We start from the raw sequence: 288358 nt of genomic DNA, 5'->3' as shown, positions 1-288358 counted from the left end.
CTGCCAGGGTGTGGAAAGCCACCCTCCCTCCTCTCTCTTGCCTTCCACCTGCCCCCTTGGCTTTCCCTGAGAGCTGGCCTGACACCTGTTTCAGAGTCAAGAGCTTTTAAAGGGTTCTGGTCCAGGACAGGAGTTCCGGAATGGAATCTTTCCACTTTCTGTTAACTAAAATACTATTTTCCATCTGTATCCTAATTTCTCCCCATGGGCTTTGAATAAACCCTCAACATTCCAACCCATATCAAGCTTTCTCCTCTCTTCCCTGTCCCATAACCTCTGGTTGGGTTCATGTACTGTTTCTTTGTGGCATGAACAGTGTTTCCAATTAGAATCTGCCTGAAAGGAGGTCACATTTGCCCACTGAGCATCCTGTGTTCTTATGTTGGCTCTAACTCCAGAAGATTTTAACACGGTCTCATCAAACACTGCTTTCAGGAAGGAATTTACACTGAGGTTAAAAGGACTGTTGAGGAATAATGCTAACAGAAGCTAACATTTATTGAGGAGGACAATACACTAAACACTTCACATGTATTATCCCATTTAATCCTCACAGCAACTGCTATCCCCATTTTACAGGTGAGAGAGTGGAGAGCTCAGTAACTTGCTCCAGGTCTCACAGTGGATCTTTCCAAAGCTGAAGCCTATGCTTGTTTTCAACAGCAATGGTTTCAAACAAGAGTATTTACATTTGTGTGTGTGTGCGTGGTAAGATATACAAAAAATTTGCCATTGTAACTATTTTGAAGTGTACAATTCAGTGACATTAAGTACATTCACAATACAGTGTAACCACTACTATCTAGTTCCAGAACTTTTTCATTTTCCCCAGAGGAAATCCTGTACCCATTAAGGAGTCACTCTTCATTCCCCTTCCTTCCAGCCTCTGGCAACCACTAATCTGTCTTCTGTTTCTATGGACTTGCCTGCGCTGGATATTTTATGTAAATAGAATCATACAATATGTGGCCTTTCGCACAATACGGCTGGCTTCTTTCACTTAGCATAATGTTTTCAAGTGTCAGCCTAGCGTATTATGTAATAGTACCTTATTTCTCTTTATGGCTGAATAGTATTCTGTTGTATGGATACTATACTTTTTGTTTATCCATTCATCAGTTGATAGACAGGTGTGTGTATGTTAAGAAAGAGCTAGCCTTTATCTTCAAGGACTGAATCTCTAAGGTAGGATTTCAGGCCTAATGTCAAGCTGGGAGAAAAGAGAGTTGGAAGCAGGGGCTCCTTCTCAGAACTTCCAGGTAACAGCTTGGAAATTACTTACTCCTGGGCTCGCTCTGTGGGCATGGCAAGGCAGGAGGTATAGTGGCACCTGTTCCCCATGGATGTAAATGGCTTCCAAACTACTTCTGCATAGTAGAGAGGTTGGTAGAGGAGGGCCTTTGATAGGATCCTGGAATGTAAGCTCACACTTTCCATCTTACCCTCTTCTCCTGGCATTTCACAGGGTAGGGGGTAAGAAGAGGCACGGGGCAAACACTGGGGGCCTTGAGAAAGTATTTGGGCTCCCTGACACAGGATGTTGGTATAAACATGATGGAGGAGAGGAATAGAGGTGGCCCTCTGGATAATTTAATCCCCAACTCAGCCCAGCCCCTTTCTGAAGTGATTGTCCTGGATTCTCCATAACATGCATACACACACACACACACACACATACACACACACACACACAGAATTAATTATGCAACTTATTTGGCTTGCCCAAGCTTTTTTTGTAAGTTCTGTAATGGTTCAGAAGGAAGACTTTAAAAGCAGCAAGACCTGTATTCAAACAATGCCTCTACTGCCTACGAGTTCTATGAATGTAGGTAAGTTACACAACTTCGGTTTTTTTATCTGTAAGATGAGAAGAGTTGCAATAGTATCAAACTGGAATGGAGTTTGATACATAGTACGGCACCTAGGAGAAGAAATCTCTCATGTTATTATTAAAGATTGAAGTTATTACCAAAGATTTGCATTGTCAGCATGAACTGAGATTTTATGGAAGAGTGGGCTAAGAACCAAGACTGCGAATTCTAGGTTAAAAAAAATTTAAACCGTGTACTCAAATGGTTCAAATTTATCCCATCATCTTGTGTTCCTATAGACCCTGCCTGGTTGCTGAATCTTTTGAATTGGGGTTGAGGAAGGGGAAGCAACCACACAACATTTTCTCATTTGAAAAATTTTTATTTTGGCACCCACTTGAGTACCTGGCAGGGTGGGGCTGTCCTCTATGGGGGCAATGGAGTATTAGTGAGGGGATTATGGCCCTGGCCTGGGGGATGAGAACAAAGGGGTATGTGACAGCAACAGGTCACAAAGGGAAGCAGAAGATAAATATGGCTGCACAGGGGGTTTAGGCAGAGAGGGTGGTCACTTCCTGTCACTAGGACTACAGTTTGTAGTCACTCTCAGGGAGAGAGACTACAAACTGTAGTTAAAAAAATCAGAGGTGGAGGTCAGGGGGTTAGACCCAGAAGAAAACCTCTCTGGAGCCCACCCTGCATCTCTACGTCTTGGAAGAGTCTGGAGTCCAGGCACCTTACAGCACCTCCCACAGCAATCTTCAGTGCTCCCACCCCCACCCCGGCCTCTGAGAGGCTCTGAGGCAACAGCGGGGGCCTGTGGGGTGGGGTGGAATTGAGAGACCAGCTGCAGAGACATCTTTGTGACCCAGGAGCATCACTGGTCCCTCATCTGCCACCGAGGCCAAGGAAGACCCAGAGACCTGCCTCACCAGTGCTGCCGTTGTGCTGAAACACAACCATGAATGGTGATTCTCTGCTGCCGTATTATACGGCCCAGAGTGGCTCCAGCATGAGCATGTTCAACACCACCATGGGGAAACTGCAGCGACAACTGTACAAGGGGGAGTATGATATATTCAAGTATGCACCGATATTTGAGAGCGACTTTATCCAGATCACCAAAAGGGGAGAAGTGATTGATGTGCACAACCGTGTCCGTATGGTGACCATGGGCATTGCACGCACCAGCCCCATCCTCCCACTCCCAGATGTCATGCTACTGGCGCGACCGGCCACCGGCTGTGAAGAGTATGCTGGACATGGCCAGGCCACCAAGAGAAAAAAACGCAAGGCAGCAAAGAACTTAGAGCTCACCAGGCTTCTCCCCCTGAAGTTTGTACGGATCTCTGTTCAAGACCATGAGAAACAACAGCTGCGCCTGAAGTTTGCCACTGGCAGATCTTGCTATCTGCAATTGTGTCCCGCTCTCGACACACGGGACGACCTCTTTGCCTATTGGGAAAAACTAATTTACCTCTTGCAGCCACCCATGGAGAGTAACAGCAGTACCTGTGGCATTCCAGCTGAAGACATGATGTGGATGCCTGTGTTTCGGGAAGACAGGAGGAGCCTGGGAGCCGTGAATCTTCAAGGAAAGGGGGATCAGGACCAGGTCAGCATCCGGAGCCTCCACATGGTCTCTGAGGTGTGTGGGGCCACCTCTGCTGCTTATGCTGGAGGGGAGGGACTCCAACATGACTTTCACAAACCCACTAACATGCTCAATGTATCCATCCCCAAAACATCTACAGAGCTTGCTGAGGAGCCAGCAACAGGGGCAATTAAAGAGGCAGCAGCAGCAGGGGCAGCAGCAGGGGCAGCTGCAGGGGCAGCAACAGGCACCGTAGCAGGTGTCTTGAGTGTGGCAGCAGCCAATTCCGCCCCTAGACAGGTGAGCGCAGCCATAGCTGGGGTGGCCACCATCGGTGCAGGAGGAAACAAAAGCAACATGGCCCTTGCAGGCACTGCCAGCATGGCTCCAAACAGCACGAAGGTGGCTGTGGCAGGGGCTGCAGGCAAGCCCTCAGAGCATGTTTCCAGCGCATCCATGAGCTTTCCCCGAGAGGGCAGCATGAGCCTGGCCATTGCAGGAGTAGAACTGACCAGCAGGACAGCTGCAGAAACAGACATGGACGCAGCAGCGGGACCTCCCGTCTCCACCCGGCAGAGCAAGAGCAGCCTGAGTGGACAGCGTGGAAGGGAGCGAACCCAGGCCAGCGCTGAAGGCTGCAAGGAGGGGAGGGAAAGAAGGGAAAAGTACAGGGCTCTCGGAAGGAGTTCCCATCGCCTCAGGACAGGTGAAAGCCGCCACAAAACAAGGGGGGACAAGATCGCCCGAAAGTCCTCCAGCAGGTCCTCATTCAGCCACAGAGCCAGTAGAGATGACAAAAAGGAGAAAGGCTGTGGCAGCCCGGGGAGCAGCAGGCACGGGGACTCGCATAAAGGTGTCAGCCACACGCCCATCTCAAAGGAGTCCAGGACCTCTCACAAATCTGGGAGGAGCTTATCGACCACCAGTTCCGGTTCCAGCAAGGGACTTGGCAGGATCAGCTCTTTCCTGAGGAACGTCAGAGCCAACCTTACTACAAAAGCAGTGGGCACACCACATGGCAGAGATGTGGACATCATGGCTAAGATGGCGGAGAGGAGCACCAACGTGGCCATCACCGAGACAGCAGAGGGTGGCCAGGGGCTGGAGATGGTTGGTTCAAAGTGACCTTTGAAGCCCATTAAATAAGACCCAGAGCTGGAAGCTGCAAAGGAGCCCAGAGCTCATGGGAGTGTCCCTGGAGAGCCTATTCCAGTGTTCTTTACTGCCGTTTAAATAAAGAAACATACATCTGAGAGTGGCTTGCTGGCTGAATTTTTGTGTCCCACAGCCCAGCAGTGACCTCACAGTGGATTCTGTGATGTCAAGTGTGCTGCAGCCTGAGACCCCAGGATCCAGTCAAGGGGAGCCCCACCTCACACCCATGCTCAGCAGAGCCCAGATGAGTGCTCCAGCTTTCCTCAACCCCTTTCTGGCTTTGGCTCGCCAGGACTATGGCTGAAAGTCAGGCTGGGAGCTTGGAAGCTCTACCTCCACCATCTCCCCATCCTTTTTATAAACTTGCCCCCTCCCAACCCTAGAAAATCCAAAGACAAAGCAAGAACAGAACTCTTACCCCCTTGCACTATTCATAGGAGGGAGTAAGGGAGCAGCAGCATGTGTTGGCAACCAGAGCAGGGAGGAGCATTGTCTAGACTTAGCAATTCCACTCCTAAGTATACTCCCAAGAAACACACATGTTGCAGGAGACAGCCATGAGAAAGTTTATAGTAAAATAATACCGGAAACTGCCTAAATTTCTATCAACAGAATTGAGAGGAGTATATGCAGTGACAAATAAATGGCAGCTACACATATTAGCGTATTAGCACAGATAAGTTTTGCTCTTTCAAAAACTTTAGAAAGCAAATTGCAGAATAAGATATAATTCTACCTACAGGACAATTCAAAAACAAGATCAAATACAAATAATATGGTACATATTGGATACATGTTTGGTAAAACGAAACCTAGGGAGTGGGGAAAAATTCAGGACAGTGGTTTTCTCTGGGGTGGAAAGGCAAGAGATTGGATCAAGGAGGTGAACACAGTCTTTCAGTGGTGTTGGGAATTGTTTTAGATCTTAAGCAAGGAGATAGGTACAAGGCTGTTTATTATTTTGTTGGGTTTTGCATTTCAATATTGTGTTTTGCATTTTAATACCTCTGGAATCAGAATGGTCCTACAATCACCGTGGCAGTTCTGATGAAGTTATTGCTCCAGACATATATTCACCAATTCCTTCTCCTTAATGCTTTCATTTTTATCTATGCACAAAAGTGATCTAAGTCTGAAAGGCCCATTTTGTTAAGAATCAGATGAGGCTCCCTCTCCCTCTCCCTCTCCCCTTTCTTCGGTCTCCCTCTCCTTCTTTTTTCGGTCTCCCTCTGTTGCCGAAGCTGGACTGTGCTGCCGTGATCTCGGCTCCCTGCAACCTCCCTGCCTCGGGCTCCTGTGACTCTCCTGCCTTGGCCTGCAGGGTGCCTGGGATTGCAGGCGCGCGCCGCCACGCCTGAATGGTTTTTGTGTTTTTGGTGGAGACAGGGTTTCGCCGTGTTGACCGGGCTGGTCTCCAGCTCCTGGCCTCGAGTGATCTGCCTGCCTCGGCCTCCCGAGGTGCTGGGATTGCAGACGGAGTCTCGCTCACTCAATGCTCAATGGTGCTCAGGCTGGAGGGCAGTGGCGTGATCTCGGCTCGCTACAATCTCCACCTACCAGCCTCCTGCCTTGGCCTCTTAAACTGCTAAGATTACAGCCTCTGCCCCGCCACCACCCCGTTTAGGAAGTGAGGAGCGTCTCTGCCTGGCCGCCCATCGTCTGGGATATGAGGAGCCCCTCTGCCCAGCCGCCCCATCTGGGAAGTGAGGAACGTCTCTGCCCGGCTGCCCATCGTCTGGGATGTGAGGAGCGCCTCTGCCCGGCCACCCCGTCTGGGAGGTGAGGAGCGCCTCTGCCCGGCCGCCACCCCGTCTGGGAGGTGAGGAGCGCCTCTGCCCGGCCACCCCGTCTGGGAGGTGAGGAGTGCCTCTGCCCGGCCGCCACCCCGTCTGGGAGGAAGTGAGGAGCGCCTCTGCCCGGCTGCCCCGTCTGGGAGATGAGGAGCACCTCTGCCCGGCCGCCCCGTCTGGGAAGTGAGGAGCGCCTCTGCCCGGCCGCCCCGTCTGGGAGGTGAGGAGTGCCTCTGTCTGGCTGCCACCCCGTCTGGGAGGAAGTGAGGAGCGCCTCTGCCCGGCTGCCCATCGTCTGGGATGTGAGGAGCGCCTCTGCCCGGCTGCCCCGTCTGGGAAGGGAGGAGCGCCTCTGCCTGGCCACCCTGTCTGGGAGGTGAGGAGCGCCTCTGCCCAGCCGCCCCGTCTGGGAGGTGAGGAGTGCCTCTGCCCGGCCGCCACCTCGTCTGGGAGGAAGTGAGGAGCGCCTCTGCCCGGCCGCCCCGTCTGGGAAGTGAGGAGCGCCTCTGCCCGGCCACCCCGTCTGGGAGGTGAGGAGTGCCTCTGCCCGGCTGCCACCCCGTCTGGGAGGAAGTGAGGAGCACCTCTGCCCAGCTGCACCGTCTGGGAGATGAGGAGCACCTCTGCCTGGCCGCCCCGTCTGGGAGGTGAGGAGTGCCTCTGCCTGGCCGCCACCCCATCTGGGAGGAAGTGAGGAGCGCCTCTGCCCGGCCGCCCCATCTGGGAAGTGAGGAGCTCCTCTGCCCGGCTGCCCCGTCTGGGAGGAAGTGAGGAGCGTCTCTGCCCGGCCGCCCCGTCTGGGAAGTGAGGAGCGCCTCTGCCCGGCGACCCCGTCTGGGAAGTGAGGAGCGCCTCTGCCCGGCCGCCCTGTCTGGGAGGTGTACCCAACAGCGACCATCGGGACAGCGACCATCGGGAGTGGGCCATGAGGACGATGGCGGTTTTGTTGAAAAGAAGAGGAGGAAGTGTGGGGAAAGGAAGGAGAGATCAGATTGTTGCTGTGTCTGTGTAGAAAGAGGAAGCTAATCATAAAGAAATTATTTAATATGCATTGAGGCTGGGCACTGTGGCTCATGCCTGTAATCTCAGCACACTGGAAGGGTGAGGAGGGAGGATTGCCTGAGCCCAGGAGTTCAAGACCAGCCTGAGCAACATGTTGATTGAATCTACAAATGTGGAACCCACAGATATGGAGAGCCAACTGCACTTTCAACCAGTACACTATACAGACTTCTGAAATATTGATTATATATACACAAATACATAAAAAGACATTGGAAAGTAAAGCAAGTAGATGTAAATGGCAGCTATCTCTAAGTAGTGAAATGACAGGTGTCTTATATTACTGTTGTGCAGTTTCCAGATTTCCTGTAGTATGCAAAAATTAATTTTATATTCATAAATATATATGTATAATATACTTTATATTTATAAATATATATGTATAATATACTTTATATTTATAAATATATATTTATATTTAAGAAGGAAATTCAGAGGAATCTTCTATAGAACAAAGAGATTTCCATCTTTACATGAAGCCACACTATCAATTCAATAAAGTACAGACTCACCAAAACCACAAAAAAAAAAAAAAAAAAAAAAAAAAGAATCAGATGAGAACGACATTATTACCAAAAGCCTTGGGAAAGAAAGAATGATATCCTTATTTTACAGAAGAGGACACTGAGGCTCAAGAGGGTAACTTGCTCCAGTCACACAGAGGGACCTTTGCAGATCTACCAGCCACTTCTTTATGCAAAGACCTGTCTGAGCCATGGGAAGGAGGCAAACCCAGCAAATCCAAAGAGAATCGGGCAACGCAAGAACCTGAGACTTACCAGGTTCCTACCACCATGGTGTGAACTTTATAGAGACGAGCACCAAAATTCCCGGATTGAGAGGAGGGAATGTGGGGGCAGGGGAGATGTCTGGTGGTGAGCTGCTGTGAGTTGGCTTTGGAACTTCAATGAGATCATAGCCCTTAGTTGGCCTTATCTCAAGAGTGTCCAGACCACCCTTAAGCCATGTCTGGCTCCCAGGCTTTGCTCCCCAGCCTCTGCCTCAGCTATAAACAGACCTCCCTCCTGGAATTCCAGGCCTTGCTCCCCACCAGGGATCGCTTCTGACGGGGGCTGCATCTCTTTGCAGCCCAGTCCTCGCCCAGCTGCTAATAAAACATTTAAAAGCCAGGCCCAGAATGGTTTCTCCTTACCAGATCTTCAGGAAATTTTTTCTGCTGGGATTCCAAAAGCAATTAAACCACACGTGAGGGGGTTACGAGTTAGGTCACAGCATCCTTGCTACTTGGACCTCCACAGTTAATTCCTAAAGGTACTTTTGAGAAAAGTCACACACTTCATTATGCAGGTAAGGAGAGGTCTCTTCTGTCCATAGAGGGAATCGTAGGCATGAATCCATGAAAGAAAGGGAGTTGAGAAAGAAAGAAGGCTCAAGACATACACACAGCCACCATTTCCTACTGCAAAACAAGGCTCCTGACCCCAGGATGAGGAATTAATGGAGTGAGTCAAGTTATTCTTAATAAAGGGGGGAACATGCCAAAGATTAGACATGAACTGGCTCTGTGAGGAAAACAACTTCAGAATCATTAACCCAGAATTCTAGAGAAGATTGGGGGGCCTGCAGGGAGATGAATTAAAGGTTTACTCTTGACCAGTTTTTCCCTTGACCCAAGTGGGGAAATTACAAAAAGATCACATAGCATTCCTTTAATCTTCTGATTTCCACACAGGCAAGTGTAGGTAAACACTAGTCTGGAAGACAAAAATGCAATACAAACATTTGTACAGGCCTTAGCAGTTTATAACACCCTTTCATTATGTGTTCTCTTCTGATTCTCACATCTCTCCATTTTGCAGATCAACAAACTGGAGTTCAGGTCATCTAAAGGACTTGCTCAAAGTGGGAGGTGATGGGGCAGAAGGAACAACTCCAGTGCAACAGCTTTCAGGCACCACCGATGTGTGCTGGCCATGGGTCCCACATGGAGGTACAGAGCCAGTGGAGGACATAGGACAGGTGTGTGTGTAATTATTGCAACTCTTGAGTGACAGATACAATGAGAGATGCATGTTTAGGGAACAGGATTTGTTCAGAGGAGGGATTCTGGGCCATGGGTCAGGAAAGGCTTCGCAGAGGAAGTGGCAGTTTTGAAGGATAAGTAGGGCTGTGCCCGGTGAAGAAAGAATGGGGAGAAAGGGTAAAGGTGGAGGAGGTGCGGAGTGAGGGGTGGAGAGAGGGAATTAGGCCATGGAGAAGAATGTGTGCAAAGTACAAAGGCTTGAAACATCACAGTGTATTGGGGCGATTGCTGGGTAGAGGGCCAGGGAGAGGAGGGACACAGGGCAGGAAAATCAAGCAGCCAGATCTTGGGGCTGTGGGGTGCTGTGTGGATGCCTGGCCTTTCGGAGCCACTGGAGGCTGATGTCTGATGGGAGTGAGGGCTGTCTGGCTCCAGGGTAGAGACTTGATGGGCAAGGGGCTCCCTGGAGCCTGGGACCCTTCAGAAAGCCATTGCACTAATCCTGGCCAGAGAGTGGAGGCCCTGAACCTAGCTGGCTGTTAGGAAACCAGGGGGAGAGAGTCAAGAGGTGTTGAAAAGACGAAACAGGACAATTGTCTTTTCCATGCCCTGAAAGACAGGGCACACGTGGGTTAGGCCTGACACTCCCCTAAAGAAGGCAGAACTGACAAAAGTGGAGACATCTTCCCTCTATCATGACTGTTGTTCTGTAAAGGGGGCGGCAAGCAGAGGGGCTCATGGCAAGCAAGGAGGAAGATGTTAAGGTGTAACACAACAGCTTCTAGACCCATGAGGGGCAAAACACAAGGATAAGGCAGCCAAGTGGGGCTGCGGGGCTTCAGCGCTGGAGACCTCTGAGAGTAGAGGCCTCCTGAACTCTTCCTTTCTCATCTGATGGGAACTGGGTCAGATGCTCTCCCACTGGGCCTTTCTCCGCGGGGTACGAGTCGCCCAATAGAGCCTCTGGTGGCCATGTGCTGTTACTGCAGGTCAGGGCTGGAAGGAGGGAAGCCAGGATTGAGGCTAAGACACAGTCACCCTTCCCCTTTTTCACACCACAATCAGCCTGGTGCTGATTCACCTGTAATCAGCTCAATCCCTCAGCTGGCGGCTACCCCTGAGCAGGCAGCCGGCAGAGCTGCGAGCTGGTAAAGATGAGTGTCATCCAGGCAGTGTGGCTCTAGTCTCCTGGCAGTGGGGTGACAGAGCATGGAATGGCTGCAAGACAGGTCCCCTGAGAGGCTGGGATCCCGACTCAAGGGGACAGTGAGTGACTGCCAAGAGTCGGGGTGGGGTGGAGTTCATGTCAGGGTCCCTCTGCAGGCTGGTGGTCATTTGAGAAACGATTGTTGAGCACCTACGATGGGCCAAGATGGGAAATCAGGCACTGTGAAGATGCTGCCATACACAGCAGTAACACAAACCCAAGTGGGGGATGGCTCTCGGGCAGCACGCAGAAGGAGGCTTTGCAGAAGAGGGGAGGTCTGAGCGGAAACAGCAGGCTGAGCGCTCCTACAAGAGGCTATGGCATGACAGGGAAAGAGAAGGGCTTGGGCGACATGGGCCTGTTCATAGATGGCAGACAAGCTCAGCGTGCCCAGGCGCAATGTGTGATGTGCTGGAGGAGAGTAGGGGGTGGGGAGCGAGCAGTGGGAAGGAGCATGAGAGTGTGAGGAAAATTAGGCTGGAAGGAGGATGAGATCTGGAAGGGAGGTGGAACTGACTAAAGCAGAGTGTCTTCCCCCTGCAGGGACTGTTGGTTGTAAAGGGGACAGCAAGAAGAGAGGCTCACGGGAAAGCAAGGAGGAGTGTGTGGCTTTCTAGGTCTCCATTCCCGAATGCTGCATAACTCCCTTGAGTCCTGTGATTTTTCACTACCCAAATGAGAGCTATAGTGCAGGGGTGAGGAGTGTGCACAGCTGGGCTCTTTGAGAACAAAAGGGCAAAGGAAGCCCAGACTCTTCCCCTTTGCCAGTTTAGAGAACCTGAAATGTGTTGTGGAGGCCCATGTCTTACCCACACTCTCTAATGGGAGCTTTCCCACAGATGTGCCAAGGTATTGATCTCTCTCTTCCTGGGGGCGGCTGAAGAATGAGTCCAGTCAGCACTGACTGCAAGGAGCCCCAACTGGTATGTCAGTTTGCCATTCCAATGTTGTCATTTTCTGCATATGCCATGGTCTGCAAAAGGTTGGGAAGCATCTTCCTAGACATGCACACAACACAGTGAGTGTGAACTATGAGTGCAGAAGCCAGGAGCAGCTGAGAGGCACCTTCCTTAAAGAGCTGGCCTGTTCCTCACAGCATCAGTTGATGCCAATCTTGTCACCCCTGTTTTCTTTTCCCACTGACATTGGTATAGCCCCAGAACCCTGTCTTAAAGCAATTTACACTGGTTCAAGGAGAGATGAAGAAAATGTGGACAAATATAGTACATTTTTTGTAAAACTTTTCATAGAGTTAAATTTAGTTTTTAAAGACTTGTTCTGGCTGGGCATGGTGGCTCACATCTGTAATCCCAGCACTTTGGGAGGCTGAGGCAGGCAGATCACCTGAGGTCAGGAGTTCAAGACCAGCCTGGCCAACATGGTAAAACCCTGTCTCTACTGAAAATACAAAAATTAGCCGGTCTGGTGGTGCACGCCTGTAATCCCAGCTACTCGGGAGGCTGAGGCAGGAGAATTGCTTGAATTTGGGAGGCAGAGGTTGCAGTGAGCCGAGATCCTGCCACTGCACTCCAGCCTGGGCAACAGAGCAAGACTCTGTCTCAAAACAAAATAAAACAAACAAACAAACAACAACAACAAAAAACCTGTCCTTTGCTTTGAGACAATGTCCTTCCTCCTGTATCTTAATGTTTTATTTTGAAGTATATCACACATGCAGAGCAGTGCACAGGTCAAAAGCATACCACTCAATGGTATTTCATAAAGTGAGCAACCCCATGTAACTAGCACCCAGATGAAGAACCAAAACATCATGGAACCCCCAATACCCCTCTCATGTTCTCTTTCAGTCACTACCCCAAGGGTAACCACTATCCTAACTTTTAACACCATAAATTAATGTTGCTTCCTTTTCCCACTATATATAAATGGAATCACATAATAATGTACTTTTTTGACTGTGGTTTCTTTCAGCATCATGTTTATGAGATTTGTCCATGTCTTTTCTGGTAATAGTTCATTCATTCTCTTTGCTATACAACATTCCATGGTGTGAATATAGTACAATTTCATTCTGCTGTTGATGGGCATTTGGGTTATTTCCACTTTCTGGATACTAAAACATCACTGCTTCTCCCTTGACTGGAGCAAAAAAAAAAAAGAAAAGAAAAGATTACTGCTATGGACATTTGTACACAGATCTTTTGGTTAAAATGGTCATACATTTTGTAGGGTATATACTTAAGAATAGAATTGAATATATGCATATTTTCAACTTTAGTGGATACTACCAAGCTATTTCCTAAAGTGGCTATGCCATTTTACACTGCCACCAGGCATATATGAGAGTTCTGGTTGTTTCATATCTTTGTCAAAATTTGATAGTGTTTATCTCTTTCATTTTAGCCATTCTGGTTGGATGTAGTACCTTTTCTCCCTTTTTCATGATAAAATGTACTTTAAAAAATACAACATGACTGGGCACAGTGGCTCATGCCTGTAATCCTAGCACTTTGGGAGGCTAAGGTGGGAGGATCACTTGAGCCCAGGAATTTGAGACCAGCCTGGGCAATATAGTAATGATACAGGAGTTAAGAAGAAATTACTTAGGCAGATAGTGAGGGTCTGGGAGTCCTTGGTAAGGTTTTTCTTTTCATGAAAAGCAGTCCCAAAATAGTTGTTTTTTTTTTTTTCTACAAAGAGCAGCCTGTAAAATCAAGCTGCAGACATAGGTAAGCAAGCTGGAAGCTTGTACATGTGAATGCCAGCAGTTGTGCCAATAGGAAAAAGCTACCTGGGACTAGGCATGTTCAAAATGGCAGCTCCATCTTCCCTTCCCTTTGTCAAACCACATGTACAGTAAGGAGAAGACAATATGGTGCCAGCCAGGCAAAGACCCCATTTACATAATAAGATTAGGGTGGGGTGTGCAGCCTTCCATGAATACTATGTAAACATCATACTGGTCAAACAAATCTGTGAACCCTACATAAATCAGACACTGCCTTCTCAAGCTTGCCTATAAAATCGGGTGTAGTCCACCGCAGGCTGGGTTTTCGCCTTTGGGAGCCCCTCTCTTTTGCAAGGGAGAAAGCTGTTCTCCTATCTCTTTCTTTTGCCCATTAAACCTCTGCTCCTAAACTTACTCTTCGTGTGTATTCATGTCCTTAATCTTCTTGGCTCGAGATGATGAACCTGGGTATTTACCCCAGACAACAACACTACTTCATTGAGACCTCATCTCTACTAAAAAAATATTAAAAATTAGTTGGGCATGGTAGTGCATACCTGTATTCCTGGCTACTTGGGAGGCTGAGGTGGGAGGATGGTTTGAGCCTGGGACGGGGAGGGTGCAGTGAACCAAGACTGCGCCACTGCACTGCAATCTGTGTGGCAGAGTGAGACTCTGTCTCAAACAAAAACAAAAACAATATGATGACCTATAGAAGATGGTACTTTTGTACTAAAGTCCTTAATGGGCAAATTGAAAGTTGGCTTCCAGATTTCTTTTTTTTTTTTTTTTTGAGACGGAGTCTTACTCTGTCACCAAGGCTGGAGTGCAGTGGCACGATCTTGGCTCACTGCAAGCTCCACCTCCCAGGTTCATGCTATTCTCCTGCCTCAGCCTCCTGAGTACCTGGGACTATAGGCACCTGCCACCACACCCAGTTAATTTTTGTATTTTTAGTAGAGACGGGGTTTCACTGTGTTAGCCAGGATGGTCTCGATCTCCTGACCTCGTGATCTGCCCGCCTCAGCCTCCCAAAGTGCTGGGATTACAGGCGTAAGCCACCGCACCCAGCCTCCAGATTTCTTTTGAAATTTCACACCTCTAAAATCTTGAAGTCTTATTTATACATTTTTAAGGATTTTTCATTGCTGTTTGAAACAAGCGTTTAAAAACAAAAAAAAAATCTCCTACCATCCTGTTCCAGTGTGTTTTGTTTTATAAAAAAAGTCTCGGCACAAACACAGCAGGAATTTGGGTAGGGCTCAGCTAGGTGATTCTTCTGCTCCCTGTGGTATAAAGTGAAATTGATCAGTAATACTTAGCTGCAGCATGGGCTGGTCTGGAGAGTCCAAGATAGCTTCATTCACTTATTTGATAAGCCTTGAGGGAAATGATTAGAAGGCAGGGTTCAGCTAGGATTGTCAACAGGAATGCCAATGTGTGGCTTCTCCAGCACAACGACCTCAGGTAGTCAGAATGGCTTCCCTCAGAACAAATGTCTCAAAGTAACTAAGGGAAAGCTGCTTCTGACCAAGCCTCAGAAGTCACTTGGAATAACTTCCACCACATTTTATTGTTCATGCAAGTCTTAAGGCCAGCTCAGATTTAAAGGGAGAGAAACTAGACTGCATTTATCTTGGTAGAGAAATGGCAAGATCACATTGTATAAGAGCATGTGAGATGGCAATACTATTGTGACTCTCTTTGAAAAAATATCATTTTCCACACCCTCACAATCTACCCTGCCCCTAAGAAAGTAAACCTGGCCAGGATGTATCTGAAGAGTACTGAGAAATTGCAGCAGACATCTCTGTCTTTTGTACTTTCCTTATCTCCCTCTTTGACACTCTGCCTTCTTCCACCTTTTCACTTTATTTTCTTACTTCCCTTTCTTTCCCCCAGTCTTTTAGTTAACTAAACTCACAAGGACATATCTTAGTCCGTTCCTCCCCATCTCTCCTACACATCTGTAAATCTTTGATCCCTGGGTGACAGAGAGATTACTGGGACACTTAGACCATAGCATGTCAGGCTTGGAAGGGTCTTGACTAATCCCAGATGCACTTTTACGTATGAGGAAGTTGAGGCCTAGAGAAGGGACTTTCCCAAGGTCCTACTTCAAGTAAGTAGTAGAGTTCTGGCTAGCACAGCATAAATCATAGCCTAGAGTGGGTCTCAAAGAATGTCAACAGCTTCCTTTCAGTTTCAAATGCCTGGAACTAAAGCCACTTGTTTCCGTTTCGCATTAATTGCCTCATCATTCCAATGTCTTTAGGCTTCTTGGTGAAGGAATGAAACCAATGCTAACAGGCCCCTGTGCCCAGAAAGGCCTGCCCCAGCCCTGGCTTTGGTCCCAGTCTTCAGAGATGGATGAGGGGCTTGTGAATGGAGCAAGCTGGGATCAGTGCAACAGCCCCTGCATCCAGCCCCTGACACCCCCGACCTAGCAGCTGCTCCTTTCTAATGCTGAAGTCCAGGGAGTCTCTGAACTCTAACACCAACTGGCAGCCTACAGTCCACTTTTGAAATCCTCTGGGCATCTAGAGATGGTGAATTTAGCTGATAATGACTGCAGTCAGGCTGAGGATAAATCTGAGGTGATATAGGCCAAGAAAACACAACTCTCTGGTCAGGCCCAAGAGACAGCAACTCCGTCATGTTCAAGTCTGTTTCCTCTGATAACAGCTCCAAACAGGCGGAAGCTAGGGCTCGAGGTGGGGGTTGGGGGTGGGGGTTGGGGGAGCCCAAGTGGGGCCACCAGCCATCCCATAGCATTAGCGGCTGGATCTTGAGAGGAAGAGCAAGGCTGCAGTAAATGGAGGGGCTTGGCACCGTGCTCCGGAATCTGAATAGTTAGTGATGTGGAGAATGACCTTCTAAGAAGCCTCTCAGAACTTTTTTAAAAAAATCCACCAGCACATTGCTTTTAGCTGCAAGACAGCAGCTCTGCAAATCAGTGATAAGCTGAGAGTGCCACCTGGGTGTGCTGTCACCGTGGGGCCACAATGAGAGCCTCAAGGCTTCTGTGTGCCTGGGGCAGGGGGAGAAATAGTCTCCATGGACAACTCTGTTGATAAGAAGGGACTGAAATAATTATTTTAATTGGTATAGCCTGCAACCTCCTTTAGGGGAGTGGCCGTGTTTCTGGGTATCCAGGTCTACCACAGTTTGGCACATATTAGGAGCTCCACAAATATTTGTTATAAAGACCTTCTGGTCCTCCATCCAGGCATGATGGCATCCGTACATCCCTTCCTCCCGGCCTCCTTCCAGCAGATCTCCGCTAGCTCTGACAGGAGGCCTAGGACAGGGAGAAACCCCACTAAGGATTTTTGGTTTCTCCTGGTCACAGATTCAAGACTAACCAACCTTCCCCAGGGGCCCTCGAAGGGGAGTGGTAGAAACAAGTTATGAAGGGACCTGTGCCTTTCTTTGTGCCAGGGTCCCTCCTTCCAGCTCATGGATTCCTTCTCTCCAAAGAAAGGAAGGGACAATTTCTTTCCCTTATACTCCCCTAAAAAAGGAAAGGAAAACTTAAAACAGGAAGAAACATCATTAAACCAGGCGATACATCGTCAGCTAACAGTGTCATTTCCCAACCTGTGGTTGGCCAGAGCCTGAACCTGGCCCTCATCCACACAGCGTGCTGCCGTGGCTGCAGTAACTGAAGTTGAAATTGTAAGAGCAGCTGCCACATCGGGCATGGAGCCAAGCAACTGGGGGCCCATCTGGTGTTTCTCTCCAAGCTCTGCAGTCTTTCTATTGCATCTTATCAGGGCTGCCGTGTGTCATCATAGCCTCTACTGAGTGCTTCCTCTCTGCCAGCCACTCTTCTAAGAACTCTACAGGGATTATCGTGCTTAGTTCTTTCCCCACAACTCTATGAAGTAGGCATTATTGTTCCCATTTTACAGATGAGAAAACTGAGGCATAGAGGAGTTACAAGAACTTACCCAAGGCCCCCCAGAGGTGGAGCCAGGATTAAATCCCAAGGGGGTGACACTGGAGCCCACACTCCTGGCCCCACCATGGGCTGACTCTGCAAAACACACAGCCTTAGAAGGCTTCCAACCTACACTGTGGTGAGTGGCTGGTCTACAGTCAGCAGTCAATAAGCTCCATGCCTTAGAGCATTGGGTACCATGCTAGGTGCCACTCTCTCCCCTGGCTGGGGGACCGCTCCGTTTCTGCCGCAGGCATTGCCTTTCCCTCAGGCACAGGAGTGTCTTGGCCACAGGGAGAATGAGCTACATGTGTGGGTAGTGGAGCAGCTTGTAATTTCTAGAAAAAGAACTTGGAGTCCCATCTTGCTGTCATCTGCTGCGCCTGGAGTCACTTTCAAATTTGTCATCTGTACCTGTGGGCTCTTTGTGACACCTCAGACAGTCCCAGGGCAGACCCCAGCAAGAAACCCCAGTCTAACATAACCTGCCTGGCAAAAGAAAACAGAAACAGGCCAGGCGCAGTGGCTCATGCCTGGAATCCCAGCACTTTGGGAGGCTGAGTTGGGCAGATCCTCTGAGGTCAGGAGTTCGAGACCAGCCTGACCAACATGGAGAAACCCCATCTCTACTAAAAATACAAAATTAGCCGGGAGTAGTGGCGTATGCTTGTAATCCCAGCTACCCAAGAGAATGAGGCAGGAGAATTGCTTGAACCCAGGAGGCAGAGGTTGCGGTGAGTGGAGATTGCACCGTTGCAAAACTCTGTCTCAAAAACAAACAAACAAACAAACAAAGAACAAACAAACAAGAAAATAGATACAGCCCCTGGGGAAACTGCCTGACCATACACTCTCTGCCTTTAAACAGAAACTTCCTAGATCACCACATCCCCTTTCCATTCTCAACTAGCCATGCAGTGCTTGCCTGCCGGCTTGCCTCTACTTACCCCTGACTCTTGCCCCGTCTTACCTCTCCTCCCTGGTTCTCTCCTGTTCCTACGCTAGGGATCCACTTCCCACGGGCTGTCTCAATCCTGAGTCAGATTCTCTGTCCTCCTCCTTCTACATCTGCTCCCACCCCGTACCCAGCTCACTCTCTTTCTCCCACACTCTGTCTTTATTCCAATTCCTTGCTTTTTCCTGGCTTCCTTGCCTTTTTTGCCTTTACCCAAAACTGAGGATCCCTCCTCACCCAACTCCTAGCCCATCAAACACAACTCCCACACCTACCGCATAACTCTAATCCTCTCTCCTAGGCTCCAACATATTGAGGATGAAGCCTCAGGGTCCAGACAACAGAGGACTCCCTGGCAGGCTTCTCAGTGGGCTCAGGGTGAAAATCTGCTGGCCAGGGGGATGAGACCTGTTTCTTACAACTCAGCGCTGTGCGCTCTGAGGCTGAAGCTGTCTTCCTCTGCCATTTCCCAGGGGCACAGAAGCTTGAGCCTTTTTGCATTAATTCCCTGGCTTGCTTTGACTCAGAGTCCAGGACTTGGTAGCATGCTAATTTATGCAAACCAAATGCAAATGAATATAGAAAATTATGTGACCCTGGATTTACTGGAAATCAGAGGCTCCCCTTACGGGAAGACTTAGGGAAATTTTGGAATCTACTTCCCAAGAGAAATATTAAAATAGAATGGCTTTCAGTTTGGGGTCAGGGAGGGATGTGGCTGGAAGTCATTCAGAGGAAAGAGCGCGGTCTGGGTTCCGTGTGCATCCTCTAAGGCACCCAACAGAAGGCAGAGGAAGAAAAAGCATCTGGCTGCCAAGCCTGTGCCTCCTTTCTCCTGTCTTGACTCTGAGCTCTGGTTTAGCTCCACGGCCTGTCAAAACCACCCAACAATGTGCACGCCCGAGAACAGAGCCTCTGGGCTGTACTGCCTCTTTGGAAACAGGGTCATTTTATTTATATCTTACTTCCCATGACAGCACTTCACTATTCTCCTCTCCCCTTACATCTCCCTACACTGACCCTCTTGAACTTGGCTCTCATTGGGTATGCCAGTCAAGTGCACAGAATGTTCTGGGACATTGTTCTGGAAGCCGATCAGGGGTTAGGCATTCTGGAGGTTCCTATAAAGCAGCCCTCAGAGGATTGCTAAGGGGCAGGTCAACTCAGCCACAAAGGCTTAGGTGCCTCATTTCTTGAAGAAGGGAGAAAAGGACCACTCCGAGAAAGGACAGGAGGGATGAAGGTGGCTCCTGAAGCCTCAGCCCGTTCTTCTGATCCTAAACAGAAATGTGTTGAACAACCCCAAAATATAGAAACTGACCTCTTCTGGCCAGGAGCAGTGGCTCATGCCTGTAATCCTAGCACTTGGCAGATCACTTGAGCACAGGAGTTTGAGACCAGCCGGGGTAACATGGCAAAACCCAGTCTGTACAAAAACACAACCAAATTAGCTGGGCATGGTGGCACCTGTAGTCCCAGCTACTCAGGAGGCTAAGGCAAGAGGATCACTTCAGCCTGGGAGGCAGAGGTTGCAGTGAGCTGAGATTACACCACTGTACTCCAGCCCGGGCAACAGAGCCAAACCCTGTCAAAAAAGAGAAAGAGAGAAGAAAGAAAAGGAAGAAAGAAAGAAAGAGAAAGAAAGAAAGGAAGAAAGAAAGAAAGGAAAAGAAGGAAGGAAGGAAAGAAAGAAAGGAAAGAAAGAAAGAGAGAGAGAGAAAGAAGAAAGAAAGAAAGAGAAAAGAAGGAAGGAAGGAAGGGAGGGAGGGAGGGAAGGAGGGAGGGAGGGAGGAAAGAAAAGAAAAGAAGAAAAAAGAAACTGACCTTTTCTTAAAGATCTCAAGAGAAGGAAAGATTCTTCTTTCCAAAGTCTTTGTAATAGTCCAGTAGTTTCATCAGATTTTTTTCCTTCTATTAACATAAATGCTTGGTGCTGCCATGGAAGTCATTTTGTTCTGGTACTTTCCTCAAGGTAACTAAAGAACCACTGTTCCTGGTTATTCAGATAATGGCTCAGCAAAACCTCCACATATGTTGTGAAAAGACCTTAAGAAAAACTCCCTCAAGCTTCAGGGACCACCTTGCTGCCTCCCTGAAAGATCACTCAAACTCAACCCTCTACTCCCGGGGCATAGGAGCTGTGTGTGCTGATCCATATTCCCCTAATGAGATAAAAGTTTGCTGAAGGCCAGCTTTCAACTAGCCAGTATTTGGGATTGCCCAGAGGAAGGAAAAAGTGCTCATCTGTATATTTAAAATGGGAAGGGTGCAGTGGGTACCAAGCACGTCATGTATACTATTTCCTCTAAGTCTCACAACGGTCCCACGAGATCTGTATTACTCCCATTATACAGATGAGGGAACTAAGGCTAAGAAAGTTGAAGTCATTTGCTCAAGGTCACAAAGCTGATGAATAGCTGTGGCAGAACCTTTTAATGCTCATTAGTATCCACTGTCTTCATTTTTAGACACATGCTCAACTACATTTCCTAGCTCTCTTGCAGTTAGGCAGGCCACATGACTGAGTTCTGGCCACTGAAATGGGGACAGAAGTGATTTTTTTCCACTTTCAGGCCTGGCCCATAAAGACTTTGCAGATGAACCTCCACTTCCCTTTTTCACATCACTATCTGGATGACCCAGGGTGCCATGGAGCCATGTGATGAAGATGGGAGGCACTTGGATCCCTGAATGACTACATGGAGCAGAGCATCCTTCATCCTGCCCTCTGCCCACTGCACTAGACTATGACTTAGATGAGACAAAGTTTCGCTGTGTTATGCCACTGAGAGTTTATCCTCAATAACAGCGTGTTGGGGGCAAGATCTGAAACCAAGCGTGTCAAACTACAAAGACCATCTTTTCTCATTAAGCCGTATGGCCAAACAATATAGCAGAAATGCAAAAGTTAAACTGCAAAATGTTATCTAATCTCACACTTCATCTCTCCCCCTCTATGTGTCTCCCATAACCAAGAACTAGATTCCTAGAACCAAGAACTTTAGATTCCTAAAGATTTTAGAGAAATTGCCTATACAAAAACATAAAATCAAGCAAGTAGCTGATAAATATTTGTTGACTGCATACAACAACATGGGAGACAAAATTGCTTTTGTTGTTATTGGAGAGCTGGAGAAACCCTTTCAGCATTCATGCCAAAAATAGTCCTCTCCACCACCTTCGTCCAAGAACCACGTCCACCTGTGGCTTCATCCCATGTATGTGGAGCTATGAATTTAGAGGACATGGAACATGGTTGTTGCCATCATGAAAGCCTACCAAAGCCATTATCAGTGATTGATAGCTCACCATTGCATCCTGTCATCCCTGCCCCAAGCCAATGAGAGCTGAGTAAATACCATACAAGGACTACACTATGATCATAACAAAAGAAACAGACTTAATCAGCCTTTCCCCCACAGGCTGTCATTCTACAAAATATAAGCTAAGATTAACCAGTAGTTTTGGCATGATAGAATCAGACCAATCTGATTTTGAAATGAGGGGCAGGAAAAGCATTATTGGCAAGAATGGAAAAATAAAGGGTAAAGGTTTTAAAATTTTTCCATTAAGATAGGAAATTGGCCGGGCGAGGTGGCTCACGCCTGTAATCCCAGCACTTTGGGAGGCTGAGGCAGGCAGATCACCTGAGGTCAGGAGTCAGAGACCAGCCTGGCCAACATGGTGAAACCCCGTTTCTACTAAAAATACCAAAAAATTAGCTGGGCGTGGTGGCAGGCGCCTGTAATCCCAGCTACTTGGGAGGCTGAGGCAGGAGAATTGCTTGAATCTGGGAGGTGGAGGTTGTAGTGAGCCGAGGTTGTGCCATTGCACTCTAGCCTGGGCAACAAGAGCAAAACCCTGTCTCAAAAACAAAAACAAAAAAAGATAAGAAATCCTTTAGGTATAATTTATAGGGGCTAGGAAGATCTCTCCTGTTCCCCTCAAACATTTCCACCAAGGTCTAGAGAATAATTGATTGTTTTTATTTCTTTTTTTTTTTTTTTGAGACAGCCTGTTGCCCAGGCTGGAGTGCAGTGGTGTAAACACAGCTCACTGCAGCCCCACATGCTTGGATTATGGGTGTTGAGCCACTGTACCCAGTGAGAGAATTGATTCTTGGTCTTAACACTTTGTCCCTCCCCCTTTAAATGCTGGGCTGGTCTCTCTGGAAGAGTAACCCACAACTGTCTTATTAATCAATTATGCTTTATTGTGATTCAGGACTTGGGGGGAATTAATATTTATTGAGTCCTTATAATCTGCCAATTATGGTTTCAGGATCTTTAAATACATTGTTTTGGCTGAGTGTCGTGCCTCAGACCTGTAATCCCATCACTTTGGGAGGCTGAGGCGGGAGGACTGCTTGAGGCCAGAAGTTTGAGACTAGCCTTGGCAACATAGTGAGAATCTCTCTCTACAAAAATTTTAAAAATTATCTAGGCATGGCGGCAGGTACCTGTAATCCTAGCTACTCACAGGAGGCTGAAGCGGGAAGATCACTTGAGCCCAGGAGTTTAAGGTTGCAGTGAGCTGATCACACCATTGCACTCCAGCCCAGGCAACAGAGCAAAATGCTACCCTTCAAAACAACAACAACAACAACTATATATATATATATATATATTTAACTCAATTTTCACCTTTTACAGATGGGCAAACTGAGACTCAGAGAAATTTGTAATGGCCCATGACCACAGTGGCAGAAGCTGGATTTGAACTCAGCTTTGTCTGATTACAAAGCCCTTGCTCATTGCACTACGCCAGTGTTTCTTTTTTTTTTTTTTTTTTTTTGAGATGGAGTTTCGTTCTGTCAACCAGGCTGGAGTGCAGTGATGTGGTCTTGGCTCACTGCAACCTGCACCTCCCAGGCTCAAGTGATTCTCGTGCCTCAGCCTCCCAAGCAGCTGGGACTACAGGTGCCCGCCACCACGGCTGGCTAATTTTTGTATTTTTAGTAGAGATGGGGTTTCACCATGTTGGCCAGACTGTTTTCGAACTGCTGACCTCAAGTGATCCTCCCACTTCGGCCTCCCAAAGTGCTGGGATGACAGGCATGAGCCGCTGTGCCCGGCCCAGTGTTTCTTGATTTAGGGGGCTCTTCAGAATCACCAAGAGGACAGTTAAAAATTCAGATTCCTGGCCTTGGCCCCAGCCTCCTCAATCACTCTCCTAGGGGCAGGGCTCAGCAATCTGTGTTTTCAAACACCCCCAGATGCAAGTGAAGATGAGCCAAGTTTGGGAAATATCACACTGTGCTTTGCCGTGGGAAACTGGAAGAGGGTAAGTTGAGCGGGGATGGTGAGGGAATGCAGGGAGGAGGGAAAAGAAAGGGACCTTCTACAGTGCTGCTCAGGGCTGGCCCTGCTTAGACAGACACCGGTGCCTGTCCTGGGAGTTGAGCTCCTGACTGTGGAGCCTGGAGGAAGAACTTCAAATCAAGAAACAGACTTCCCAGCCAGATGTTCCCCACATCTCTACTGTGGAAAGGGAGTATCATGAATGTAGAATTCAGCTGCAAAAAGTCATCTCCAGGCCTATTTTTAAATTCACCATAAATAAAGAAAGAAAAGCCTGTCAACATTCAAAATGCGCTAGTCCTTTTCCTGCTTCAATAAAACAGCCTTGATTTAGTGCTCACTCCTTCCAAGCCTGTGACCACTAAGAGGCAGCTGGGATGAAGCTGGCTGCCACGCAGTCTTGGAAGCCAATTCATAAAGAATGGAGCCAAAATGGGGGTGAGGGTACTGTTTAGGTGTGAGGAACTGAACGGCTACCTTAAAAAATTTTAGTATATGCTTGTATATACATAGGCGCTATAAGAGCTTGACTTGGGAATGGTAATAACTGCTGCCGTTTATTGAGAGCTTAACTTTGTACAGATTCACAATCCCTTATCCACAGATTGACCATATAATTTATCATTGCAAACCAGGCAATTTTGAAAGTGAAAAGGAGGGGTGGGGGAGCTATCAATAATTTCATCAGGACTACAGTTGTAAAACTGGGATGTATGATCACCTGATTTATCCAAAACCCTGCAAACGTGCTTCAAGTTCAGACTTTTTTTAGATTTTATAAAGGTAATACTGTGTACATGCATATGTGTGTATGTGTATATATACTGTATGTATGCAGAGGGATCCAGGGCAGTACCTCATAATCAAACACATTATATTTCTGCAGCAAATAATATGAATATTCACACCAAATGGAATAGACACATCAGGTATGATTCTGCCGACTAATGATTTATGAAAATACTTTTTCATACAAGTTTTCAGAGAAACTTGGAAAATTCTTTTTAAAATTGTGGAAAGGGCTTATGGACCTGTACCAAGAGCTCTGCTAAGTGTCTTTTTTTTTTTTTTTTTTTTTTTTTGAGACGGCGTCTTGCTCTGTCACCCAGGCTGGAGTGCAGAGGTGTGATCTCAGCTCACTGCAGGCTCCGCCCCCCGGGTTCATGCCATTCTCCTGCCTCAGCCCCCCAAGTAGCTGGGACTACAGGCACCTACCACCACGTCCGGCTAATTTTTGTATTTTTAGTAGAGAGGGGGTCTCACCATGTTAGCCAGGATGGTCTTGATCTCCTGACCTCGTGATCCACCCACCTCAGCCTCCCAAAGTGCTGGGATTACAGGCATGAGCCACTGTGCCCGGCCGCTAAGTGTCTTTAATTGCGTAGCAGAGACACTAGCTGTCCCACTGTAAATACCTTCTCCTTCTCCCTCAATACTAGAACCTCCAACTTGTGTCTGGATCCAAGGCTGTCTGGAGTAAAGACTATGCTTCCCAGCCTTCCTTGCAGCTAGGTGTGGTCATGTGACTAAGATCTGCCAATGAGATCAGTAAATGGAAAGATGTGATCAGGGCTGATAGTTACCCCACATGCCCAGGTAGAGATGTACCTGTTGTTTATAGCTGGCATTCGTTCTGATTAACTGAAACCCATGCCTTACTGGTCGTTAAATATTTTCAAAATTACTCCTGGTGTAAAACTTTCAGGAAGTCTCCTTAAAGGGACAGGCATGTCCTTCTGCCATCCTTCAGTCTTCCTTCCTGCTGGCTAGAATGTGGACCCTGATCACTCACTCCACTTTGGATCATGAAGATGAGGGCCACAACCTGAAGAGGGTGAAACTGAAAGCTGGAAGGGTCCTGGGTCTCGGTGACTCCTTGGATGGCCTACCTTTGGACTTTTACGTGAGAGAAGAAAATCTTTTTGTGTTAAGTCACTGGTCATTTGTGTTTTCAGTCTTTCTCAAAATAACTGTATTCTAGGGTTTGCTCTGACCATGCTGCTTAACAAACAACCCTGAAATCTCAGATGGCAATTGTATTTATTTCTCATTCACTAGCCTGCACATCGGATGTTGTGGCTGTGCTTCAGGCTGTGGGTCTTTGTCCTGGGACTAGCAGACACTCAGGACAAGCTCTAGCAGACACTCAGGACAAGCTCTCCTCATGACCAGTAAAGCTCAGGAGACGAAGCCAAAACACACAAACCCATTTAAAGCTCCTGCTAGTGTTGCTCTCATATTCCATTGGCCAAAACAAGTCACAGGACAGCCTGACATCAAGGGGAGAGAAAATAGGGGAAGAAAGGATAAACACCTGCTGTTGATACACAGAATTGATACATGTGCAACCCAGGCCGACAGCTGCACAGGCACCAGGGTCTTCTGAGCATTCTGGGCTCCTTCCAGCCCTCCCAGCATCACTGAGGCGGGGTGGGGGAACCACTGCTCCCTCCCTGATCATGGCCTGAAATTCCAAGTGTTTGCCCCCCACCCCAACCCCGAGGACACTACCAAGTAGGTGGCAACAGGAAAGTCTCTCTTCCTTTTACTGCCCCTCTCTACAGTCACCCCAGACCACACACCAGGCTGTACAGGTGTCTCTGGCAGTCTTTCCCAAAGGGGTGAGGGGAAATGTTAAAGCTGGGAGCTCTGCTGCCTTACATTTGTGTGTCTCCCAAGGTTCCCCTTCTTCCAAACTTCCTTTGAGAATTTCAACCCACTGGCTGTGTGCAGGTCCTTCCCACACATCCAGGAGCACCTGGCACTTCTGGAAGTTTGCTCAGAAGAGGAAGGAAGTGCATTTCCTACAGTTCCCCAATAAACCTCTCCCAGGGCCTCATCGTCCAACTGCCAGGACCCACCCTCAATTCATTAACCATAAGGTTTAGGGAGGGGATTTGGCAAATCAGCCTCAGCCATATCCAAATGCCTGAAAGAAAGCACCAAGAGAAGTTGGGGGGCAGGGTGAACGTTGGGGATATTGCCAGTAGGTAATGGGTCTGGGGGAAGAACAGACCTGGAAGATTTTACCACTGACTATGTGACCTCTGGCAAACCAATCTCTTTTCTGGGCCTTTATTTGTTTTAGTGTTGTTTTATTTCTTGAAAGAAGGGGATTGCCCTTGATGGCATTTAAGGTTTCTTCTAGTTCTAACAGCCTGTGATCTAAGGAGCAAGGGGTGAGAAGGAAAAGACCAGCATGTGGGTGCCCAGAGGGACACAGCACGGTGGGGGCCCAGTCATCTGGGGATAGCATTAGGCTAAAGTTCAAGTTCTTCAGCCCTTATCAGATTGTAGTCCTTATCACCAAGCTTAGCTTTACCTCTCAGCCACATTCAGGGCCGTGGACTAAGGCCACGAAAATTGTGCACAACAGGGGCTACCTATCATGACGACTGCAGTATGTATGGCATCCCCCGGAGTTACAGCAGTTCTGTCCTCATCGGTCACCACTCTCTGCCTCAAACCTCAGTTCCAGCAACTCCAAACTACCTTCAGTTCTCAGCACACGTCATGGTGCCTTCCACAGTTCCCTCTCCCTGCTACACCACTATCCCTTGGTCTCCCTTCCCCTGCCCCCACCTTCCTCTGACTATTGCCTACTCACCCTTCAACATTCAGCTGAGTCTCCTCCCCACCCAGGTTCGGAGCCCCTCTGCGTCACTCCCATAATGCCTTATTACTGCTCTCACTACACTGTATTGTACCTATCTGCTGTGAACCTCAAACTACTGTCTTACTAGACTCCAAGCTTCCTTGGGGGCTGAGGGGAGAAATTGTATCTTATCTATCTTATTTTATGCCCAATGTCTTTCACAATACCAGACAAACGATAAACGGGCAATTTTTGATGCATGAACAAAGAAACAAACGAACTGGGAAGGAAAACTAAAAGGAATGTCACATGTAGATGGTATAGGCCACCTTTGTTTCTCCCCCACACCCCAGCTGCCACACATACTACATCTATAATTCAGTGAAATCATGTCAATAAACACCAAGGGTGAACGGTAACCTTTGAGCTAGGGAAAATAAATTGCCCGGGGAAGAAGCCTGTTGTCTGGTGGGCGAGAAAAGCCTTCCTTAGTGATGGTGGAGAAGAGAGTAAGGTTGGGGTGTAAGGTCGACTGGGGGCAGGATAGTCAGGAACGAGGTCTCGAGGAGAGCAGGACTTGAGGGGCCAGTGGGGAAGAGGCTGGGTTTGGTGGGCAGATGGACACCAAGCTGTCACACACCTGTGGCTCCACCAAGACAAGAAAGAGCCTGTGGCCTGACCAGAGAGGGGGAAGAGGATTTGAGTTGGAAATCTGAGTATGAGGTGTATGAGAGCAGTGAGAGAGCTCCAGCTGATGGGGACTGAGACACAGAGGGACCCAGAGGGCAGAAGGAAGTGGTGTCCCTCCGCCCCCTTCTCCCACTCCCTCGGACTGTGCCCAAGGTGTCCAGAGCTGCCTCAAGCCGGGTGGTCTAAGCAGGAGACTTGGTGACGCTCCTTCAGGGACTGGCTTCAGGAAGTTAAGTGGGCCTGATAATCTGGCGGAAATTTCTGTTTGTTTAGAGAAGATGATTAAAATTGCCTAGTCGCTGGATTTGAATACTCAAGAATGAGTTTAACTGAGAAGAGAATGTTTTTTTTTAGATGAGGCAATAACCCACCATTGCTGGGTTTGTTTGCACCAAGAGGAAGAACTTAAATATCTGAAACGTAACATGTCCTAAGATGATGGCCGGGGTGGGAGCCAGGGCTGTCATGAAGTGTAAGGATTGAACCTTACTCTGAAACCTCCATCAAAGAGGTCTTTTAGCACGGATTAAAATCCAGGCATTCACCTCAACATACCCTATGAATCTGCCCTCTCTGGAGCCAGGAGCAGCCAGTTCAGGACTTTCACTGGCCTGGCACCCGGCCCCGGTCTCACTTCACTTCCCACCGCAGTCTGTCGGCCGAGAGGCAGCACCGTGCGCTTGCAAGTGTTTGGGCTGTGTGCGCATGTGCAGTTGCGGGTGTGCGCATGCACATCGCTGGCTGTGCGCGGTCTTGCAGCGTGCTTAGGCAAACCTCACCCCCACCTGGGTCCGGGGCCTCAGGCCTGGTGAAACTGATGCTGTGCGAACACGTGTTTGATTCAGTTTAAATGGAGGTGGTGCGGACGAATCAAAGTTTTGCATCAATACGGTAGAACTTGCATAATCCAAGACCACCTGTTTCTTCTCTCTGCCTTCCCCATCCAAATCATCCCCAAATCATCCCTGAGAAGCCTCTGCTCCCATCAGTGTCATCCCTGCGGGCCCCCATCAGAGAAGTGTGTGGGAGAAGCAGGTGCAGGTCACAGTCCTCCCTAGTCCGTCTGCCTCAGAAACTATTCCTGGAGTCGGTGGCGTGAAGGACCCACCACCACGTGTCGTGGGCATTTGCCCCAGCACAGAGTTCACACCCCGTCCCCCAGTGGACCCCCTTGTGCGGGGGTCTGGGCAATGCGTGGACTGGCCACAGCCCGTGCCCCAAGCGAGTGGACTGCATTCTGAGGCACCTGCTCTATTTCTGCCCAGGCCAGGTGCTGTGGATCCAAGCACTGGGCATGGCCACAGCGAACTTTCCTGAACAAGTAGTACTCTTCCAGCTGATGAGTGCACTGGCATTTATTATGGTTGGGCCAGTGCTGGAAGTGGAGATGTCTATAAGATGATCATGAGGATAGGATGGAACCCATACTCTAAGAAAACAAAGAAGTCCATGGAAACGCATATCATGGGTATCTTCAAAGAGGACTTGCGTGGCGAGATCTTCAATGTGGCCATCCTTGGCTACCTCAGACCTGAAAGAACTTTGCTTCTTTAGAGTCACTTATTTCGGCAATTCAAGGTGGTATTGAGGAAGCTAAGAAACGCCTACATTTACCAGAACATTTGAAACTTAAAGAAGACCATTTCTTCCAGGTTCCTAAAAGCAAAATAATGAATGGCCACTGATAAAAAAAAAAAAAAAATCTTATTTATTCATTCACTGTATTCTAGTATTTCACTGCTTACAACTGTCCAGTCTCACCTTGGTTATAGTTTTAAAATCAAACATTTTCCCACAGCTGTGAACTAGTTTAAACAAAACAACGTAGTTACTATATTGTGCTTCAATCGTTAAATTATTAATAGGTTTTATTTATTTAAATACATAAGACGCTTTATTTAAAAATAAAGATTTTCAAAATATGTTGATTAGAATGTACCACTAGAAGGGTATTAAGTGTCTTATAATGGAAATGAAATGTTTATAAGTATGGGTTAAAAGGCAAGCCACTAATTTGAGATGAGAATTATAGTTCTCATGGCAAAAACCTTCATGTATGTACTTGTATAGCATATAGTCCTAAACAGAGAAGGCTTATAAAAGTAAATACATTAAATAGGAGTTGTATAGTTTATTATAAACCTAAGGGGAAAACTCCAGACTTTGTATTTGTGATATATGATGCATTAATATATTATTATAAGCATGAAGACATTTGTGAAACTTTGTTTTTTGTCATTTTCTTTTCTTTCTTTCATTTATTTATATTTTTATTTATTTATTTATTTATTTTGAGACAGGGTCTTGCCCTGTCACCCAGGTTGGAATACAATGGTGATCAAGGTTTATTGCAGCCTTGACCTCCCGGGCTCTAGCAATTCTCTCACCTCAGCCTCCTGAGTAGTTGGGACTACAGGGTGAGCCACCGTGCTCAGCTAAATTGTAACATTTTTTTGTAGAGACAAGGTCTCCCTACGTTGCCCAGGCTGGTCTCAAACTCTTGGCTCAAGCAATCCTCCTGCCTCAGCCTCTTAAAATGCTGGGATTACAGGCCTGAGCGACTGCACCTGGCCTTTACTCATTATCTGGGCGGTCACATCATTGCACCATTTTCATTTTTGTATAGAGCTGCTTCGGTTCTAAGTGGTCTAGACTCCCTCTGCATATCTTTATTGTTGTTAAGACAGTAAGGTAGATGTTTTTTGAATCTATAGGTCTCCTTTTTGTTGGATAACACTTCTTTATTCTTCAGAGTAGATATTCTTGTAGATATCTATAAGACTTTAACGTTTTTCTTGACTTTGATTTTTTTCCTTTTTTAGGAAAAACAAAGACACAACAGACTTCATCTTTAGGTTTCCTCAAGATTTAAGTGAACACATAGCCATTCGTTTATATGTACCAGTTTCTTAAAAAAACATAAATAAAATGATTGTTTTCCCTCTAGCCTAACTATTTAAAGACAATTAAACTATAAAATACTGAGAAAATTATCTATTCTTAATGTAACTATATGTTCCAGGACAAATCTAAACTGGCGTACTTGTATACACACAATGTAATTTAATGCTAGTCTAAGAATGCTTGTAGCTTGAGAGAAAGGCATAGAGTTTGTTAAACAATCTTCATACTGTAGATTTTTTCCTCCTGCTGACTGTGATTTTTGGCCACTTGAGTCTTTTTGTTGATATTGGCAGAAAGTTGAAATCTTTGGATATTTAGGAAATTAAGATTACAGATTGCGTTGGGCCCCTTCAAACAGTATATTGCATTATTGTTCACTTTAGCAATAGATTTGGTGGTTGGTTTGGTGGAGGGATAGAAGTATATAGAAGGTAATTTTAAAAATAATTCACTATGGATCATTTTTTCCTAATCTGCATAAATGAATTTGAACTGACTTTAATAAAAATATTTTGAAAGTACATAGAAAAACATCTGAAGCAGTTGTTGGAGAAGAGGAAAACATGTATAAATTTAGTTGGATTGTGTTTTACTTTTTGGTGTATGAATTTATGGCAAACAATGCAGCTTGTGGCTTTTCATTTCTTTATAGAGCTATGTAGAAAATACTATTTTTCATATTAGAAATCCTATACTTGAAAGAAGCCTCAATTATAAGTGGCTTCATGAAGCAAAGTTAAAAACAAACATGGAAAATGTGAAAATATTTGTGTTTGTTTTGTCTGACTAGCTTGCTGTTAATTATGTTCTCTTTAAGTGTGTGAATGTTCTTTTATACTTTATAGCCACCTTACATTTTGTTAAATAGCCATTGCTTTTAAGATGGATGGTATGGTGCACAGAGGTTAGTTAACTGTATCTACATTTTTCAAGGTTTTATATTAATTACCTACTATAAGAAGTTACAAGGCTGGGCCCATGCCTGTAATCCCAGTACTTTGGGAGGCTGACGCAGGTGGATCACAAGGTCAGGACATCGAGACCATCCTGGCTAACACAGTGAAACCCCGTCTCTACTAACAATACAAAAAATTAGCCAGGCATGGTGGCGCACGCCTATAATCCCAGCTACTCGGGAGGCTGAGGCAGGAGAATCACTTGAACCCAGGAGGCAGAGGTTGCAGTGAGCCGAGATCAAGCCACTGTACTCCAGCCTGGGCAACAGAGCGAGACTCTGTCTCAAAAAAAAAAAAAAAAGAAAAGAAAAAAAAAAGAAGTTACAGTAGTGCCATTTTGATTAGTCTGAATGTTTTCAGGCCTTGAAATAAATTTTGACTAAGTAATTTTTTTTCCAGAGCAGGAGTGGAAGTTTCCTTTAAAAGCTTTAGGCCAGTAAGGAAAAAAAGGAAAGGAAAGAAGGAAAATGCAACTTGGAAGAGGGCCAAGCAGGTGACTCGAGAAACCAAGTGCACAGCTTGACATCTTGACGTGGGGGTTTTATTTGTTGGCATACTTCCAGGATCTTATTGTGAAGCTGCTGATCAGTTTCAGGTGTTTTCTATCTATTAGGAGCCTACCTTTCCCTGGCACCAGCTGTGACTAATTATTACTTTAAACAAACTGTTAACAACCGCCTGGCCATCACCTGATGGTTGCCCAACACTTCTGGTGTGTGTGTGGTGGGGAGCCCTCTCCTGCCCTGCTCATACCTGACTAGCTACCTACTGTAACATTTACCCCCACCTTAAGAGTCCAAGACCCCAAATCTTTGGTGGAAAGTGGATGAAGGTCAGTCTTCTGTAACTGTTTCCTGCTGACAGAGGGGCGGTGGTGGTTCTGTGAGTCTTAGCCTCTCACTGTCTAAGCTGGTTTGGCTCCATGAGTTGCTGAAAGTGGTATCGAACCAGGTCCAAAGAAGACAGAAGCAGGATTTCGCCTCGGTCATATCCCACAATGGGCAGTCTAGAGGCCCCTGTAGAAGGTGATCCTTGAATATTGAGAGGATGGTGTCCCTTACTGAGGATCATCTGGAACTTAATGGCCTTACTTTGAGGTGAAAAGGCATTACTTATCTTTCTGCTTATAAAGGAACCTCAGATCTTCCAGGGACTTGCAAGCATGTTCGGGAGCTGAGGGCGTTGTTCCCAGCTCTGGTGTCTCGGAGCCTTTCCATGGCTTCACTCAGATGTGATGTATCCAGCTGGCAATCTCTGAGACTAAGTAATTTTTTTAAATGTTCCTTTTAAGTCTTTTTTTTTCTTTAACAACTCTATTCTTATAATTTCTTAAAATCGTGAACAACTAACCACACTACAAAGCTGGTGGACGTAGATATTCATGTTATAATCAAAGTAAACTTACCCAGCTGTTAATAAAACTTGTAAAATCATATGAAGCATATAGTCATGACTTACTTCCTGGTAATTAATCATGGTGGCCATAAGTAAGTCCAGCCATTGCCTTCCCATTTCCCAGGCTACAGGCTCAATAAGGGCTTTTCAAATTCCTGGATATTAGCTGGGCCATCTGGCTTTGTTTTGGCCAAGTAGCATCCAACTCCTCTTTCCTATTGGAGGGAAATCTCCTATTATATAGTCTTGGTGGGTGGCCACTTTGGAGACTAAAAAGGCCAAGTCTTCCTTCTCTCTGCACTCAGCTATCCAGGTCATAGGCCTGAACCCCAGCCTGAGCCAATACTATATTGCTGCCAAGACTTCAATCTTTTTTTTTCTTTCTTTCTTTATTATTATTATTATTATTATTATACTTTAAGTTTTAGGGTACATGTGCACAAAGTGCAGGTTAGTTACATATGTATACATGTGCCATGCTGGTGTGCTGCACCCATTAACTCGTCATTTAGCATTAGGTATATCTCCTAATGCTATCCCTCCCCCTTCCCCCCACCCCACAACAGTCCCCAGAGTGTGATGTTCCCCTTCCTGTGTCCATGTGTTCTCATTGTTCAATTCCCATCTATGAGTGAGAACATGCGGTGTTTGGTTTTTTGTCCTTGCGATAGTTTACTGAGAATGATGATTTCCAGTTTCATCCATGTCCCTACAAAGGACATGAACTCATCATTTTTTATGGCTGCATAGTATTCCATGGTGTATATATGCCACATTTTCTTAATCCAGTCTATCATTGTTGGACATTTGGGTTGGTTCCAAGTCTTTGCTATTGTGAATAGTGCCACAATAAACATACGTGTGCATGTGTCTTTATAGCAGCATGATTTATAGTCCTTTGGGTATATACCCAGTAATGGGATGGCTGGGTCAAATGGTATTTCTAGTTCTAGATCCCTCAGGAATCGCCACACTGACTTCCACAATGGTTGAACTAGTTTACAGTCCCACCAACAGTGTAAAAGTGTTCCTATTTCTCCACATCCTCTCCAGCACCTGTTGTTTCCTGACTTTTTAATGATTGCCATTCTAACTGGTGTGAGATGGTATCTCACTGTGGTTTTGATTTGCATTTCTCTGATGGCCAGTGATGATGAGCATTTTTTCATGTGTCTTTTGGCTGCATAAATGTCTTCTTTTGAGAAGTGTCTGTTCATATCCTTCACCCACTTTTTGATGGGGTTGTTTGTTTTTTTCTTGCAAATTTGTTGGAGTTCATTGTAGATTCTGGTTATTAGCCCTTTGTCAGATGAGTAGGTTGTGAAAATTTTCTCCCATTTTGTAGGTTGCCTGTTCACTCTGATGGTAGTTTCTTTTGCTGTGCAGAAGCTCTTTAGTTTAATTAGATCCCATTTGTCAATTTTGCCTTTTGTTGCTATTGCTTTTGGTGTTTTAGACATGAAGTCCTTGCCCATGCCTATGTCCTGAATGGTAATGCCTAGGTTTTCTTCTAGGGTTTTTATGGTTTTAGGTCTAACATTTAAGTCTTTAATCCATCTTGAATTAATTTTTGTATAAGGTGTCAGGAAGGGATCCAGTTTCAGCTTTCTACATATGGCTAGCCAGTTTTCCCAGCACCATTTATTAAATAGGGAATCCTTTCCCCATTGCTTGTTTTTCTCAGGTTTGTCAAAGATCAGATCGTTGTAGATATGCGGTGTTATTTCTGAGGGCTCTGTTCTGTTCCATTGATCTGTATCTCTGTTTTGGTACCAGTACCATGCTGTTTTGGTTACTATAGCCTTGTAGTATAGTTTGAAGTCAGGTAGCGTGATGCCTCCAACTTTGTTCTTTTGGCTTAGGATTGACTTGGTGATGCGGGCTCTTTTTTGGTTCCATATGAACTTTAAAGTAGTTTTTTCCAATTCTGTGAAGAAAGTCATTAGTAGCTTGATGGGGATGGCATTGAATCTATAAATTACCTTGGGCAGTATGGCCATTTTCACAGTATTGATTCTTCCTACTGATGAGCATGGAATGTTCTTCCATTTCTTTGTATCCTCTTTTATTTCATTGAGGAGTGGTTTGTAGTTCTCCTTGAAGAGGTCCTTCACGTCCCTTGTAAGTTGGATTCCTAAGTATTTTATTCTCTTTGAAGCAATTGTGAATGGGAGTTCACTCATGATTTGGTTCTCTGTTTGTCTGTTATTGGTGTATAAGAATGCTTGTGATTTTTGTACATTGATTTTGTATCGTGAGACTTCACCGAAGTTGCTTATCAGCTTAAGGAGATTTTGGGCTGAGATGATGGGGTTTTCTAGATATACAATCATGTCATCTGCAAACAGGGACAATTTGACTTCCTCTTTTCCTAACTGAATACCCTTTATTTCCTTCTCCTGCCTAATTGCCCTGGCCAGAACTTCCAACCTATGTTGAATAGGAGTGGTGAGAGAGGGCATCCCTGTCTTGTGCCGGTTTTCAAAGGGAGTGCTACCAGTTTTTGCCCATTCAGTATGATATTGGCTGTGGGTTTGTCATAGATAGCTCTTATTATTTTGAGATACGTCCCATCAATACCTAATTTATTGAGAGTTTTTAGCATGAAGCGTTGTTGAATTTTGTCAAAGGCCTTTTCTGCATCTATTGAGATAATCATGTGGTTTTTGTCTTTGGTTCTGTTTATATGCTGGATTACATTTATTGATTTGTGTATATTGAACCAGCCTTGCATCCCAGGGATGAAGCCCACTTGATCATGGTGGATAAGCTTTTTGATGTGCTGCTGGATTCGGTTTGCCAGTATTTTATTGAGGATTTTTGCATCAATGTTCATCAAGGATATTGACCTAAAATTCTCTTTTTTGGTTGTGTCTCTGCCAGACTTTGGTATCAGGATGATGCTGGCCTCATAAAATGAGTTAGGGAGGATTCCTTCTTTTTCTATTGATTGGAATAGTTTCAGAAGGAATGGTACCAGTTCCTCCCTGTACCTCTGGTAGAATTTGGCTGTGAATCCATCTGGTCCTGGACTCTTTTTGGTTGGTAAGCTATTGATTATTGCCACAATTTCAGAGTCTGTTATTGGTCTATTCAGAGATTCAACTTCTTCTTGGTTTAGTCTTGGGACAGTGTATTGAGGAATTTATCCATTTCTTCTAGATTTTCTAGTTTACTTGCGTAGAGGTGTTTGTAGTATTCTCTGATGGTAGTTTTTATTTCTGTGGGATCGGTGGTGATATCCCCTTTATCATTTTTTATTGCGTCTATTTGATTCTTCTCTCTTTTTTTCTTTATTAGTCTTGCTAGCAGTCTATCAATTTTGTTGATCCTTTCAAAAAGGATCTTGAATGAGTGACACATAGCCCAGAAGCAGTAGAATTCTTCTGCTGTGATGAGGAATCCACACCAGGCCACTCCGGCTAAAAGGCATTTATTGTGCTTCCTGGTTTTTTTCCGGGCTGTTTCCTCCAGACTCACACCACATATTTCTTCCAATAAATGTCCTTCCTGGTTACAACCACCAGATAGTCTTGGTTTCTTGCTCCTGAACGTGTTCCCCCTGATTGTGGCAGGCACTGTTGGTCACCCAGTGGCTGTTCCCCTTCCCTTTCTTGCTAATAGAACCCCAAGTTTTTATTTCTTCATATCTCTACCTGGTCCAGGTATAGGACCATGACTGGTCAGTCCTATCCCCTTGTCCAGCGACAGGTCTAAGGTTAGGCCTGTGACCCAGCTCTAGCCAAAGAGACCTGAGGGGAAACACTGGAAGCTTCTGGGAAAGGCTTTCCTCACTGATTGTGTCCCTGGCCCCTTTCTTCCTGCTTGAGAAGCCACCACATGAGAAGAAAAGCTTGGAGCCACTGCAGCCATCTTGCCACCATGAGGGAAGGCAGCAGCAGCCCTAAAGAAGGCAGAGGGAGCCTGGGTCCTTAATCTCTCGGAGCCACCACAATGACCCTGGAATCACCTCCCTCTGAACTGCGGGTTTTCTGTGATTAATCAGTCCTTGTCATTTTGTTCTCTTATACTAAGTGTTTTGTTATTTGCAGCCAAAACATTCTGATAAACTGATTCTCTGAATTTCACTACTTTCCAAAATAATCATCTGTTGTTGGAGCTGGAAGAGATCTGGGAGATCTTTGAGTATCTTTGTAATAGAAGAATCTGAGTTGGATATGGAGGCAGAAGCAGAGGGAGAACCCAGGCCTCCTGAGTCTTATCCTGTGATGAGCCTTTTCCTATGGTGGTCTCCCCAGCACCCTGAGGAGGTGCCCAGGACATTCCACAGGGAGCCATGCGGATAGAGCCTGGATTCTGGCATCTGAGAATCATGGGCAAAGGGGCAAATAAGAAGGGGCAGAGTGAGCCTCTGCTGGGCTTGGGCAAGGCTGTGGGCTGAGACACCTAAGATGCCAGAGCTGTGTTCCCAGCTCTTTCTGTCGGATTTCCTGTTGTATCCATGAGTGTGTGCGTGTGTGTGTGTGCACATGGGCGCACACAAACCTTTGCCCTGGGTTCCACTTTTCAGCCTCCCTGAGTCTCTAGGATCTCCTGCTTCCCCACCGGCGTGGCAGCAAGGTCCTCTTCTTCTCATGGATGAGTACTTTTTGCGGTTTCTGGTTGGTTTCATGCCCTTTACTTTTTTCTTTTTTCTCTTTTTTTCCACCTTTTAGGGCTTTATTTAGAAAGTGTATATGTAAGGATGTAAAGCTGTTTCCATTTACTGTTTACAAACTAGAACCAGCTTGCCTTGGAAGCCCAGTCTGGGTAACCAGCCATGTCCAGGCTGGCACAGAGGAAATCAGCACTCTTCCTGTACACCTGTAGTCAGCAGGTGAGATGAACAGGGCTGAAACAGCTCTTCAGTGTCAATTTTCATCACTGTGAAATCACCACTGTATAAATTTCACCACTGTATAAATCTACATTTATAGAGGGTGAAATGGGAACTGCTTTGAAAACAGTAATTGTGAGTATATTCAAAACCAACCATAATGGAAAAAAATACAAGTGCATCAAATAAAGCCACAGTATTGTTTCTGAATACCATTTGGATAGAATGCATAAGAATGTATTACCACACACATACACACACGTGTGTGCGCACACGCAAAAACTGAAAACCATGTTGCCTAGCCCAGAGTATTTGCACTTTATATGCAGGTATATAAAAAATATATTGGGCACCTACCAGATGCTCACATCCTATAGATTAGCAGTTGTTCCCCCAAATCCAGTGTAATTCAAGAATTCTCATTTTCAGGAGAAACATTAATTTGGGTAAACCAAGGATTTTTATGGTAAAGATATATAACGACTTTCAACTGAATTATCCCTTAAGTATATTTGTGTATATGTGTATGTAGAAATACATTTACCTTACAATAGGACACAGTATTTTTATTTTTTAAAATGCAGGGTTTTTTTAAAGAAAAATTGCAGAATTTACTACACTAAACCCTTCACTTTTTTCATGCCACTTCACAATTTTTCCTACAGCTGTGCCTGGACCAAAGAGAGCTCAGAGAAAGCTAGGAATTCACTTCTGGGCCTTGCAAAGCTTCAAAAGAGTGAACCAGAACTAGGGGGAACACTGATCCTGGATGCAGCTGGCTGGCAGAGATGCTGGTGTGCTGTTTCTTCAGAGGTTTCAGGAAGGCCCCCCCCATCCCAAAATCACCCTTCCTTCACCTAGGAAGTCAATGCCTGAGACTCCACCATTAGAGATACAATGCAAAGCTTCCTGGGAGACAAAACTCCTCATATACACCTTAAAGTGAGTTTGTATGATCTTTTCAAGAGGGTCAATGTTGAGAAGAATCCGAGTGGAGAAAGGATGAAGTTGGTTGAGGGTAGCACCAAAAGATTCTCTTTTTCACTCAGAATAGGTGCTGCAAGTCTGTCCTGCTGGTGATGCACATACTGGAGAACAAGAGGGTGGTGGAGACAATTATGTAAACTTCCAGGGAGAAAATCTGGGCAAGGGGAAGGGCATGGAGGTGGGAGGTCAGGTGTATCGGGGCATATTGTGGAGAGAAGTGTAAGAAGTATGTGGTTACTTTGGTAGTAGACACTAGAGAGACATTGAAGGTTCTTGAGGAGGAGAGTGACATAATCCAAAAGTCAAATGTGATGGCTACGTGGAGACGATTGAATAGAGAGACTGGCATCAGGGACTCCAGGGAAGACATAATGAAGGGCTGAACATGGCCATAAAGGAAGGGTAGAAAGGTCACAAGAAAGGCACAAAGTAGAATCCAGGTGACCTTGTCCCCAAAGACTTGTAGGAAGAATGCTGATTTCTTTAAAGGGAACTAGAAAGGGAGGCCAGAAAGCTGGTTTATAGTGAAGAAATACCGAGTTTAAGGTACTTGTAGGTCATCCAAGTGGAGATATTATTATTGTCATTAGTATCGGCTGACAAGCATTAAGAGATTACTCTCTACCAGGCACCATGCTAAGCCCTTCACATGCATTATCTCATTTAATTCTCATAACATCCCAAAGGGTAGATATTGTTATCCCCATCTTACAGATGAGGACACTACAGCTCCAAGAGGTTAACTACTTGCCCAAGTTCCCACAGCTAGTAAGAACCCAGACCCCTGGCTCCAAAGCTCCTAACCACCATGAGGCTCTGGTGCTTGGGGAAGAGGTCAGAAGCTGGTCTGTGGTCACAGAGATGACAAGGGAAATCTTAAGAATGGCTGGGACCTCCCTAAAGAAATTCAAAAAGGAAGAGGAGAGAACAAATCTTGATGGCGTATCATTAGACAAGTCGCTGAACTGTCACCATCTGTCAGCTAACCTTGAATGAGACCTCTAAGAGCAATTTCCCTATTCCCCAGGATTTAAATGGGGTTTGGAGTTGGCATTGACAACCCACTAACAACAGCTCACAAGCTCACTAGCAGAGTAACCCGTAACTCAGCGTGAAGGAGGCTATTTGCTCCTTCCACCCTCTAATCAAGACAACTTGCTTTTCTAAGTAGGACTTCTTTTCTGGTTGTAAGTCTTGGGACAGAACTTCGAAGCAAAATCTGGATGCAGAGGTGGAGTGGGATGGGAGGGAGCAGGTTTAGGGGTCACTGCACTTTTCAGCTATTCCTTGGGAGCTTCAGACATAGTCTGGAGGGTAGGGGAGACATTGACGAGACGAGAGAGTAGAGGATGGCCTGCAGAGGGAGGGAGGTGGAGGAGACAGAGGGACAGGGCATGAAGGCTCAAGGGAGCAGGGCCTTGGAAGCATTCACCCTCTCTCTGTGCTCACTTTCATCCACCAATTCCCCACTCTGTGCCTCTTCACTGTTTTTTCATCTTCTAAAAGAAAAGAAGTTCAAGGGAACACTTACACTGAAGCCAAATTGGTTTCCTTCCCCTTCAAGCCAGGTGTCAGTGGTACCCGCCCTCTTGGTCCCCCAGCACGATGGCTCCTCCTTCCTCATCCCGTATCCCTTCAGGAGCCACATCCAGCCCAATTAACTTCAGAAACTTCTCCTTCATCAGGCTTCGCTGGACCCCATGAGGTGAGCCTTGAGAACTAGGAGAAAATCTCTTACTCCCCTACCCCCAACCCCTCTTATGGCCTGGTGAGGAGAGGTGGGATGGGTAGGGTATAATCCCCTCTCAGCCTCCCCGTCAAGTCTGTCTTCCACACTGCAGGCCCCAGGGTCCAGCACACTTTGGGTTCCTGACACATGTTTGTAGAATGAATGAATGAATGAATGGGTGAATGAGTGAATGAATGGGAGAATGGACATGTAACAAAGATGCCAGAGCAGAGGCTGCTGAATGGAGGAGGCTTCGGTGAGTCACAGGGCTCTCCATGCCTCCAAGGCAAAGCTGTGAAAACCATTAGCTGCAATTCAAGCCCAGCAGGCACAGAGCAAGCTTCAGTCGCCCTGGCTGCAGAATTCACACCCTGAGCACCCATCCCCAGACCAGCAGCCTTGCCTCCTACACCCAACTACCCCAGTGAGATCTGGTCTCAGGCCTGTCCACACAGGCCAAGGGTATGGGGTGGAAGCTCCCAGCAGGCAAGGGCTTTGGCTTACTCACCTGTGTACCCCCATGGACAGGCTCACAGAAGATGCTTAGTAAATACCAAATGAAGGAAAATAGAGTTATTTGGTGTTTGTTCTGGTCTGAATGTTTGTGCCCCCCACCCCCCAAAAAAACTCAGATGTTGAGATCCTAACCCCAACATGATGGTATTAGGAGATGGGGCTTTATCGAGGTGATTACCTCCCAATCATAGGCCATTGGGAGGTGATTATGGTGGAGCACTCTTGAATGGAATTAGTGCCCTTATAAAAGAGGCCCAAGAGGGACCTCTCACCCTTTCTACCACGTGAAGACACAGGCAGAAGGCAGGCCTCACCCAACACTGAATCTGTCAGCACCTTGACTGTGGGCTTCCCAGCCTCTAGAATAGTGAGGAATAAATTTTGGTTGTGTGTAAGCCACCCACTCTATGGTACTTCGTTACAGCAGCCTGCATGGACTAAGACACTGCTCGTTAGGTGCCAGCAACTTTAACACGCAGATGTCACTGAAACCAAACAGTAGTTTTGAAAGGCGAGTCCTCCTATGCCTATTTTTGCTGATGAGGAAACCAACACAAAGAAGTTAAGAGACTTCCTAATGACCACAAAGTATTTTGGTAGCAGAGACCTGGCATTGGTTCAAATCAGGTCATTTTGCTCTTAAGGCCATGTTTGTTCCACCAAACATAAAAACCCAAACCATCTGGGTTCTGGAGGAGGAAACTGGAAGAGAAAATCCTGGCATCCCAGAGCTCACCTAGGTTTAGTGCACTTCCCTTCCTTCACCCCACTTAGGAGAGGCAAAGGAGGCACTGAGCAGGGAAGGATGGCAGCTCCTCCCATGTCTCCAGGTGTCTTGCTACTGAGGCCTCTCAGATGTCCAAGATGAGAGAGAAGGGGACTATTCCTGAGACCTAGAGGGCCTGGATAAGGACTATTCCTGAAAATTGGAGGGCCTGGATAAGGACTGATAAGACCTAGAGGGCCTGGATAAGGTGAGCCTCTAGTCTACCCCAGGCCCTGATGGCCTCATCCTTCTGCTGGGAGCCATGTTCTGAAAGTACAGTGGATGAGAAGAGAGAGCGAGTGAGCCTGGCAAGGATAAACCAGTCCACACTTGACCCCGAAGCAGTGTGAGCTGGTTAAGAGAGTGAGCTTGGCCAGGAAAGTCAGTCAAGACGGAAGCCCTTAGAAGACAGCGCCTGAGACAGATTGACATCAGCCCAGCCGGCCTCCACGAGCATGCTGAGGTGTCTGAGACGCACTCCAAAGGGCGCAGCCGGGTCAGCAGATTCCAACTGAGGTTGTGCTCTGCCTTCCAGAGCTTTGTGCCTGTGAGCAAGTCACTCACCTCTTAATGGAGATCATGATATACTTCACAAGATTGTTATGAGCATCGAAAGAGATGGGGCATTTGAGTGAATCCCTACCCAACAAAATATATGGAAGAAATAGAAAAAGGCATTCAACTAACATTTGTTAAATTGAACTGTTCTTATGTCTAGCTAGATGTGGGTTTCATAGTTTTACTTGACTGGATTTGGGTTGTATTTCCCCGTATGTCCTCATTTTCCCTTTTGATCTGTAAGTGGATGGGTGGGGAATGACAATAAAAATTCATTGCGGATGGAGCCAAGATGGCCGAATAGGAACAGCTCCAGTCTACAGCTCCTAGCGTGAGTGACGCAGAAGACGGGTGATTTCTGCATTTCCAACTGAGGTACTGGGTTCATCTCACTGGGGAGTGTTGGAAAGTGGGTGCAGGACAGTGGGTGCAGCACACTGAGTGTGAGTCGAAGCAGGGCAAGGCATTGCCTCACCCAGGAAGCGCAAGGGGTCAGGGAATTCCCTTTCCTAGTCAAAAAAAGGGGTGACAGACGGCACCTGGAAAATCGGGTCACTCCCACCCTAATACTGCGCTTTTCCAACAGTCTTAGCAAACGGCACACCGGGAGATTATATCCCACGCCTGGCTTGGAGGGTCCCACGCCCACGGAGCCTCACTCATTGCTAGCACAGCAGTCTGAGATCAAACTGCAAGGCGGCGAGCCTGGGGGAGGGGCTCCCGCCATTATTGAGGCTTGAGTAGGTAAACAAAGCAGCTGGGAAGCTCGAACTGGGTGGAGCCCACTGCAGCTCAAGGAGGCCTGCCTGCCTCTGTAGACTCCACCTCTGGGGGCAGGGAATACCCAAACAAAAGGCAGCAGAATCCTTTGCAGACTTAAATATCCCTGTCTGACAGCTTTGAAGAGAGTAGTGGTTCTCCCAGCACGCAGCTGGAGGTCTGAGAACGGACAGACTGCCTCCTCAAGTGGGTCCCTGACCCCCGAGTAGCCTAACTGGGAGGCACCCCCCAGTAGGGGTAGACTGACACCTCACACGGCTGGGTACTCCTCTGAGACAAAACTTCCACAGGAACGATCAGGCAGCAACATTTGCTGTTCACCAATATCCGCTGTTCTGCAGCCTCCGCTGCTGATACCCAGGCAAACAGGGTCTGGAGTGGACCTCCAGCAAACTCCAACAGACCTGAAGCTGAGGGTCTTGACTGTTAGAAGGCAAACTAACAAACAGAAAGGACATCCACACCAAAACCCCATCTGTATGTCACCATCATCAAAGACCAAAGGTAGATAAAACCACAAAGATGGGGAAAAAGCAGTGCAGAAAAACTGGAAACTAAAAATCAGAGTGCCTCTCCTCCTCCAAAGGAATGCAGCTGCTCACCAGCAATGGAACAAAGCTGGACAGAGAATGACTTTGACGAGTTGAGAGAAGAAGGCTTCAGATGATCAGACTACTCCGAGCTAAAGGAGGAAGTTCAAACCCATGGCAAAGTTAAAAACCTTGAAAAAAAATTAGACGAATGGCTAACTAGAATAACCAATGCAGAGAAGTCCTTAAAGGACCTGAGGGAGCGGAAAACCATGGCATGAGAACTACATGATGAATGCACAAGCCTCAGTAGCCAATTTGATCAACTGGAAGAAAGCGTATCAGTGATGGAAGATCAAATGAATGAAGTGAAGTGAGAAGAGAAGTTTAGAGAAAAAAGAATAAAAAGAAATGAACAAAGCCTCCAAGAAATATGGGACTATGTGAAAAGACCAAATGTACGTCTGATTGGCGTACCTGAAAGTGACGGGGAGAATGGAAACAAGTTGGAAAACATTCTGCAGGATATTATACAGGAGAACTTCCCCAATCTAGAAAGGCAGGCCAACATTCAAATTCAGGAAATACAGAGAACACCACAAAGATACTCCTCGAGAAGAGCAACTCCAAGACACGTAATTGTCAGATTCACCAAAGTTGAAATGAAGGAAAAAATGTTAAGGGCAGCCAGAGAGAAAGGTCAGGTTACCCACAAAGGGAAGCCCATCAGACTAACAGCTGATCTCTCGGCAGAAACTCTACAAGCCAGAAGAGAGTGGGGGCCAATATTCAACATTCTTAAAGAAAAGAATTTTCAACCCAGAATTTCATATCCAGCCAAACTAAGCTTCATAAGTGAAGGAGAAATAAAACACTTTACAGACAAGCAAATGCTGAGAGATTTTGTCACCACCAGGCCTGCCCTAAAAGAGCTCCTGAAGGAAGCACTAAACATGGAAAGTAACAACCAGTACCAGCCACTGCAAAAACATGCCAAATTGTAAAGACCATCAAGGCTAGGAAGAAACTGCATCAACTAACGAGCAAAATAACCAGCTAACATCATAATGACAGGATCAAATTCACACATAACAATATTAACTTTAAATGTAAATGGGCTAAATGCTCCAATTAAAAGACACAGACTGGCAAATTGGATAAAGAGTCAAGACCCATCAGTGTGCTGTATTCAGGAAACCCATCTCGCGTGCAGAGACACATATAGGCTCAAAATAAGGGGATGGAGGAAGATCTACCAAGAAAATAGAAAACAAAAAAAGGCAGGTGTTGCAATCCTAGTATCTGATAAAACAGACTTTAAACCAACAAAGATCAAAAGAGACAAAGAAAGGCATTACATAATGGTAAAGGGATCAACTCAACAAGAAGAGCTAACTATCCTAAATATATATGCACCCAATACAGGAGCACCCAGATTCATAAAGCAAGTCCTTAGAGACCTACAAAGAGACTTAGACTCCCACACAATAATAATGGGAGACTTTAACACCCCACTGTCAACATTAGACAGATCAACGAGACAGAAAGTTAACAAGGATATCCAGGAATTGAACTCAGCTCTGCACCAAGCAGACCTAATAGACATCTACAGAACTCTGCACCCCAAATCAACAGATTATACATTCTTCTCAGCACCACACTGCACTTATTCCAAAATTGACCACATAGTTGGAAGTAAAGCTCTCCTCAGCAAATGTAAAAGAACAGAAATTATAACAAACTGTCTCTCAGACCACAGTGCAATCAAACTAGAACTCAGGATTAAGAAACTTACTCAAAACCGCTCAACTACATGGAAACTGAACAACCTGCTCCTGAATGACTACTGGGTACATAATGAAATGAAGGCGGAAATAAAGATGTTCTTTGAAACCAATGAGAACAAAGACACAAAATACCAGAATCTCTGGGACACATTCAAAGCAGTGTATAGAGGGAAATTTATAGCACTAAATGCCCACAAGAGAAAGCAGGAAAGATCTAAAATTGACACCCTAACATCACAATTAAAAGAACTAGAGAAGCAAGAGCAAACACATTCAAAAGCTAGCAGAAGGCAAGAAATAACTAAGATCAGAGCAGAACTGAAGGAAACAGAGACACAAAAAAACCCTTCAAAAAATCAATGAATCCAGGAGCTGGTTTTTGAAAAGATCAACAAAATTGATAGACCGCTAGCAAGACTAATGAAGAAGAAAAGAGAGAAGAATCAAATAGACTCAATAAAAAATGATAAAGGGGATATCACCACCGATCCCACAGAAATACAAACTACCATCAGAGAATACTATAAACACGTCTACGCAAATAACCTAGAAAATCTAGAAGAAATGGATAAATTCCTCAACACATACACCCTCCCAAGACTAAACCAGGAAGAAGTTGAATCTCTGAATAGACCAATAACAGACTCTGAAATTGAGGCAATAATTAATAGCTTACCAACCAAAAACAGTCCAGGACCAGATGGATTCACAGCCGAATTCTACCAGAGGTACAAGGAGGAACTGGTACCATTCCTTCTGAAACTATTCCAATCAATAGAAAAAGAGGGAATCCTCCCTAGCTCATTTTATGAGGCCAGCATCATCCTGATACCAAAGTCTGGCAGAGACACAACAAAAAAAGAGAATTTTAGACCAATATGCCTGATGAACATCGATGCAAAAATCCTCGATAAAACACTGGCAAACTGAATCCAGCAGCACATCAAAAAGCTTATCCACCATGATCAAGTGGGCTTCATCCCTGGGATGCAAGGCTGGTTCAACATATGAAAATCAATAAACATAATCCAGCATATAAACAGAACCAAAGACAAAAACCATATGATTATCTCAATAGATGCAGAAAAGGCCTTTGACAAAATTCAACAACCCTTCATGCTAAAAACTCTCAATAAATTAGGTACTGATGGGACGTATCTCAAAATAATAAGAGCTATCTATGACAAACCCGCAGCCAATATCATACTGAATGGGCAAAAACTGGAAGCATTCCCTTTGAAAACTGGCACAAGACAGGGATGCCCTCTCTCACCACTCCTATTCAACATAGTGTTGGCAGTTCTGGCCAGGGCAATCAGGCAGGAGAAGGAAATAAAGGGTATGCAATGAGGAAAAGAGGAAGTCAAATTGTCCGTTTGCAGATGACATGATTGTATATCTAGAAAACCCCATCGTCTCAGCCCAAAATCTCCTTAAGCTGATAGGCAACTTCAGCAAAGTCTCAGGATACAAATCAATGTACAAAAATCACAAGCATTCTTATACACCAATAACAGACAAACAGAGAACCAAATCATGAGTGAATTCCCATTCACAACTGCTTCAAAGAGAATAAAATACCTAGGAATCCAACTTATAAGGGATGTGAAGGACCTCTTCAAGGAGAACTACAAACCACTCCTCAATGAAATAAAAGAAGATACAAACAAATGGAAGAACATTCCGTGCTCATCGGTAGGAAGAATCAATATCGTGAAAATGGCCATACTGCCCAAGGTAATTTATAGATTCAATGCCATCCCCATCAAGCTACCAATGACTTTCTTCACAGAATTGGAAAAAACTACTTTAAAGTTCATATGGAACCAAAAAAGAGCCCACATCGCCAAGTCAATCCTAAGCCAAAAGAACAAAGCTGGAGGCATCACGCTACCTGACTTCAAACTATACTACAAGGCTATAGTAACCAAAACAGCATGGTACTGGTACCAAAACAGAGATATAGACCAATGGAACAGAACAGAGCCCTCAGAATTAATGCTGCGTATCTACAACCAGCTGATCTTTGACAAACCTGACAAAAACAAGAAACAGGGAAACGATTCCCTATTTAACAAATGATGCTGGGAAAACTGGCTAGCCATATGTAGAAAGCTGAAACTGGATCCCTTCCTGACACCTTATACAAAAATTAATTCAAGATGGATTAAAGACTTAAATGTTAGACCTAAAACCGTAAAAACCCTAGAAGAAAACCTAGGCATTACCATTCAGGACATAGGCATGGGCAAAGACTTCATGTCTAAAACACCAAAGCAATAGCAACAAAAGCCAAAATTGACAAATGGGATCTAATTAAACTAAAGAGCTTCTGCACAGCAAAAGAAACTACCATCAGAGTGAACAAGCAACCTACAAAATGGGAGAAAATTTTCGCAACCTACTCATCTGACAAAGGGCTAATAACCAGAATCTACAATGAACTCCAACAAATTTGCAAGAAAAAAACAAACAACCCCATCAAAAAGTGGGTGAAGGATATGAACAGACACTTCTCAAAAGAAGACATTTATGCAGCCAAAAGACACATGAAAAAATGCTCATCATCACTGGCCATCAGAGAAATGCAAATCAAAACCACAGTGAGATACCATCTCACACCAGTTAGAATGGCGATCATTAAAAAGTCAGGAAACAACAGGTGCTGGAGAGGATGTGGAGAAATAGGAACACTTTTACACTGTTGGTGGGACTGTAAACTAGTTCAACCATTGTGGAAGTCAGTGTGGCGATTCCTGAGGGATCTAGAACTAGAAATACCATTTGACCCAGCCATCCCATTACTGGGTATACACCCAAAGGATTATAAATCATGCTGCTATAAAGACACATGCACACGTATGTTTATTGCGGCACTATTCACAATAGCAAAGGCTTGGAACCAACCCGAATGTCCAACAATGACAGACTGGATTAAGAAAATGTGGCATATATACACCATGGAATACTATGCGGCCATAAAAAATGATGAGTTCATGTCCTTTGTAGGGACATGGATTAAGCTGGAAATCATCATTCTCAGCAAACTATCGCAAGGACAAAAAACCAAACACCGCATGTTCTCACTCATAGGTGGGAATTGAACAAAGAGAACACGTGGACACAGGAAGGGGAACATCACACACTGGGGCCTATTGTGGGGTGGGGGGAGGGGGGAGGGATAGCATTTGGAGATATACCTAATGTTAAATGATGAGTTACTGGGTGCAGCACATCAACATGGCACATGTATACATATGTAACTAACCTGCACGTTGTGCACATGTACCCTAAAACTTAAAGTATAATAAAAAAAATTCATTGCAGGTCTAGTATGTGCTAGATTAGTCCTTCTCAAAGTCTGGTTCCTGGACAGATTGCACCAACATCCCCTGAGATGCAAATTAGAAGTGCAAATAAATTATTGAGCCACACCACGGTCCTACTGCTTCAGAAACTTGAGGTGGGGCCCAGCAACTCATATTTTAATAAATCCTCAGGTGATGCTGATGCACACTAAAACCACTGTGCTAAGTGTTTTACATGAATAATCTCATTCAATTCCATACAAGCCTAAAGAGGTGGGAAGTATACTAATATCCCTGATTTACAGATGACAAACATGGGGTTTGGAGAGGTTAGCGGCCTGCCCCAGGTCCTCACCTGGTAAGGGGGCCCCAGGTCTGCGTGACCCACACCACTGCCATCTCCCCTCACCACCTCAATGCCTCCCTGAAGTGAGACGCTTTTGTTCCAAGAGGGCTTCCTGCAGGCAGATGCGGGAGCAGGAGTCACTGGTGACACTGGAACATTCTCCTGGGCTGAGGGGTAGAATAGACAGCTATTTTTACTAGGTTTGCAAGACCAGCTGGACTGTTATCATCTATGAAACTAGGCAAACATCTAGCACTAGGACTGTCCCATTCTTGGGCAGGAGCTAAGTAGACATCGCTACTAGTCTGCAATATTCCCAGAGCACCTACCATCTGCTAAGCATGAGCTTCCGCAACATTGAGACCTGTTGTAACCACTGACAATGATGTCGCCTTCAAGGATGGATTAAGTTCCTACTACTTGGAGGCACTGTGCTAGAGGCTTCACAATATATTCTCCTCCTGGTGTTATTATGCCCTTTAACAGATAAGACCGTTGAGGCTCAGAGAGACGCGGGACAACAGCTCATAGGCAATGGGGCAGGGTTCTGGCTTGCATACTCTAAGGATGATTTCTTCCACTATGCTATACTTTGAGAAGACAGGAGGGAGCAGGGGAGAACGGTGGGGGCTCCCAGCAAAAGGACAAGGCCCTCAGGGCCTGAGGTAGAACTGGAGGCCCACTCTTGACAATCAGTCCTTACCCAGGAGCACAGAGCCAGGCAAATCTGGTCCCAGCACCCATGCCCCCTTCCCCTCCTGGCTCCCCGACGCAGGAGAAAGCACCCTGGGACTCACTGCGGGCCGGCGGGCACCTGCCACTGATGGGAAGAGCTCCTGTTTCCTATGTGCGCCAAGAGGGCCCAAGGCAGACCTGCCAGCAGCCACGAGATGGCGCTGCGATCCAGGCGACTCCGGGCCCTGCAGCCACCCTCCCCGAGGCTGCCCCGCGGGAGACCCAAGCGGTCGCGGGGGACGCTCTCCTACTCCCCAACTTCCCTCTTCGTTCCCTCCTCCTTCCTCGCCCCCTGGCCCTGCGAGGAGTGGAGGCCGCATCAGGGAGCCCTAGGCCCAAGGGCAGACTAGGACTCCCCACCGACTCCCAGGCAGCCCGGGGACAGCTGCTTCTCCCCTCCCCTGCCCTCCGTTCGTCTTTCCCTGGGCTCCTCCCCAGCCCGGCCAGCCAGTCCTGGGCCACTGCGCTCCCACAGCACAACTGAAGCAGGATCGCAACTCGCAGACTTAACGACTGCACAACTAAACATCAAAATTGAACTCTTCGTTAGAAGACATCCCTCTGCTTGAAAACGTAGCCATCGAAGTTCCCTCTATGTGTCAAAAATAAGTTATGCGCAGGAGCCAGAGTCCCGTGCCTGGTGTCACCTCTCTTTCCCAAAGTCCTCTCCCATCCAGAAAACCATGCATGTGCGTGGGTCCCTGCGCGCGCACTTGGAGAGGTAGAATTTTGAGTTGAAAATCTGAATCTACCATGAAAAATTGTGTGACACCAAGCAAGTTCTTTAAGACTCTTTGGGCCTCAATTTTCTCATCCATAAAGTGGAAATAATACTAGTAATCACTTCATGGGCTGTTGGAAAAATTAAATACATCTAAACCATTTACAGGTGCTTTAACACATAGTAAGTACTCAGTAAATATTATTTCTTTTCCTCTGACACTTACAGTGTGTGTCCATCATTTGGCATTCAATGCAGGCAGCCTTGTGTTTTTGGCTAATTTCTCCTATAGGACATCCCACCCCCAAGGGCCGTGTCTTGCATATCTGTATGTTCAGGAGCACCCAGCACAGGCTCTTGCCTGGTACATAGTAATTAGAGTGGGCCATAGTGACCACCACAAACCACAGCCTCTGGCTTCAGTTCTGCCTCCCTCCTGTCTTCTCTCAGGTGCCGGCTTCATGCGCAGCCCTGCTAGCGCAGCTACCTAGTGTCCTCTCCTCCACTTCTCTGCTTTGGAGCGGGTGGTGCCCAGCTTTGAGTGGTGAGAGCTGTAGCCTTTTGCTCTCTGCTAGGCCAGGAAGCCCCTTCTGAGAGGGTGAGGGGGGCCAGGATGGAGGGGGCATGGTTCTTGTTTTGTGTCCTGGAGAGAGTATGCTCCACATAAAGCCTGCTTGAGCAGAGGAGAAGAACCCAGCCCCGGCACCTTAGCCTTGACCCAGGTTCGTATGGTGTGGAGCCCTTGCTTCTGCTGTGATCGGGCCCAAAAGGTTAACAAATCAGTTTGTAGAGGTCTGTGTCTGGGAGTTCTTTGGGGTTTTTATTTGTGTCTTTCCTGACTTTTCTATCTCTAAGAGTCAGGTCTTTCCTCCACATCTGTGTCTTGCACTGCAGTTCCCCAGTGCGCAATCATTCCATGTGTGTTGATGGACTGCAGGACACATTGGCTCTGAAGGCTTTACCAAGCTGGCTCTCAGTCATATATATATTTTTTTAATTTTTGAGACAGGATCTCACTCTGTTGCCCAGGCTGGAGTGCAGTGGCACAATCATGGCTCACTGCAGCCTCGAACTCTGGGGTTCAAGCGATCCTCCCACCTCAGTCTTCTCAGTAGTTGGGACTACAGGTGCCTGCCACCACACGTGGCTAATTTTTATTTTATATTTTAGAGATGGGGATCTCATCATGTTGCCTGGAGCTGATCTCAAACTCCTGTGCTCAATCAATCCTCCCTCCTAGGCCTCCCAAAGCACTGGGATTGCAGGAGTGAACCAACAAACCTGGCCTCAATCGGATCTTTAATCATCCAATTTATTCAATTCTGCCAGAGGGCCCCCTGCTGAAGCTGTTCACAGATTGCTCTGATATCATTAAAAAGCTGACCACATATGCAAATAAAGCGTTGGAGGTGTGAGGGTGGCTTGGGGTAGAAAGTGCTTCTGGTTCATCCAGGAAGGCTTCCTGGTGGGGGAAGGGGAGGGGCTGAAGTTGTCATTGAAAAGGATGGAGTTTGATACAATGAGGGGGGTGGTGTGGTTTTAGGCCATAACCCTCCCTTTCCTGGGGCAGGTCCTCACATGAGTCATTCCAGAGTTCCCTTGCTGGTCAGTGGGAACATTCTAGTGTGTGACATCTCCCTGGCAACAAGCTGAGTTCCTGGAAAACAACAATCACAGGGAGATAGTCCACCACCTCTACCCTCTTAACTCTTCCTTAGAAATCCTACTGTCTGCAGCTGGAAATGAATGGAATGAAGGTCAAGGATAAAGTAATAACCAAATATTGGGTTTTGGGTGCCCTGGTAACTGTCCGGTTTCCAGTTAGGGTTCCTGGGTGACATCTTCTTTCTGGGGGAAGACAGAGTCAAATGAGAAACGTGAGTTGAGCCTAGGGGAAAGGGGATCATCCGGGAGATGCCTGAGGGGCTCCAGGGCATCGTAATCTCTTGCTCAGCTGGCAGAGTGGGGCTGACACGGCCAGCTGCTCTCTGGAGTCCTTGGCCTTCCTGTTTCCCCCTGAGGACTTTGAGTGGGGAATCTAAACCATATGTCTCTGATTCATTTACTGTGAACTCATCAAGTTGCTGTTTGGCAAGAGTCCTTGGATGTCTCGGAAGAGCTTTCGGTTTGGTTTCATTTGTTCTTTCTAGTGCTTTTCCTTTGAAATAGGAAGTTTATGTTTGCCAAAAATAAGTTGAAAAGCTAGATTTGATATTGGATCAGAGCACAAAAAGAAATCAAGAAGATATTATCCTTTGTGTTTCCCTATTTTTAACTTTGCAATGCAGGCAAGCCATAGCTGACATTTAATTCTGTGAATTGGGTGCTATCGTTATCCCCATTTTACAAATGAGAAAACTAAAGCCCAGAGTGGTTGAGTAAATTGCCCAAGTCCACATAGCTAGTAAAGTGGCAGCTTTATATACGTGCACACTAGCATCGCCAAGGGCCTATCATGCTTTTAGGGGCCTATGTAAATATTTTAATTTATTTTAAAATCAGAAAAAAATGAACTTGATGTTGAAAGAGAATGTAATGTATTTGTCTTTCTACCAATACAGTCATATAAAGTTTAACTCTTTCAGAAGCAGCACCGTCTTGAGTACCAGGGAGAAAGAGAGAGAATGGAAGGAGCAGTGGTTGGGTGTCCACTGTGCTCGGCGGGGCTGACCACTGTGTGAAAGTGGCCCAGATGCCACGTCAGCCCCCTCACTGAGGGGACTAAGCCCACACCCTAAGATAAAGAAGACTGTATTTAATAAAGTGCCACTGGGCTTGGACTAGGTAGATCACACGAGGCTTCACGAAGGAGCTGGGATTTGAGGAGAGGGTTAAACGTGAAAGGATGGGAAAGTAGAGACAATTTGAGGAATGGAGAATTCCTTGTATTGGGGGAGACTGGGGGTAGCTGATGTAGAGGTTGTGTTAATTATTAGTTAAAACTCGGTTTCTAAACTACTTTTGAATTGTATTTTGTTTGTATTTCACATTGAAGATCTGCATCTAGCTGTTACTTGTTTTCATTCTGTCAGTGATAATTAAAGCTCAATTGTTACTTAAACTCACAAATGATTATCTTCTGTAATAGAAAGGCAAACAGGACTTTTGTTTTTGTTCATTTTGTTATTTCCTGTTAGAGGTTAACTAATATTCATTCTTTAGCAGTTAATGTCTATATAGCAGACATAGATATAGCAGGTATAGATATTGCTGTTTAGCAGCAATAATTAGGAAATTGTCCAAAAGGTCATAGGAAACCATCTCACTTCCTTATTTTTGCACCAAAATGACATACCAAACATTGCAGTGTGATTTCCATGGAAGGGACTCATGGTTTACAAACGGTGCCCTCAGAGACAGGACTTGGTAAAGACACCTTGGGGCACAAGGGGTAGGAAAGGCGCCGGCAGGGAGTGGCCGGGGGGTGAGCGGCAGGTGGGTGCTGAGGTCCTTTTCCCCGCTTTAACCTGATCAGGCTGTTTACATATGTTAGGGTTTCTAGAAAAGATTTCATTTTTTAAAAGGGGGATCCTCTGAAAAAAATGAATTTGAAAACCACTGCTATAAAAACTTTAAGAAAGTTAAATAAAAACTCTAGGAACTAGGTGGTTTATTTCTTTATTCTCTGCCTATTCCAGGAATAACCTAAGATGGCTTATCGAATATTAATACATATCATTCAGCAAGTTTTTTTAAGCAAAGCAGAAATGGAAAGAAGGAAAAATAATGATAGAGACGTCAGACATCCCCAGGGCAAGGTTCATGTACCAATGTACCCGAGGAGGAGCAGGCCAGCGGGGCTGGGCGGCACAGGCTGCAGCTGGCAGGCCTGGTTCACAGAAGGGTCACGCAGACGCAAGCCATCCTCCCTCTGCAGGATGAGGCAATGGTGGCCTGGGCAGAGCCCTGAGATCCTGTGGAAGCTCCTAGGATATTAGTGAGAGTCCTTGGGAGGTTTGTTTGACTTTGCACAAGTGCGTCGTTCTCCATCCCAGCCACCATCTTTGTCCTTTTCTTCCCTAAAGACACATAAACCATGGCAAGTGGAGGTCTCTGCCTGCCCACCCAGCTGTCCTCAGTCCTCTGGCCACACACCCTTCACACCCTAGTCACCCCCCCAATCAAAAATTATCAAAAGCCAAATTTGATCATTTGTCTTGGGTTTACTCTGGGCCAGGTACAGTTCCAAGTACTTCATACATTCAGCCCTCCATGTCTGTGGGTTCAACCAACTGTGGATAGAAAATATTTTTAAAAAACCAAACATCTGTACTGCATATCTACATTTTTTTCTTGTCATTATTCCCTAAACAATAAAGTATAACTATTTACATAGCATTTACATTGTATTAGGAATTATAAGTAATCTGGAGTTGATTTAAAGTATACAGGAGGATGTGCATAAGTTAATGTAAATACTAAGCCATTTTATGTCAGGGACTTGAGCATCTTTGGATTTTAATGTCCCTGAAGACTGCTAGGTAAATTACTGTGTGGTTTCTCCCTGAGTCATCAGGGCAGGGATGAGGTTGGAGGAGCGAGGTTTTCCTGCCAGTATTTGGGTTCTCTTTACCCAAAGAAACCAATCCCCCGAAGATACTGAGAGACAACAGTATGTGTTAACACTTTTGATTCACACAACATCCCTATGAGGTGGGTACTATTATCATCCCCATTTAACAGATCAAGAAACCGAGGCACGAAGAGGTTAAACAACTTGCTCAAAGTCATACACCTGGTGACAGAGCCGAGATTTGAAAGCAGTTTGGTTCTGCGCTCTTTCTACTCTACCGTGGAGCCCCAATTTCCCAACTCATTACAACCTGCTGGTTGCAGAGTGGGAAGTTATGCTGTCCCTGAGGCTGAAGTCCCAGGTTTTACCCTCAAGTGAGCTACTCAGTCACACCTTGGCCTGTCCTGTTTGGGAGCCACAGATGGCACCTTGCAGTCTGTCCAGCCATTTGTTAATATTGCAGATCCCAAAGAGAACCCAACGTTGGAAGGAGTAAGGGAGCTCAAGGCAGGCTTTTCTCACAAAGGAAAAGGCAGCAAAGAAGTAGGATATGCAAGACAGGATCTTGGTTGCTCCCTGGTTTCATCTTATTAATAATAATTAATATTATGACAGATACCACTTAGAGCCAGACACTGTTCTAGGTATTTTACATTCATGATCTTATTTAATCCTCAAAGCCACTGAGCAAGGTAGGTATTATTAGTCTCACTGTACCAGGAGGAAATTGAGACCTAGAGGCCACAGTGAATTCATCTCTGCTTTTCCCCAGGCCATAGCACCCAAGTTTTCTACATGGTCACCACCCTTGTGCCCTCTACACCTATTTGCACAGAAGCTCCTTCACGGGGTTCTCAGGATCTGTATTTGCTTCTGCTCTTGCCTGTCAGTTCCTCAAAAGCCAAGGCTGTGCTCACTAGTTCTCTTCACATCCTTCCTCTCTAACTCCAAGAGCCCCACATAAAGCTCTTCGTAAGGTAGGCTCTGGTTCGATGCTGCAACTTCACAGCTAGGATGACATCAGCAGCTGGCACCGCTGGTGGAAATGCAGAAATGGGGAAACAGCCAAAAACAGAGTTCCCTGATCCTTCTTCACCCCCAACAACTCCTTACTTGCATATATATGCATAAAGGATGAATCTGCCTAAACACCTTAGAAAAATGCCTACCCTTGAGCGTCCAAGCCTCAGCCCTGTAAATCATCATGCAAATGAGGCAGCAGCTGTGGGCCTGGTTGCCAGAGCCATTTGTGTCCTCTCACACATAAAACACAAATACTGGTAGGAAAACCCCACTCCTCCATCCTCATCCCTGCCCTGATGACTCAGGGAGAAACCACACAGTAATTTACCTAGCAGACTCCAGAAGCAGCCTCTTCACTTCCCTGCCAACCCTCCTCACCCACCCGCACCCCCGCACAGGCAGGGGGAGGTGATAATAAGCAGGCTCTTACCAGCTGTCTTTGCAGGGGCAGCGAAAATGATTGCTCAGCCTTGTTCAGGAGAACACACTCCTCCAGCCCTGGCTAATTCTTGGACACGTGGGGCATGGGAAGGAAACTGATGCCAGGCTGGCTCGGGTCTTAGAAAAGTGTCATTCCTCTGGACAGTGCACAGACTTTGTAACAACTTAGTGATGGAACCAAAGCTTACTTTTGTGCCATTTATGAGGGAACTAATTTATAAGCAAAGGAACTCAACTATTTGCTCATTTATTCAATGTATACATGACAACACAATAAAGGAGAGCTTTTTAAAAAAAACCCTAAAAATGGCTTTTATTAGCATGAAAAATCAGCTGTAGCACTTTAGCCTATGGGAGAGAATTAGGCATTTTCAAGTTGTTTCAAGGGTCTTGAGTTTAGTAGAAAAACAGACCTAGAAATTTCAAATAATGCTTTTCTCTTTATTGAGGTAGATTCACAGAACCCCCTTCTTGTCAACCTCTCTCACTCCATGCAATGAAAATACATAGCCTTCAAAAAAAAAAAAGGCATTTGTGTTTTACAATTTTTAAATAATTTACTTCTTCAAATTTTCAGAATATCTTCCCTACATCAATTATTGTGAATGAATGAGATAACTCAAAAGAATGCTTTTATAAAGTGACTTTGGCTTTGGGATGCATTATTTGGGATGCATTTGTAAGTCTTCTACATTTTGGTCTGCAGACCAGCAGGATTGGCATCAACTGGAAGCTTGATTGAAATGCAGAATCTTCAGTTCCTGATTCTCCTGGTCCAGGAGCTGCAATTTAGCAAGATCTCCAGGTGCTTTCAATGCACATTGAAGTCCAAAAAACACCTGTTGGATATTGTCCTCATGGGCAATGACCTTTCAGAGTTTTTGCTTTGCTCCCAATGATGCTAGAAGGGCTGGTTCTCTCTGAGCAAGTGGCAGTGTTCTGAGGACAGCTGGTACTAGACCTTGTTGGGGTTTGGCCTCAAAAACAGATCAAGTGGGTGGGTTCACACACCATGACCTTGGCAGCTGGCCTCCAGATCAGGAGGAGCAACAAGGACATTTCTTGAGCTACCTGTTGGATTCCCCTTTCTTGACTTCAAGGAAAGGAGGAAGCCCTCACAAATCCTTTTGCAATCTTCTCTGTCTCCACTCTTTTAGATCTTCAGTGTAACTGAGAGGTTTCACCGGTCAGGTAACCGGTCTTAAATTTCTTTTGTAGTAAATTTTGTATACAGCCTAGCACTTCCTTTAGAAAGTAGCATCTATTATAACTTGGTAGCTGATTCAAAACTTCAACATTACATCTTGTGGCATATAATAGAAAAAGAACTGGGAAAGCCCTAAGTGTTTACCAATTATTGGTTCAATAAATTATAGAACATCCATGCCATAGAGTATTAGGCAGTAGTTAAAAAGAATAGGGCCTGTCTCAGTGTGTGAACATGAGATAGAGTCCAGGATGTATTACATGAGAAAGCAAATACTGTCGTCCCTCCTTATCCACACGAGATTAGTTCAGGAACAATGCAAGAATACCAAAATCTGAGAGTGCTCAAGTCCCTTATATAAAATGGTATATACTATTTGTATATAACCTATGCACATCCTTCATATACTTTAAATCATCTCTAGATTACTTATAATACCCATTACAATGTAAATGCTATGTAGGGGTTGTTATACTATGTTGTTTTTTATTTGTATTATTTATTATTATATTGGGTTTTTAAAATATTATCAATTCACAGTTGGTTGAATCCACAGATGTGGAATTCTCAGATACAGAGGGCCAACTGTATCTAGTATTACCTCATTTGTGCCTGAAAGAAGAGGAAACGATCTTCACGTATGGTCTTTATGTGCACAGACTATTGCTGGTTGTATATCTTAGAACCTGGAATAGCCACTGCTTCTAAGCAAAGGGTCTTTTCTTTTTGAGACAGGATCTCACTCTGTTACCCAGGGTGGAGTGCAGGGGCATGAACACAGATCACTGCAGCTTCGACTTCCTGGCTCAAGCAATCCTTCCACTTCAGCCTCCTAGGTACTGGGACTACAGGTACACGCCACCATGCCCAGCTAGTGTTTGTATTTTTTTGTAGAGAAGAGGTTTCACCATGTTGGCCAGGCTGGTCTTGAACTCCCAGGCTCAAGCGATCCACCCACCTCAGCCTCCCAAAGTTCTGGGATTACAGGCGTGAGTCACCAAGCAAAGGGTCTTAAAGGCCGGAGCTGGGAGAAGAATTACTTTCACTGTGTACTATTTGGTACTTTTGACTTTTTTTTAACTGTCTGTATATATTACATTTTAAATTCCCAAAGGATTATATAGTCATTTAAAAATTATGGTTATGAAGATTAATATAGCAGCATGAAAAATTTTTATGATGTAAAGTGAGAAAAGCGAACATCCGTAGTCAGTACGTGCATTCCAATGTCATCTATGTAAAAATGAGCAAATAAAAAAAAGACTCAAAGAAAAATGAACAAAATTTAAGAGTAGTTATGTTACAGCATTGGGATTTTCCATGGTTATAAAAATCAACTTTATTGATGTATAGTTTATATGCAAAAATGCATCTATTTTAAGTATACATTTGAAGGAATTTTGACAAATTTATATGCTCATATAACCATCACCACAATCAAAACACAGAACATTTCCATTATCCCAGAAAGTTTCCTTGTACTTTGTCTCATTCCATCCTGGTGTGCAATCAATGATGAGTTTTCTGTCACTATAAGTTAGATCTTGTTTTCTGTCTCTATGAATTAGAATCATATACTATGTACTCTTTTTGTGTCCTGGCTCCTTTTGCTCAGCATAATACCACATCCATCCTCTCCTTCTTCCTTAGTAACTGCATCCTGGGCAATATCCCCAGCTGAAAGATTGCACTTCCCAGCCTTCCTTGCAGCTAGACGTAGCCATATGACAAAATGACGCCCAATGAAGCATACATAGAAAAGTCATGTGAGACTTCTGGAAAAACTTCTGTAAAAGTGAGGAGCAGACACCCTTTTCTTTTTCTTCTCTTTTCTCTTGCTGTTGGCCTGGAATGTGGACCTGATGGATGGAGCTCTGGCATTCATCTTGGAGTATGAAGTGACCTTAAGGATGAACAGAAAAGAAAATGAGCCTGGGCCTTTAATGACACAGTGGAGCTGCTCCCAGCTTGGCTACCTTCCTCTTAGTCTGCTTTTATACGAAAATATATATATATCTTGTTTAAGCACAAATATTTTGGGTTCTTCTGTTGTTTGTTGCTAAAAGTAATTCTAACTGTTCCATAAGCCTTCTAGCACTATTGCATTTTTAAATTATGCATTTTTTGATCAAAAATTAAATTGCAATGTTAAAAAATAAAACTTTATACTAAGATCTGACAAAAACAGTCTAAGAAAAACATTACAGGCTGGGTGCAGTGACTCATACCTGTAATCCCAGCGCTTTGGGAGGCCGAGGTGGGTGGATCACCTGAGGTCAGGAGTTCGAGACCAGCCTGGCCAACATGGTGAAACCCCGTCTCTACTAAAAATACAAAAATTAGCCAGGCATGGTGGCATGCACCTGTAATCCCAGCTACCCAGGAGGCTGAAGCAGGAGAATTGCTGGAACCCAGGAGGCAGAGGCTGCCACGAGCCAAGATCGCACCACTGCACTCCAGCCTGGGCGTCAGAGCAAGACTCTGTCGAAAGAAGGAAGGGAAGGGAAGGGGAGCAGAGGGGAGGGGAGGGGAATACAGTCCAATATCCCTCATGAACATAGACGCAAAAATTCTCAGCAGAATATTGGCAAATTGAATCCTCATATAAAAAATGAATATGCATGACCAAATGAAAGGTTGACTCAACATTAAAAAATCAATGTCTGTAGTCCCAGCTACTTGAAAGGCTGAGGCAGGAGGATCACTTGAGCCCAGGAGTGTGAGGCTGTAGTGCACTATGATCACACCTGTGAACTGCCACTGTCTTCCAGCCCAGGCAACATAGCGAGACTCCATCTCAAAAAAAAAAAAAAAAAATCAATCAAGTATTAATAATTCTCCACAGAATAAAAGAGAAAATCAAATAACCATCTCAATTGATGCAGAAGAAGCATTTGACAAAACTAATATTCCTTTATGATAAAAATTCTCAGCAAACTAAGCATAGACAGGAACTTCTTCAACTTGACAAAGGGCGAATCTGAAAAAAACTACGGCTAACAACATAATTGTGAAAGACTGAATGATTTCCCCTAAGATACAGAACAATGAAAGGATAACTGCTCTGAACATATCTATGAAATATTGTGCTGGAGCCCCTAGCAATGTCTAAGGCAAGAAAAAGAAATAAAAGGTATAAAAGGTTGGAAAGAAAAAGTAAAACTTTCTCTAATTACAGGTAACATGATTGTCTATGTGGACAATCCTATGGAATCTAACAAAAAAAAAAAAAAACCCCAATCCTTCTAGAATTAATAAGTGAATTGAGCAAGGTTAAAGAATACCAGGGTGATATACAAAAATGAATATACTAGCAACAAACAACTGAAAAATTAAAATTTTATAAATCCCATTTACATAGCCTTGGAAAGCATGAAATATTTAGGCACACGTTTAATGAGTGATTTGTAAGACTTCTACACTGAAGATTATACAACATAACTGAGGCTGGGCATGGTGGCTCATGTCTGTAATCACAGCACTTTGGGAGGCCAAGGTGGGCGGATGGCTTGAGCCCAGAAGTTCGAGACCAGCCTGGGTCTTGAACAAGGTGAAACCCCATCTCTATAAAAAATACAAAAATTAGCCGGGCATGGTGGTGCACGCCTGAAGTCCTAGCTACTCAGGTGGCTGAGGCAACAGAATTGCTTAAGCCTAAGAGATCATGCCACTGCACTCCATCCAGCCTGGGTGGTGGAGCAAGACCTTGTCTCAAAAAAAAAAAAAAAAAAAAAAAAAAATCAATGAGAAAAATTAAAGAATATTTAAATACATGAATAGATGTATTACCATCTACGAATAGTGAAGACTCACTATTAGCAGGATGTCAGTTTCCTCCACATTGACCTATAGATTCAGTACAACCCTATGTGAAAACAGCTGGAGTTTTTAGACATTGACGAGGTGATTCTGACATATAAATTTACACAGAATTTTAAAAATCATACAATGAATCTAAAATAGAAAAAAATAAGACCAAGATTGTGACAGAGACACACATGAGGTTCTGCAATGGCACAGAGGAAGAAAGAATAGCTCTGATTAGGTGACTCGAGGGAGGCTCCTCAAAGGAGATGACTGAACAGCGAGCGCCAGCATCTGGGTGCTCAGGTAAGCATCTGACTTTTGAAAAAAAACTCCCTGCTTGATCCTGGTTGAGAACTATGGGTTCAAACAAGGTGGTGCCTGTAGGGACAGAGAAGGGAGAACAGATGGAAGACAGGATGGATATGAACACCAACTGGACTTGGTGGAAGAAAAAAATCCAATTAACTCTGGTTTCCAGCTTGGGAAGCTGGGTGGATAATGATTTCATATTCCAGGATTTGGGAAATGGAAAGCAAATTAGTTTTATACATGGCAGTGGGGATGAGAGAGAGGTTGAGAGAAAAATGATCTCTATATGCCCTCCAGAGAGCTCAGAAACTCAGTCCTCCCAAGTGGGTCCAGCAGGGCAGAGAGCTGGAGACAGGCTGACCCCAGCTGCCCTTTAGGTTTTGCCTCCATGGAGCAGACCCTGCTGCTGAGGAAGTTGTGCTCTGAGCATTAGTTGGACAGCTTAGGGCTCTGAGCTACTATAAAGCAATTTTCTCCATGGTTTTGTTGTTTAGCATGGACTTTGTTAGCCTCTAGACAATTGTCCCTTGGTTTAGAATGCCAGAACAAATTTGACCAGTGGAGTCCAGTTCCAGGATTCTACTCACATTGTTCCACTGAAGAGATTTTAATAAAGGGATATTTCCAGGGATGAGAGCCAAGTTAGGGAGCCGACCAGGGATGTGGAGGCACACAGGAGCTCTCCATAGTGGAAGCTATTACCACATGGAGGCTGGAAGGGGCAGAGGGAGAGGATGGTATTACTGAGGCCCAGTGGAGATTAGAGTCATGGAGGAGCTGGGCCTCTGGAAGAATGCAGCCACTGCCAGGCCAAGCCTCTGAATCAAGAGGGTGCAGACAAAAAATACCCTCCATCACCACTCTCCTTACCCCTCAGTCTCCAACTGGTGCCTCCCACTGGCTAATGCCGATTGGAAGCCAGCAATCAGGTGAGCATGAGCAAAGAAGGGTAGGGAATGGACCAGGTGTGTGGGGTCAAGGGCAAGCAAGATACCAACACAGCCACACTGGAACACGGCCTGTGTAAAAGCAGGGGCATGGGTAACTCGGAGGAATGACAGAAAAACCATAGCACAGAAGTCAGGACTCTTGGATCCCTGCCCCAATGCACACTGAGCGTCCTGGGAGGCATGCTGCTGGCATCTTAGGCCTCTTCTGCTTTGGCTGCAAAATGAGTAGGCTGGACCATTCAGTTGCGTGAACTTTGTGGCCTTCCACAGAGAGTCCTCTGACCCTGCTGTAAGTCAGCTGGCCCTCCCACCAAGCACAGACTGTGGCTCGACCCCAGGCAGAGAGGAGTAGTGCTGAGCGAGGCGAGTGCCGGGGAGGCCTGGGACTGGCCAGCATCTGGGACTAGAGCTGATGCTCCTCTTTTCCAGCAAACCCATGGGACATGCAGAGTCAACAAGGGACTTTTCTTAAACGTACTTTTCACGTTGGTGAGATATATTCAAAAAGAAAGAAGAGTATTCATCTCCAGAGAGCAGCAGTTTCACAGACCCATGTTGCTGTAGCTCCAAGTCCTGGTGCCCCCTGCTCAGTTCCTGATAACTGAAGATGAAACTTGAACAGCAAAAGGGAAGTTCTCCTGTCTCCTACAGGGTATCAAATCCTGTTTCTAGATGGTTTCAGTTCTTAAAGACACAGGATTCCATATTTTCTCACCCAATAAGCTGGAGGCAAAGAAGCTTCAGTGACCACCAACCACATTTGCACAGCCCTGGGGTAAAATGCGGCTGCACCGCAGAGCCTTTCTGGAATCCGGGTTTGAAAGGGGGTCCCGATATTTCTAACATGTGTCATCTTTCTCCTTATTAATGTAGAGAATTGGTCCAGGTAAGTGCACAGATTTGCTCAGTCAGCTCTGGGTCCCAGAGGGCCTCTTAGTTTTCTACAATTTTCTCCCTTCCTAGTTTCTACAGGGTCAGATGCCTCATAGGAGCACATGCTACTGTTTTCTTTTGGAGGTGGGAAGGGCCTATTCACACTGGCTTCAAAGTCACTCACAGGTCGAGGTCAGGGAGTTGCTCGTTCCCTTACTGTGCCCATGAAGTGTCCCTGGCCTCTGGGAGGACAAACAGAGACTGGAATCTTGCTGCCTTCAAAGTGTTTGGTCACAAATACATGTTCAAATATGTGTTCTGCAGTTTATTTAAGGAGGATAAAGCAGGGAAACAAGAAAGACAAAGAGAAAAATAAGAAAATGAAAAGGTGGAACAGGTGGTTAGCAAGGGTTCCCAAGCATGTGGAAATACATAATAAAGAAAGAAGGTGATGCGTCCACTGAGGAAGAGGAAAGGGAAACGCTACCACAAAGATTTCACTGAGGCCCAAGGCGTTTTTCTCCTTGAAGTCAGACACCAGACACTGGAAGAGGTGGATACAAGATGCTGTGGCATCTTTCACATCAGGACACAGTCATTTGTTTACTCATTTACTTAAATAAACAACAACAATATGGCTGGGTGCGGTGGCTCATGCCTGTAATCCCAGCACTTTGGGAGGCTGAGGCAAGTGGATCACCTGAGGTCAGAAGTTCAAGACCAGCCTGACCAACATAGTGAAATCCCATCTCTACTAAAAATACAAAAATTAGCTGGGCATGGTGGCACGCACCTGTAACGGGAGGCTGAGGCAGGAGAATCACTTGAACCCAGGAGGCGGAGGTTGCAGTGAGCCAAGATCACGCCACAGCACTCCAGCCTGGTGACAGAGCAAGACTGTCTCAAAACAAACCCCCCAAAAAAACAAAACAAAAACAAAACAAACAAACAAAAAAACCCAACCAATATAATGGGATGCATGCTGTGATTCAGAGTCAAGGGAAGCAAATGGGAAAAGCCTCTCATCAAATTTGTCAGAGATCACAGAAGTCTTCTGAGGAAGCGGTGTCTAGCTTGTGCCCTAAAGGTGCTTAGGAGTTGGAGAGAAATGACGGGGAGGAATAGCAGCTATGAGGGCCTAATTCAGGACAAGGCAGCCCAGGACAGCAGAACAAGTGAGGTGGCTCGGGGACTCTCTGCTCCTTGGAAATTACACAGTCAATACATCATGCCGTGACTTTCTCAGTGTCTGTATGCACTTGGGGGTAAATAAACATCTTCCAAAAACACGAGCTTCATTTGACACTGTTTAAATATATTTTTTTAAAAAGGCAAAATCATGTTCTTATTTATACAGGAAATATACAAGTGTTAAGACTTATTTACTGGAAATCACTAATCAATGAGGGAGCCAAGCGATTGTAACCAGTTCAAAAGATAATCTGAAAAACAGGCATGTTTCCAGATTTGGAATATCAATATGAATGTGCAAATGGAGGCAAACTGGTCTTTCCAAGGGAGAGGGAGGAGGAAAATCAATTGATCATCTATGGGCAGGACATAATTTGCATGTCTACAGATAATGACTTTGCATAGTTATGAATCAGCTACAATTGACAGAGTTGTCAAAGCTCAAAGACACTGCAAGACTCTTATCAGATAACCTGAGGGGTGTCCCCTAGACAATGCATAGTTTCCTCTTGCATATTTTCCCTACGTGGCCAGCCTGTCAAACTCTCTTGCTTTTTGTCTCTTCTGGCCAGGACCGTGGGTGATTTGTGTACCCAACTCCTCTGTGCACACATGATAAATGAAGTAATCCTAAGCAAATATTAAGGTCTTACGCGGTAATGATGTTGAACAGATAGAAATGTGATAACTATATTTACAGCATTTAAATGAAATTAAAGTTAACAACTGAAGAGATTTGTGTCCTGTGTCTATTTCTGTCTCACATCTCCATCATCATCATCAACCTATTGTCACTTTCATCACTGTTATTACAAGGCCTTTCTTAAGCAGCGTCTTTGCTGATTTATGGGAACTCCACATTTACAACAGGCAAACTGACCTAGATGATGAATTATAAGAGCAAAGAAAGTAGGTTATGTCCATGCTCTTAAATGGGGAAACAACAATGAGAAATTCATATCACAAATATGAAAGTGATTTTGTAGGGGTTGGAGTAGGGGTGAAGGCTTAACTGGGATGAAGACAACTAGGGAGGGAGTACCCATTCAGTCAGTCAGTCACACAGATTTTTTTTTTTTTTTTTTAGTGCTTACCATGTGCTAGGCATGGTGCTAAGCAACCAGGCATATAGGAATGAATAAAACACTCTCTGACCTGTTGCTTACAATCTTAGTAGGTATGTTCCCTGTTCAGACCAGATGGGGGAAAGCATTAGATTTCCTCTGATCAAAATGAGACAGGTCTGGAGGTGAGATTTCGGAAGTTGTATGATAAGGGGGCCCTTTAAGGTGTATGTGGGTGAGGGATGTGTCTTTCCCTTGTGTGTCTTGTTTCACCACGATGTACACAATGGGGACTTAAACTTTTATTGTTTGAACAATAATTTGTAAATTAATAACTAATCATTATTTTAATCATTTTTACATTATTAGCATTTATTTTTATAAAAATTATTAGTTTATTGAAAGTAATATTTATAATTTGCATAAATGATTAATAATATTTAAATATTTATAATTAATATGATTTATGATTAGCATAAATAATTTATTACTAATAAAGATTCCATATTCCAAACGGTCACAGCTAATTTGCAAATTAGCTGTGACAATTAAAGAACTTCTGAGAGGTACTTTCATTTATTCTTTCAACTCTCAGCCTCAGGTTGCTGTCCGCCACTGGTGTTTCTCAAACTTTCTTGTTTTCTCAATTTCAGAAAGTACTGCCTGGTGAATTGAGCCTTCTCTGGGTTTGTGACATTCTGGAAGGTACTTTTTGGTCATGCCATTAGCCTGAAGGAAAGCCTAAGGAAGCTCTGTGAAAGCTGAGGATGCTTGGAAAATGGTCCTTCCTCTCAGGCTTCTGGAAAACAGTAACGATTACACATTGTCCAAGAACCTGCCACCCCCAAGTTCAGACAACCCAGGGGCCAATTCAGAGCACAGCAGAAGCTTATATCCTACACAAGGCAACTGAAAACTTAACCCAGTTCCAGATAAGTCTTGACTAAGAAATGAATAGATAAGTAGCAGGTTATTAAGGGAAATCAGGGAAGTTCCAGAGCCCATCTCTGGCCTTTCAGGATGGTGTGGTAGAATGCCAACAATGGACTCTCCCTTGCACTTTCCCTCAGGGCTGTGGTTAGAATTCTGTGCTAGTAGCCTTCGTTCTGATCTGTGATGATATTTCTGGTCTTCTCAAGAATATCATACCAGAAAAAGATGATGCTAGAACAGCCAAGAGAACAGGTGAGCTGTTTCAAGGGGCAGTTTGTCTTGAACACAGCCTTGGAGTTAGGGTTCAAGCCCTTCAAGCGTACCACGCCAAGAGCACTACCACTGTTAAATACAAACTTTTGGTGTGGGTCACGCTAATGGTGATGATGTCCATGGTGGTGGTGTTGACCACACCTATCTCCTTTGTCTCACATAGATAGGGTGGGACACTTTCATCAAGGTGGTCCATTTCCAAATGGGCACTCCAGAAAAGTTCCCTTGACTCCAAGCATACAACAGTTTCCAGATTCGGGCCTTGGTTGGCCACACTCTCAAACCTCAAATTATGCAGCATTATGGGGGTGTGAGGGAACTTCCCCCAGCACACCCTCCTGTGGATTCAGCAAAACCTTCCCAGGAGAAGGGATGATTTAGATTCAGAGAACAAGGATCCCCATTCCCTCCTTCCCTTTTCCATCCCTCTTTCCTTCCCTTCCTCCTCTCCATTCTTGCTTCTTTCTTTTTGCTCCCTGGCTCTCTTCTACAAGCCTCCTTCATGCAGCACGGATGACCCTGCCAGTACTTCCTGGACCTCAAGGGAGGGAAGGTGTGTCACTGAGAGCTGGGGCCTCCCTTTTTTTTTTTTTTTTTTTTTCTAGTACTTGCTGGGGCAAAGCCCACAGCCCTGTGTCAGTAAATACCCCCTGGGTGGCGGAGACCCCAGCATTGGTGGGAAAGAAGAGAGGGGCTTTTGGGACCTCACTTTCCTGTCTGTTAGAGTCATCATTCTTTACCAAGATTTGGGGTCAAAATTGGGTCCTGATTACTGAATGGAAACCCCAAGGTTCAAGGCTGACTGGTGCAATACAGGGCGAGATTGCGGACAGGAAGTGGTGTGGCTGTGTGGGTGTGAAGGAAGGACTTCCTCCCTCTCTGACACTTTCTATGCCGAGAGGGCCTTTCTCAGGCTGCCTTCCTTCCTTCAACCCAGCAGGCAGCCGCTCTGAGACTTGAGATGCAGATGCCCAGCACAAGGCCTGCTGCCCAGCGGCAGTACGAATAGAACCATGCAAATCCAGCCCTCAGCACCTTGTGTACTCCCCTAGTCCCTCCTGGAAGAATACAGCATCTTCTCAGGCTTATACTCTGCAGAATTTTTACTTTTTCAGGTAGGAGTAGCCCAGGGGACATTTGTTTTTCAGGACTCTGGTCCCATCTCTAGTTATCTCGGAGGGGACATGACCCTCAGCACCATGGGCTGCCTTAATTTTGGTTCCCTGCTTCCAAATATATTGCTTTCACATTGAAAGTGGAGGCAGTCTTGATCCTCCCAAAATTCAAGCTCAATCTCAAGCTCAACACAGCAGCTAGGGAGGAGGAAGCCTGATTCAGTGGCTAATTTGAATGAAGTTCTCGATCACAGATAAAGCAATTGACATATTGCAGCAAAGTAGCTGGATCTGGGAGATATTTAGGAGACACAATGGACAGGACTGGGTAGATTAGCTTGGGAACACAGAGAAATCAATAGGTTTCTAGCCAGGTGGGTGATGGACACTTGATTAAATAGGTAAAAACAGATGAGAAGCATGTTTGAGGGGAAGATGATGAGATCATGAGTGTATCTTGCGCCACGTTGAGTTGTTGAGTGGGATGTGCTGTGAAACATCCTCTGAGAGACACCTAACAGGCAGCTGGTTGGATCCACAGGGCTGCCCCCTGGAGAGAGAACTGGGCTCTGGGTACAGATGGGAAAGTTACCAGCATAGAGATAGATGGTGGCTGAGAACAAGCAGGTAGAACAAAGAACAAAGGTAAAAGCCATTTTCGTAGGCTGTTGGGAAGTAAATGAAAATAAGACTTGAGGTGTGACCATTAGATTTAGTGACCAGAGCTTACTGTAAACTCCAAGGAGTCAGTTTCAGTGAGGGGGTGGGAGAAAAGGCTGGATCTTATGGTAGAGCCTGACAGATATTCACCAAACCCAATTCTTCCTCACACTGAGCCCTTGGCTAAATTTCATTTCCTGACCTCCCTTGTAGCTGGATGGGGCCAGGTGACCGAGTTCTGGCCATTGAACTGTGGGGAAGTGATACACCGTCACCTCCAGGACATAGTCCTTTGCCTCATCCCCCATGGACCCTCTCCTCCCCAGCCTCCCGGCCAGAGTAGAGGGGCTGGGGGATGGCAAGGCCTTGAGGGTGCACAGCAAATGGAAGCTAGGGGACTAACGAGGATTATGATGTGGAGCCAGGGGATTACACCTGAGATCAGGCTGGATAGGGCTTAAGGATAAGCAGGCCAACGGGGCCAGCAGGCCTGGACACCCTGGAGTTAGCAGTGGAGTAGGGGAGCAGGCAGTAGAACAGCAACGACCACAAGGGTCGGAGCAGGTCAGCGGACAGTCAGGACAGCTGGATTTTGGAAGTCAGGTCAGCCAGAGTCCAGGTCCACAAGCCTAGAGAACTTGGAAGTTCTGCAGGATCAGGCTGAGACTCCTTCAGGGCCACAAATTCCTGGAGTTGAAAGTCAGCAGCAGTAAAACTCCTGCATGTGCCAGGCACACACTTTGTATGTTCCTCCTCACCACTGCAGAGACCCCTGGGACCCTGGCTCTAAGTCAACCATTACAGACAGGGTGCTCATCTGAACCGTGCAGATGGAAGGACAGGCCACATTTAGACACTAGCTGAGCCACACCCAGAGTACCTCGTTGTTACATCAGCCTGACTCAATTCATAGAGGATCAGGTGGAAGACCACCTGAAGTCTTAGCCTGGTTCTGCTGCTCACCCACAGGGGACCTTGAGCAAGTCCCTCCCCCTCGCTGCAGCTGAGCCCCTTCTCTGCAAAGTGGAGGGGTCAGAATGGATGATTTTAATGTCTCTTGTTCTAAAACCTTGTATCATGCTTTCTACCCCTGAACTCCTAGCAGGTATGAGTCCTGTTCTCTAACAGCAGCCTTCCAACACGCCTGACAAGGGCAAGTTTGCAGCCTTCAGCCTGTGAGTGTTAGAGACCAGGCAGGCCTCCAGTAGGAAGGGGAACTCTCCCTAGGAAAGGGGGGGTTGAGAGGAGTAGCCGAGAGTCAGCAAGTCCTTCACCCCTGGGAGGGGCTGCCTTCTATTTCTTTCTTGTTTCTTTACTTCTTTAACCATCTACATTTACAGCCAAGCACTTTCCTTTCTGTTCCCATTTCTTGTTCCCTTTATGATGGAATGGCTCCACCCTCCAGAACCACCTCTTCCAGGGAAAAAGAGAATTGGAGGATGAGGAGTGTCTTCCCAATTGGTTTCAACTTCATCCTGACTTGGTTCTGTTTTTCCCAAAAGATGAGAATCAGGCAGACAGGGCTTTTTGAAAAGAAATTGCTCCTCTTCTCATCTATCCAAATATTTGTTTAAATAAGGAGACAAATGTCCCCACTCAATTGTGACTCAGACTAATACAAAGTTTCTCCCCTATCCTACACCTACTTATAGAACAAGAAGGTGGCCTTGGAGTGGACGGTGCAGTTGAGAAAACCAACCTGGAATAGAAAATCTCCCACGCCAGTCCAGCATGGGTGTGAGAGGTGGTGCAGAGCATGACAAATACCGGGTCACACCCAGCATGGACCTTTGTGACCCAGCTGGGTCAAAGACTTCTGAAGGCCTAGAAGTGGCAAGAAAGTCCCATTGGCTTATGCTCCACCATAGCCCCCTAAAGCCACCTCCCCTGTCTGCCATGGATGTGGCTGTGGGAGAGTAGCCAGGCAGGGAGGCAAGACCCATGAGCAATAGAACACCCGGAGAAGACAGAAGACGACCTCTCCAGGAAAAGGAAGTGTATTGTGCCTCTAAATTCCAAGAACTGGAGAAGGGAGAGACAATAAGCATCTTTATTATCCAAATTCTAGAGGAAATGGCTCTGCGTAACAGCAGAACCTACTAGCTGCCAGGGTGGATGAAAAGTCACTCCTGAGGGTATCTCCATGCTGGATCTGCACAAGGGCTCTGTGAGTCTGGCGCCTATTGGATGTCGGGCTGAGCCCAGTCTGCAGGGAACACAGCTGGCTGGTCCTGGAGCTCCCAGGAGGAGGCCTGGCCACAGGTGCCCCCTGTATACAATTGTGAAGGGAAAGCCTTCCTCCCAGGTGTGAAAATGACCAAGGCTCCTTGTTGGGCAGAGGAGTATCCCCAGCTTCATCGGGGCAAGCAGCCGGCGACAGGGTCTGGCCGGGGAGGCACTGGCACAAAGTTCATGGGGCAGAGCAGCAGCGGGCACATCTTCTCATGCTCCTTCAGTGCCTCTGTCAGGTGCTTCAGCTCCTCCGTCAACTTCCCGATCTCCCTCCGCAGCCTGCTATTTTCTTGCTCCAGGCACTCATATTCCTGGGGGAGACAGAATGGGAAAAATCATTTCTGATGCGGTGTTCCCTTCCTCCGTCCTCCGGTGCCGCACTGCTTGTCTCTTGCCCATGAAAGCTGTCTCATTACGCATGTCCCCTCCACTGCTCAGATACACAGATATTTGTCTATTTGATGAGTGTCTCTCCCCTCCCACTGGGAGAAACAATTTATTGAGTGAGGTATAACTTACATAAAATAAAATGTATCTATTTTAAGTATGATCCAGTGAGTTTTGACAAATGTATACACCTGTGTTGATCAATACACGGAACATTTCCATCACTCCAAAAAGTTCCCCATGCCCCTGTGCAGTTAGTCCCCCCAAATGCTGATGTGCTTTCCGAAGATCTCTGTTGGGTTCACAGCTATACCCCCAGCACCTAGAACAGTACCTGGAACATAACAAATGTTTGTTGATTGCACTAACAAATGAATGAAAACATCCCTTGCCTTGGCTCTGCTCCAGCACTCACCTGTTCAGTTTCCTCTCCATCAGGGTTTACAGAGGCGCAGAACTGCAGGGTATCAGAGAGGTCCCTTAGCCCAATCCATACAATGTAGAAACCATCCATATCCAACTTGTTCTGGGCACTCCTGCCCTCAGTGGACAGACTCTGTCATTTCTGGGCTGCTGTACTAGACAAATCCTCTTTGCTGGGCATGGTGACTCAAGCCTGTAATCTCAGCACTTTGGGATGTCAAGGTGGGAGGATCACTTAAGGCCAGGAGTTTGAGACCAGCCTGGGCAACACAGTGGGACCCCATCTCTAAAAAAATTTTTTTTAAATTAGCCAGGCATGGTGATGCACACCTATAGTCCCAGGTACTTGAGAGGCTCTGCTAGGAGGATTGCTTGAGCCCAGGATTTCGAGGCTGCAATAAGCCATGATTACAGCACTGCACTCCAGCCTGGGTAACAGAGAAAGATCCCAACTCAAAAAAACAAAAAAACAAAAAAAAAAAAGAAAGAGAGAGAAAGAGAAAGAGAGAAAAGAAAAAAGAAAAGAAAAAGCTCTTCTTTGTACTGATCCAAATGCTCTCACTTTCAAATGTACCTATTGGGTTTGGTTCCATTTAATAGAACCACATCTAGTAGATCCAATGCTTTTTTCAATATCGCAGTTCTTGAAATGTTAGGATACAGCATCGCAGGTCCTCTGAGTTCCTTGCATCAGGCTCTTCTTTGCCGTTCTGGGGACCCTCACCAACACACACTCCAATTTACCAGAATATCTCAGAAAATGTTGCTCCCAGGATGCAATGCATGGTTCTGGAGACCATGCCAAGGGCAAATGTGTGGCAGTGACCTCTCCTGTGCTGGGCCCAAGCCGCTGAGGATTCTCCCTGAGCCTGCAGAGAAATGCAAGCTTTATCTGCATGTGCTGCTTCTCTGTCTGTCCTTGGATGATGATGGATGCTACGGGGCTTAAGGGTAGGATTTTACATCCATCTCCACTGAATTTCATTCCTTATTTGGACATCTTCCAGACCAGCAAAATTGCAAAATCTTTTGGAATCTCAATTGCATCGTCTCATGAATGGTGACAGCACACAGCTTTAAGCCATCCACTAACTTAACACGCAGGTCTTCCTTTTCTTCATCCAAGTCATTAATAAGTTCTACAATAAATAGCCAATGGCAGAGCTCTACGGCATGCCAATAGAGATCCTCTCTAGGCTGGCAATCTCATTTAAATCTTGCTGAAATGTTTTTGTTCATTTCTAGTTTATAGTAAGTCTTTGTTGTACCATGCACACCATGCATTTCCCAAGCTCAGGGCCCAATTGTGTTATGCATCACACTTTCTCTCTGACTAGTAATTTTAAGGGAGTATCACTAAAGAAATGTGATCTTATAGCCCCCAAAGACACATGCAAATTCTCAGCCCTGCCCCTTTGCTCATGCAGTTATCCTCAACTGGACAGCCTTCCTCCTTTTATGCATGAGTCCAGCTCAAGCCCACCACCTCCAGGAAGGCTTCCCTGACCACAGCACCTATAGGAACCACATCTTTTATTATGCGTTCTATTCTATTTTGTATCACATCCAATTTCACTCATATTAAGTAATGTTTCTCCCCAAAGATCAGAAATGTAAAGGACCCAGGAACTTCTGCTACTCCTCTCCTCTACCCCCACCTGATGCGCCACAGCACCAGCATCTACATGCTCAGTGATTCCTCAGCCCTTATTCTCTGTTTCTTCTTTAACCCCATCCTTTCCTTTCAGAAGGGACTCTCAGCATCCTCCTCCCTTTAAGAACCAAGGGGTCTGGTGGGGCTGCCTGTAGGGTCTATCTGAGCCATTCCCCAGGCAGGCTCCCAGGGTGGTCTGGAGCACTCTCCAGGGCAGCAAGCTGTTCTGGGGCCATGTGGCTTCACCAGTACACCGGCCCCATTCTGCCTCCATCCTCCTCCCTGCCTCCCACTCCCAAGCCCTCATGCCCTCCTTTGACCTCTGACAAGCTCTAGTTCTGGAGTCAGAATTCTGTCTACAAACCCAGCCACAAGCCCTCCGTGGGCAAGAGGAGAGTCTGGATGAGAGGATGGGATGGAAGCCGAGGCGTCAAGGGAATCTTGCAGGCAACAGAGGGATGAGAAAAGCTGCAGCACGCACACACGTCTGCAAACACACACCTACACACTCTCATACACACTCACACTCTTACACACATACACATATACACACATACGTCTGCAAACACACTCACACACTCTCATACAGACTCACACACTCTTACACACATACACTTATACACACACTCACACACACATCCGCAAACACACTCACACACTCTCATACACAGCCCAACACACACTCTCACACACATACACACTCTCACACACACACTCATATACAACCACAGACACACACACAGATACACACACAGTCACACACACGTCTGCAAACACACAGTCTCATACACAGCCACAGACAGACACTCTCACACACATACACACTCAACACACAGTCACACATACACTGTCACAGTCAGACACATACAGTCATACACACATACACACACCTCACACAGTCACACACACTCACAAAAACTCAGACTCACATGCACACTCCCCACATTCACTTTCACATACACACTCACACACACACGCACACTCCACCCTGCAGCTGGAAATGCCCTTCACTTTCAAGTAAAATGGAGAGTACGTTTGAATAGTTCCAACGTGCTAACATTGTAAGTAGATTCCAAAGGACAAGAAGCCCTCTTCCTTTGGTAGAATATTCCAAGCTGCCTTTCTACATATACTGAATTCCGCAGCAAGACGCTCTGAGCTTCCCAGTTTTGTCTCTGGAAGCCGTGTGCAGCCCTGTGGCCTGAGGTTTCCCTGAGGTCCACTGCCCTCCCCCAACCCATGCTCAGAGTCTTCAGAGCCGCCCGTCACAGGTACCCCACAGGCCCCTCATCTGCCTTCTCCATAGGGACTTTCTCTTCTAGGATTTAAGCATTACTCATAAACCCGCTGAGGGACTTTTATTGAGCTGAGGGAATAACAAGAAGAGAAGAAGTCAAAATCTTTAGGTGAGACGAGCCCTATGAAAATAAAAAGAGGAGCTGGGAGGGAAGAAAGAAGAGGCCAGAGAACACCGAATAGCAGCAAAGGGGGAAGAAATGAAACCACCTCACACCCAGAAGAAATTCCTGGAGCAAACGCAAACAAAAAGCAAGCAAAGAACATTAAACCCTTCATTATTTCCAAAAATATGACCCCTCTAGCTCGAATTCTGCCAAGTTCCAAATCCTTTGCTATGGGAGGGTTTGAGGTTGCTGTGCTCCCTCTCTGGGTATTTGCCGGGACAGTTTCAAAGCAGACACCTAAAAATTAGAGGTGGTGAAATCACTGTAGATCCCAGCTCTGCCTCAGAAATTAAGCTGCCTAAGGCAGTGGATCTCAAGTAGGGCAATTGTGGCAGTCTGCAGGGGACACTGGCAGTGTATGGAGACAGTTTGGGTTATCGCAGCTGGTCAGGGGTGCTACTACATCACGTGGCTAGAGGCCAGGGATGCTGCTCAACGTCCAGCAGCACACAAGACAGGCCCCCAACAACAAGGAATTATGCTGCCTCATGCATAAACAGTGTTGAGGCTGAGAAACCCTGTTCTGGGCATCTAGGAGCAGGTGACTGGGATCAACGGGCTGCCTAGGGATACGCAGGGTCCAGGGTGCCTCTGAGGCTGAAGACAGGATCAAGGACTGGTAAAGAAGTGGGTACCAGGGACCAGATATGACAACTAAGGTGAGAAAGAAAGCAGTAGGAACAGGCCAACAGGAGGCCATAGCCACACACAGACCCCATTTCACAAGTTAGAAAACTGAAGCTCTGAGAGGTACAGTGACTTTTCCAAGGTCACATAGACTTGGGATCTGACTCCTAACTTCAAGGTCAACTGCAAATCTCTTGTAGCATCAACAATTCTGCTTTTGGTTGGCAGTGCCTGGGTCCAGATTTCCCCATGATGGTTACCAGAAGTAAGAGGCCCTAAGTTCTCAGGACTTTAGAATAAGTCCACTGCCAAGCCTTCACTGATGCACTTCCCAGCAGAAAAACTGTGTTACCAGGAAGGGCTGTACAAATGAGTGCCATAATCAGTTTCTAAGCCATGTGGGTGCTGGCATGAAGCTCTCTCTTAGAACATGCAATATCTGAAAAAACCATGGCAACACACACCACAATCACATTGCCCAAGTCATTTGTCAGTTTGTGACATTTGGGGCTCCTGAGGATGGCACTGCTGCTTTCCTTTTGTGACTCAAAATTCTTTCTCAGTCTTACACCTTTGGGGTGCCTGGTCGAACCAGTCTGACCCACTTCTGAGCCACCTTTCAACCTGGGTGAGATGAGACCCTGACTGTTCACTTTGGTTCTCATTTGTCAGTGTGGACTTTGGCATGCGCCTAGTGTTCAGAGATGAATGCAGGTCGAAATCCCCACGGGAGGTGTAAGCAGGTTGAAGGGATGATTTCAAAGCCCACAGTGAACTCTGAGGTCTACAGACACATGTTAAGAACTGCTTCTCATCACCGTAGTCCAACTGCCAGCAACCACTGCCCAGAAAACTCTACGTGAAGGGGAACCCCAGCCCCTGCCTCTCTGGCTTGACAGAGCCTCTTCCCCATTCTCCCCTCCAAAGAGGTCTCGCCTTGACGGACACTCCTAGGACTTTGGAGATGGAGAACAAGGAGGGGAGGGAGGTGGCCGAAAAACTCCTAAGAGCTGCAACTGGGGCAAGTTTCTCAGGGTGTTGAAGGCAACAGAGGTTCAAGTACTCGCTTCAGCAGCACATATACTAAAATTGGAATGATACAGGGATTAACATGGCCCCTGAGCAAGGATAATATGCCAATTCATAAAGTGTTCCATATTTTTTTAAAAACCCAGGAAGATGAAAGAGCAAAAAAAAACCCCAAAAAACCAGAGGCTCAAGTACAGGTGGAGTATGTGAGTGAGGTGAGGAGAGAAAAGTGGAAACTCTTGTTGCCCAGGCTGGAGTACAGTGGCGTGATCTCGGCTCACTGCAACCTCCGCCTCCCAGGTTCAAGCGATTCTCCTGCCTCAGCCTCCCGAGTAGTTGGAACTACAGGCGCACGCCACCACACCTGGCTAATTTTTCTATTTTTAGTGGAGATGGGGTTTCGCCATGTTGGCCAGGCTGGTCTTGAACTCCTGGCCTCAAGTGATGCACCCGCCTCAGCCTCCCAAAGTGCTGGGATTACAGGCACGAGCCACTGTGCCTGACCAAAAAGTGGAAACTTTAAACAAGTTTGCTCCAAATATCCCCCCTCAGGATATGCAAGAAATGCAAGTAAAGAGCTTGAGTTACTTTGAGATATTCAGGAATGCAATCCCTGCAGTGTGGGATAGAGGAACACATGAAGAAAGCCCTTTTGATGTGCTACAGTCTCCAGGGAGCAGCAGGCAGTGGCTGTCAGTGGCTGTTTTCTGGGCCCCTGGTGTCTCCCAATGAGCTGGCCTCACTCCAGATTTGAGGAGGAGGTTCCTATGCATGGTGTCCCCATCCTAGATTGGCCTGGGAGGTCCAGGGGTCCCAAGAGGCTTTCTGTCACGGCCCGCAGTAGTGTGCAAGGCGCTCTGTGCTCAACTCACTGGAGCTTGACAAAAGGCTTCTTTACACCATTTTTAAACCAGATACCTTGCCTCCAATAGTAGATTTGGTCATCCAATGACCCCTACAGCTACAATGCCCTCCTGGAAGGAACAGGGAAGGGATTACTCACGTGGTGAGTAATGATTTGGTTCAGAGATGACGTTCCTTTGGTTCTGCAGAAGGTTTGGGATATATTTCCATTCTCCTAAGCCAGTCATCTGCTTCCTCACCCACTTGTGACCAGCGACACTCGTGTGGAGCTAGTGAGGCTAAGGTGAGGGCTACAGCTCTGGGGTCTGTATACAAGTGGAGCCGCTGTCCTGGCCTCTTTGACCCTGTGATTCTCAATAAAGCTGGTCTTGCTGAGGTGATCTGCCAGTGGTGAGTAATCCTGACCCATTCCTTCAGCCCCACAGATAGAGAGGAGAAGGGGGTGCTCTTCTATGGAGTGTCTGGGCTTCAGATCAACCCACCCCATTTCTGAAAAGGGCAGCTGGCATGACTGTCATGCAACACAGTCTCTGGGTTGGAGAGCAGGCCAGGGACCCTACAGAAGAGGTCTCCACCCCACAGTTCCAAGAGAGGTCAGATAGTGGTAAACGTGGCACCACTCTGAAGTTCCCAAGCACCTGGTTCACTCGGTTATCAAATGCAGCAGTGACAGAAAGCGCGAGAGAGCCAACACTTCATATGGGTACTTTTTTGATATTGTAGTAAAATTCCGTGAGTATTTACATTACCTTCTGTGGTAGGCAGCATAATCGATTCGCCCCTCACAGAAGTTTACATTCTAATCTCTTGAACCTGTGACTATGTCACCTTACATAGCAAAAGGGACTATGCGGATGTGATTAAGAAGCATGAGATGGGGAGACTATCCTGGATTATCCAGGCAGACCCAATGTAATCATAAGGGTCCTTGTAAGTGAAAGAGGGTGTCAGGGAGTCAGAGAAGATGTGACAATGGAAACAGCACCAGAGTAACGCAGCCTGAGAAAAATGCAACCGGCCATTGCTGGCTTTGAAGATGGAAGGAGACTACAAGCCCAGGAACACTGAGGCCTCTGGAAGCTGGAAAAAGCAAGAAAACGAATCTTCTCCAGAACCTCCAGAAGGAAGGCAGCCCTGCTGCCATCTTCATTTTGACCCAATATGACCCACTTCTGATGTGTGACTGCCAAAGCTGTAAGACAGTAAATTTGTGTTGTTTTAAGCCACCAAATGTGTGAGAGTTTGTTTCAGCAGCAGTAGGAAATTAACATCCTTTCCTTGGGAAATTCTAGGCTTCCCACCGACAGGCAAGGCATGAGATCTTCCTCCTCTCTTTGTGACCCAATGGCAATGCCTTCGTATTTGGGAAATGGATCTACTTAACTGCTCCATGAAAGATCTGGTCCAAGATATTGTCTTCCGGATACATATTCAGTCCAGATTTACAACTGATGTTTTTAAAACTAGTTTTTAAAAGTATTAATGCACCTGGCTGGGACTAGGAGCTTCTTCAGGAGTAACGCCTTGGCCATCCAGCAGCACATGTGGTCTGAATACAGGGCCATGCACTAACTGGGAGCCACAGGTCCCCTCTGGGGGCTATTTTGGTAACATGACGCTAGAACCACAATTGCTTCAGGAGCAAGGGGGAAGAAAGAAAGGAGGCAAAGGGCATTGCCATTCTTCTGTGGAAATTCTTCAGAACAAAGGCTGGGAGGGACCTTCTGTGACACTAGTCTAGAGACCCCAGTCTCTTTCTAGGGCCCAGCCTTCTGACTTCTAGGAAAGAATCTGACATTTATGATTTATGCCACACTGTGAATTTATATCGGAAGGTCACCACTCTGTGGAGCATGTGTGTTCTAAATTTGTTCTCTGTTCATTGTTAGATATTTAAGATTGCCGTTTTCCTCTCCTCTCCCCAACACACCTCAGAGTTTTCACGTTGCCAATGCCCCAGAATGGCCTTGCTGAGAAAAGCATGGCAGGAGACCTGGCACAATGCCTCATGCCTGTAATTCCAACACTTTGGGGGGCCAAGGCAGGTGGATCGCTTGAATCCAGGAGATTGAAACTACCCTGAGCAATGTGGCAAAACCCCATTTCTACAAAACTACAAAAATGGCCAGGTGCAGTGGCTCACACCTGTAATCCCAACACTTGAGAGGCCGAGGCGGGTGAATCACAAGGTCAGGAGTTCAAGACCAGCCTGGCCAACATGGTGAAACCCCATCTCTACTAAAAATACAAAAAATTAGCTGGGTGTAGTGGCGGGCGCCTGTAGTCCCAGCTACTTGGGAGGCTAAGGCAGGAGAATCGCTAGAACCCAGGAGGCGGAGGTTGCAGTGAGCTGAGATCATGCCACTGCACTCCAGCCTGGGCAAACAGAGACTCCGTCTCAAAAAAAAAAAAAAAACAAAAAGCCTACAAAAATAAGGGCTGAGGGGCTGAGGTGGGAAGATTGCTTGAGCCTGGGAGGTGGAGGCTGCAGTGAGCCATGATCATGCCATCACACTCCAGCCTGGGCAACAGAGCAAGATCCCATCTCAAAAAGACAAGAAAGTATGGCAGGAGAGAGCTAAACTAAAATCTTTAATTACACACACCAACCCCGACAAAGACAAGAACATGGAATGGTGGCCCATTCCTCAGATAGATCCTTGGATGCTTTTGAGGCCAGTTCCTGGTATGGAGCAGCTCCATGTCCCAACTGCAGGATTATGCAGGTGTATGCATGAGGGCAGAGGGAAAAGGAATGGCTTAGGATAAATCCTAGGCTTCTGATTTGAGTGATGAGAAAGATGGTTCGCTCCATTAACTACAGTTTGAAGACAATGAGAAGAGAAAGTCTCAGGGTAAATGGACAATAACACTCTTTTATGGATGTGGTACATCACAGGAGCCTGCAGTGGACCCATGGGGAAACAGCTCAGCAGACTGAAGTTATGGGGTCTAGGGTCCAGGACAGAGGGCCTGCCTGGAGTAATCAATGTTGGGAGCTGATGCTGGGAGAACAGATTAATAGATTAAGTCTTCCAGGGTGAGAAAAAAAAAAAGGGCAGAGTTTGAAACACTGGTCACCACCAACATTTAAGGAAATAGAGGGTAGAAGGCTAACAAAGAAATGGAGAAAAAATTGGTGAAGAGGGTCAGGAAAACTAGGAAATGTGGTCTTTTAGAAGCAAAAGAGGGGAAAGCTTTAAGAAGAGATGGGTCCAAAGTGTCGAATGTTCTAACAAGGTAAAGGATGATGAGACCAGAAAGAAAGTCCTGGATAGGGCAGTGCCAGGGCACTGGTGGCTGCAATGGGAGCAGTTTCTGTAGGGTATGTGTGTGTGTGTGTGTGTGTGTACACACACACATTGGGTACATGTGTGGATGTGTGTGTTTGTGTGTACATATATGTGTGTTGAGTTGAAAGGGGGTAGCAGAAATTAAATCACAGAGGATTGGGGAATAACCAGGAACCAGGGACACAGAGACAACAGGTGTAACTACTCTTTTTTAAGAAGCAAGGATGTTAGCGGATTACTTTGGAGGGAAACAAAACAAAACAAGAAGCAAGGACGTGAGGGAAGAAAAGAAATGGAGCAAGAACTTGAAAGGGAATCAGGGTCCAGAAGAGGCTTTGTTTTGTTTTATAATGAAAGAAACTTGAGCATGAGAAGCACTCAGTGGATGAGGGAGAAATGAACATGTCCGTGAGCAAACAGTGAGAACAGTGGGCTGGAAGGACCTGGCAGAAATTAGATATGAGTGTTGCTGAAATCGTGATAAAGAGAACAGTGATGCCATCACCCCCACTCCCGTGCAAGGGCAGAGGCTGTGTGGCTCTAAGCTGGCTTGCCCCCACCACGGTCTCACCTCATGGAGCTTGTCAGCCTTCTGGGTCTGCTTCTTCCGACTTCTCTGAGCAGCAACTCGGTTTTTTTCTCTCCTTCGGACCTTCCTGTCATCATCCTCAGGGCTCTGGGGAAAAACATTGGGTGGGTGTGATGTCGTGGCCCCTTGCCTTACCCTTTTCTGCCCTGTCTCATCACTCAGCGTTGTTCACTGAGCTTCATCATTTGCTTTGCAGTAGACAGCAGCACTAGTTGCTACACCAATGGGCTCACAACAGCCCCTTGCCCAGGAGCACTCACCATGTGAGTGTGTAAAGTGTGTGGTGTGACTGCCGTTTAAAAGATGAGGAATAAGAAACTCAGAGAGGTTAAGGACCTTGCTCCAGGTATTACAGCCACTAAGTGGGTGAGTGGGAAGTGGAACTCAGGTCTGTTGGTCTCCAAATCAACGTTCATAAACCTCTAGCCCACAGGGCGTGTGCCTGGAAGAGCTGTGGTGTCAATGTCGTCCATCTGAGACTGGAAAGCTGGGTGGGGGCGGGGGGCGGTGGAGAGATCTGCTATCTGGAACTTGCTGTTTGTCAGTCCTTACACTACTACGCATGAAAGGTACTTTTGATACTGCATGCAAATCATGATTACACTTACAACTAATTGCAGCCACATAACTCTACCAACACACCAAATGACCTTAAACCCCACTGACAGTGTACTCATTTGAACAATGCTTGGCTGACATTTTGTTTCAGAAGTCAGAGTGAATCAGAAAGCAAATTTTTGATGTGTCTTGAAAGCTGTTAGCTATATGTAAGATTTAACCAAATTCAGTCAAATCCCTCAAGAGTGATCATGAAACAGGCAGGCGGAAAAATGCACCAACCATGGTAAAAACACTTCAATCAGCTATAGAAAACATGAAAAAGGAGAGCACTATTTGCTTTCTAGAACCCCATGAGAAGACACCACCAAGCGGGAAAAATACCACACTTACAGAGTTTAAGAGCCAAGAGGTACAAACACAGGAAAACTACTCGGTTATTAATATTCACGGAACGCAAATATTAATAACACAAAAAAGGATATTTTCAGTTATCATTTGATCTCATCTTGTATTCCACATAAGACACACATCTTCCCAAGCTATTGCAGGTAAGAAGTTTCAGATATGCAAGAATATAAAGGCATAAAAAGGAGAGGAATAAATAACAGACATAGCAAATAGAAGCTTAAGGGAACAAAGTATGATAATACAGTCTTCTAGAGAGGCAAAGAAGTCTTGATAAACAAAACCAGAACATTACAGGGGAACATGTGGTTAGAAGACAGCTCTTAAGCTTTAGAATCACACAGATCCTAGTTTTGTCTCTTAGTGTCAACATGGCCTTGTGTAAATGGTTTAAATTCTCTAAATTTTCAGTTTTCTCATTTATTGTAAGCATAATTCATTCATTCTTTCAGTATGTATTAACTGAGCACCTACCACGTGCCAGACACTGTCCTAGACACTGGGGATACAAGCCCTAAACAAAGGGTCAGTGAACTCTGCAGACTTGGTGCTAACAGCCTAATGCTTAGGATTGGGATGCGATGAAATGAGATTTTGTCCTAAAGCTCCCAGCACACAGTATGCCCTCAAGAAGTTATCTGCCTTTGTTGAAGTTGCTACTTTAAAAAAAAAAAAAAATGTATTCTGTATAGTGCTTTTCATGCCTCTTTGCTCTCTGTAATCAAAAAGTCACTAGCACAAGAAAGCAGCCTGCATGCTGCCCTCGGGGAGCTGACTCTAAACTGGACTCATCACCATGATCACACCTGCCAACCCAGCAGAAACATTTAATCAAGACAGAAAAAGGTGAGCAAAAGTTAGAGATAGTATTACGTTATTAACCATATCTGATTCAGTCTCAAAAATCCTGAGAGGTTGATGTTACTATATTCATTTTACAGATGGGGAAACGCAGGGTCCGAGAGGTTAAACAAATTGCTCAAGGCTGCTCAGCTTGTGTGGGGCAAAGCCCAGGCCCAAACTCAGATCTCTGTGACACTCCAGCGACACCTGATGACATGTGCCGGGCGCTGAATTGGGAAGGTGGGGAGTAAGGATGAAAAGACCCAGTCTTCGTCGTAAGGCAGGTGGCCAAGACCCAGGCAAAGTTTCCAGACGGCCGTCCCTGTGGCCAACCTGGTCTCTTTCCTGACTGCGCCGCTGTAAACGTTGCTAGGGGACAGAGAACTGGGAAGGGGCCAAGAGTTTCCACCAGCTGGGGGCGGAGTCGGCCCTTTGTGGGTCTCCCCCTCCCAGGCTGACTAGTCCCGCGTTCTCCATTCCCGCGGCAGCACCCCCCCCCCCACACAGGGGAATCCTGGAGGGGCTACATGCGCGGGCGGTGGGGTGGCAGTCGCTGGCTGCGCCAGGATGGGGCGGCCCCCAGGGCAGTGCGGAGCCCACGTGCCGGGGAGCACCGGCCATGCCCTGCCCAGCCAGGCGTCGGCGCCCTCGGGCTTCTTCCCCCAGAGGGCGCAGGAGCTGGCTCAGGAGCCATTCCAGGCGCCGCGGACACTGTGCGCACGCCAGGGTCCCTGAATCGCCCCCACCCCCCCACACACCCCTACGCCCCTACCTCTGCTTGTCTCTGGCCGCACCCGCCACCTCTGCACCTCCGCGGTCACCACCACGGAACTCCGGCACCCACCTCCTCGCCCCCCGCGGCGCGCCGGTCCCCGCACTCCACGGCCCTCCCTGAGCCTCTCGCCCTCTACCTGCGGCTGCGGCTGCGGCTGCGGCTGGTTCCCGGGCGCCGCGACGCTCCTCTGCAGGACGCTGCCGGCGGCCGGGAGCCCTTGCGACATGCCGGGCGCTCCTCCGGCCCGGCCCGCCCCGCCCCGCCCGCGCGCCCTGCCCGTGGGGCTGCCTACGGGCGCTGTCCCGCCGCCGGCATCCTCGTGCCGCACCCACGGCCTCGCGCCGGCCCCGCCCCCTCAGGCTTCCCGCTCTCCGCGCTCCTCCACGCGTCGGCCCGGTGTCCCCGCGCGCCAGTCCCGGCAGCCGTCCTTCCCGTCCCACGTCTGCCCCGCCCTCCTTCTCCCACCCCCGCCTCGTTTCCTCCTCTGCCCGCCCTCTCTCCGCACCTCGGGGTCCCAAATCCCACCCCTGCCGCGGCTTTCCGCCGGCGCCCCGCGCTTCGTGGAAGTCACGTGGTGGCTCTGAAACCCCGGAGGGAACGCGAAGCCCACCCACGCGAGGCGACGTCCGGGCGGGTGGGGGCCACGGGGGCGCCATGCAGCCTTTGGGGTCCTTCGGCCGCTGCTGGGGAACTCAGGTTGAGAAACACAGTGGGTGTTTTGGGGTCGGTGGGTTTTTCCGGGTCCCATCGCGGCATCTTCCTGCGCCTCAGCCACGCCCTGCGCCCGCCCCCCGGCGCGGGGGTCACAGTCCCGGGGGACTTTCTCCGTGGCGATCAGTCATCCGGGCGCCACTCTCGCTCCTCCAGCGGCCCCGAAGCCGCGGCTCTGGGGCGAAGAAGCCGGCTTCACCGAGTCCCACCGCGCACCCCGAGCCACGGGCGCCCCAGGGACTCTGCAGGGAGTGCCTGCCCTTCCCGTCTCGGGTCCGCCGGGCTGTGGGAGGGAACGAGGCAGGGCGGCCCCGAGGGTGAATTCCCGGAGCGGAGGGTGGGCGTGGGGAGGATGTCCCGGACAAAAACGGTGACGGGCTTCCCTGAGAGCGAATCTGCCACGTGGGACGTCACTAGTGACAGGTTTGGGGATCTGGACCCGCCATGCCACGGTTAAACGGCCCAGATCATTTTTCTTTTTCAAGATTTATCTGCTCGTGCCAAGCTGGGGACCGGGTTGAGGTAGGGCAATTCCCTGTCCACCTGCCTGCCCGTCAAAAGATGCGAAGCCAAGACAATTACACGTGGTCCTAGCGAAGGAAACACTAGCGACCACAGGCTGTGGTCTGCATGCTGTGAGCACCGGGAAAGATAACCGCGACTCGGGATGGGCGGGTGGGAACCAGACCAGAAGGGCAGAAGTGCCTACTAAGTGTGGTCCCTTGGGTCTTCAGGTTTGTGGGCAGCAGTGGGCATGGGGGACAGGCATTTCCGATTCCTTTTTAAGTCTTAAATGAGTGCACGTGCCCCCCGCCAGGATTTAAGACCCACTCTTGCAAAAGCTTTGAGAGAGCTTGAGTGAACTTGGCTGCCTGGCGGCCAGCGGGAAAACGAGCGGAGATTCTTGTCTGTGTGATCAGAAGCTTCGGCCAACTGAGAGGTGGGGAGGAAGACGGAGGGTGGACGCAGCCCTTTAGAGTTGCAGCGCCACACTCCACACTAGCAAGGCTGCGCAGCAGAGCCAGCGCTACGCTGGGTTATCTGCCCGGATTAATCTTCTCATCTCCGTTATTTCATCACTCAGCTTAACTCGTGGTTGCCCCGGGACTATTTTGCATCCCACAAGGTACCCAAACAAGGTGCCTAGCATAGCACGCTACATACACTCAACAGGTGCTCAGTATATGTATTGCACTAGGTCAGCTGAAAGCTCTCATTCTTGAAGCACTAAAAGGACTCTAACGAGCTAGGAAAACCTCTGGGTCAAGGGGTTATCATTTTCAGAAGTGATTTCATTCCCCAGTGTTTTTTGTGCACAGAAAGGGCAAGGTAGAAACACGTCGGGAACATTCCCGTGCACTCCTACGCTTTATTCTGGTCATGCCCACTTTTCTCACTGAACCACATCACATTTTCAGTCCTTTGGAGCTGCTGCTTCCCTGTCTCTCCCCAGGGAGCCTAGAACCATGCCCCAGCACACAGGAACTCTTTATATAGGCATAGTCTACTGTCTTGTGTTACGCAAGGGTTTCTTCAAATACATTTAGTCTTGGTTAACTAGGTAGCATTTAGGGCAGAGATCAATTTGATGTAAAGATCATACATCAAAATGAATGGATTAAATAGCTAGATACAGAAATGAAAATCAGAGAGCTAAAGCAGAATTAAATTCTTATTTAAGTCATGGAAGCATAGGCAACATAGTGAGACCCCCAACTCTACCAAAAATTAAAAGAAATCAACTAGCTGAGTGTGGTGGTGCACACCTGTAGTCCCAGCTACTCAGGACGCTGAGGCAGGAGGATCACTTAAGCTCAGGAGTTTGAGGCTGCAATGAGCTATGATTGCACCACTGCACTCCAGCCTGGGCAACAGGGCAAGACCTTATCTCAAATAAATGAAATAAAATAAAGTTGTGGAGATAAGACAAGGAAAGGATTTTATAAGAATACATGTAATAGAAGAAATTGACTTGATAAGATCTGAACTATATAAAAGGACTAAATTGTTTTAGATGACATTATAACCAGGAATGGAAAACAAACAGATTGGATCAATACAGTGCATATGAGAAAGGGTTAATATACAGCCCATGAAAAAGAATAAGAAGAATACTGAGACAACCTGCAAAGGTAAATTGCAGAAGGGATGTGAAATGGCATTTCCCAGCAGAAGAAATAATCAAGGAAAATAGATATAGGAAAATATATATTAAAATAAGAATCCTTTTTAAATTAGCAAAATAAAAAGTAGTAATATCAAATGCTGGGGAGAGTATGGTGAAATTAGTACTCAACACGTTTCACTGGCTTCATTGTAAATTGGCACAAACCTGCTGGAAAGCAGTTTTACTGTCACTTTCAAGAACCATAAAAGAGTCAACACTTTTGACTCAATTTTCCTACTGCTAGAAAATCATCCTAGAAAGATCATTGAAAATACTAGGGAGAAAAATACTATATGCACTAAAAGTTCATAATAACATTTTAAGAGTGAAAAATGTAAGCAACATAAATGTCCAATTATAGTTGAATGGCTAAACAAAATATGTTATTGCCACAGGATAGAACGTTATGCATCTTTAAAATTACAAGCATGCAGGCTGGATGCAGTGGCTGTCACCTGTAGTCCCAGCTACTCTAGAGGCTGAAGTGGGAGGATCATTTGAACCCAGGAGTGCAAGGCTGCAGTGAGCCGTGATTTCACCACTGCGTTCCAGTCTGAGCAACAGAGTGATACCCTGTCTCTTAAAAAAAAACAATTACAGACATGCAGACAAATTTGCCACATGGAATGTTTATTTGATCTAAAGTAGAGTGAGAAAAAAAAATCAGGATACAAAAAGTACATATATGACATGAACAGTATGTATGAATGTATGCATATGAGAAAAGATTGGAAGAAAACGTACCCTGATGGTAGCCTTTCTCTCATAATGGTGGCATTATAATTTCTTTTACCTGTACTTGTTGAAAAATTGTTTTTATTATGTTAGCATCTTAAAACATTTCATATGTGTAAGTGATATAAATATATTTGCATGGCACTAAGCTCACTGGCCTCACCAGAATGCCAGCACTTCTCTGATCAAGTGGTTTGCTCTAATAACAGACTTTTCCTTGCTTTTCTGTAATATCTTCTCGTTTGTTTTATTCTCTTTAGTCAGGAGAAAGAAAAATGAAAGTGAAGAAAAGATAAACAAGAATAAGCATTTCAAATGTCTCCTTTTCTTCTGCCTTTTATTTTCTTTTTATTTGTATTATTTTCCTTGAACTGGGAAGAGAAATTATATGATTTGGCATTTTCTGATTAATACCACAATTACCCTGGATTACATCTTTGGGGAGGGGGGAGGAGGTGCAAGAGGTTTATAGCTCAATGACCAAATCCTCTGGTGATTCACTTCACAAAAGACAACTCTTTATAAAAACGCATCACTCCAGTGCTAGCAAACACTGTCACTAGTTCACCTTTGCTTCTCTCTTTTAGGAAAATTGGCCTTTCAGTCATTGTAGTCTCATTGTCCTTCCTTAGAAGGTGGTCCTGTGGGCTCCTGGTGGGGCTGGAGAATAGAAAGCTGAAGGCAGAATCCTCTGTGTTTGCCAGAAGTCAGCCACTATGTGTGGGGCCCTGTTCTAGGCACTGGGATACAGCAGTGGACAAAAAACTGTCCACACCTCCCGGAGCTCTCATTTCAGCGGAGGAAGGCAGATAATAAAATTTAGTAGTGTGTCAGAGGGTGGTACATTTTATGGCAGAATACAAAGCAGGGAATAGGGACTAGGTATGGGGAGAGGTGCATTTTTGAATAGGGAGGTCCAGCCAGGCTTCTGGAAGGAGGTGAGAGAGGGAGCCCTTTGGATACCTGGAGGAAGTGGTCCAGGCTGCACCAACAGCAAATGCAAAAGCCCTGTGAAAGCCTGCCTGGCCACTCCAGAAACTGCAGGAGGCTCATGTGGCTGAAGTGGAGTGAGGAAGGGATGGAGGCCAAGAGATGAGGTCAAAAAGGCGGTAAGAGCCAGGTCTTGCGGAGCCTCCTGGGCTGCTTGCTTCTACTGCGCATGAGATGGAAAACATTGGAAGCCTTTGGGCTGAGGTATGACGTGATCTGACTTGAGTTTTTTGTGAGATCGCTTTGGTTGCTGTGTTGAGAACAGACTGAGAGGGGCAAGGAAGAAACAGGAAATGACAGCAGCAGTCCAGGATAGCTGGGATAGGGGCTTGGAAGATGTTGGGAATGGGAAGGCCGAGGCAAATTTGCCAGGAAGTTAAAGAGCTTAAGCTTCAGGGCACCTCACTTACACAGGCCCCTGTCATGACAGCTCAGAAGGGGCCCTAGCAATGTGTCCACATGGTGATATATTTTAATAAAATGCGCAAAAATGGGATATTTAAACCATAAGCTGTGAAGGCCACTGTTTCTTTTCACCCCAACATCCCCCAGTCTCTTCATATCTAGTGGTATTGCAATGGCTATGGACATTTGAGGGACCCAGCAAAGGAAGGTTTAATCAGATATATTAATATAGTAGGGTATGTGGGTTTCAGAAACTCCTGTATACAGTCACATATTTGCTACACATTTTGTATGGCCTCCAGGAATATTCCGACTGCCCACTGTGCTAACTCACTCGACAACATCTATTGTACTGAGACATGCTTATATCCTACACTGCCCTGCACCAGATATATATGTATCAAGGTGGTGAAGGGGAGCCCCAGAAGCAGTCTGTGAAAATCCTTCAAATGAACATATGTGTTAAGTTGTAAACAGAGGATTCATTTCTTATTTGCATCTAGTCAAAACCAAATTATCTCCTGTCGGGAATGAAAGCAATAATACAGCTTATACAGTTACAAATTGCATTTTGAAAAACCCAGAGGGGTTTTTTCCTTTGTTATCTGGAGTTGCATAGTTGAATTTTTAACTGCTATTGGAAATGTGTTGTGAAACATTTGTTCATGTATGAAGAGCACCACCCTTTTTCATCTCTAAATGTATGTGTGTGTTAAAGGACTGAAAGAAAAAATATATATAATTAATGAAATGTAAGAAAGATCTAAGGATAAGCAATTGAAATAAATAGAAATGTTTCTGATATTAATAAACAATTTGTAACAACATATTTCAGATTATACTAGAAGCAATAGTTTATTCAGAGAAAAAGATAAATGTCAAATGGAAGCAATGAGCAGGCTTTTGGGTTGTTTGATGATTCAATAATGAGGAAGGATGGATCATATAAACACAATAGGAAAATATTTACAATTCTTACTGCCCTCAGCTGAAATATTGACATTGATGAGGATAATACCAAGCTCATAATATGCCAACACGATGAGGACATTTATAACAAATTGGTTAATGAGTGTCATCAATTCTAAGAATATTTAAAATGAATCACTGGAAAAGAAAAATATGAAATACCCTGAAATGTTACAACCCATAAATAAAAAAAAAGAGGTTTTTTCCAAATCTGACAATTCTTTTTGTTTGTTGTTGTTGTTGTTGTTTTTGAGACGGAGTTTTGCTCTTGTTGCCCAGGCTGGAGTGCAATGTCATGATCTCGGCTCACCACAACCTCCGCCTCCCGGGTTCAAGTCATTCTGCTGCCTCAGCCTTCTGAGTAGCTGGGATTACAGGCATGTACCACCACACCCAGCTAATTTTGTGTTTTTAGTAGAGATGGGGTTTCTCCATGTTGGTCAGGCTGGTCTCAAACTCCTGACCTCAGGTGATCCGCCTGCCTTGGCCTCCCAAAGTGCTGGGATTACAGGCGTGAGCCACCACACCCAGCCCTACAATTCTTAAAAATTATATGACACTACCAATAAATAATGTGTTGTGAAGCTGAAACAAAATTATCTAAATATTTTTTACATTAATTTTTTACCCATTACATGGAAAGACTGAATTATCTTTCTAGTCTGTAGAAAATGTTATTATGGAATCATCGTCTTATGAATAGGAGAACAAAAGCATGCTACCAAAAACTATAGTATAAGAAAAAAGTATTAAAGAGGTATGTGGAGAAGTTAATTAAAACAGTATTTTTCCTGATTTTCTAATATTTTTGGTGTTTGTCAGCTTTTGAAATTTGTAATCTGCTGTACTTTTTTTTTTTGGGACAGTCTCATTCTGTTGTCCAGGCTGGAGCGCAGTGGCACAATCTCAGTTCACTGCAACCTCCACCTTCTTGGGTTCAAGCAATTCTCCTGCCTCAGCCTCCCGAGTACCTGGGATTACAGGCGCCCACCACCACGTCCAGCTAATTTTTTTTGTGTTTTTTTTTTTTAAGTAGAGACGGAGTTTTACCATGTTGGCCAGGCTGTTCTTGAACTCCTGACAACTCCTGACCTCAAGTGATCTGCCCACCTTGGCCTGCCAAAGTGCTGGGATTACAGGCATGAGCCACCTTGCCTGGCCCTGTACTTTTTTTTTAGAATGAGAAAATTACTTTCCTAACTCAGAGCCCTGTTCGACAGTCTGTGACACTGTGGTAGAGATGGGCAGCATCTAATAGCTAGGTAACTTCACAACCTTCCATATTTTCTTTTTTCTTTTCTTTTTCTTTCTTTTTTTTGACAGTGTCTTGCTCTGTCATCCAGGCTGGAGTGCAGTGGCATGCTCAGGGCTCACTGCAGCCTCAACTTTCTAGGCTCAAGCAATCCTCCCATCTCAGCCTCCTGAGCAGCTGGGACTACAGATGCACATCACCACACATGGCTAATTTTTGTATTCTCTGTAGAGATGGGGTCTCGCCATGTTGCTCAGCCTGGTCTCAAACTCCTGGGTTCACGTGATCTTTCCACCTCAGCCTTCCAAAGTGTTGGGATTACAGATATGGGCCGTAAAGGTCCATATTTTTATGAAACTTGGTCATCCATAATAATACAATCTAGAATCAATTGAAAAGCATAGAGAAGAAACAGATTCTCCATAATCCAAGCATCCACACAGAGATAACTGCTAATATTTTGGCATTTATTGTGTTCCCACTTTTTTCTATGCAAGTATATACTACATATATACTTATATGCATGAAATCATACTCTAGGCCAGGCACAGTGGCTCACGCCTATAATCCCAGCACTTTGGGAGGCCAAGATGGGCCTCAAGACTCTTGAGGTCGGGAGTTCGAGACCAGGCTGACCAACATGGAGAAACCCTGTCTCTACTAAAAATACAAAATTAGCTGGTCATGGTGGTGCATGCCTGTAATTCCAGCTACTTGGGAGGCTGAAGCAGCAGAATCGCTTGAACTGGGGAGGTGGAGGTTGCAGTGAGACGAGATCGCGCCATTGCACTCCAGCCTGGCAACAAGAGCCAAATTCCGTCTCAAAAAAAAAAAAGAAAAGAAATCATACTCTAAGCTGCTTTTTCACTTAGTGTTACAGAGCATCTTTTCATGACAATAAATATACATCTGTCATTATTTTAAATATGCACAGTTTCCATAGCAGAGATATGCCATAGATGGTCTAAGTAAGTCCTTACTATTCTGTTTTTAATTTTTACATATGATGAAACAACATTGTTAATATCATTGTACTCACGTATGTCTGCACTTGTCTGATTATGGCCTTAGGGATTTTTTTTTTTTTTTTGAGATGGAGTCTCGCTGTGTTGCCCAGGCTGGAGTGCAGTGGCGCAATCTCTGCTCACTGCAACCTCTGCCTCCCAGGTTCAAGTGATTCTTCTGCTTCAGCCTCCCAAGTAGCTGGGACTGCAGGCACCTGCCACCATCCCCGGCTAACTTTTGTATTTTTAGTAGAGACACGGTTTCACCATATTGGCCAAGGTGATCTTGAACTCCTGACCTTGTGATCCGCCATCCTTGGCCTGCCAAAGTGCTGGGATTTATTTATTTTTTTGAAACGGAGTCTCACCCAGGCTGGTGTGCAGTGGCATGATTTTGGCTCACTGCAACCTCCACTGTCCCGGGTTCAAGCAATTCTCCTGCCTCAGCCTCCCGAGTAGCTGGGCTCACAGGCACGCGCCACCACACCCGGGTAATTTTTGTATTTTTAGTAGAGACGGGGTTTGGACATGTTGGCCAGGCTGGTCTCGAACTCCTGACCTCAAGCAATGCACCCTCCTCAGCCTCCCAAAGTGTTAGGATTACAGGCGTGAGCCACCACACCCAGACAGGCATTAGGTTTAATCACTAGGAATAGAATTGCTGAGAATAAAGAATATTTGTATTTGCAAGGTATTGGACACATATTACCAAATGGCCTTGCAATTAAGAGTCCTGCCAGCACTGTGTGAAAATCCTACTAGCTAATTAGGTAACATTTTGAGGTGGGCTACATTTCAAGATCAGAAGAACTCAACTTGTTTCTCAGATCACTTGTTGAATCCTGATGAAGGAGAAGAAATCAGGAACAGATAAATATACGATGGGGACCTCCCCACCCTCCGCCCCCATCCAACTTCCACAGGCAGTTCTACATTGACTCCCTGAAGCTGTGTCCCTGGAGCCCAGGATTCCCCAAGGGGCAGGCAACCTTAGTTCTGCAGCCTAATCCAAAATGCATCACCACATTTGCTCCATCCAAACTTCTCATCTGGCAGGCTTTTCTCTCCCACTTTCACAGAGGAAAGACTAGGAAGAAAGCAAGTCAAACCCGGGTGTTCATCTCACCTCTGCTAAAGAATGGGGGAGTGATTTGGGGGAGAACACTTAATCACATTAGGTCAAGTTATTATCCTCTTACTTCTATGCATTGCATTGGTTATGGAAAAGGATAGAGGAAAAAAGAAAAATCTGAAGGAGAAAAAAGTGGGTGGGGGGGAAGAAGACAATAAAGAAGGTATTCATGGTGGGATGCCAGCAAGTGACTGTATCTGAGCCATAGAAGGTTCTGGAATAGAGACTGAGAAGTTTAAGTGACTGGTTCTCTGTCCTGGTGTTCTCCATCTCTCCCTCTCTCTCCTTCCCTCTTATTCTCCCTCGTCTCCCTCCCTTCCTCTTCCTCTCCTTCCCTGTCTCCAAGGAGATGGACCTCTCTCCTGGGCCTCTCCTGGGATATCCCACAGACATCTCAGACTCAGCATGCTCAGCATTAAGTTTATTATCAAACCAAATGTGCTCGTCTTCATGCACCATCTCAGGGACCTGTGCCAAAGGCTGCCCAGCCACCAGGGCGGAGGGCATGGCCACATTTTCTGCAGACCCCACACTCAGTCTCTATAGCTATAGCACCTACTCTGGGGCCGAGCCAGGTTTTGTGGGGCCTAAAGCTGATACTACTAGGAGCTGCCTCTTTAAGAAAAATCATTCAAATCTAGATATTCAAGTTAAATGTTAAGTAGAATGAGAAAATAAATCTTAACAAAATATTGCAAATATAAAATTCCAGAAGATTGCATACTTATTTTCATTAATGGCTAACACTCTACTGTGTCTGTTTTTGGCTGCATGCTTCTTGACCACTTCTTCACATAACAATGCTTTTGAAAGTTATTTTTATAGAGATAATAGAAAGATAACCCACTCTTGTGATTGATTAAAATTTTATTTTTGATATTTGAGATTACATAAATCATGTGATTGATTCTACCCAGAGATATACTTGCTGATCACTCACCAAAATTCAGGAATTCCGATCAATTCTATTTTCTATGATTCCCATCAAAGAGTATATACAGACCAGTCACAGTGGCTCACGCCTATAATCTCAACACTTTGGGAGGCTGAGGCAGGAGGATTGCTTGAGCCCAGGAGTTCAGAGACCAGCCTGGGCCACAAAGTGAGACCACATGTCTACAAATAAAATAAAATAAAATAAAAAAATTAGCTGGGTGTGGTGTGGCACACACCTGTGGTCCCAGCTACACATGAGGCTGAGGCAGGAGGATCATCTGAGCCCAGGAGGTCAAGCCTACAGTGAGCCATGATTGCACCACTGCACTCCAGCTTGGGTGATACAGCAAGACCCTGTCTAAAAATAAAATTTTTTTAAGTATATGCATTTATAATTGTATCAGCTACATTGGCAAGTGTATTCCAGGCAACTGAGAACTCTTTTTTTTTTTTTTTTAGGCTTCCATGAGAACAGAATCCTAGACCAGGCATGATGGCTCACACCTGTAATTCCAGCACTATGGGAGGCTGAGGCAGGTGGATTACTTGAGGTCAGGAGCTCTAGGCCAGCCTGGCCAACATGGTGAAACCCTGTCTCTACTAAAAATACAAAAATTATCTGGGCATGGTGGCAGGTGCCTGTAACCCCAGCTACTCAGGAGGCTGAGAGGCAGGAGAATTGCTTGAACCTGGGAGGCGGAGGTTGCAGTGAGCCGAGATTGTGTCACTGCACTCCAGCCTGGGCGACAGAGCGAGACTCCGTCTCAAAAAAAAAAGAACAGGATCCTACATTTTTACGTATCTAATGATTGGAAGCCTCTGCCACCAGCTAGCTTCCACTGCATATATTTCAAACCTCCACTGCCCACTTACTTCTGTTTTTGGCACTGTAGGACATGTTCATATCCAATCACCTCTGGCCCTGCACCTCGGCATCTCCATGCCAGGTAAGTTGGCTTGGTGTGTGTTAGGAGTATGTATCCTGGAAGCTTCGCTTTCACCAGTATCCTAGCAATAGCAACTCTACTCCCAAGTGAAACCCAAACTCACTGCAAACTCACCCAACTCCCCTTCCCTCTCTCAAAAATGCCCGTGGCCACCCATGCCACCTGCCCTGAAAGAATATATGTCAAAGGGAAGGCTGGAGTGGAAAGAGACACAATCTTAATTCATTGAAGTCAAAATACCTTTCTTTTGCAAATTTTGCAAAAAAAAATTTGTCTAGGCGAACACAGTACTATGTCCCCTCCCAGGGCCTGGGAAATGGATGGGCTGAAGCTTAAACATTAGTAGCTTCGCAGTGAGTCCATCTTCACTTTTGTCTTCACGACATCTCTATTCCTCTTCCTTTCATCTCCTTCCTCCCTTCCTTCCTCCTTTCATCTGGGCCACAGCAACAGCCCTGTGACAGGCCTTCCTTCTGCTCTCAGGGGCCTCCGGCCCATCTAACATGCAAATTTGTCATGTGACTCTGGTATTTAAAATCCTGCCAGGATGTAGCCCAGCGGCTCTGCTTGGCCTCCAAGGCTTTCTCTAGAGGCTGCTCTGACTTTCCCTCTCCCTGACTCGCCTCACCCTCATGCTCATGAAATAGAAGGACTGCTTGGGAACCTCCAGACCACACCAAGATGTCTCTACTCTCTATGGCTTTTGCCTTTCTCGGTCCCTCTTCTTTTCTCCATGCTTATCCCTTCCCCACCCCTAACTCAGTCGGCTTCATGAACATGTACTCCTCTTTCAAGAAGAAGTAGCTTCAATCTCTCTCCCTCCAGAAAGCCTTTCCTTGACAATCAGGTAGAATTAACCACATATTTCTTTTTTCCACTACTCTACTTTGTTATAAAGTTTTTTAAATTATGTTTTTATTTAATAAGAAATATATGTGAAGGAAGCAAGTACAGAAAAACATTTTTTAAAGGAAATATATGAATGCATTCCCAGAATAAAATGGAATTTAACCATTACAGATAAATTGAAAGTGATCAGCACTTTTTTTTTTTTTCCTGAGATGGAGCCTCCTTCTTTTGCCCAGGCTGGAGTGCAGTGGTACAATCTCAGCTCACTGCAACCTCTGCCTCTCGGGTTCAAGAGATTCTTGTGCCTCAGCCTCCTGAGTAGCTGGGACTACAGGCGCCCACCACCACGCCTGGCTAAATTTTTGTATTTTTAGTAGAGACAGGGTTTCACCATGTTGGCCAGGCTGGTCTCGAACTCCTGGCCTCAAGGGATCTGCCTGCCTCAGCCTCCCAAAGTGCTGGGATTACAGGGGTGAGCCATCGTGCCCAGCTATGATCATCACTTTCAATTCTGGTTATTAATTTGGTGTGTATCCTTCCAGATTTTATAATATGTATATACATACTCCTCATTTACAAATCTGTCTCCTCCTCCTAGATTACAAACCATATGAGGACAAAGGCAATGTCTTCATTATGCTAGCCCCTCCCAACTCAGTGCTAGCTGTAGTAATAAACAGCACTAGAAATGATTGCATTGAAGCGCAGACAGTTGAAGAAACTTGCCCACGTTACCCAGAGAAGTGACTGGGCTGGGATTCAAACTCAGGCAGAGCATGCACTTAATAAAATTTTAATTGGTCAATAATGAATAAATAGTCATGTTGCAGCAAGTGACATTTGGATTAGATAGAAGAGTTACCCCAAAAAGAGATCCAGCACATACTATCAAAGTACACATGAGAATGTTTAATGACTTCTACATGCATCATGGTGGCATACTTCATTCAAAAATTAAGAAAGTATTATTACCATTATTTTTGAGACAGAGTCTTGCTCTGTTGCCCAGGCTAGAGTGCAGTGGTGGGATCTTTGCTCACTGCAGCCTCCGCCTCCCAGGTTCAATCAATTCTTGTACCTCAGCCTCGCGAGTAGCTGGGATTACAGGGGTGTGCCACCACTCCCGGCTAATTTTTGTATTTTTGGTAGAGACGGGGTTTTGCCATGTTGGCCAGGCTGGTCTCAAACTCCTGGCCTCAAGAGATCCACCCACCTTGGCCTCCCAAAGTGCTGGGATTACAGGCGTGAGCCACCACAACCAACAATAACTTATTTTTTCTTATTTTCCCCAACTTTGTTTCTAAGGGAGAGGTGCCTAGCAAAAATGTGTTTTTGCTAAAGTCATGTAATGCTGGTTTCTACTGAAGCCCTAAATGATGCCACACCATAGGAATTATAGTAGTGTAGTATCTGAAGAGATTGCTCATTATCCTGTTTTAAACCATGAATAAGATATGTGCCATTTGTGATGTACTTAAAAAAATAATTTCACTCATTTCCTGTAGGACCTACTACCACCTACAACTAATTTGCATTTCCTTGGATCCATTTCCAACTTCTTGTGCCTGGCACAGAGCTGTGCTCACAATCCTGGTCACACATCTGCTGAATGAATAAACCACGAATGACTTCTACTGGCAGCAGTGGATTTCCTTACAAAGACACTAACAACTCTGGTAGTTCCCCTAACACTCAAAGTGGATGCCTGGGGCTGTTTCAAGAAATCTCTTTTCTTTCTTAACAATAGCCCATGCTCTTTGATAGTTTAGGGCAGAAAGAGCCTTAGGCCAGTGGTTCACGCTTGTAATCCCAGCACTTTGAGAGGCTCAGGCAGGAGGATTGCTTGAGCCCAGTGGTTTGTGATCAGCTGCGCAACATAGTGAGACTCCATCTCTATGAAAAATGGCACACACCTGTAATCTCAGCTACTTGGGAGGCTGAGGCAGGAGACTGCTTGAGCCCAGGAGTTGGAGAAAATGATCATGCCACTGCACTCCAGCCTGGTCAACAGAGACTGTCTCAGAAAAAAAAAAAAAAAAAAATAGCATCTCAGTCTTCTTTTTAAAAAAGCAGAGCCAGTTTGTTATTTCCCTCCAATAGACCTCACACAGGCAAAATTGGATTAACCTTTATCCTTGGTTCCTGATACTCTGACATCATTGTTTCATGAATATACTTCTTGTGTTTATTTATTACTCATTTGTTTGTTAATAATATAACAGACATCTCTAAACTCATCACCTAATCCAAGAACCAGAACACTGACAATCCCTTTTATTCACCTCTGTTCTCTTCACTATTCCAGCCCCTTTCTCCCCCATCTGTCTATCCCAAATTTTGTGTTTATAGTTTTGTCACTTTTTAAAAATTAAACTTTTTTATTTTGACATATTTGTAGATTCTCTTGCAGTGAAATCCCATGTGCCCTATACTCAGTTTCCCCCAATGGTAAAACCTTGCAAACCTATGTTCCGTATGATATCACAACCAGAAAGGATATTGACATCAATACAGCCGAGACACAAAACGTTTCCATCACCACAGGGATCTCTCCTGTTGCCCTTTTTTAGTCACAACCACTTCTTGCTCATGCTTTGCCTACCCGCTCCTTTACCCCTGGTGACCACAAATCTGTTCTCCATTTCTGTAATTTTGTCATTTCAAGAACATTATATAAATGTAATCCTACAGCATATAACCTTTTGAGATTGGCTTTTCTTCACAATTCTCTAAAGATTTCATGGAAGTTGTTGCCTGTATCAATAGTTTGCTCCTTTTTTGTTGCTGAGTAGTATTCCATATATGGCAGGGATGTACCACAGTTTGTTTAACCTTGTCAAGGACATCTGGGCTGTTTCCTAGTTCTTGGCTATTACAAATAAAACTGCTATAAACATTTGTGTATCTGGGCATGGTGGCTCATGCTTGCAAGTCCCAGCAGTCTGGGAGGCCAAGGCAGGAAGATTTCATCAGCTCAGGAGCTCTAGACCAGCCTGGGCAATATAGTGAGACCTTGTCTCTAATAAATAAATTAGCCAAGCATGGTGGTGCGTGTCTGTAGACCTAGCTACTCAGGAGGCTGAGGCAGAAGGATTGCTTGATCCTAGGAGGTGGAGGTTTCAGTGAGCCATGATCATACCACTGAACTTCAGCCTGGGCAACACAGTGAGACTCTGTCTCAAAAAAAAATTGTGTACAGAGTTTTGTGTAAACATAAGTCTTCATTTCTTTGGGATAAATGCCCAAGAGTGCAATTGCTGGGACACTTGGTAGTTGAACACTTAGTTTTCTGAGAAACTGCCAATGTGTTTTCCAGAGTGGCTGTATATTTTTAATTCCCACCAGCAATATGTGAGTGATACAATTTCTCTGCATGCTCTCCAGCATTTGATATTGTCATGATTTTTTATTTTATTCATTCTGATAGGTGTGTAATGATATCTTATTATGGTTCTAAATTGCATTTTCCTATTGACTATTAATGTTGAACATCTTTTCAGGTGTTTATTTGCCATCCGTAAATGCTCTTTCGTGAAATGTTTATGTCTTTTGTGCATTTTATAATTATGTTGCTTGCTGTTTTGCAGTTCAGAGTTCTGAGAGGCTTTTTTTTTTTTTTTTTTTTTCAAAGTCTCATTCTTTTGCCCAGGCTGGATTGCAGTGGTGCAATCACGGCTTGCTGTAGCCTCAATCTCCTGGGCTTATGTGATCCTCCCATCTCGGCTTCCCAAGTAGCTAGGACTATAGCTGTGTGCCACCGCTTCTGGCTAATTTTGTTTTGTTTTGTTTTACTTTTTGTAGAGATACAGTCTCATTATGTTGCCCAGTCTTGAACTCCTGGGTTCAAATAATCCTCCTGCCTTGGCCTCCCAAAGTGTTGGGATTACAGGCATGAGCCACCATGCCTAGCCAAGAGTTATTTATATATTCAAGATACTAATCCTTTGTCAGATACACGGTTTGCAAATATTTTCTCCCGCTTTATAGCTTGTCTTTTCATCCTTTTAACAACATCTTTCAAAAAGCAAAATCTTTAATTTTAACGAATCCAATTTATCCATTTTTAAAAATGAATGATGCTTTTGGTGTCAAGTTTAAGAACTCTTTGCTTAGCCCTAGATCCTGAAGATTTTCTCCTAGTTTTTCTAAATGTTTCAGTTATACATTTGATATTTAAGTGTGTGACCCATGTTAATTTTTCCATAAAGTGTGAGACTTAGGTGGATGTTCCTTTTTTTTTTTTTTTTTTTTTTGAGACAGGGTCTCACTCTATTGCCCAGGCTGGAGTGCAGTGGTCCGATGTAGGCTCAAACTGCAACCTCCACCTCTCGGGTTCAAGCAATTCTCATGCCTCAACCTCCCAAGTAGCTAGGATTACAGGCATGCACCACCACACCTGGCTAATTTTGTTTTTTTAGTAGAGACGGGGTTTTGCCATTTTGGCCAGGCTGGTCTTGAACTCCTAGCCTCAAGGGATCTACTGCCTCAGTCTCCCAAGGTGCTGGGATTATAGGCATGAGCCACCACACCTGGCCGGTTGTTGGTTTCTTTTACCCATGGATGCTCAATTGTTCCAGTACCATTTGTTGAAAAGACTTATCTTTCCTCCTTTAATTGCTTTTGCAACATTGACAAAACTCAGCTGGCCATATTTGTGTGAGTCTACTTCTGGGTTCTCTATTCTGTGTGTTCTTGATCTGTGTGTCTACCTCTCTGCCAATATCCCACAGTCTTCACTATAGCTATATAATAAGTCTTGAAATTAGATAGACTGATTCCCTCTACTTTCTTCTTTTTCAAGATTGGTTTAGCTATTCTAATTCCTTTGCCTTTCCATATACATTTTAAAATAATCTTGTGTATATATATTTTGGGATTTTACTTACTTACTTACTGGGATTTTGATAGAAATTACATTAAATATGTGTATAATTCTGGAGCGAATTGGCCAGATTGAGTCTTCCATCCATGGACATGTTGTGTCTCTTCTTTGTATCTTTGACATCCTTCATCAATGTTTTGTAGCTTTTGGCAAATAAGCCCTATACATGTTTTGTTAGATTTACACCCAACCACTTTTTGTTGAGTGATTGCAAATGGTATTGTGTTTTTATTTATATGTCCACATGTTCATTGCTAGTATAGAGAGATACAACTGATTTTTGTAGGTGTATCTTATGTCCCGTGACCTTGCTAAACTCATTCGTAAGTTCTAGGAGTTTCTGGTGCATTCCTTGGGATTTTCTGTGTAGACAATCATGTCATCTGCAAATAGGACAGTTTCATTTCTTCCTTTCTGATCTGTATACTTTTTCTTTTATTTTCTTTCCTTATTTCACCAACTAGAATTTCCAGCACTATGTTGAATAAACTTCTGAGAGTGGACATTTTTGCCTTATTCCCAATCTTAGAGGGGAAAGCATTCCATCTGTTATCATTAAGTATAATAATACTAGCTGTGGGGTTTTTGTAGCTGTCCTTTATCAAACTGAGGAAGTTCCCGTCTATTCCTACTTTAGTGGGAATTTTTATCATGAATCATTGTTGATTTTGTTTTCAAATGCTTTTTCTGTATCAATTGATATGACCATGTGATTTTTCCTCTCTAGCCTATTAATATGGTAGATTACATTGATTTTCAAAAATTGAACCAGACTTCCATTCCTGGAATAAACTCTGCTTAGTTATAAATTTTTTTTTCTTTTTTTTTCTGAGATGGAGTTTCACTCTTGTTGCCCAGGCTGGAGTACAATGGTGCGATCTTGGTTCACTGCAACCTCCACCTCCCAAGTTCAAGCGATTCTCCTGCCTCAGCCTCCCAAGTAGCTGGGATTACAGGCATGCGCCACCATGCCTGGCTAATTTTGTATTTTTTTTTTTTTTAAGTAGAGATGGGATTTCTCCGTGTTGGTCAGGCTGGTCTCAAGCTCCCAGCTTCAGGTGATCCACCCACCTCAGCCTCCCAAAGTGCTGGGATTACAGGTGTGAGCCACCGCACCTGGCCAATTTATATATATATATACTGCTGAATTCTTTATATTGCTCAAATCCCTTAGCTGTAATAGGACTATTAAAATTATTTCATATTGGGTGAGTTGTGATAGTTTGTGTTTTTCAAGGAATTGGTCCATTTGATCTAAGCTGTCAAATCTATGTGTGTTTCATTGTCCTTAGTATTCTTTTATTATCCTTTTGTTATCTGCAAGTTCTCTAGTGATAGTCCCTGTTTCATTTTTGATATTAATGTCCTTTGTCTTCTCTCTTTTTTTCCTTGTTGGTCTTGCTAGAGGTTTGTCAATTTCATTGATCTTTTCAAAGAATCAGCTCTTTGTTTCAGTGGTTTGCTTTATTATTATTATTATTTTTACCAGCATCATTGATTTCTACTCTTAATATTATTTTCTTATTTCTGCTTGCTTTGGGCTTATTTTGCTCTTCTTTTTTAGGTTCTTGTGGTGAAAGTTTTGAAACATTTCGTGCTATAAATTTCCCTCTTGGCACTGCTGTAGCACAAATTTGGATATATTGTGCTTTCATTTCCATTTAGTTTAAGGCATTTTATAAAAAGTTTCTTTTGAAACTTCCTATTTGACCCATGGATTATTTAGAAGAGTGTTATCTTGTTGTCCTCTTACCTTTCTGTTATTGATTTCTAGTTTCATTCCATTGTGGTCAGAGAATACACACAGTATGATTCTAATTCTTTAATTTATTGAGGTTTGTCTTATGGCCCAGGATATAGTTTATTTTGGTATACATTTCATGGGTACTTGAAATGAATGTATATTCTTCTGTCATTGGGTGGAGTGTTCTAGAAATATAGATTTGATCCTGTTTGTTGATGATGTTGCTGAGATCTACAGACTTGCTGATTTTTTTGTCTAGTGGTTCTATCAACCATTGTCAGATTTCTTAATTTTTGCCCATCTAGGAGGTGTAAAATGTTAAATTATTGTGATCTTAATTTGCATTTCCTTGAGTTCTAGTGAGATTGGTTATCAAATTATGTTTTTATCCCTAATTGTACTTTTAAAAATATATCATTGATACTTTACCAATGATATAGCTTATGAGTTTGATGCAAAAGTAATTGCGGTTTTTTGCCATAAAAGTAATGGCAAAAGCCACAGTTACTTTGTACCAACCTAATAATTATTCAAATTTATTGCTTTATTTTTCCTTATTTGTTTTTTTCCTGTTTTTGTTTTGTTTTTGTTCTTGTTTTTACATATGTAGTGACCTCTGCCAATGGATCTGAATAGAGATGGGTAATTCTCCTTGTGTATCTCTGCCTGGGACAGTGCCACAAGCAATTAGCCACACACTTAGGTCAAAACCCTTCAATTATTCCCCGTATTGTGACAAATATAATCCAAAACTTTAGGCTGACTTTTAAGTCGTATATGGCACACTTTAAATTTACCTAATCCAGCTGCGTCAATGCCTCCCTATTTCCCAGCTCAGCTTGTTCCTCCCTCCACGCTTTTGGCCACGTCATTTTCTTTGAATACAATGCTGTCAACCAAAATCCTATTTATGCTTTAAATGTGGCTCAAATGCTCCCTCTATGGAGACTTTCTTGATCATTCCAACTGGAAGTGATTGCCTTCTTCCTCTTAACAACAGATTATAGAACGTCTGTCGTATAATGACTGCACGGTTTGGTATCATAATGCACACAGCTGGGAAACCACTGGGTGGTCTCAGTGATTCAGAGCAGAAGTGTCTTGTTTCTTTACATCTATTTTATTGACTTGTAGGCAAAGTGCCTCTCCTTTATTAATATATTCTTTTGTTTTTTAGATGGAATCTCACTCTGTCGCCCAGGCTGGAGTGCAGTGGTGCGATCTCAGCTCACTGCAACCTCGGCCTTCCAGGTTCAAGCGATTCTCCTGCCTCAGCCTCCCGAGTAGCTGGGATTACAGGTGTGCACCACCACGCTCTGCTAGTTTTTGTATTTTTAGTAGAGACGGGGTTTCGCCATGTTGACCAGGCTGGTCTCGAACTTCTGATAACCTCAGGTGATCTGCCTGCCTCAGCCTCCCAAAGTGCTGGGATTACAGGCGTGAGCCACTGTGCCTGGCTTCTTTTATTAATATTCTACCTCATGTAGTGAACATTGTTAAAATTCCATCTCAAATGACTATATCCACCAAAAGTGGTGTATTGGACAAACTGCCAACTTGTTCAGCAGAAATATTACTAATATGATAGATTGGAGGAATAAATTATTCAGAATGCTGATAAACCCATGCTATGATGTGATTTCCATATACATGTCAGTTAGATGTGGGAGATGAACTATCAGTAGCAAAACAACTGAAAAAACGTATTTTACTTGTGTATTTATTTATTTTAGATTCAGGGGGTATGTTTGCAGGTTTGTTACATGAGTAAATTATATGATGCTGAGGTTTGGGTTTCTAAGAATCCCATCCCCCAAGTAGTGAACATAGTACATGATAGGTAGTTTTTCAACCCATTTCCCCTCCCTCCCCTACTCCTTTTGGAATCCCCAGGGTTTATTGTTCCCATAATTGTGTCCATGTGTACCCAATGTTCATCTCCCACTTATAAGTAAGAACATGATAGTTCATTTGATTTTCAGTTTCTGCATTAAATTGCTTAGGATAAAGGCCTCCAGTTGCATCCATGTTGCTATAAAGGATGTGATTTCATTCTTTTTTATGGCTGTATAGTAATCCGTGGTATATATGAACCACATGTTCTTTATCCAGTCCACCATTAATGGGCACCTAGGTTGATTCCATTCTTTGCTATTGTGAATAGTGCTGTGATAAACATATGAATACAGGTATCTTTCTGATAGAATGGCTTATTTTTCTTTGGGTATATTCCCAGTAATGGATTGCTGGGTTGAATGGTAATTCTACTTTTAGTTTTTTGAGAAATCTCCAAACTGCTTTCCACGGGAACTGTACTAATTTGCATTCCCAACAACAGTGTATAAGCATTCCCTTTTCCATGAAACCTAACATCTGTTGTTTTTTTTTTACTTTAATAATAGCCATTCTTACTGGTATGAGATGGTATCTCATTATGGTTTTGATTTGCCTCTCTCTGATGATTAGTGGTGTTGAGCGTTTCAAAAAATCTATTTTAAAAGTCTGACTTTTGGCCAGGCACAGTGGCTCATGCCTGTAATCCCAGCACTTTGGGCAGGCCGAGGCAGGCGGATCACCTGAGGTCGGGAGTTTGAGACCAGGCTGACCAACATCGACAAACCCCGTTTCTACTAAAAATACAAAATTAGCCAGGCGTGGTGGCGCATGCCTGTAATCCCAGCTACTTGGGAGGCTGAGGCAGGAGAATCACCTGAACCCGGCAGGCAGAGGTTGTGGTGAGCTGAGATCACGCTATTGTACTCCAGCCTGGGCAACAAGAGCAAAACTCCGTCTCAAAAAAAAAGTCTGACTTTTATTGTGAGTCAAAGTGGGCAACACTCCACTGAATTTTGAACTTTTGTATCTTCAAGCTAGTTAGCTGATGGCAGATTTTGGAGTAATTATTGTTAGCTGATAGTTTCAGTGGTCTGCATAATATAAAGGGATTTACAAAGAATAAGTCTAAATACACCTTTATATCATTATGATTTTATTATTATTATTATTTACAAAGTTCCCAAGAGCTAGAATGTTATGTCATTTTTTAAAGTAAGTGATTTCAGGCAAGTTTCATACAACATATCTATATATAAAAGTAGCCATGAATTTTTATATTTTGCATGGATACAATTTTATATACCAGGCAATTCCAGACTTCATTAAAAATTTAATCATAAATTTTTAAGTCACAGAAGACTAGAAGAGATTCCTAAAAATGAAGATTCTCATTACAAAAAGGGACATTACAGAAAATTTAAAAATTCAGAAAACAGCAATGATAATTATTGATCATTAATAATAAATTATTATATATTTCATTAATACATAGTGAAAATAATTAAGTTATTGTTACCACCAATAATCCCTTTACCCAGAGACAACTGCTGATAACATAGATCTTAGAGAGATTGTCCTAGAACTTTTTTTGGTTTGTGTCTAGGCAAGATTATACCTGAGGTTTGGTTTTTGTTTTTCTTTTAAGGAAGGACTCTGCAGTGCTTTCAGCGTTCCAGGACTTAACAACACTGATGATCGGCAGTTCTTTGCGTTTATTTTTGGTCCTACACGTTGTTCCTCAAACCCATTTCCTCTTGTTCTTTCCCCAACAGAGGCAGAGAAGCATTGGCCTCGAGCTCCACCTGTGATTTTCCTACAGAACTAAACTACCACACCTTAACCTGCTCTCCTCAGGGGTGAATCAATTCAGTGTCTTTCCTCTTGGCAGGTGAGTCTCATTCTCCAATTGTTTTGCCACTTTGGGGCATCCCTTGAGCCTTCTGAGAGGCTGAGCGCAAGGCATATTTCTTCTAACAACTAGCTCACTTTATTGACATTCACCTACCTGAAAGCAGGAAGCTGGATCAGATAACTTTGGGGACTTCCTTTCAGTTCTGACTTTATGTGGGCCCTCTCGGGACCTGGCTTAGGATTCTGCTCATGGCAAATATTTGGTAAGCCTTACTGGTTGTATGACTCATGAGTGTGGTTCCTAATAAGAGTCACAAAAAACAGTAAAAGCAGTTCCAGGAATTTGCTGCTTACTCAGTAGTGGTGGATGCAGCAGGGAAAATAATGCAGGCTTCCTGCCCATTTCCCAGCCACTTCTCCGTATATGCACCTGGTCACAAAGGGATGGTCACAAAGACCGTAAGACAGACCCCAGAGACCCCAGGCAACGTGTTGCCCGGCAGGGAGCATGTCCTGCGGATGGTGTTCCTCAAGGAGCACAGGCTTCTTAGGGGCGGCTTTCACTCAACTTGGAAGGGAGGTCTAGGTAGAGGGGCTCACTCAAGGGGACTCCTTCTCATTTCCTCGTTTCTTTCTAAGTGTGATGATGGCATTGAGACTGTGCTTTGCTGCACCCCAGTGCCGGTGAACCTATGAAATACAGCCGTGCTCACTCTGTGCCTCACATGGAATCCCTCTAGAAGTAACTGGGAAGTCAGAGCAGGAGGGAGCCCAAGCAGTGGAGTGATGGGGACAAAATGAGCATCTTTTGAGAGCTCAGACTCATCAACATTCAACCTTTGCAGAGGCACTCAAGGCCTTTACTTCTGCAGAAAGTGCCTGGACTAGTCTGTCAAACACCTTCCAAAACTGGCCCTTTATTCTTTGGAAAGTTATTCACTACTCCCGTTATTCATCTTGCTCTTGTGTCTCTGACGTTTTATTTAAGCTCATACCACTTGCTCAGAACACCCCCAATCAACCTCTATCTTCTCTCATCATTCTCAGGGCTCCTGAAATTACCTCTTCCAGGAAGTCTTCCCTGACTAACAAGAACAATGAAACTTCCTGGCTTCCTTCTACACTAACTGCTCTCCTCAAATAACTTCCTTTTTGTTTTCACAGAACATAAATGCTGCAATTTATTAGTTTAATGTGTGTTTTCAGACTCTCAGGAAGGATGTAATTATAGATGGTGACTTCTGAGAAGTAGGATGGTGTCCAGCTTGATGTGCAAATGACCCCAACATATCAGCAGCAAACAAAGGCTGTTGCCACAGGTGTGACTTTGCAAGTAATTGCTCAGACTTTGCCTTCAGAACCTGTTCTATATTTCCAGTGGTGCTGCTTATATGTGCAGCATTAGCCAGATCCTTCAGTAGTATTCATTCAACAAATGCTTATTGAGAGCCTTTTATGAGCCAAGCACTGTTAGGTACTGGAGATGTAGTGCCCATTGAATTTTTCTTTGAGAAATTTTATTTTTACCAAGCTCCCAAGAGCTAGAACTTTATGTCATTTTTAAAGTAAGTGATTTCAGGCAAGTTTCATAAAACAAATCTATATATAAAAGTCACCCAGGCTGCAGTGATCTCAGCTCACTGCAACCTCCGCTCCCCACCACTCCCCCACCCCGCCTGCCAGCTCAAGTGATCCTCCCACCTCAGCCTCCCAAGTGGCTGGGACCACAGGCGTACACCACCACACCCAGCCATTTTTTTTTTTTTTTTTTTTAGTAGAAATTGGGTCTCACCATGTTGCCCAGGCTGGTGAGCTCTCAAACACCTGAGCTCAAGTTATCCACCCACCTCAGCCTCCCAAAGTGCTAGGATTACAGGCATGAGACACTGTGCCTGGCTGAAATTTTTAAGATTATTGTAGTGGACCACCAATTTGGTGGCCCACACTGAACTATTTCTCTAAGTATTTATACCCTTGTGTAGTCTCCTACCCCTCTTGATTTTGAGCTGGGCTGTGATCTGCTTTAATTAACAGGATATAGTAGAAGTGGCATTGTGCCAATTCCAGGTGTAAGGCCAAGAAGAGCTGGCAGTTTCTGCTTTTGTGGTTTTGAGATCTCTTAGCTACCATGAGCATAGACCTGCTACTCTGCTGGAGAAATCGTGTGGAGAGTCCACTTGGAGAGGGAGTGGCCCTGAGACTACAGGGAAAGGGAGAAAAGCTCAGACATTCCAGTGTCCCAAAGAACCCAGTCTCCAGCCAACCCAACCGAATACAGACACATGAGTGAACACCAGCAACACCAGCAGACCATCCAGCTAAGCCCAGTTCATATTATAGAACTGTGAGCAAATAACCACTTGGTTGTTTTAAGCCACTAGTTTGGGGATTTTTTTTTTTTAATACGAGCAACTGGTAACTTAAAAATCTCATCACTTCTGAAGACAGGAGAGTAATATACGATCTTCCAAAGCAGTTTCAAGATACTTTGATAGATTACATGTTTAGACGTTTAAAATCAAGCAGAGGCCAGGTGTGGTGGCTCACACCTGTAATCCTAGGCATTTTGGAAGGCCAAGGCAAGAGGATCATTTGAGCCCAGGAGTTCGAGATCAGCCTGTACAACACAGTGAGACCTCGCCTGTACAAAAAAAAAAATTTTTTCAACAAATAAAATAAAACAAGCAGAGTCATGGTAGCAATAAACCTTAAAAACAAAACAAACAAAAAAAAAACTAGCCCATATCAAGTTCTTAGGTAAGAATTAGCAAGTCCATCTTCCCTAAAATAAACTATGAAATTAATGCGATCCCCCAAAATTACCAACAGGATATCCTTGGCATCTCAGCCAAGCTGATATTAAAGTTCATGTAGGGAAATAAATAAGCCAAAGTAGCCAGGAACTTTATGGAAAAATAGTAATAACAAGTGGAGGAAGATAGTCCTAAGAAAAAATAAATCTATCATGATGCTATACAAGTTAAAGCAGCACGGTATGAGCATACGAAAAGAACAGACTAGGAATAGATCTAAATATATATTCGATTTTATTAGATGAAAAATGCGGCCTCTCACATCAGTGAGGAAAAGGAGGTACTATTCAATAAATGGTGTCAGAACAGGTGGTTAGCTCTCTGGAAGAGAATGAAAGGATCAGATGTCCCCCATAAACAACTACTCTACTCAGTAGGAAGAAAAAACCCCACAAAACAATAGCATTAGTTCAGTTCAGAAAATCCAGTTCAAGCCAATTATTGAAACAGTTTTTGGGAGGTAACACTGTCTCTATGGGAAGACTTGGTATTTTTCAGATTTCCCTGCTGTTTATCAAGATGGCATATGGGTGTAGGGAGAAGAAGAGGTGCTGGAGCCATCTATCCAGGTCCCTGTACTCTCTCTGGCCCTCTGGTCTCCACAGCAAATGCCCCTGTCCACCTCGTCTCTGGGCACATCTGAGGATAACGTCTGTGGGTAGTTTATTGAATTTGTTCTAGGCTTGTGTCCCCCACAGACCACCTGGCTCATCTCAGCTCCCAGCGGCACTGCGTTACCCCTGAGGTTGGCTCTTCTTCAATGTCCAGACCGCTGAGCCACTCTGCAGTCCTAAAATGCAGAGTGATTGGGTCACTCTCCATGGTGTCCATGAGAGGCTGCCGGCCACCTCGGTGGGGTCCTCCCACAATCCTCCACGTGGCACGTGGGGATCTCCAAATGCCTTCTGTGCAACAACAGAGCCGAGCCCGGTCCCAGGGGCTGAATGGTGTCCCTCCCTCTGATGGACACCAGCACAGCATGGTCTTTCCCGTCCTGTCTCTTCTTGGTGGGTGAAGAGCACAGGGACAGTGTGCTTCCTGGCTGTGTCCTCTCAGAGGCCCTCCAGTCCAGTCTACTCCAGCCTTGGAGATGACTGCCCAGAGAGGGAGGGCAGGCTCTGGGTCGCCCAGCTTCATCCTCTTCATCTTGCGCAGTTCACCAGAGGCAGAAGGGATGAAGGTTCCCCGATCGCCTTCTCTCCTAGACTGCCCCTAGAGCTAGTCCACCAGGCTTGGCTCCTAATGTGTTAAATGGGGGTGAATGGAATTTAGAAAATCTCTTTTTCTGAAAACTATATATGGCTTTCAAGACTTGCCTTGAGACTCACAGCTGTTTCACAACCCTTTGTTCCAGGCAGGGCCCAGGATCCCCTTCCGAATTACTGAGGGGCAGTAAGTCCCACCACTCAGCACATGGCAGAAAGGTCACTAAACCAGGGAAATGAGTATCAGTCAAGTTAATGTTTCCAAAAACATTCTCCTTGTAACAGACACTACCTAAATTTGGAAAAGTGATACAATTTCAAGCAGCAGTCAACTAAAACGATTCCTTCTGCAATTTAGGTTAATATCATAACTATACCACTGGAGAGAAAGGACAATGAATTAGACGTGTGGCACATACTTCTCTCAAATACTTTATGACTCAGCTGTCTGGAAGTTGTTTTGTAACCTTCTTCAATTCACACGTCACCAATTCAGAATTTATTATAATTATAATCCTGAACAATCAGGACTGTTAGCTTCCCACGATGAAAGAATGACTAACTATGATGATTTATATTTCCCAAGAAATTAACAGCAAAAGTTCATATTTAACCTCATTAAGATAATAAATTGCTTTAAACAACTTTGGGCACTTTCTTAGATGCTGGTATTACCTAGTAATATTCACTATTCATTAACTGCTGGGAAATTTAAAAATGTTTGTTGATACTCTCTGTTGCTATGTGTCATTGAAAAAAAAAATGAGAAGAACCAACGAGGTCGCTGTGGTGTAGTGGCGAGGGCGTCTGAGACTCTGGACAAGGCCTTTGCTGTGAACCACGGGGAGAAGGTGGAAGCAGAGTTTGTGGTCAGAAGGCCTCGCTCTGCTCTACATGGTCTATGGACCGCTGGGAAGGTGGCCAGGCACTTCCCTTCTCATCTCCACCTCTTCCTCATGAAATGGGCATGATAATAGCCCTTAATTCATGGATTGTCTTGAGGATTGAAAGAGATGATGCACGTGAAGCTTTTAGCATGATCATGGCATGTAGTAAGCACTTAATACATGGTAACTACTAGCATTATATTGCTATTACCTTCAGCAAATAAGCTGATAACATTATATATGTAAACATTTATTTATTTTTGTACAATTCCAGGCATAAAGTGGATTCTTGATATGCCTGTTTTTAAAATATGCTGCCTTTAAACAGTTCTACAATTCACGCTATTTATTAATGGCCTTTTACCCAATCTGGGACACTATTACAGTTGTGGCTTTACTCAATCTCTTCCTTTTCTTTGCGTAATCTTTTATCTTGAACTACCAAGAGTAGATGAATTGTGAGCTCATAAAGCTGGAACAAATCTGACATTGTGGGTTTGTTCAAACAATTTTTTCAAATCAGATTTACAGAGGGATATAAATGAGAAAAGGAGTTTTATGTTAGGAAAAAAATGGTTTCTGAGAATTCTGAGGCTCCGATGAGTGAAGGGAACCACAGGCTTATCTGCACATCACTTATACCATTTGATGACATCTCTGGAGAATGGAATATCTTCACAGACAACATCAGGGATAAACCTGATCACCGTCCCCTTTGTTGCCACATCTCACAGCTTCTCCCTTCTGTTTCCTCTCACTCTGACTCAAGGAGGGCCCTCAGCGCAGAGAAAATTAAGTCTAGTGTTTGCAGGAGGGCAAGACTGGGAGTGCTGGGGGTGGGGAGGTCACACAGTCCACCACTCTGGCAAAGAGCAGTGTTTATTTGTGTGTTTGAACGTTTGTTCCCTTTGAATATGAAAGAAAAAGAAATGAGGAGTAATTTTAGTAAGGAGGATTTCTAAAGAAGCAGTCATTTGTCAATCTGAGATTTTTTTTTAAAGGAAGAATTCTTGGGTTGGGCTTACAACAAAAATAAATTGCAGTAAGTGTTAAAACTTGCCAGTCAATTACAGGAATATCCTAGTGTTCCATCGTAGTTTCTAAAACCAGACAAAATCATTTCTTGCAAGCAGCTAATTCCACAGAAGTTTCCAAACCCATGAGTTTCACTCTCAGGTTCCCTCTAGGAGCAGAAGTGCAGGTTTGCTTGGGCTCCTAGCCTCTCCCTCAGCTCCCTCTTCTCCCTCTAATGGATCCCTAGATGCTACTGATGGCTCCCGTAACTGATGGCAAATTGCTTGTGGGCAGGGTCTGTGCCTTGGTTTACAGGTGTACATCCACACAGCTCTTAGCACAGTATTTAGATTCATCGAGTATGTGTAATAAAAGGTGTGGCTATGAAAAATCATTTTACAATATTGTTTGGTACGTGGCTAGGAAAGATCCTGAGGCTCTGGAGCTGGGGTGTGTGGAACCTGGAGCAGGGGTGCTCTAAAACTTTGCCCATTTTTATTATTCTGCCAGTGTCATCCCCTCATTTCTACACTTCCTAAGGATTAGAGGCAGGCACACAAGGCATAGACAGAATATGACAAGTCAGAGAGAATTCGAACACTTATTTTAACCTTTTCACCAAATTTTTGTCAGAGAAGGAAATGAAGCAAGATACCAAGGTCAAAGCCTCCTCTCTTTTCCTTTTTCCTATCCGCTCTTCTGGTGGAGATGCTCGGCTATAAAATGGCTCAAAAGAAAAACAGCTGGAACGTGGAAAAAGCAATGTAATCAGCTGGTGCTGCAAAGGGCAGTGATGCATGGATGAAGGGGTTGCTGGGGTGACCCAGGCAGCAAGGACCCTGAGGGGGCAGGTAACCAGAAGCTGCCTTGTGGAGGAACCAAACCTCCGGAAGGATTTTTTTTTTTTTTTTTAAGAATGAAATGGGCTGGGTGTGGTGGCTCACTCCTGTAATCACAGCACTTTGGGAGGCCAGGGCGAGTGGATCACCTGAGGTCAGGAGTTCGAGACCAGCCTGGCCAACATGGCGAAACCTCATCTCTATTAAAAATGCAAATATTAGCCCAGCGTGGTAGCACGTGCCTGTAATCCCAGCTACTCTGGAGGCTAAGGCATGAGAACCTCTTGAACCTGGGAGGTGGAGGTTGCAGTGAGCTGAGATCGCTCCACTACACTCCAGCCTGGGTGACAGAGTCTCAAAAAAAAAAAAATGAAATGCGCAAGTCTCAGGTATTTATGGACTGGTGAAGAGTTGTGTGGAGGGCGGCATTCCCATCAAGGTGGCATCAGGGGCAGAAATGGACAAAAGAACTCCAGTGCCATCATTGTAGAAGATGTGGGCCACAGAGATACATGAATGGGCACCAAGGGAGGTCTTAAAATCTGCAACTAGGTATGAGCCCAAAGGCATTGGAGCCATTCTGAGTAAGGCTAGTCAAGGTGACGATAGAAATGCCCAATCTTTACACAGGCACAGGAGTCAGCTGGAGCAGAAGGCCTGCAGGGAGAAGTTGAGTTTTCTTCTCTAGCTATCTCAGGCCACCCAGAAGTCAGGGGATGTGACCAAAGGAAAAGGTGATCAGAAGGCAACTATACCTGCTAGCACAGTGACATCACTGAGGGATATCAATGCCATCCTCTGCTCTTATGTCCTGCAGGGATATGGGAATTAGACTTAGTTCTAGTAGCCAGGAGACTCTGGAGTCCTAATTCAGGTCAGTTTCCCAGTGATCTGTCCTCAGTTTTTTACCTCTCCCCTCCCCACGCTCACCTTCTAAGTTCAATTAATAATGAATATAAATGCCACAAGCCATTAATGTGTGAGATTGTGATCCAGGGAAGCCGACAAGTTAGAAATTTGCAATATGAACTCATTCATTCAACGAATATTAGTTTAGAGCCCATGAGCAAAGTATGAGCAATGTAGAGACACAGCAATGAATTACAAGGGATTCTTCACCCCTGAAGCTTCAAATGAATATAACATTCATTTTCTCAAATCCTTTCATATAAAATCCCCAAGAACCCCCTTCAGTGGTTCTCTAGAGAGACATTTTTTTCTTCAGAGACTTTCATAATATAATCTATTTGCAAAACAAATAAATGGTCAGAGGGGAGAAAAAAAAAACAACCCGAGGAAACCAAAACTAGAATTATCAGCCAAAAACAGAGAATAGAAGTCTTATCTGAAATATACTGATAGGGCAGGTGCAGTGGCTCATTCCTGTAATCCCAGCACTTTGGGAAGCTGAGGCGGGAGGATGGCTTGAGCCCAGGAATTCAAGACCAGCCGGGGCAATATGGCAAGACCCCATCTCTAAAAAAAAATAAATTAAACTAGCCGGGCATGGTGGCACACGCCTGTGTTGAAACCCTAAGAAAGCTTCTGAAACCCTGAAAAACTGAAACTGTGAGAAAGGTTCTAGGGGATGATTTGTCTCTTAAACCAAATTTATTTTCCCTTAATTACTATATGCACTTAATTTTAAAAATCAAATCTATGAGGCTTCTATCAAAAATTATCAGTCCCTGGCCCACTTCCCCCACCTAAATTCATCCACAGAGTTAATACTTCCCACTTTGTCAGCTCTTTATTCTACTACACTAAATTATATCCATATTGTATGATCTTGAATCAGCTTTTTAGACATTATCCACTGACTTCCAGTTGTGGTGGATGAAGATTTCACTCCCCAACACTGCCATGTCAAAGCTGGTGTTTAGAGAGTCACACTGTTACAAACATATGGATTGTACTGGTTGGCACAGAAGCCTCCTCACTATCCCTACCACTCTCGCTGCTCCAGCTCCATGTCCTGGGACACCCCACCCTGCCCCAAGACCCAGCAGCTATAAGGGCCTCCACACCCCACCTTAGTGCTTTAACCAATGTCCATCTGACTGTTCAGTGCCCATGCTGTACTAATTGCTAATTCCCATCCTTTAGCCTCCCAGTATAACTGTCCCCAATTTTTTTTTTTTTTTTTACTGAATTCAGATTAAGGTTTTTATTATTATGGCTATATAAATATTGTTCACTGGAGAACTAATTTGTAACCATGATTACATTTCTTTTTTTGTACAGCTTTCTGCCTTTACTGTAGTGAATAACTGCCTTATTTTTTGTTTCTTTGAACATCTTAATCATATTACAAAACATCTCCTTTATACAATTTTCTGCATAGTTAACATTATCACTCATGTTGTCACTTTTATTTTTTTTCTGAAAATATCTCTTTTGGAGTCCTACATAGTCTTTTTTTTTTTTGAGACGAAGTTTCGCTCTTGTTGCCCAGGCTGGAGTGCGATGGCGTGATCTTGGCTCACTGCAACCTCTGCCTCCTGGGTTCAAGCGATTCTCCAGCCTCAGCCTCCTGACTAGCTGGGATTACAGGCATGCGTCACCACGCCCGGCTAATTTTGTATTTTTAGTTGTTGGTCAGGCTGGTCTCGAATTCCCAGCCTCAGGTGATCTGCCTGTCTCGGCCTCCCAAAGTGCTGGGATTACAGGCGTGAGCCACCGCACCCGGCCTACATAGTCTTATTCCAGCTTGGTCTGCCTATTGTCCAAATCTGCTGATTAGTTAGTAGCCTGTAGACTTGAGTGTGCTGTGTTTTGGGAGCCTTAGTTTCCCAGATCCCATGGCTGCTGCTTTTTTGGTTTACCCTTTGGAATAGAGCACAGCCCCTGGTAGAACCCCCAAACAGGATGCCTTGGAGGTAATTTTTTTTTGACGCTTTGCATATCTGAGAATATCTTTTAGCTAATCATGCACTTGACCATTAGTTTGACTGTGTATAAAATCCTAGGTTGTATATCATTTATGCTGAGAATATTGCTCCAGATGCTTCTAGATTTTAGGATTGTTGTTTAGTAATTTGATGCCATTCCAATTCCTCTTGGTATTCCTCAGGTCTGGGAATGTTTCTTGTGCTATTTCTATTTCTTTATTCTCTTCTTAAATTGAGATATACTTTACCATCTCACTCACCCTTTTAAAGTGTATTGTTCAATGGTTTTCAGTATATTCAACAAGCAGTTATGAATCACCATAATCAAATTTAGAGGGTTTTCATCACCCTCAAAAGACATCCCAGGCCAGGCGCCGTGGCTCATGCCTGTAATCCAGCACTTTGGGAGGCAGAGGTGGGCGGATCGCTTGAGCTCACCAGTTTGAGACCAGCCACATAGCAAAACTCCGTCTCTACAAAAAATACAAAAATGAGCTGGGCATGATGGTGCATGCCTGTAGTCCCACCTACTTGGGAGGCAAGGTGGGAGGATGGCTTGAGCTGCGGGGGCGGAGGTTGCAGTAACCCAAGATAGCACCACTGTACTCCAGCTTGGGCAACACAGCAAGACCTTGTCTCACAAAAAAAAAAAAAAAAAAAAAAAAAATCCCATACCCATTAGCAGTCACTTCCTATTCCTTCCACCCTCTCCATCTTTCCAGCCTTAGGCAGTGACAGATCTATTTTTTGTTTCTGTAGATTTGCCTATTCTGGACAGTTCATTTACATGGAGTCTACAAAAGACAGCAGTCTTTTGTGAGAGGCTTCTTTCACTTGGCATGTTTTAAGGTTCATCTACACTGTGGCATTTACCAGTACCTTATTTCTTCTTATTGCCAAATAATATTCCATTGAGTGGATAGTCCACATTTTATTTATCCATTCATCAGTTGATGAATGTTCAACCTGCTGCTACAAACATTTGTGTGTAAGTTATTGTGTGAGCATGTTTTCAATTCTCTTAGGTTTAGAACGTGGAGTAAAATTGCTGGGCCATATGGCAACTGCATTATCTCTTTGATAATTTTGACTCTGCTGCTTTTTCTGCATGCTCTCTCTGGAATGGGTATCAATTTGACTTTGAACTTTATGAAGTTATTCTCTTTATTCTTACTTTTCTAATTTGCCATTTCTTAATCTTTGTGTTTTACTTTTGGGAAAATTTCATTTTATCTCCCAGCCCTCCCACTGAATTATTTCAACTTACATATTTTTAATTTTCAAAAACTTTCTCTTGTTTACTGAACATTATTTAATAGCATACCAGTTTTCAAAAAATGCATGATTTTCTCTTCTTTCTGGGAGTACAGTTGTCATTCTGGGATTTTGCTTTTTATGTATCTGTTTTCTTTGAGGTCCTTTATTCTCTTTGGTTTTTGTTTTAATTCACTCAGTTAACCACTATGCATCGAGGGCCCATCATGTGCCAGCAATTATTCCAGGTGGATGGAACAAAGATTCCTGCCATTAAGGGACTCACAGTTTTTTGGTCTGTCTTTGATGCTGGAGACTCTCCTCAAATATTTGGTGAATCAGTTTTGTGCATTTTTAAAATATAAAACTTAAATAAAGTGCAGAAATTTTAAGTGTATAGTTCAACAAAATTTTACATATATACACAGCCATGTGAGCACCACTCAGATCAAGAACAGAACATTTCGCTCACCCAAAAATGTTTCCCGTGCCATTCCTAGTTAATATCTCCCCTCTCCCCAGAAGGAACCACCATAGCTTAGTTTTGCCCATTCTATGATTCCATACACAGTATGTATTCTCTTGTGCCTGGCTTTGCTTCTTTTATTCAATATAGTATCTTTGATATTGATCCACGTTGTTATAACAGTAATTTGTTCTTTATTCCTGTATTCCTTCCCTGATTATTTGCCTAAAACATTCAAGACTGCTCAAATGTCACCTCTTCTACAAAGACTTCCATGACTTCTTCCCTAAGTTCCACACATACATCTATCATACCATTTGCTGCATGGCATTGTCATTGTTTGCACACTCATCCTCTTCACTGGAATATGAGCTTCCTGAAGGCAACACTTATCCTGAGTGTTTTCATGTCCTTTATCAAAAGAAGTAATAACAGTGATCATAGAGTACTCATATGCGCCAGTTATTAGTCTAAGGCCTTCACATTATGAACTCATTTACTTCTCAGAATAACGTTATGAGGTAGGCATAATTATTATCCCCATTTTGCATATGAGAAAACTGCAGCATAGACAGGTTATGTAACTTGCCCAATGTCACTGAACTAATAATGGTAGAACTGCAGTCTGAACCCAGATGATCTGGCTCAGAGGCTGTGCTCTTAAGATCTCTGACTTGATCCGAGTAGGTGTCCAACTGTATGTGTTGAAGAGATGAATAAATGAATGAAGGTGGATAGAGAAGATAGGTGTTCACCAGAAAAGAAAAAGTACATCTTACAAGATGAAATCATACTGTTTGAAGCAAATAAAAAATTTGATTTTATTCACTTTGTCCTCTATGGAGCCCAAGCCATAAAGGGCCAGGGAAAGAGGTCTAGGATAAGATTTTCTGTAGGCTTGTGTTATGGACTCAATGTTTGTGTCCCCCCAAAATCTGTATGTTGAAGCCTTAACTCCCATGTGCCTGTAGCTGTACTTGGAGATGGGGCCTCTAAGGAAATAATTAAGGTTAAATGAGGCCATAAGGGTGGGGCTCTGATCTGATACAATTAGTGTCCTTATAAGAAGAGACACCAGAGAGCTTGCACTCTGTCTCTCTCTCCACACGCATGCACTGAGGAAAGGCCATGTGAGGACACAGTAAGGAGGTGGTCATCTACAAGCCGGGAAGACAGCCCTCACCAGAAACTGCGTTTGCCAGCACCTTCTCATGGACTTCTAGCCTCCAGAACTGTGAGAAGTAAGTATCTGTTGTTTAAGCCACCCAGCCTGAGGTATTCTGTTATAGTAGCCTAAATAAACTAATGTAGATTTTGGTACCAGTTTTCAGAAACCAGCTTTGACAGTGTTCTCTCTTCTTTGGGACTGGATTTAACCTTCTTGTGTTCTTCTTATTATTATTTTGAGACAGGGTCTCACTCTGTCACCCAGGCTGGAGTACAGTGGTGCCATCCTGGCTCACTGCAACTTCTGCCTCCTGGGCTCAAGTGATCCTCTCATTTCAGCCTCCTGGGTGGCTGGGACTACAGGTGTGTGCCATCACACCCTGCTAATTTTTGTACTTTTTTGTAGAACTGGAGTTTCACTATGTTGCCCAGGCTGGGCTCAAGTAATCTGTCCACCTCAGCCTCCCAAAGTGCTGGGATTATAGGCATGAGCCCACTGCGCCTGGCTATTTCTTTTCTGAAAGAGAATTTTAAGACCCTATTCAATCCAGACTTTTTATCATAGAGCAGGATTTGATTTTCAATTTTTTCCTTCGACCTTTCCAATTCCTTAAAACTACAGACTTTCTTGCTTTTAATCCTTAGCTTACTAGTTCTTGGCCTATGAAGAAATGCAACTTCTCCTCTTACACAGTATACTTATTCAATACTATTACTGCTATTGGTCATGCTTTTCTTAGTTAATAATGCTAATGCTAATATGTACTGTCTTTCCCAGTGGTATTTCTATTTTAAACTCTGCTATAACTATGGAGTAAAACTTTGGGCTCTCAAGAGGATTTCAAATCTCAGCTGTCTGCCTGGGGACTTTAAAATATAACCATTTTTTAAAAAAATATAAAAATTTCCAACACAAAGTAGAATATATTCATTACACAGATTCAACATTAACAGGATTTTTGTCACATTTCCTTAATCGATTCCTTTTCTTGTTTCTCTGCTGAATATTTCAGAGCAAATCTATCATGTCATTTAAAAACTCTATGTAGCACAATATACCTCTCTTAAAAGGGAGGAGGGACCATGTTCTTACATAATCAAAATGCAATTAGCTTATATAATCTAATAGAATTAACAATAATTCTTTTGTTTGGGGACCTCTGAAGTGAAACAAATCATACAGAATTTTAATACTATAAAAACATTAGCACTGTAAAAACAGCAACATATTATGCAGCCTCAAAACAGTTTTAAACTGAAGTCTAGCATGTTCAGAAATGCAGGGTGCTGACCCACCATCCAACTGAAGCTGAGCTCAGGAATGCCTAAGACAACTCATAAAAATACACAGCATCAAGATCAGTCTTTGTACAGTATTTCAATGAAAAACACATAGCTGTGTACAAATATACAGATCTCAAACTGTAACACTGAAACACAAAATGCAGTAAAGTGGCTTTATAAGTTTTCTTCACTGAGACAGACCTTCTGGTGACTTCTGGTGAATCTAGACATTTATGATTATTAATACATAATAAGCAAGAGAAATACAGATTTTCCAACCTCATGATCAGTAAATTCCTTTGAAAAATGAATGAAGGTATCAGAGTCATCAAAAGGGGAAACAGTTGGTAAGTTTGATGGCCCTGCCTACACTGTATAATGTAAGACACACAATAAAAGCTATAAAAAACTATAGTTAAATGTTAGAAGTAAAGCCAATATCGTTTTCTCAGACTTCTCCCAGTGATTATATACCTGATATATAAACATCTTCAAATGTAAAATAGTTCAATAACACAATGACACTTTGCCAGTGTATTAATCTGATATATATTTTGAACTGGAATGATCTGTAAAGAAATAAATAAGAAACCCTAAAAAGAAACCATTAGTTCCAAGTCAAATTATGTTAATGGTCTATAGAAAAAAGTAAGTGTGGGCAGGAAACATTGGCTACATGCCAATTTTTATTTCAAAGAGTAATGTTGCACAAATAATAGTTATCATTGTCTTACACAACAAAAAATCCTAAAATTAATCTCACAAACCTAAATTAGCTGAATATGGAGTAACAAAGTCAAAGCCAGTATTATCATCAGCACATTAATTTGATAAATCAAACTACATCTTTAAAGAAAAACCCTGCATCTGCTGCTGTGCAGAACTGATAATTACTTTTCAGCATGTAAACGAAAAATCATTATACAGCTCTCTCTTTTTTTTTTTTTCCTAGAAAGATGTGTACCAGGGAAACACAACAGAATTTGTTACTTGTTAAATCCCACAAAAGCTACAAGGGAGCTGAGAGTTGATGGCACTTAAGGACAGTAAAAGTCTGCACTTTTAATATTTTTAATGCCCACTGATGGGCTTTGTGTCAATACTTTTTAAAATGCTTTTTATTTACAATAGATAAAACAGTAAGGAAATACAATATTATATCATATCCCCGCACAGAGATACTATATCTGTATAAATGAATCACTAGTAAAAGAGTTATTTCTTATTTTAAATGAAGTCTTATCTAGGTATTAATTAGGCTGTAATCTAAATGTTGATGGTGCCTATTTTCAACTCCCAAAATAAACAGAAAGAGCTCATGTATCAAGATTAATTTTCTTTGGCCGCAATGGATACCATTTTCTTTGGGGGCAGTCTTTAGTTTGCTTTCTTTTCAGTACCACGTCAGAGGTTTTCCTGGAAGCAGTCTCTGTTGGTGTGGTTTCTATCTGTGTTATAAAGTTCTCAGGTTTAGCATCTGGTTTCCTACAACAACTGGAAAAGACTTCTTGGTGAATCCTCTGGAGGTGGATAACAGGCTGCATCCTGAGAACTTGGGAAAATCCCTCTCCTTGTTCAATTAATGCAGGCAAGGACTTCAAACAAACAAACAAACAGTAATATTCAACATTAATCTCAGGTTGAAACACAGACAAAGATGGACGCAATACTCTAAATTTTTTTTTTTCTTGAGAAGTCTTGCTTTGTTGCCCAGGCTGGAGGGCAGTGGTGCGATCTCAGCTCACTGCAATCTCCACCTCCTGGGTTCAAGCGATTCACCTGCCTCAGCCTCCCGAGTAGGTGAGGTGGATAACAGGCTGCATCCTGAGAACTTGGGAAAATCCCTCTCCTTGTTCAATTAATGCAGGCAAGGACTTCAAACAAACAAACAAACAGTAATATTCAACATTAATCTCAGGTTGAAACACAAACAGACAAAGATGGACGCAATACTCTAAATTTTTTTTTTTCTTGAGAAGTCTTGCTTTGTTGCCCAGGCTGGAGGGCAGTGGTGCGATCTCAGCTCACTGCAATCTCCACCTCCTGGGTTCAAGCGATTCACCTGCCTCAGCCTCCCGAGTAGTTGGGACTTCAGGCGCACACAACCACACTTGGCTAATTTTTGTATTTTTAGTAGACGTGGACTTTCACCATGTTGGCCAGGCTGGTCTTGAACTCCTGACCTCAGGTGATCTGACTGCCTTGGCCTCCCAAAGTGCTTGGATTATAGGTGTAAGCCACTGTGCCCTTGCTGATCCAGGCTTTAAATGCTGGATTGTAGGTTACTTATGTGGGCAATCTGCTCAGCCTCTCTGTGCCTCAGCTTCCTCAACTACAAAAGAAATAACAGTATCTGTCTCATAGGATGTAAGGATTACATGAGACAATACATGTAAAGCAGTTGGATGGTGCCCATACCAATTATTCAATACATTTTAGCTGGTATTATTATCCGAAACTGTTCGGTGAACTGCTAACACCCAGAACACAAAAATATAATCAACCTTTAAAGAAGACAGGTATATTACCTGGCACATAGTAGGTACCTGATAAATGGTAGCTATTCTAAATGTTACTGTTGCTTAATAAATTCATTAAAGATTTATTTAAAAGACCGCTGAAAATTCCTGTTACAGCAGACTAAAACACATATGAATGTTGAATGCAAATACCTAGCCATTTATTTTGTTCATTTGATAATTTTTTTAGCACATAGCTTTTACCTTCATGGCTTCATTGATCTCCTTTGCTACTGTTTCCCCTCTGCATTTCAAATTTTCCATATGAGGGGCTGCAAAAAAATGGCCAAACAGTATTTTAGGTTTTTATCTAATAGCAAATCATAAAAGGTATATAGATACTATCTGAAAGGCATATAGATGCTATCTGGACAAAAATCTGGTAGGATGATTCACCTCAGCTTAATCTTTCTTAGAGTGAGACCATTATAATAACAGAGTAAAACTAAAAGTTATAAGCATAAGATGGTAGACAAAATTCTATTTTGAGTAGTCATAACACTGTGTGCCCCTAAAAGAGAGTTCAATGTTCATTCTATACATTACCTACCACTATGTTTAACATCTTTGAGCACTATCGTCACATTTTTAAATAAATACTTTTTATATTACTCTGAATTTTATAAAAGTAACACATATTCGATCTTAGAATATACAATCACACTGCACTGAGATCATGCCTAGATGGAATTAATCTGGAACAGATTATCAGTACTATTACTTTCTCTTTCCTTACTTCCTAATATATATTTTCTTCTTCCAATCTTTGCATATTCAATGATACAGAAAGATAAAAATCTTACTAAAACTCCAAACAAAACTGAAAATAAGAAAAAATTGTTCCATTATGAAATGATCTATGAATTAGTTTTTAGAACAGTAGTTCTCATCAGAAATTTCTTAGAGTCAAAGCAAGTATATAACTATGTTAGGAGGGCCACATTTTTACTGGCTAGAAGAGATTGGTCAATAACCCAGGCAAAATATTTCTTTCCTAACTGCTATTTTTCTTTTCTGACTTGTCTTAGGTTCATCTTTAAAAAGTGAGAACATATTTAGAAAAATGGAAATGAACCACAAAAACAGTTAACTGAAAGAGGGCACTCAAAGAAGGAGACAGACAATGGCAACAGGATAATCTCAGAAAAGGGTTTTTTTGTTTTTTTTTTTTGTACCAGAAATTTCTTTGGCAATTTGGTGAAACCTATGAATACCTTCTCAGAAAAATTTTTAATGTACTTGTTTTTTAAATTGAGGTATAATTTATATATAGTGAAATGTATAGACAGTAAGTTCAGCATTCAATTGACAAGTGTATACCAAGACACAGGACATTTTCATCACCCTAGAAAGTTCTCTTGTGCCCCTTTCCCAGTCAGTTTTCTCCATAAGAAGCAACCATTTATCTGATTTTAATCACTATACATTAGTTTTGCTTATTCTTAAATTTCAGAATGTTTTAAAATAAAATTTAAAATGTTAAGTAGAAAATTGTGATAGGTAATATATGTGCTTCTTTATTGATGATTTAAATAACAAAATTGATGGCATAATGATTACCATAATATAAAAACAATGAGTGTAAACAACAGTGTGAGGTATCTACAACAACAGAAAATGAAAATATCTGTAGCTTTAAGTAACAGAAAGAAAGTTAGTGATACTGATAACATCACCACTATTACCTACATTCAAAATGGAAGGAAATGCTAAATTTCAGTTTGAGGCTAGTAAAAATAAAAATGTACTTTTTTTCCTATACAAGTTCATAGGAGAGTCCTAAGGATCCTTGCCTTGGAATAACATCATAATTTCTATTATTTACAATTTGAGGAGATTCCCCAAAAGTACTCAGGGGCATAACAATTGTTAAATTTTCTCTGTGGTATAGCAAATAAATAATTCATCGTTTGGGCCTCCTGTGGCAATATGGATTCTAGCCAGGCCCACACTTACTCTCTCTTCAAGCTTGCACACCTGTGTAGGAGCTATGCGTTCAACAAACATTTATGATGTATCTTCCATGGGCTAGGCTTATGATATGGTTTGGATCTGTGTCCCCACCCAATCTCATGTCGAATCGTAATCCCAATGTTAGAGGTGGGGCCTGGTGGGAGGTGATTGGATCACGGGGCGATTTCCCCCTTGGTACTGTGTTATGATAGTGAGTTCTCATGAGATCTGGTTGTTTGAAAGTGTGTGGCACCTCACCCCCAAAACAGCTTCTTCCTGTTCCATCCATGTGAGGTGCTAGCTCTGCCTTTGCCTTCTGCCATGACTACAAGTTTCCTGAGGCCTCCCAAGAAGCTGAGCAGATACCAGCATCATGCTTCCTGTACAGCCTGCAGAACTGTGAGCCAATTAAACCTCTTTTCTTTATAAATTACTCAGTCTCAGATATTTCTTTACAGCAGTGTGAGAACAGACTAATACAGCTGAGCAGTACGTACTTATAATAAGTAAAAATGGTCCCTGCCCCTCAAGGAACATTCAGTTTAGAAGAGAGAAACACAGGAAGTTCTTCAAAATTAGCTCAAACTTTTCCTGGGTAGTCTCATGTTTCCATGATCTTGGTTAACACATACCTCACCTCCTGCCTGAATGGGCCCTGCCTTGCTACAGGCTCCCACTGGGTCCTGCACAGTTCTAGTACAATGCCTGGAAGACATCATTGCACTAATTTGTGTAGAATAAATTTCTCAACCCTATCAGACCTGACCCAACACCGCCCCCCACTTCAGAACATATTTTGTAAAGATCCCATTACTATTCTAAAGCAAAATTCATAGGTAATATTTCTACACATATAAATAGAAATAAAGGGAGAAATAATAGTCATCAAAATATGTACTTAATATGTTTAAATATGCTCAGACCCAACTGTACCAGAAGACATAATGAAATACTCTCAGACTTGTGCCTACTTACAATGAGTAAGCTTGGACTTAAGAAAATTTACATTTGAAGCCATTCTACACAGAAAGCAGATCAGAAGTATGGATGGAACTTGAATAAAACTTAATGTTACATAAGAAATAATAGATTAGATTTATTTGAATATAAGAGGAAGAAAAACTGAAATAGAGATAACATACCAAGACAAAGTACTGACTGTTGAACTGGTGAAAATTAGGAAGTACATTATTTCTGCAAATGAGATGGCCTTATTAAAAGTGTAGTGTCAAAATTATCCCCTATAACATGAAAAAGTGCAAGATTAAAGTCTAACAGAAAACATATCTCCTGCTTCAAAATTTCCATAATTTAGACTATAGTCAATATATACATTAACTTAAAAAGACTTCAAAGATCATACTGTCGAAAGGTGATGAGAAACAGAGGATGGATTAGGCAAAAATATTAATACAAGAAACTATAGAGATGATATGTAGCTGACCTCTGTAGTTAATCTGACTAACACTCAAAACAGGCAATTCAAAACTATAATTAGAATATTTTAAACATTTTAAATCTTTACATAATTTCTTATCACTGTGGTACAAAAATATAATTTTTAATATTTAGTTTGACAATAGCAAATATACCTAAACCACTTTTTCTTACAAAAAAATGCGATCCCTATATTTTGTGTGCTTCTGTTAATTCAGTAACATTTGGTTCTAGTCCTAAGGACTCTCAAACTTTGTTACATATTTTCCATCAGCTTTGCTGCTTTTGCAATAACTAAATACTGCATTTAATTAAAATCCCTTTTAATTAAAATTGTTGGAAATGCTCTAAGTAATTCCTTAGGAAAAAACAGGTATGAAAGTCTCAACTGAATCTAAAACATTTACTGATTAAATGTAGCTCTAGCTGCAAAGATTTTTGTTTACTTTGTTTTTTTTTTTCTTTTTTTTGAGATGGAGTCTCCCTCTGTCGCCAGCAGGGAGTGCAGTGGTGCGATCTCAGCTCATTGCAACCTCCACCTCCCAGGTTCAAGTGATTCTCCTGACTCAGCCTCCCGAGTAGCTGGGACTACAGGCATGCACCACCACGCCCAGCTAATTTTTGCATTTTTAGTAGAGACAGGGTTTCACCATGTTAGCCAGGATGGCCTTGATCTCTTGACCTTGTGATCCGCCCGCCTCGGCCTCCCAAAGTGCTGGGATTATAGCCGTGAACCACAGCGCCTGGCCTATTTGTTTTTTTTAGCTCAATTTTCCCTTCCTCCACATGTTCATTAACAGGTTCCATGTTAATTCATTTGTCTCTTATTCTTTTTGTCTCTTCAAATTCATTTGTCTCTTATTCTTAAATACCTTGTATATACAATCTTTAAATATAATCACCCTATCTTAAAAATAGCATGCATAGGAGTGACATCATCAAAAATGGTGGCATAGGAGATTCCAAAGGCCCATCCCTCCACAGAAAAATGCTGGCAAAATCTGTCACAATCAACTTTATCAAAAATCTGGAAAACAGTCAAGGGTTTTCACCAATCAACAGAATGTTTAATCAAGGCAAGAGCAAGTGAAATCTGATAGGAGAACTTGGTGTATTTCAATTTACCCTTGCCCCATTCCCTTCTTCCTGGCTCGGTGGCAGTAATTCCCAGAGTGGGTTACTGGTGCTGGAGATAACAGAGTAGACTCTGCTCTCAAAGAATTGTATTGTTTTGACCTGGTGAGTGGCTCTCTGAAGGACTAATGCAAAAGGCTTGCCTTTATTTCACCTGATTCGGAACTCTCTCAGGGTGGAAAAGTGGCTACTTGGAGGTTATCTGTTAAAAACATTGAAAGGTAATGAAGCAGCAGATGGAGCGTGCAGCACAGGAAGTCAGTTGGGGCAAACAAACTGCTTGCTAAAAAGCTCCAAACAAGCAGGATGGGAAGACAAAGGCAGTTATGAACTGCCTGGCTGAGAGCTGAAGGCATATCCCAACATACACGTACAGAGTTTAATGTTTTGTTTTGCTCCAGGCATTTAAGGAAATCTCTGACAAATCACTAGCTGACCACTAAGCTAATGGAATGGAGACTTCAGTGACTACAAACAACAAAAAACATGGTATTTCCAAAAAAGGTTTAGAAAAGTCACTAAACAAACAAACAACTACAACTCACCACAAGCAGCAACATCAAATCCTGGGAAGATGGAAGAATCTCATTTCTAGAGTTACCATATTAAAATATTTGAAATGTCCAGTTTTCAACAAAAAATTATAAGGCATGCGAAAATACAAGAAAGTATGGTCCATTCACAGGAAAAAAAGGAAATGAACAAACTGTCACTGAGGAGGTTCAGACATTCGACTGACTAGATAAAGACATTTCATCAACTATCTTAATATGCTCAAAGAACTAAAGAAAACCTAAATAATGTGTGTCACCAAACAGAGAATACCAATGGCAGACAGAAATTATAAAAAGGAACAAAAAAAATTCTGGAGCTAAAAAGTATAATAACTGAAATGAAAAACTCAGAGGGGAGACGGTGAGTGTTCAACAGCAGATTTGGGCAGGCAGAAGAATCAGGGAACTTGAAGGTAGGCCAAATGAAGTCTAAGAGATCTGTGGGCATCATCAAGCCCTTCAATATATGCATAACAAGGCCGGGTGCCATAGCTCACACCTGTAATCCCAGCACTCTGGAAGGCCAAGGCGGCCGGATCACGTGAGGTCAGGAGTTTGAGACCAGCCTGGCCATGGTGAAACCCCGTCTCTACTAAAAATACAAAAATTAGCTGGGCATGGTGGTGCATGACTGTAGTCCCACCTACTCTGGAGGCTGAGGCAGGAGAACTGCTTGAACCTGGGAGGCCGAGGCTGCAGTGAGCCAAGATTGTGCCACTGCACTCCAGCCTGGACAACAGAGTGAGACTCCATCTCAAAACAAACAAACAAACAAACAAACAAACTATATATATATATATATACACACATATGCATAACAAGAGTCTCAGAAGGGGAAGAGAAGAGACAGGGGCAAAAAAAAATATTTGAAGAGATAATGGCCAATAACTTCCCAAATTTGATAATACACGCATTTACACGTCCAAGAAGCTCAACAAGCTCCAAGCAGAAAAATTCAAGGAAAGCCACATCAAGACACATAATAATCAAACTGCTGAAAGCTAAAGACAGAATCCTGAAAGCAACAAGAGAGAAGTGATTCATTACATATAAGACATCCTCAATTAGATTAACAGCCAATGTCTCATCAGAAACCATGAAGAATAGAGCAGTGGGAGGATATGGTTAAAGTGCTGAAAGACTTTTAAAAAAATCTGTCCACCAAGAATTCACTATCTGCCAAAAATATCCTTCAAAAATGAAGGTGAAATTAAGACATTTCCAGATAAAAACTGAGGGAATTGTCTGGACACTGTGGCTCATGCCTATAATCCCAGCACTTTGGGAGGCTGAGGGTGGGCAGATCACTTGAGCCCAAGAGTTCGAGACCAACCTGGGCAACATGGCGAAACCCCATGTCTACAAAAAATACAAAAAAATCAGCTGGGCTTGGTGGCACATGCCTGTAGTCCCAGCTACTCAGGAGACTGAGGTGGATGGATCACCTGAGCCCAGGGAGGCTAAGGCTGCAGTGAGCTATGATGGCACCACTGCACTCTAGCCTGGGTGACAGAGTAAGACCCCATCTCAAAAACAAACAAACAAACAAACAAAACAAAACAACTTGAAGGAGTTCATAATTAGTACACCTGGACTACAAAACTGCTAACAGTGTTTCAGGCTGAAATGAAAGGATGCTAGACAGCACCTTGAAGCCACATGAAGAAATAAAGAATACCAATAAAGGTAACTACATAGGTAAATATAAAAGTTAACATTACTGTATTTTTGGCTTGTGACTTCTCCTTTTTTTCTACATAATTTAAAAGACAAATGCATAAAACAACAATAATAAATCTACATTAATGGATATACAATGTATAAAGATGAAATCTGTGACAATGACAACATAAAGGGGGAGAAACAGAGCTGTATAGAAGCAGAAGTTCTATACAGTATTAAAACTAAAGTGGTACTAATTCAAACTACACTGTTATAAATTTCAGATGCAAACTGTAATCCTCAAGAAAACCACTAAAAAAAAACCCTAAGAACTATACAGAAAATAATAAAAGTGGCACGCTTCAAAAAGCTCGATTAAACAAAAAAGAAGACAGTAATGGAGGAATTGTGTAAGTAAAAAAGTATAGAAAACAAATACAAAAATGGCAAAAGTCCTTCCTTATCAGTAAGTGTAAATGGATTAAACTTTCCAATTAAAGACAAAAGTTGGCAAATGGATAAGAAAGACATGATTCCAACTCTATTCTGTCTATAACTCACTTTAGATCCAAAGACAAACATAGGTTGAAAATGAAAAAATAAACTAAGACGCTCCATGCCAAAGGTAAGAAACTGCTTAGATGAGTTGCACAACTTTATGAATGTGCTGCCAGTGAATCATACACTTCAAAGTGGTTAAAATGGTAAATTTTATGTGTATTTTGCCGCTGCCACAACAAAAAATAAGTATCCATATGTGTGGTAGTTAGCCTTCAAGATGGCCCCTGTGGCCAGGTGCGGTGGCCCAGGCCTGTAATACCAACACTTTGGGAGCTGAGGTGGGTGGATCACTTGAGCCAGAAGTTCGAGACCAGCCTGGCTAACATGGCAAAACTCCATCTCTACTAAAAACACAAAAATTAGCCAGGCATGGTGGTGCATGCCTGTAGTCCCAGCTACAAGGGAGGCTGAAGCACAAGAATTGCTGGAACCCAGGAGGCGGAGGTTGCAGTGAGCTGAGATCGCACTGCACTCCAGCCTGGGCGACAGAGCAAAAAAAAAAAAAGATGGCCCCCAGTGATCTCTGCCTTGTGCAGGGTATTCATGCTTCCTTGTGCAGTCCTCTCCCACAGTGTACTAGGTCAGCCTGCACGACCAGTAACTAACAGCTCAAGTAATAGCAAATTACTTCCAAGATTAGGTTATAAAAAAGACTACAACTTCTGTCTTGGGTACTCATTCATTCATTCATTCATTCTCTATGCCTTTCAGATCATTCATCCTGCGAGAAGTAGGTTGACATGTTACAGAAGCTTATGGAGAGGCCGAGTTGTAAGGAACTAAAGTCTCTAACACACCAGCCAGGGCTGTACTGCCAACAACTATGTGAGTGAGTTTGAAAGTGGATTTCCCACAGTCCCAGGTGAGCCTTGAGAGATAACTGCAGCTCCAAATGACATCTTGACTACAACCTTGTGAGAGCCCTATGCTAGAACTACCTAGCTAAGCTGCTATCAGATTAATGACCCTCAGAAACAGTAAAAGATAACATATTTATTGTTTTAAGCAGCTAAACTTTGGGATAATTTGTTAGGCAGCAATAGGTAACTAATACAACATGAGAGCAATATATTTTCAAAGGAATAAATTTAAGCCTATCTTAGGTAGAAATAAAATTCCTAGTGAGATTTATTTTCTTTTTTCTTTTTTTGAGACAGGGTCTCACTCTGTCATCCAGGCTGGAGTGCAGTGGTGCGATCTCGGCTTACTGCAACCTCCGCCTCCTGGTTCAAGTGATGGTCATATCTCAGCCTCCTGAGTAGCTGGGACTACAGGCATGTGCCACCATGCCTGGCTAATTTTTGTATTTTTTGGTAGCGATGGGGTTTCACCGTGTTGGTCAGGCTGGTCTCGAACTCCCAACCCCAAGTGATCCTTCCACCTTGGCCTCCCAAAGTGCTGGGATTACAGGTATGAGCCACTGTGACCAGCCTTACTTTCAAATAATATATGATTGTAGATAAATACTATAATTGCTTCACTTTAATGTGATTTATATCATCTTCTTGCAGTTTCAAATATATTTAATGATATGATAACATCTGTTAACTTTTTACTTATCACTGATTGAATAAATATTATGTAATATAATAACAATATGAATTGTTGTTAGGGATATGGAACAACTGTAACTATCATACCTGCTGTTAGAAGTATAAATTGAAATAACCATTTCAGAAAACTTTTTAGTAGTAGCTACAAAAGCCAAACATATGCCTACATGTGACCCAAAAATTCTATTGCTAGATATATATCTATGAGAGATGAGTATAAATGTGGTATAAGAATGTTCATAGTAGCTTTATTCATATAGCCAAAATCTGGAAACAAATCAAGTGACAACAGAAGAGAAGAGATAAATTGTCTATAGACACACAATGGAATACTACACAACAATAACAAAGAACTTCTGCTACATTCAAAACATGGATGAATCTCATAGGAATAACACCGATTTAAAGAAGGTAACACAAGAATGCATACTGTATGATTCCATTTACATGAAGTTCAAGAAAAGACAAAAATCTATGATGATGTAAGTGGTTATACCTGATAGAATAGTGGTTATACCTGATAGAAATGGTATAATGACTAAAAAGGGGTATGGGAAACATTTTGGGGTACTGGAAATGTTATACAGGGTATCCACAAGGCTGGGGAACAGGAAAAATATGTGCTAGTTACATTTTCAAATAATATGCTCAACATCTTTTTCTTCAACCTCAATATATTTTTCCAAGTAAAATACTTCTAAATTTAAAGCAGTGGCCCCAATTGTGCATATTTTTAAAAATACAATAAACACACTGTTTTCTTTATGCTTCCAGGTTTTTTAGACACTCTGAATTGTATTTATTGTATACATGAAAACATAATAGGCACAGTATTAAAAAAATAACCAATATACTGTTTAAAAATAAGTTTATCCTATATTTTCCAACTACACAGATATTCTGTTTCTAGATCATGGTGGCAGTTATATGTGTGTAGGTGTATGCATGTAAATAAATTCATAAAGCTGTGCATTATATGTTATACTGCAATATATGTGCGCACACACATACACAATAATGAACAAAATATTTCTTAACATTTAATATGAAAAATTATCTTTTATGAATAGGGTAAAGTAAAATCATATTCTTCTTCATTGTTATCATATTGCTTACATTACAAACTTTACAAAATAATCCATCACTTAAGGGATTTTGCGTTTTTTTGTTTTGTTTTGTTTTGTTTTGAGACAGGGTCTCGATCTGTCACCCAGGGTGGAGTACAGTGATGTGATCACTGCTCACTGCAGCCTCAAACTCCTGGGCTCAAGCATCTCACTCTGTCACCCAGGCCGGAGTGCACTGGCACGATTATAGCTCACTGCAGCCTCAAACTCCTGGACTCAAGCAGTCCTCCTGCCTTAGCCTCCCAAAGTGATGGGATTACAGGCATGAGCCACTATGCCCAGCCCACACTTTATTTTTTAACTAACGGCACTGATAACTATATTCACTGATTTGTGAAGCCTCCCACTAGGATTCTTAGAGACTAAGCACCATCAATGACCAATATAAAGAATTCCTAAAATATCTCATGCTACCTTAAAAAGAAATTTGTCTCTAAACTCACATTACTGAACAATAGCTGTTTTCTATCGGTTGCACAAGCAATGACGATGTAAAAAGTGCTAAGAGTAGTTTGGGTTTGTGTGTAAAATGGAATTAGGTCCTAGGTTGAATAATTATAAAAATATTTTAACAAATGAATGTCTAGTGAGATATCCTAAAGTTGTGCTGGACATATGAGACATCTAGTATGTCTGGCCCCTGACTACAAAGTGCCAGCTACACTTTCCCATTAATATGGCAACCAAAAACCTTTTCACTTTTTCAAAGGGTCCACTAGAGGGCAGTAATAACTCCAGTGAGAACCCTGGCATTCTTATTTAGCTTCCAGAACTCCCTTGGGAACAGGAACCACATTCTTTTAATCTTAGAATCCCTAATGTTGAACAGAGTGCCTGACGTGTACAGTAGGTGTTCAGTAGTCATGATGGACCAAGGCTATGATAGAAGGTGCCATGGAGGCACAAAGGAGGGTGAGATCAATCTAACAAGGGAACTGAAGGGAGAGGGAAATCTTCACAGGTGATGTAAGAAAATTGCCTTAATAGAGGATTTGGTGCTAGGTGAGCTGGGGGTCTGCTGGGGTAGGAGGTGGGTGGTAGAGGATGTGCTACATCAAAGACAAGAGAATAAATCAAGAAAGAGGAGAACACAGGAACCAGGAAACACGATTCAAAACATGAGAGAAGGAAGGGAAATTCCCAGGACAATGATGAAAGGAACAGGCAGGATGAAAATTTTGCGCCAGGCCTAGACAGCAGCCAGTCCAGACTGGAATAGGAGGACAGAAGGCTCCTAGAGAAGTATCTCCAAGGAAAAGATAAAGTTTAAAAATGGATCTGAGAGATAACCTTAAGTGTTTGCCATATTGAGATGAATTTGACAGTTCTGTTAGACACAACAGAAAACAAAGCAAACAGAAAAATAGGCCAGGTATGGTGAGCCACACCTGTAATCCCAGCACTTTGGGAGGCAGAGGCAGGTAAATCACCTGAGGTCAGGAGTTCGAGACCAGCCTGGCTAACGTGATGAAACCCCGTCTCTACTAAAAATACAAAAAATTAGCCGGGCATGGTGGCAGGCGCCTGTAATCCCAGCTACTAGGGAGGCTGAGGTGGGAGGATGGCTTGAACCTGAGAGGCAGAGGTTGCAGTGATCCGAGATAGTGCCACTGCACTCCAGCCAGAGTCACAGAGCAAGACTGTCCCAAGGGGAAAAAAAAATAATAAAGCAATTATTGTTCCAAAAGGGGTAGAAAGCTATTCAAAAAAGAATATACTCATAGTAATAATTATCTGACTCAGGAACAAAATAATAATAATTACCTGACTCAGATTCAAGAACACTTACATAGTCATAACAATATAAATATGAAATACTACTGATTTTTTTATAAGAATGAAAGATTAAAAGTGAAGCTACTGAGTATAGATTATTCATTTGAGAAACTTAGTTATAAAAGGAAGAAGGGTACAAGGAAGAAAAACACAATGGCATGAAAGCTTTCCCTGCCTGTTCCGTGGACAGCCCATTCCTATAGTAGTATGGGCTGACATACATTCTCAATCTTATGCAATTTTAGCAACCCTGGGAGGCACGTGGGTTTCATCAGCCTCCTTTTGTAGTTAAAGAAACAGAAGCTGAGAAATGTGTCTAGACTTGAATAAGAACTCACATCTCCCTCCTAGAATCCAAAGCACACACTCTTCTACATTCTATAACTTTCCAAAATATTGCTTTGTCAGGAATTATACTGTCCTCATAAGAATATAAGTTAACTAATGGTAAAAAGTTGGCTTCAACATCATGAAAATCTCTTGAAATAAAAATAATTGTGCCTGGTAAAGAATTAAAACATTGAAACTCTAGAACAATTATAGAATTAAATGTTTTGACTATTAGCTTTATGGTACCTTTTTTTCTTTTTAAATGAATTAAGTCCTTTGCATTTAAAACTAAGTAGCACCAATAATTTAAAAAAACATTTTTTTTTTAAAGACAAAAGAAGGAAAACACACACAACTAAAAATGGTCATTAAATATATGAATATATTGTCTGTAAATGCATGAAAAAGGCATTTCCCAACAATATCTGCTTAGGAAATTTCAAAATATATATACTTTTCACTCCCTCACTCAATATTATTCTAAATGAATTTTTTCACATTTTGCAACTAGTAAGATCATACAATACTCCTGATATACAAGTATGTGACTTAAGACTGTCTCACATGCAGATGGCTGGTCCATGCCATGCAGGAGATGGGATGGGCTTTCTTGAGGACCATTCTCAATGCCTTCTCTCTAGAACCTCATGACACCACTACTTACCCTTCTCACCACCAACAATGGTGTTAAAGGAGCCAAACTATTCCATATAAAATCCTACTTAAATGTCATATAGTGGAACTAATATGCATCTGAAATATGATTTTCCTAATTTTTTCATCATAAATGTATAGTATTTCAGCTACATTATAGATTAAGGTTTAATAAGCCTGTAAAGGGTTTCCTAGAAACATATTTATTTATTTATTTGTACATTTTTTCCCAGTGGGAAATGTATTTCAAATTCCAAAACCCAGACTTACATGAATTTTTAAAGTGTAACTATTTGTGAGTGGCTACCTGTAAATATTGTGACAGTGGCTTAAGCAAGACAGCATTATTAGGAAAGAAGAGGAACTGCCTCCGAGTCCTCTGCCTGTAGGGTCAGCAAAAGAACTGGAAGTATCATTAAGTTTACCATACAGAAACTTAAAATAGCTCCTTGCCATCGCTACATGTTTAGTGAAGGACAGGGAAAAAAGGGAGTCTCTTCAGTTAATTTCAAAGAACTTTAAAAAAAGACGATATGGAAGCAATTATTCATTACAATAGGATTATAAAAGGTTGTATTGTCAAATGAGACCACATCTTATTGGTGGACAGCTCATCAGTAGATTGCTATAAGGATATTTTTAAAAAGAGTTTGCTCCTAAAAATGTGGAAGTTAGGCACCCTTGAGAACACTGCCTTCCCTAGTCACTTGCTTTCTAAAACACAGGGAAATGAAAAAGTGGAAATGAAAGATTGAGTAATCAACCTAGTTTTGCTTTCAGGTCACTGTACTGACTAAACTAGGAAACATGAACTTCCAAAAGCCTGCCCAAATTCAGAAATTCAGCAAAAAAAAAAAAAAAAAAAGCACTAAGTGAGTACTTCCTTTCTATTTCCAATGTATTTTATGAATATAAACAAGCAAACACACACAGCATTGGATGTGTGGCTTCTACTGGTTTCTAAAGAGGTAATTAAACCATTAGAACCAAGAATTGGCAAGCAGCATCCCTGGTGAAAATGAAACCAAAAACACAGCAGTGATTTATGATTTTCTGAAAGATAACCCTTTGCTACAATTTATAGAGATGTGTTGAACCCATTTGCTCAGTAGATGAAATCCTCTGCAGCACACCCTCCCACCTACACCTCACCACCTCCTTCAGTACCATGTTGCACCTCTCTTAAGCACACTTTCAAACTCCTGACCCTCGCTCATATTATCTGGCCTCAGCCAAGTTTTTGACATTGTCTTGCAATGCTCCTTCCCTCTATTACTCACTCCACTACAGCCTCTGTGGTCTTTTGTTCCATGAATACTCACGCTCATTCTTGATTTAAGAACTTTATTCTAGCTCTTCCCTCTGCTTGACAGCTCTTTTTCTTGATCATCACCAGATAAATTCCTTCCTGTTACTACCTCAGAAAAGTGTTTCCCCATCACCTAAACACACCACCCTAAAGCACTGATGTCACTTATTTATTTTTATATTACTTTTCTTCTCCCACTAAAATATAAACTCTATAGAGTAAGAACTTTGTGCTGCTCACTAATATTACATCTTCCACACTGAGAACAGTTCTGTCATACTGTAGACATTCAATATACACAACTGAATGGACCGATGAGTAACAGTCACTCACGATCTATTTATTGGGCATGCTGCTATATGCTGGCTACATATAATGTAAATATAATATTAAAAAACTCACGGAGCTTTCAGTTTTGTGAGAGACCATAAACAAGAAAATAAACACAAATACTTATAAGCTGTAACAAGTGCTATTAAGGAAATAAACAGGTGTCATGATAAACAACTGGGGAGAGTATTTTAATGAGGGTGGTTAGGTAAGATCTCTCTGAGGAGGTAACATCTAAATGAGAAAAGAAAACTGGGAAGATGTCAAACTTGGGCGAGGGGGCATGCATGTGTAACAGTAAGGCACTTTCAAAGAACTGAAAGACTGGCAGCAAACAGGAAAGTGCCTGAAATAAATCTGGAGAGGTAGGCAGGGGCCAGATCACCTAAGGGAATGCTAAAACTCTAGAGTTTAGGATTTTAAGCAGAGGACTGAAAACTGATTTGCAATTTTAAAAGTATCCTAGACTTCTTAGTCGATTTCAGAGTTCATTAAAACTCCCTTCCTTTGTCCAAAAGCATCAGTGAATATAGAAAATTAAAATGACATATCCTAAAGCATATACAAAATAAACATTTCAATGAACCAGAAAAAAGGAGAAGAGAAAAAGCTGCAAGTCAGGCTAAAGCTGCAGGCCTACTGGTAGGCAGAAGTAGCCAGGAATTGGTCTCCTGCAAGATAAAAGGTGTTCAAAGTGCTCCAGAGGAACAGGAAACGACGAGACAGCTTCACTGTTTGAAACCGAGGGCTGAGACAGAGTTTACCCACCCTGAATAGGAGGCTGAAAAACACTGCCACTAACCAGCCCGGCATGGTGGCTCACACCTGTAATCCCAGCACTTAAGGAGGCTGAGATGGGTGGATCACGTAAGGTCAGGAGTTCGAGACTAGCCTGGCCAACATGGTAAAACCCCTTCTCTACTAAAAATACAAAAATTATCCGGGCATGGTGGTGGGCACCTGTAATCTCAGCTACTCGGGAGGATGAGGCAGGAGAATCACTTGAACCCAGGAGGTAGAGGTTGCAGTGAGCAACCATTACATTCCAGCCTGGGAAACAAGAGTGAAATTCTGTCTCAAAAAAAAAAAAAGAACAACTCAAAAGACAAAACTGCTCCTAACCACTGCCAGGAAGCGAAGCTTACTTAAACCAGAAATGATGGGAAGCAGATAATGCCTCCAAGCCTGGGCCTGGACCAATCTCCAGTGTCACACTGGGACAGAGGCCCTCTGTTGCCAGTGTTAAGATATGGCTCCAGCCTGGGATTGTTTGGGGCCAGATGGAAGGCAACCAAAACTACTAGACAGAGGGAGTGAAAGCAGTGGTAGTCAGATATGCACATGAAAAATTCTAGTCAAGAAGCACTTGCAAATCAAAAGTCTAAAATACATGAAGAAATTAAAACCATGAAAGACAGTCAATATAACCAATGTCAGGGAGAGGAATTTACTGCAGATGAAATGAAAATAGAGCAATATAAAAATGACTTTAAAATGCTACACAGCTCCAATAGGTAAAGAAAATCATAAGACATTACAAAAGAAAAATAGGTTATAAAATAAAAACATAAAATACAAAAATAGAAGAAATGAGAAAGAAGCAAAGTTGAAGGATTAGGTTAAAGATTTTCTAGAATATAGGAGTCCTCAGATAAAAGTATATGTGGAGATGTTAATGGAAGATGGGAGAAAAGAGGAATCTAGCAAAACCAAATAATCTCTCACAAAAAACAAAAATACGTATATAATATTATTTAAATAAAATTGTCTCTGTGTGTATAAGCAAGAAAAAAATTACCAATAAAAACCACAGAGTTGAACTATGTTACATTGTTGAGTGAAAACAGAAAAACAATGACAGAATAAAATGCGTTATGTAATATTTATATAAACAACTAAAAAAAACCCTGTGTCTACCTATGTGCATACAAATGCATTGATAAAGATCTAAAATTAGACACAGCAAACCGATAATAGTTGCCTATTTGAAGATGTGTGGGATGTGACAGATTGGGAGGAGAGGTTATGGTATATTTCATATAAATATGAATATGTATATATTTTCATATATATCTATATGTAATTATTAAAAATTTTACATTAAGCTTGCATTTATTAAAAGCACAAGAAATACAATTTAAAAGATAACCACAATTTAAAACAATAAGGTTAGAGCTACGGCAGTCGAATTGGAGGATGTCTACCATAAACTTAAGCTAGGAAATTGCAGATAATTTGAATACACGAATAAATTTTCTGTAAATTATGCCCCCAAAATGTCCAGTGCATATTTATTCCTGTAGCAATTATATGAGCACAGAAAAAAGGATAAATGAATTTATACCAGGTTAATGTTGGATATCTAAAGGGGTGGCAGGAAGAGGGAGAAGAAACCAAAAACAAAAAGTAAAAATACAATGCTATCCTTGTTGGGTTTTTTTGAGACAGGGTCTCACTCTGTCACTCAGGCTGGAGTGCAGTGGCAGGACCATAGCTTACTGCAGCCTTGACCTCCTGGGTTCAAATGACCCTCCCTCTGCAGGTTCCCGAGTAGCTGGGACTATAGGCATGCACCACTATGCTTGGCTAATTTTTGTATTTTTTGTAGAGACGGGGTTTTGCCATGTTGTGCTAGCTGGTCTCAAACTCCTGTGCTCAAGCGATCAGCTTCCCAAAGTGCTGGGCTTACAGGTGTGAGCCACTGCATCCAGCCAACTTTGGTTTTTAAAAGGGACAATGTAATATATAATTCAATCCTGTTTATATAAAATTATGTATTGTTTGCATAAATATAAATACTTATTGAGTGTACCATGTCAGAGAATAATCTTAAGAGTCGGGGCTGGGCGCGGTGGTTCACGCCTGTAATCCCAGAACTTTGGGAGGCCAAGGTGGGAGGATCACCTGAGTTGAAGACTTTGAAACCAGCCTGGCCAACATGGTGAAACCTCGTCTCTACTAAATATGCAAAAGTTAGCCAGGCATGATGGCGGGCGCCTGTAATCCCAGCTACTCTGGAGGCTGAGGCAGGAGAATTGCTTGAACCTGGGAGGTGGAGGTTGCAGTGACCTGAGATCGTGCCACTGCATTCCAGCCTGGGCGACAGAGCAAGACTCCGTCTCAAAAAAAAGAAAAGAAAAAAAAAAGAGGGAAAACTGGGCATCCTAAAGTTCTTGCTCACAGGGAGCTTACAATACTGGGGGGAGGGAAGAGGAAAATAAGCAGAAATTATACAATATCTGTAAGTGGCAGAGAAAAATAAAGCAGGTTAAAGGGATACAGTATGATCAAGGGGGTCATAAGAGAATCTGACACAGGTTGTAAGGTGTATCAGATGAAGTGACACTTTGAACAGAGAGCTGAATGAAGTGCAAGAGTCAGGCAGGTAGTTTCGGAGAGCAGTTTCAAATACAGGGAGTTGCAAGTATGAAAGTCATAGGGCCAGTGTGTTCTTGGTATGTCCTGAAATAGCAAGAATATTAGTGTTAGTGGAGCACAGTAAGCGAGGGTGAGATGGTAAGTTAACACTGTCAGAGATGAGATCAGAGAAGCAGCCAGGGACCATATCATTGAGGGCCTCTTAAACCAAAGGAATTATAATGGGGAGCCACTGGAGGGCTTTCAACAGGTAGTGACATAATCTGATTATGCTTTAAAAGGAATTGTTTGGATGCAGTGTGAAAAGTAGAACTGGATGAAAGGAGACCAGGGTGTTAGTCTGTTTTATTACTATAAAGGAATATGTAAGACTGGGTAATTTATAAAGAAAAGAGGTTTAATTGGCTCACAGTTTGGCAGGCTGTACAAGCATAGCACCAACATTTGCTCAGCTTCTGGTAAGGGCCTCAGTGAGCTTTCAATCAATCATGATGGAAGCCAAAGGAGGAAGAGGTACATCCATGACAAGACACGGAGCAAGGATGTGGATGTGGGGAGGTGCCACAGTCTTTAAAACAACCAGCTCTCAGGTGAACTCAGAGGGAGAACTCACTCATTACCACAAGGAGGGCACCAAGCCATGGATGAGAGATCTGCCCCCATGACCCAGACACCTTGCACTAGGTCCATCTACAACATTGAAGGTCCCGTTTCAACCATGAGATTTGGAAGGAACAAAACATCCAAACCATATTAATCAGTGAGAAAGCTATTATAGTGGTCCTGCTAAGAGAATATGGTGACATGGATAAGAGCAGGAGAGACAGATTTGGTAAGCAGCAGGATTTGAAATATGTTTCCAAGGTAAAGGCAGCAGGATCTACTGATGGACTGAGGATGTATAGGCATCATGCAATATATCATAATACTGGTCACTGGTCATAAACATGCTAATAGTGTTTATCTCTGGGTATATGATTTCATGTGATTTAAACTTGTTTCTTATGCTTCTAACATTTTTGGAATGTGCATGTATTGTTCATACAAGCAAGAAAAAGCAATAACATTATTTTCAGTGTGAACAAATCAGAAAATGTACATATCAAACACCATACTAGAAAATAAACATCTAGCTATACTGTGGTAAACTTCAGAGCATTAAGAATATAGAGAATATCCGAAAAGTCAGAAGAGAAAGAACAATATCTATAAAGGCATGGCAATTACACTCTCAAGAGACTGCTCATCAACAATGAATGTCAGGCATCCAGATTAGAAAGAAAAGAAGTAAAATATCTGTTTGCAGATGACATGATCTTTTATATATAAAATCCTTTAAAACATCGATTAAAAAACTATTAGAACTAATAAATGAGTTTAACATGGTTGTAAGATACAAGATTAATATACAAAAATTAATTCTATCTCTACACACTAGCAAAGAGGAAACCAAAAATAAAATTTAAAAATAATTCCATTTACAAAGGCATCAAAAGAATAAAATATTTAGGAATAAGTTTCACAAAAGAAGTGCTAAAACCTGGAAGACACTGTTGAAAGAAATCAATTTCCAAATGGAAAGCCATCCATTATTCAGGGATCAGAAAACTTAACATTAAGATAGCATTACTCTCAAAGTGATCTACAATTTCAATACAATTCCTACCAAAATCCCAGCTGACTTCTTGGCAGAAATTGACAAACTGATCCCAAAATTCATATGGAATTTGAATGTAAGGGATCAGAAGAGCCAAAACTACCTTGAAAAAGAAGAACAAAGTTGGAAGACTCATACTTTCTGATTTCAAAATTTCTTACAAAGCTATAATAATCAAGACAGTGTAGTAGTGGCCTAAGGACAGACATAGATCAATGAAACAGAATTGAGGGTTCAGAAAGAAATCTACATATTACAGTCAACTGATTTCTGACAAAGATTCCAACACCATTCAAGCATTTTCAACAAATGGTGCTTAAAACAACTGGATATATACATACAAAAGAATGAAGGTGGAAAACTCTTAGGAGAAAGGCAAGCATCAATCTTTATACTTTTATATTAGACAACAGTTTCTAAAATATGAAACTAAAACCAAAGCAACCAAAGGAAAAAAAATAGGTAAATTAGATTTTGCCAAATTCAAAATTTCTGTGGTTCAAAGAACATCATCAAGAAAGTGAGATGGGGAGGGGGCTTCAAGATGGCTGACTAGGGGCACCTGGCACCTGCCTCCTCCACAAAGAAGGACTAAACAGTGGGTAGATAATCACATGTCAAAGAGAGCATCTAAGAAAAAAGAGTGGAATTCAGCAGAACAGTGACAGGGAACAACTGAGGCATGGAAAGAAAGGGAAGCAGGAAAAATGTAAATGAGAGATCCCTGGGGTTCCACATTTCTACTGCAGAATCCTGCAGTACTAGCCACAGGAGAGCCCCTTGGCCTCTGCAGGCCCTAAGACTAGTATAGTGAGCTGTCTGGAGTCCATACAACATTAATTCCAGAGAGACAGCACTGGGTACCTCACATACCCCCAAAGCCCAAGACACTGCAGCATAGCACCATTTTGAGAATTCAACCCCCACCAGACTATATCCTTCCCTAGGGCCCAACAGCCCCTACATCTCTACATCCCTGGAGCCCTGCTGACATCCCCACTGCATCCACCTGGAGAGCTGCAGTGGCACAACACTGACTGAACCCAATAGTAAAACCAGGTCCCCGGCACTCTAGCCTACACAGTGTCCTACACCCCAAGGAACCAGCAGTGCAGTGCACCAGGGAGGCTGCCCATGGGACAGAGGGAGCTGAAGCGCACACTCCTCAGAGCCTGAGAGCCATTTCCCTGGGGCCGCCCAGCAACAAGGCCACTGCGCACTGGCATGTGCCTTTAGTGTGCCTAGGGACGGGCCCACCCAGATGCTGTCCTGGGGTCCGGAAAATCACCCTGCCCTATCTGTCATGGTGGGTGTGTGAGCACATCAAGACAACAGACCAGCTCATCTATCGCCAGTGCCCAGTCATACTGTCCAGGGCCTGGGGATTGATCTGCCCTGCCAGCTGCTTCTGGGGCACACACACACACCATCAGGGAGCTTAACAGCAGGTCCAGCCTGTGGGCCACTGGTGCCTGAGCACACTAACCAAGGGCAAAGGGATAGCCCTGCCCTGGCCACCACAACTTTAGGCACACCATCAGGAGGCTAAGATCAGGCCCACTTGCTCTGTACCACTCTACCACACCAGTGTCTGAGAGCGCCATCTAGGGGCCCAGGAATAGCCTCATTCTGTCTGTTGCTGTGGACAGGCGCACACACTCAGCCATCAAGGGGCCTGATAACAGGCCCAGCCAACACACTGCGGGTGCCTGAGCATACCGTTTGAGGTCCTGAGGTTCACCCCACCGGTCACTACTGCTGGCATCCACACACTCCTCCCCAGGGCTTGAGGATGGGCCTGACTAGCCTATCATCACCACCACCATCACCGCCAGGACCCCCCTAAATGTGCTCTGGGGGGACTGGCCAGCCCAGTCCATTGCCACCACCACTGCCGCCTGTGCTTGCTGCCTAGGGGCCTGAGGGTTGACCCGCCACTGCTACTGCCATCACCACCACCACACATACTGCCAAGGGACTCATGAAACCACCTGCCTGCCCATCCCATTGCTGTCACTGCTGGTACCTTAGCAAGCCACCTGGAGGCCCAAGAATTGGTCTGCCTGGACCTGATAACACTAGTATCTGTGTACACTGCCAAGGGAACCAAAAATGGACGTACTCGGCATGCCATCACCACCAGTGGGGCCCAAGAATGGGCCTGCCTGGAGTCCCCATCCCAAGTAAAGACCTATCATACCCTCCAGTACCAACCATAGCGTAAGTCACTGAGGAACTCACAAACATCACTGACACTGATTACACCCAAAGAAATCATACAGAGACTATACTATTGTACAAACCTGGAATCAAAGCTAAAGCACCCTACCCAATCAATATTATAGATACATCTACAGGCAAAAGTCTTTTCCTATGAAAGCCAATCTAAAAATCTGAAAGAAGAAACTGTTTCACCAAATGTGCAGGTATCAACTTAAAGACATAAGAAACACGAAAAAGCAAGGAAACATGACACTTCCAAAACAACTACGATAATTCTCCAGCAAAAGATTCCAGTGAAAAAGAAATCTATAGGACAGGCATTCTGGCTCACCCCTGTAATCCTAGCATTTTGGGAGGCTAAGGTGTGTGCATCACCTGAACCTTGGAGTTCGAGACCAGCCTGGGCAACGTGGCGAAACCTCCTCTCTACAAAAATTACAAAAAATTATTAGGCAGGAGGATCACTTGAACCCAGGAGTTTGGGGCCAGCCTTAGCAACACGGCAAAACCTTGCCTTTACAAAAAACACAAAAATAGCTGGGTTTGGTGGCAGATGCCTGTTGTCCCAGCTACTTGGGAAGTGGAGGTGAAAGAATTGCTTGAGCTCAGGAAGGCTGCAGTGAGCTGTGACTGTGCCACTGCACTCCAGCCTGGGACCCTGTCTCAAAAAATAAAATATAAAAAATAAAACAACATGAAATACCTGAAAAATAATTCAAACTAATGATATTAAAGAAGCTCAGTGAGATCCTAGAGAACACAGATAAACACAAGGAAATAAGAAAAACAATTCATGATCTGAATGAGAAATTTAACAAAGAGATACCATTTTAAAAAATCAAACAGAAATCCTGCATCTGAAGAGTTCAATGAATGAAATAAAAAATACAATTGAGAGCTTCAGAAACAGACTAGATTAGGGGTGTCCAATCTTTTGGCTTCCCTAAGCTACACTGGAAGAATTGTCTTGGGCCACACATAAAATACACAAACACTAATGACAGCTGATGAGCTTTAAAAAAAAAAAAAAAAATCATGTTTTAAGAAAGTTTACAGCTGGGTGCGGGGGCTCACACCTGTAATCCCCGCACTTTGGGAGACTGGGGTGGGTGGATCACCTGAGGTCAGGAGTTTGAGACTAGCCTGGACAACATGGTGAAACCATGTCTCTACTAAAAGTACAAAAATTAACTAGGCATGGTGGTGCATGCCTGTAATCTCAGCTACTTGGGAGGCTGAGGCAGGAGAATCGCTTGGACCCGGGAGGCAGAGGTTGCAGTGAGCCAAGATCACTCCACTGCACTCCAGTCTGGGCAACAGAGTCTCACTCTGTCTTAAAAGAAACAAAAAAAAAGAAAAGAAAGTTTACAAATTTGTGTTAGACCACATTCAAACTGTCCTAGGCTGCGTAAGGCCCATGGGTCACAGGTTAGACAAGCTTGAATTAGATCTTTTATTTATTTGTTTTCCAAGATGACAGATAAGAGTCAGTGTTAGCATGCCTCTCCCACTTGGAAGGAAAGAATAGTGGCTAGAGAGTCACACTGTTAATTTTCTTTTTTCCAAGAACCACCACAGGAAGATGGAAGGAATCCACAAACCCTCTGAAAGAAGCAGCAGGCTGGAGCCTACTGCATGAGACAGGTGAAAAACTAAGTTCCCAGAGTGTAAGCAGGGGAATGAGCCTGTCTCGGAGCACACATCCCCACCTGCAAGTCTGAAAATCCAGACCATGAGAGAAAGCCTTAACCCTACTGAGAGCTGGAATGGACTTAGTCTATGTGAAATATAAAAGTAGACGCAGCAGCATGAAGTGCCTTGTAGGCATTCCCAGTCTCCAGCGTGAACAGAGGCAAGCCATTCCTGACTGTATCTCATAGGGGCCCTCAAAGAAGCAGTCAACGAGTTCAGGGAGGGGTCATAGGGTGAAAGAAGCTCCCAGGTGAATTTTGCGATATAATCTTGAGTAGGGATGAGCTCTCTTGAACAGAACCCACGGGGTGAGTGTAAAGTGTGCTACAGACATGAGCAGAGGAGCTGGGTGTCCGGCCTTATGGGAATATGGAGAGAGGCATGGTTATGGCCTTGGGCAGGTCTGAGTTCCATGAGCAGACTGCCTGGAACTAAATCCAGTGAGTGAAGCACTGCGGGAGTGAGACCAGCCTTGCCAACTGTGAAAGAGCTGGATGAGGCTCATTGTTGCCCACTGCTCTCCACTCCCTTTGGGAACTCTTCTATGCAGCAGATGCAGTTAACTACTCTCTGGAACATTATCCCAGGAACCTGAGGTCTTAAAGAAGTTCTAAAAGAAGTTCTGAATCTTGAAACAAAAGCTCTGACATGCACCTATATAGAAGCTCCTGAAAGCATAAATCTCACAGGGCCTAAAAAACAATAAAACAATAACAGAATGGAAAAAAAAAACAAAGTATCTAGGTAACAACTAACATGATGAATAGAACAGTACCTAACATTTCAATATTAACGTTGAATGTAAATGGCCTAAATGTTCCACTTAAAAGATACAGAATAACAGAATGGATAAAAAACCACCAACCAAATATCTGCTGTCTTCAAGAGACTCACCTAACATACAAGGACTCACAAAAATTTAAGGTAAAGGGGCGGAAAAAGACATTCCATACAAATGGAAACCAAAAGCGAGCAGTAGTTATTCTTATTTCAGACAAAACAGACTTTAAAGCAACAACAGTAAAAAAGACAAAGAAGGATGTTACACAATGATAAAAGGATTAGCCCAACATAAAGATACTATAATCCTAAATTTATATGCACCTAACACTGGAGCTCCCAGATTTATAAAACAATTACTATTAGATCTAAGAAATGAGACTGGCAACAACACAATAATAGTGTGGGACTTCAGTACTCCATTGACAGCACTAGATAGATCAAGACAAAAAGTCAACAAAGAAACAACAAACTTAAACTATATCCTAGAACAAATGAACTTAACAAATGTTTACACAACATTCTTCCCAACAACTGCAGAATATACATTCTCCTCATCAGCACATGGAACAGTCTCCAAGATAGGTGATATGACAGGCCACAAAATAAGTCTCAATAAATTTAAGAAAATCAAAATCATATCAAGTATCTTCTCAGACCACAGTGGAATAAAGCTGGAAATCAACTCTAAAAGGAACTCTCAAATTATACAAATACATGGAAATTAAATAATCTGCTCCTGTATAATTTTTGGGTTAACAATGAAATCAATATGCAAATTTTAAAATTCTTTGAAATGAATAATAGTGACACAACTTATCAAAACCTCTGATACAGCAAAAGCAGTGCTAAGAGGAAAGTTCACGGTGTTAAATGTCTACATCGAAAACCCTGAAATAGCACAGACAATTTAATGTCACATCTCAAAGAAATAGAAAAACAAGAACAAACTAAACCCAAACCCAGGAGAAGAAGTAACAAAGATCAGAGCAGAATTAAATGAAATTGAAACAAACAAACAAACAAACAAAACATACAAAAGATAAATGAAACAAAAAGCTGGTTCTTTAGAAAGATAAACAAAATTGATAGACCATTAGTGAGATTAACCACGAAGACAGAAGATCCAAATAAGCTCAATTTGCGGTGGCTCATGCCCATAATCCTAGCATTTTGGGAGGCCAAGGCAGGCATATCACTTGAGGTCAGGAGTTCGTGACCAGCCTGGACAACATGGTGAAACCCCATCTCTACTAAAAATACAAAAATCAGACGGGCATGGTGGCAGGTGCCTGTAATCTGAGCTACTTGGGAGGCTGAGGAAGGAGAATTGCTTGAACCTGGGAGGCAGAGGTTGCAGTGAGCCAAGATCACACCACTGCACTCCAGCCTGTCTGACACAGCAAGACTGTCTCAAAAAAAAAAAAGAAAGAAAAAAAAGAAACTGGAGATATTATAACTGATACCACAGAAATACAAAAGGTCATTCAAGGCTGCTATGAACACCTTTATGTGCACAAACTACAAAATCTAGAGGAGGTAAATAAGTTCCTGGAGATAGGAAATATATAACCCTTCTAGATTAAATCAGGAAGAAATAGAAACCCTGAACAGACCAATAACAAGCAGTGAGACTGAATTGGCAATTTTTTTAAATTGCCAACAAAAAAAAGTGCAGGACCAGGTGGATTCACAGCTGAATTCTATCAGACATTCAAAGAAGAATTATTACCAATCCTACTAAAATTATTCCAAAAGACAGAAAGAGGAAGTCCTCCCTAAATCATTCTATGAGGCCAGTATTACCCTAATACCGAAACTAGGAAAGGGCATAACAAAAAAAGAAAACTACAGACCAATATCCTGATGAACATAGATGCAAAAATCCTCAATAAAATACTAGCTAACCAAATCCAACAGCATGTCAAAAAGATAATACATCATGATCAAGTGGGTTTCAAACTAGGGATGCAGTGATGGTTTAACATATGCAAGTCAATAAATATGCTACATAACATAAACAGAATTAAAAGCAAAAACCATATGATCATCTCAAAAGAGATGGAAAAAGCGTATGGTAAAATCCAGTGTCTCTGCTGGGCAGAGTGGCTCATGCTTGTAATCCCAGCACTTTGGGAGGCTGAGACAGGCAGACCACCTGAGGTCAGGAATTTGAGGCCAGCCTGGTCAATATGGTGAAACCCCATCTCTACTAAAAATACAAAAATTAGCATGCCTGTAATCTCAGCTACTCAGGAGGCTGAGGCAGGAGAATCGCTTGAACCTGGAAAGTGGAAGCTGCAGTGAGCCAGGATCGCACCACTGCATTCTAGTCTGGGAAAGAGAGTGAGGCTCTGTCTTTAAAAAAAAAAAAAAACAAAAAAAAAACCAGCATCTCTTTACGATTAAAAACCCTCGGGCTGGGTGTGGCTCACACCTGCAATCCCAGCACTTTGGGAGGCCAAGGTGGGTGGATCATGAGGTCAGGAGATTGAGACCATCCTGGCTAACACGGTGAAACCCCGTCTCTACTAAAAATACAAAAAATTAGCTGGGCGTGGTGGCGGGTGCCTGTAGTTCCAGCTCTTCTGGAGGCTGAGCCAGGAGAATGGCGTGAACCTGGGAGATGGAGCTTGCAGTGAGCCGAGATCGCGCCACTGCACTCCAGCCTGGGCGACAGAGCAAGACTCCATCTCAAAAAGAAAAAAAAAAAAAAAAACCCTCAACAAACTAGGCAAAGAAGAGACTTACCTTAAAGTAATAAAAACCATATATGACAAATCCACAGCCAACATCATGTTGAGTGGGGAAAAGTTGAAAGCATTCCCATTGAGAACTGGAACAAGACAAAGATGCCCATTTTCGCCACTTCTATTCAACATAGTACTTAGCCAGAGCAATCAGACAAGAGAAAGAAATGAAGAGAATCCACATTGCAAAAGAGGAAGCCAAACTGTCACTGTTTGCCAGTGATATGATCGTATACCTTAGAAAACCCTGAAGACTCCATCCTGGCTAACACGGTGAAACCCCATCTCTACTAAATATACAAAAAAAATTAGCCAGGCGTGGTGGCAGGTGCCTGTAGTCCCAGCTCCATGGGAGGCTGAGACAGGAGAATGGTGTGAACCTGGGAGGTGGAGCTTGCAGTGAGCCGAGATCGTGCCACTGTGCTCCAGCCTGGGGCGACAGAGCGAGACTCCATCTTAAAAAAAAAAAAAAAAAGAAAAGAAAAAGAAAACCCTGAAGACTCATCCAAAAAGCTCCTAGATCTGATAAATAAATTTGGTAAAGTATCAAAGTAGAAAATCAGTGTACACAAATCAGTAGCACTGCTACACACCAACAATGACCAAGCTGAGAATCAAATCAAAATAAAAAACTCAACCACTTTTACAACAGCTGCAAAAACAAACAAACAAACAAAAACTTAGGAATATTCTTAACCAAGGAGGTGAAGGACCTCTACAAGGAAAACTACAAAACACTGCTGAAAGAAATCACAGATGACACAAACAAATGGAAAACACATCCCATGTTCATGGACGGGTAGAATCAATATTGTGAAAATGACCATACTGCCAAACGCAATCTACAAATTCAATGCAATTCCCATCAAGATACCACCATAATTCTTCATAGAACTAGAAAAAACAATCCTAAAATTCATATCAAACCAAAAAAGAGCCCACATAGCCAAAGCAAGACTAAGGAAAAAGAACAAATCTGGAGGCATTACATTACCTGACTTCAAACTATACTGTTAGGCCATAGTCACCAAAACAACATGGTACTGGTATAAAAATAGGCACACAGATCAAGGGAACAGAACAGAGAACTCAGAAATAAAGCCAAATACTTACAGTCAACTGATCTTTGACAAAACAAACAAAAACATAAAGTGGGGAAAGGACACCCTAATTGGCAAGCCACATGTAGAAGAATGAAACTGGATCCTCATCTCTCACCTTATACAAAAATTGACTCAAGATCGATCAAAGACTTAAATCTAAGACCTGAAATCATAAAAATTCTAGAAGATAATATCAGACAAACTCTTCTAAACATTGGCTTAGGCAAAGAATTCATGACTAAGACCCCCAAAGCAAATGCAACAAAGACAAAAATAAATAAATGGGACCTAATTAAACTAAAAAGCTTCTGTAGAGCAAAAGAAATAATCAGCAGAGTAAACAGACAACCCACAGAGTGGGAGAAAATATTCATAAATTATGTATCTGACAAAGGACTAATATCCAGAATCTACAAGAAACTCAAACAAATCAGCAAGAAAAAAAACAAACAGTCCCATCAAAAAGTGGTCAAAGGACATGGATAGACAATTCTCAAATAAGATGTACAAACAGCCAATAAACATATGAAAAAAATGCTCAACATCACTAATTATCAGAGAAATGCAAATTAAAACCACAATGAGATACCACTTTACTCCTGCAAGAATGGCCATAATTAAAAAGTCAAAAAACAATAGATGTTGGCATGGCTGTGTTGAGAAGGGAACACTTTCACAATGTTGGTGGGAATGTAAATTAGTACAACCACTATTGAAAACAATATGGAGATTCCTTAAAAAACTAAAAGCAGGGCCGGGTGCAGTGGCTCATGCCTGTAATCCCAGCTCTTTGGGAGGTCGAGGAGGGTAGATTACCTGAGGTCAGGAATTTGAGACCAGCCTGGCCAATATGGTGAAACTCTGTCTCTACTAAAAATACAAAAATTAGCCAGGCATGGTGGCACATGCCTGTAGTCCCAGCTACTCGGGAGGCTGAGGCAGGAGAATGGTGTGAACCCGGGAGGCAGAGCTTGCAATGAGCCGAGATCGGGCCACTGCACTCCAGCCTGGGTGACAGAGCGAGACTCCGTCTCAAAAAAAAAAAAAAAAACAAAAAAACTAAAAGCAGGACTACCATTCGATCCAGCAATCCTGCTACTAGATACCTACCCAAAGGAAACTAAATCATTATATGAAAAAGAGACATGCACACACGTTTATAACAGCACAATTTGCAACTGCAAAAATATGGAACCAGCCCAAATGCCCATCAACCAACTAGTGCATAAAGAAAATGTGAATCCTACTCAGTCATAAAAAAGAACAAAATAATAGCATTTGCAGCAACCTGGATGGAGTTGGAGTCCATCATTCTAAGTGAAGTAACCTAGGAACAGAAAACCAAGCATTGTATGTTCTCATTTTTAAGTGGGAGCTAAGCTATGAGGATGCAAAGGCATAAGAATGATATAATAGACTTTAGGGACTCTTTGGGGTAAGGTTGCGGGGCTGAGGGAATAAAAGACTACATTTTGGGTACAGTGTACACTGCTTGGGTGAGGAGTGCACTAAAACCTCAGAAATCACCACTAAATAACTTATCCATGTAACCAAAAACCACCTGTGACCCAAAAACTATTGAAATTAAATTTTAAAAATATACAGACTAGATCTAGCAGAATAAAGAATTTCAGAACTTCAGCTACTCAAGAGAATAAGGCAGGAGGATCCCTTGAGCCTCCCAGGAGTTGGAGGTTGCAGTGAGCTATGATCACTCCACTGCACTCCAGCCTGGGTGACAGAGTGAGACCCTGTCTTAAAACAAACAATGACAATAAAATAGAGGAAGAATTAAAAAAATAATAATGAAGAAAGCCTAACTGACTTTGGGACAGCATAAACTGGCCAAATATTTGAATTTTGGGTGTTGTAGAGGGAGAAGGGATGGGTAAAGGAAAAGAAAATCTATTTAACAAAATAGTAGCTGAAAACTTCTCAAATCTTGCAAGAGATATACATATACAGATACAGGAAGCTCAAAAGTCTGCAAATAGATTGAATCCCAAAAGGTCTTCACCAAGGCACATTATACTCAAACTATCAAAAGGCAAAGAAAGAGATAAAATTCTAAAAACAGGAGAAAGGCCTAAAGTTACATAGAAGGGAAGCTTCCTTCAGACTACAGTGTATCTCTCAGCAGGATCATTATAGGCCAGGAGAGAATGCAATGATATATTTAAAGTGCTGAAAGAAAAAAAAAAACCTGTCAGCCAAGAATACTATTCCCAGAAAAGCTATCCTTCAAAAATGAAGGAGAAATAAAGTCTTTCTCAGACAAGTAAAAACTGAAGGAATTCATTACCACTAGACCAGCCCTCCAAAAAATGCTTAAGGAAGTTCTACATCTGGAAGCAAAAAGACAGTATCATCTATCATCATGTGAAAACACATCAAAGTATAAAACTCACTGGTAGAACAGACATACAAATGAGAGAAAGAGAAAAAACTCAAATGTTACCACTACAGAAAACCACTAAACCACGATGATAAACAATGAGAGAAAGGAACAAAGGATATATAAAACAATCAGAACTCAACTAATAAAATGACAGGAATAAGCCCTCACATATCAATAATAATAACCTTGAATGTAAATAGATTATCCACTTAAATAACAGCTTAATGGATAAAAAAACATGGCCCAACTATATGCTGCCTACAAGAACCTCACTTCACTTGTAAAAACACATATAGACTAAAAGTGAAAGAATGGAAAAAGATATTCCACACAAATGGAAACCAAAAGTGAGTGGAAGTAGCTATACTTAGATCAGATCAAAGAGATTTTAAGTCAAGAACAGTAAAAAAGGACAAAGGAGGCCATTACATAATGATAAAGGGATCAATTCAGAAAGAGGATATAATAATTCTAAATATATATGTACCCAACACTAGAGCATCCAGATTAAAGCAAATATTATCAATCTAAACAGAGAGACACCAACACAATAGTAGTTGAGGACTTCAACAGCCCACTCTCAACAGAAAAGATAAATGAAATTGATAAATGGCTAGCTAGACTAACCAAGATTGGAAACAACAAAAGGAGGCATTATAACTGATACCACAGAAATACAAATGATCATCAGAGACTATTAAAACAGAACAACTATACACTAACAAACTGAAAAACCTAAAGGAAATGAATAAATTCCTGGACATATACAACCTACGTTGATTGAACCGGAAAAAAACAAACAAAGAAACAAACAAACAAAAAAAACCAGAAAATCTGAATAGACCAATAACACATAACAAGATTGAATCAGTAATAACAAGGCTCCCAAAAGAGAAAAGCCACAGACCAGATGGCTTTCCTGCTTAATTCTACCAAACTTATAAAGAAGAATTAACATCAATTCTTTTCAAACTATTCCAAAAACCTCAAGAGGGAAGAATTGTTCCTAACTCATTCTGTGAGAACAGCATTACCCTAATACTAAAACCAGACAAGGACACTACAAAAAAAGAAAACTACAGGCCAATATCCCTGATGAACAGACACAAAAATCCTTAACAAAATACTAGCAAACTGAATTGAACAACACATCAAAAGTCCCACTAGATCATAATACACCCTGATCAAGTGGGATTTATCTTAGAGATATGAGAATGGCTCAACATGTGCAAACCAATAAGTGTGATACATCACATCAACAGAATGAAGCACAAATATCATACTATCATCTCAATAGATGCAAAAAAAGCATTTGATAAAATTCAACGTTCTGTCATGATAAAAAAAACTCTCAACAGGCCGGGCGCAGCAGCTCATGCCTGTAATCCCAGCACTTTGGGAGGCTGAGGCAGGCGGATCACTTGAGATTGGGAGTACGAGACCAGCCTGACCAACATGGAGAAACTCCATCTCTACTAAAAATACAAAAATTAGCCGGGTGTGGTGGTGCATGCCTGTAATCCCAGCTACTCAGGAGGCTGAGGCAGGAGAATCACTTCAATCTGGGAGGCAGAGGTTGCGGTGAGCTGAGATTGTGCCATTGGACTCCAGCCTGGGCAACAAGTGCAAAACTCCATCTCAAAAAACAAAAAACAAAAAACCTCTCAACAAAAGAATGTACCTCAACATAATAAAAGCCATATATGACAAACCTGCAGCTAGCATAATGAATGAAGAAAAGCTTGAAGCCTTTCAGGAACTGGAACAAGACAAAGATGCCCACTTTCACCACTCCTATTCAACATAGCACTGGAAGTCCTAGCCAGAGCAATCAGGCAAGAGAAACAGAAGGCTTCCAAACTGGAAATGAGGAAGTCAAACTGTCCATCTTTGCAGATGACATGTTCTTATATAGAGAAAAACCTAAAGACTCCACCAAAAAAAAAAAAAACACAAAAAAAAAACACCTTAGAACTAATAGACAAATTCAGTAAAGTTGTAGGATACAAAACAAACACAAAAATCAGTAGCGTTTCTATACACCAATAATGAACTAGCTAAAGAAGAAATCAAGAAGTCAATCTCATTTATAATAGCTATAAAAAAAAATAAAATATCTGGAAATAAATTTAACCAAGGAAACAAAAGACCTCTATAAGGAAAACTACAGTACACTATTAAAAGCAATTGAAGAGAATATGATATAGTTTGGCTGTGTCCCCACCCAAATCTCATCTTGAATTGTAGCTCCCATAATTCCCACATGTTACAGTAGGGACCTGTTGGGAGATAATTGAATTATGGGGGCGGTTTCCTCCATACTGCTCTTGTAACAGTGAATAAAGTCTCATGAGATCCAATGGTTTTATAAGGGAAAACCCCTTTTGCTTGGCTCTCTTGATTCTCTCTTGCCACCAACATTTAAGAAGTGCTGTTTGTCTTCTGCCATGACTGCGAGGCCTCCTCAGGCATGTGGAACTGTGAGTCCAATAAACCTCTTTTACTTTATAAATTATCCAACGTCAGGTATGCCTTTGTCAGCAGCATGAAAATGGACTAGTACAGGATACAAATAGAAAGACATCCCTTGTGCACAAATCAGAAGAATTAACATTATAAAATAACCATACTACCCAAAGCAATCTACAAACACAATGTAATTCCTACCAAAACACCAATAACATTCCTCACAGAAATAGAGAAAGCAATCCTAGGCCAGGCACAGTGGCTCACACCTGTAACCCTAGCACTTTGGGAGGCCGAGGAGGGTGGATCGTTTGAGGTCAGGAGGGCAAGACCAGCCTACCTGGTGAAACTCTTGTTTCTACCAAAAAACAAACAAAAATAAATAAATAAATAAATAAGTAAATAAAAATTAGCTGGGTGTGGTGGTGTGCACCTGTAATCCCAGCTACTTGGGAGGCTGAGGCACAAGAATCACTTGAACCCGGGAGGCCAAGGTTGCAGTGAGCCGAGACTGCACCACTGCACTCAAGCCTGAGTGACAGAGTGAGACCTTGTCTCAAAAAAAGAAAGAAAGAAAGAAAGAAATCCTAAAATTAGTACAAAACCACAAAAGAGTCCGAATAGCCAAAGCAATACTGAACCAAAATAATAAAGCTGGAGGCATCATACTACCTCACTTTAAAATATACTACAAAGCTATAGTAACCAAAATAACATGATATTGGTATTTAAAAAGACATGGACCAATGGAACAGAATAGAGGCATGGAAATCTAGGTATTTATAGCCACTGATTTTCAACAAAAGCACCAAGAACACACAATGGGGAAATGACACCCTCTTCAATAAATGGTGCTGGGAAAATTGGATATCCATATGCACAAGAATAAAACTAGACTCCTATCTTTCATCATAGAAAAATCAGCTCAAGATGGATTAATAACTTAAACATAATACCCAAAACTATAAAACTACTATAGGGAAACACAGGAAAAACACTCTAGGACATCCAGGCAAAGATTTTACGGCTAGGACTTCAAAAGCACAGGGAACAAAAACAGACAAATGGGATTACATCAAGCTAAAAAGCTTCTGCACAGCAAAGGAAACAATCAACAGAGTAATGAGACACCTGTTGAAAGGGAGAAAATATATGCAAACTATTCATCCGATGAGGGACTAGTATCCAATATATACAAGGAGCTCAAATAACAGCAAAGAAAAAAAATCCTGTTAAAAAGAAGGTAAAGGATCTGAATAGACATTTCTCAAAAGAAGACATGCAAATGGCCAAAAGATGTGAAAAGATGCTCAACATAACTAAATATCAGGGAAATGCAAATCAAAACCACAATGAGTTATCAACTTACCCCAGTTAAGATATGACTACTATCAAAAAGATAAAAAATAACAAATGCTGGTGAGGATGTGAAGAAAAGGGAACTTTTAGACACTGTTGGGCAGAATGTAAATTAGTATAGCTACAATGGAAAACAATATGGAGGTTCCTCAAAAAAACTAAAAATAGAATTACCATACACTCCACCATTCCCGCCACTGGGTATTCATCCAAAGGAAACAAAATCAGTATATCTAGGCAATATCCACATCCCTGTTTTTATTACAGCACTATTCACAATAGCCTAGATACGGAATCAACCTAAGGGTCCATCAACAGATGAATAAATAAAGAAAAGTGGTATATATACACAATGGAATACTATTCCATCATAAAAAAGAAAATCCTGTCATTTGCAGCAACAAGGATGGACTGGCATTAGGTTAAGTGAAATAAGCCAGAGACAGAAAGACAAAAAAAAAAAAAAAAAATCCCATGTTCTCACTCACATGTGAGAACTAAAAAAATTGATCTCATGGAGGTAGAGAGTAGAACGATAGTTACCAGAAGCTGGGAAGGGTATGTGCGAGGCGGGGAAGGCGGTATGGAGGGCATGCAGAGAAGTTAGTTGAGGGTGGGGCAGGGGTTTAAAAAAAAATTATTTGGATAGAGACATACAGTTAGATAGAAGAATAAGACCCAGTGCTTGACAGCACAGTAAGGTGACAATGATTAAAAATAATATATCATATATTTCAAAATAGCTAGAAGAGAAGATCTGAAATGTTCCCAGCACAAAGAAACAATAAATATTTAAGGTAATGGATATCCTAAATACCTGATTTGATCATTACACATTGTATGTATGTATCAAAATATCACATGTACCCCATAAATATGTACAAATATTATGTACCAATTTAAAAAAAATTTAAGGAAAGTGAGAATGAGAGAAAATATCTGCAAATCATATATCTGATAAGGGACTAGCGTCCAGAATACATAAAGAACAAGTATAACTCAACAATAAAAAGACAAATACCTCCCTCAAAAAACAGTCAAAGGATCTGAATAGATATTTCTCCAAAGAAGATATACAGATGGCCAATAAGCACATGAAACGATGCTCAACATTGTTGGCCACTACAGAAATTCAATTCAAAATCACAATAAGATACCACTTTAATACCTACTAGGCTGATAAAAGAGCAGACAATAACAAGAGTTGGTGAGGGCATAGAGAACTGGAACCCTTACACACTGAGGGAGGAATGTAAATGGTGCAGGCACTTTAGAAAACAGTCTGGCAGTTCCTCAAAAGCTACATAAAGAGATGCCACACGACCCAAAAGTTCCATTTGTGGGTATACATACTCCGGAGAACTGGAAACATATCCATACAGTAACTTGTACATGAATGTTCACAGCAGCATCATTTGTAGTAGCCAAAATGAGTAAAACGTCATTGAGTAAAATGTCTGTATACTCTAGTGTGTGTTAACAAGTGACAAGAAGAAAAGTTTTTTAAAAAGTCTGTATACTCATGAATATATAAATATATAAAATATATAGTATATGTCCATACAATGGAATATTATTTTGCAATAAAAAGAAATGAACTACTGGTACATACTACAACATAAATGAACTTTGAAAACATTATGCTAATTAAAAGAAGCTGATCACAAGGGACCACATACCACATGATTCAATTTATATGAAATGTCCAGAATAGTCAAGTCTATAGAGATAGAAAATACATTAGTGGCCGCCTAGGACCAGGGAAGCGAGATGAGAGACTGGAAATAATGGCTAAGGAGTGTTGGGTTTCTTTTCAGAATAATAAACCATTTTTAAAATTGATTATCATGATGTTGCATAACTCTGTGAATAAACTAAAGCCACTGGGTTGTACACCTTAAATGGGTGAACTGTATGGTATATGAATTATATCTCGATAAAGCCATTTATAAAAAGAGTGTCAAAGATAATGATGTAATAGATTCAATATAATGAATGAAAGTAAATAAAACAAATTTCAAAAGCCTGCAATCTCAGCACTTTGGGAGGCCAAGGCAGGAGGATCACTTGAGGCCAGGAGTTAGAGACCAGCCTAGGCAATATAGCAAGACCCCATCTCTCCCAGATAAAAAAAAAAAAAAAAAAAAATTCAAGACCAAGGATGAAAGAAAAACTAAGGGAGTTTACCACCCACAGACTTTTAAAGTATCTACAGAAGCACTTCAGCAAGAATAAAAGTGAACCCAGAAAAAAAGGTATAAAATTCAAGAAACAATACTTACAAAATTTGAGAATTTTGATTCATAAATGTAATTAATCATTGAGTACAAAAAAAGTAGTAACCGTAAATTGGTGTTTTTTTGTTTTTTGTTTTTTTTTTTGAGACGGAGTCTTGCTCTGTCGCCCCAGGCTGGAGTGCAGTGGCGCGATCTCGGCTCACTGACAGCTCCGCCTCCCGGGTTCACGCCATTCTCCTGCCTCAGCAACCTGAGTAGCTGGGACTACAGGTGCCCGCCACTGCGCCCGACTAATTTTTTGTATTTTTAGTAGAGACGGGGTTTCACCATGGTCTCGATCTCCTGACCTCGTGATCTGCCTGCCTCGGCCTCCCAAAGTGCTGGGATTACAGGTGTAAGCCACTGCACCCAGCCCATAAATTGTGTTTTTTAACAATAAGGAAAATTGAGGAAGGGATATGCTTAGTCAGTGTGTAAACTGTGCTGAGGTCCTTGTCTTGCTTATGGGGGTACTTAAAATATCAAACTTTGTTAGGTAATTTTAGAATTATAGTGTGTTAAAATTTTAGGCCGGGCATGATGGCTCACACCTATAATTCCAGTACTTCAGGAAGCCGAGGCAGGAGGATCACTTGAATCCAAGAGTTTGAGACCAGCCTGGGCAACACAGTGAGGCCCCATATCTACAAAAAAATTAAAAATTAGCTGGGGGCCAGGTGTGGTGGCTCACGTCTGTAATCCCAGCACATTGGGAGGCCGAGGCGGGTGGATCATCTGAGGTCAGGAGTTCAAGACCAGCCTGACCAACATGGTGAAACCCTGTATCTACTTAAAACATAAAATTAGCTGGGTGTGGTGGCACATGCCTATAATCCCAGCTACTTGAGAGGCTGAGGCAGGAGAATTGCTTGAACCCAGGAGGCGGAGGGTGCAGTGAGCCTAGATTGCGCCACTGCACTCCAGCCTGGGCAACAAGAGAGAAACTCCATCTCAAAAAAAAATAAATAAATAATAATAATAATAAATAAAATAAATTAGCTGGGCATGGTGGCTTGCACCTATAGTCCCAGCTACTTGAGAGGCTGAGGTGGGAGGATTGCTTGAGCCTGGGAGGTCAAGACTGCAGTGAGGCTGTAATTGCAGCACTGTACTACAGCCTGGGTGACAGAGCGAGACTCTGTCTCAATAAAATAAAATTAAAATTAAAATAAAATTTATAGAAAACACAAATGGAACAGAAACACAGTATATAGTTTCCAAACTGAGAAAGAGGAAAAAGAAAATTCACTCAACACAATGGAAGGCAATAAAAGGAAAATGGTAAAACAAAACAAAACAAAACAACAACAAAAAAACCAACAACAAAAACTTCTATATAGTATTTGGAAACTAAAAAATAGAGCTGAACTATGAAAGTTCTACATGTCAATGCTTGTGGTATGTAGCTAAATCAGGACTTAGAGATAAATGTGTAGGCTTAAATGAATTTATTAAAAAATAAGACAAAAAATGAATTAAGCGCTCAATTCAAGAAGCTGAAAATAACGGGAACCTCACAAAAACAGGAGGATCATAATAAAGATTAGAAATCAAGGAACCAGAAAACAAACAAACAAAAAAATTAGAGAAGGCAACAAAACTAAAAGCTGACTCTCTGAAAAGACTAATTAAAAAAACAAAAAACAAAAAACAAAAAAAACCTAGGCTGGTGCAGTAGCTCATGCCTGTAATCCTAGCACTTTGGGAGGCCAAGGCAGGAGAAGCACTTGAGCCCAGGAGTTCCAGACCAGCCTGGGTAACACAGTGGGACTCCATTGCTACAAAAAAAATTTTTTTAACTAGCCAGGCATGGTGGCACATGCCTGAAGTCCCAGCTACTCAGGACGTTGAGGCTGGAAGATCACTTGAGCCCAAGAGATTGAGGTGGCAATGAGCCATGATCATACCACTGCACTTCAGCCTGGGTGGCTTCAGCCTGCCTCAAAAAAAAAAAGGAACCTAGAACAAGATGTCAAGAAAAAAAGTAACAATCTAAGTTAGTCCCCCTGTAGAGGAATGGATAGTGGCATAGTCATAAACTAGAATACTATATACAATAGCTAAATGAATAGAGAGCTCTGTGTGTACACAACGTTGATGGAGAAAAAAGTTACAAAATGATATGATCAGTATGATACAAGTTATATAAAAACTTAAATCCCATACATTGTTTATGGATATGTATCTATAAATTAAGTATAAAAACATGAATAGCAAGGATTTACAAAGCTTGAGCATCCTGGTTATACTTCTGAGGTAAGAGGGAGTGGAATGGAATAGTGGAAGACACAAAGAAAGTTTCAACTATATCTGAACATTTTAGTTCCTAAAAAGGTCTGAAACAAGTATGACAAAATGTGATTAACACTTAAATGTGGGTGGTGGGAACAGAGATGTTCATTATGTTGCATTCTTTATTTTCCATATTTCTTTCAAATATGTGAAATATTTCAAAGAATAAAATAATCACTTTGCCCTATGTATACAGAATGAAATGGAAGAGAGCAAGAGTGAAACAAGAAGACCTTCTAAGAAAGCATTTGTAGAAATCCTGACTAGAGTGATGGTAACCTAGAATAGAGATGACAATAGCAAGATGAAGAGAAGTCAACGAATGTGAGATTATATTAAGAACAATTTATGGGACTTATTGATGGACTGGGTATGAGGAGCTTGACAGACGAAGGAATCAAGGTTAACTTCAGCTAAAGCAACATGTGGGTATAGATGCCACTTACTCAAACAGGGAAAGCTGGCAAAGGAATCAGTTAGGGGGCATGAAAGAATCCTGTTTTATGTTCATCTTTTGTTTCTCCTACTCAGACATAACTCTTTATGGGGAGCTCTTTATGGGGAGAATCTGTCTGCTTTATCTTTGTATCCCCCAAAGTTTATAATGTAACTAAGTTGAATCAACGTTATACACACTGCCTAAATAGTTTTGAAAAAGACAACCCTCTTTAAAAGTGTCAGTTTTCAAAGAAATTTTATATCACTTAATATTACAATAAAGGAAAAAAAACTTTCAAGAGGGTCCCACAAAAGTTTTCCTATGCTGCTGATTCAGACTTTTAAGGCCCATAAAAATTTATGCTTTCCACCTTCTTACTAAGCCATTTAAATCAGTTTCATATGATTCAACCAGTTCAGTAGATTATAAGGTATACAATACTATAATGTATACTATTATAAATGGGATGCAATTTATAATACGGTTATTATTACACAATATATCCTTATAAACTACTGGTCATGTATTGTTTTCGTTATATAGTTTATACAGCCCCTTATGTGGCTTGGTTATACTACCACCTTGATAAGTAGGCAGGACATTCTGTAATATTTAGTGCAGAGCTGGAATTCACGCTTAAAGCATCAGGCGGCAAATCTAGAATTCGTCATTTTACTAATAATGAAACTGATGCTTGAAGAAGTCAGGTGACTTGGCCAAAGATATAAAGTTAATAACTGTAAGCTAATTTTGCTCTCCTTAAGGAACTGATGCTATTCTAAGCTTGTTAACATTATGAAAATGCATAATGAAAAAACTCAAAATGTATCCAAAAGATAGATTCTAATTCTTTTGCTTACTTTTGAAGTCTGAATCATATGATACAGAAGATTCTTCCACTAATACTACATAATCAGAACAGTGAAAGTAAAATCACATTTCAAAGGATCATTTAACTGTGTTTTCCCTACCATAAAAAGGTAACCAAATTTCTTTAGAGGGAAATTAACTGTATCTAAAAAGTAATACTTGAGTATATCATAATATCACAAGTTTCAATTACTGTTTTTATGTTATTCAAAACCAAAACAAGTATATGTCAACCACTGCATATTGGCAACTACCCCTTTTTAGTGAACCATGAAAACTGATGAGTGTTAGGTCCTAGGTCAATTTTTAATGTCACACACAGTAAGTGATGTGATTTTAGTCAACTTCAGAGTAGCTTTATGCTTATACTTCCCCCCTCTCAGTTTATCCCATTAGCTTAGGATATTTGGGAAAGGTAGAGGAACATATTAAGGAGTAGTTCAGAATTCAACAAAGTACTCAAAGCTGTAAGTATAAATATCCCATATAAATAAATCGGGGATTTAATTGTTTTATCCTAACAGTTCAGAAATGTCATTTTAAGTGCCAAAGGGAAATTCCAAAAGGACTCTTAGAAAAACTGTTATAAATTTTTAAATGTGAAAATACAGTCATTTGAAAATATACATAATCCACATTTTTAGCAATGCTAGTTCTGCTGCTGGATTTACATAAATTTGTTTGTGTCAAGTTTATTTCTCCCTGTTGTATGGGATACATCTAAATGGAAACAAAACTGAGTTCAAAGGCATAATGAGTATACTTATTTCTTCTTAAATTCGATATATTTTTATTTGATTTTAGAAATAATAAGAAACCAATGATGGTTACTGCACTGGGTGTGACACTATGAGAGAATGCTTTAATACTATAGCTTTGGCTATAATGCAAAGAATAGATAGTACAATGACAGAGATAGGAGGGTATTAGAAGTTAGAGATGGGTATGTGTTATAATAGTCTGGGTCAGGCGAGAACTTTACAAAAGCTCAGATTCCGGGGTAACACCCCTGGAATTCTGAGTCAGTGGGTGTAAAGCTAGTCCTCTTAATTCTAGGTGAAATGCTAAACATGAATGACTGGTAGGAAGTTTATCAGAAACCCATAAAAATTATAAGCAGATGCTTCATTTTTACCACAAATGGATACTGACTCACCTGGATCAGGGTCATATTTTAGGTCCAGTGGATGTACAACAGGGTGGTACTGCTTCTAAACATAACATAAATTAAAACAGATTTAATCACTTAATGCTTCATATAAACATCTCTTTCAGCTAATATGGGAGATATCCTATAGAGTCAGTACCATTCTTTTGAGGAAAAAAAAATTAAATCCTACTGTTGGGAAGAGGAGGAGAGAAGGTAAAACCAAACTAAGTCTGAATTATGTCTTTTACAGTACTGCCACCTACTGCATATACTAAGAAGTGGCACCATAAAAAAGTATAATCAGAAAAAGCAATCAAGCAAATTAAAAGCACAGAAACTGAATTTTATGTTTAAAGTACAGGGTAGTTTCCAATTATGAATGGACTATGTTTCAAAAGTTCATTCAGGACCACGTGTTTAGAACTCAAAATGCATATTTCCATGAAAACTCAGTTCTAAAAGGTGGCGAGGCTACATTACCACCACACTAAGCCTATATATCCTATGACACACTGAAATTATAGTAGCAGAATTACTGGCACAGAATCTACAATTCAGGCAAAAGAAAGAGGAAATTGCTTTTCCTTATTCTTGCCCAAAGCCAGCAGAAGCCAAAAAGGTTAAAAGAAAGAAAACAAGAAGAAAAAAAAGGTCTTCAGCCAGCTGTGGTGACTCAACACTTGTAATCGCAGCACTCTGGGAGACCCAGGCAGGAGAATGTCTTGAGCTCAGGAGTCTGAGACCAGTCTGGGCAACAAGGAGGGAAGAAGGGAGGAAAGATGCAGGGCAGGGCATAGCAGGGCAGGAAAAAATTTTAAAAAGGTCTTTGGTATCCTCACCTCATCCATTTTGCATTACTTTTTAAACTACCACAGCAGTACCTCACCTAGGCCAGCCATCTTTCTTTCCTGTAATATTGATTACTAGTTTTGGGGATTTGGGGGTAGTGGGGCAGTAACAAGGTAAACACTGAAAAATACACTTTGAATGTTTTTCCTGAAAAAAACTTTCAAGTGGGAGGGGTGGGGGAAGTGATGAAATGGGGTATTTGAGAACTGCTGTAAAAAAAATTAAAAATTCTGCTCATGAATACTGTTTTTCACAGAATAAAATATTTTAGATACAATATTAAGCCGGGGATATCATGACCTGAAACAATCCTGAAACTGAGGCAACTAGATTTATATGTGAACATTTATGTACTAATTTCAAAAACTAAAGGCAATAGTATAGCATAATCTAAACACAACATGTACCTCACTGGAGGGACAATGCTATTCCCAGCAAACCTCCCCTCCCCACCAAGGGAAGATTTGGGTCCAATTTTCTTGTGGATTTCCTATTTTTTATTTATTCTAGTCCTAATAAATCTGAAAAGATGAGGGTGTGATATGGTTGTCATTGATATCTACAGTAATTATAAGAAGGAAGTCTAAGGCTCTGCTTGTCTAAAAAGCTCGTGCTGAAGGAGCTGAATTCCTGGTCTTGTCACCCAGATGGTCATGATTTTTCCAGCAAAACAAATTACGCCCAATTCATAAAGCAATTTCAGTGTTATGAACAGGTACTAAAACAATCTTCATCATCAATTTAACTAAAGGGCCTTCCAAAATATACAAACATACAAATATATGCCAAAAACAAACAACAAACAGAAAGAAAAGTGTTAAAAGAAAAGCTTCTTTTTCCATCCTGGTCTCAGAATCATCAAGTCATTGTCAGTCTTCCATCTCCAATTTCAATTTTAACCACTCACTATAACTTTCATTTTTTTCATTTTTGAACCAGTGTGTTCAAAACACAGTATAGTATGACTATACTATGTCATAGTACAACTTAGAAGAGTAAAGTCTTACAAGAGACAAACAATACTCGTTGAAGCAGGAAAGAAAAAGACAACAAAATGTCACTTATCTCCACATAGAGCCTTATATTTTAATGTTTTTATTGTGGTAAAACATACAATAACATTTTAAAGGCAAATCATCTTACCAGAATTTCTTGTTTTGCTTTTATGGTTTTGATGACACACTCCAGGATCTTTCTGGGATACTGCTTACGTTTTGTGGCTATATCTACTATGATTTCATCAAACTGATCTTCAAGTACTTTGATGTCAGAATCTATTTGAGAAAAAAAAATGTATATATAAAAAGTTCCCTAAAACTCATTGTTTACATTCTGTATGGAAATGCGCTATAAACTAAATTTGGAAAACACAAAATAATGAAGGAAAACAAATATGGCAAGTTAATGAATGCCCCCACTTTGGTGATTAATTTATTTACGCATTGAACAATCAATTATTGAGCATCTATAAGAAGCTAGGCCTAAACAAGAGAAATACAAAGATGAGCACAACATGATTCCTACTCTCTAAGAGTTCACAGTTTGCTGAAAGAAACAGACAATTGCAAGGCAACCTGATAAATGCAATAGAGGTACGAACAAAATGCCATCAGGACACAGAACAATGGAAAACTGACTGACTGGGAAATGTAAGACTTTAAAGAAGTAACATTTGAGCTTGAAATAGAAGTGTAAGTCCAATGGATAAAAAGTGGTAGGGGAAAAAAGGAATAGGGAGAAGCATTTTAGGCAGTGGAAACAGTATTTGCAAGATCCTAGTCTTTGGAGACCTGAGAAAAGTTCTAAATGGCTACAGAATAAAGTAAAGGAAAAATGGATGATAAAATATATAAGAACCAGGCTGTAAAGGGTATTTAATATCAGGGATGCTAAGAAGTTTTGACTTATTATGAACTGACCCAAAGCTATGACAGTAGCAGTGAGTGGAGTAACTAGATCTGAAACAGGACTCAACTGGATTGATGGTAGGAAAAACTGAAAGATAGAGTGAGTTTAGAGTTTCTTTCATTTAGCTAACTCTACTTTATCGTATGCTTTTTCATGTTTTAAAACAGTGATTCTCAAACGTTAGAAGAATCACCTAATGAGTATGTTAGGAGTACAGATTTTTTTTTTAATACTTTAAGTTCTAGGGTACATGTGCACAATGTGTAGGTTTGTTACACATGTATACACGTGCCATGTCAGTGTGCTGCACCCATTAACTCGTCATTTACATTAGATATATCTCCTAATGCTATCCCTCCCCACTCCCCCGACCCCACGACAGGCTCCAGTGTGTGTTGTTTCCCAACCTGTGTCCAAGTGTTCCCATTGTTCAATTCCCACCTATGAGTGAGAACATGCGGTGTTTGGTTTTCAGGAGTACAGAATTTTGATTCAGTAAGTCTGAGATGGGGCCCAGAAATGAAGCACCCTAGATGAAAGGAATGTAGGTGATCCATCTAACTTTATTTTGAAAATCATTTTAAAGAGTAAAAATACTAAATAGTTACAAATACTAAAGAGCTAAGTTCTTAGCTTAAATGGTCCTCATACTGCTCTGCTGTGTCAAAGTCTATGCTAGAAATGGACCTATTTATGTTATTGATCAGAAGCTTTATTAGGAAGAAATCTAACATCTGAAACATAATTTTTTGAAACATTTTGAGAAATTGCTGATACGTTTTGGTATATACATATCAGATAAAGATAATCAAGTATATCAGGTATAGTCTTTCATTCATGTAACAAATATTAATTGAATTCCACTAAATTAGTTCTTTTGAGGGTACCCTTTTTTTCCTTTTTCTCTTTCTTTCCTTCCTTCTTTCTTTCCCTTTCCTTCCCATTCATTCTCCCTCCCTTCCTTCCTCCCTTCCTTTCCTTCTTTTCTTTCCTTTCCTCCCTCCTTCTTTCCTAGATAGATAGATAGAGAGACACATAGATTGATTTTCAATAGCTTTTGGGGTACAAGTGGTATCTGGTTACATGGATGAATAGTACAGTGGTGAAGTCTGAGATTTTAGTGCGCTCATCACCCAGTAGTATACATTGTGAAAGTACCCTTCTTTTGAGGGCAAGAAATAACAGTTATTTCTTACTTTGAATAATTATTTATATAAGCAGCCCTCCCTAAATTTTCATTTATCCATTAAAAACAGTTAAATAATTAGCCTGAAAAAAATAATGTACTATTTCACAATTAGTTAAAAAAAAAAAAAAGGCTCCCAGGTAAATCTTTTTTGTAGAGAAGAACATGCTTTCTTAGCACCACCTAATGATAAAGCTACAATTAAAATGTATCACAAAATTTGAACAGGAGCCAGGCGCAGGCCTATAATCCCAACACTTTGGGAGGCCAAGGCAGGCAGATCACCTGAGGTTGAGAGTTCGAGACCAGCCTGGCCAACATGGTAAAACCCCATCTCTGTTAAAAATACAAAAATGAGCCAGGCGTGGTGGCAAGCACCTGTGATTCCAGCTACCTGGGAGGCTGAGGCATGAGAATTGCTTGAACCTAGGAAGTGGAGATTGCAGTGAGCTGAGATCGCGCCACTGCACTCCCGCCTGGGTAAGAGTGAGAATCTGTCTAAAAACAAAGAAAAGAAAAATTGAACAGGAAAGAATTATTCATTAATTTAACATATTTCATAGGTGCCTACTATGAGCCAAGAGTTGAGAAGAAGGTCAGGTGCAGTGGATCACATCTGTAATACCAGCACTTTAGGAGATTGAGGCTAGGAGTATGAGACCAGCCTGGGCAACATGATGAAACCCCGTCCTCTACCAAAAATACAAGTTAGCCAGGCATGGTGGCGCATGCCTGTAATCCCAGCAACTCGGGAGGCTGAGGCACAAGAATCACTTTAACCTGGGAGACAGAGGTTGCAGTGAGCTGAGACTGTCATTGTACTCCAGCTTGGGCGACAGTGAGACTTCATCTCAAAAAAAAAAAAAAAAAAAAAAAATTGTCTTTTTAAGGAGCCTTCTACAAAGATGTAACCTCATCCTTTACATGGTACTTGTATAATTAATGATAACTTCACACTTTTAAGGGTACTTCACTATTCACTCTAGAGATCACTTACAAAAATACAACTTGCTTTGTAAATAATTACAGAAATTCCCTGGGCCTGTTTTGTCATCTGGAGATAGCTCTACAGTATTTTCCAATAAACTATTGACAAAGAAGACTACTGAAGTCATAATCTCAGTTCTTTATTATTCCCCTAGTAAAGAACTTCTTGCAAATAAATGACACTAAATATGGAGATTAAAAAACAGCATTCAAAACAAAATTAGCAGCAAAAATAACCCAGAAATTAATAATAGAAGGAAAAAGTCACATACCCATAAAACAATTATCTGAAGCTTCCTGCCATGCTTGCCCATTAATGCTGATATTCTCTTGCACAGCTGATTCAAAAGTCTGCAATAAATTCACAGTATTGTCAAGTCACTAAAAATAATTTTAAATACTAAATTCAAACGTTTTAGCAAAATAACACTTCCAGATTTGTGACAGAGGAAATAAAGAAAAGTAGCAGAATAGCTAATTAGTACATTTATTCTTTTCAATGAAGATTCCACTTCAATCATTGATTCTACCTACATTTTGGGTCTCATAGCCATTATGCTACCCAAGAGAAAATCTGATGCAAAATTTTGGAATATTCTTATAAACAAACAAAAAAAAGTACTCCTATAATGAAAGAAAAAATAAAATCTAACAAATTTAGACTCAGTTGAATCTCAGGGGTATAAGTACTATATATGCTGCTGAATGACTGTTGATGTTAACAAGAGGGAAAATATACATGCTTAAAAATAAAATTAATTTATATTTTATAAAGGGCTGTATTTTTGAGAGATGAACACTTATATAGTGATGAAATGACATGAGATCTAAGATATGCTTTAAAATAGCAAATGTAGGCTAGGTGCAGTGGCTCACACCTATAATCCCATTACTTTGGGAGGCCAAGGCAAGAGGATTGCTTGAGGCCAGTTCCAGGCGAGCCTAGGCAACACAGTGAGACACCCTTCTCTACCAAAAAATTTAAAAATTAGCCAGGCACAGTGGCACATGCCTGTAGTCCCGGCTACTTGAAAGGCTGAGGCTAGAGGATTACTTGAGCCCAAAGGCTTGAGGTTACAGTGAGCTATGATTGCCACTGTACTCCAGCCTGGGAGACAGAGGGAGAAGCAACTGTAACAAAATTTTGACAACTGTTGAGTTTGGTGGTGGATATATGGGTGTCCACTGTACTAAACTAATTTCTTGTAAGGTTGAAAATGTTCATAATACATTAAAAGATAAAGAACTAAAAAACAAAAACAAACAAAAAATAGACAAATTGGACTTCATCAAAAATTTTTTTAAATGATGGACTAAAGGAATTCGGCAGTACACATTTCCTATTACCCAACAATTTCACTTCTAGCAATGTATCCTAAAGGACTACTCTCATAAAAACATAAAGAGAATGTGCTAGAAATGTTCATTTCAGCACGTTTGAAATTTTTTAAATTGTGGGAAAAAACCTAAAGTCAAAATTAGAAGAGTTAAACAGACAATATTCATACCACGCAGTACCTAAAAAGAATGAAGACAATCTCTACGTAACACTAATAAATAATAGTCAGACATGTTTGGTTTCAAAAAAGGCAGGTCAATAACAATTCATCAGCATGACATTATTAATGGAGACAAACAAACATCAACAGAGAGAAAGAGGTAAAGCCACAGAAAGGGTGTATAGAAAGTTTACTCTCCCCAAGTACTCTCCAAAATAGTACGCTATGTCCTAGAAGGAAGAGGGATGGGGAAGGGGAACTCAAAGAATTTTTTTTGAATTTTTTTATGAGCATATATTTTGTACCCTTTGTATAATTAAAAATAGCATAAACCAAATTACTGATAATTATGAGTTAAAGTACATATTCTACATTTCAAAGATTTCATAAAGTAAAATCCTTATGTTTTTGTTTTTTTGTTATTTTTTTTTGAGATGGAGTTTCACTCTTGTCAACCAGGCCGGAGTGCAATGGTGCAATCTTGGCTCACTGCAACCTCTGCCTCCCAGGTTCAAGCGATTCTCCTGCCTCAGTCTCCCAAATAGCTGGGATTACAGGCAAGCGCCATCACACCTGGCTAATTTTTGTATTTTTAGTATAGACAGGGTTTCACCATGTTGGCCAGGCTGGTCTGGAACTCCTGACCTCAGGTGATCCGCCCGCCTCGGCCTCCCAAAGTGCTGGGATTACAGGCGTAAGCAATTGCGCCCGGCCTATGTATGTTTTAAAATTACTTTCTAGAATTACTTTCAAGAATTGCTGAGAAAACACATTGCCTTTGTAATATTCATTGCAGACTGCTACCAATACTGTTTTTAAAGAAAATCTGCTACTTAATATGCAATTTTAAACAGAGATACAACATAAAGCTTCTGCTTTACTTAAAATAAAACACAAATGAATTCCTGTGGTAGTCTAAGCCCTGGAAACTTTATCTTATAATTCACTTTATCATCCCACTAAATAGGATATAATAGGTTAAGCCAAGTTCCTCTTTTTCTGTAAGACACCTAAATGTTTTAAATACCTTAGCATTTCCTAGAATCAGACAAATTCTAAGATCATTATACAACAAAAGTCTTCTCCCAAAAAATTACTAAAAATGTCCTGAGATATATCCCTATTCTTGCCTTGCTTGCAAGGAGGGAATGACGTAAGAGTCACTATATACAAAACTACATAGAGAGTCACAACCCAGGAAGTGTTTCTTCATTCTTCCACTTAACCTTTTTTTTTTTTTTGAGATGGAGTCTCGCTCTGTCACCCAGGCTGGAGTGCAGTGGCGAGATCTGGGCTCACTGCAAGCTCCGCCTCCCGGGTTCACGCCATTCTCCTGCCTCAGCCTCCCGAGTAGCTGGGACTACAGGTGCCTGCCACCATGCCCGGCTAATTTTTTGTATTATTATTATTATTATTGTTTTAGTAGAGACGGGGTTTCACCGTGTTAGCCAGGATGGTCTCGATCTCCTGACCTCGTGATCCGCCCGCCTCGGCCTCCCAAAGTGCTGGGATTACAGGCGTGAGCCACCGCGCCCGACCCCTTTGCCTGTTTTAGAGTGAAAACATTTTCTTTACAAGACTAAAATAGGTTAAAAAAAAATTGTATTGGTTGAAAACTTTACTAAGATCACACATTTGCCCTTGTACCGCATTTCCCCAGCCTTTCTTAAACATTTTTACAAAGCCCTGAAGGTGGTAGTTTTTTGGGAAGACAAGAAATAAAGGGATTGTGTGCTTCCTTATAACAGGCACGAATCTACTTATATGTAGGGGAAAAAATTTAAAAGCTCATAATACCGCACATTTGTGAGTTACGAATGACCACAGTGCAAACAGTAAAAATAAAGGTTAATAGGCCGGGCGAGGTGGCTCACGCCTGTAATCCCAACACTTTGGAAGACAGAGGCGGGCGATCACGAGGTCAGGAGATCGAGACCATGCTGGCTAACACGGTGAAACCCTGTCTCTACTAAAAATACAAAAAAATTAGCCGGGCGTGGTGGTAGGCGCCTGTAGTCCCAGCTACTTGGGAGGCTGAGGCAGGAGAATGTCCTGAACCCAGGAGGCGGAGCTTGCAGTGAGCCGAGATCATGCCACTGCACTCCAGCCTGGGCGACAGGGCGAGACTGTCTCAAAAAATAAATAAATAAATACATAAAACAGGCAAAAGGAAAGATCAAATGCTGCTTGGGTGAATGGCTGACTTCCAGAATTACCCTTTCCAGGAGAATTCTTCATTGTCTACGGCTGCATTGTCCAACAGGTGAGCCACTAGCCACTTTGTAGTTACTGAGCACTTAAATGTAACTAGTTCGAAAGATGTGCCCTAAATGCAAGACACCAGATTTGAAAAGCTTAGTACGAACAAAAGAATGTAAAATATCTCATTCATTTGATATTATTAAATGTTAAAATATATTGGATTTATTGGGTTAAACAAAATGTCTTATTTCCATTAACTTCACCTATTTCTCACTTTTAGTTTAAAACTACATAAAGATTAGCTTTCCTTGTATTTTCACTGGACAGCGCTGGTCTAAGTAATTAATAAGACCCAGCTAACATTAGCATCTATTTCTTTCTCCCCTCGCGTTTCTCGAACTGGTTCTACAGTAGCCTGGGGCACCGTTAATTCTGCCAAGGCCTGGCGTGGGATCTTTCTGAATCCTAAGATCCTGGGTGTCGGGTAAGAGGATGATAAGTAAAGAAGTAGCTAACTGGTCCCGTACCCACTGCGCATCTCGCAGAGCGGGCTCCCGAATCTCCTCCGGCAGAGCGTCCCCGAGCTTTTGCACGAAGCGGCCGCACAGTTGTAGCATTTCGGTCACAGCCCGCTTCGAGGTGCAGCGCACCCGAAAGTCCTCTCGGGGAGTGGCGGAGACCAAGGCCTGGCTCTCTGTCCCTGCCGCGAGCTCCTTGTCCCATGGGGGGTCAAGGACCAACAATTCAGAAGACCCCGCCATTTTTCGTCTGAACTGTGGGCAGGGCACTCTGGGAGCGGAAAAGCGGGTTCACACTGGTGTAACTAGCATGCATCCGGCTGGAAACTCAGGACGCTGCAGCTGAAACGTTCCGGCTCAGGCTCTGCTGGCCGGTCTAAAGCGGCGGCCGCGGGGGCGCAATGCGAGCGGCGGGAGTAGGCTTGGTGGACTGTCACTGCCACCTCTCCGCCCCGGACTTTGACCGCGTATGTGAGGGCGATACGGGGCCAGAGGGAGCAGGGAGGCCCCCGTCCTTTCCCCTCGTATTATCTTTGCTCTCCTCCCTTGGGACGAAACCCCATATCCCCCGCCCAGACCCTTGTTTATGGCCATATGACCTGCGCCTCATTTCCCTATTCCCTATTTAACCTCAGACATACCGATTTTTTTTTCCTGATTCAGTCGCGGTAAGCTATCTCCACAAGGCTTTTGTTTGCTCTTCTGAGTTCCTGGAATCGTTCCCTCACTCCCTTTGGCTGACCTGTTTTTCCCCTCAGGGCTCTCACCTCCTGGCTGAAATGCCACTCTTCGTGGGAAGCGGTCCTCGAAACGCGTTCAAACTGGGGAGAGGTCGGGCGCGGGCTCACGCCTGTAATCCCAACACTTTGGGAGGCCGAGGCGGGCGCGGCGCATCTCCTGTGTCCAGGAGATCGTGACCAGCCTGGGCAACATGGTGAAACCTCGTCCCTACAAAAAAAAAAAAAAAAAAAAAAAAAAATTAGCCGGGTGCCTGTGGTCCCAGCTACTCGGGAGGCTGAGGTGGGAGAATCGCTGGAGTCCAGGAGGTGGAGGTTGCAGTGAGCTAAGATCAAGCCACTGCACTCCAGCCTGGGTAACAGTGAGACCCTGTCTCAAAAAAAAAAAAAAAATTCACAAATGGGGGAGAGAGGCAAACAAACAAACAAAAATACATGGCCGGGTGTGGTTGCTCACACTTGTAATCCTAGCACTATGAGAGGCCGAAGCGGGTGGATCGCTTGAGCCCAGGAGTTTGAGACCAGCCTGGGCAATGTGGTGAGACCCTGTCTCAATTAAAATAATAATACACACATAAAATCAGTTACAAACTGTTTTACCCATTACGTGGAAAACTAGAGACTAATAATAGAGGATTAAGGGGGATTTTATTTCAGGGGGAAATCCTCCCAGGAACTGACACTTAAGGCTGAAAAGACAAGGAGCCACCCAAGCAAGGGGGTGAGTGTATGCTGGTTAGGGAAACAGGTTGCAGGCCCCCAGACAAGCTAGAATTTGGCACATTTCAGTTGCCAAAAAGCTAAGTGGAGCCTGATGAGCTAGAAAGAGAAAGGCATGAAACAAAACTGGGGAGGTTTGCAGGGGATAGATGAGGTGGGTCAGTAAGGAATTTGGATTGCATTTGAAGCACAATGCGGATTCATTAAAGGGCTTTTTTAAAATTTATTTTCTTTTTTATTTTTTTAGATTGAGTCTGGCTGTGTCCCCCAGGCTGAAGTGCAATAGCATGATCTCAGGTCATTGCAACCTCTACCTCCTGGGCTCAAGAAATTCTCCTGTCTCAGCCTCCCAAGTAGCTGGGATCACAGGTGTGTCCCACCACGCCTGGCTAATTTTTTGTATTTTTAATAGAGACAGAGTTTTGCCATGTTGTCCAGGCTGGTCTTGAACTCCTGGCCTCAAGCGATCAACCCTCCTTGGCCTCCCAAAGTCCTGGGATTACACAAAAATGGATAGGCGTGATGCTATCCATTTTAACACCATTTTGCTGCTGTATGGCAAATGGATGGAGGAGAAGAGTGGAAGCTACAAGACTAGTTAGGAGGCTTTGGCGGTATATAGGCAAGAGATGTTGGCTGTTGGTACTATGATGATAGCAGGTGAGTTTGAGATGAATACATGGATTCAAGATACATTTTAGAGAGAGAATCCACAGTAAGTACTGAAGAATTGGATGTGGATAGCAAGAGAAAGGGAGGAGTCAAGGATGACTCAGATTATTAGCTTGTGCTATAGGGAAGATGGTGGTGCTGGTTTACTGAGATAAGGGAAGACCAAGGTCTGAGGTGGAGGTGGGGAGGTCAGGAATAAGTTTGTGGGGAGAAAATAAAGATTTATGTTTGGGGCATATTGGGAAACCTAATCCCATCCAAATGAAGATGTCATAATTTTTAAACATGAGTCATGGGTTCAGGAGAGAATTACAAGTTAAAGATAAAAATTGGGGGCCGGGCGCAGTGGCTCATGCCTGTAATCTCAGCACTTTGGGAGGCCGAGGTGGGCGGATCACAAGGTTAGGAGATCAAGACCATCCTGGCTAACACGGTGAAACCCTGTCGCTACTAAAAGTACAAAAAAATTAGCTGGGCATGGCAGCGTGTGCCTGTAGTCCCAGCTACTTGGGAGGCTGAGGCAGGAGAATGGTGTGAACCCGGGAGGCGGAGCTTGCAGTGAGCCGAGATCGCGCCACTGCACTCCAGCCTGGGTGACAGAGCGAGACTCTGTCTCAAAAAAAAAAAAAAAAAATTGGGGACTCAGGCTGGGTGCGATGGCTCACACCTGTGGTCCCAGCACTTTGGGAGGCCGAGGTGGGTGGGTCACCTGAGATCAGGAGTTCAAGACCAGCTTGGCCAACATGGTGAAACACCATCTCTACTAAAAATACAAAATTTAGCTGAGTGTGGTGGCGGTCACCTGTAATCCCAGCTACTCTGGAGGCTGAAGCAGGAGAATCACTTGAACCCGGGTGGCGGAGGTTGCAATGAGCCAAGATCGCACCATTGCACTACAGCTGGGAGACAAGAGTGAAACTTCATCTCAAAAAAAAGAAAAAAAATGGGGGCCTCAGCATAATGGTGATAAAACCATGAGAGGAAGTGAAATCACTCAAGGCAAGTGCAGAGAGAGGAGCAGAGGTTCTTGAAGTCCGAAAGAGGAATGGGAGCTAGTCAAGGAGACTGACAAGTAGCCACCAATGAGAGAGTGGTATTGCAGAAGTGAAGGGTAGAAACCATTTCAAGAAGAAAGGAGTAAGCAAGTGAGGGATTCCAAATGCTGCTGAGGAGTAGAGTAAGATGAAGACAGAGGAATACCCTGTATATTTGACAATAGAGGCTTCTGTTTTAGTGCTGGGAACAGTAGCCAGACTTTACTGATAGTAAGTAAACAGGAGGTGGGTCAGTGTAGGCTCTTTGTTTTCCACCACTCCATTAGTTGCTATCATTGTTATTCTTTGTGACGCCACAACTACATTGACATATACAGTCCAAGATTAGCTGCTTATTCGTCTAAAATAATGGTGATTTCTTATGCTTGTTTTAGGATTTGGATGATGTGTTGGAGAAAGCCAGGAAGGTAAGTCAATATTTGTAATTGCTGTTTTGGTTTTTTATTTTAACTATCATTTCAAGCAAAAACAGCTTGAAATTTAGATATACTACTTTGATGTTGTTTCAGTAGTTATAGTAAGTAGCATTTTTTATTTTTATTATTATATTTATTTATTTATTTATTGAGACAGAGTCTCGCTCTGTCTCCCAGGCTGGAGTGCAGTGACATGATCTTAGCTCACTGCAACCTCTGCCTCCCAGGTTCAAGTGATTCTCCTGCCTCAGCCTCCTGAGTAGCTGGGACTATGGGCACATGTCACTGCACCCAGATAATTTTTGTACTTTTAGTAGAGACAGGGTTTCACCATGTTGGCCAGGCTGGTCTCGAACTCCTGACCTGAGGTGATCTGCCCACCTCGACCTCCCAAAGTGCTGGGATTACAGGCGTGACCCACTACGACCAGCCAATTTTTATTATTTATAATTAAAATAGAGACAAGGTCTGACTATGTTGCCCAGGCTGGTGTCAAACTTCTGAGCTCAAGCAATCTACCCACCTTGGGCTCCCAAAATGCTGGGATTATAGGCATGCGGCACTGCTCCCAGCCTAAGTAGCATTTATTAAGTGTTTGCTACATGCCAGGTAGTGAGCTAAGCCCTTTCTTGACTTTACCTCATTCAATGTTTCACAACAGCCTTCTGAGGAAATTACTAATTTATAGCCAATCATTCCCCATTTTTATAGATGAGGAATTTAAGGCCTAGAGATGAGTAACTGGTCCAAAGACACATGCTAATGAAGTGATAGAGACAAGTTAGTCTGAATTCAAAACATGTTCCTATAGCTACCATGCTCAACAGCACTATGGAACAAATTGGTCCATCTTTCAGTTTTTAAATTCACGTGGTTCTGGAGATCTGGGATATATTATTAAAGTTTTCTGAAATGTTTTGATTTGCTTAGAAAAATTATTTTTTTGGAAGTGTTTATGAAATTCATTGTAACTAGCATTTTGTGGCCATCTCAAAAAATAATACAGCCAGAAATGGTTGTAGTGCATTTTTACATACAGGTAACTTTTGCTGTGGCAGCTTAATTAGGAATGTGGGCTTTGGACATATATAGACCTGATGACCTTGGGCAAGTTATTTGACATCCAAAACTCTGTCTCCTGATCTATATAGTAGACTACAGCCTACTTTATAGGTTTCTGTAAATTAAATGAGGCAATATTTATATTCACTGAACATAGGGTCCGAAACATAGTAAATACTCAATGATAGCCCTTCTGATTGTATTGATGAAGCATGGCTGAACAAGGATAACTAAAATGCAGAGAAAACTTTAAAATTTTATATAATTTATATTAAATGTATATTGTTTGTAACTCTATTTTTTTTTTTTCAGGCCAATGTTGTGGCCCTTGTGGCAGTTGCCGAACATTCAGGAGAATTTGAAAAGATTATGCAACTTTCAGAAAGGTGCTACTTTTAATTAAGATTTTAAAGGGTTGACAATAAGAACACAGTTATGACATCCAGTTTATAATATCAAAGATCCATTTTTAAAGAGAATAAAGAGGAAAAAGCATTTTAACATAGCCCTAAAGAGATTATTTTTTACTTATTCCTTTTTTTTTTTTCTTTGAGAGATGGAGTCTTGCTCTGTCACCCAAGCTGGAGTGCAGTGGCGCAATGTCGGCTCACTGCAACCTCTGCCTCCTGGTTTCAAGCAATTGTCTGCCTCAGCCTCCCGAGTAGCTGGGACTAGGGCATGCACCACCAGGCCTGGCTAATTTTTATATTTTTTGTAGATGCAGGATTTCACCATGTTGGCCAGGCTGGTCTCAAACTCCTGGCCTTAAGTGATCCACCTGGTTCAGCCTCCCAAAGTGCTGGAATTACAGACATAAGCCACCATGCCCGGCCTCTGCTTATTCTTTAGAATACATTGTAATCTACTAGTCTACTGTTCCTGCTTTCTCAGTTGGTTCTACATTTTTAGGTATAATGGGTTTGTCCTGCCATGCTTGGGTGTTCATCCAGTTCAAGGACTTTCACCAGAAGACCAAAGAAGTGTCACACTAAAGGTAACAGTCATACAAAACAGGAACCATTACAAACAAACAAACAAAAGAATTATTTGACTCAGTAATCCTCCTCTTTCTAGTTTATATTCTCAGGAAATAATCCAAAAGAAGGAAACACTACCTTCTTTAACAAAGATGTTTGTTGCAACATTATTCGTAATAGAGAAAAAGTAGAAACAGCCTAGAGGTTCAGAAATAAAGGAATCATTAGTTAAGTTGTAGAGTGTTAAATATAGTACATTTATAGAAAATGAGGATTATAAAGTGTGTATAGCACATGGAAAATGCTTACTATGTAATATAGGGAGAAAAGCAGGATACCAAATAGCGTATTCACTATGAGTGACATCTACATAAGCATATATTCATAAGGAAAAGACTGGAGAGAAAACACAGAAATGATAGTAATTATGATGATCTGTTAGAATTATCTGTAACTTTTTTCACGTTTTTTTGGTACTGTAGTCATGTTGCTTTGGCAAAAAAAGTGATAGAATATCTAGAAAAAGAAAGATACAAATTCAGAGGTGCCATATACTATTAGGGAACAGATTAGTTCAAGTAAGTAGTATTATCTTTGAACACAGAACCATTGTTACAGGATTGCTCTCCAGCTATTAAATTGCACTGATTTTGTACCCTCTCTAAGAACATCCTACCCACACTGACTCATGATAGTCGGTATATCTTATATTTCACACTTGTCTCCTGACTCAGCATCTGGAAGATCCACAGTTTCATGAGTGTTTTATTGCATAATGGGGTTGATAGCTCCATTTCAAAGAAGTAATGACTTTTTGTTACCTATGAATAAATTAAGATATAGTGCCATTTAAAAAATAATAATGTAAGCTGGACACAGTGGCTCGTGCCTGTAATCCCAGCACTTTGGTAGGCTGAGGTGGGCGGATCATGAGGTCAGGAGATTGAGACCTTCCTGGCTAACATGGTGAAACCCTGTCTGTACTAAAAATACAAAAACTTATCCAGGTGTGGTGGCATGCACCTGTAGTCCCAGCTACTCGGGAGACTAAGGTGGGAGAATCGCTTGAACCCAGGAGGTGGAGACTGTAGTAAGCCGAGATTGCTCCACTGCACTCCAGCCTGGGTGACACAGTGAGACTCCATCTCAAAAAATAATAATAATAATAATGTATCTCTGTTCCTATATTAAGATACCTTAGGTAGCTCTACTTATTTCAAAATAAAATTCATGACCAGGCATGGTGGCTCACACCTGTAATCCTAACACTTTGGGAGGCTGAGATGGGAGGATCACTTGAGCTCAGGAGTTCAAGACCAGCCTGGGCAACGTGGTGAGACGCTCTCTCTCAAAAAAAAAAAAAAAAATAGAAATAAAATAAAATTCATTCATTTCAGGTAAAAATGCTTATCCTGTAGCTATCCTGAATTGTTAAGTATGATAAAATTAGCTACATTGCCAGATAGTCACAATTCTACAAATGTGGAATCATAGCAAGGCAGCACTTCTTTCATTTATGTGGGGATTTATACTAATAGACATTCATTTAGTTAGGTAGTCAACCAGTGTGTACTGAGCACCTGCTATATGCCAGGCACTGCTGTCAGCACTGCAGACCCAATAATGAGTAAGATCCCGCTCATGGAAGCTAGATTCTAGATGGCCCAGACAGACAGTCAACAATTACATGAACAGGAAAACTTTCGATAGCACTAAGTGCTTTGAAGACAGTAAAACAAGATTATGTAGTAGGTGTTGTGAATGCTGATTGTTAGATGATATCATCAAGGAAGGACTCTGGTAGTGACAATTGAGCTGCAACCTGAATGCTACAAAGGAATTGGCCATGCAAAGAGAGGATCAGGGTGTTATATGCAAAGGAAACAGCAAAGCACAAAGGTCCTAAGGTAGGAATAAGCTCAGTGTAGTCAAGAAACAGAAAGAGGGCTGATATGGCTAGAGGAAGAGAGGAAGTGATAGTGATGGGGTAAGAGGGATGGGCGGAGATCTCATACAGGACCTTGTTGGATTTTAGTTTACATGCAGTGGAGGGTTTAATGTGAGAAGTACCAAGATGTAATTTATGTTTTAAAAAGATCCCCTTGGCTCTGGCCAAAATGAGTTTGGTGAAGAAAAAAAACCCCTTGGCTATGGTATGAAGAGTGAGTTTTGAAGAGGGCAAAAAATGAAAAGGGGAAAAAGAAGGCTACAAATGATGCTGGATTGAACCAGATTACTAGCATTGGAGGTAGAGAAATGGGTGGATTTGGCATATATTTGGCATTAATATAGAATTGATTGGACTGGTTAACTTACCAAAGTAATTAATATACCAACAGTATGATAGGTACTTTTTTTTTTTTTTTTTTTTCTGAGATAGAGTCTTGCTCTGTCACCCAGGCTGGAGTGTAGTGGTGCCATCTCGGCTCACTGCAGCCTCCACCTCCCTGGTTCAAGTGATTCTCCTGCCTCAGCCTCCTGAGTAGCTGGGATTACAGGCATGCACCACTACACCTGGCTAATTTTTTGTATTTTTAGTAGAGATGGGGTTTTGCCATGTTGGCCAGGCTGGTCTCAAACTCCTGGCCTCAAGTGATCCACCTGCCTTGGCCTCCCAAAGTGCTGGGATTACAGGTGTGAGCTACCACACCCAGCCAATAGGTAATTCTTGATTATCAAAGCAGATATGAATCCATCAAATGTTGTGATAATACTCTGGAATAGACTAGAGATGAGCAGAGTTAGCCCTATTTTATTCCAGTTGCACTTGTAGTCCATACTGCAGTTTAGTTTTGTCCTGCTGATTAGATTATAAACCCCTTTAAAACAGGAAGTATGCCTCATTGCACCTTTACAGGCTTCTAAAATATGTGGTACAAAGCTAGGTGTGTAGTAAGTATTCATCAAATTAACTTGTTTTATAAGATGAATTGCCTAGCATCACACAAATCTTTTAACATATTCCTGAATTAATTCATTCATTCAGTAGATATTATTACCAGGCACAGTTTAGGCACTGGGGATAAACCACAGTGAACTGTGGTGAACCACAATTCACTGGCGGCATTCTGCTGCCCCTGCATGCAGGGTATTTGCTCTCCAGTTAGCTACTGTTTCTACTTGTTCCACTTTACTAATTTCTGTTAAACACTTGACCCCTGTTCTAAAGGTTCTGAAGACTAAACATTTTCTATAATAAAAAAATCTATTGTAATTATTTAAAATCATTCTGAATAAATCTTTTCTCCTCCTTTGATCCCTTTTGCCCTCCTTCCTTCTTTCATTCATTCCCTTTTTTGTCCCTTCTTCCTTTCTTCTTTCAGCAGCATGGTGGAAACAGCATGCATGAGCTTTGAAGTCAGAGGGACCTGGCCTACTGACTTCTGTGATCTGTGGCACATTACTTACCTTTGCCAAGTCTGAATTTCCTCATTTGTAAATAATGAATAATTATATAGTAGTATTATGCCCAATCATAAGGTATAGGGGTATATAATTTTTTTTTTTTTACAAAAACCATAATAGGGTGGGGTGCCATGGCTGACTCCTGTAATCCCATCACTTTGGGAGGCTGAGGTGGGAAGATTGCTTGAGGCCAGAAGTTGGAGACCAGCCTAGGCAACATACACAAAAATTAAAAATGTTAGCCAGGCATGGTGGCATGTGCCTATAGTCCCAGCTACTCGGGAGGCTGAGGTAGGAGAATCACTTGAGCCCAGGAGTTCAAGGCTGCAGTGAGCTATGATCGCACCACTGCACACTCCAGCCTGGGTCACAAACTGAGACCCTATCTTTAAAAAAAACAAAAATACAAAAGTATAATAGAACCATTAGCTGTTAAGGAACTTGAGACCTTATGAAGGGAGTGGGGATAGAACTGAGGGCAGAAATAGACCTATAAATAGCCTTATAAATATGTTTACATCTACTAAAATAAAATGACAAAGACCACACACACAAATGCATTTGTACATATTAAATAAGTAATATGAATTACATTGTACTATTAATTTCTATTTATCATTCTTGACTTGCTGAAAGCTTCCAGATCTATTTTATTAGGAGTTTGAATAGTCTCACTGTAAATCTGTTTTGCTTTTTCATAGGTAATACATATTCCAAGAGGCATGGCTTTTTCTTCATCTGATCTTCCTCCAAGTGTGTAATTTCTGTGACTCAGGCTTTCTAAGTGTTAGACATTTCCTGGGTGATTTCTCCTACTTCTCCAGTCCCTCAGAGATCTCAGAGACATAGAGTAGTTTGGATGTGTGATATGGAAAAAGCTTTGCCTGGAACTGTTTAACCTACTCAGCTTGTTGTCAAATAGCTTTTCTGACATCTAGGTTCATATACCCATCATTTTTCATGACAATGTTAATTCTTCTTCAAGTCTACTAGAACATATTTCAAGGCCTTAACTTACCCTCCTTCATCTTTGTTCTCTCTCTCATAGTTGTAAAATCTACTCCTGTTCCTCTATCATCTGCTTTACCTTCCTTTTCTTAATTCTCTCTTGTTCTGATTATCCTCAGGAGAAATACTTTGCAATTTATATATCCTGAAACTAAAATTTGCAATGTAGTCTAAAAGGTATCTAGAAGCAATTTTCTGTATGTTTATTTTCCCTCCCTAAGAAGGGAACCCTACAGGGCAAATTCTCCTCAGTGGAAAAGGTAGTGTCATTGAAACTAATGGTACACAGATACTTCAATATTTAACAAGCATATATGAGATACTCACTGTTTATATTGCTGGGCATTGAGAACAGGTAGTCAAAGCAGGACTATAAAGACAAATGAAATCAGTGAAAACAGTGCAAAGAAAGTATGGGATTATCATTATAAACTCACCAACCAGACGAATTCTAAGGGGAGAACACAACAATGCAATCGCAAAGCTCACATGCAGAGATGACTCCCTGGTGGTTTGCCTTCTTTTTCTTAGTGATTTCAGAATGTCCAAATGCCTCCTAAATGTCAGGAAATACCTCCTAAACAGAAGGCCATGTTTAAGTGGCGCTCTTCATAAAAAGTCATATTCTTGTAACCTGAATGGGTATGGGATATGTTTCTACTCAAATTTACAGGTAGAGGTACTCACCATTATAGAAGGATTACTATTGGTAGTTCTTTGACTGCTTAAATGGATTAAATGTATGTAAAGCACCAGGATAGCATAGCACCTAGCACATAATAAGAGCTTGTGAATTAGCAGTTCCTTTCTTCCATTTTAACAATTTTACTTTTTTTCTCCCAGGATTTGGATGTAGCTTTGCCCATTATCGAGAATTATAAGGATCGGTTGTTGGCAATTGGAGAGGTAAACACCCACTAGCTGATCAAATGACTTTTAATTCAGACTTCTATATGATATATGAAAATAATCTTTGGTTCAGTATTGGTGATTATAACTGACTTGTATAATTATGTTCACCCCACTTAGCCAAATAATAATTCGTTGATACTTCTTTAATAAGCAAGAAAGCTTGGGGATGAAACAATCAAAAGCCTTACCATAGGCCTACCTTAATTGGAGAAAAATAATAGCATTTCTAAATACTTTGCTTTTTTTTTTCTTGTGCTTAAATATGGGTCCTTGCTCTGGTGAGTTAATATAGTATCTATAATTCTTCATAAGTAATTTAGAAACACACTTTAAATGGGCTAGAGTTTGTAATTAAAGAACTTTTTTATTTAAATAATTTATAATTGTGAATTTTTTTTTTTTTTTTTTGAGATAGAACCTTGCTCTGTCACCTAGGCTGGAGTACAGTGGTGCAATCCCAGCTGGAGTGCAGTGGCGCAATCTCGGCTCACTGCAACCTCTGCCTCCCAGGTTCAAGTGGTTCTCCTGCCTCAGCCTCCCTACTAGCTGGGATTACAGGCATGCACCACCAACCCAGCTAATTTTTTGTATTTTTAGTAGAGACGGGGTTTCACCATGTTGGCCAGGCTGGTCTTCGACGCCTGGCCTCAAGTAATCCACCCACCTTCGCCTCCCAAAGTGCTGGGATTACAGGCATGAGCAACCGTGCCCGGCCAATTGTGAAATATTTTTATTAGTTGGTAATAAATTCCATTTTTAATTAAAGACAAAAGATAAGAATAACACTTAAATTCAGAATATAGATTATAGAATGCATGCCAAAATAGTCCCAGGAGAAGGAGTCATCTATGGTCTGTGCCAATATAGTGGCCACTTAACGGCTCCTGAGCATTTGAAATGTGATTGCTCTGAATTGAGATGTGCCGTAAGTGTAAAATACACTGTGTATTTCAAAGTTTTAGTACCAAAAAGAAAAAAAAAAAAAGGCTGGGCACAGTGGTTCACACCTGTAATCCCAGCACTTTGGGAGGCCAAGGCGGGCTGATCACTTGAGGTCAGGAATTTGAGACCAGCCTGACCAACATGGTAAAACCTTGTCTCTACTAAAAACACAAAAATTAGCCGGGCGTGGTGGCGGGCACCTGTAATCCCCACTACTCAGGAGGCTGAGGCAAGAGAATCGCCTGAACCCGGGAGGCAGAGGTTGCAGTGAGCCGAGATCATGCCACTGCACTCCATCCTGGGCGACAGAGCCACACTCCATCTCAACAAAACAAACAAAAGGAATATAAAATAACTCAGTATTTTATATTGGCTACATGTTTAAAATAATAATATTTGGGATATATTGGGTTAAAGTATATTATTAAGATTAATTTCACCTGTTTTTGTGAATATTTTTAATGTGGCTACTAATACTTTTATGTGGCGTGCTTTTGTGCCTCACATTATATTTCTGTTGGATAGTATCAATCCAAAGATCTCTTTTGAGGTTCCTTAAGCCTAAATATGTAATATCTTTTATTTTTCTGCTCTAGGTTGGACTAGATTTCTCCCCCAGATTTGCTGGCACTGATGAACAGAAGGAAGAGCAAAGACAAGTCCTAATCAGACAGATCCAGTTAGCCAAAAGACTCAATTTGCCTGTGTAGGTTAATTATTTTTCTATGTTAATAGCTATAGAGCAAATTAAATAATGATCAGAGTTCTCCTGAAATGGAACTCTACATTTATTTTTCTCTGAACTACTTTAATAGATCAAAAACAATACTTTCAGAATGGTACTTAAAAGAAATGTTGTTATCGTTAAACAGAAATGTGCACTCACGCTCTGCTGGAAGACCTACCATCAGCCTTTTACAAGAGCAAGGTATTTCGTTTCCTGAGAAAAATAAGCCTGATGTTTAAGTTTGACAATTCCAGTTTATGTCCTCATAAAGCAAGCCATGTTTTAATCTGATTTCTTGAAGGGCAGGGGCAAGAAGGGGGGTAGAAATCATCTAAGATGATGTTGCAGGTCAGGCTATTGTTTACAAGGTTTTCAGTGTAATTATGATATTTCCCAGGCCCAGATAGAGTAAATGAAAAGTTGAATACAATAATTTATGTCCCTTAATTTAAAAATTAGCAGCTTCATAAAAAAACGAAACAAAATTAGCAGCTCCAGTTTCTTTTATTTATTTATTTTTTGAGACGGAGTCTCACTCTGTCGCCCAGGGTGGAATGCAGTGGCGCAATCTCGGCTCACTGCAACCTCTGCCTCCTGGGTTCAAGCAATTCTCCTGCCTCAGCCTCCCATGTAGCTGAGATTACAGGCACCCACTATCACATCCAGCTAATTTTTATATTTTTGGTAGAGCTGGGGTTTTGCCATGTTGGCCAGGCTGGTCTCGAACTCCTGACCTCAAGTGATCCTCCCGCCTCAGCCTGCCAAAGTGCTGGGATTACAGGGTGAGCCACTGTACCCAGCCTATTTTATTTTTTGAGACACAGTCTCGCTCTGTTGCCCAGGCTGGAGTGCAGTGGCGCAATCTTGGCTCACTGCAACCTCCACCTCCTGGGTTCAAGCTATTCTTCTGCTTCAGCATCCCAAGTAGCTAGCATTACAGGTGCGTGCCACCACACCCAGCTAATTTTTGTATTTTTAGTAGAGACGGGGTTTCACAATGTTGGCCAGGCTGGTCTTGAACTCCTGACCTCAGGTGATCCACCCGCCTCAGCCTCCCAAAGTGCTGGGATTACAGGCGTGAGCCACTGTGCCCGGCCAGCAGCTCCAGTTTCTTAATCAGCTCAATCAGCTGATTAATGGGGAAAAGGTTAAAAAAAGAAGGGCAATCACACAGCAATCACATTGGGTCACTGTTTTTTTATGTTTTCTATCTGCTGCTTCAGAAATGCAGAATTTACAGAAATGCAGAAATACAGATTTTGGCCATGATACATACACACACTCTCTTCTTTGCCAGTTGTTCCTAAAGTAAAATTACATCTTATAGCATTATTTTTCAACATTTTAAAGGTGCCATCCACAGTAAGAAATATAGTTTGAGACTCATATTTACATAAAGAAAGCTAACAAAAGTTTAACAAGCAATCCACATATGTGTATATATGTATAGGTATGTAAGTGTGTGTGCTACATACACACACATACATATAAGCACTCATTGGTTGTGACCTACTAAGTTGGTTTCATAACTTGCTTATGGTTATAACCCTCTAATAGTCATTCATACCGTTTGAAAAAACTGTCAAATAATAAAGTAAATGTAGTTGCCTGCAACTAGAAATCAGTGATGAATAGTTTTGGAGTCACTGAAAGCATGATTTTTATGCAGGCTGAGCAGCTACCCTTTTATAACTGGGGATAGTTTTATGAAGCCCACTCTGACTATTGAATTTGTGTCACTTAGTTCCCCATTTCTTCTTTCACTAGCATTTTTGTTAAGATAATCCATTTGACTGCTTAAAAACCTCCTGTTGGAAACAGTTAGCTCACAGACTTCTAGAAAAGGTCTGATGGTGCAGAAAATTTATATTTGTCTTTAAAATTGAATCTCTCTCTCTCTTTTTTTTTTTTTTTTTTTGAGACTGGGTCTGACTCTGTTGCCCAGGCTGGATTGCAGTGGGGCGATCTCTGCTCACTGCAACCTCCACCTCCCAGGCTCAAGAGATCCTCCCACTTCAGCCCCACAAGTAGCTGGGACTATGGGCACACACCACCACACCCTGCTAATTTTTTTGTGTGTATTTTTAGTAGAAACTGGGTTTCACCATGTTGCCCAGGCTGGTCTCAAACTCCTGAGCTCGCTCAAGAGATCCTCCCACCTCAGCCTCCCAAAGTGCTGGGATTACAGACATGAGCCACTGTGCCTGGCCAACATTATTGAATATTTCAATTTTATTCTGAAGATTAAGAATTTATTCTCTCTCTGTCTCTCTCTCTATATATATATATACACATATATATATATGTACACACACACACACACATATATATATATTTTTTTTTTTGAGATGGAGTCTCGCTGTGTCTCCCAGGCTGGAGTACAGTGGCACAATCTTGGCTCACTGCAACCTCTGCCTCCTGGGTTCAAGTGACTGTCCTGCCTCAGCCTCCCAAATAGTTGGGATTACAGGTGCCCGCCAGTATGCCCCGCTAATTTTTTTGTATTTTTAGTAGAGATGGGGTTTCACCATGCTAGTCAGGCTTGTCTTGAACTTCTGACCTCAGGTGATCCGCCCACCTCGGTCTCCCAAAGTGCTGGGATTACAGACGTGAGCCACTGTGCCTGGCCTATATATGTTTTTATTAGTTTATTTTTTGAGACAGAGTCTCACTCCGATGCCCAGCCTAGAGTGCAGTGGTTCGATTACAGCTCACTGCAGCCTTGACATCTCAGACCCAGGTGATCCTCCCACCTTAGCTTCCCGAGTAGCTGGGACTACAGGCCTGCACCACCATGCCCAGCTAAATTTTGTATTTTTTGTAGAGACGGGGTTTCACCATGTTGGCCAGGCTGGTTTCGAACTCCTAGGCTCAAGTGATCCGCCTGACTTGGCCTCCCAAAGTTCTGGGATTACAAGTGTGAGCCACTGTGCCTGGCCTAAAATTTACTATGCTTTTATTCCACTCTTTGAACACTGTACATTCATCTGCCCTTTAGAAGTTATAGAACCTCTTGTTTATATCCTAGTGACCAACATTTACTTAAAATTTCAGACTTATGTTATTTAATTTGATTGATGGGACATAAAATGGAATACTGCCTTATCTTCCATTTTTGAAAGGTGCTGACAAGGTGCTGCTGCATGCATTTGATGGTCGGCCGTCTGTAGCCGTGGAAGGAGTGAGAGCTGGGTACTTCTTCTCAATTCCCCCTTCTATCATAAGAAGTGGACAGGTAAATTTTTTCATTGAAACTCATCTAATACTTTATGAAATAAAATTTAAAACATGAGCTTTTCTTACATACTTGTGATACTATTCTAGTTACATTACAAAAATTAATCTTAGGTCTCTACCTCACATATATATAAAAATGAACTCAGAAATTGATCGAAGACTTAAATATAAAACCAAAATAAGGCCGGGCACAGGGGCTCATGCTTGTAATCCCAGCACTTTGGAAGGCTGAAGTGGGTGGATCACCTGAGGCCAGGAGTTTGAGATCAGCCTGACCAACATGGTGAAACCCCGTCTCTACTAAAAATACAAAAATTAGCCGGGCGTGGTGGCATGTGCTTGTAATCCCAGCTACTTGGGAGGGTGAGGCAGGAGAATTGCTTGAACCAGGAGGTGGAGGTTGCAGTGAGCCGAGATCAAGCCATTGCACTCCAGCCTGGTCAACAAGAGCGAAACTCCATCTCAAAAAAAACACTAAAAATTCTTAGAGGAACATAGGCCTTAATTTGTGTGACTCCTTGATTAGGCTGTGGCTTCTTAGATAGGTCATTAAAACCGTAAGCAACCAAAGAAAAAAACAAATTTATTGGACATAATCAAAATTTAAAATTTTCACAATAAAATATTTAAGACTTTTATAATTCAAAGCACGTTATCAAAAAAGTGAAAATGTAACCCATAGAAAGATAAAAAATATTTTCAAACCATGTATCTGATAAGGGTCTAGTATCCAGAATATATAAAGCACCATTACAACTCAATAAAAAGACAAATAACCTGATTAAAATATGTGCAAATTATTTAAATTAGATATTTCTCTAAAGAAAACATACAAATGTCCAATAAGCTCATAAAAAGACGCTCAACCTCATTAGCCATTATGGAAATAGAAATCAAAGGTACAGTGAGAGATACCACTTTATACCACTAAGTTTGGAGTTCCTTAGAAACTTAATAAAATTACCACGTGACCCAGCAATTCCACCCCTAGGTAGATACCCAAAAGAGATTAAAACATATGTCCACACAAAAACTTGTACATAAATGTTTATAGCAGCATTATTCATAATAGCTAAAAAGTAGAAACAACCTAGATGTCCGTCAGCTGATGAATGGATAAATAAAATGTGCTATATCCATACAATGGAATATAAAGTCATAAAAAGGAATGAAGAGGAATAAAGTCATGAAAAGAAATGAAGTACTGAGTCATGCTACAGCATGGATGAACCTTGAAAACATTATACTAAGAGAAAGCGATCAGACAAAAAACCACATCTTGTATTATTCCATTCATATGAAATGTCCAGGTGAGGCAGATCTATAGATACAATATAGATTAGTGGTTTCCAGGATTTTGAGGGGAAGGATAATAGGGAGTGACAGCTAATGGGTATGGGATTTCTTTTTGGAGTGATGAAAATATTCCAGAACTAGATAATGGTGATGATTGTACAATTTTCTGAATATAGCAACAAACACTGAATTGTATACTTTTAAAGAGTGAATATTATGGTATGTGAATTATAGCTTTAAAAATTAAAAACTAGGCCAGGCGCAGTGGCTCACACCTGTAATCCCAGCACTTTGGGAGGCCGAGGCAGGCAAATCACGAGGTCAGGAGATCGAGACCATACTGGCTAACACGGTGAAGCCCCATCTCTACTAAAAATACAAAAAATTAGACGGGCATGGTGGTGGACGCCTGTAGTCCCAGCTACTCGGGAGGCTGAGGCAGGAGAATGGTGTGAACCCGGGGGGCGGAGCCTGCAGTGAGCCAAGATCGCGCCACTGCACTCCAGCCTGGGCGACAGAGCAAGACTCTGTCTCAAAAAAAAGAAAAAAAGAAAAAAGAAAACCGTCCACAACCCAATCTAAAATTTAAATTGGGCTGGGCACTGTGGCTCACACCTGTAATCCCAGCACTTTTGGAGGCCAAAGCAGGCAGTTCACTTGAGGTTAGGAGTTCAAAACCAGCCTGGCAAACATGGTGAGACCCTGTCTCTACTAAAAATACAAAAATTAGCTGGGTGTGGTGGCGCATGCCTGTAATCCCAGCTACTCAGGAGGCTGAGGCAGGAGAATCACTTGAACCCAGGAGGCAGATGTTGCAATGATCCGAGAACGCGCTTCTGCACTCCAGCCTGGGTGACAGAGACTCCATTTCAAAAATAAATAAATTAATAAAAAAATAAAATTTAAATTGCATAAGAACCTTAGATTTGGGCCAGGCACAGTGGCTCATACCTGTAACCTCAGCACTTTGGGAGGCCAAGGCTTGCGGATTGCTTGAGCTCAAGAATTCGAGAACAGCCTAGGCAATATAGCGAAACCCTGTCTCTACAAAACATAAAAATTAGCCGAGTGAAGGCAGGGCATGGTGGCTCACGCATGTAATCCCAGCACTTTGGGAGGCCGAGGCGGGTGGATCACGACGTGGTCAGGAGATCAAGACCATCCTGGCTAACATGGTGAAACCCTGTCTCTACTAAAAATACAAAAAATTTGCCGGGCATGGTGGTGGGCGCCTGTAGTCCCAGCTACTTGGGAGGCTGAAGCAGGAGAATGGCATGAACCCGGGAGGCAGAACTTGCAGTGAGCCGAGATTGCACCACTGCACTCCAGCCTGGGTGACAGAGCGAGACTCTGTCTCAAAAAAAAAAAAAAAATTAGCCAAGTGTGGTGGTGTGTGCCTATAGTCCCAACTACTTGGGAGGCTGAGGTGGGAGGATGTCTTCAGCCCAGGAGATGGAGGGTCCAGTGAGCTGAGTACATGCCACTCCACTCCAACATGAGTGACAGAGCCAGACTGTGTCTCAAAAACAAACAAAACCCTTAGATTTATAAACATAAAGCTTTGAGTGCCTTAAAGTGGATGTTAGAAAGAAACACTGAATGTGATGAGGGTGGAGAAACAACAGAAATCACTTCCTTGTCAACGTTGGCGCGTGATATCAGATGTTTGGATTTCTGCTTGCTGGCTATACCTCATTTTTGCTATGGTTACTATTCTTTGGTTTCCCTAGAAGCTTTGGATAATTTTTAGGAATTAGTGTTTATATTTTAACATAACTTTTAGTAGCGGAATTATGAGACCATCCAGTTAGCATTTATCAATTGAATTGTTTTTTTGAAGCAGAGTCTCACTCTGTCGCCCAGGCTGGGGTGCAGTGATGTGATCTTGTCTCAGTGCAATCTCCGCCTCCCAGGTCCAAGTGATTCTCCTGCCTCAGCCTTCCAAGTAGCTGGGATTACAGGCGTGTACCACAATGCCTGGCTAATTTTTGTATTTTTTTTTCCACTCTGTGGCTAGGCCAGAGTGCAGTGGCACGATCTCAGCTCACTGCAACCTCTGCCTCCTGGGTTCAAGCGATTCTGCCTCAGCCTCCCGAGTAGCTGGGCACTCGCCAGGCACCTGCCACCACGCCCAGCTAATTTTTGTATTTTTAGTAGAGACGGGGTTTCACCATGTTGGCCAGGCTGGTCTCGAACTCCCAACCTCAAGTGATCAGCCTGCCTTGGCCTCCCAAAGTGCTGGACGGGTATGAGCCACCACACCCGGCTTAATTTTTGTATTCTCAGTAGAGATGGGGTTTTATCATGTTGCCCAGGCTGGTCTCGGACTCCTGGTCTCAAGTGACCCACCCACCTCAGCCTCCCAAAGTACTGGGATTACAGGCGTGAGCTACCACAACTGGCCTATCAGTTGAATAGTAAAAAATAATTTTTTTTTTGAGGTGGAGTCTCACTCTGTTGCCCAGTCTGGAGTACAGTGACGCAATCTCGGCTCACTACAACCTTGCCTGGCTAATTTTTGTATTTGTATTTTTATTTTATTATTATTATTTTTTTATTTTTTTGAGATGGAGTCTCTGTTGCCTAGTCTGCAGTGCAGTGGCGTGACCTCAGCTTACCGCAACCTTGCCTGGCTAATTTTTATATTTGTATTTTTATTTTATTATTATTTTTTTTTATCTTTTTGAGACGGAGTCTCGCTCTGTTGCCCAGTCTGGAGTACAGTGGCGTGATCTTGGCTCACTGCAACCTCCGCCTCCCAGGTTCAAGTGATTCTTCTTCCTCAGCCTCCTGAGTAGCTGGGATTACAGGCGCCTGCCACCATGCCTGGCTAATTTTTGTATTTTCAGTAGAGATGGGGTTTCACCATGTTGGCCAGGCTAGTCTTGAACTCCTGACCTTATGTTCTGCCTGCCTCGGCCTCCTAAAGTGCTGGGATTACAGGCATGAGCCACCGTGCCTGGCAATTTTTGTATTTTTAGTAGAGACGGGGTTTCACCATGTTGGTTAGGCTGGTCTTGAACTCCTGACCTCGTGATCCACCTGCCTCGGCCTCCCAAAGTGCTGGGATTACAGGCGTGAGCCACCGCACCCGGCCTAAAGCATAAATTTTAAGTTATTGCAGAATAAAATGCATTATTAGCATGTCAATTTAATGCTCTTTATCTTTATTTCTCATGTTTTAAACTTACCTGCTTTCTCTTTTCTCTAAGAAGCAGAAACTTGTGAAACAATTGCCTTTAACTTCTATATGCTTAGAAACAGATTCACCTGCACTAGGACCAGAAAAACAGGTAAATGATTTTCTAATTTCTATATTATTTAGATTGTATCTTTCATTTGAGCTCTTTTCTATTTAGCTGTGTTTCTCATTATAGTGTAAATACAGTGGAATCCTCATATACTGCCAGATTGAGGGCTTATATTAACCTTATTTCAGGTCTTTCTAAATATAGCTGTTGTGCTCCAGAGAATATTATTTGATAATGCAGCATGTCCTAATGTATGTAATAATAAGAGTCAGACCAGTATAGTAAAAAGCACAGTGTCTGCAGTCAGAAAGACAAATTCAAATCCTGTTATCTACCTAGTAGCTGACTTTGGGCAAGCTACTTAATCTCTCTGAAACTGCTTTTTCATTTATAAAATATGGGTAAAATAATAAATACATTAAAAGATTATGGTGGGCAGGGCACGGTGGCTCACACCTGTAATCCCAGCACTCTGGGAGGCCAAGGCGGGCGGATCACCTGAGGTCAGGAGTTCGAGACCAGCTTGACCAACATGGAGAAACCCGGTCTCTACTAAAAATACAAAAAAATTAGCTGGGTGTGGTACACATGCGCCTGTAATCACAGCTACTCGGGAGGCTGAGGCAGGAGAATAGCTTGAACCCGGGAGGTGGAGGTTGCAGTGAGCCGAGATCATGCCATTGCACCCCAGCCTGGGCAACAAGAGCAAAACTCCATCTCAAAAAAAAAGAAAAGATTATGGTAAGTATTACATGAAGTAATGTATGTGAAAGTACCTAGCAGTATCTGGTATGCAGTGGGTACTCAGTGATTGTTCATTTTTCTTCCTTTAATTAGCATGTTATAATGAAGTTCTATTTCTTTCAATGCAAGTATTGATACAGTCGTGGGTTTATTTATATGATCTTTGCTGTTAGTATCTCTTTTTGTTATTGTAAGCCACAAATAATCATATTTTAAATTTCACTCTCTTTCATATTGCTACTATTTTAAATTATAATTTTCTGAAAGTAAGCCACAATATATACTTTATTTGCTTTAGGCAGTACCTATTACAATGACCTCCCAATGTGCAGTTTAATAAGTGCCTTTGACTACCCATCAGATTTGTGTCTCTATGCCTGCCAAATTCAGAGAATTGGCACTCAAAATTTAGAGGTTTGGGAACAGTAGCAATTATTATCTGTTTATCCAGAAACTATGATTATATGTGATTGCAATGTGAATTTTACTAACTGATGTTCAATTAATGTTTATGTTTTTCTTTTTATTTTCTTTTTTTCTTTTTTTTTTTTTTTGAGACAGGGTCTCACTCTGTCACCCAAGCTGTAGTGCAGTGGCGTGATCACAGCAACCTCGACTTTCTGGGTTCAGATGATTCTCCATCAGGCATGTGCTACCATGCCTGGCTAGTTGTTTTTGTGTTTGTTTTTGTTTTTGTTTTGTTTCTGAGACAGAGTCTTGCTCTGTCACCCAGGCTGGAGTGCAGTGGTGCAATCTCAGCTCACTGCAACCTCCGCCTTCCGAATTCAAGCAATTCTCCTGCCTCAGCCTCCCTAGTAGCTGGGATTACAGGCTTGTGCCACCACACCTGGCTGATTTTTGTTTTTTAGTGCAGATGGGGTTTCACCGTGTTGGCCACACTGTTCTCGAGCTCCTGACCTCAAGTGATCCGCCTGCCTCGGCCTCCCAAAGTGCTGGGATTATAGGCATGAGCCACTGCACCTGGCCATTTTTATATTTTTTGTAGATACGGGGTTTTACCATGTTGCCCAAGCTGGTCTTGAACTCCTGCCCTCAAGGAATCCTAGCCTCCTGTCTTGGCCTCCCAAATCCCAAAGTGCTAGGATTATAGGGGTGAGCCACTGTGCCCAGCCTTTATTTTTATTTTCTTTGAGACAGGATCTCGCTCTGTGGCATAGGCTGGAGTACAGTGGCACAATCATAGCCCACTGCAGCCTCCACCTCCTGGGCTCAAGTGATCCTCCCACCTCAGCCCCCATCTCCAGTAGCTGCCCAGGCTGGTCAATTACATATTTTTATGAATCAGCTATTATAAGAATGTAAAGCTGGGTGTGGTGGCTCACACCTGTAATCCCAGCACTTTGGGAGGCTGAGGTGGGTGGATCATCTGAGGTTGGGAGTTCGAGACCAGCCTGACCAACATGGAGAAACCCCATCTCTAATAAAAATACAAAATGAGCTAGGCGTGGTGGTGCACGCCTGTAATTCTAGCTACTCAGGTGTCTGAGGCAGGAGAATCGCTTGAACTGGGGAGGCAGAGGTTGCCATGAGCCGAGATTGCGCCATTGCACTCCAGCCTGGGCAACAAGAGTGAAACTCTGTCTCAAAAAAAAAAAAAAAAAAAAAAAAAGATTGTAAAATATAGAGGAATGGGAAAGTAGAGGATCACACTAGTTTTTTCTATTTTGGTGTAGGACAGAATGGTACAAAATTGCCACTTTGATTAGTATAAAATGGAAGGAAAGGACCTAGCATTATTCTTCCCAAACAGGAATGAATTTTGATGGCTGTTGTAAGTCAGTTTTATATTTATATTTAGTTGATTTGACAAAAAATGTGAGTTTCTGGCATAGTGCCTTGTGCAAAGTAGGTACCAGTTGAGAGCATCCCTAATCTGAAAATCCTAAATCCAAAACGCTCCAAAATCTAAAACTTTTTGATCATCAATGTTGCACTACAAATGGAAAATTCCACAAATGAGTACTTAACAAAATCTATTTCATGCACAAAATAATTTAAAATACTGTATAAAGTTACTTTTGAGCTATGTGTATAAGGTGTATATGAAACATAAATGAGCCCAGGCACAGTGACTCACGCCTATAATCCCAGCACTTTGGGAGGCTGAAGCGGGCAGATCACCTGAGGTCGGGAGTTTGAGACCAGCCTGACCAACATGGAGAAACCCCGTCTCTACTAAAAATACAAAATGAGCTGGGCATGGTGGTGCATGTCTGTAATCCCAGCTACTCGGGACGCTGAGGCAGGAGAATTGCTTGAATCCAGGAGGCGGAGAGTTGCAGTGAGCTGAGATTGCACCACAGCCTGGGCAACAGAGAAAAAAAAAAGAGAGAAAAATGAATTTGTGTTTAGAATTGGTCCACATCCCCAAGATATCTTGATATGTATACGCAAATATTTTTAAAATTCTAAATTTGAAACCCTTCTGGTTCCAAGCATTTTGGGTAAGGGATACTCAACCTGTACTCAGTAAATATTTTTGGATAAATGAATTTCTTAACTGCATATGATTTTTGTTAAGTAAAATGTGTCTGTTATAGAAAGTTAGAAAACACAGAAAATCATAAACAAGAAAATAAATCATCTACCACCCAAAGGTTACCACTATAATATAGTAGCTAAGTCCATAAACTCTGAAGTCAGATTGCTTGGGTTTAAACCCCAGCCAGGCTACTTACTAGCTGTTTGGGATTCCTTCTTGTCTATAAAAATAGGGATACTATTAATAATAGTACCTATCCCACAGAGTTATTTTGAAGATTAAATGAGAAATTCCATAAAAAGCTTAGAACAATGCCTCATCTACCGAAAACACTAAAGTTCGTATGTTCTTTCAGACTTTTTTTTTTTTTTTTTTTGAGACATAGTCTCACTCTGTCACCTGGGCTGGAATGCAGTGGTGCCATCTCGGCTCACTGCAACCCCTGCCTCCCAGGTTCAAGCGATTCTCCTGCCTCAGCCTCCCAAGTAGCTGGAATTACAGGCGTCCACCACTATGCCCAGCTAATTTTTCATATTTCTAATAGAGATGGGGTTTCACCATGTTGGCCAGGCTGGTCTCCAACTCCTGACCTCGTGATTTGCCCACCTCGGCCTCCCAAAGTGCTGGGATTAAAGGCGTGAGCCACTGCGCCCAGCCTTCTTTCAGACTTCTTTATGTTCATTTATGTATGCACATATATTTCATAACTGATCTTTATGTGGTAAACCTCTGTATATATTTTTTTTGTTAATTTTTTTTTTTAAATAGAGACAAGGTCTCACTATGTTGCCCAAGCTTGTCTCAAACTCCTAAGCTCAAGTGATCCTCCCACCTCAGCCTTCCTAAGTGCTAAGATTACGGTGTAAGCCACTGCACCTGGCTGAACCTCTGTATATATTAGTAAACATATGTTTCTTCATCATGTTTAATAACTGCATAATATTCCAGTATGTGAGTTTACCATATTTAACTTGCTATTGGTCATCTAGATTGTATTATAAACAACATGATTAACATAAATCTTTGTGCCCATTTTTAATTTTTTTAGGCTACATTACCAAAGTGCGTTTTTAAAATTTTAACAATAATGTTATTCTTCTGAACATTATCATCCTGAGTAGATACTTATTGATAGTAACAATAATAATTTATTTCATCAAATCTAAATGCTACTGATTTTAGAGGCACCATTGTTTACCATTGTTTTATGACCATTAAGAAAGAAAAAACACTGCCCGTTATACTATGAAATACCACTGAATCTAAATGAAATATACTATATCAATTTCAGAGATGTTAAAATAGGGGAGGAAATGCATCTTAGAATCAGTGAAATACCAGTACATAATCTATTTCATCTTTCCAGTACATGTTGGCAATTCTTGAATCAAACTGTCATGTAGCCTATGAGGTAGGCAGCCAAGCAGCAGAACAGTGACCTTTTACAAGCATTCATGTAAGCAACAAACTAAAGGACAATTAATCCATTAGTCAGGCAGGTTACCAAGTGTTCACTGTTTGCAGACTGCTTCATGTGCTAGGAGCTAGGGACTTCAATTGTTAATACCCCAGGGTTCTTTTCAGGAGCAGCATAGATTTACAATCAACATTTTAGCCATACCTCCCTCCCAGCCCTCATCCTCACCTAAAAAGAAAAAAAAAAGAGCCCATCAGTTGTTTTTACCAACTCATTTTCTTCTGTTTTATCTATAGTCTCCAAGGATCTGCTTCCCTTCAGTGTCATGTTTGACATGGCGTCTGCTGTCTTGTTTCAGGTACGGAATGAGCCCTGGAACATTTCTATTTCAGCAGAATATATTGCCCAGGTGAAAGGGATCTCAGTGGAAGAAGTTATAGAAGTGACAACACAGAATGCATTAAAACTGTTTCCTAAGCTCCGACACTTGCTCCAGAAATAGCTTCAAAACCATCCATTACAAAATCAAATCAACTGCAGGGGGCAGCATTTGAAAAATAGAAATGTTCTGATGAAGAATCTGAACTGAAGAAGCTGTTTTATAGGGTTATAGAAGATTGTAATTGTAGAGAAATATTTCTCTTAGAAATAAAACTGGGCTTGGATCCTGAAACCCTGGGTTCTGATTCTAGCCTTGTGCTGCTTTTCTATTAGCCGAGTTCTGGCAGGATATTAGGAAAATACTGCTACTTCTTACATTGCCCTTTTATATGGAACCACCACCTGAACTGAAACCGTTGCTACTGGGAAGGGTGGCTCCCACAGGAAGAGTATAAGCACTACTGTGATGAGGATGGAGTAAGCTAAAGTATACTTTTTTTTTTTGATAGAGTTTCGCTGTTGTTGCCCAGGCTGGAGTGTAATGGCACGATCTTGGCTCACCGCAACCTCCACTTCCCAAGTTCTAGCGAGTCTCCTCCCTCAGCCTCCCAAGTAGCTGGGATTACAGGCATGTGCCACTACGCCTGGCTAATTTTGTGTTTTTAGTAGAGACAGGGTTTCTCCATGTTGATCAGGCTGGTCTCGAATTCCCAACCTCAGGTGAGCCGCCCACCTCGGCCTCCCAAAGTGCTGGGATTACAGGCGTGAGCCACTGCGCCAGCCTAAAGTGTGATCTTACCACCTATTTTTCTTCCCATAAGAGTTAGCCAGTGAAGGGAGAATGCCTGGTTTTCTATGCTATCAGAAATCTCTTTTCTAGGTTTGTAAAATTGAACTTTTAGTACTTCGAATTATTTCTCTTTAAGATAAAAGTGCATATGATTTTTACACTGATCTTAGATTTTTGACTTATGTGGCCAGTGGTTTAAACAATCATTATTAAATACCAAGCCCAAAAGTTTAGTTAATACACCAGTTTTAAGTTCTGGTCTGAATTTTGTCAACATATTTAGAATGTAAATGGCATTATTAAAAATGTATCTGATTTCTCTGGGAACAGTAATATTTCGTATTTTTAAGTTTAAAAATGTTAGTGTAAGCCAGGCACAATGGCATTCACCTGTAGTGCCAGCCACTCAGGAGGCTGAGATGGGAGGACCTTTAAAGCCCAAGTTTGAGTCAGGCCTGGGCAACGTAGTGAGATGTGAACACCTATCTCTAAAAAAGTAAATAAATAAAAATCTCAAAAAAATAAAAAATCTCAGGTGTAAAAACTGTTCTGTAGATAGATAGTAGTGATGGTAACACATCAGTGTGAAGGTATTTAATGCCACTGAACTGTACACTTATAAAGAATTAAGATGATAAATTATGTGTATTTACTACAATTTTTTAAAAATCTTATATGTAGTTTAACAGGTGTGGTCAATATCGAAACGTAGGTATTTAATGTTGTTAAATTATATAAGCAGCAAATGCTGGAAAAAGTACCTGTCATAGAAAAAAATAAACTTCCTAAATCAAAGTGATTTTATGAGATTATCTTCAATAAATATTTGGAAATGAATTCATTTATGGAAGAATCAAGAGTAGGTCAGATTGTCCAAACCAGACTAAGAAACTGAATAGGATATTTTATGAGGTATTTAATGACTCATCAGCACCATTATAAATGAAATTCCTACATTTAACAGGAGATTATATTAAAACCAGACTTTTAAGCTCTCTTCCAACTCTGTATTTCTTTTCCCTACTTCCTACCTCCTGTACACATACCCTTTGTCAGACTCTTACCATTACATAGATTAAGGTTCAAGTTAAATTACTTCATCTTGCCTTATCACCCCAGCCAGACATGATCTTTGCCCTCTAAATTGTTCATCCATTTGTTTGTTTCAGTTATTAAGCCCCTTCTATAGGCTGCCCACTAGTCTAGGTTCCTAGGTTACAAAGATGAATAAGATATGATCTTTGCCCTCAGTTCACAATTTAATCAAGGAGATAGCCAAGCGGACAAATAATTTCATAGCAATGTGAGAAGTGCTATTGTTAGAGGAACCCCTGCTTACCTGGCCTCTGGTTTAATAAAACATGACTAGAGGCCGGGCACAATGGCTCACGCCTGTAATCCCAGCACTTTGGGAGGCTGAGACAGGCGGATTACTTGAGGTCAGGAGTTCAAGACCAGCCCAGCCAACATGGCAAATCCACATCTCTACTAAAATACAAAAAAATCATTCAGGCATGGTGGAACACACCTGTGATCCTAGCTGCTCCAGAGGCTGAGGCACAAGAATCACTTGAACCCAGGAGGCCAAAGTGGCAGTGAGCCAAGATCGCACCACTGCACTCCAGCCTGGGCGACAGAGCAAGACTCTGTCCCCGCCCCCCCCCCCAAAAAAAAAAAAAAAAAACATGACTAGAGTGACCCCATCTTAAAGTGAGTAACTAGGCACTCACAAGGCAGTTATAATATTAATACTTATGGTCTGAAAATAGCCATAAGTATTATAATTACAAAATATTCACACCTATAATCCTAGCCCTTTGTGAGGCCAAGGCATGTGGATCGCTTGAGGCCAGGAGCTTGAGACCAGACTGGCTCACATGGCAAAACCCCATCTCTACTAAAATACTAATACTTTAAAAAGCTGGGTGTGGTGGCACATGCCTGTAATCCCAGCTACTCAGGAGGCTGAGGCATGAGAATCGCTAGAACTTGGGAGGTGGCAGTTGCAGTGAGCCAAGATGGCGCCACTGCATTCCAACCTAAGCAACAGTGAGACTCTGTCTCAAAAAAAAAAAAAAAAAAAAATTATGGTCATGCAGGACATCTCCCACTAAGCCTGCAGAATGTCCAGATGTCCTGAGTGCAGCCCACTTCACTCAAAGATAACATTAATGAATAGGCTTAGCTTGAAGGATTAATGGTCATTATAGCACCAATAGCCTTGACCTTTAGTGAGCATATTTGCACATTCCAAGTTTAATCATAGCTCCTTATAGTTTCTTCTAAGTAAGTAGAGACACTACCCAAGGACAGTGTGTTCCTCCTGCTTTCTGAGGACTCGCTACTCTCAAACAGAGTCATTCCAATAAACTTGCTTCATTCACTGTGCTCTGTGACTCGCCTCCAATTCTTCCCTGTGCTAGACCCAAGGACTGGCTCTTGGAGTCTCTTTTCCAGCAACACTACAGTAATGTAGAACAAAGTACTATAAACCAGTTCTTTGACACTTTCACGTATTCCTTTTGACTATAGCTACCTGTGTATGTGTTTTCCATCTTTAGAAATTGCAAGCCTTTTGAGAACAAACCAATTTTGGTTTGGTTTTGCATCTTCTACATAGTCTGAAACAAGGCCTGCAATATGATGTGCTCTCAAAAAAAAAAATTTTTTTTTTTGAGACAGAGTCTCGCTGTGTCACCCAGGCTGGAGTGCAATGGCGAGATCTCGGCTCACTGCAACCTCCGCTTCCCGAGTTCAAATGATTCTCTTGCCTCAGCCTCCAAAGTGGCTGTGATTACAGGCGCCCACCACCACAACCAACTAATTTTTTTGTATTTTTAGTAGAGATGGGGTTTCACCGTGTTGTCCAGGCTGGTCTCGAACTCCTGACCTCATGATCCTCCCTCCTCAGCTTCCCAAAGTGCTGGGATTACAGGCATGAGCCACCGCGCCCAGCCTCAAATATTTTTAAATAAATGAATGGAGGCAGTAAGTCTTAAACTGACTGCAATTGAGAAAAATATTTATCTTTCAATCTGCAGTGGATATTGGATATTATATACCTTCCCACAATTTTTTTTTTTTTTTTTTTTTTTTGAGACGAGTCCCACTCTGTCGCCCAGGCTGGAGTGCAGTGGCACGATCTCGGCTCACTGCAACCAGCACCTCCTGGGTTCAAGTGATTCTCCTGCCCCAGCCTCCTGAGTAACTGGGATTACAGGCACCTGCCACCATGCCCAGCTTATTTTTTGTATTTTTAGTGGAGATAGGGTTTCACCATGTTGACCAGGCAGGTCTTGAACTCCTGATCTCAGGTGATCCACCTGCCTCAGCCTCCCAAAGTGCTGGGATTACAAGTGTGAGCCACCAAGTGTGGCCTCCTTTCCACAGTTTTTGAGAAACATATTTTTCTCCTTTAACTTATAAATCTACTAAATACCATCCAGAGATTTCCTAATGTTGAACCATTCTGAAAAATAGGGATAAACTCTTTTGGCCTGGAACAAGTCTTTCTGCATTCTATAGGAACACCCTGTCCCCTCAACTGAAAGGCAAAAAGGGATCTGCCGCCTCCCTCCCCACACTGCCCCAGCATATGGTGACCTTCCTTACTAAAGGAAATGGTTCGTATTCTAGCTCTTTTTTTTCTTTTCTTTCTTTCTTTCTTTTTATTTATTTATTTATTTTTAGGTTAGAGCAGAAGTTTAATACGCAAAAGGAAGAAAGCTGTCTGGATGAGAGAGGGGTCCCAGAAAGATGGATGGGTTGCCCTCTTATTCTATTTCTTGTCTTTATTTGAGTAAGAATCAGATGAAATTGTATTATTCTTTAAAGAATTGTTATCAGCTCTTTTCTTTCATTATTTTGTAACTAAGAGTTCATTTAATCACTTTGCTGCTTGCTCTTTATCTCTGGTTCACTATTTTCCTGTCGTAATCCCCTCCGTACTTTGCTGTTGCACATTTCCTTCCCCTCTCCAAGCCCGCCTTCTAAACTAAACATAAAGAGGAATCCTGTTTTTGCATGGTCAAGCTACACTTATACTTCAGAGTTTAATTTCTTGCCTTTGCCCTTTCTTGCCCTTTTGTGCTTTTGACAGAATAGTTCAAAGCAGCATATGTAAATTTTCATTTCATTTATAGGATCTGAGTAACTTAGAAAGGGTTTCCAGAGACTGTTCTATGCTTGTTAGAGCTTAGCTTTTCAAGCATAGGCAAATCTCACTGTCCTTTATAAATTATGACAAAGTCAGTACTGATAATTACAGAGTCAGTCAAAAAGATAAAATGGAAAGAGATGAGATTATTCAAAGATTACCAGTGCTACAAGTTTAAACATAGGACTCTAAGCAAAAATATCCTAATAGGACCTCCTGAAACCCTTCCTCTTTGGCTAATTCTGAAACACACGTATCTCCAAAAAAGATGACTTCTTTGGTGAGCATTCCTGTAATTCATGAAAATCTGTAGTATTTATGCCTTAGGTATTAAAAATGGTGCAAGTAACTTCTCATTTCTCAGTTTAGTAGTTTAAGTTATACATATTGAGGCTAGGCACAGTGGCTCATGCCTGTAATCCCAGCACTTTGGGAGGCTGAGGCAGGTGGATCTCTTGAGGTCAGGAGTTCGAGACCAGCCTGGCCAACATGGCAAAACCCTGCCTCTACTAAAAACACAAAAATTAGCTGGTCGTGGTGGCATGCACCTGTGGTCCCAGCTACTCAAGAGGCTGAAGGAGGAGAATCACTTCAACCCAGGAGGTGGAGGTTGCAGTAAGCTGAGATTGTGCCACTGCACTCCAGCCTGGACAACAAGGCAAGATTCAGTCTCAAAAAAAAGTTGTACATGTTGAGAACCTTGCCTAGTGTGCAAGAACAGAAAGTGTTAAGAGTCTAATGTGTGTACAAGACTTTTCTGTGGATTACTTCTGAGGCCCAAGTAATTTAACTAAATTGTATAAATTCTCACAGCTAATGTGTGATACATTTAGAACTATAATACCCTGACTTCCATCCCAGCACTGTTTTCCAAATATCAAATGCCTCCCAGTCTGCCGTCTACATGAGCTTAAGTGACATCCTTCACAGGCCATCCTTAGAGTATTGCAAATCAGGAACTCTGAATTGGGAGGCTGGCCTCTGAGTGTACAGGCAATAACTGAGGCAAATATTAGGGAGGGAGAAGGGATCTTGCGGTTCACATGGATGGATATTAGACAGGTTTGTTGTTTTTGTTTTGTTTTGTTTTTGGTCATCCCATATGTGAGTTCCCTTTGTGTGGGGAATGCCTCACCTTATTAAGCGAACCTGCTTCCCACTATAGAAGTTAAAACTGCCAAGCAATCACTTTCCAGCCTCTCTTGCAACCAGGACACTGATTTTAAAAAGCCAGGACTGAGCTTACTCCATGCTCACAAGTGTGGGTACTGTGGCAGGGATTTTAATGGCAACATTCTGAGCCTAGCTTGCAGAAGGTGGCAGTGTGTTAGCCACACAGTCTATGCCCAGTGTCTGTGGCAGTGGAGTCTCTATGGTTCTCGTACACTGGCATGAGTTTGTTTTGTCATCCCTCCCGGAAATTTTATGAACTATTCAATATCCTTCAGTAAATTCCTTTTCTGCTTAAATTAGCCAAATTTGGCTGGGCACAGTGGCTTGTGCCTATAATCCCAGCACTTTGGGGGGCCAAGGCGAGAGGATTTCAAGGGGGCTAGGAGTTCAAGACCAGCCTGAGCAACATAGGGAGACTCGGTCTCTACAAAACATTTAAAAACTCGCCAGGCATGGTGGTGCATGCCTGTGTTCCCAGCTACTTGAGAGGCTGAGGTAGAAGGATCGCTTGGGCCCAGGAGGTTGAGGCTACAGTGAGCCATGATCGTGTCACTGCACTCCAGCCTGGGTGACAGAGCAAGACTGTGTTAAAAAAAATAATAATAAAAATAATAATAATAATAAATTAGCCAGATTTTGTTTCTGATGCTTGCCTTTTTTTTTTTTTTTTTTTTTTTTCTTGAGACAGAGTCTTTCTCTGTCACCCAGGCTGGAGTGCACTGGTGCGATCTTGGCTCACTGCAACCTCCGCCTCCTGGGTTCGAGCAATTCTCCTGCCTCAGCCTCCTGAGTAGTTGGGATTACAGGTGCCCACCACCATGCCTAGCTAATTGTTGTGTTTTTAGTAGAGACAGGGTTTCTCCATGTTGGTCAGGCTGGTCTCGAATACCTGGCCTCGGGTGATCCACCCGCCTCGGCCTCCCAAAGTGCTGGGATTACAGGCGTGAGCCACCACGCCCAGTCATGATGCTTGCATTTTTAAGAACCCTGTTTAATGAGAAAATCAATACCCTGAAGTAGTTGTCATCAAGAGACCCTTAGGAAAATGAAGGAAAATAGGAAAGCAGGAAGAGAGGGAAATCTGGGATTGGTTATATAGCCTGCATAGGTCTCCAGGCAGCAAAATTCCAATTAATTTAAAGGATGAGACACTGGAAGGATATGGAAGATGCTGATCAAACTTGTGAAAGCATTTTAAATTCTTATGGCAAGAAGGATATGTATTGACTTGGGGGCAACCAAGGGATACACTGCAATGAACATTTTTTAATATTTTGGGTCTACTTTTCATATAATAAAGTGAGAAAGCCCTCATTTTATGAGGCAGAACCCATCTTCCACCTTAGAAACTGAAAATGCCAAATACTTACTTTCCCAGTGTTCCTCACTATTATGGCAAATACATGACTTAAGTTCCACCAATCAGAGGTACACAGCCCAGATTTTGAGTCAGAAGCCAGGAATATAAAGAAACCAACTGCATGGGACTTTGTGCTGGTGTGGGAAGTAGCAACTGCACCCATTTTCAGAGGCAGTGGTGGCACTGATCCTAGTAGCTGTATCCAGTGTCCCAAGGCAGTGAGTCTTCATGGACCAGCCTTGTGACCTGATTTGGGGCACTGTTTCTAGCTCTATAACCTACAAACCTGGTTTTTGGCCCTCTTGGAGATTATGTGAGCTACTTAATATATTTAATAAATTTGTATGCTTAAATTAGTCAAGGTTGGTTTCTGTTTCTTGAAACTAAACTCTGACTGATAGAGAAGGCAATCAGTCCACAAAACTCCGCCATTCCCAAGACCAAAACTTACCTTCCTCTCTTTCACTCCCACCTTTCATGTATTTTGAGGCTTCTTTCCTGATTTTAAAATGTCAGGATAGGCAATAAGAACTTTGAATTTTCCAGGAATTGCTTAACCTCAACCCCAGAGATGGTCTTGAGCCATTAAACCCTTGGGGGTAGTTATGCCTTGCAATTCATCAATAGCCACAATTCACTGTTTATGTAATACTCCTGTCATTATAAAAAGCCCTCTTGTTGAGGCCGGGAGTGGTGGCTTATGCCTGTAATCCCAGCACTTTGGGAGGCTAAGGCGGGAGGATCACTTGAGATAAGAGTTCCAGACCAGCCTGGCCAAATGGTGAAACCCATCTCTACTAAAAATACAAAAAGTAGCCAGGCATGGTGGGTGTGCCTGTAGTTCCAGCTACTCGGGAGGCTGAGGCATGAGAATCACTTGAACCCAGGAGGTGGGGGTTGAAGTAAGATGAGATCGAGCCACTGTACCCCAGCCTGGGTGACTGAGCAAGACTCTGTTAAAACAAACAAACAAACAAAAAAAAACTCAGAAGAAAAGTCAGGAGTCAGGAATTAATTTGACCAGAAAAAATACACCCTTTGGAATCAAACAAAGGATCAAGTCTGTGAAATTGTAGCCCAAAACCCCACACAAAACAAGCCCTAGGGGAACTTCTCCCCAATCCCCAAAGGTCACAAGAGATCTCCAATAACCCCAATTCCCAAGGTTCCTCTCTGGATTTGAGGTATGTCACACAGCTACCTCTACCACCACAACAAAGCTTGTCAATGCAATACTGTCACCAAACAGAAATGTACTGGACTGCTGAACAGATATTATCAGGGAAGTCCATTTTAACAGGGGCCTTCTGAAATCAGTAGCTTCCTATAGAAGGACTCTACATGCAAATATCATTTGAATCTGCTTCCTCTCACTTTCTTATCTGGGACCCAAATGGAAACATTTATTATTGATGTTAAGTAAAGAAGCCTAAAAACGATCATTGAAGTATCTAGTTTCCTGTCTGTGCCAGGGCGGCACGTGGTCCACGCCAAGCAATAGAGATGCTCAGGCTGTGCCCTCAGGGACCAAATGGGAGACAGCAGCACCTGCGGGGACAGAGAGCCCAGACATCAAGCTCTTTGGGAAGTGGAGCATCCATGATGTGCATGTAGATGAATGACATTTCCCTGCAGGATTACATTGCAGTGAAGAAGTATGCCAAGCACCTGCCTCACAGTGCAGGGCAGTATGCCGCCAAACGCTTCCTCAAAGCTCAGCACCCCACTGTGGATTGCCTCACTCACTCCATGATGATGCACGGCTGCAACAACTGCAAGAAGCTTGTGACCTTGCGCGTCGCCAAGTATGCCTTCGAGACCATTCACCTGCTCACAGGAGAGGGCTCTCTGCAGGTCCTGGTGAACGCCGTCATCAACAGTGGTCCCCGGGAGGACTCCACACATGTTGGGCGAGCCGAGCCTGGACCGTGAGACGACAGACTGTGGAAGTGTCCCCATTGTGCCGTGTGAATCAGACCATCTGGCCGCTGTGCGCAGGCGCTCATGAGGCCCTTTGGGGCAGCCCCATGAAAAGAAAAGAAAAGGAGAGAAGAGGAGAGGAGAGGGAAAGAAAGAGAGAGAAGGAAGAGAGAATAAGAAAGAAAAAGAAAGAAAAGAAAGAAAGAAGAGACAAGAAAGAAAGAAAAGAAAGAGAAAGAAAGATCTAAAACAGTTAATAAAATAGCAATTTGGTTTTTGTGTGTGGGTTTTTTTTTTTTTTTGAGATGGGGTCTCACTCGACAGAGTGACAATCCAGGCCCAGGCTGGAATGCAGTGGCGCCATCTTGGCTCACTGCAACCTCTGCCTCCCTGGTCCAAGCCATCCTCCCACCTCAGCCTCCCAAGTAGCTGGGACCACAGGCATGAGCCACCATGCCTGGCTAATTTTTGTATTTTTGGTAGAGACAGGGTTTCGCCATGTTACTCAGGCTGGTCTTGAACTCCTGAGCTCAAGCGATCATCCCACCTTAGCCTCCCAAAGAGCTGGGATTACAGGCATGAGCCATTGTGGCCACACACAAAATTTGTTTTTTTATTTAAATATTATTAATTTATGTTTAGGGACGGGGTCTCGCTGTGTTGCCCAAGCTTGTCTTGAACTCCCGGCCTCAAGCAATCCTCCAGCCTTGGCCTCCCAAAGTGCTGGAATTACAGGCATGAGCCACCACACCCAGCCACAAATAGCAAATTTCTTACAATTCCTTCAGAGTGCCAGTCAGCCTTGCTCTTTACTAAATTTCCCAGAAGCCTACCAAGGCTGCCCCATGGATTTCCTGAGCCACGTGTTAGAGCTGAGGATAATGGGTTTCATGTGGGGCCTCCTCTACCCCTCTCTGGTTCTCAAGGGCACGGGCAAGGCCAGAGTCCATCCCCCCTGGTGGAATTCCGAGAGTGGGGAATTGGGAATCATGAGCATTGGCCTGGGTCTTTCAGATGCCAGAGAATCCCCCAGTATAAGGTAAAGGGTTATTTTGGGGGATAGTTCTGTGATGGTTAATTTGATGTGTCAACTTCATGAAGCTACATTACTCAGCTAGTTGGTTAAACGTTATTCTAGATGTTTCTGTGAAGGTATATTGTAAATTAGATTAACGTTTAAATCAGTGGACTGTGAGTGAAGCACATTGCCCTCTGTAAAGTGGGTTGGCTTCATCCAATCAGTCCAAGGCTTTATAAATAGAAAAAGACTCACCTCCCCAAGCAAGAAGGAATTCCACCAGCAGACTGCCTTTGGGCTTTGCAGGGAGCCAGGGCAGAAAAGGAGGAAAGTGTCTGTGATTTAGTGCTACTGAGGAAACCCATGCATTGACAGATATGAAACACTCCTGGGAGGGGGTAGAGAGCATGTGGACTTTCTGCCATATCAGGTAAGGTCAGAGTCCCAACAGATATATTGTCTTGTGACTTTTGAGTTTCTGGTTTTAGCCTGTGACTGTTGTAGGGTGTATAGAGGAGGATAAAGTAGAAAATGCCCAAGGTGGTGTTAGAAATGCAAAATGCTTGTTCCCCAGTGCCACAAAGAAATAGCACTCCAACATAAATTTAATTTTCTCAGCAAGGCCATTTTTACTTTCTGCAGAAAGGGTGCCCCTCACAGATGGAACAATGGCGAGAGCACACCTGGACAGGGGAAGGGAACGGGTTCTTATTCCTGATGCAGGTAGCCCCTACTGCTGTGTCGTTCCCCTATTGGCTGATGTTGGACAGCACAGTCTAAGCTAATTCCAATTGGCTATTTTAAAAAGATCAGGAGTATGAGCTGGAGTGGCAGGGTGAGTAGTTTGGCGGGAAAGACGGTTAGGAACAGGTAACTAAAGGTGAGTTAGGTCAGAGTGGGTGACCAGGCATGACTCAGCTCAGAGCAGGTGACCAGAATGAGTCAGGATGAAGCAGGTGACCAGGGGAACAGATGTGAACTACTAATTAGGACTGGCGGGAAAGTTGTTTACTGAAACTAGAGGCAAGGGGGTGAAGAGAACCAGGAAGTTAAACTTTAAAATAGAGAATCAAAGAATAAGATAGCTGAACATACTAACATACTCAGCAAGGCGTGGTGGCTCACGCCTCTAATCCCAGCACATTGGGAGGCTGAGGTGGGTGGATCATTTGAGATTAGGAGTTCAAAACCAGCTTGACCAATATGGTGAAACCCTGTCTCTACTAAAAATACAAAAATTAGCCAGATGTGTTGGCACATGCCTGTAATCTCAGCTACTTGGGAGGCTAAGGCAGGAGAATTGCATGAACCCAGGAGAAGGAGGTTGCAGTGAACCAAGATCGCACCACTGCACTCCAACCTGGGTGACAAAGCTAGACTCCATCTCAAAAAGAAAAAAAAAAACAAAAAAACAGGCCAGGCACAGTGGCTCATGCCTGTAATCCCAGCACTTTGGGAGGCCGAGGTGGGTGGATCATGAGGTCAGGAGATTGAGACCATCCTGGCTAACACGGTGAAACCCAGTCTCTACTAAAAATTTAAAAAAAAAAAAAATTAGGCGGGTGTGGTGGCGGGTGCCTGTATTCCCAGCTACTTGGGAGGCTGAGGCAGAAGAATGGCATGAACCCGGGAGGTGGAGCTGGCAGTGAGCCGATCACGCCACTGCACTCTAGCCTGGGAGACAGAGCGAGACTCCGTCTCAAAACAAACAAACAAACAAAACATGCTAACATACTGATTCTTTGAAAAGAAACTTGGGGTTCACTATAAATTTAACAGTGGGATCAGGGGTGAGGGAAGGTTTCCAGAAGGAGGTGGTATCAAATTAAATCTTGCACAAATCGAAGTTAGGTAGAGAGGAGGTAACAGAATGAGGCAAGTTCAGAGAGTCACAAGTAGTTCTATAAAACCAGAGGCACATAGGGGAGGAGGTGTAGGGTTAGGAGAGAGCTGAGGTTAGAGAATCTGTTAATTGTACTGTCCAGCTGGGTGTGGTGGCTCATATCTGTAATCCCAGCACTTTGGGAAGCTGATGTGGGAGGATTGCTTGAAGCCAGGAGTTTGAAACCAGCCTGGTCAACATAGCCAAAGTAAAAAAATTAGCTGGGCATGGTGGTGCACACCTGTCTTCCCAGCTACTTAGGAGGCTAAGGTGGGACAATTGCTTGAGCAGGAGAGGTTGAGGCTGCATTGAGCCATGATCACCCCACAGCACTCCAGCCTGGGCAACAGAGTGAGACCCTGTCTCAAAAAGAAAAAGAAGAAAAAGAAATGTACCATCCATACCCTGACACTCCTTTACCACCTATGTGTTTATTTCCTATTATTCATCCTAGCTAGAGCCAAAGAAATAATACTGTATTTGATAGTCTTTATTTGAGCTTCTGAATGTGTGGAGATAATTATCTACAGGACTTCCATGTTTCTGCACATCTAGGGAGCAGAGGCACTGACAACCTTTGTTCCAGATAATCTCTTTGGAAGATCATGACTCCCTCTGGAGCAGAGGGCAGCTCTGTTTACCATCCACTATAATGAAGATAATGTCTCTTTCTGGGCAAAGGTTGGGTTTCTTTAAGCTCAGGATTCCTCAGCTATGAGGCCAAACCTCTGTGTGTGTGGCATCTACCTGGACATCCTCACATCGCCCCATGGATCTTGAGGGAGTGGGGGAGGGCAAGGGGAACCAACCCGAACATGAGGCTTGTGTTCCTTGCTGTGCTTTAAGTAGTAAAATCCTTTGCCTCTGAACCAGGAGCCTCATGTCTTCTGTAGGTGCCCATGACAGCTGTGCCAGGATAATCCTTTAGTTATTGACACTAGGTATTTGCTTTAAAACAAACAAACAAACAAAAGCAGTCCAGATGAAGTGGCTCATGCCTGTAATGCCAGCACTCTGGGAGGCTGAGAAGGGCGGATTGCTTGAGGCCAGGAGTTCAAGACCAGCAACATGGTGAAACCCCATCTCTACTAAAAATACAAAAATTAGCCAGGCATACACTTGTAATCCCAGCTACTCAGGAGGCTGAGGTGGGAGAATCATCTGAGCCCAGGAAGTCCAGCTGCAGCGAGCCATGATCATGCCACTGCACTCAAGCCTGGGTGACAGAATGAGACCCTGTCTCAAAAAAAAAAAAAAAAGGCAGACTTTCGCCATGTTGCAAAGGGTGGAGGGCAGTGGCTATTCACAGGCATGATCCTGGCACACTACAGCCTTGAACTCCTGGACTCAAGTGATCCTCCCACCGGCCTCCTGAGTAGCTGGGACTATAGGTATCTACTACCACTGCCTGGCTAGGTACTTGAGACGGAGTCTTGCTCTGTTGCCCAGGCTAGAGTGCAGTGGCGCGATCTCGGCTCACTGCAAGCTCCACCTCCCAGGTTCATGCCATTCTCCTGCCTCAGCCTCCCGAGCAGCTGGGACTACAGGTGCCCGCCACCACGCCCGGCTAATTTTTTGTATTTTTGGTAGAGACAGGGTTTCACCGTGTTAGCCAGGATGGTCTTGATCTCCTGACCTTGTGATCCGCCCGCCTCGGCCTCCCAAAGTGCTGGGATTACAGGCTTGAGCCACCACGCCTGGCCTGGTATTTGCCTTTTGGGAAGTGAAAAATTAGCTGTAGTTCTGTGTTGTTTATTATTATTTTTTTTAACATATTCTCGTGGTTGATGAGTCTTATCCACACTGTGCCCTACTATATAGTCCTGGCTGACATAGGGTTTTAAGCCAGCTGACTTATCCATATCCCTTCAAATATCAGAATGCTTTGGCTCTCTATGAATCTGAGCTTCCTGTGGAAGTAGAGGGCAACCAAATAAAAAGTGAATGTCTTATTGAAATAAATACAAATGCCAAGAAGCTCTGGGTTCCAGGCTAGGCAGGGCTCTGCTTGGCATATGGACTAGGTTCTTAACCATACAAAGGAACACAAGCCAAGTTAAGATTTGAAGAGGCTCATGCCTGTAATCCCAGCACTTTGTGGGGCTGAGGCAGGCAGATCACCTGAGGTCAGGAGTTCGAGACCAGCCTGGGCAATGTGGTGATACCCCGTCTCTACTAAAAATACAAAAAATTAGCCCGGCATGGTGGCAGATACCTGTAGTCCCAGCTACTCAGGAGGCTGAGATGAGAATTGCTTGAACCTGGGAGGCAGAGGTTGCGGTGGGCCAAATCACACCACTGCACCCCAGCCTTGACAACAGAGCGAGACTCCGTCTAAAAAAAAAAGTGATTTGAAGAGACTGTGATCCAAGAAGCAATGGAACAGAGGTGATAGTAGCCAAACAGGATGTGGCCATGAGATAATTCTAACCATCACCATTGTGGGGATGGACAATGTAATGTAACAGAAAGCCCTGTCTATAGGCACCTTATATTAGCCTCTCAAATATCTCCTTATTCAAATAATCAAAACTATAACTTTAACAGAGGAAGTTAATCTATCATTTAGAAGCAAGTGTTAACTTTCCAGCCTTCAACCTGATCAGTGGGGTTGGTTAATATATTCCACTGAGTTACAGAAACAAATATAAACTATTATTTAAACATTTTAGATTACTAAGGAGAAGATCGCCTGGGCATGGTGGCTCACACCTGTAATCCCAGCACTCTAGGATGCCAAGGCGAGTGGATCACCTGAGGTCAGGAGTTCAAGACCAGCCTGACCAACATGGTGAAATGCCATCTCTACTAAAAATACAAAAGTTAGCTGGGCATGGTGGCATGTGCCTGTAGTCCCAGCTTCTCAGGAGGCTGAAACAGGAAAATAGCTTAAACCCAGGAGGTGGAGATTGCAGTGAGCTGAGATCATGCCACTGCATTCCAGCCCGGGGAACAGAGCGAGATTCCGTCTCAAAAAAAAAAAAAAAAAAAAAAAAAGGGATCACTGTAAACTAAACTCTTCAGTATTCATGTTTGAAAGTATCTAAAAAACTCAAATCCTCTCTTCAAATCATCTAAGTCTAAATGATAGAATGGAATGAATAAAGATATAATATGTTTTATGTGACTTAATGTTTTTTGAGGGATCTAGTGAATACTTTTGTTTAGCTTTGTTTGTAATTAATAATTTGTAAATAATTTAGACACACTGAAGAAGAATCAAAGAGAATGTATTTCTGTGTGTCTCTGGAGATGCACTTTATCCAAATATGGCATTATCTGAAAAAATTAAAAAAAGCATTTGTTATATAACTTATAATACATTTCACGGTTTTTAAAATAACCCTGGAGGGCAGAGTGTTGTTTTTCAGATACAGGAACTAAGGTTTAGAAACACCAAATGGGCTGGGCGCGGTGGCTCACACCTGTAATCCCAGCACTTTGGGAGGCAGAGGTGGGCAGATCACGAGGTCAGGAGATCAAGACCGTCCTGGCCAAGACGGTGAAACCACGTCTCTACTAAAAAAATACAAAAATTAGCCAGGCGTTGTGGTGCGCGCCTGTAGTCCCAGCTACTCAGGAGGCTGAGGCAAGAGAATCGGTTGAACCCGGGAGGTGGAGCTTGCAGTGAGCCAAGATCATGCCACTGCACTCCAGCCTGGGCGACAGAGCGAGACTCCGTCTCCAAAAAAAGAAACACCAAATGGCGGCCAGGCGCGGTGGCTCACGCCTGTAATCCCAGCACTTTGAGAGACTGAGGTGGGCGGATCACGAGGTCAAGAGATGGAGACCATCCTGGCCAACATGGTGAAACCCCCATCTCTACTAAAAAGACAAAAATTAGCTGGGCGTGGTGGGATGCGCCTGTAGTCCTAGCTACTCAGGAGGCTGAGGCAGGAGAATCACTTGAACCCGGAAGGTGGAGGCTGCAGTGAGCTGAGATCGCAACACTGCACTCCAGCCTGGTGACAGAGCAAGACTCCATCTCAAAAAAAAATTAGCTCGGTGTGGTGGTGCACACTTGTAATCCCAGCTACTCTGGAGGCTGAGGCAGGAGAATCTCTTGAACCCCGGGCAGCAGAGGTTGCAGTGAGCCAAGATCGAGCCACTGCACTACGGCCTGTGACAAAGTGACAGAGTGAAACTCCATCTCAATAAATTAAAAAAAAAGAAAGAAAGAAGAAACACCAAATGGCTGGGCATGGTGGCTCACGCCTGTAATCCCAGGACTTTGGGAGGCTGAGGCAGGCAGATTGCTTGAGGTCAAGAATTTGAGACCAACCTGGGCAACATGGCAAAACCCAGACTCTATTAAAAAAATACAAAAGTTAGCCAAGCATGGTGGCACATGCCTATAGTCCCAGCTACTCGGGAGGCTGAGAGGTAGGAGGATCGCTCGAGCCCAGGAGGTTGAGGATACAGTGAGCCGTGATCACACCACTGCATTCCAGCCCCAGTGACAGAGCAAGACTCTGCCTCAAAACGAAACAAAACAAAACAAAAAACCTCAAATTACTAAAAGCATGATACTAGTCAATGACAGAGGCAAAACTTGAACACAGGTGTTTTTAATTCTATATATTTAAATAAACTGCCCCTCTTTTGGGCTCCACATCTCCAAGTGGAAGATTGAAAAAGAGGGCCTGGAAATCTCTGACTAAGAGAACTTCTTTCCTAGTCTTCACGTCACTCTTAATAGAAGCAAAGAGGAGCACCCAGAACTCCAAATACTCTATGCAAAATCTGTAACATTACTTCCCCTCAACACACAGGCCTCCCCACCAGGTTAGACCACCGCTAGGTTCGACCATCAGGACTAATCTCATTCTGTCCCTTATCCCTGTTTACACTGGACTCCTCAAGGAACCCAGGAGTCCTGGGTCATCCCTCATGCCTTGGATAGTAATCCCCATATAGTTATATGAGCAGCAATACACCCTCCAATCAACACTTCCTATCCCCCACCCTGCTGTTTTCTGTTTCCCCATAGCTCTTACCCATTTATCACTATCTGATCTGATATTTACTTCTCTCTTTTTTTTTTTGAGACATTTTGCTCTTGTTGCCCAGGCTATAGTGCAGTGGCACGATCTCTGCTCACTGCAACCTCCTCCTCCCGGATTCAAGTGAGTCTCCTGCCTCAGCCTCCAGAGTAACTGGGATTACAGGCATGCACCACCATGCCTCGCTAATTTTTGTGGGGTTTCACCATGTTGGTCAGCTGGTCTCAAACTCCTGACCTCAGGTGATCCACTCGCCTCAGCCTCCCAAAATGCTGGGATTACAGGCGTGAGCCACTGTGCCCGGCTGAAATGTACTGTTTTTTAACTTGTTTATCTGGCTCTCTACCCAATGAAATCTAAGCTTTTTTTTTTTTAGGAACACAGAAGAGTCTCTCTGTGTTGCCCAGGCTGGTCTCAAACTCCTGGGCTCAAGGGATCCTCCTGCCTCAGCCTACCAAAGTGCTAGGATTACAGGCGTGAGCCAGCACACCAAAACCTAAGCTTTTTGAGGCAAGATTTTATTCATCACTGTATTGACAAGCACGTAGAAGAGTGCCTGACATAAAGTAAGCACTTATATATATTCGTTGAATGAATAAAGAGTAAATGAGTGTTTCTTCCTCTTGCACAGGTATGCAAAGGAAGAGTACAGTGCCTTCCAATTCTTATGGAATATGTCCAGCAAAATTACTGTATTATTACCCTCTTGCATTTCTAAAGATTATTCCACAGCAACCAACTAAGGTTGCTGTGAGAAACTCTTAAGTTTGTGAGCCATTGCCCAAGGACATAGCTATTGGTCTTGAGAGGAATGAGGTAAGTTTTTCCATGTCCCAACATTTATTCAATCAGCCAGGAAACGTTTCCTGAGTTCCTAATTTGTGCCAGACACTGTTCTAGGGACTGAGGATAAAGTAGTGAAAAAAGCAGATACCATCCCTGCCTTCAAGGAGCTTAGCCTTCATTAGGGAGTGATAAACACTGTGGTAAAAAAGAAAGCTGGGTAAGGGATTATAGAGTGTTGAGGAGTGCTGCTTAGATAGGGTGGTTTCTTTTGTTTATTTTTTATTTCAGTAGTTTTTGGGGTAAAGGTGGGTTTTGGTTACATGGGTAAGTTCTTCAGTGGTGATTTCTGAGAATTTGGTGCACCCATCACCCGAGCATGTAGTCTTTTATCGCTTGCCCCTCTTTTACCTTTCTTTCTCTTGGGGTTCCTAAAGTCCATTATATCATTCCTATGCATTTGCATCCTCATAGCTTAGCTCCCACTTATAAGGGAGAACAGACAATATTTGGTTTTCCATTCCTGAGTCACTTCACTTAGAATAATGGTCTCCTGGCCGGGCGTAGTGGCTCAAGCCTATAATCCCAGCATTTTGGGAGGCCAAGATGGGTGGATCACTTGAAGCCAGGAGTTTGAAACCGGTCTGGCCAACATGGCGAAACCCCATCTCTACTAAAATACAAAAGAAAAAGAAAAAAAAAATTAGCCAGGCGTGGTGGCAGGCAATCCCAGCTACTTGGGAGGCTGAAGCACTTGAACCTGGGGGCAGAGGTTGCAGTGAGCTGAGATCACGTCGTTGCACTTCAGCCTGGGTGACAGAGAGACTCAGCTTTCACAGAATTAAAGAGAGTTGGGGCCTTGCTCTCGGTTAGGCTTTGACTTAAGGAAATATTGTGGCTGGGTTGATCTGTCCAGATCACTGAAACCTTCTCCCTATCGGCAATAAGGCTGTTTTGCTTTCTTATCATTTATGTTTTCACTAAAGGAAATTTTAAATTTCCTTCAGGGGTTTTTCCTTTGCATTGATAGTTTGGGTAAATGATTGGCACAAGAGGCCTGGCTTTTGGCCTGTCTTGGCTTTTGCCATGCCTTCCTCACTAAGCTTAATCATTTCTAGCTTTTGATTTAAAGTGAGACGTAATACTTCCTCGTTTCATCTCAGGTGACCCGCCCACCTCAGCCTCCCAAAATGCCAGGATTATAGGCATGAGCCACCTTGCCCAGCCCTAGAGTTATTTTTGAATAAAACAAACACATGACTGTTACAAATTAACTCTAAACACAGTGGAGAATCTCAGCTTTCTACACCACACTGTATCACACTCTACTCCACTTCCTAAGAGCACTAGGCAAGTGTAAAGTCACAGCCACATCAAAGAAGTGAAATCTCAAGTGTGGTGATTCTTTTGTTTCTGATCTAAATTAATAATTTGTTGGTTGTATTAGATATGATTACACACCCCCTTCTCTTTTTTTCAAATAAATGAAAAAATGCTATCTCAGCTCCCTGCCTAGACTAAGAAACAAGTATTCACAATGAAGTTATTTATCAGCTCCCCTTCTTCCTCCTATAAAATAATACCACCACCATCACCACCATGCCATCCCCTGCCCCCAACAACCTTCATCCACTTTTTTTTTTTTTTTTTTTTTTTGAGAAGGAGTCTCACTCTGTCACCCAGGCTGGAGTACACTGGAATGATCTCGGCTCACTGCAACCTCCACCTCTGTGATTCAAGCAACTCTCCTGCCTCAGCCTCCCAAGTAGCTGGGACTAAAGGTGCGTGCCACCACGCCCAGATAATTTTTGCATTTTTAGTAGAGATAGGGTTTCACCATGTTGGCCAGGCTGGTCTCAAACTCCTGACATCAGGTAATCCGCCTGCCTTGACCTCCCAAAGTGCTGGGATTAGAGGCGTGAGCCACCGCGCCCAGCCCCTCCACGTTTTATTAGGGCTTTTTGTGTGATATTTGTCATCAAAAGGATCTCAACTGCACCTCAATTTTGCACATGAAATGTTTGTAAAGGCCAGAGAAATTGATGAGATAGCAGGTTTCTGAAGTTTTTGTGGTCTATTGTAATTACTATAACAACTCTTATCAAAATGTGGTTCTCAGGCCATTGGCATCAGCATCACCTTAGTCTGCTGAGAATGCAGGTTTCTAGGCACCTCCCTAGAGCCTACTGAATGAGATGGCCTGAAGCTGGGGTCTGGGATTCTGTATGCATAAAAAAATGAGCGTCTCTGGTCTATAATAGATCTTACAATCCACCAGCCTAGTTTAATGACACTTTTTACCTTCAAACAGATTGCCTTTATGCTATACCAGGGCAATACTCAGGGACCTCTTTCAATCCCAGGAATTCTTCCTAATTCTTAGGAATACCTTCAAATCCTTCCTATAAATTAGTTAAGAATCCTATCATGGGCTGGGCACAGTGGCTCATGCCTGTAATCCCAGCACTTTGAGAGGCCAAGGCAGGTGGATTACCTGAGGTCGGGAGTTCGAGACCAGCCTGACCAACATGAAGAAACCCGGTCTCTACTAAAAATACAAAAAAATCAGTCGGACGTGGTGGTGCATGAATGTAATCCCAGCTACTCGAGAGGCTGAGGCAGGAGAATCACTTGAATCCGGGAGATGGAGGTTGCTATAAGCTGAGATCGTGCCATTGTACTCCAGCCTGGGCAACAAGAGCAAAACTCTGTCTCGAAAAAAAAAAAAAAAAAGAGAATCCTATCATAGGCTGGGTGTGGTGGCTCATGCCTGTAATCCCAGCACTTTAGGAGGCCGAGGTGGGTGGATCACCTGAGGTCAGGAGTTTGAGACCAGCCTGGCCAACAAGGTGAAACCCCGTCTCTACTAAAAAATACAAAAAAATTAGCCAGGTGTGGTGGCAGGCGCCTGTATTCCCAGCTACCTGGGAGGCTGAGGCAGAAGAATCGCTTGAACCTGGGAGGTGGAGGTTGCAGTGAGCTCAGATCGCACCATTGCACTCCAGCCTGGGCGACAAGAGCAAAACTCCATCTCAAAAAAAAAAAAAAAAAAAAAAAAAAAAAATCTTATGATAACTTCTTACTTTTTGGTGGAAAGTGCTTTCTCTCTGTGTGAGCAAGGAGACTCAGCTTGACCCAGGAGCTCCTGCCACTGTCGGGAACAGGCTCTTTGGTTGTGGTATCAGTAAAGGACTGATAAGCACGTGGGAAGTGCCTCTTTTGAACTCTCAGTAAGCTGACTTGATTGCTTCGTTCCACCAAGCAGTTGGATTCACGCTTTTTGTTTATCTCCTCCAGGAGATGTTGTTTGCTTACTCCATGTTTTTTAATTATTTCAGTGGTTCTGTTTATAGATGCCATTATGCTCACAAACCAATTGTCAAGTGATTCTTGCTGTCCTACAAACAAATGAAAAAATACTTTCGATTGTCTTTTTGACTCAGAAGCCAGTATTCACAATCACGTTTACCAGTTTCTCTTTTTTACTTCTATAAAATAACACCACAACCACCACCAAGCCTCCCAACCCACACTTCACTTTTTTATTTACTTATTTTTTTAGACAGGGTCTTGCTCTGTCACCCAGGCTGGCACGCAGTGGCATGATCTCAGCTCACTGCAACTTCCGCCTTCCAGATTCAAGTGATTCTTGTGCCTCAGCCTCCTAAGTAGCTGGAATTACAGGCACGCACAACCATGCCCGGCTAATTTTTCTATTTTCAGTAGAGATGGGGTTTCGCCATGTTGGCCAGGCTGGTCTCGAACTCCTGTCCTCAGGTGATCCACCCACCTCAGCTTCCCAAAGTGCTGGGATTACATGTGTGAGCCACCATGCCTGGACAGCACACCTCACTTTTTTAAAATTTTTTTCTTTTTTGAGACAGAGTCTCACTCTGTTGCCAAGGCTGGAGTGCAGTGGCTCGATCTCAGCTCACTGCAACCTCCGCCTCCAGGGTTCAAGCAATTCTCCTGCCTCAGCTTCCCGAGTAGCTGGGATTACAGGCATGCACCACCATGCCCAGCTAATTTTTTTTTTTTTTTTGTATTTTTAGTAAAGACGGGGATTTCACCATATTGGCCAGGTTGATCTCGAACTCCTGAACTTGTGATCTACCCACCTTGGCCTCCCAAAGTGCTGGGATTAGAGGCGTGAGCCACCGCGCCCGGCCACACCTCACTTTTTATTATTGTTTCTTAAGGGTTTTATTTTTTGTTTTTTAGGTTTTCTTCAGGGGAAACAAAGGTTAAAAAGATATGGTAAGAGGATATATTATTGTTTTTGAAAATTATACTATGCATTGTTTTTTGCTTTTAGAAGCATTTATTATTTCTTCTGATTATAAAAATAATACATGTTTATTACATATATTAATAATGTAATAGATAAATAATACATGTTTAATACATGATTATAAAAAATAATACATATTCATGGTAGATAATTAAGAAAATACAGAAAAACATAAAGTAGAAAAGTTAAAATTACTCTCGATCCAGAGACATCCATTAATATTTTGGGTGTTACTTTCCCAATAAGTATCCAAAGGGATTTTATTTTTAAAAAGTGGCATCCAGGTGCTATGGCTCATGCCTGTAATCCCAGCACGTTGGGAGGCCAAGGTGGGCAGATCACAAGGTCAGGGGTTCAAGACCAGCCTGGCCAACATAGTGAAACCCCATCTCTACTAAAAATACAAAAAATTAGCCAGGCGTGATGGCGGGCACCTGTAATCCCAGCTACTCAGGAGGCTGAGGCATGAGAGTCGCTTGAACCCGGGAGGCAGAGGTTGCAGTGAGCTGAGATCACGTGATTGCACTCCAACCCGTGGGACAGTGTGAGACTCCATCTCAAAAAACAAAATAAAATAAAGTGGCCAGGCGCAGTGGCTCACGCCTATAATCCCAACACTTTGGAAGGCTGAGGTGGGAGGATCACTTAAGGCTGGGAGGTGAAGGTTGCAGTGAGCTGAGATTGTGCCACTGCACTCCAGCCTGGGTGACAGAGCAAGATTTGGAAAGATAGAGAAATATTCAGAACTGATAAATGATACAGTCCACAGTCTCAAGAAGCTCAAACAATAGCCATTAGGATTTTTAAAAAGCCCACGCTGAGATTACAGTGAACTTAAAAAGAAAAGAAAATCTTAAAAGCAACCAGAGAATAAAAGGAGGGGCAATTGGACCAACAGCTGACTCCTCATCAAGCAATAACATAAGCCAGAAGACAAAGAAATGGGGCCGGGCGCGGTGGCTCACACCTGCAATCCCAGCACTTTGGGAGGCCGAGGTGGATGGGTCACCTGAGGTCAGGAGTTTGAGACCAGTCTGGCCAACATGGCGAAACCCTGTCACTACTAAAAATACAAAAAAAAATTAACCGGCCATGGTGCTATGCACTTGTAATCCTAGCTACTCAGGAGGCTGAGGCAGGAGAATTGTTTGAACCCGGGAGGCAGAGGTTGCAGTGAGTCAAGATCATAGCACTGCACTCCAGCTTGGGTGGCAGAGCAGGACTCTGTCTCAAAAAAAAAAAAAAAAAAAAAAAATTACATTCATCATCATCAGTCACTAAGAAAGTGTAAATCAATACTACAATGAGATATCACTACATACCACTAGAATGGCTGAAATGAAAAAGACTGACCAAACCACGTGTTAGCAAAGATATGGAGGACCTGGAATTCTCAGATGCTGCTAGTGAGAATGTAAAATGGAACAATGTCTGGAAAATAATCATGCTGTTTCTTAAAAAGTTAAACATACTCCTATCATTTGATCCATTCCTAGGTATTTACCCTAGAGCAATGAAATTCTCCACACACATGCATAAAGAAATGTATCTGTACATATGAAAACTAACACATGAATGTTCATCACAGCTTTTTAAAAAACTTTTGTTGTTGTTGTTTTTACACAGCTTTATTTTTATTTCTTTATTTTTGAGACAGGTTCTCTTTCTGTCACCCAGGCTAGAGTGAAGTGGTGTGACCACGGCTCACTGCATCCTCGACCTCCCAGGTTCAAGCCATCTTGCACCTCAGCCTCCCAAGTAGCTGGGATACAGGCGCAGGCCACCACACCTGGCTATTTTTGTTTTTATTTTTTGTAGAGATGAGGTCTCATTATGTTCCTAAGGCTAGTCTTGAATTCCTGGGCTCAAGGGATCCTCCTGCCTTGGCCTCCCAGAGTACTGAGATTACAGGTGTGAGCACAGCCACCAGGCCCAGCCCACAGCTTTATTTTTATGAGCCAAAAAGTTCTAACAACCCAAATGTCCATCAAAAGCAGAACAAATAAATTGTGGTATATGTGCACAGTGGACACTGAGTTATAAAATATATTTATATATTATATGTATATAATATATTCCTTTTACCTGAGATGCTAATTCATCAATATATATTTTTAAGTAGTGTTCATATATTGTTGATAAACACAATATTATGGCTGAATCTCAAAACAACTATGTGGAGTAAAAAATACAAAATTTTTAAAAGCCAGACAAATCAGAATGTATAGTGTACGATTCCATGCATATAAAACTCTAGGAAATATTAGGCTAGGCATGGTGGCTCACGCCTGTAATCCCAGCACTTTGGAAAGCTGAGGAAAGAGGACTGCTTGAGCTCAGGAGTTCAAGACCAGACTAAGCAATATAATGAGACCTTGTCTCTACAAAAAATTCAAGAACTTAACTAGGTGTGGTGACACCTGCCTGTAATCCCAGCTACTCAGGAGGCTGAGGTGGAAGGATGGCTTGAGCCCAGGAGGTGGAGGTTGCAGTGAGCCGTGATCACAAAACTGCACTCCAGCTTGGGCAACACAGCAAGACTCTGTGTCAAAAAAAAAAAACAAAAAAAAAACAATGCTAGGAAATATGAAGTCCCCTACAGTGACAAATGAAAATCAATGGTTGCTTGGGAATGGGGAAAGGCAGGCAGCAAGGGTGGCAGGGATTACAAGGGATATGAATAAACTTTGGGGCTGATGGATATGTTTATTATCTTAATTGTGGTGATGCTTTCCTGGGTGTATGCATATGTCAAAAACATCAAATTATACATTTTAAACATGGACAGTTCATTGTATGTCAATGACCAGTCAATAAAGCTCTTACGTAAAATTGGGCTGAGTACCTAGCACATTGCCTAATGAATATCAGGTGGTTGATAAGTATTTTAATGAATGAATAAATAGTATATATTACTTACAAGTTTTGATTTTCTTTCACTTTAATATAGTTATTGTGAGAATTTTTCATGTCTTTACATATGTGTCATTAGTAATAAAAATGTAATATTTGATAATGTAATAGTCTATCATGTGAATTTATAATTTTTTTCTTTTTTTAAATTCAATTTTAGTGGGCCAGGTGCAGTGGCTCATGCCTGTAATCAATCCCTGCACTTTGGGAGGCCAAGGTGGGCAGATCACCTGAGGTTAGGAGTTCAAGACCAGCCTGGCCAACATGGTGAAACCCTGTCTTTACAAAAATACAAAATTTAGCCAGGCATGGTGGCGCCCGCCTGTAATCTCAGCTACTGTAATGCCTAACCTTGTTTTTACTCTAACTCGCTACTTTCGAATTTTCCCTTTTTGTTGCCTTAATTACCCAGCCTTGTTTCCCATATGAATAAGACTCTCCCTTGGCTGGGAAAGCCGGACAAACTCCTTTTGGCTCCTTGATTTACAAGACATTAAGGGCTCCTTACCCAACCCCCTTCCTCAAGGAGTTAACCTGTGTAAGCAGATCCTCAGCATTTCAAAGGAGCCCAATTAACTGATAAGGTACTGGAACGAACAATGTATGAAGTTCCCAGGATTTTGCTCAAAGAGATAACAACATAAAGCCTTGAGTCCGTGTCCAGTATAGCATCTATATCTAACTCTAATGAAGGATTTAGAGCCCTGCACCTGGTTCCGTTGCCTTTTTTGTAACCATCTGTCTTTTAAATTGTTTATGTCTCTATAACCATTTGTTTTTTTCATTCTTGCATGTTTTTACTTCTGTAGAATTATTGCATTTGAGTTCCCCTCCCCTTCCTAAACCAAGGTATAAAAGTTAATCAAGCCCCTTCCTCGGGGCCCGAGAGAATTTTGGAGCATTAAGCCCTCTCTTGGCCGCCAGCTAAAATAAAGGACTCTTAATTCGTCTCAAAGAGTGGCGTTTTCTCTAACTCGCTTGGGTATAACACTACTTGGAAGGCTGATTCAGAAGAATCACTTGAACCCGGAAGGTGGAGGTTGTAGTGAGCGGAGATCGCTCCATTGCACCCCAGCCTGGGCAACAGAGCGAGTCTCCGTCTCAAAAACAAACAAACAAAATTAATTTTAATTTTAAATTATTTTGTTTTGTTTTTTTGAGACGTAGTCTCGCTCTGTCGCCCAGGCTTGAGTGCAGGGAAGCGATCTCGGCTCTCTGCAAGCTCCGCCTCCCGGGTTCACGCCATTCTCCTGCCTCAGCCTCTCGAGTAGCTGGGACTACAGGCGTCCGCCAGCAAGCCCGGCTAATTTTTTTGTATTTTTAGTAGAGACAGGGTTTCACCGTGTTAGCCAGGATGGACTCGATCTCCTGACCTCGTGATCTGCCCGCCTTGGCCTCCCAAAGTGCTGGGATTACAGGTGTGAGCCACCGCACCCGGCTCCGCGCTCACCTTTTAAATTCTCTCTCTTTTTTTTTTTTTTTTTTTTAAGGCGGAGTCTCTGTCTCCAGGATGGAGTCCAGTGGAGCGATATCAGCTCACTGCAACCCTGACTCCCTGGTTTCTTGCGATTCTCCTGCCTCAGCCTCCCCAGTAGCTGGGATTACAGGCATGCACCACCACACCCAGCTAATGTTTGTAAGTCTTTTTACATTCTTTTGGAGTGGCAGACACCATCTGTCCTTTTTTTTTTTTTTTTTTCTTTTGAGATGGGGTCCCATTCTGTCACCCAGGCTGGAATCCAGGGGCATGATCTTGGCTCACTGCAACCTCTGCCTCCTAGGCTCAAGTGATCTTCCATCCTCAGCCTCCTGAGTGGCTGGGACCACCACAGGTGCACACCACTATGCCCAGCTAATTTTTTTGTATTTTTGGTAGAGACAGAGTTTCACCATGTTGCCCAGGCTGGGCTGAAACTCCTAAGCTCAAGCGATCTACCCGCCTCAGCTTTTCAAAGTGCTGGGATTACGGGTATGAGCCACTGTGCCTGACATTAATTATTCTTTTTATTGCTAGAATTTAGGTTGTTTTTGGTTTATTTTTATAACGCTTTGAAACACATTGAAGTGACAGAAATCACACAAACACACATTGTTTTAGGAAAGCTACCAGAGCTATCAATTTTTCATTCCTAAATAAGCAAAGAAGAGATACTTTTCTTTTTTTTTTTTTTTTCTTTTGAGGAGTCTTGCTCTGTCGCCCAGGCTGGGCGTCACTCCCTCTCAAAAAAATAAAATAAAATAATAAAAAATAAAAAGGTCAGTTTGTCAAGTGCCTGTTTTTGTTTGTTAGTTTTGAAATGGAGTCTCACTCTGTCACCCAGGCTGGAGTGCAGTGGCGTGATCTTGGCTCACTACAACCTCTGCCTCCTGGGTTCAAGCGGTTCTCGTGCTTCAGCCTCCTGAGTAGCTGGGACTACAGGTGTACACCACCATACCCAGCTAATTTTTTTGTATTTTTGGTAGAGAGGGGGTTTCACCATGTTGGCCAGGCTGGTTTTGAACTCCTGACCTCAAGTGATCTGCCTGCCTCGGCCTCCCAAAGTGCTGGGATTACAGGCGTAAGCCATCACTCCCGGCCTGAGTTAATTTATATTTTGTTAAAAGCCCATTTTAGGCTGGGTGCAGTGGCTCATGCCTGTAATCCCAGCACTTTGGGAGGCCAAGGCAGGCAGATCACCTGAGGTCAGGAGTTCGAAACCAGCCTGGCCAACATGGTGAAACCTGGACTCTACTAAAAATACAAAAATTAGCCAGGTGTGGTGGCAGGCACCTGTAATCCCAGCTACTCAGGAGGCTGAGGCAGGAGAATCACTTGAACCTGGGAGGCAGAGGTTGCAGTGAGCCAAGATCGCGCCATTACACTCCAGCCTGGGGGACAAGAATGAGACTTGGTCTCAAAAAAAAAAAAATAAATAAAATAAAAGCCTATTTTATAGGTGAACTGCAAATAAAACATGGATAACATGGATGTCTTAGTTAAAAGTTCACCACGAAGATCACAAAATTCAAGCTCTTATTACAAGTTACCTGACAACTGGAGCTAAATAAAACAAAATAGACACAGTAATAGAGTCTAGTGGTACAAGTATATTTTTTAAGTAAAAAAGATTTGATTAATATTTTACCTATGCTGCCTCCTAACTGTATGGTCTTGTTTAAGTTATTTACCTTCTCTGGGCCTCAGTTTCCTTATGTGTTAAATGAAAATAATATCCAGGCCAGGTGCCATGGCTCACGCCTGTAATCCCAACACTTTGGGAGGCCTAGGTGGGTGGATCACCTGAAATCGGGAGTTCAAAATCAGCCTGGCCAACATTGTGAAACCCCATTCGGCCAGGCACGGTGGCTCACGCCTGTAATCCCAGCACTTTGGGAGGCCAAGGTGGGCGGATCACGAGGTCAGGAGATCAAGACCATCCTGGCTAACATGGTGAAACCCTGTCTCTACTAACAATACAAAAAAAAAAAAAAAAATTAGCCAGGCGTGGTGGCTGGCACCTGTAGTCCCAGCTACTCGGGAAGCTGAGGCAGGAGAATGGCGTGAACCCAGGAGGCGGAGCTTGCAGTGAGCCGAGATCACGCCACTGCACTCCAGCCTGGGCGATAGAGCAAGACTCCATCTCAAAACAGAACAGAACAAAACAAAACAAAACAAAACACCCCACAAAATTAGCCGGGCGCGGTGGCACATGCCTGTAATCCCAGCTACTCTGGAGGCTGAGGCAGAAGAATCGCTTGAACTCTGGGGGCAGAGGTTGCGGTGAGCCAAGACCACACCATTGCACTCCAGCCTGGGCAACAAAAGCGACACTCTGTCTCAAAAAAAAAAAAAAAAAAAAAAGAAAAGAAAAGAAAGAAAAGTAAAGAAAATAATATCCAACTCAGAGTGTCATAAGGACTAAATGAGCTAATAAATACCAAGAGCTTAATACAACCAACCCTCAATAAGTGGTAACTTTATCATATTAAATAGGTACTTTGAAAAAAGTTTTGTTCAATTTGATAAGTAAATAATTTAGTATTTTCTTTTCTCCCCAGTTTCTAATCTTGTTTACTTGCTGTGTGACTAGAATTGGCTACATAATTTGTAGGGTCCAGTGAAAATAAAAATGCTGCACGCTTTATTAACAAACAATGGAGATGTTTAAGGTAATGACAGTAAAACTTTAAGCCAATTGTGAGACCCTTCTGAGCAAAGGGCCCTATGTGACTGTTTGGGTGAAACTGTGTGAAACTGGTCCTGTGTGTGACATAGGAACAGGCCAATTTCAACTGTTAATTCATCCAATTTTACAATCTCTTAAATGGAGATAAGTAATATGTTTAACTCATGACTTTGAAAGGTCTGGTCCAAAAACCAGACAAGTCTTACAGGTTAGTTCAGGATCTGCGCCTTATCAACCAAATTGTCTTGCCTATCCACCCCATAGTGCCAAACCCATATACTCTCCTATCCTCAATATCTCCCTCCACAACCCATTATTCTGTTCTAGATCAACCTAGCTGACTCCATAAATCCTAAATCCTTTCCCCACTCTCCTTTCCATTCCTTAAAAAACAGCCCTAAAAGCTGCTCCCACACTAGCTCTCCCTAACTCATCCCAACTTTTTCATTACACACAGCTGAAGTGCAGGGCTGTGTGGTCGGAATTCTTACACAAGAGCCAGGACTGTGCCCTGTAGCCTTTCGGTCCAAACAACTTGACTTTACTGTTTTAGCCTAGCCCTCATGTCTGTGTGCGGCTGCTGCTGCTGCTTTAATACTTTTAGAGGCCCTCAAAATCACAAGCTATGCTCCACTTACTCTCTACAGTTCCCATAACTTTCAAAATCTATTTTCCTTCTCACACTTGATGCATATACTTTCTGCCCCCCCAGCTCCTTCAACTATACTCACTCTTTATTGAGTCTCCCACAGTTACCATCATTCCTGGCCCAGACTTCAATCCGGCCTCCCACATTATTCCTGATACGACACCTGACCCCCATGACTGTATCTCTCAGATCCACCTGACATTCACTCCATTTCCCCATATTTCCTTCTTTCCTGTTCCTCACCCTGATCACACTTGGTTTATTGATGGCAGTTCCACCAGGCCTAATCGCCACTCATCAGCAAAGGCAGGCTATGCTATTGTATCTTCTACATCTATCACTGAGGCTACTGCTCTGCCACCCTCCACTACCTCTCAGCAAGCCGAACTCATAGACTCAACTTAGGCCCTCACTCTTGCAAAGGGACTATGCATCACTATTTATACTGACTTTAAATATGCCTTCCATATCCTGCACCACCATGCTGTTATATGGGATGAAAGACGTTTCCTCACTACGCAAGTATCCTCTATCATTAATGCTTCTTTAATAAAAACTCTTCTCAAGGCCACTTTACTTCCAAAGGAAGCTGGAGTCATTCACTGCAAGGGCCACCAAAAGGCATCAGATCCCATCACTCAGGGCAACACTTATGCTGATAAGGTAGCCAAAGCAAGAGCTAGAGTTCCAACTTCTGTCCCTCATGGCCAGTTTTTCTCCTTCTCATTGGTCACTCCCACCTACATCCCCACTGAAACTTCCACCTATCAATCTCTTCCCACATAAGGCAAATGGTTCTTGGACCAAGGAAAATATCTCCTTCCAGCCTCACAGGCCCATTCTATTCTGTTGTCATTTCATAATCTCTTCCATGTAGGTTACAAGCTGCTAGCCCATCTCTTAGAACCTCTCATTTCCTTTCCATCGTGAAAAATCTATCCTCAAGAAAATCAATTCTCAGTATTCCATCTACTATTCTACTACCCCTCAGGGATTGTTCAGGCCCCCTCCCTTCCCTACACATCAAGCTCGGGGATTTGCCCCTGCCCAGGACTGGCAAATTGACTTTACTCACATGCCCCGAGTCAGGAAACTAAAATACCTCTTGGTCTGGGGAGGTACTTTCACTAGATGGGTAGAGGCCTTTCCCTCAGGGTCTGAGAAGGCCACCACGGTCATTTCTTCCCTTCTGTCAGACATAATTCCTCTGTTTGGCCTTCCCACCTCTATACAGTCTGATAATGGACCGGCCTTTATTAGTCAAATCACCCAAGCAATTTCTCAGGCTGTTGGTATTTAGTAGCTCCTGGTTTTACCTCAAATCACCACCCTTAAGTCTCTCTTGAAGTGGATAGAAGATTTTCACTGGCAAGGTACCCTCCAATAATTTCACCCTGATGAAGTCCTATTCTTTGCTTTTATACTCACTCTTATTCTGGTTCCTGTTCTTATGCCTCCCTCTACCTCTCCCCAGCTATCTCCACCACACTATCAATCTCACTCTCTCCTAGCTGTTTCTAATCCTTCTTTAACAAACAATTGCTGGCTTTGTGTTTCTCTTTCCTCCAAAATCACCCAGGCCTCAACTTACTCACTGCTAAAAAAAGAGGACTCTATATTTTTAAACGAAGAGTATTTTTACCTAAATCAATCTGGCCAGGTATACAACAACATAAAAAAACTCAAGGATAGAGCCCAAAATCTTGCCAACCAAGCAAATAATTATGCTGAACCCCCTTGGGCACTCCTTAATTAGATGTCCTGGGTCTTCCCAATTCTTAGTCCTTTAATACCTATTTTTCTCCTTCTCTTATTCGGACCTTGTGTCTTCCTTCCGTTTAGTTTCTCAATTCATACAAAACCACATCCAGGCCATCACCAATCATTCTATACGACAAATGCTCCTTCTAACAAGGCCACAATATCACCCCTTACCCCAAAATCTTTCTTCAGTTTAATCTCTCCCACTCTAGGTTCCCATGCTGCCCCTAATCCCGCTTGAAGCAGCCCTGAAAAACATTTCCCATTATCTCTCCATACCACCCCCAAAAATTTTCGCTGCCTCAACACTTCACCACTATTTTGTTTTGTTTTTCTTATTAATATAAGAAGACAGGAATGTCAGGCCTCTGAGCCCAAGCTAAGCCATCATATCGCCTGTGACCTTCATGTATACATCCAGATGGTCTGAAGCAACTGAATATCCACAAAAGACCTGAAAATAGCCTTAACTGATAACATTCCACCATTGTGATTTGTTCCTGCCCCTCCCTAACTGATACGATATATTTTCCCCTGCCCTTAAGAAGGTACTTTGTAATATTCTCCCCTGCCCTTAAGAATGTACCTTGTACACCTATCCCAAACCTATATGAACTAATGATAATCCCACCACCCTTTGCTGACTCCTTTTTTGGACTCAGCCCGCCTGCACCCAGGTGAAATAAACAGCCTTGTTGCTCACACAAAGCCTGTTTGGTGGTCTGTTCACATGGACGCACGTGACAAAAGGGGCTTTGAAGGGCTGCCCAAAATAGCTCAGTTGGGAGAGCATTAGACTGAAAAGGGCTCTGAAACTTTTTTTTCTTTTCTTTTTTTCTCTTTTTGAGACAAGGTCTCACTTTGTCATCCAGGCTGGAGTGCAGTGAGTGACTTGATCACAGCTCACTGCAACCTCAACCTCCCAGGCTCAGGTGATCCCCCCACCTCAGCCTTCCAAGTAGCTGGAACTACAGGCACACACCACCATGCCTGGCTAATTTTTGCATTTTTTGTAGAGATGTCGTTTCACCATGTTGCCCAGGCTGGTCTTGAACTCCTGGGGTCAAATGATCCTCCTGCCTCAGCCTCTCAAAGTGCTGGGATTACAGGTGTGAGCAACTGTGCCCAACCCAGGTTTTGAAAATATTAAACATGCATATACAGTAGATCCTCATTATTCATTGATTACATATTTGCAAATTTGGCTACTCCCTAAAATGTATTTGTTACCCCAAATAGCACTAGTAGCACTAGCCTGGGAAAAAGATCAAAACTGTGGTTTCCATATTGCTTTTGCACCATCCATATTGCTTTTGAGCCATCGTAAAGTTGAACAATTGTATGTCAAACCATTGTAAGTTGGGGGCCGGCCGTATTCTTTCTAGGAGCAATGGTTCAGTATTTGCTAATTTAATGTTTGTGGCAACTTTATAGAACATAACTATCATAATAACAAGAATTGACTGTATGAGAAAATATATTACTATTTCTACAGGTATATTATTATAAATTACCTTTAACATACTACCATACAGCAACCCAAAGCGTGTTTCAAGTCCACTGGTGTGGATTAGCCCACTGGGATGCTACCTTGGTGATGGAATATTCTGATCAGTGCCATTCCAACTTTGTTCTGTTCATAGAAGCCTGGTTAAGAGAGGTTCTGGAGTCAGAGATCATTTACTTACCAGCCAGGTGACCTTGGATAAATATAAATTACTCGACCCTCTTTTTTTTTTTTTTTTTTTTTTGGAGACAAGGTCTTGCTCTATCACCCAGGCTGGAGTGCAATGGTGCAATCACAGTTTCATTATGTTGGCCACGCTGCTCTTGAACTCCTGAGCTCAAGCAATTCCTCTTGGCTTCCCAAAATGCTGGGATTATAGGTGTGCATCACAAGGCCCAGCCATTCAACCCTCATAATATTGGTTTCATCATTTGTAAAATGGGGGCTAAAGATACTGCTTTCACCAAGCTGTGTGTTTGTATGTGTGGTAAGTGATGAGGAGGGAGTTGAGATTCAATTAGGAATGCATGTAAAGCTTTTTGCATTGTGCCTGGCATCAATTTATTACATGTACTGATACGTTTTGAGCACATACTCTGCTTGGTGCTGTTGTGGATACTGGGGACAAATGGGTCCTTGCCCCAATGAAGAAGAGTTCTAATCTAAAGATTCATTGTAAGTACTCAGTAAGTGGTAGCTACTTTATTGGTTTTATTAAAACTTCGTATTTTACATGAGGAACTTGTTGTTGTTGTTTATTTTTGTTTTGTTTTGGTTTTTGAGATGGAGTTTCACTCTTGTTGCCCAGGCTGGAATGTAATGGCACGATCTCGGCTTACGGCAACCTCCATCTCCCAGGTTCAGGTGATTCTCCTGTCTCAGCCTCCTGAGTAGCTGGGATTACAGGCATGCGCCACCACATCCGGCTAATTTTGTATTTTTAGTAGAAATGGGGTTTCACCAAGTTAGCCAGGCTGGTCTCAAACTCCTGACCTCAGGTGATCTGCCTACCTTGGCCTCCCTGGCCTGTTTTGTTTTTTGAGACAGGATCTCACTCCATCGGACAGGCTAGAGTGCAGTGGTGTGATTGAGGCTTACTGCAACCTCGACCTCCTGAACTCAGGTGGTTCTCTCACCTCTGCCTCCTGAGTAGCTGGGACTATAGGCGTGGACCACCACAACTGGCTAATTTTTAAATTTCTCATAGAGATGGGGTTTTGCCATGTTGCCCAGGCTACATGGAAAGTTATTTTATTCATATATTTCTTTTCTAAGAAGAGGAGGTCTCCAGTTTTTTTTTAAAAAAATCTTCAGGTCACTCTGGAATGTTTCCAATGTGGAGAAGGGGGCCCGGCAAAACTAACTAACTAACTCACTACATGGAGGAGCAGCTCAAGAAACAAGCTGACTCAAGAAATTACAGATCATTCATAGTGCCATTGCTGCCTTCAAAGGTGGGCAGTGCATTTTTTAACACATTTATTTATTTTATTTTTTTGGTGGCAAGGTCTTGCTCTGTTGCCCAGGCTAGAGTGCAGTGGCATGATCTTGGCTCATTGCAACCCCCGCCTCCAGGGCTCAAGCCATCCTCCCACCTCAGCCTCCCAAGTAGCTGGAAGAATAGGTTTGTGTCACCAGGCCTGGCTAATTTTTGTATTTTTTGTAAAGACAGGGTCTCACTATGTTACCCAGGCTTGTCTCGAATTCCTGAGCTCAAGCCATCCTCCTGCTCGGTCTCCCAAAGTGCTGGGACTACAGGCCTGAGCCACCGCTCCCAGCCAACACATTTATTTACTTTTAGAAAATACAGTTTAGTTCAACATAGTTTATGTATATCTGCTTTCACTACATCTTAAGAGATTCAGAAAGTTCTTGTTAATAATAAGGCCCAGCATGGAACTAGGATGAACTCTGCATTTGTATAACCCAGGTGGAAGAGCATATGTAGGCTAAAGAAACAAACAAAAAACTGATAAAAGAACAATAGGGCCCAGCCAGGGTGAAGGTACCTTAAGGCAACAAGAGAGGGAGGAAGGGGCTTCCGAGAAGGAGGGAAGAAAAAAAACTTCAGAAATAAGTGTTAGAGGCCTGTTGCAGTGGCTCACTAATCCCAGCACTTTGGGAGGGTGAGGTGGACAGATCACTTGAGGTCAGGGGTTCAAGACCAGCCTGGCCAACATGGCGAAACCCCATCTCTACAAAAACACAAAAGTTTGCCGGGTATGGTTGCATGCACCTGTAATCCCAGCTATTTGGGAGGCTGAAGTGGGAGGTTGAATCTGTTTAGTAAATTGGGGGCTTAGAATATTTCATTTTTGGTTTACAGGGGTTTGAGTTCTCCTTGTGCCCTGTCTCCATATGGCATTCCCTCTAATTACAGTTTTCAGGAGCTATTTGGTCTCTCAACTTTAAACATACAAAACCCTTAAGACTCCTTCTGTAGTAGATGCTCTGAACAGGCCAGGGCTGGGAAGGAGGTCTATTTATTTTTTAACTCAATTCTTTCATCAGAGTTTCAGTAAGTGAGTTACAAATTAGTGAATCAAGAGGAAACATGTGAAGCAGTTGCACAGTTTTTTCAGAGTAAATATGGAAATGAAGATATTAATTGCTACAGGTGGGAGGGGTGAGCAGAGGCAGATTTACCATGAAGTTAATATGAGGGTCTCTGAAGGCTTGTATCTCTCTCTCTCTATTTTTATTTATTTATTTATTTATTTAAGACAAGGCCTCACTCTGTTGCCTAGGCTGGAGTGGCGTGATCTCAGCTCATTGCAGCCTTGACCTCCTGGGCTCAAGCGATCCTCCCACCTCAGCCTCTCAGGTAGCTGGGACTACAGGCATGCGCCGCCACGCCCAGCTAAATACTGTATTTTTTTTTGGTAGAGAAGGGGTTTCGCCATGTTGCCTAGGCTGGTCTTGAACTCCTGAGCTTAAGCGATGCACCTGCCCCAGTCTCCCAAAGTGCTGGGATTACAGGCATGAGCCACCGCACCCAACCTCATTTTAAATTTTAATTTTGATATTAGTTTCTTAAATAACACCCCCATCCCCAAATTAAGCCTTTAGGCTCTAAAAACCTGGATCAATTCTGGATATGTGAAGTGGGGGTGAACAGAGATAGTACATGTTTCAATCAATTCAAATTAAGCAGTTAAAAATTATAAAAGAGAGTTTTAAAATTGCTAGCACTGGCTGGCTAACTTTGTATTTTTAGTAGAGACAGGGTTTCACCATGTTGGTCAGGCTGGTCTTGAACTCCTGACCTTAGGTGATCCACAAGCCTCGACCTCCCAAAGTGCTGGGATTACGGGTGTTAGCCACCTTGCCCAGCCTGAATCTCATGATCTTTAAAGCCAACATGTCAACTAGCTAATATGATAAATTAAATCATGCCCAAAGGAATAAGAACCAGATGTAACATGGAAAATTTAGTTGTGATTTGACATTGGTTATATTTAAATCACGCAACAGGTAAATTTTAAGCCAGACATGAAAGGCAGGATCTGCCTTAGCAAATCCTCAGAGATATTTTAGGACAGGAAACTCTGCCGTTGCAGAATTAAATCTCTAGTACCTTTACACAAAAATGTACAAATAGTTTCATCATCTTTCTGTGCCACCATAATGGTGTGCATGAATGCCAAAAAGAGACCCACATGCCAGGTTCTTATTAGGGCATGCTCTAAAGTCATGGTCTGGTTTCTAACTGTGATGATGAAGCATGGTTATATTGGTGAATTCAAAGTCATTGATGATCACAGAGCTGGGAAAATTGTTGTGAACCTCATAGGCAGGTTAAACAAGTGTGGAGCGATCAGCTCCAGATTTGATGTACAATTCGAAGATCTAGAGAAATGGGCCGGGTGCAGTGGCTCACGCCGGTAATCCCAGCACTTTGGGAGGCCGAGGCCAGAAGATCACTTGAGGAGTTCGAGACCAGCCTGGCCAACATGGCGAAACCCCATCTCTACTAAAAATACAAAAATTAGCCAAGTGTGGTGTGGGCACCTGTAATCCCAGCTACTCGGGAGTCTGAGGCAGGAGAATCTCTTGAACCCGGGAGGCGAAGGTTGCAGTGAGCCAAGATCTCGCCATTGCACTCCAGACTGGGCGACAAGAGCAAGACTCCATCTCAAAAAAAAAAAAAAAAAAAAAAGATCTAGAAAAGTGACAGAATAATTTGTTCCCATCTCACCAGTTTGGTTTCGCTGTACTGATGACCTCAACTGGCATCATGGACTGAGAAGAAACAAGACAAAAACACAGGAGAAAAAATCCTGGGACTCTTTTTTTTTTTTTTTCAGGAATAAATACATACAAATAAAATGTCTCAATGGAGGGAAGAATACATGTGGGAGGATTCTGATTTCCAGCCTTCTCCTCTACTCCTCCATTTCCAACTTGATCTTTTCACAGAATAGAACCATATAGCCTCTGCTGCTCAGGTGGACAGAGTCTGATGCTAGTAGGAGTAAACTGAAGGCAAGGTTGCCCAAAGCTACCCACCTCCCCATGAAACATTACGGACTGCACATCCACTAGCATTTTTCTGGTTTGCATCTTAACCTCTGAGGCTCGTAAACTGTGGGTAACCTTTGTTCAGGGACAGCTACATCACTCCTACTAGCATCTTGGACCTTGGCTCCTGGATGCTGTCCAGATCCCATATTGCTGAAGTGTTACTTATTCAAATCTCTCTGACTTGGCATTCCACACCCATAATGTAGCTCAATCTCATCTTGACTCCTAGCCAAACAATGCTCCCAGTAGTATCTTTTTTGACAGAGATTAAGGTTCATTTTATGTTATACATCCAAACATTTGATATAAATTATGACTCATGTTTAAACTGCTTAATAAATATCTACCACTGAAGCCAGAGAAAGAAGACAAGATTAAGAAATTAGAATGGTGGCCGGTCATGGTGGCTCATGCCTGTAACCCCAGCACTTTGGGACACTGAGGTAGGTGGGTCACCTGAGGTCGGGAGTTCGAGACCAGCCTGACCAACATGGAGAAACCCTGTCTCTACTAAAAATACAAAAATTAGCCGGGTGTGGGCACCTGTAATCCCAGCTACTTGGGAGGCTGAGGCAGGAGAATTACTTGAACCTCGGAGGCAGAGGTTGCAGTGAGCTGAGATTGTGTCACTGCACTCCAGCCTGGACTCCAAGAGCAAAGCTCTGTGTCAAAAAAAAATAATAATAATAAAAATAATAATAATAATAAAAAGAAAAGAAAAAGAAAGAAATAGATTTCCCTCCCTCCTTCCCTTCCTTCTGGAAGTTTGCAAGACTTTTTTTTTTTCTGAGACAGAGTCTCGCTCTATCGCCCAGGCTGGAGTGCAGTGGCGCGATCTCGGCTCACTGCAAGCTCCACCTCCTGGGTTTATGCTATTCTCCTGCCTCAGCCTCTCGAGTAGCTGGGACTACAGGCGCCCACCACCATGCCCGGCTAATTTTTTGTATTTTTAGTAGAGATGGGGTTTCACCGTGTTAGCCAGGATGGTCTCGATCTCCTGACCTTGTGATCCACCCGCCTCGGCCTCCCAAAGTGCTGGGATTACAGGCGTAAGCCACTGTGCCTGGCCAAGATTTTTTTTTTTAAGAAATAGATTTCACATGGTGGCGGGTGCCTTAATCCCAGCTACTTGAGAGGCTGAGGAGGGAGAATCGCTTGAACCCAGGAGACAGAGGTTGCAGTGAGCCGAGATCGCGTCACTGCACTCCAGCCTGGGTGACAAGAGCGAAACTCCGTCTCAAAAATAAAATAAAATAAAATAAAAATAAAAAATAATAATTAAAAACAAGATTTCCTTCCTTCTCTCCTCCCTCCTTTTTTCCTTCCTTCCTTTCTTTTTCTCTTTCTTTCTCTCTTCTTTCTTTGTCTCTTTCCTTTCTTTTCTTTCTAATTTGCAGACAAACACTTTATTTAAATGCATATCTCAATTCCTGTGTGGCTGGCAAATAAAATAAAGGAGCAGATCATGGCACAGCATTCTCACGGACCAAGTGGTGGAACCCAACATCCAAGACCCAGTGAGCAGCCAAGCTCAGTGCAACCTCCAGGCCTCTCACTCTGACTCCAACAGGATGAGCACATAGCCCTTGTGCATGGGGCCTTTTACACTGTGGATGATGGAGTGGCTTGTGTCGTCCATAAATTCCCGCGTGCACTGTCCCTGAGAGCTGGTTCTGCCCAGGACCTTGGTGACCCTGGCTAGCTAGATAGGCTGCACATGGCTGGTGTCTGTGATGGCGATGCAGCAGCAGTTGGGCGGAGAGAAGAAATAGATTTCTTTACAAAGCAAGTAATTATTTAAAATATTCACGGTAATTCAGTGCTCATTAGCTGTACTCAGTAAATATTTATTGAACACCTACTATGTGCTAGGTACTCGCACAAAGTACACTGGTTACAAATTCTTGAAAAATAGTAGCGGTAGCAAAAAGCAACAAAACTTTCAGCCCTGCCCTTATGGAACTCACATTCTAGTGGGCAGGGAGAAAATGACCAGAAAAAGGCCCAGCACAATGGCTCATGCCTGTAATCCTAGCACTTTAGGGGGCTGAAGTGAGCTGATCAGTTGAGACCAGTTTGAGCAATGTGGCAAAACCCCATCTCTACAAAAAATACAAAAAGTACTCAGGCTTGGTGGTCAGCCGAGAGAGAGAGAGAGAGAGAAGGAAAGAAAGAAAGAGAGAGAGAAAGAAAAGAGGCCGGGCTCGGGGGCTCAGGCCTGTAATCCCAGCACTTTGCGAGGCCGAGGCGGGCAGATCACGAGGTCAGGAGTTCGAGACCAGCCTGGCCAATATGGTGAAACCCCATCTCCACTAAAGAAAAATACAAAAATTAGCCAGGCATGATGGCGCGGGCCTGTAGTTCCAGTTACTCGGGAGGCTGAGGCAGAAGAATTGCTTGAACCTGGGAGGCTGAGGTTGCAGTGAGCCAAGATCGCGCCACTGCACTCTAGCCTGGGTGACAGAGCAGGACTGTCAAAAAAAAAAAAGAAAAAAAGAAAACCAGAAAAAAAAGTAAAAATATAGGACATTTTAGGTGAAGGTAAGCACTAGGAAAGAAAGAAAAAAAAGCAGGGAAGGGATGTTGGCCGGGGTTGGGGGGGGGGTGATTTATACAGTTTGGCCAAGGAAGACATTATAATAATGCACTTATTCCTTAGTCTAGAACATGTAGCATTTCACCTGTACCGAGAGATGCCTGATATATTTCGTACATGACCAAAATAATAATGTAAGAGGCAATAAAAAAGTGCAAGGTTTTAGGGTTCTAGATATCAGCACTTTTTAAGATTAAATGCATGGTAAGAACTCTTGTACTATATACACCTAGTTTCAACTTCAATTTAATAACAAATTCTTTGGAGTCTCTCTCTTTTTTTTCCCCCCCAAACATAGCTTCCCAAGGAGCAGAAGGGCTGAATTTTCTCTAGTCCAGGAAGACCGCAAGGCTACTGTGCTCTGGATGTTTCGTTTTTGTTTTTTTATTCTCCAGATCTCAAGACGGTGTCTGGCACATACCATTCAACACAAGTTTGGTACCTGGAACCCACTGAACCCACTGAATGTGCATGTCCAGTAACTATTAACTACATGTGTTGGTGCAAGCGAGAAGGTCGAGCAACCGGATCTGCTCCATCACAGCCCGTCTCAGTTGCTTCATTCAAGTCAGCGGGGTGAGGTTGAGGGGATTCCAACTTCACAAGGGCAGATTTCTCATGGACTCTCTCTCTGGTTGTACTGGAACAGTTTCTGGCGTTATTCCTCTGCTGGGACAGCATGAATTTATGAAACGTGGTCCTGTCTGCCCTAAAGCCAGGGTCTCACTGACAAGGACAGCGATGCTGGGGCGAGAAATAAAGTTCGTCCTGCGCCTGCATACGGTACAGCGCCCTTGGGAAGCCCTTGTGGAGCTGAGGGTGATGCCCACTTCTTTGTCTCCCTCTTTCTGTTTCGGTGGCTCTCTCGTTCCCAGTTCCAAGCTGCCCACTTGTTAGAGGAGCCACTGCTTACCAGGCGTCTGGTTTAATAAAACATGGCCAGAGCGACTGCATGTTAAAGTGAGTAACTAGGCACTCACAGGGCACCTATAAGGTTAATGCTAAAGGTCTGAAAATAGCCGCATTCTAAGCTGACCAACAATTATAATTCCACAATATTTATGGCCATACAGGACATCTCCCACCAAGTCTGCGGAATTGTCCAGATGTCCCGAGTTTTTTTTTGTTTTGTTTTGTTTTTTAGACAAGGTCTCACTCCGTCGCCCAGGCTAGGCTGGAGGGCAGTGTGGTGCGATCTCAGCTCACTGCAACCTCCGCCTCCCAGGTTCAAGTAATTCTCCTGCCTCAGCCTCCCGAGTAGCTGGGACTACAGGCATGCACCACCACGCCTGGCTACTTGCTTTTTTTTTTTTAAATAGATGGCATCTCAGTATGTTGCCCAGGCTGGTCTCGAACTCCTGGGCTCAAGGGAGACTCCTGTCCGGCCTCCCACAGTGCTGGGATTACAGACGTGGCCACCGCGCCGGGCCCGACCCTCTACTCAGAGATAATGTCAATGCGCAGGCTTAGGTTGAAGGATTAATAGTCATTAGTGCACCAACAGCCTCTACCTTTAGTGGGCACATCAGCACATTCCACGATTAATCACAGCTCCTCACAGTTGCCTCTAAGTAGTGACACTACCGAAGGACGGGAGTTCCTCCTCCTGCAGTGTGAGGACTTGCACTCTCTAACGGAGTAGATTCCAATAAACTTGCTTCCTTCACTGCGCTCTGTGACTCGCCTCCAATTCTTCCCTGCGGTAGACCCAAGAACCCTCTCTTGGGGTCTGGATCGAGACCCCTTTTTCCAGCAACACAACCCGCGGGGCCGCCTCCCGCCCACCCTCAGGTGCAGGAGACCCCGGGCCATGCATCCTTCCGGGCAGGAAAATGTCAGCCAGCGCTCCCCGGCCGCTTTCCTCCCCCGCCTCCCGCAGTTCTCGCCAGGCAGCTCCCCGACTGGCTCTCGCGCCGGACAAAAGCGCACGCTGATTGGCCGGAGGGCCGTCGTCATGCAGGACGCGCGACTCTAGGGGCGGGACCAGACAAGAGGTGACTGCTTCGCGGCGCGGGGGAGGACACCGTCATCTGTTCACGCGGCAGCGCGGATTGCACTTCGCGGCGCGCGCCACCAGGGAAGGAGCGGTGGGCCGAGGGGTTGGAGGTGGGGTCCCAGGAGGACCTCGGGCTGTGGGCCGGGGGAGCGGAGTCGGGGAGTGGGGCCGGGGAGGGAGGTGGCGCCGGGGAGCGAGGTGGCGCCGGGGAGCCTGGGATATGGCGCGGCCAGACGATGAGGAGGGGGCGGCGGTGGCGCCCGGACACCCGCTCGCGAAAGGATACCTCCCGTTGCCGAGGGGCGCGCCCGTTGGGAAGGAAAGTGTGGAGCCGCAGAACGGGCCCAAAGCGGGCACCTTCCCGGTGAATGGGGCCCCCCGGGACAGCCTCGCTGCCGCCTCGGGAGTTCTGGGCGGGCCTCAGACTCCACTGGCCCCAGAAGAGGAGACCCAGGCCCGGCTGCTGCCTGCGGGCGCGGGAGCCGAGACCCCGGGGGCCGAGAGCACCCCGCTGCCCCGGACGGCGCTCTCCCCGCGGCGCTTCGTGGTGCTCCTGATCTTCAGCCTGTACTCGCTGGTAAACGCCTTTCAGTGGATCCAGTACAGCATCATTAGCAACGTCTTCGAGGGCTTCTACGGTGTCACCTTGCTGCACATCGACTGGCTGTCCATGGTGTACATGCTTGCTTACGTGCCCCTCATCTTCCCGGCCACCTGGCTGCTGGACACCAGAGGCCTGCGGCTCACCGCCCTGCTGGGCTCCGGCCTCAACTGCCTGGGTGCCTGGATCAAGTGCGGCAGTGTGCAGCAGCATCTCTTCTGGGTCACCATGTTGGGCCAGTGCCTGTGCTCGGTGGCCCAGGTGTTCATCCTGGGCTTGCCCTCCCGCATCGCCTCAGTGTGGTTTGGGCCCAAAGAGGTGTCCACAGCTTGTGCCACCGCCGTGCTGGGCAATCAGGTAAGTACTGGAGTGGTAGGTGAAAGTCAGATCCTTAAAAGACCAGAAAAAAGCATAGGCCGTGAGAACTACGGCCTGTATGGATGAACTGCCCCAGGAGGTATTTGTCTATAAAAGAGGAGTTGAAGCCGTTGAATAGGAGGCCGTCTTGGATTGAAGAGGGCTATAAATTTCTTTGTAAGGACAGAATTTTCCAAACGACGTTGTTATCTTGCTTTGAAAATTACCTATAAAATAATTAACTGGGCCAGGCGCGGTGGCACACACTTGTAATCCCAGCACTTTGGGAGGCCGAGGTGGGTGGATCACTTGAAGTCAGGAGTTCGGGACCAGCCTGGGCAACATGGGGAAACCCCGTCTCTATTAAAAATAAAAAAATTAGCCGGGCCTGCTCGCGGGCATCTGTAGTCCCAGCAACTCAGGAGGCTGAAGCAGGAGAATCTCTTGAACCCGGGAGGTGGAGGTTGCAGTGAGCGGAGATCGCACCTTTGCACTCCAGCTTGGGTGACAGAGTGAGACTCTCTCTCAAATAATTATAATATACTATAACCATAATAATAATAATAATTAACTGTATTGGCTTGTGTATGCCTAACATGGAGAATTTGTCAGTGCAGTAATGAACAAGACTTGGGGTATTATTTTTGTCACCAGTGTATCTGTGAAAGGAAGGTATTGGGTTCTGGGAAGATTGTTTCCGTTTTGAGAGGTCATTGTGAACAGCTCCCTTTTAATTTCATATATTAGTAGTCAGCACAGTGCCTGGCACATAAAGGACACATAAATGACTGCTAACCAAAAGTTCTGGGCTGGGCGTGGTGGCTCACGCCTGTAATCTCAGCACTTTGGGAGGCTGAGGCAGGCGGATCACTTGAGGCCAGGAGTCTGAGACCGGCCTGGCCAACATGGCAAAACCAAATACACAAAAATTAGTGGGGCATGGTGGTGCATGCCTGTAATTCCAGCTACTCAGGTGGCCGAGGCATGAGAATCCACATGCTTATTGCTTTATAGTCATTTCCCTTATCTAAAAGTACAGAAGATGGAGTAGGTTGAACTATAGTTGTTTGTCTGTCCAAAATAATTCATGACGGATACTTGAGTTGGTTGCATCTGCAGGTTTGGACAGAAGCTATTATAAAGTTTTTTTGTGTGTGTGTATTTTTTGTTTTTTTTTTGTAGAAATGGGGTTTCTCCATGTTGCTCATGCTTGTCTCGAACTGCTGAGCTCAAGCTCTCTGCCCACCTCTGCCTCCCGAAGTGCTGGGATTACAGGTGTGAACCACCACGCCCGGCCATGATTACATTCTCTTTGTCACACATCTCTCAGTTTAAATTCATTTTTAAATATTCAGTAGCGTTTCTTGATGCCATTTAGAGTTGCCCGATCACTCTCTTTACATTATTTTACTTTAATTCTCCTTATAGCACTCATCCCTGTCTCATATGTTATTGTTTACATGTTTGTATGTTACTTACCTATTACTTTTCTCTCATCCCCACCATTAGATTGTAAGTTTCATGAAAATAGGAATGTGGTCTGAATGTACACAGCTGTATCACCAGCATTTATTACTCTCCATAAAACCATGTTGAATAAATAAAGGAGCTTCAGACTCATACAGATACTGGCCAGCTGGATAGTCTACTTGGATATCTCATGGGAACACACCACTCAAAATTGCTTTCTCCTTGCTCATTTCCCTTTATCTCTAATGCCACTATCTTGGTTTGGGCCACCCACTGCTCTCACCTAGAGCTTGCTAACTGTCCTCCCTATCTGTAGCCCTTGTTCTCTTCCCTTTGTTCTCACATTCATCCAGTGTGGTCTTTTACAACGTGCGAATCTGTTCAGGGCACATCCTTACCCCCTGCAGTGGCTTCCATTGTCCTTAGGATAAAATTCAAACACTCTAATGTGACATATGGGACCCTCCAGATCTGCCTCCTGCCAGCCCTTCCACTTTATCTGTCTCCACGACCCCTGTCCCCACAGACGTATGCTTTCTCTGCTCTGTGCAGAACTATGCCTACTTACAGTTTCTCACAAGGTCATGCCCTTTCCCTCCTGGCCTTGTATGTAATGTCCTATTGGCTTGGAATATTTCTTCACTTGACTAACTCCAATTTCTTATTCAGATCTTTGCTCCTCCAGGAACTTTTTCTGAACCCCATTTCTTTTCATTCTTTTTGATAGCTGAATAATATTTCTATATAAGGTGCTCCCCCAAAGTGCCCTCTTAGCTACCATGATCATATGTCCCAGTTTGCTTGGGATAGTCCAGGTGGTACACCTGTTGTCTGGTATAATTACTAATGAAGTCCCTTTCATTCTGAAGAGTATTCTAGATGGATAGTAAATTACGTGGTCTCCCCAGTCTTGGCACTCTATGTCTCAATCACAGTACTGTATTACCACACTCTCTTGTAATTACCAGTTATATTCTTTCTATCTAGCTTTTTGTTTTATTTTTATTTATTTATTTATTTATTTATTTTGAGACGGAGTCTCGCTCTGTCCCCCAGGCTGGAGTGCAGTGGCGCGATCTTGGCTCACTGCAAGCTCTGCCTTCCCAGGTTCATGCCATTCTCCTGCCTCAGCCTCCCATGTAGCTGGGACTACAGGCGCCCGCCACCACACCCAGCTAATTTTTTGTATTTTTTAGTAGAGATGGGGTTTCACCATGTTAGCCAGGATGGTCTTGATCTCCTGACCTCGTGATCCACCCGCCTCGGCCTCCCAAAGTGCTGGGATTACAGGCGTGAGCCACCGCGCCCGGCCTCTATCTAGCTTTTTGTAAGGGAGCAAATGAAATATTTGATAAGTGTGACTATCTCTGCCTCAGACTCCTTTCTTGGGCCCTTCCTCCTCACGCCCTTCCTCCTAAAAATCTTCCTCCTAAAAACCTTCCTCCATTGAACCTCCTAATAGTTTGATTTTATTTCTTGTGATTATGATATTTAGCCATATTTTTTGTTGAGGTAAAATTCACATAACATAAAACTAACCATTTTAATGTGTACAATTCAGTGGCATTTAGTACATTTATAGTGTTGTGCAACTGTTACTTCTGTCTAGTTTCAAAACATTTTTATCCACCCCCAAAGAAGGCCCAATACCTACTAAACAGTCACTTCCCCACCATTGCCCCCTCCCCTAGCCAGTGGCAAGTACTAGTTTCCCTTCTCTTTCTGTGGATTGACCTGTTCTGGATATTTCATATAAATGGAATCATACAGTAGGTGACCTTTTGTGTCTGGCTTCTTTCACTTAGCTTATTTGCAAAGTTCATCCATGTGGTAGCACTGTTATCAGTACATTCCTTTTTAATAGCTGAATAATATTTCATTGTATGAATATACCACATTTTGTTTATCCATTTATCTGTTGATAAACGTTTGGGTTATTTTCACCTTTTGGTTATTGTGGTAATGTGAATAGGGCTGCTATGAACATTCATATATAATTATTTGTTTGAATTTCTGTTTTCAGTTTTGAGGACTTATACCTAGGAGTAGAATTGCTAGGTCATATGGTAATTCTATGTTAAACTTATTAAGGAACTGCCAAACTTGTCTGCAGTGGCTGCACCATTTTATAATCCCACCAGCAGTATTCAAGGGTTCCAGTTTTTCCACATTCTTGCCAACACTTTTCTATTGCTATTATTATTGTTATAGTAGCCATGCTACCTGGTGTGGAGTGGTATCTTATGGTTTTGATTTGGGCATGTTTTCAAATGCTTATTGACCATTTGTATATCTTCTTTGGAGAAATGTCTATTCAAGTCTTTTGCCCATTTTAAAATTGGGATATTGCTTTTTTGTTGTTGAGCTGTAATAGTTCTTTATATATTCTGGAAGCTATACCCTGATCAGATATATAATTTACAAATATTTTCTCATTCTGTAGGTCATCTTTTGTCAGCCTTATTTTACATATTCTTATTCCCCTTTTGTAAGCATCTGCAGGGCAAGGACTGTATATTACACAGCTTTGTAATAGCAGCATCACTCAGATGGTAGGAACTCAGTAAACGTTTTTTGAATAGGAAAGATATTGGTGAGCAATTTCCCTTTAACAATACAATAGTAAAAAAGACATTAGAACGTAGTAGTTTAGGCTGGGTGCAGTGGCTCACGCCTGTAATCCCAGCACTTTGGGAGGCCAAGGCGGGCGGATCATGAGGTCAGGAGTTCGACACCAGCCTGACCAACATGGTGAAACCCCATCTGTACTAAAATACAAAAATTAGCTGGGCGTGGTGGCGCGTGCCTGTAATCCCAGCTACTCAGGAGGCTGAGGCAGGAGAATTGCTTGAACCTGGGAGGGAGAGGTTGCAGTGAGCCAAGATTGTGTCACTGCACTCCAGCCTGGGCAACAGAGTGAGACTTTGTCTCAAAAAAAAAAAAAAAAAAAAAGAACATAATAGTTTAATTTTCAAAGCACCTTTATGAACACTAGCTGTCCTCTTTATGTTCTGTTAATTGCTAGCATTTACTTTTTTCTCTAATGATAATAGCTGTTAACAGGACTATGTGTTTTTCAGCTTGGAACTGCAGTTGGCTTTTTGCTACCACCAGTTTTAGTACCCAACACACAGAATGACACAAATCTCCTGGCTTGTAATATCAGCACCATGTTTTATGGAACATCAGCTGTTGCCACACTTTTATTTATTTTAACAGCAATTGGTAAGTGAATTACTTTCCCTAAAGCTTAAATGAATGCATGGTAGAAATTTGAGGATAACTAACTCTGGAAATTTTTGTTGATAATATCTCAAGTGTCATGCGCTTGTTTCATTCTTCCATGCCCTGTCTTGCTCAGGTAATGAATGCTACAACCCTAGGGATGTTATGGCCCACTGCATTTGTTTTCACATTGTGAAGGGTTTGAAGACTAATTCATTTATCCCTCTACTAACTTTTATTCTTGGTAACTGTTGGTTTCAAATATATTACCTGCCTCCTCTTCCCATATTCGCCTACATGGTCTGCATCTTATGCCTCTTATGCCTACCTAGCCAGGAACAAGTTCTTGCCATGCTTTGAAGTGATGCACGTAGGCTATGGTCTTTCTGGTAATGCTAAATTCTCCCAAGGATTTCCAATTTAACAATTAACTGGATCTGAAAATGTTGACTAGTGAATGGTCCTGGGCAGCAGCAAGCTGTTCAGCAGAATTTCAAACTGTGGCAACTATCTACTTGTTAGGCCACTCCAGCAAAGCACGGCTGCCACCACTCGTCACTGAGTCGTCTCGGCTGAGCCTGTCTCTTGAAGCAGTCAGTCAAAATCAGCTGCAAGCAGCCATCATCAGTTTGGAAGAAGCTTTGGGAAGGTCTGCTTTTTAAAGTTTATTTTTAATGGGAAAGTTTTGATTTCAGGGAAAAGGATAGGTAAGGTTTATTTAAGTAATATAGCTGCTAGCATAACTATACTATTGCCCTTTAGGCACTCATCTGAAATTGATTTGTAGAGGAAAAGAACTCATAAAGTTGAAATGCCATCTTTTAATCATTCAAATTTATAATTTCATTATAGCTGGAGTTTTAAATTTATATACTAGTTTTTACAATAGCTACAATAGTAATGGAAAATTCATATTTTGTGATCTCCAGATATAAAATCCTTAGTTTTCAAAGAAATGTATGCTGAAGATTCTAGAGTGTTTGAATAGAGACTGCCTTGGTAGATGAACTGCAGGATCCAGGTACAGGAAGCTCAGGCCACGTACTTAATTTCCCTTAATATAATGAGCAGAATGTTCTCTTGGTAACATATGAAGTATTCAAACATGTCTAATCCACTTGTTGGTTTTTGTTTTCAGTTAGTTAGGGAGTGGCATATTTGTAATGTGCAGACTACTAAGAAGGACACATTATCCCTATCCTATTTTAGCAGTTTAGCAAAGTTTTAAAAGAAATTTGTATTCTTAAAAAAAACACCAAAATTATTATTATTTTTTTTATTATACTTTAAGTTTTAGGGTACATGTGCACAACGTGCAGGTTTGTTACATATGTGTGCATGTGCCATGTTGGTGTGCTGCACCCAGTAACTCGTCATTTACATTAGGTATATCTCCCAATGCTATCCCTCCCCCCTTCCCCCATCCCACAACAGGCCCCGGTGTGTGATGTTCCCCTTCCTGTGTCCATGTATTCTCATTGTTCAATTCCCACCTATGAGTGAGAACATGCGGTAAAAACACCAAAATTCTTAAGTCTACTTTTCTGGTAGCCATGTTTGATTTGCTAGATGAAATAGGAAATACATTTTGCATAAATGGACCTTCCATTTGCAATAGGGATTTTTGTTTGTTTGTTTGTTTTTTGAGACAGAGTCTCGCTCTGTCACCCAGGCCGGAGTGCAGTGGCACGATCTCAGCTCACTGAAACCTCTACCTCCCGGGTTCAAGTGATTCTCCTGCCTCAGCCTCCCGAGTAGCTGGGCTTACAGGCATGCACCACCATGCCCAGCTAATTTTTGTATTTTCAGTAGAGACAGGGTTTCACCATGTTGGTCAGGTTGGTCTTGAACTCCTGACCTCAAATGATCCACCTGCCTCAACCTCCCAAAGTGCTGGGATTATAGGCATGAGCCACCAGGCTCGGCCAGCAATCGGGATTTTTAAAGTATAGAATTCTCTCTTTTTTTTTTTTTTATCGAGACGGAGTCTCGCTCTGTCACCCAGGCTGGAGGGCAGTGGTGCTATCTGGACTCACTGCAATCTCTGCCTCCTGGGTTCAAGCAGTTCTCGTGCCTCAGCCTCCCTCCCTGGGATTACAGGCGTTTGCCACTGCGCTTGGCTAATTTTTTTGGTTTTTTTTTTTTTTTGAGACAGAGTCTTGCTCTGTCAGCCAGGCTGGAGTGCAGTGGCGCGATTTCGACTCACTGCAACCTCTGCCTCCCAGATTCAAGGGATTCTTGTGCCTCAGCCTCCCAAGTAGCTGAGATTACAGGCGTGTGCCACCATGCCTGGCTAATTTTTGTATTTTTAGTAGAGACGGGGTTTCACCATGTTGGCCAGGCTGGTCTTGAACTTCTGACCTCAGGTGATCTGCCCGCCTTGGCCTCCCAAAGTGCTGGAATTACAGGCATGAGCCACCGAGCCCGGCCTTTTTTGTGTGTTTTCAGTAGAGACGGGGTTTCACCATGTTGGCCAGTCTGGTCTCGAACTCCTGACCTCAAATGATCCGCCTGCCTCGGCCTCCCAAAGTGCTGGGATTACTGGTGTGAGCCACTGCACCTGGCCAAAATTCTCTTTCTTTTGATTGCTTTTGTGTCTTCACATAAATTCTGATTTTCCTTTTTTTTAAAAAAAAAAAAAATCCTCTTCAATTGCTTTCTCAGAAAGAAGTGAGAAAGTAAGAGATTGCATGTAAGATATCATGAAATCATACATGTGATGTGTGTATGTTTAAACTGCTACAAATAAAAGATTTTTATTTGTTGAAGGAGGGAGACCAAGAATGATAATAATAGGTATGACTATTGGCATATTACCCTTTGTTATTTGAGAAATTAAAAGAGAGATCTAATTATGTACTTAACTAATTATGTACTCATGGCCTACAGGTAGAGAGTGGAAATAGAAATGAGGGGAAAATAATGGGAAAAATGGCATTTAAAAAAGGCTCTTTGTCAACGTTTGCTTGGAGGACTCTAATTTTAATTTTATGATCCCAAGCATATTATAAAAGCAAGATAATATACAGTTGTGATATGAAAGTCTGAAGTTGAAAATTGTGACATTTAAATAGAACACGTACTTGTTTTTCTCATTCCCAAATATTTGCTATTGAGCAAACTTTGGATTACTTAAAAAATCCATACCAAATAAAGTTGCTTAATTACTAAAAGGTGATTTTACTTCTCTCTAAATTCTACCCATACTTACTTTGGAAGTCCCACCACATTCTTATAAAATAATTTAATTTTGTTGAGATTTTTCCGCAATGTGATATGTACTAAATTGATACTCAGCAGTCTGCTTAAAATATTGTCTCAAAGGTTCATGCCATGTAACTGTTCCTCTCCCTCATGGAGCTTATATTGAGTATAATCCATCTAGTGTTTCCAGGAATTAACCTAAGCATTCCACTGAATTTCGCACTAATACCCTATTCCTATTAGGAGAACTCTATTATAGCCTCAAACATTTGGTTTGTTGGTATGTGCCAAACATGTTTGGAGGCTTACTACATGCCGTATCTCATTTAATCCTCATGACTCTATGAGGAGGGTACCAATATTATTCCCATTTTATAGATGAGGAAACTGAGGCACAGAAGTTAGTTAAATCTAATTTGTCCAAGGTTAAACACTGAAGGTCAGATTTAAGCCTAGACAATTTAACTCCCTATATAAAAGTTACAGATAAAAAATATCATTTTAATTTTTACTGAGCCTTATTTTTTGTTCAAATTCAGATTCTTGCATAAGTGGTAATGCTGTTGTATTTAAAAGCTGTTCTTGTGCAGCAGAGCAGTAAACTATGTCATTTAACTCATGTGTCAATTAAAATACTTTCCTGATTCACTAAAATGAGTGGATGACAGAAGCCAAAAGTAATCACAATAAAAATATTTAATATTAATGTGCTTAAACACATAAGCATATAACGTGTGCATAATATTACTTTTTTTTTTTTTTTTTTTTTGAGACAGAGTCTCGCTCTTTCACCCAGGCCAGAGTGCAGTGGCGCGATCTTGGCTCACTGCAAGCTCTGCCTCCCAGGTTCACGCCATTCTCCTGCCTCAGCCTCCTGAGTAGCTGGGACTACAGGCACCCGCCACCGCGTCCGGCTAATTTTTTGTATTTTTCGTAGAGACAGGGTTTCACTGTGTTAGCCAGAATGGTCTTGATCTCCTGACCTCGTGATCCGCCCACCTCGGCCAAGTGCTGGGATTACAGGCGTGATAATTTTACTTTTGATTCTTTTTTAAGAGATGGGGTCTCGCCCTGTCACCCAGGCTGGAGTGCAGTGGCACAATCTCATCTCACTGCACCCTCGATCTCCTGGCCAGGCTCAAGCAATCTTCCTACCTCAGCCCTCTGAGTAGCTGGGACTACAGGTGTGTGCCACCATGCCTGGCTATTTTTTATGTTTTTTGTAGACAGGGTTTCACCATGTTGCCCAGGCTGTTCCCAGCTTGCCTTGGGCTCCCAAAGTGCTGGGATTACAGGTATGAGCCACCACGCCCAGCTGCTTTTGATTCTTAATTCAAGATATCTATAAACTTTATTTTATTTTATTTTATTTTGAGACAGAGTTTAGCTCTTGTTGCCCAGGCTGGAGTGCAGTGACGCGATCTCGGCTCACCGCAACCTCCGCCTCCCGGATTCAAGCCATTCTGCCTCAGCCTTCCGAGTAGCTGGAATTACAGGCGTGCACTACCACACCCGGCTAATTTTGTATTTTTACTAGAGGCAGGGTTTCTCCATGTTGGTCAGGCTGGTTTCAAACTCCTGACCTCAGGTGATCCGCTTGTCTCGGCTTCCCAAAGTGCTGGGATTATAGGCGTGAGCCACCATGCCTGGCCCAGCTGCATACTCTTAACAGAAATCCATTTAACTTAGTCTGTAAGAATTTCAAACTCCTGAGGCAGTCTCTGATTTTTTTAAATAAATATTGCTCAAAAAAAGACAATATATTTTGTGTTGCACTTGATAATTAGAGAATTATTTTACGTATATTGTATCATGTATTCTTCATAACAGCTTGCTATTGTTATTTACATTTTATCGATGAGAAAGCTGTAAAGGTGAGAGACAGGAGTTTACTTCCTCAAAGTCATACAGTGAGCTGAGGCAGAGCCAGGATTCAAACATTTATTTGTCTTATAATAACCTAATATATGTAATATATGCCTGAATCACACAGGGACAAATAATGAAATTTTAAAAATGTTAAAATATGGTTTTAAAATGTAAAAGTAGCCCTAAACAGCAATAGATTTGCAACGTATTCATCACAGGAGGAAAAGTTTAAATGTGGTGCTCGAGAATATTTTGGCTACTTTATAAGACTAACGCCAGAAGTGGAGAATAACTGCTTCAAATAATTGGGAGAAGACAATAGAAAGCTATTATTTTTCAGTTTCAAAGGAGAAAGAAGAAGCCATATTTCATCCTTTGAAAGTAGCAGTTAGGCGTAAACAAGGTCATAGATCCATGGCTTTTTGTTTCTCTTTCTTCAAGTAGACTTAAGTTCGACTTTCCTACAACATGTAGCTGGTAAATACAGGCTTGATTTTTGCCAAAAGATTGTTTGACTTCCTGAAACTAACAGATAACTCTTGTATTCAAAAAATAAATGTAATGGATATAAAGACTGGTAAGAAGTATTTTCTTTTCTTTTCATTTTTGAGACACAGTTTCACTCTGTCGCCCAGGCTGGAGTGCAGTGGTGCGACCGTGGCTCACAGCAACCTCCGCCTCCTGGGTTCAAGTGATTCTCCTGCCTCAGCCTCCCAAGTAGCTGAGATTAAGGTGCCCACCACCCCTGGCTAATTTTTGTGTTTTTAGTAGAGACAGGTTTTTGCCATGTTGGCCAGGCTGGTCTCCAACTCTTGACCTCAGGTGAGTTGCCCACCTCAGGCCTCCCAAAGTGTTGGGATTAGAGGCGTGAGCCTCTGTGCCCAGCCAGAAGTCAGAAATATTTTCATTTTTGCATTTCAGTTCAGATTTGGGCCATTTAGATTTATTTTGCCATGGTAAATAAAAAAGTAAGAGACTTAAGATTCATTAAATACCCATGACTACCTTGTAAGCATAGTTTTTATTTTCTGAAACTTTGTTTTATGACTATGTGAGTTCTGCATTACCAATCTTAGTAAAAAGAGATATTTCCTATCTGATTAGGATACAAAGAGACTCAGGAAAAGACAACAGACATCCTAACAGTACAAGATCAGATAGAATGAAAGGAAGAGGAGGATTTGCAACTTAAACCTTTTATGTGTACCAGCCTTCCAATGTAAGGATATTAAAAAGTAAATATTTATGAGTTATATCTCCTCTTTAATTAGTTGTGAGATCTGTAAAAAGAGAAATATATTTTAGTTTGATAAGTTTTAGTTATGTCACAGTTAATGTGTTGGTCAGCAATGAACTGTAATTTAAAAAATTTTTAGCAGTAAACAGGAAAATTAGAGAATTATAGTATTTCATGGAAATTTTAAGGTTCATTTCTTACTTTCCCAGTGATTGTTTCTCCCTGGCTGGTTTTCAAAAGCATTTGGGGAGTTTTGTGTTTAAAACAGTTTCTTTGGCTTCATCCTGGAGTTTCTGATTCATTGAGCCTTGGGTAGAATCTCAAAATCTGTATTATTTTTAATTTCCAAATGATTCCAGTTGATAGGTCCAGCAGATCTAACCCTCTTTCAAACACAAAGCAGGTCTTCCTTGTTGGAAGAAAGAAATGGCCAATTAAAAAAAAAATCCTAATTTCTATTAAAAAAATTTTTTTTCTTCCTGTCTGGCTGAGGATGGCAGAAAAATCCTAATTTCTAAAAAAAATTCCTAAACAATATTATTTTCTGAATCCATTTACCTTCTTTTTTCTTTCTGTTTCTTTTTGTTTGTTTGTTTTGTTTTTTGAGACAGTCTCACTCCATTGCCCAGGCTGGAGTGCAGTAGCACAATCTCGGCTCACTGCAACCTCCACCTCCTGGGTTCAAGCAATTCCTGCCTCAGCCTCCTAAGTAGCTTGGACTACAGGTATGTGCCACCATTAATGCCTGGCTAATTTTTGTATTTTTTTGTAGAGACGGGGTTTCACCATGTTGGCCGGGCTGGTCTCGAACTCCTGACCTCAAATGATCCACCTGCCTCGGCCTCCCAAAGTGCTGGGATTACAGGTGTGAGCCACTGTGCTGGGCTTCTTTTTTCTTTTTGAATTTACCCTGTTTCATCAATCCTGAGGTATACTTTTTTCATGAAATCTCTGAAATCAAGGTGCCTTTAATAATCAGTGGCATCTAACATTTGTGGTAATTGAGACATGGTTATGTGAAAACCTTCTATTGATACCTGGCAAGATCATTGACTGCAAGTATTAGAGTATCTTAGATTCAATGAAGTACAGTATTTTCCTTCTATTGTAGTTAACAATTTTGAGAGAGTTTAAAGTTTTGAGTCAATACAAAGTCTAGATTTTAATTTCTGCTGTACCATATTTTAGCAGTTCAGCCCTTCTGTAAATAGTTTTTTGTGTTTTTTTGTTTGTTTTTTACAAACGAGGTCTTGCTTTATCACCTAGGCTAGAGTGTAGTGATATGATCCCAGCTCACTGCAGCCTGTATTCCTGGGCTCAGTGAAGCGATCCTGAAGCGATCCTCTCGCTTCAGCCTCGCAAGTAGCTAGTATTACAGGTGCATGCTGCCATGCCTAGCTAGTTTAAACAATTTTTTTCTAGAGACAGTCTTGTTCAAGTGATGCACCCACTTTGACCTCCCAAAGTGCTGGGATTACAGAAGTGAGCACCATGCTTGGCCTATGAATTAGTCTTGACTTCTGGTTAGCCTAACCCTAAAGAAATCTCTCTCTAGTATCTTTTGTGGAAAGTTGGTCAATCCTTTCCTGCACAGCAAAAAGGTGGTCTCTAGATGTCTGCCTGGGATGCCTGTGAAATTTCTAACTAGAAATGGACAGTGCTAAAACTTAGAGTTTTCAGACACCATATACTACACTTTTATATCTCTTAGCTCTACCCCTGTATTTTCCATATGCAGCTCAAGTGAGTTAGCAAGACCTAGCTCTGCTTCCATGAATCCACCTGGAGTTTTTCAATCCCAGAGGTGCAATTGGATCAGATGATAAACTTTATATCAAATTTCAGAAGAAAATGGTTACTAACTCAAGTCCTTTAAAAGTTCAATAGTATATTGGCTTCCTCATATCTGATTTTTTATTTCTTTTATTTTCCTTTTTTTTTTTTGAGACAGGGTTCTGCTCTGTTGCCCAGGCTGGAGTGCAATGGCACAATCACAGCTCACTGCAGCCTTGACCTCCCAGGCTCAAGGGTTCTTCCCCCTTCAACCTCCCAAAGAGCTGGGATTACAGGCATGAGCCCCTGTGCCCAGCCTTCATGTTTATCTCTAATTACAAATTGAACTGAATTTAAAAGTAGAATTGTTGAATATTTAATGTAGTAAAAATTAGTCTTTCTTAGGTAAAAATAGAATAATCAGTAGGCAAGGTTGTGGCATATTATTGATAGTTTTGCAGTTCACTTTTGTGAATTGGCCGTATCTCTGAGTTTTAGTCAGTTTCAGACAACTGAGATGACAGTGTTAAACTATTCTTCACTTAGAAATCAGTGAAAATGAAAACCCTTACCATAAAAGACTTATACTACCTCTTTAAACTTAAACTGTATTCTGTCTGCTCACTAAGAAAGATACATATAATTACATATTGTAATATATAACAACATATTGTATATATATTAAATATACATAATCCTTTTCATGTATGTTCTCAGCCTTCAAAGAAAAACCTCCGTATCCACCAAGTCAGGCTCAAGCAGCTCTTCAAGACAGTCCCCCTGAAGAGTACTCCTATAAGAAATCAATAAGAAACCTGTTTAAAAACATTCCTTTTGTCCTTCTGTTGATCACTTATGGTAAGTGGTTTTCTTGTACTTTCTTTAATGTCTGTGTGAGCCTTTCAGCATTGTGGATTCTTTTCAGTTAACCTACTGGTTTGAACTTCAATGAGATTGGCCTGTTAACTCTATAGCATAATCATGAACTTAAATTTTAAACTAAAAGCAGAAAATCCAGGATGGATCTTCTTACATGTTTTTAAAAATAATAATTTTTAAAAGGTAGTTTTCGGCCAGGTGTGATGGCTCATGCTGGTAATCTCAGCACTTGAGTTGGCCGAGGTGTGTGGATCACTTGATGTCAGGAGTTCGGGACTAGCCTGGTGAACACGGTGAAACCCCATCTCTACTAAAAATACAAAAATTAGCTGGGCGTTGTGGCACACGCCTGTAATCCCAGCTACTTGGGTGGCTGAGGCAGGAGAATCGCTTGAACCTAGAAGGCAGAGGTTGCAGTGAGCCAAGATTGTGCCACCGCACTCCAGCCTGGGCAATAGAGTGAGACTATCTCAAAAAAAAAAAAAAAAAAAAAAAAAAGAAAGAAAAGAAAAGAAAACTAGTTCTCAAATAGAGAAACTCGGTCTTCTTTTGTGAGTTCTCATGGAGTATTTTAGGCCATTTGTGAACTATAGTTATCCTGATGTAAGCAGGTGGAAAATGCTATCAACAATACCTTTCTTTGACACTGTGAAAGCTGGCATCTGTTTTGACTACTCAGTCAAAACTAGATATTAAGGAGCTCACCTTAACCAGTTCTGACATCTAAGAAAATTCTCTCTCTCCAGATCTTTCAGGATAGCTGACAGGTATTCATCCTGACACTAGCTTTGACTGCAGACACCAACACACTTGGTTTTCTTCAGAGTTTTCTGACAGTTCATTCTTTGTTTCTTGTGTTAGCACCATTTACATGAACACTAGCACTCCCTATTTCTGTCTTACTTGCCTCCAGAAATCACTCACTGCTATTCTCTGTTTCACATTTTTTGGGGACCTAGTACATAAATGTTTTACAAGTTGTAACAGATTAAGTCCTGACCTAAACTATTTTTATCAGGATTAGTTCCTTTTTTTTTCAGTAGAAATTGCTAATCACCAAAGTTGAACATTTAATCTAATAAATTCCCATATTCCCATATCCTGTGTATGCCATCATCCAGCTTCAACAGTTATCAACATTTTGCCATTCTTGCTTCATCTATTTCCTCCAGTTTTTTTCCTGGAATGTATTTTTTTGAGACAGAGTTTTGCTCTTGTTGTCCAGACTGGAGTGCAGTGGCGCGATCTCAGCTCATTGCAACCTCCGCCTCCCAGGTTCAAGCAATTCTCCTGCCTCAGCCTCCCAAGTAGCTGGGATTACAGGCGCCCGCAACCATGCCTGGCTAATTTTTCATATTTTTAGTAGAGATGGGGTTTCACCATGTTGGCCAGGTTGGTCTCAAACTCCTGACCTCAGGTGATCTGCCTGCCTTGGCCTCCGAAAGTACTGGGATTACAGGCGTGAGCCAACACGCCTGGCCTTTCTTGGAATATTTTAAAGCAAATCCCAGATGCCATATCGTCTCATCCTTATATATTAATACTTTTGCATGACATAGTTCATTTTCTTAATTTTGCTGGTTACCTCCTTGTTTAGGTTAAACCTAAAATTCCTAATTAGATATAGAGAAAATATAGTGGCTTATTGTTAAATAGTAGAGCAAATTCATTTCTTTTGCCTGTCATTTAAGGTGGCTTTTTTCTTTTTCTTTTTTTTGAGATGGAATCTTGCTCTGTCGCCCAGGTTGGAGGACAGTGGCACGATCTCGGCTCACTGCAACCTCCGCCTCTCAGGTTCAAGCAATTCTCCTGCCTCAGCCTCCCTAGTAGCTGAGATGACAGGCACACACCACCATGCCCAGCTAATTTTTGTTTTTTTAGTAGAGGCAGGGTTTCACCATGTTGACCAGGCTGGTCTCAAACTCCTGACCTTGTGATCCTCCTTCCTTGGCCTCCCAAAATGCTGGGATTACAGGCGTGAGCCACCGCATCTGGCCTGGCTTTTTTCTTATCACTCTTTTATCCCTCACTTTCCCAATACAAAATTCTCTTTCAGCCACGCTTATAACCAACCTCTGTCACAGACATACACACACACACACACATACAGAGACACATCTCCACATGCATATACACTGTTAATTCTAGTCTCTGTAATTTTGTGCCAATATTTCTTTTATTGGAAATGTGCTTCTTTTTTCTGTAAGCAATCCTATAAGAGCTAGCTTAATGTTTGCCTCACTTATTGTTCATTCTTGCCTCTAGAAAGAGGCATGATATATGATTTCTGCCCATAGGAAATTGATCGTCTAATTGGGGAGATAATATAAACATCTGAAAAGCAACAATATAGTCGGTATTTATCAAAAGGATAACAACACAAGATAAGTTGTATGGCAAGTGCATGCTGAAGGCCTTCATTGAGGCCTATCATTGAGAAAGGATAAATGAAGGGAAGGCCTAGGGATGGCAGGGAGTGGTTGAGCTGGGCCTTGAAGAGAGGATTGGATTTGAATAGACAAAGGGGAGGAAGAAAATGGCACCATCGAGGGTGTTAGATGGTGCCTTCAGTGAACACTCAGATATCTGTGGAGTTTTGGTGTCTTTGATACCACATCACTTAATACTTACTGGGGCCAGGCACAGTGGCTCATTCCTATAATCTCAACACTTTGGGAGGCCAGGGTGGGTGGATCACTTGAGGCCAGTTCAAGACCAGCCTGGCCAACATGGCAAAACCCTGTGTCTACTAAAAATACAAAAATTAGGTGGGTATGGTGGGTGTGCACCTGTAGTCCCAGCTACTCGGGAGGCTGAGGCAGGAGAATCGCTTGAACCCAGGATGCAGAGGTTGCAGTAAGCTGAGATTGTGCCACTGCACTCCAGCCTAGGTGACGGAGCAAGACTCCATCTGAGAAAAAAAAAAAACCAAAAAACTTGACTATACATAAATGATTAAGTTAATTGCAATCTCGGTTGTTGCGGGAAGCCAGGAACCCCGAATGGAGGGACCGACTGAAGCCATGGCAGAAGAACATAAATTGTGAAGATTTCACGGATATTTATTAGTTCCCCAAATTAATACTTTTATAATTTCTTGCCCCTGTCTTTACTGCAATCTCTGAACATAAATTGTGAAGATTTCATGGACACTTATCACTTCCCCAATCAATACCCTCGTGATTTCCTATGCCTGTCTTTACTTTAATCTCTTAATCCCGTCATCTTTGTAAGCTGAGGAGGATGTATGTTGCCTCAGGACCCTGTGATGATTGCATTAACTGCACAAATTGTTTGTAGAGCATGTGTGTTTAAACAATATAAAATCTGGGCACCTTGAAAAAAGAACAGGATAACAGCAATGTTCAGGGAACAAGAGAGATAACCTTAAACTCTGACCGCCGGTGAGCCGGGCGGAACAGAGCCATATTTCTCTTCTTTCAAAAGCAAATGGGAGAAATATCACTGAATTCTTTTTCTCAGCAAGGAACATCCCTGAGAAAGAGAATGCGTCCCTGAGGGTAGGCCTCTAAAATGGCCGCTTCTGGGGGTGGCCGTCTTTTATGGTTGAAGCTGTAGGAATGAAATAAGCCCCAGTCTCCCATAGCGCTCCCAGGCTTATTAAGACGAGGAAATTCCCGCCTAATAAATTTTGGTCAGACCAGTTGTCTGCTCTCAAACCCTGTCTCCTGATAAGGTGTTATCAATGACAGTGCATGCTGGGAACTTCATTAACAATTTTAATTTTGCCCTGGTCCTGTGGTCCTGTGATCTCACCCTGCCTCCATTTGCCTTGTGATATTCTATTACCTTGTGAAGCACGTGATCCCTGTGACCCACACCCCATTCGTACACTCTCTCCGCTTTTGAAAACCACTAATAAAAACTTGCTGGTTTTACGGCTCAGGGGGGCATCATGGAACCTGCCGACATGTGATGTCTTCCCTGGATGCCCAGCTTTAAAATTTCTGTCTTTTGTACTCTGTCCCTTTATTTCTCAGACCGGCTGACACTTAGGGAAAATAGAAAAGAACCTACGTGAAATATCGGGGGTGAATTTTGCCTGATATCTGGCTGAATTTCCCCCAATATTCGGTTTTGTTGGTTTCTCACTCTGTCACCCAGGCTGGAGTGCAGTGGCATTATCTTGGCTCACTGCAACCTCCACCTCCCAGGTTCAAGCGATTCTCTTGCCTCAGCTTCATGAGTAGCTGGGACTACAGGCATGTGCTACCACACTTGGCTAATTTTTGTGTTTTTAGTAGAGATGGGGTTTTGCCATGTTAGCCAGGTTGGTCTTGAATTCCTGACTTCAGGCATCACCTAGGTATTAAGCCTAGCATCCATTAGCTATTATTCCTGATGCTCTTCCTCCCCCAAACCCCAAAGGTCCCAATGTGTGTTGTTTCCACCCCCGTGCACCATGTGTCCATGTGTTCTCATCATTTTGTTCCCACTTATAAGTGAGAACATGTTGTGGTTGGTTTTCTGTTCTTGCCTTAGTTTGTTGAGAATAACTGCTTCCAGCTCCATCCATGTCCCTGCAAAGGACATGATCTCATTTCTTTTTTTTTGAGATGGAGTTTCACTCTTATTGCCCAGGCTGGAGTGCACACAATCTCAGCTCACTGTAACCTCTGCCCCCAGGTTCAGGTGATTCTCCTGCCTTAGCCTCCTGAGTAGCTGGGATTACAGGCATGTGCCAACACGTCCAGCTAATTTTTGTATTTTTAGTAGAGACAGGGTTTCACCATGTTGGTCAGGCTGGTCTTGAACTCCTGACCTCAGGTGATCCACTGCCTCAGCCTCCCAAAGTGCCAAGATTACAGGCGTGAGCCACCGCGCCCGGCTTGATCTCATTTCTTTTTGGCTGCATAGTATTCCATGGTGTAAACATACCAGATTTTCTTTATCCAGTCTGTTATTGATGGGCATTTGGGTTGATTCCATGTCTTTGCTATTGTGAATAGTGCTGCAGTGAACATACATGTGCATGTATCTTTATAATAGAACGATTTATATTCCTTTGGGTGTATACCCACTAATGGGATTGATGGGTCAAATGGTATTTCTGCTTCTATATCTTGGAAATTGTCACCCTGTCTTCTACAATGGTTGAATTGATTTATACTCCCTCCAGTGGTGTAAAAGTGTTCCTTTTTCTCCACAACCTTGCCAGCATCTGTTGTTTCTTGACATTTTAATAATCACCATTCTGACTGACATGAAATGGTATCTCATTGTGGTTTTGATTTGCATTTCTCTAATTATCAGTGATGTTGAGCTTTTTTTTTCATGTTTGTTGGCCACATAAATGTCTTTTTTTTTTTTTTTTTTTTTTTTTGAGACGGAGTCTCACTCTGTTGCCCAGACTGGAGTGCAGTGGCGCGATCTTGGCTCACTGCAAGCTCTGCCTCCCAGGTTCACACCATTCTCCTGCCTCAGCCTCCCTAGTAGCTGGGACTACAGGTGCCCGCCACCATGCCCAGCTAATTTTTTGTATTTTTCAGTAGAGATGGGGTTTCACTGTGTTAGCCAGGATGGTCTCGATCTCCTGACCTTATGATCCGCCTGCCTCGGCCTCCCAAAGTGCTGAGATTACAGGCGTGAGCCACCGCGCGTGGCCATGAATGTCTTTTGAGAAGTGTTTGTTCATGTCCTTTGCCCACTTTTTAATGAGGTTGTTTTTTTCTTGTAAATTTAAATTATTTGTAGACTCTAGATAATTAGACCTTTGTCAGATGGATAAATTGCAGAAATTTTCTCCCATTCTGTAAGTTGTCTGTTCACCCTGATGATAGTTTTTTTTTTTGCTGTGCAGAAGCTCTTTAGTTTAATTAGGTGCCAACGAATGAACTTTCTGAACCTGATAAAGCTTATCTACAAAGACCCTATAGCAAATATTATACTAAAGGCAAACGTTAGAGCCATTATCCTTAAGAATCAATAAGAAGTATCCTTAAGGATATTTATTGTCATCACTTCTGTTCAACATGTAACTGGAGGTCCTGGCTGGCTCACTAACACAAGAAAAAAGAAAAGGTATACGAAACAGAAAAACGGTGTTATTGCTCATAATATGATTGTGCATATCAGAGGTCAGCAAACCGTGACCCATGAGCCGAATCTGGCCATTGCCTGTTTTTTTAATTAAAGTTTTGTTTGTCTACATATTGTCTATAGCTGCTTTTGAACTACCAGGGCAAGTTGAGTAGTTACATTAGTTACATTAGAGACCATATGTCCTACAAAGCTAACAAAGGTTTGCTACCTGGTCCTTTACAGAAAATGTTTGGTGGTCGCCCATCTAGTAAAATAATACAAGAGAGGCCGGGCGCTGTGGCTCATGCCTGTAATCCAAGCACTTTGGGAGGCTGAGGCGGGTGGATCACGAGGTCAGGAGATTGAGACCATCCTGGCTAACATGGTGAAACCCCGTCTCTCCTAAAAATACAAAAAATTAGCCAGGCGTGGTGGTGGGCATTTGTAGTCCCAGCTACTAGGAAGGCTGAGGCAGGAGAATGGCGTGAACGTGGGAGGTAGAGCTTGCAGTGAGCCGAGATGGCGCCACTGCATTCCACCCTGGGCGACAGAGTGAGACTCCGTCTCAAAAAAAAAAAAAAAAAAAAAAAAAAAAAAAATACAAGGGAACCTAGAGACAGCTATTAAAACTAATAAGAATGAGTTAGCAAAGTTACTAAATAGCTGACAATGTGAAAATATCAATTGCATTCCTATGTATTTACAGGTATTGTATTCCTATGAAAAGATATCTTTTGTAATAACAACTAAAACTATAAAGATATCTTAGAATAAATATACCAAAAGAACTTCATAGAGAAAATTATAAAACATCGAAAGGTATAAAGGGAGATCTGCATCCTAGGCAATGTGGCAAAACCTCATCTCTACAAAAAAAATACAAAAATTAGCCAGACACAGTGGTCTGTGGCTGTAGTCCCAGCTACTTATGGGGCTGAGATAGGAGGATCGCTTGAGCCCAGGAGGTCAAGGCTGCAGTCAGCTGTGTTTGTGCCACTGCACTGCAGCCTAGGCGACAAAGTGAGATCCTGTCTCAAAAAAAAAAAAAAAAAACCTAAATAATTTATTTTTTCTCCAGCCACCTCTCCCCTAAATAATTTAAATGGAGGGATATACCATGTTATGAAAGATTTAAGATTATAAAGGTGCCAGTTAATCCTTATAGGACCACTGTGTTATCAAATGCCAATTGTAGATTTGGGTTGATTTTAAAAAACCAGATACAGAAACTGCTTAGGAAATTAAACAGAGTTTACTTGTTGAAGGAATTATAAGGAGGAAGGAGTTGGGAAACACTGTGGAGGGTTCAACAGTATTTTCTGATAAAGTTCGAGTAGTTTCTCGACTTCATGTTCTTCACCAAAGGGGTCCAGAGTTAGGGATCATAATGTTTGTGTGAGGGTCACATCATACCTTTTAGACATGTCCCTGGTCCCCCTCCATGCCTAATATGATATATATAAGCTTGGAGCAGTCTTGCATGTGGGATACTGTGGATAAGGAATAATACTTCTAGAATAGAGCTTCAGGATCATATATGCAGTGTCCCAAACTCAGGACCCAAATGGACTAAGATAAAATTTTTTTGGAAAAAAATTATCTATAATAAAGTCTATAATATAAATAGATATCTTTATAGACTCTGTTGACCAAGCTGGAGTGTAGTGGTGTGATCTCTGCTCGCTGCAACCTTCACCTCCTGGGTTCAAACAATTCTTATGCCTCTGGCTCCAGAGTAGTTGAGACTACAGGGACGCACTACTATGCCCAGTTAATTTTTTGTATTTTTAGTAGAAATGGGGTTTTGCCATGTTGCCCAGGCTGGTCTCAAACTCCTGACCTCATGTGATCCACCCACCTTGGCCTCCCAAAGTGCTGGGATTACAGGCATGAGCCACCACGCCCGGCCAAATTTTTTTTTTTTGAGGTTGCACTATTTGGAGAAAAGATGATCCCTTACTATCCCAACTGTTGCTGTTTGCTATCTGAAACTTAGATACCATACTCTAGGTTCAGATAACATAGTATTTTTTTTTTTTTGCTATTATAATTCTTCATCCAAATTCTTGCTATCCTTATTTCAGTATGTATTAGATTCAAAATCACCATAGGGTGCAGTGCAGTAGAGTACACTCAGGCCTGAGCACAGGCCTCATTTGTTATCCTCATCTTCCGCAGGCTAACCCAACCTGGTCCATGTGCATTCCCGAGCTCAGTGGGAAGTTGAATAACAAAGGCCAGTTACCCAGGTGTTTTTGATAAGTGTTGTTAACAAGTTTTTAGACCAGCTATAGGTCTCATCCTTTAATCTCCAGTTTAAACAGGGATTGTAATGGAACAAACCAACTGTAAAAATTCCTGTGAGTGAAGTAAGGGCCAAGAACAACAAAGATAATTTTGATGAAGAACATGGTAAGGGACTTATTCTTAGTTATCAAAATTTATAAATCTATGGTAATTAAGATGCCATGAATAAGGGATAGACATCAGATCACTGGAACAGAATAGAGAGCCCAGAGACCTACCTTGGGTGTCACTTGACCTAGGCTAGGTTATATTAATCCTGCTGGCCAGGTGCAGTGGCTCATACCTGTAATTCCAGCACTTTGGTAGGACAAGGCGGGCGGATCACCTGAGGTCAGGAATTCAAGACCAGTGTGGCCAACATGGTGAAACCCTGTCTCTAATAAAAATACAAAAGTTAGCCAGGTGTGTTGGTGGGCGCCTGTTAATCCCAGCTACTCAGGAGGCTGAGGCAGGAGAATCCCTTGAGCCTGGGAGGTGGAGGTTGCAGTGAGCCGAGACCATGCTATTTCACTCCATCCTGAGCAACAGAGCGAGACTCCGTATAAAAAAAAAAAAAAAAGTCCTGCTTAAAAACTTTAGTGGCCTGAAACATGAAAAGTTTATTTCTTGCTAAAACTACATGTCCAGTGTGAATTGGCAGCTAGTTTCTGCTCATCAAAGTTACTCAAGGATACAGCCTGACATCTCTGTAAATGCTTCCATGATTACTGAGGCAGAAAACAGGGAATGTCATCTTTGTTTATATTTAAAGTCATGTTGCCATGCCTAGAAAAATAAAAACTAGAATATTTGCAAACTGCTCTAACAACTAGTACATTATACATATAGGAAAACTTGAGGTTTTGCAGAAGAGGAACTATTTGGTAAATTGTCCCAGGATAATTGATTGTCCATATGGGAGAAATAAACTAAAATTAGATCTCTACATCATACCATGCATAAAAATGAATTGTAGTAGAGAACAAAGAGTAAAAATAAGAACTTTAAAGTTTTAGGAACAAATATAGGAGACCATCTTTAGTATTCTCAAAGAATTTCTTTGTCTTTTTTTTTTTTTTTTTTTTTTGAGACAGAGTCTCGCTCTATGGAATTCCTTTTTTTTGAGACAGAGTCTCTCTCTGTCACCCAGGCTGGAGTGCAGTGGCACAATCTCGGCTCACTGCGACCTCCGCCTCCCAGATTCAAGCAATTCTCCTGCCTCAACCTCCCCAGTAGCTGGGACTACAGGCACACGCCACTGCGCCTGGCTAATTTTTGTATTTTTAGTCGAGACGGGGTTTCACCATGTTGGCCAGACTGGTCACGAACTCCTTGGCCAGACTGGTGTCGAACTCCTGACCTCGTGATCCACCCACCTCGGCCTCCCAAAGTGTTGGGATTACACGCGTGAGCCACTGTGCCCAGCCAAGAATTTCTTAATGCAAAAAACATAAACCCTAAAGAAGTATATTGATAAATATTATTACATTAAAATAATCTTTTCTAGGAAGAAATTATTAAAAAAGGGAAAAGACAGGACTTAGACTATGAGAAAATTGTCTGCAATGCATATAACCAACAAAGGATTAGTATTAGTTAAAAATAACTCTTGCAAATGAGGAAGAGCAAACAATCCAAGGACACCAGAAGACATTTGTGTGTGTGTGTCTGTGTGTATTGTTCTTATGTGATATTCAGCCTTACCAGTAATCAAGGAAATACAAATCAAAGCCGGAGTAAGATGTAATATCACACACATTCACGTTGGCAAAATAATTTAAAATCTGGTGAAAACAAATTTGGCAAGGATGTGGAGCAGTAGGAACTCTGCTGGTAGTATGAACAGATAACAACTACTTTGAAGAGCGAATTGCTTATATCTAGAAAGTAGAAGGTCTATTCTAGATATATACTTAGAGAAGCCCTTATATATAAGAACAAAAACATAATACTCATTGCAGTCTTGTTTTAAACAGTGAAAAACTAAAAAAGAAACCGTTAAGTGTCTGTTGACAGGATGAGATAATTAAATTGAAGTATATTAATATAATAGAATACTGTACAACAGAAAACTAATGAACTACAACAAAAAATATCAACATGGATACATCTCAAAACCACCTCAATATTGTGTAATAACAGCAAGTTGCAGATGGATACAAATAATATTTATATACATACAGAATACTTCTAATTGTTTATGAATATGCATATATGGTAATATATAAAATGATAAACACCAAGCTCAAGCTAGGGCTTGCCTTTGGTAAAGAATAGGACTGAGAAAAGTCTGAAAAATGAATCTGAAGCAAAGATGGAAAAATGTTAATGTTTGCCAAATCTGGGTGATATATGAGGATATTTGTTATATTCTGTATACTATTTTATATGCTTAAAATATTTAGTAATGGATAAATAATAAACTTAAGTTTTAGCTTAATTTAGGTTAAGAGTCTTACCTAAATTCATACAGTACATGCTAGGAGACATCAGGATTCAAACCTATCCTGTGCTTCTCATAATCAGTTGTTTTTATTATTCACTTTTAAAGTATCCTTTGGGAGGCCGAGGCAGTAGAATTGCTTGAACCCAGGAGGCGGAGGTTGCAGTGAGCTGAGATTGCACCACTACTCTCCAGCCTGGGCAACAGAGCAAGCCTCCATCTCAAAAGAAAAAGTATTAACTGATTTTGTCTTATGAATTTTCAGTAAGTCTTTGATACAAAAAGGTAAGATCTATGAAGCACAGTTTCTGTTAGGCTTTGCACATTCGTTGACTGTAGTAGTACATTGTAGGAATTCAGTAAACAATCCATTGCTTGACTGGTTGCCATATATGTGTTGCATGTGGGGGTATGATTTATGGTCAGTATGTGTCAATCTAAATAATAATAGTGTTAGGACAGAATTCTGCTATTATATCTTTAGTACAGTTAGGCGTTAAATTCATTAGTCCATGTTCTGAAAGGGAATGGCAATGGTTTTTAATTTCCTTTATCAACTGTGTTAAGAAATATATTTCCACAATTGTCACATAATATTCCATGTCACTTCATGAACTGGTAAATGACACACTTTTAGTATTCTCTTTATTATTGTAGGTATCATGACTTAATATCATCTTTATTTATTATTGTAGGTATCATGACTGGTGCCTTTTATTCAGTCTCAACATTATTAAATCAAATGATATTGACATATTATGAGGTAAGCTTCTGCTTATATCAGATTGCATGCCTGGCCAAGAATTTTTCTTTAGCAATATAATTGTCATTAGCAGGGTCATGAGATTAAGGGTTATGACATTGTTGCTATCAAATATTTACATTTGTTTTAATTGAGAATATATTTGTTAAAAAATGAAATTTCCACAACTTTAAATATCTAATTGGCTTTTATTATCAATTCCTTTATTGGACAGCATCCCATCTAAAGATTTAGAAAGGTACTGATGAGCTGAGCAGAGGAGATGGCTTTATAGGCAGAAAAAGGCTGAAGAAAGCAGAAACAAGGAACGAAGAGCAGATTGGTTGTTACAAAGTTACTTTCCTTATAGGATTAAAGCAAAGGGGACTGGGCCCCATCTGATAGGTTGCTGTGAATCTCCTTTTTTTTTTGGGAAAAGTGGCCCCTTTTAAAGTTCAGTTTGATTATGTGGCACCTAGCATTAGTGACACCATTCTATGTGGTCTGGTCTGTTGGGCCTAGTGTGGGAGCTCACTCCAAAACAATGGCCTCCCATCATTTTAATTTAACTTATTTAATCCAGTTTATAAAACACACAGTATGGCCAGGCGTGGTGGCTCACGCATGTAATCCCAGCACTTTGGAAGGCTGAGGCAGGCGGATCACCTGAGGTCGAGACCAGCCTGACCAACATGGAGAAACTCTGTCTCTACTAAAAATACAAAATTAGCTGGGCATGGTGGCGCATGCCTGTAATCCCAGCTATTCAGGAGGCTGAGGCAGGAGAAACACTTGAGCCTGGGAGGTGGAGGTGGTGGTGAGCCTAGATCGTGCCATTGCATTCCAGCCTGGGCAATAAGAGCGAATCCCCGTCTCAAAAAAAACAGGCCGGGCACCATGGCTCACACCTGTAATCCCAGCCACGATAGCGCCACTGCACTCCAGCCTAGTGACAGAGTGAGACTCCACCTGAAAAAAAACAAAACAAAATACACACACACACAATATGGAAAGCAGAAGTTACTATCCCTGTGACAATACCTAAATTTATTTTTAGGAAATAATATGATTGGTTATATGGAAAAAGACAAAACATTTTAAGGGAACTCAGCATAAATATAGATAAATAAATATCAAGTTCCGATTGATGTATCTTTGCTTTTGAAAGGTTAAAGCAGTTGTACTATGTAAAAGCTATCGATTAACCTCCTTTTCAGGTATCTATACAGTGTCATACCTTGCTTAGTGACAGGAATAACTTCTGAGAAATTCGCTAGACAATTTCATAGTTGTGTGAATATCATAGAGTGTACTTATGCAAACCTGATGGTAGAGCCTACTACATACCTAGGCTATGTGGTATAGCCTATTGCTCCTAGGCTACAAACCTGTATAGCATGTTATGCTACTGAATATTGTAGGCAGTTGTAATACGATGGTAAGTATTGTGTATCTAAATATATCTAAACAGAGAAGGTAGAATAAAAATACAGTATTATAATCTTATGGGATCATACTGTATATATGATTCGGAGTTGACCTAAACGTCATTATGGAGCACATGACTATCTATACTTAAGAATCCTAACAAAAATCATTGTACTTCTAACCATAGAGGATTGAGGAAAATTTTCCTTTTTTATTTCTTCTATTATTTTAGGCTTTTTTTCTGGTTTTAAAATATAATGCTTTTATATATTCTTTACCTGCCCTCCCCTCCCACCCTGCCACGTGTACTAAATCTTCCTATTGTGCGCTTAGTTTTATCTAATTATTTTCATTGACTATGAAAGGTGTGGGAATGTGAAGAGTCTGAATTAGTTAATCCATTTATTTGATCAACTTCTTATGCAAATTGTTTTCAGGGAGAAGAAGTCAATGCTGGAAGGATTGGGCTAACGCTAGTAGTAGCTGGAATGGTGGGCTCTATTCTTTGTGGCTTATGGCTGGATTATACTAAAACATACAAGTAAGTGAAAGTAAATACATATATGGTGTATAACCAAAGGTATTTTGATTTTAAAGGACAATATGCTTTTTATTTCAAGAAATTTAAAACATGTTATTACCTAAAGATATGGATTCTAAACACTAGTAGGTTCTCTTCACTTAACAAGTGTTTCAATACTCTATGTATTGTATTGTTTTATTGGTCACACTTATTTCTATTTTGAGAACTTGGATACCTTATGAGCCCCTTCTTTCTTTTTTTTTTTTTTTTTTTAAATTTATGAAGTATTTATTGATCATTCTTGGGTGTTTCTCGGAGAGGGGGATATGGGAGGGTCATAGGATAATAGTGGAGAGAAGGTCAGGAGATAAACACATGAATAAAGGTCTCTGGTTTTCCTAGGCAGAGGACCCTGCGGCCTTCTGCAGTGTTTCTGCCCCTGGGTACTTGAGATTAGGGAGTGGTGATGACTCTTAAAGAGCATGCTGCCTTCAAGCATCTGTTTAACAAAGCACATCTTGCACCGCCCTTAATCCATTTAACCCTGAGTTGACACAGCATATGTTTCAGAGAGCATGGGGCTGGGGGAAAGGCCATAGATCAACAGCATCCCAAGGCAGAAGAATTTCTCCTAGTCAGAACAAAATGGAGTCTCCTATGCCCACCTCTTTCTACACAGACACAGCAACAATCTGATCTCTCCTTCCTTTCCCCACACTTCCCCCCCTTCTCTTCAACAAAACCGCCATCGTCCTCATGGCCCGCTCCCGATGGTCGCTGTCTCTTCGGAGCTGTTGGGTACACCTCCCAGACAGAGAGCCCCTTCTTTCTAACAGTACTTATACCTACCACTTCCGAAGGAATTATTTCTATTCTAAAAAGAGCCATTTCTGAGAAATATTTGACTTTTGATAGACTTTATCTTGTTCTTTTTTTTTTTTTTTTTTGATATGGGGTCTCACTCTGTCACCCAGGCTGGAGTGCAGTGGCACCATCTTGGCTCACTGCAACTTCTGCTTTCCAGGCTCAAGTGATTCTCCCACCTCAGCCTCCTGAGTAGCTGTGACCACAGGTGTGCGCCACCACACCCAGCTAATTTTTTGAATTTGTGATAGAGACAGTGTTTCACCATGTTGCCCAGGCTGGTTTTGAACTCCTGAGGTCAGGCAATCTGCCCACCTCAGCCTCCCAAAGTGCTGGGATTACAGGCATGAGCCACTGCACCTGACCTATCTTGTTCTTTTCTTATGTTGTGGGCTTAAATACAAAAACAAAAAAGTAGTTCTTTCCAATCAAAAAATTATTGTTGAGCATAAGGCTTTATTTTGGTAAGAACTTTTTAGCTAAAGTACCCCCAGACTACAGTACCACTTAACTGTAATATAATGCATAATGTGAAAATGCTGTCTTGACACAATGTCTGCCTGTAATCCCAGCATTTTGGGAGAACAAGGTGGGTAGATTGCTTGAGGCCAGGAGTTCGAGACCAGCTTGGGCAACATGGTTAAACTCCATCTCTATTGAAAATACAAAAATAGCCGAGTGTGGTGGTGGGCACCTGTAATCCCAGCTACTCAGAAGGCTAAGGAAGGAGAATTGCTTGAACCCAGGAGGCAGAGGTTGCAGTGAGCTGAGATAGCCTGCCACTGGTCTCCAGCCTGGGTGACAGAGCAAGATGCTATCTTAAAAAAAAGAAAGAAAGAATGTACTCTGTTAATTGTATATTATATGGAACCACCAAAATGCTAACACCAAAGAAAATGAATGATACCAACTGGGAGACTAAGAAAGGGGTTTCAGAGGCAGCATATTTTGCTCTGGGAGTTAAAAGAATCACCACATTTTGTAACAGGCCAAAACTTTCCACTGTACTTGGAAATGAATGAATGAAACTATTAAGGAATAAATGAATGAAATATGGAACTGTGTCCCGTGTGCCTTTCAAGGCTCAAGGTATATTTGATATTATTAGTCTAAATCCTACCAAAAGTATCTCTAATCTTGAAATTCTCCAAGATAATTCTTCCATAATTTAAGACAACACTTGCCTTAGCGTCATTATTGTAAAATGATAGCTTAGAGTGAAACCTACTTGATTTATAGATGAAGGGAGCATATGTAAAGGATTAGATTTCTTAAGTCTTTTATCCGTTATACATTTAGAAAACTTGATAGGCATAGATGTGTTCTTTGCCACTGTGGCTTTCTTCTCAGGGTAACTGCCATTCATTCACCAAACTCCTGTTGTGTGCATCTCTCTTAGATGAAAATTATGGCAAGCAGTATGTGATCCCTGTTCTTAAGATGTTTGTGGTCTAAATGGAGCAAATAAGGCATTCACATGTGAAAAGTTAAATAATATAACAAAGTAAAATAGATGTCATAAGTTTTATAGTGCCAATATGATAAGGGAATTTGGAAGAAAGAGAGACTCTTATAAACTGGTGTGGTTACAGAAGGCATTTGGAAGAGGTAGAATTTGATCTGAATCTTGAAATGTGAATAGAGAACTATCCCATTTTGTGGCATAAAAATGATTTTATTCCTATAAAATAATCCCCATCTGAGCATTCGATATGGTGTGGTTTTCTGGTGCTGCTGAATCTTTAAAATTTAAAATGCTTTAAAATTTATGCTTTGGTGGATACATTTTCCATAGACAAGAAGGGGTGAACTTTGAAAAACAAAGATTCATTACTGAACAGCTAAGACTGATGATTTTTATATTCCTAGGAGAATCAGACAAAATACTAACAGCTTTGTTGTTTTTGTTTTAGACAGACAACTCTGATAGTTTATATTTTGTCTTTTATTGGAATGGTTATCTTTACTTTCACATTGGACCTTGGATACATTATCATTGTGTTTGTTACTGGAGGGGTGCTTGGGTAAGTATCAGATGTGTTTAGGAGGAATGATAGCATGCTGTTATAATTCTGAAGTATTATTACTCTGGTCTTTAATTTTTTCAGTTCATCCAAAGGTTCTTCAATATTTTAAACTTTAAAGGATTCATTATATGCATATAAACATGTAATTCTTAAGAACTATTAAAAATTATTTAAAATTGGTTTTTGGTATACCATAGGTAAAAAAAAAATGGATGAGCCTTACTTAATCTGTGTAACTTTATTTGGTTACAAAGACAATCAACTTATAAAACTAGAAGTACATTTTTCTGAGAAAAGAAATTTGTATTTGTTGCTTCCAGTTCTGTAACCTTGAGCTGATTGGTCAATGATAATAGTTCCTTACTTTGACTAGCAACTTCAAAATATTCACTTATTTGGTCATTAGAATAAGCCTGAGAGGCAGAATGATTGCATCAGTATGTGATTGTGACTTTCTGATCATTCTTTCTGTAATTCTGGATTTATTTTCCTAGCTTCTACATGACTGGTTACCTCCCTTTGGGTTTTGAATTTGCTGTTGAAATCACTTACCCTGAATCTGAAGGTACTTCATCTGGTCTTCTTAATGCTTCTGCACAGGTAAACCTCTGATTTCTCTAAACCTGAGATGATTATTGTACCAGATATTCTAGTGAGTAATGAGTTTGACCATGGTTTTATTTGTTGTTGTTGTTTTGTTTTTTGGAGACAGAGTCTTGCTCTGCCACCCAAGCTGGAGTGCAGTAGTGCAGTCATGGCTCACTATAGCCTCAAACTCCTAGGCTCAAGCAATCCTCCCTCCTCTGCCTCCAGAGTATTTGGGACTACAGGTGTACACCAGCATGCCCAGCTAAATTTTTTTTGTTATTTTTTGTAGAGATGGTGTTTTGCCATGTTGTCCAGGCTGGTCTCGGACTCCTGGGCTCAAGCAATTCGCCTATCTCAACCTCCCAAAGTGCTAGGATTACAGGTGTGAGCCACTGCGCCCAGCCTGACCATGGTTTTTGTTTTAACAATTCAACTTTCAATGAATGTTTCTGGAAACCAAATCATATAAACAAAATAAGTTAAGAGAAGTTTTGGTGAATATTTTATACTTGCTTTAAATAAGTTAACTTAATAACGAATTATTTTTCTTATTGTATTTTAGATATTTGGAATTTTGTTCACATTGGCTCAAGGAAAGCTCACATCAGACTATGGTCCTAAGGCAGGGAACATTTTTCTCTGTGTCTGGATGTTTATAGGCATCATTTTAACAGGTAAATTAGGGCGTTTGCCTGGCAAAAGGTCTTATGTTATGTGTTAATTTTCATGTATATTGCTTCTCAATAGCTTGACAACTCAAGGGGAAAAAATGAGATAAAAAGCAGGACATTATTTGTTTTCTTCTAAGGTCATGAATCTCTTACTTCATTTTGCAGATTTCAAATTCAATACAGTTACTCTGCATAGCAAGCAAAACTGTTGTAATGAGTAGTAAAGGCTGGGTGTGTTGGCTCATGCCTGTAATCCCAGCACTTTGGGAGGCAGAGGCGGGCAGATTACTTGAGGTGAGGAGTTTGAGACCAGCCTAGCCAACATGGCAAAACCCCGTCTCTACTAAAATTAGCCAGTTGTGGTGGCGCGCACCTGTAGTCCCAGCTACTTGGGAGGCTGAGGCAGGAAAATTGCTTGAATCCAGGAGACAGAGGTTGCAGTGAGCCAAGATTGCACGAGTGCACTCTAGCTTGGGCAACAGCGAGACTCCGTCTCAAAAAAAAAAAACCTGGAGTTGGGAAGACCTGGCCTCAAATTCTGATTCTGTTGCTCACTGGGAGTGTGACTTTAGACAGGTTGCTTAACCTCTCAAATCCTCCTTTCCTTATTTATATAATAGAGTGTTAAAGCCTGGTTTATAGGGTTACTGTGAGGATTAATTGAAATGGTTCATGAAAAGTTCCTAGTGTCTGGCACCTGGGACGTGCCTAACACGTGTTACTATTGTTATAATGTGGTAGAGATGGTAAGCAGTCAAGTGGTAGTGGTGGAAATAGTATGTGGAATCCTTAGCTAGTGCTTATACTTCTTAGGTATAGTCATCATAGACATGGGCAGGAAAGAAAATAGTGCTCAATCTCCAGAGAAAGAGAATGTCAAAGAATTTTTATCCATAGTTTGCCCATGCACATGGGTGTACAATAGATTTGGAGGCAAGACTTATGTTCAGAACTTTTTCCAGGCGCATACTTTTAAAATGTCATCATTCCCTAAACATTATAGTATAACAACTATTTACGTTGTGTTAGGTATTAGTAATCTAGAGATGGTTTAAGTACATAGGAGGATGTGTGTACGTTATATGTAAATACTACCCAGGGGTGTCCCATCTTTTGACTTCTCTGGACCACATTGGAACAAGAATTGTCTTGGGCCACACATGAAATGCTCTAATACTAATGATAGCTAATGAGCTAAAAAAAAAAATTGCAAAAAATCTCATAATGTTTTTAAAAAATTTGTGAATTTGTGTTGGGCCACATTCAAAACTGTCCTGGGCCACATATGGCCTGCAGACCACAGGTTGAACAAGCTTATACTACACCATTTCATATAAAGGCCTTGAGCATTCGTGGATTTTGGTATCTGAGGCAGGGTCTTGGAAACAGGCATGAGCCACCGCGCCTGGCCAGTAAAGTGTTTTTAAATTAAGGCATGTAGATTGATTTTTTTTTTTTTTTTAGACATAATGCTATTGCAAACTTTAAATAGACTACAGTATAGTATAAACATAACTTTTTATGCACTGGAAAACCAAAAAATATGTGCAGTGGTGCAATCTCTGCTCACTGCAACCTCCACCTCCCAGGTTCAAGTGATTCTCCTGTCTCAGCCTCCCTAGTAGCTGGGACTACAGGTGCGTGCCACCACGCCCGGCTAATTTTTTGTGTTTTTAGTAGAGATGGAGTTTCACCGTGTTAGCCAGGATGGTCTCGATCTCCTGACCTTGTGATCCACCCACCTCGGCCTCCCAAAGTGCTGGGATTACAGGCGTGAGCCGCCATGCCCAGCAATATTCAGTCTTTTGTGGTGATCTGGAGCTGAACCCACAATATCTCTGAGATATACCTGCATTCCCTTCTGCCTAGAATGCCTTCCTCTCCTCTTGTCTGCTTGATAAGTTATTACTCAGTTTTTTCTAGTATCAAGTATGTCTTCTCTGGAAAGCCTTCTCTAATTTCCTTTGGCTGACATAGACTTTTTTGCTCCCACTTCCCCACTGTACCTTGCAATTATCACACACTGTTATACTTGTTTACATGTCAAAGTTTCCCTAGATTGGAGAGTCCTTTAAGAAAAAGAATTACACTTTTCATTTTTGTATCATTGGTTGCTAGCATTCCCGTATTTGTTCAATACTGAATGACTTATTAATTGTTAACAACTTTAGAGAGGTACTATTATTTTTCAGGCTGTTGGGATGCTATTAAATATCATGACACTACAGTGTATTAAATTTGACAATACCAAGAAAGACTTTGAGCTGCTTTTTAAAAAAATCTTCGCATAACAGTTTATAGTAACTTGATGCCCCTCTGTTTCAGCATTAATCAAGTCTGATCTGCGAAGACACAACATAAATATAGGAATTACAAATGTTGATATTAAAGCCGTAAGTAATGAATATTTTTATGATTATACTGTTGAGAAGTATGTATAGAATAAATGTGAAACCATGTTTTTTTATTTAGATATTTTCCCCCCGAGTCAACTGTTGATCTGTTATAATAGGATATACCAGATGCTATACATTTTTAATCTTCTGATTGTTTTTATAGGTACCAGCTGACAGTCCCACAGACCAAGAACCAAAAACGGTTATGTTATCCAAGCAGTCAGAATCAGCAATTTGAAGAGAAAGGAAAAGTTACTGTCCTGTAGTAATTGGGACAATATCATCATCCTTGGAGAGAGATGTGAGCACCAAGGCTGGGTTTGTATGTGGTGGGGGAATAGACACACTTACTTGAAAATTACCATATGAACTCTAAATGCATAATTATTATTTTGCTTAATTGTTAATTTAAGGGAAATTTTCTTAAAATTCTTCTGTTTACATCATGTTAACACTACTATTTATCTAATTAGTATCCGGTTTTTAGTCTTATATTGTATCTGAAAGTAAGCTTCTTGACATTTACTTTTTAAAAGTTGATGTTTTTCTTTTTTGTAGAAAATGGAAGCTTAGAAGACTTTTTAAAGTGATAATATGCGGTGTTCAGTCCCCATAAGATATAATAGTTCATGCAGTTTATATATTAAAATATCCAGTGGAACTAAATGTACAGTATATTCCTAATTGGCTGCCTTTTTCACTGTGCTGACCAGCTGTTCAAGCCACTTCAGTATGAGTACAACATACCAACATGACACTGCTCACCCACAAAGGACAGCATTGGGATCAGGCTTTCAGATGACCTCTAAGATTTTTCCCATTTATTGTACTCTTGTTACAAAGTACTTTTTAACACATGCAGTCAATGGCTACAAAAACTATTCTGTGTACAGATTCTACCCAGACTTTGGTCTTAGAATTATGTTCTAATTAAGGAGCCTGGTTACAGGTTCATTCTTTCTTGAGTTCTTTTCTATGCTGCCTTTCTATCATGGATAAATGCTAACACTGTATTTTTTCACTCCAACTTGAGATAGAGTAGTTTTGTACCCATTGCCTTTTTTTTCTTTTAAACTTTCTTTTTTTTTTTTTTTTTCTTCCTGATGTATAACTTTCTAGTAAGACAATTTCATCATATATGTTACTGGCTATTTCGTGATTTCATGTATCACATCCTATATTTTGCCTTGAAGATTCCTGAAATAAGGAAATCTGTAATAACTTCAGATAGCCTACATGTCCCCATTTAGTGGAGACCTCTTGAATGCTGTTTGAATTCTGCAGTATCATTTTTATGACCATTCTCCTTTGAGGAATACTATGCCCAGGTACATGCTCCATCAGTGTGCCAGGAGAGTGGATTCTTTTCTTCACTGCAGAGTCATCACACTATTGGAACAGTCTGCTTTTTTATATGCTCAGGTAGGGAAAATAAGACCAAATATATTTCCACAGTGCCTACCACTGTGTCATGTTTACAGTGAGAGTTTAAATATTGTTGATGTCCTGACTCTCTGAGCTCATAGGGAGTATCTTCATAGTAATGACATTTGATCAGCCATAAAATTTACATTATGTTCATATGCACCCAAAAAAGCTAGTCAGGTAATGAATACCCTTGAAGTGAATAGCAATTTTGATTTAGGCAGTGTGTTAGGCCATCCTTGCATTGCTATAAAGAAATATTTAGGCTGGGCGTGGTGGCTTACGCCTGTAATCCCAGCACTTTGGGAGGCTGAAGCGTGTGGATCACCTGAGGTCAGGAGTTCAAGACCAGCCTGGCCAACATGGTAAAACCCCATCTCTACTAAAAAAAAAATACCAAAAAAAAAAAAAAAAAGGCCAGGCGCGGCACTGTGGCTCATGCCTGTAATCCCAGCACTTTGGGAAGCTAAGGCAGGTGGATCACAAAGTCAGGAGTTCAAAACCAGCCTGGCCAAGATGGTGAAACCCCATCTCTACTAAAAATACAAAAATTAGCGCAGTGGCAGGCGCCTGTAATCCCAGCTACTCGGGAGACTGAGGCAGGAGAATTGCTTGAATGCACGTGGCAGAGGTTGCAGTGAGCCAAAATCACGCTACTGCACTCCAGCCTGGGAGATAAAAGTGAGACTGTCTCAAATAAATAAATAAATAAGTAAAACCTGAGGTTGAGCACGATGGCTCACACCTATAATCCCAGCCCAGCACTTTGGGAGGCTGAGATGGGTGGATCATTTGAAGCCAGGAGTTGAAGACCAGTCTGGCCAACATGGCAAAACCCCATCTCTACTAAAAATACATACACACACACACACACACACAAATTAGCCAGCCATGGTGGCACACGCCTGTAGTCCCAGCTTCTTGGGAAGCTGAGGCATGAGAATTGCCTGAACCTGGAAGGCGGAGGCTACAGTGAGCTGAGATTGCGCCACTGCACTCCAGCCTGGGTGACAGAGCGAGACTCTGTTTCAGGAAAAAAAGAACAGAAATACCTGAGACTGGGTAATTTATAAATAAAAGAGGTTTAAGTGGCTCACAGTTCTGCAGGCTGTGTAAGCATGGCACCAGTGTCTGCTCGGCTTCTAGGGAGCCCCCAGGGAACTTTACTCATGGTGAAAGGCTAAGTGGGAGCAGAGATGTCACATGGCGAAGCAGGAGCAAGAGAGCAGGGAGGTGCCACACACCTTCAAACAACCAGATTTTGTGAAAACTCACTACTGCAAGGACAGCACCAAGCCATGAGGGATCCACCCGCAGGACCCAAACACCTTCCATTAGGGCCAACCTTCAACATTGGGAATTACATTTCAATATGAGATTGGAGGGACAAGTATCCCAACTATATCAGGCAGAATATATGCATTGATATATATTGAAATTATAACATTCTCTATAATCAAGTGACTGTAAATTATGTAGATTCTGACCCTGGGGAATGTGTTACCTAAAGAATTTGACTAAGAATCAGGAACTCTGTGTCCATGTCCTGGATATATTTCTGTATGTTCCTATAACTCTGGACAAATCATTAAACCTCTCTGGGCAGCATTTTCCTCATCCATGAAATGAATATATTCAGTTTGATCTCAAAGATCTTTTCAAAATATTAAATGCCATTAATCATGGAATAGACCAAATTATTGTATCACAGGAACTTGAATCCAGCCAGAGAAAAATTCCCTGGACAATTGGATAAACAAATGTGATTGCTACCTTATGGATACAAGGGACTTTTACATTTCTTTTTAGCCTTTTTAGTCAGTTGAGGGTAACTCAAGCAGAGTATGTCCAATCATTAGCTTCCTTTGATATTTACATTACAGGTAAAAATGGCCAAAAATATATTTTAAGGTCTCTCCCCAAATAATTGTTTTTATTTTTAAACTATCAATGTTGTTTAAAATAATCATGTACTTGTTGAGTTCCTGAGGTTTTGAACAAATTACAAATAAAATTTAGAATACTTTATTTGTGAAAAGCATATACATATATGTTATGTGTATTTTTCCTTGTTGATTAGAAAGGGGATGGAATATGTGACAGAATGCAAAATGAATTGATAATTTTTATGTATTTTGAGTGAAAGTTGTCTGTAATGTCAAGCAAGAATGTTATAATTCTACAGTAATGTGTGACTTAATGACGAGCTACATTCTGAGAAATTTGTCATTAGGTGGTTTCATTATTGTGTGAACATCATGAAGTGTACTTACACAAACCTAGTTGGTAGAGCCTACTGCACACCTGGGCTAGATGGCAAAGCCTGTTGCTTCTAGGCTACAGACCTGTACAGCATGGTACTGTATTGAATACTGTAGGCAATTGTAACACAATGGTATTTGTGTAATCTAAACATAGAACAGATAATACATTGTGCTACAATGTAACAATGGCTGTGGCATCACTAGGTGATAGGAAATTTTTCAGTTCCATTATAATCTTATAGGATCTCTGTCATATGTGGTCCATTGTTGATCGAAACATGACTGTATGTCGTATTTTCAGAAAATGGAATAGGTAATCATCACTTGTGTGAATTTTAATCAAATGATTTAGGAAAGAAACTGGATGTTTCAAAAGCTGTTGCATTTATTACACATGTCCCAAATACAGCTCTTGCCTTTTGAGAATGTTGGAGAGATGTCTTTAAAAAATATGTTTGTGTGTAAAAATGTGTCTGTATGCAATAGCTAGAAAAATGCCTGTGTCTTAAGTCATTACTCATGTTCTAATTTTTGTTCTTTGTACTATTTATCTGTATGCTTGTTCTTCAGTATTTCAGACTCAAAATAAATTTATTTTTTTATGTTAATTTTCTATGACTTTTTGAAGAATTCTGATGCTTAGGTACACATGGGGAGTTTAAAGGTATTATAAAATTTCAGAATGGGCAAAGAGGGAATGAGGTAGTGCATGGAACATAAAATGAGGAAACAAAGTCTACCAGGGTCAGGGCTAAAATAGATACTAAAATATTTTATTCCTTTAAAAGTAACTTTAGAGAGTGATGTTAGCAAGATGGCAGAACAGGAGCTTTATGTCATCATTCTTCCACAGAAGCATTGATTTTTACCAGTACTTTCAGATGGTAGTTCTTTTGTAGGAATCCAGAAGTCCTATGTGGAAGTTCCAGCACACCATTGGAGCAGAAATATCTGAGAATAAATGCATTAAAGAAAAGGAAGAAGAAGATTTTCACTTTATCTGCATCACTCCTCCTTGAAGTTGGCACAGCTTAGTGGCAAGAGAGACTCCCCTCAGTACACAATTTCTCCCATGGGAGAAGGTGATAGCATAGTGAGTGAGTGCTCAGCCCCTAGCTGTGTGGGATGCTGCCTAAGAACCCTACCTCTTCCTTGCCCCAATTAAAATACTGAGGTGATTGGCATAGCTAAGCATTGGGAAAGGCTGGGAGCAGGGAAGAAAGGCTCTGAAACCTACTCAGCGCTCCACAGACTCCATCAGGAAGCCTACCCACCAGCCACTGGGATACCTTGCATATGGACCTCCCACATGACCCATGGCCACGCCAAATTCTCTGTGCACCTCACCCCCACCTCCCTGAGGCTGGCTTCCCAAGCATCATTGGATGGCAACTGCAAGCATCAAATATAGAGACAGATGGCTTGATTGTGGAATTGAAGCAAGGTACACAAACTTGAGTACTTCAGGGCACCACCCTAGGGGAAACAAACAGGAGGCTGTCAGCACCTGGCCTGGCTTTGTGGGATTAAGAGAAGGCATATAACTTTTAAGAATCCCCTGCCACAAGTGGGAACAGGGGTTGTGGAGCAGGTGAATCCACAGGAAAGGTAGGAGAGAGCCTCAGAATTCCTAGCCAGGCAGATTGATGAAGGCATTTCTTTCCTGAAGCTAGTCAATAAAGACTGGAGGAAGTGATTTTCTTCAAATGCAAGGATAGAAATGGAAGACTTCAAGAAAACAAAAAATGGAAACATGATATCACCTAAGGAGCACAATAATATTACAGTAACAAATCCAAAGAAATTGAGATCTATGAATTGCTTGACAATAAATTTAAATTGTTTTAAGAAAATTCAGTGAGCTACAAGAGAACAGATATACAATTCTATGAAATCAGAAAAACAATGCATGAACAAAATGGAAGTTCAGCAAAGACATAGAAATCATAAAAAACAAATTCTGTTGCTGAAGAATACAATCAGAAAGGAAAAATGCAGTGGTCAACAGCAGATTTGATCAAGCAGAAGAAAGAATCTGAATTCCAAGACAGGTCATTTGAAAATATGCAGCCAGAGGAGAGAAAAAGAATGAAAAGATTAAAGAGCTTATGAGATTTATGGAACAACATTAAGAGCTAACATTTGCTTTATGGAAATAATAAAGGAGAAGAGAAAGAAGGAGCAGAAAGCTTATTTAATAAAGAATGGCTGAAAGCTTCTCAAATGTGGGAGAGACACAGACATTAAGGTATATGTCACTCAAAGGTCTGCAATCTGGTTCAACCCAAAGAAGACTTTGCCAAGACACATTGCATTGAAACAGTCAAAAGTAAAAGAATTAAATTTTTTTCTTTTTTTTTTTTCTCTTTTTTGAGACAGAATCTCACTCTTGTCTCCCAGGCTGGGGTGCAGTGGCACGATCTTAGCTCACTGCAACCACCTCCTCCAGGCTCAAGCGATTCTCATGCCTCAGCCTCCCAAGTAACTGGGATTACAGGTGTGCACCACCATGCCTGGCTATTTTTTTTTTTGTATTTTTAGTAGAGATAAGGTTTCACCATGTTGGCCAGGCTGGTCTCAAACTCCTGGCCTCAAGTGATCCCCCTGCCTTGGCCTCTCAAAGTGCTGGGATTACAGATATGAGCCACTGTGCCCAGCCAAAAATCAAAGAGAATTTTTAAAGCAGCACAAGGAAAAAGAAGCTTATCACATACAAGGGAGACCCCATAGGCTATCAGATTTCTCAGCAGAAACCTTGCAGGCCAAGAAGAGTAGGATGATATATTCAAAATGCTGAAATTTAAAAAACAAAAATAAACTGCTAACCAAGAATACTTTACCTGATAAATCTGTCCTTCAGAAAAGGAAAGATTAACTTTCCCAGACAAATAAAAGCTGAGGGAGTTAAATCACCACCAGACCTACCTTGCGATAAATGCTAAGTGGAGTTCTTCAAGCTGAAACAAAAGTATGCTAATTCTAATGCTAATATGAAAACATAAAAAAGTATAAAACTCACCGGTAAAGATACGTATATAGTCAAAATCAGAATATTCTAATACTGCAGTGGTTATGTGTAAATCATTTTAACTCGTGTATAGGCTAAAAGATAAAAATATTAAAAATAACTAGCTTTGGTAATTCGTTAAATGATACACAATATAAAAGGATGCATATTGTGACAGCAAAAGCATAAAATGAGGGCATATAAAAGTGTAGAGTTTTTGTGTGTGAACAAAGTTAAGTTGTTATCAGCTTAAAATAGACAATAAGATGTTTTATGTAAGCCTGTTTTAACCACAAAGCAGAAACCTGTAGTAGACACACACAGATAAAGAGAAAGGGATCTAAGTATACTACTAAGGAAAATCATCTAATCACAAAAGACAGTAAGAGAGGAAGAAAAGGACAAAGGATGTTTAAAACAGCCAGAAAACAATTAACAAAATGCCTATAAGTTCTTACCTGTCAATAATTACTTTAAATGTAAATGGGTTAAATTATCCAATCATAGACATAGATTGGCTAAATGGATTTAAAAACCAAACTGTATGCTGCTTACCAGAGTCACTTTAGCTTTAAAGATATACATAGGCCGTAAAGGGATGGAAAGAGAGAATTCATACAAATGGAAACAGAAATAGAGCAGGGTAGCTTTATTTATTTATTTATTTTTGAGACAGAGTCTCCCTCCATCACCCAGGCTGGAGTGTAGTGGCATGATCTCAGCTCACTGCAACCTCCACCTCCTGGGTTCAAGTGATTCTCATGCTTCAGCCTCCCAAGTAGCTGGGATTGCAGGTGTGCACCACCACACCCATCTAATTTTTGTATTTTTAGGAAATGGAGTTTTACTGTGTTGGCCAGGCTGGTCTTGAATGCCTGACCTCAGGTAATCTGCCTGCCTTGGCCTCCCAAAGTGCTGGGATTACAGTTGTGAGCCACTGCACCTGGCCAGGGTAGCTATATTTAAATCAGACAAAATGGACTTTAAGTAAAAACTTTGGCCAGGTGTGGTGGCTCATGCCTGTAATCCCAGCACTTTGGGAGGCCAAGGCGGGTGGGTTACCTGGGGTCAGGAGTTCGAGACCAGCCTGACCAATATGGTGAAACCCCATCCCTACTAAAAATACAAAAATTAGCCGGGCGTGGTGGCAGACGCCTGTAATCACAGTTACTCAGGAGGATGAGGCAGGAGAATTGCTTGAGCCTGGGAAACAGGTTGCAGTGAGCTGAGATTGTGCCACTGCACTCCAGCCTGGCCAACAGAGTGAGACTCTTGTCAAAAAACAAACAAAACACCTACAAAACTTTAACAAAGGACAAAGAAGACTATTATATAATGATAATGGAGTCAATTTTTTTTTTTTTTTTGAGACAGAATCTCGCTCTGTTGCCAGGCTGGAGTGCAGTGGCGTGATCTCGGCTTACTGCAACCTCCACCTCCCAGGTTCAAGCAATTCCCCTGCCTCAGCCTCCCAAGTAGCCAGTACTATAGGCCTGCGCCACCATGCCCAGCTAATTTTTTGTATTTTAGTAGAGACAAGGTTTCACCACTTTGGCCAGGGTGGTCTTGATCTCCTGACCTCATGATCCTCCCGCCTTGGCCTCCCAAAGTGCTGGGATTACAGACATGAGCCACCGTGCCTGGCCTTAATGGGGTCAATTCTTTAAGAGGATCCAACAAGTTGTGTGTGCATGTGTGTGTGTGTGCCAACAGTGGACTACCTAAAATTATGCAAAGCAAATATTAACAGATCTGAAAGGAGAAATAGATAGCAGTAGAATTAATAGGGAATTTCAGTACCCCACTTTCAACAATTGTTAGAACATCCAGCCAAAATCAATAAGGAAACATTGGATTTGAATTACACCTTAGACCACATGGACATACATCGAATATTCCATCCAATAGCAACATAATACCCATTTCCTCAAGTACACATGGAACATTCTCCAGGATGGATCATATGTTAGGCCCAAAAGAATGTCTTTAAAATACATTTAAATAAGAAATACAATTGAAATAATCATATATTCCTTAAGACATAATATCATATTAAGCAACTTCTCTGATGCTTACAATGATAGGAAATTACACAATTACATATTATTTCACAATGATATGAAGTTACCCACCAATAGAAAGAAAACTGGAAAATTCAAAAATATGTAGAAATTAAACAACAGATTCTGAACAACTAGTGAGTCAAAGAAGAAATCAAACAGGAAATCAAAAAATATTTTGAGACAAATGAAAATAGAAATACTTTCTATTTCCATTACCATATCAAAACTGATGGAATGCAGCAAAAACAGTTCAGGGAGGGAAATTATAACAATAAATGCCTACGTGAAGAAATATCTTACATAAATCACCTGACTTTACACCTGAAGGAACTAGACAAAGAAGAAAAAACTAAGCCCAAAATTAGTAGAAGGAAGGAAATAACAAAGATGAGAACAGAAATAAATGAAATATAGACTAGAAAAATAATAGAAAAGATCAGTGAAACTAGGAGTTTTATTTTTTGAAAAGACAAAATTGATGAACCTTAGAGTAAGAAAAAGAGAAGTCTCAAATGAAATTGTAAATGAAAGAGGAGATATTACAACTGATACCACAGAAATACAAAGAATCATGAGACTATTATGAACAATTGTACTTCAACAAACTGGATAACCTAGAAATTGATAAATTTCTAGAAACATACAACCTACCAAGACTGAGTCATGAAGAGATAGAAAATCTGAGTATACCAATAACGAGTAAGTAGATTGTATCAGTAATCAAAAATTGTCCGTAGAAGAAAAACCTAGGTCCCAGTGGCTTCACTGGTGAATTCTACCACACATTCAAAGAAAATAATACCAGTCCTTCTCGAAGTCTTCCATAAAATTTCAGAGGATGAACACTTCCAAACTAATGGTCAGCATTACCCTGACACCAAAACCAGTCAAGGACATTATAGAAAATAAAATTACAGGCCAGTATCCCTGATCCTCCATAAAATACTAGCAAACCAAATTTAACAACACATTAAAAGGATCATACACTATGATCAAATGGGATTTATCCCTGGGATATAAGGATGGTTCAACATATACAATTCAATAAATGTGATATACTATAAGGGTAAAAATTATATAGTCACCTCAATAGATGCAGAAAAAGTATTTGACAAAATTCAACACCCCTTCATGATAAAACCTCAAAAATAATAGACATAGAAGGAACTTACCTCAACACAATAAAGACCATTTATGAAAAGCCCCCAGCTAACATTATACTCAATGGTGAAAAAGCTGAAATCTCTTCCTCTAAGATCCAGAACAAGGCAAGGAGGTCCACTCTTACCACTTCTATTTAGTAGGACTGGAAGTTCTAACATGAGTAATTAGACAAGAAAAAGAAATAAAAGGCATCCAGATCTGAAAGGAATTAAAATTGTGTGCAGATAACATGATCTTATGTATAAAAAACTCTAGAGATTCTATGAAAAAACATTTAAAAATAAATTCAGGAAAGTTGCTGGATACGAAATCAACATATGAAAAGTTGCATTTCTATATACTAATGAGCTATCTGAAAAACTAAGCAAAAAATTTCATTTACAATAAGATCAAAAAGAATAAAGTACTCAGAAATAAGTTTAATCAAGGAGGTGAAAAATCTGTACAATGAAAACTATAATGCATAGATGCAAGACATTGAAGACAAATTAATGGGAAGATACCCCAAGTACATGGATCAGAAGAATCAATATTGTCAAGATGTCCAACTACCCAAAGCAACCTTAAGATTAAACACAATATCTCTCAAAATTCCAATGGCATTTTTCATCAAAATAGAACAATCTTAAAATTTGTGTGGAACCTCAAGAGAACTTGAATAGCTAAAGCAATCTTGAGAAAGATCAAAGCTGTATCACACTTCCTGATTTCAAATGATATTACAAAGTTACTGTAGTCAAAACAGCATGATACTCTCATAAAAACAAACATAGGCCAATGGAACAGAAAGCCCACAAATAAACTCATACATATACTGTCAATTAATCTGTGACAAGAATACACAATGTGGAAGGGATAGACTTCAATAGATACTGTTTGGAAACCTGGATAACCACATGCAAAAAAAAAAAAAAAAGAAATTGGATTCTTATCTTACATCATACACAAAAATCAACTCAAATGGATTAAAGACAGGGCAGGTGTGGTGGCTCCTGCCTGTAATCCCAGCACTTTGGGAGGCCGTGGTGGAAGGATCACTTGAGCTGGGAGTTTGAGAACAGCTTGGGCAACATAGTAAGACCTTGCCTCTATCAAAAAAATTTAAAAATTAGCCAGGTGTGGTGGCACATGCCTGTAGTCTCAGCTACTCAGGAAAGCTGAGTTGGGAGAATCTCTTGAGCCCAGGAGGCTGAAGCTGCAGTAAGCCGAGATTGCACCACTGCACTCCAGCCTGAGTGACAGAATGAGACCTTATCTCAATAACAACAACAACGACAACAACAACAAAGACTTAAATATAAGATCTGAAATCATAAAATGTAGGGAGGAAACATAGGCATTGATGAGCAATGATTTTTTTTAATATGACACCAAAAACAGAGAGCAAAAACAAACATAAGCAAGTGGGACTAAACTATTAGTGTAGAACAGCAATTTTACCCGCCACCACCTTTACACCATCATTGCAAATGTCAACATAGTGAAAAAGGTGTATAACTTCTTTGTATTATTATGAAAAGAGTTTGGACATTATGGATTCCCTGAAAAGGGTCTTGCTTCTAGAAAGGAGAAACTGGCTATCACTACATTGATCAATGATTCACAATGTGAGAATATAGAGAAAATAAAGAGTAAGGGAGGATCAAGGATCAAAGGCCTCTAACAAGGAGGTAGGTGGAACATAGAGTTAGTGGAGACAAAGAAGGAGCCTAAGGGAAAGACAGGCAGAAGAATTAGGGTGGTTTTATTAATGAGGCCAAAGAGAAGAGAATTGGTAGCTGCAAAGAAAGATACTACCTCTGTGTAAACGAAAAGTTATAAAAAGCTGCTACTACCATCCGTTGTCATGCAATTTAAATTATAATTAGTATGATATTTCAGGAGAAAGTTTCCAGCATTATTTAGTGTTACAAACAGCTAAATATCTGAGGCAAAAGCCATGAAACTGTTTAAAATATAAAATAATAACATGGCATTTTATCTGTTACCGGTTACCCTATAAGAAATAGGAACTTTAAAATCTAAGACCTTTCTCAGATCCCATTCAGAATCACTAAAATTTACATTTAGATTTTCAGTGGGAAAAACTACTTCCATCCAGAAAAAAAGATACCTTTTTATTTTCAATAGCAGGCAAAGAAATCTAGGTAAGTAACACATTTCTGAAGTCACCTCTTTCCTGTAAGCCACCTGTTAGTGTCAGCTTCTTGTCCTCACCACACTGCCCCTCACTTTCTGCAAGAAGAGTGGTCAAACTAATAGGTGACATCCCGCCCTATTCAGGGCCCTTGACAGGATCCCATGCCTGGAAAATGCCTTTCTGACCTTTCACCGGAGATACAATATCTTTGGGTCCCTAAAGAGAGAGAAGGTTTCAAAGCACACCAGACTACCAAGAGGGAATATCTCATCTTAAGTCTGATGGCTGTCCTGCGAGCAGGTTTGAATAGGAGGGAGGAGGAGATGGGGCCTGGAGGCCCTATAGCCTCGAGAAAGGAGAAGAGGACGTCACAGGAGAGAAATTTAGAAAGGACTCATTAAAATAAGACATATAAGCCTCATTTTCCATTTCGACAAGTGGCATATTAAGCCTTTGCTTTATCTTGTTATATGTA

The 288358-nt window shown here is 42.4% G+C and overlaps 6 protein-coding genes, 1 non-coding gene and 3 pseudogenes across 24 annotated transcripts; 6 read left to right on the top strand and 4 right to left on the bottom strand.

Annotated features, from left to right (window-relative positions):
• The first annotated feature begins 2184 nt into the window (after nt 1-2184).
• GARIN4 (golgi associated RAB2 interactor family member 4) lies at nt 2185-5151 on the top strand. Its single transcript, XM_054479324.1, has one exon. It carries the CDS (start codon nt 2773-2775, stop codon nt 4528-4530), a length of 1758 nt encoding a protein of 585 aa, XP_054335299.1. The 5' UTR covers nt 2185-2772; the 3' UTR covers nt 4531-5151.
• Nucleotides 5152-25261: 20110 nt separating this feature from the next.
• LOC129035210 (riboflavin kinase-like) lies at nt 25262-29460 on the top strand (annotated as a pseudogene).
• Nucleotides 29461-71025: 41565 nt separating this feature from the next.
• BATF3 (basic leucine zipper ATF-like transcription factor 3) lies at nt 71026-85128 on the bottom strand. Of its 5 annotated transcripts, none has more exons than XM_063672249.1 (3): nt 84640-85114; nt 81533-81637; nt 71026-71532 (listed from the first exon to the last, which is right to left on the bottom strand). In XM_063672249.1, the coding sequence occupies exons 1-3, from the start codon at nt 84880-84882 to the stop codon at nt 71344-71346; spliced, it is 537 nt and encodes a 178-aa protein (XP_063528319.1). In that variant the 5' UTR covers nt 84883-85114; the 3' UTR covers nt 71026-71343. The 5 variants fall into 5 exon arrangements, with proteins under 5 accessions (XP_063528319.1, XP_054338728.1, XP_054338725.1 ...); XM_054482753.2 differs by having other exon boundaries at nt 84749-84806; XM_054482750.2 differs by lacking the exon at nt 84640-85114 and adding an exon at nt 84271-84549.
• On the top strand, nt 76835-76938 carry LOC129023279 (U6 spliceosomal RNA). The gene has a single exon (XR_008496752.1). It is a non-coding gene; the product is annotated as a U6 spliceosomal RNA (small nuclear RNA).
• Nucleotides 85129-120894: 35766 nt separating the features above from the next.
• NSL1 (NSL1 component of MIS12 kinetochore complex) lies at nt 120895-173548 on the bottom strand. Of its 3 annotated transcripts, none has more exons than XM_054482700.2 (6): nt 173255-173548; nt 169299-169377; nt 166089-166219; nt 164103-164157; nt 123088-123155; nt 120895-121959 (listed from the first exon to the last, which is right to left on the bottom strand). In XM_054482700.2, the coding sequence occupies exons 1-6, from the start codon at nt 173486-173488 to the stop codon at nt 121681-121683; spliced, it is 846 nt and encodes a 281-aa protein (XP_054338675.1). In that variant the 5' UTR covers nt 173489-173548; the 3' UTR covers nt 120895-121680. The 3 variants fall into 3 exon arrangements, with proteins under 3 accessions (XP_054338675.1, XP_054338684.1, XP_054338690.1); XM_054482709.2 differs by lacking the exon at nt 120895-121959 and adding an exon at nt 122134-122238 and having other exon boundaries at nt 173255-173513; XM_054482715.2 differs by lacking the exon at nt 120895-121959 and adding an exon at nt 149745-149829 and having other exon boundaries at nt 123098-123155; nt 173255-173488.
• TATDN3 (TatD DNase domain containing 3) lies at nt 173513-224751 on the top strand. Of its 10 annotated transcripts, none has more exons than XM_063672245.1 (12): nt 173623-173712; nt 174640-174703; nt 176804-176836; nt 178220-178293; nt 178817-178901; nt 184141-184203; nt 185748-185857; nt 186024-186079; nt 189001-189113; nt 193624-193704; nt 198623-198684; nt 199217-200296. In XM_063672245.1, the coding sequence occupies exons 4-12, from the start codon at nt 178277-178279 to the stop codon at nt 199371-199373; spliced, it is 744 nt and encodes a 247-aa protein (XP_063528315.1). In that variant the 5' UTR covers nt 173623-173712; nt 174640-174703; nt 176804-176836; nt 178220-178276; the 3' UTR covers nt 199374-200296. The 10 variants fall into 10 exon arrangements, with proteins under 10 accessions (XP_054338656.1, XP_054338647.1, XP_063528317.1 ...); XM_063672244.1 differs by lacking the exon at nt 174640-174703 and adding an exon at nt 174950-175071 and having other exon boundaries at nt 173626-173712; XM_063672247.1 differs by lacking the exons at nt 174640-174703; nt 198623-198684; nt 199217-200296 and adding exons at nt 221014-221049; nt 224409-224751 and having other exon boundaries at nt 173602-173712.
• On the top strand, nt 203990-209149 carry LOC129009766 (small ribosomal subunit protein uS7-like; annotated as a pseudogene).
• Nucleotides 214165-232187, bottom strand: SPATA45 (spermatogenesis associated 45). The gene is made up of 3 exons (XM_054482727.1): nt 232087-232187; nt 219876-220190; nt 214165-214285 (listed from the first exon to the last, which is right to left on the bottom strand). The coding sequence occupies exons 2-3, from the start codon at nt 220150-220152 to the stop codon at nt 214266-214268; spliced, it is 297 nt and encodes a 98-aa protein (XP_054338702.1). The 5' UTR covers nt 220153-220190; nt 232087-232187; the 3' UTR covers nt 214165-214265.
• A 5947-nt stretch (nt 232188-238134) lies between these two features.
• On the bottom strand, nt 238135-239672 carry LOC129035148 (small ribosomal subunit protein eS28-like; annotated as a pseudogene).
• A 1549-nt stretch (nt 239673-241221) lies between these two features.
• FLVCR1 (FLVCR choline and heme transporter 1) lies at nt 241222-280117 on the top strand. Of its 3 annotated transcripts, XR_008493572.2 has the most exons (12): nt 241236-242153; nt 246704-246848; nt 253931-254023; nt 255649-255789; nt 267277-267344; nt 269189-269292; nt 272052-272162; nt 272660-272765; nt 273316-273427; nt 275750-275817; nt 275984-276121; nt 276379-280117. XR_008493572.2 is itself a non-coding variant. In XM_054447550.2 (11 exons), the coding sequence occupies exons 1-11, from the start codon at nt 241416-241418 to the stop codon at nt 276056-276058; spliced, it is 1761 nt and encodes a 586-aa protein (XP_054303525.1). In that variant the 5' UTR covers nt 241237-241415; the 3' UTR covers nt 276059-280117. The 3 variants fall into 3 exon arrangements, 2 of the variants coding, with proteins under 2 accessions (XP_054303536.1, XP_054303525.1); XM_054447550.2 differs by having other exon boundaries at nt 241237-242153; nt 275984-280117; XM_054447561.1 differs by lacking the exon at nt 253931-254023 and having other exon boundaries at nt 241222-242153; nt 275984-280117.
• Nucleotides 280118-288358: the final 8241 nt, after the last annotated feature.

This window comes from Pongo pygmaeus, chromosome 1, assembly GCF_028885625.2.
Source record: "Pongo pygmaeus isolate AG05252 chromosome 1, NHGRI_mPonPyg2-v2.0_pri, whole genome shotgun sequence".
Classification (NCBI taxonomy): Eukaryota; Metazoa; Chordata; class Mammalia; order Primates; family Hominidae; genus Pongo; species Pongo pygmaeus.
Note: the sequence above shows the minus strand (reverse complement) of the source record. Positions and strands in the feature narration are given on the sequence as shown.

Excerpts from the sequence above, each read along its gene's own strand:
- SPATA45 (XM_054482727.1), bottom strand. The coding sequence starts at position 220,152 with ATGGCATCTATAAACAGAACCACTGAAATAATTAAAAAACATGGAGTA. Across the intron at positions 214,286-219,875 it reads AAAGCACTTTCCACCAAAAA|ATAATGCCATATTTGGATAA; the intron begins GTAAGAAGTTAT and ends TAATTTTTTCAG.
- FLVCR1 (XM_054447550.2), top strand. The coding sequence starts at position 241,416 with ATGGCGCGGCCAGACGATGAGGAGGGGGCGGCGGTGGCGCCCGGACAC. Across the intron at positions 267,345-269,188 it reads TGATATTGACATATTATGAG|GGAGAAGAAGTCAATGCTGG; the intron begins GTAAGCTTCTGC and ends AATTGTTTTCAG. Across the intron at positions 272,766-273,315 it reads TTCTTAATGCTTCTGCACAG|ATATTTGGAATTTTGTTCAC; the intron begins GTAAACCTCTGA and ends ATTGTATTTTAG.
- BATF3 (XM_063672249.1), bottom strand. The coding sequence starts at position 84,882 with ATGGGACCCGGAAAAACCCACCGACCCCAAAACACCCACTGTGTTTCT. Across the intron at positions 81,638-84,639 it reads GTGGGATTTGGGACCCCGAG|AGCCCTGAGGATGATGACAG; the intron begins GTGCGGAGAGAG and ends GTTTTTCCCCAG. Across the intron at positions 71,533-81,532 it reads AGGCTGACAAGCTCCATGAG|GAATATGAGTGCCTGGAGCA; the intron begins GTGAGACCGTGG and ends TGTCTCCCCCAG.
- NSL1 (XM_054482700.2), bottom strand. The coding sequence starts at position 173,488 with ATGGCGGGGTCTTCTGAATTGTTGGTCCTTGACCCCCCATGGGACAAG. Across the intron at positions 169,378-173,254 it reads CTCTGCGAGATGCGCAGTGG|ACTTTTGAATCAGCTGTGCA; the intron begins GTACGGGACCAG and ends AATTTATTGCAG. Across the intron at positions 166,220-169,298 it reads TTCAGATAATTGTTTTATGG|ATTCTGACATCAAAGTACTT; the intron begins GTATGTGACTTT and ends TTTCTCAAATAG.
- TATDN3 (XM_054482656.2), top strand. The coding sequence starts at position 173,647 with ATGCGAGCGGCGGGAGTAGGCTTGGTGGACTGTCACTGCCACCTCTCC. Across the intron at positions 185,858-186,023 it reads AAAAGACTCAATTTGCCTGT|AAATGTGCACTCACGCTCTG; the intron begins GTAGGTTAATTA and ends ATCGTTAAACAG. Across the intron at positions 186,080-189,000 it reads CAGCCTTTTACAAGAGCAAG|GTGCTGACAAGGTGCTGCTG; the intron begins GTATTTCGTTTC and ends CATTTTTGAAAG.
- GARIN4 (XM_054479324.1), top strand. The coding sequence starts at position 2,773 with ATGAATGGTGATTCTCTGCTGCCGTATTATACGGCCCAGAGTGGCTCC.